This window comes from Pan troglodytes, chromosome 20, assembly GCF_028858775.2.
Source record: "Pan troglodytes isolate AG18354 chromosome 20, NHGRI_mPanTro3-v2.0_pri, whole genome shotgun sequence".
NCBI classification, from domain to species: Eukaryota; Metazoa; Chordata; class Mammalia; order Primates; family Hominidae; genus Pan; species Pan troglodytes.
The window spans coordinates 22,015,379-22,295,106 of NC_072418.2; the positions used below are offsets into that span (position 1 = coordinate 22,015,379).

General features: G+C 52.2%; 8 protein-coding genes, 1 non-coding gene and 1 pseudogene across 65 annotated transcripts in view; 5 read left to right on the forward strand and 5 right to left on the reverse strand.

Moving 5' to 3' along the window:
• The first annotated feature begins 26,689 nt into the window (after window positions 1–26,689).
• Window positions 26,690–148,090, forward strand: GATAD2A (GATA zinc finger domain containing 2A). Of its 41 annotated transcripts, none has more exons than XM_063801403.1 (14): window positions 26,736–27,092; window positions 68,298–68,594; window positions 77,032–77,120; window positions 106,256–106,530; window positions 133,220–133,352; window positions 133,495–133,626; window positions 135,208–135,297; window positions 136,363–136,494; window positions 136,661–136,828; window positions 139,052–139,331; window positions 141,728–142,026; window positions 142,579–142,653; window positions 142,941–143,136; window positions 146,092–148,090. In XM_063801403.1, the coding sequence occupies exons 4-14, from the start codon at window positions 106,262–106,264 to the stop codon at window positions 146,220–146,222; spliced, it is 1,905 nt and encodes a 634-aa protein (XP_063657473.1). In that variant the 5' UTR covers window positions 26,736–27,092; window positions 68,298–68,594; window positions 77,032–77,120; window positions 106,256–106,261; the 3' UTR covers window positions 146,223–148,090. The 41 variants fall into 41 exon arrangements, with proteins under 41 accessions (XP_009433359.1, XP_009433368.1, XP_009433365.1 ...); XM_063801394.1 differs by having other exon boundaries at window positions 26,797–27,092; window positions 106,261–106,530; XM_063801405.1 differs by having other exon boundaries at window positions 26,817–27,092; window positions 141,731–142,026; window positions 146,092–147,726.
• On the forward strand, window positions 75,661–75,755 carry MIR640 (microRNA mir-640). The gene has a single exon (NR_035961.1). It is a non-coding gene; the product is annotated as a microRNA mir-640 (primary transcript).
• A 6,867-nt stretch (window positions 148,091–154,957) lies between the features above and the next one.
• On the reverse strand, window positions 154,958–156,167 carry TSSK6 (testis specific serine kinase 6). The gene has a single exon (XM_009435099.4). The coding sequence runs from the start codon at window positions 156,165–156,167 to the stop codon at window positions 155,346–155,348; it is 822 nt and encodes a 273-aa protein (XP_009433374.1). The 3' UTR covers window positions 154,958–155,345.
• An 814-nt stretch (window positions 156,168–156,981) lies between these two features.
• On the forward strand, window positions 156,982–168,866 carry NDUFA13 (NADH:ubiquinone oxidoreductase subunit A13). The gene is made up of 5 exons (NM_001071788.1): window positions 156,982–157,075; window positions 166,921–166,999; window positions 168,020–168,091; window positions 168,441–168,510; window positions 168,747–168,866. The coding sequence occupies exons 1-5, from the start codon at window positions 156,982–156,984 to the stop codon at window positions 168,864–168,866; spliced, it is 435 nt and encodes a 144-aa protein (NP_001065256.1).
• A 695-nt stretch (window positions 168,867–169,561) lies between these two features.
• Window positions 169,562–178,338, forward strand: YJEFN3 (YjeF N-terminal domain containing 3). Of its 2 annotated transcripts, XM_016946948.4 has the most exons (7): window positions 169,562–169,731; window positions 170,104–170,253; window positions 173,355–173,463; window positions 175,787–175,897; window positions 176,090–176,203; window positions 176,282–176,432; window positions 178,073–178,338. In XM_016946948.4, the coding sequence occupies exons 1-7, from the start codon at window positions 169,562–169,564 to the stop codon at window positions 178,276–178,278; spliced, it is 1,011 nt and encodes a 336-aa protein (XP_016802437.3). In that variant the 3' UTR covers window positions 178,279–178,338. The 2 variants fall into 2 exon arrangements, with proteins under 2 accessions (XP_016802437.3, XP_003953467.6); XM_003953418.6 differs by lacking the exon at window positions 170,104–170,253 and having other exon boundaries at window positions 169,572–169,731.
• A 538-nt stretch (window positions 178,339–178,876) lies between these two features.
• Window positions 178,877–187,415, forward strand: CILP2 (cartilage intermediate layer protein 2). The gene is made up of 8 exons (XM_016937075.4): window positions 178,877–179,168; window positions 180,439–180,537; window positions 180,964–181,236; window positions 181,846–182,001; window positions 183,132–183,407; window positions 183,623–183,731; window positions 183,995–184,152; window positions 184,428–187,415. The coding sequence occupies exons 1-8, from the start codon at window positions 178,970–178,972 to the stop codon at window positions 186,761–186,763; spliced, it is 3,606 nt and encodes a 1,201-aa protein (XP_016792564.1). The 5' UTR covers window positions 178,877–178,969; the 3' UTR covers window positions 186,764–187,415.
• A 14,871-nt stretch (window positions 187,416–202,286) lies between these two features.
• PBX4 (PBX homeobox 4) lies at window positions 202,287–258,153 on the reverse strand. Of its 2 annotated transcripts, XM_063801418.1 has the most exons (9): window positions 257,915–258,053; window positions 247,948–248,043; window positions 238,659–238,732; window positions 210,635–210,882; window positions 210,158–210,348; window positions 209,498–209,633; window positions 205,505–205,661; window positions 204,078–204,184; window positions 202,287–202,686 (listed from the first exon to the last, which is right to left on the reverse strand). In XM_063801418.1, the coding sequence occupies exons 3-9, from the start codon at window positions 238,705–238,707 to the stop codon at window positions 202,594–202,596; spliced, it is 981 nt and encodes a 326-aa protein (XP_063657488.1). In that variant the 5' UTR covers window positions 238,708–238,732; window positions 247,948–248,043; window positions 257,915–258,053; the 3' UTR covers window positions 202,287–202,593. The 2 variants fall into 2 exon arrangements, with proteins under 2 accessions (XP_063657488.1, XP_001137150.4); XM_001137150.6 differs by lacking the exon at window positions 247,948–248,043 and having other exon boundaries at window positions 257,915–258,153.
• Window positions 228,047–228,548, reverse strand: LOC134809087 (PHD finger-like domain-containing protein 5A; annotated as a pseudogene).
• Window positions 258,154–263,045: 4,892 nt separating the features above from the next.
• On the reverse strand, window positions 263,046–268,103 carry LPAR2 (lysophosphatidic acid receptor 2). Of its 8 annotated transcripts, none has more exons than XM_016937081.4 (4): window positions 267,447–267,605; window positions 266,752–267,324; window positions 265,898–266,639; window positions 263,046–263,959 (listed from the first exon to the last, which is right to left on the reverse strand). In XM_016937081.4, exons 3-4 carry the CDS (start codon window positions 266,637–266,639, stop codon window positions 263,646–263,648), a joined length of 1,056 nt encoding a protein of 351 aa, XP_016792570.1. In that variant the 5' UTR covers window positions 266,752–267,324; window positions 267,447–267,605; the 3' UTR covers window positions 263,046–263,645. The 8 variants fall into 8 exon arrangements, with proteins under 8 accessions (XP_016792570.1, XP_063657490.1, XP_016792571.1 ...); XM_063801420.1 differs by having other exon boundaries at window positions 265,898–266,751; window positions 266,847–267,324; window positions 267,447–267,598; XM_016937082.4 differs by lacking the exons at window positions 266,752–267,324; window positions 267,447–267,605 and adding an exon at window positions 267,798–268,103.
• A 741-nt stretch (window positions 268,104–268,844) lies between these two features.
• GMIP (GEM interacting protein) overlaps window positions 268,845–279,728 on the reverse strand; it is a 14,450-nt gene continuing 3,566 nt past the window's right edge. For 2 of the 8 annotated variants that reach the window (XM_512530.8, XM_063801414.1), the window contains exons 6-21: window positions 279,689–279,728; window positions 279,479–279,586; window positions 277,795–277,875; window positions 277,552–277,722; window positions 277,313–277,450; window positions 276,733–276,929; window positions 276,285–276,397; window positions 276,075–276,164; window positions 275,013–275,090; window positions 274,784–274,938; window positions 274,394–274,582; window positions 274,161–274,298; window positions 273,876–274,072; window positions 273,172–273,559; window positions 269,840–269,906; window positions 268,845–269,705 (exon numbers count right to left, since the gene is read on the reverse strand). The exon at window positions 279,689–279,728 is cut by the window's right edge and continues 25 nt beyond it. In XM_512530.8, the coding sequence (XP_512530.6) occupies window positions 269,332–269,705; window positions 269,840–269,906; window positions 273,172–273,559; window positions 273,876–274,072; window positions 274,161–274,298; window positions 274,394–274,582; window positions 274,784–274,938; window positions 275,013–275,090; window positions 276,075–276,164; window positions 276,285–276,397; window positions 276,733–276,929; window positions 277,313–277,450; window positions 277,552–277,722; window positions 277,795–277,875; window positions 279,479–279,586; window positions 279,689–279,728 (2,524 nt within the window). In that variant the 3' untranslated portion in view covers window positions 268,845–269,331. The remainder of the gene's footprint in view (window positions 269,706–269,839; window positions 269,907–273,171; window positions 273,560–273,875; window positions 274,073–274,160; window positions 274,299–274,393; window positions 274,583–274,783; window positions 274,939–275,012; window positions 275,091–276,074; window positions 276,165–276,284; window positions 276,398–276,732; window positions 276,930–277,312; window positions 277,451–277,551; window positions 277,723–277,794; window positions 277,876–279,478; window positions 279,587–279,688) is intronic. The other 6 variants (XM_009435104.5, XM_063801415.1, XM_009435105.5 and 3 more) reach the window with 3 other exon arrangements.

Genomic DNA, 279,728 nt, shown 5'->3' on the forward strand with positions numbered 1-279,728 from the left:
TGTGCTCCAGCCTGGGTGACAGAGTAAGACTCTCTCTCTCAAAAAATAAATAAATACAAATACAAAATATAAAAATTAGCCGGTATGGTGGCGCACAACTGTAATCCCAGCTACTCGGGAGGCTGAAGCAGGAGAATCACTTGAACCCGGAGGCAGAGTTTGCAATGAACCAAGATCACACCACTGCCTGGGTGAGAGAGGGAGACTCTACCTCGAAAAAAAAAAAATAGCCAGGCATGGTGGTGTGTTCCTGTAGTCCCAGTTACTTAGGAGGCTGAGGCGGGAGGATTACTTGAACCCAGGAGGATATTAGCAGAGACAGAGTCTTGCTCTATTTTATATGTATATAAAATAGTATTATCTGTAAAGTGGACTGCTCAGTGGTATTCAGTACGTTCACAGTGTTGCACAGTTATCATCTCTATCTAGTTCTGGGACATTTTCATTCCCCCAAAAGGAGATTCATTGCCATCAGCAGTCACTCCTCATTCCTCCTCCCTCCCCAAGCCCCTGGCAACTACTAATCTGCTTCCTGTCTGTGAATTTGCCTGTTCTGGATATTTTATATCAATGGAATCTCATACCCTGTGACCTCTTGTAGCCTGGGGTCTCTCAGCACCATGTTTTCAAGGTTCATCTGCACTGTAGCATGGATCATTGCTTTGTTCCTTTTATGAGTGAATAATATCCCATTATATGGATGGACCAAACTGTTTATCTTTTTTTTTTTTTTTTTTTTTGAGACAGAGTCTTGCTCTGTCACCCAGGCTGGAGTGCAGTGGGTTGATCTCGGCTCACTGCAACCTTCGCTTCCTAGGGTCAAGCAATTCTCCTGCCTCAGTCTCCTGAGTAGCTGGGACTACAGGCGCATACCACCAAGCCCAGATAATTTTTGGATTTTTAGTAGAGATGAGGTTTCACCATATTGGCCAGGCTGGTCTCAGACCCCTGACCTTGTGATCCACCTGCCTCGGCCTCTCAAAGTGCTGGGATTACAGGCATAAGCCACTGCACCCGGCTTTTTTTTTTTTTCTTGAGACAGGATCTTGCTCTATAGCCCAGTGCAGTGGTATGATCTCAGCTCACTGCAACCTCCACCTCCCAGGCTCAAGGGATCCTCCCACCTCAGCCCCCCAAATAGCTGGAATGACAGGCACCACCATGCCAGGCTAATTTTTCTATATTTTCTAGACATGGGGTTTCACCTTGTTGCCCAGGCTGGTCTTGAACTCCTGGACTCAAGCGATCTGCCCGCCTTGGCCTCCCAAAGTGCTGGGATTACCACCGTGAACCACGGTGCCCGGCCTTATCCATCCTTCTATGGACATTCGGGTTGCTTCCCCCTTGTGGCGACTGTGAATAGTGCTGCTCTGTGAGTTTTGGCTGGACCACGTGTTTTCAATTCTCCTGGGCTTTCCCTGTGTCTTTATTGTGGACAGACAGGGCCGCTCAGCACACACATATGGTGTGAAGGCCCTCATGTCACTCTCAGGTTAGTTCCCCATGAGAGATACACAAGCCATCTTAGCCTCGAGCCCCAAGGGGCTCTGCTGGATGTGCAACGTTTTTGTATTTTGTTTTGCTATGTGTCGTTTAGAGACAGAGTCTCACTCTGTTGCCCGGGCAGGAGTGCAGTGGTGCAATCACTTGAGCCTCACTGCAGCCTCAAACGCCCTGGCCCAAGCGACCCTCCTGCCTCATCCTCCCGGGTAGCTGGGACTATAGATACGTGCCACCACACCCGGTTAATTTTTTTTTTTTTTTGAGATGGAGTCTTGCACTGTTGCCCGGGCTGGAGTGCAGTGGTGTGATCTCGGCTCACTGCAACCTCTGCCTCCCAGATTCAAGAGATTCTCCTGCCTCAGCCTCCCGAGTAGCTGGGATTACAGGCACCTGCCTCCATGCCCAGCTAATTTTTTTGTATTTTTTAGTAGACACAGGGTTTCACCATGTTGGCCAAGCTGGTCTCCAACTCCTGAGCTCAAGCAATCCTCCCACCTTGGACTCCCAAAGTGCTGGGATTACAGTCATGAGACACCACACCAGCCCTGTGCGAGTGTTTGAGTCTCAACATGGTGATCACAGCACCCCAACCATCGATGCCTGGGCTCCCTCTGCCCCATCCCCACCAGTTCAGCACCAGGCAGCCTTTTCACTCAAGGCAGACTCTGCTTATCCTTCATCATCAGCTTGGACATCATCTTCTCCAGACAGACAGGCAGGGGCCCATCTGGCCCATCTCATACCTCTCCAGCCCCTGCATGGATTCACATCTTGAACCTGAGCTGGACCAGAGCACAGCATGACGAGCCTGCCATGGGACCAGCCGCCTTTCCAGCAGGTGTGCAGCCCCCAGCTGGGAGGTGTGAACCTGCATGTGGACAGCAGGTCTATCCTGGGTTGACCAATGTTTCACACAAAGCCTACACCCAGGCAGTCACCTTGGCCTGGGCGCCCGGCAGACTAGGGTCACACAGCTCCTCCTGTTGAGTCATTTCTGAGTAGACTATGCCCTGTACAGCATCCATGGGACCCTGACTCAGGAAGTGAGTGACCTTCCTTTTCCCACAAGCCATGTCCTCATCCATGTCATCCCTCATCCACTTAGAGGATGAGGCGGGAGGGAGGTTGAGGCAGGAGGATTGCTTGAACCCAGGAGGTTGAGGCTGCAGCAAGCTATGATCGCCCCACTGCACTCCAGCCTGGGTGACAGAGTGAGACCCGCTCTCTAAACAAAACATAGCGAAACAAAAAACAAATGATAGGAGCCAGATGTGGTGGAGCATACCTGTAGTCCCAGCTCCTTAGGAGGCTGAGATGGGATGATGGTTCAGGTCCAAAAGTTTGAGACTAGCCTGGGCAACATAGCAAGACCCCGTCTCTATAAAAAATAAAACATCTGCCTGTAATCCCAGTACTTTGGGAGGCCGAGGCAGGCGTATCACTTGAGGCCAGGAGTTCGAGACCAACCTGGGCAACGTAGCAAGACTTTGTCTCTATAAAAAATTTAAAATCAGCTGGACGTGGTGGCTCATGTCTGTAATCCCACCATCTTGGGAGGCCGAGGCAGGTGGATCACCTGAGGTCGCGAGTTCAAGACCAATGTGGCCAACATGGCGAAACACAGTCTCTACTAAAAATACAAAAATCAGCTGGGTGTGGTGCTACACGCCTCTAATCCCAGCTACTTGGAGGCTGAGGCAGAAGACAGTGACCCCAGGAGGCAGAGGTGGCAGTGAGCCAAGATGGCACCATTGTACTCCAGCCTGGGTGATGGAGTGAGACTCCATCTCAAAAAAAAAAAAAAAAAATTAAAATCAGCCAGGCATGGTGCCTCACACCTGTAATCCCAGCACTTTGGGAGGCCAAGGCGGGGAGATCATTTGAGGTCAGCAGTTTTTTTTGTTTTGTTTTGTTTTGTTTTTGTTTTGTTTTGTTTTGTTTTTGAGATGGAGTCTCGCTCTGTCGCCCAGGCTGGAGTGCAGTGGCGCGATCTCAGCTCACTGCAAGCTCTGCCTCCTGGGTTCACGCCATTCTCCTGCCTCAGCCTCCTGAGTAGCTGGGACTACAGGCGCCCGCCACCGCGCCCAGCTAATTTTTTGTATTTTTAGTAGAGACGGGGTTTCACCGTGGTCTCCATCTCCTGACCTCGTGATCCGCCCGCCTCGGCCTCCCAAAGTGCTGGGATTACAGGCATGAGCCACTGCGCCCGGCCGAGGTCAGGAGTTTGAGACCAGCCTGACCAACATAGTGAAACCCTGTCTCTACTAAAATATAAAAATTAGCAAGCCATGGTAGCGGGTGCCTGTAATCTCAGCTACTCGGGAGGCTGGGGCAGGAGAATCGCTTGAACCCAGGAGGCAGAAGTTGCAGTGAGCCAAGATCACGCCACTGCAGTCCAGCCTGGGCAACAGGGCAAGGCTCCCTCTCAAAAATAAATAAACCTGGCAGGGCGAGGTGGCTCACACCTGTAATCCCAGCACTTTGGGAGGCCAAGGCAGATGGATCACCTAAGCTCAGGAGTTTGAGACCAGCCTGGCCAACATGGTGAAATCCCATCTCTACTAAAAATACAAAAAAATTAGCCGGGCATGGTGGTGGGCACCTGTAAATCCTAGCTACTCAGGAGACTGAGGCATGAGAATCACTTGAATCCGGGAGGTTGGAGGTTGTGGTGAGCTGAGATCAGGCCACTGCCCTCCAGCCTGGACCACAGAGTGAGATTCCATCTAAAAAAAAGTAATAATAAAATAAATAAAAATAAAAATAAAATAATGCAAAAATTAGCCAGCCACGGTGGTGCACACCTGTAATCCCAGCTACGCGGGAGGCTGAGGCAGGAGAATCGCTTGAATCCAGGAGGTGGAGGTTGCAGTAAGCCAAGATCACGCCACTGCAGTCCAGCCTGGTTGACAGAGCTAGACTCCCTCTCGAAAAAACAAAAAAAACACTTTTTAAAAAAAATTTTAAATTGCCAGGCGGCCGGGCATGGTGGCTCATGCCTATAATCCCAGCACTTTGGGAGGCTGAGGCAGGTGGATCACCTGAGGTCAGGAGTTCAAGACCAGCCTGGCCAACATGGTGAAACCCCGTCTCTACTAAAAATACAAAAATTAGCAGGGCTTGGTGGTGGGTGCCTGTAATCCCAGCTACTCAGGAGGCTTGGGCAGGATAATCACTTGAATCTGGGTGGCAGAGCTGAGATCGCGCCGCTGCACTCCAGCCTGGGTGACAGAGCGAGACTCCGTCTCAAAAAAAAAAAAAAAAAAAATTTGCTAGGCATAGTGGTGTGTGCCTATAGTCCCAGCTACTCAGGAGTCTGAGGTGGAAGGATTGCTTCAGCCTGGGAGGTCGAGGCTGCAGTGAGCCACGATTGCAGCTCTGCAATCCAGTCTGAGCAACAGAGTGAGAACCGGTCTCTAAAAATAATAATAAAAATAAAAAAGAAAATGGACAACTTTCTTTTGAACACAGCTTCTAGAACCCAGCACCTGAGGAAATATATGCAGGCAGAAATCCTCCCAGTGGCCACCTCACATCCTGTCTCCTCCTATTCCGGCTGCTTTGACAACTTACCATAGACTGAGGGGCTTACAAACAACAAATACTTATTTCTTACTGATCTAGAGGCTGCGAAATTCAAAATCAAGGTGCCAGCAGATTCGGAGTCTGGTGAGGGCCTGCTTCCTGGTTTGCTTCCCGCTCTCTAGCTCCACCCTCATGACATAATCATCTCCCAGAGGCCCCACCTCCAAAATACAATCACAGGCTGGGTGCAGTGGCTCACGACTGTAATCCCAAAACTTTGGGAGGCCAAGACAGGAGAATCACTTGAGCTCAGGAGTTCAAGAGCAGCCTGGGCAACATGGTGACACCCTGTCTGTACAAAAAATACAAAAAAATTAGCCGGGCATGGTGGTGCGCACCCATAGTCCCATCTACTGGGGAAGCTGAGGCAGAGGATCACTTGAGCCCAGGAGTTCAAGGCTGGAGTGAGCCATGATCCCACCACGGCATTCCAGCCTGAGCGACAGATCAAGACCCTGTCTGAAAAATAAATAAAAAACAGAGGACCGAGCGCAATGGCTCACGCCTGTAATCCCAGCACTTTGGGAGGCCAAGGTGGGCAGATCATGACATCAGGAGATGGAGACCATCCTGGCTAACACGGTGAAACCCCGTCTCTACTAAAAATACAAAAAATTAGCCGGCCCTGGTGGCGGCAGAACTTGCAGTGAGCCGAGATCATGCCACTGCACTCCAGCCTGGGTGACAGAGTGAGACTCAGTTAAAAAAAAAAAAAAAGAAAAAACAGGCCAGGCGCGGTGGCTCACACCTGAGCTGAGATCGTGCTGTTGCACTCCAGCCCGGGTGACAACAGCGAGACTCCGTCTCAAAAAAAAAAAAAAAAAAAAAATACAATCACATTTCAACATAAGAATATTGAAAGAGGAGGGACACGGTGGCTCATGCCTGAATCCCAGCACTTTGAGAAGCCAAGGCAGGCAGACTACTTGAGGTCAGGAGTTCAAGACCAGCCTGGCCAACATGGTAAAACTCCATCTCTACTAAAAATACAAAAATTAGCCAGGTGTGGTGACAGGAGCCTGTAATCCCAGCACTTTGGGATGCCTAGGCGGGCGAATCACCTGAGGTCAGGAGTTCTAGATCAGCCTGGTGAACATGGTGAAACCTCATCTCTACTAAAAATACAAAAATTAGCTGGGTGTAGTGGCAGGTGCTTGTATTCCCAGCTACTCGGGAGGCTGAGGCAGGAGAATTGCTTGAACCTGGGAGGCGGAGGTTGCAGTGAGCCAAGATCTCACCATTGCACTCCAACCTGGGTGACAAGAGGGAAACTCCACCTCAAAATAAATAAATAAATAAATAAGATGAAGTTTCTTATTTCGTCCCAAATTTATGCTCACATGGTGAGATTACAATGAAATTGGCTGGGAAAGGAAAGGAAAAGATTAATTTCCACATGAATTTTATTTTCTTAGTACTCTGATTTTTTTTTTTTTTTTTTTTTTTTTTTTGAGATGGAGTTTCGCTGGTTGCCCAGGCTGGAATGCAATGGTGCAATCTCAGCTTACAGCAACCTCTGCTTCCCAGGTTCAAGCGATTCTCCTGCCTCAGCTTCCTGAGTAGCTGGGATTACAGGCGCACACCACCACGCCCAGCTAATTATTTTGTACTTTTAGTGGAGATGTGGTTTCACCATGTTGGCCAGGCTGGTCTGGAACTCCTGACCTCAGGTGATCCACCCGCCGCCTCGGCTTCCCAAAGTGCTGGGATTACAGGTGTGAGTCACTGTGCCCGGCCAGGGATAGTCCACTTTGTCAGTGTGTGTTTGTTGTGAATGTCGTCTCTAACCACAGTTCCTTACACTCAGTGTTTCTGCAGCGCAGGGTTCAGGCTCCATCTGCAGTTAGGCACACTCTGTCCAGAGTGAGTCTCTGTGTGGCCTTGGCGCTGTCCTGCTATTCCAGGGTTCTGAGCACAAATCCTCCCCTAAAGGGTTAAGCACAAACTGTTCAGAAGTCCTGTCGTGAACCGGAAGTGTATCTCCCACTCTGTCTTCATCTGCAAGTGTCCTCAGTTGCTACTGCGGCCCCTGGCCTGCTCTGGCCTTGGCCACCAGGGGGCATGGCGGCCCAGGAGCAGCAAGGGCTGCCCAGGCAATGTCCCCACCAGGTAGGACAGGTGGGAACCTACAATCCAGCTAGAAAGACTGGGCTGGATGTTGCCAGACCCCAGTCTGGCCAGGCTTTGCTCATCTGCAGGGATGTGGGGTGACCTTCACACCACTCCTGTAACTGTTGGAGAAGACAATGGCCAGGGTTCTCCGGGTGTCAGGGTGACACCATTCCCTCCTTTACTTGCCAAACATGTATTAAGCACCTACTGTGCGCTGGATGCTGGGAACACAGCAGAGACCACATCAGACAATGTCTGATGCCCTCAGAGGGTGTACATAGTTCCCCTGATGACGGGTTTCAGAAGGGAGGGAGTGTTGACCATCTGTGAGAAGGGAGTGTCACACAGTAGGTGGGGGGACAACCACAGGGGAGGAGGTGGGGGACGCTGTGACAAGACCAAAAGGAGGGCTGGGAGCGATGGTTCATGCCTATAATTCCAGCACTTTGGGAGGCCGAGGTGGGCAGATCACCTGATGTCAGGAGTTTGAGACCAGCCTGCCCAACATGGTGAAACCCTGTCTCTACTTAAAATACAAAAAATTAGCCAGGGATGGTGGTGGGCGCCTGTAATCCCAGCTACTCAGGAGGCTGAGGCAGGAGAATTGCTTGAACCTGGGAGGTGGAAGTTGCAGTGAGCCAAGGTCACGCCATTGCACACAGCCTGGGCAACAAGAGCAAAACTCCGTCTCAAAAAAAAAAAAAAGGAGGCAAGCAGGCCCCCCCTTGGGCCAGCTGATCACAGCTGGACAACATTCCAGCTTTGGCGATGGGGCCACCAAGACCCAGGCATCTGGGGAATTGTGTCCCCTACTGGCACAGTTGAGTGACTCGGGTGGGGACTGCAGGCTCTGGCCCTGGTCCCCTCCTGTCTGGCCACCCCTCAGGGGACACTAGGAGGGTATCGCGGCTACCAGGCTGCCTGTCGCATTTATGGAGGGCCAGTCCACCACCACCTTGTACTCAGCTGACATCTGGAAGCACATCCAGGAGGACACTGAGGGCTCAGAAAGTGCCTGGGCCCCTGTGTTCAGGTGTGAAATCAAATCTCTGAGGCCCCAGACCAGAGCCATCGTCCTTCTGCCCCCACTGGACTGAGACTCACATGCCCAGAACTGCACTTGTGGATGACGGTGGTACATCCAGGGCAGAATACACGGCAGACAGGTCAGCTGATGACAGTGTCTGCTGGCCAGGGTCAGTCCCTGACTCTCTTGTATAATGTGTAACCCAACAGTGCGTGCCCAGGGGGCTGGGGCACTCCAGACACCGGCCTAGGCCCTGGCTTGACTCAGGCCTGACCCTAAAGGAACCCGAGTAAGTGTCTCAGAGCCGGGTCCTGGATCCAAATGCCCCTAATACTTCACACACCGGCCACTATGCTGCTTCCTGAGCCACCTGCTCCCCAGGAAAAGTGACCTAATCGCTCCAGGCTGTTCTTCTCCGGAGCATCCTCTGGTACCCACCGAAGGAAGTGACCCCTGAGTCCTACTCAGCTCCTCCACTCACGGGATTTTTTTTTCTTGGCAACTAGTTCTCCCTATACCCAAAACCTATATGACAAGAGGATCCTTTTTATTAAAAAAATTTTTTTGCCAAGTGCAGCAAAAAATCCCAGCACAGGCCGGGCGTGGTGGCTCACACCTATAATCCCAGCACTTTAGGAGGCCGAGGCGGGTGGATCACGAGCTCAGGAGGTCGAGACCATCCTGGCTAACACGGTGACACCCCATCTCTACTAAAAATACAAAAAATTAGCCGGGCGTGGTGGTGGGCACCTGTAGTCCCAGCTACTCAGGAGGCTGAGGCAGGAGAATGGTGTGAACCCGGGAGGTGGAGCTTGCAGTGAGGCAAGGTCACGCCACTGCACTCCAGCCTGGGCGACAGAGCGAGACTCTGTCTCAGAAAAAAAAAAAAAAAAAAAAAATCCCAGCACTTCGGGAGTCTGTAATCCCAGCACTTTGGGAGGCCAAGGGTTTGAGACCAGCATAGCCAACATGGTGAAACCCCGTCTCTACTAAAAATACAAAAATTGGGCACGGTGGCTCACACCTATAATCCTAGCAATTTTCGAGGCCGAGGCGGGTGGATCACCTGAGGTCAGGAGTTCCAGACCAGCCTGGACAACATGGTGAAACCCCGTCTCTACAAAAAATACAAAAATTAGCCGGGCATTGGTGGTTTGTGCCTGTAGTCCCAGCTACTTGGGAGACTAAGGCTGGAGAATCACTTAAACCTGGGAGGTGGAAGTTGCAGCAAGCCAAGATTGCACCACTGCACTACAGCCTGGGCGAAGAGTGAGAATCTGTCTCAAAAAAAAAATTTTTTTTCTTTGGTCATGTGCGGTAGCTCACGCCTGTAATCCCAGCACTTTGGGAGGCCAAGGCAGGTGGATCACTTGAGGTCAGGAGTTCCAGACCAGCCTGGCCAACATGGTGAAACTCCCGTCTCTACTAAAAATACAAAAATCAGCTGGATGTGGTGGTGGGCACCTGTAATCCCAGCTACTTGGGAGACTGAGGCATGAAAATAGTTTGAACCTGGGAGGCAGAAATTGCAGTGAGCTAGGATCATGCCACTGCACTCCAGCCTGGGAGACAGAAAGAAATTCTGTCTTAAAAAAAAAAAAAAAAGGGGGGTGGTGGCAGGCACGGTGGCTCACGCCTGTAATCCCAGCACTTTGGGAGGCCAAGACAGGCGGATCACATGAGGTCAGGAGTTCGAGACCAGCCTGGCCAACATGGTGAAAACCCTGTCTCTACTAAAAACACAAAAAATTAGCCAGGCGTAGTGATGGGTGCCTATAATTCCAGCTACTCAGGAGGTTGATGCAGGAGAATTGCTTGAACCCGGGAGGTGGAGGTTGCGGTGAGCCGAGATCGCACCATTGCACTCCAGCCTGGGCAACAAGAGCGAAACTCTGTCTCAAAAAAAAAAAATTTTTTTTTTTTTTGGCCAGCGTCAATGGCTCATACCTGTAATCCCATCACTTTGGGAGGCTGAGGCAGGAGGATCACTTGAGCCCAGAAGTTTCAGACCAGCCTGGCAACATGATGGGACCCTATCTCTACATAAAATTTAAAAATTCACCAGGTGCAATTAGGCCTGGTCCCCCTCCTCTCTGGCCACTCCAATCTAAAGTCAAATTGAAAAAAAATGTTGGGGCTGGGTACGGTGGCTCACGTCTATAATCCCAGCACTGTAGGAGGCCGAGGCGGGTGGATCACTTGAGGTTAGGAGTTTGAGACCAGCCTGGCCAATATGGCGAAATCCCATCTCTACTAAAAATGCAAAAATTAGCCAGGTGTGGTGGCGGGTGCCTGTAGTACCAGGTGCTCAGGAGGCTGAGGCACGAGAATCTCTTGAACCTGGGAGGTGGAGATTGCAGTGAGCCAAGATTGCGTCACTGCACTCCAGCCTGGGCAACAGGGCGAGACTCTGTCTCAAAATAAATAAATAAATAGATAGATAAATAAATAAATAAAAATAAAAATTTTTTTTTGTGTGGAGACAGGGTCTTACTCTATTTCTCAGGATGAAGTGCAGTGGCATGATGTAGCCAGGAACTGGAGCTTCAAATTCCCAGGCCCAAGCAATCCTCCCTCCTCAACCTCCCAAGTAGCTTGGACCATAGGCAGGTGCCATCACTCCCAGCTAATTTTTAAATTAATTAATTTATTTTTGTTGTTGTTGTTTGTTTGTTTGTTTTGAGACGGAGTCTCACTGTCACCCAGGCTGGAGTGCAGCAGTGCAATCTCAGCTCACTGCAACCTCCACCTCCCAGGTTCAAGTGATTCTCCTGCCTCAGCCTCCTGAGTAGCTGGGACTATAGGCCCTCACCGCCGCGCCAGGCTAATTTTTTTTGTATTTTTAGTAGAGACGGGGTTTCACCATGTGGGCCAGGATGGTCTAGATAGAACTCTTGACCTCGTGATCTACCCGCCTCAGCCTCCCAAAGTGCTGGGATTACAGGTGTGAGCCACCACGCCCAGCCTTATTTTAATTTTTTATAGAGACAGGGTCTCACTATGTTACCCACGCTGGTCCTGAACTCCTGGCTTCAAGCAATCCTGCCTCAGCCTCCAAAAGTGCTGGGATTCCAGCCCTGAGCCACTGTTCCTCGCTGAAGGGGATTCTTTTTCAGGGCATTCTTTGTGACACACTCCTTCCCTGGGTGTGTCCTGGAATGTCCGCTGGCCACACCCAGGCCTGGTCTGGCTGTGGGGACACCCACATGCATTGTCAGCTGGGTACGAGACCGGGGTGGGCTTTGCACACAGATCCCACGACTGTATACACTCAGCCCCGTGACAGGAACTGTAGCCCATGGCCACAGCATCTCTTGCTAGAAACTTTTTCAAGAAACTTACCTCAGTACTCAAAGCCACTGCGGTCAGCAAGTGCTGAACATGCCCCAATCCCTAACCTCAGAGAAGGACACTTTCTCTTAACTCCTGTGTAAAGGGTCAGGACTGGTGTCTGGCTGCCGAAGAAACTAAACATTCAGCTTCGCTTTCCCAGGTGACATTTGCTGTATCATCTGTGATGCAGGAGATGGCAATGGCATTATTATTATTATTATTATTATTATTATTTTTGGAAATGAAGTCTCGCGCTGTTATGCTGTTGCCCAGGCTGGAGTACACAGGTGCGATCTCGGCTCACTGCAACCTCCGCCTCCCAGGCTCATGTGATTCTCCTGCCTCAGCCTCCCAAGTAGCCGGGACTACAGGCACCCAGCACCACACCCGGCTAATTTTTGTATTTTTGGTAGAGACAGGGTTTCACCATGTTGGCCAGGCTGGCCTCAAACTCCTGACTTCAAGTGATCCTCCTGCCCTGGCCTCCCAATATGCTGGGATTATAGGCGTGAGCCACTATGCCTGTCCGGCAATGGCATTTTGACCAATACAACATGGGCATCTAACTAGAATTGGGGGCACCCACACGGGTCATAATTTGGGGCCAAAGTAGAGTTTTTTTTGTTTTTTGTTTTTTTTTTTTTTGGTAAAGATGAGGTCTCACTATGTTGCCCAGGCAGGTCTCAAACTCCTGGGCTCAAGCAATCCTCCCACCTCAGCCTCTCAAAAGGCTGGGATTACAGGCATAAGCCACCGTGCCCAGCAACATTTTAAACTTTTTTTTAGAGAAAGGGTTTTGCTCTGTCACCCAGGCTGGAGTGCAGTGGCACAATTGTAGCCTACTGCAGCCTCGGCTTCCTGGGCTCAAGGGATCCTCCAGTCTCAGCCTCCAGAGTAGTTAGGACTGCAAATGCACACCGCCACACTTAGACAGTTTTTAACTAATTAATTAATTAATTTTGAGACAGAGTCTCACTCTGTCACCCAGGCTGGAGTGTAGTGGTGTGATCTCTGCTCATTGCAACTCCCCATCCCAGATTCAAGTGATTCTCCTGCCTCAGCCTCCAGAGTATCTGGGACTGCAGACACATGCCACCACGCCTGGCTAATTTTTGTATTAATATTTTTAGTAGAAATGGAGTTTTGCCATGTTGGTCAGGTTGGTCTTGAACTCCTGTCCTCAAATGATCCATCTACCTTAGCCTCCCAAAGTGCTGGGATTACAGGGGTAAGCCACCATGTCCAGCCAATTTTTAAATTATTTTTTGTACAGATGGAGTCTTGCTTTGTTGCCCAGGCTGGTCTCAAACTCCTGGCCTCAAGCGATCCTCCTCCCTCAGCCTCCCAAATTGTTAGGGGGTTACAGGCATGAGCTACTGTGCCTGACCTGGAAGTGGATTTTGAAGTGGATTTTGCAGCCTGTTTGTGTCTCCCAAGCCACAAAAGACTCTGACCTTCGTGTTTGACCAGTTCCTTGGAAGGCACCAGTCTGTGTATTAAGTGGATTATCCAAACCCAGACTGACTCCTGGCACATGGAAGATGCTTTGGGATACACTTATACTAAAAGGGTATTCATTCGTGACTGATCTGAAATCCAAATCTAATGGGGCATCCTATATTTTCAGTTGCTAAATGTGGCCACCCTAGATGCTCAATGACATCCTTGAATAAAGGAAGCTGATGAAGTTCAAACAAATAATTTTACCAGCGGGGTAAAAAAAGCTCAAAGCTCAGTGCACTTTGCGAAACAGTCATTTCCTCTTCCAGTCAGAATAAACTCCTGACTCCTCCCAGGCCCAAGTGATCAGCCACTCCCTCCTACCAGCTGGCTGGGCTGCTGTGCTCAGTCCCAACTCAGGAAGGACAAGAGTAGCTCCTGTGACCATAATGCCTGTCCACAAGCTGAGGCCCGACCCCACTCCGCCTCCTTTTTTTTTTCTTTGAAATGGAGTCTTGGTCTTTTTGCCCAGGCTAGAGTGCAGTGGCGTGATCTCGGCTCACTGCAACTTCCACCTCCCAGGCTCAAGCGATTCTCCTGCCTCAGCCTCCCAAATAGCTGGGATTACAGGCATGCACCACCACCCCCAGCTAATTTTTGTATTTTTAGTAGAGACAGGGTTTTCACCATGTTGGTGAGGCTGGTCTCAAACTCCTGACCTCATGATCCACCTGCCTCGGCCTCCCAAAGTGCTGGGATTACAGGCGTGAGCCACCGTGCCTGGCCACCCCCTTGCTTTTTAGACACAAGGTCTTGCTCTGTCACCCAGGCTGGAGTGCAGTGGCATAATCATGGCTCACTGCAGCCTTAAAACTCCTGGGCTCAAGTGATCTTCTGTCTCAGCCTCCCAAGTAGTTAGGACTATGGGTGCGTGCCACCAACGCGCCTGGCGCTGAGACCTGGATTTTTTTTTTTTTTTTTTTTTGGTGAGATAGAGTCTTGCTCCGTCGCCCAGGCTGGAGTGCAGTGGGGTGATCTTGGCTCACTGCAACCTCCGCCTTCCAGGTTCAAGCGATTCTCCTGCTTCAGCCTCCCAAGTAGCTGGGACTACAGGCGCCCGCCACCATGCCCAGCTAATTTGTGTATTTTTAGTACAGACAGGGTTTCGCTATGTTGGCCAGGCTGGTCTTGAACTCCTGACCTCGTAATCCGCCTGCCTCGGCCTCCCAAAGTGCTGGGATTACAGGCGTGAGCCACCACTCCCGGCCTGAGACCTGGATCTTAAAAAGGGCTCAGCTGGGTGTAGTCACACACCTGTAGTTCCAGTGACTTGGGAGGCTGATATAGTAGGCTAGCTTCAAGCCCAGGAGTTCAAAGTGAGACTAGCAACATAATGAGACCTCATCTCTTTTTTTTTTTTTGAGACGGAGTCTTACTGTCGCCCAGGCTGGAGTGCAGTAGTGCGATCTTGGCTCACTGCAAGCTCCGCCTCCTGGGTTCATGCCTTTCTCCTGCCTCAGCCTCCCAAGTAGCTGGGACTACAGGCGCCCTCCACCACGCCCGGCTAATTTTTTGTATTTTTAGTAGAGACGGGGTTTCACCATGTTAGCCAGGATGGTCTCAATCTCCTGATCTCGTGATCTGCCCACCTCGACCTCCCAAAGTGCTGGGATTACAGGCGTGAGCCACCGTGCCTGGCCGAGACCTCATCTCTTTAAAAAATAATAATAATAAAGTTGGCTGAGTGTGGTGGCTCACGCTTGTAATCCCAACATTTTGGGAAGCCGAGGTGACAGGATTGCTTGGGCCCAGGAGTTCAAGAGCAGCCTGGCGAACATAATAAGACTCCCATCTCTGCAAAAAAACTTAAAAATTAGCTAGGCGTGGTGGCCTGCACCTGCAGTCCCAGGTATTCGGGAGGCTGAGGTGGGAGGATCGCTTGAGCTGGGGAGGTTGAGGCTGCCGTGAGCTGTGATCACGCCACTGCACTCCAGCCTCGGCAACAGAGCAAGACCTTGTCTCTAAAATCAGAAAGAAAGGAAGAAAAGGCAAAAAGAGGGGAAAAGAAGCCAAGAGAAAGGCTTGAAATGCATGTGGATGAAAGCCCTGACCTGTATTTTAGGCTCAGTTACACTCAGATGTAACTGTGTCTGGGATGCAAAAGAGCTCAGATCCTACAGAATCTCAAGGTGAATTCTTTTCCCTGAGTAGCATAAGGCATCTTTTTCCCATCTAACACTGGGTTGGGCTCCTCCCTTCTGTATGCAAAGTGGCCACAAGTGCCCAGAATGAACTCCCTCCAGTTCAGAAATGCATTCCTTCCTGGTTAGGGAAGTCATTGTTTTGACTTAGAAGTCTTCTATACTTCAGGCGTCTAGTGTCTACCTAATACCTTTTGCCTCAGAAAAGGGTCTAATCCCACTTAATTACAGGAAGATTTGCTGTTAGGTTTTTGACCTAGAGATCTAAAAAGGCCTGGCTGAAAGAGTTCCTGAGCTCCATCTGGACTTAATTCCAGATTTTCTAGCCAACCAACACTAATAAAGCTATACTCTGCTCCCCACCTCTGTATAATTCAGGTGCTACCTGACTTTCTCTGGTGAAGCAGCAGGAGTATTTAGGCCAACCTGTTGGTTTGGCTGTGTCTGTTTCTCTCTGGAAATAGACAATGACTTTTTCTTTTTTTTTCTTTTTTTTTGAGACAGAGTCTCACTCTATCGCCCAGGCTGGAGTGTAATGGCACACTCTTGGCTCACTGCAACCTCTGCCTCCCAGGTTCAAGTGATTCTCCTGCCTCAGCCTCCTGAGTAGCTGGGATTACAGGCGCCTGCCACCGCTCCTGGCTAATTTTTGTTTTATTTATTTATTTATTTATTTATTTATTTATTTACTGAGACGGAGTCTCGCTGTCTCCCAGGCTGGATGCAGTGGCTCAATCTTGGCTCACTGCAAGCTCCACCTTGCCAGGTTCACGCCATTCTCCTGCCTCAGCCTTCCAAGTAGCTGGGACTACAGGCGCCCGTAATTTTTGTATTTTTAGTAGAGACAGGGTTTCGCCATGTTGGCCAGGCTGGTCTCGAAATCCTGACCTCAGGTGATCCGCCTGCTTCGGCCTCCCAAAGTGGAGGGATTACAGGCGTGAGCTACCACATCTGCCCAACACTGACTTTTTTTTTCTTTTTTAGTATTAAAAAATATTACATCTTTACCTTTCTGAGTGTTAAATGAAAGTAATATTAGTTAAAGCAAAGGCACCTAATAAATGTTTGTTGATTATCAAAGTGAATGACTTTGCCAAATAAAATAACAAATGTGGCCGGGCGTGGTGGCCCACACCTGTAATCCCAGCACTTTGGGAGGCCGAGGTGGGTGGATCACCTGAGGTCAGGAGTTCGAGACAAGCCTGGCTAATATAGTGAAATCTGTCTCTACTAAAAATACAACAATTAACTGGGCGTGGTGGCGGGCACCTGTAATCCCAGCTACTCGGGAGGCTGAGACAGGAGAATCACTTGAACCTGGGAGGCAGAGGTTGCAGTGAGCCAAGATCGTGCCACTGCACTCCAGCCTGGGCAACAAAGAGAGAAACTGCATCTCAAAAAATAAATAAATAAAATAAAATGAGAAATGTATTTGCATATAATAAGTGTAAATGATTTCACAGATCCTTTTAATGAATAGTATTTTATTATTATTATCTTTTTTTTTTTTTTGAGATGGAGTTTCGCTCTTGTTGCCCATGCTAGAGTGCAATTGTGCGATCTCAGCTGACCGCAACCTCTACCTCCCAGGCTCAAGCGATTCTCCTGCCTCAGCCTCCCAAGTAGCTTGGATTACAGGCATGTGCCACCATGCCTGGCTAATTTTGTATTTTTAGTAGAGATGTGGTTTCTCCATATTGGTCAGGAGGATCTCAAATTCCCAATCTCAGGTGATTCGCCCACCTCGGCCTCCCAAAGTGCTGGGATTACAGGGGTGAGCCACTGCTCCCAGAGAGTATTTCATTCTTAACAGTTCTTTAACTGCTATCAAAATATTGGTCTCAAAGTACTTTAAGGCACCGAAATGAGGCACACATAACATATCATCAACACGCTGAAATGTCATGAAAAAAATTATACTGAGAGACGTATATAAAATAAGATTTTTTTTCTTTTCTTTTTTTTTTTTTGAGACAGAGTCTTGCTCTGTCGCCCAGGGTGGAGTGCAGTGGCGCAATCTCAGCTCACTGCAAGCTCCGCCTCTCCGGTTCGCGCCATTCTCCTGCCTCAGCCTCCGGAGTAGCTGGGACTACAGGCCCCCGCCACCACGCCCTGCTAATTCTTTTTTTGTATTTTTAGTAGAGATGGGGTTTCACCGTGTTAGTCAGGATGGTCTCGATCTCCTGACCTCATGATCCGCCCGCCTCAGCCTCCCACAGTGCTGGGATTACAGGCGTGAGCCACCGCTCCCGACCCAAGATTATTTTTTTAAACTGAAAAAATGTATAGTAATTAGCCAATAAACCAGAATCTGTAACATTAGATATATATATATATATATATATATATATATATATATTTTTTTTTTTTTTTTTTTTTTTCTGAGGCAGAGTTTTGCTCTGTTGCCAGGCTGCAGTGCAGTGGTGCGATCTCGGCTCACTGCAACCTCCGCCTCCTGGTTTCAAGTGATTCTCCTGCCTCAGCCTCCCAAGTAGCTGGGACTACAGGCGCGCGCCAAGCCCAGCTACTTTTTTTTTTTTTTGAGACGAAGTTTTGCGTTTTGCTCTTGTTGCCCAGGCTAGGAGTGCAATGGCGTGATCTCGGCTCATTGCAACCTCTGCCTCCCGGGTTCAAGCGATTCTCCTGCCTCAGCCTCCCGTGTAGCTGGGATTATAGGCATGTGCCACCATGCCCGGCTAATTTTATATATATATTTTTAATAGAGACAGGGTTTCTCCATGTTGGTCAGGCTGATCTTGAACTCCCGACCTCAGGTGATAGGCCCACCTCAGCCTCCCAAAGTGCTGGGATTACAAGCGTGAGCCACCGCGCCCGGCCAATTTTTGTATTTTTAGTAGAGACAGTTTTCACTATGTTGGCCAGGATGGTCTCAATCTCTTGACCTAATGATCTGCCGGCCTCAGCCTCTCAAAGTGCTGGGGTTACAGGCGTAAGCCACCGCATCCTGCCTAGACACTGACTTTTTCAACACATTTTCCCTGGAAGAACCAAGACCAATTCTGATGGGCTTCCCAAAGGATGCAGGTTGTAATGGATTAACAGTTAACATATGTGAACCTGAAAGTGCTTGGCAAATCCAAATAAATAATTATGTTTTCTTTTTTGGGGTATGGGGGGACAAGGTCTCACTCTGGCCAGGCTGGAGTGTAGTGGCACTATCATAGCTCACTGCAGCCTCAAATTCCTGGACTCACGTGATCTCCCTGCCTCAGCCTCCTGAATAGCTGAGACTACAGACATGCACCACCACGCCCAGCTAAATTTTTTATTTTTTGTGGAGACAAAGTCTCACCATGTTGCCCAGGCTGGTCTCGAACTCCCAGGCTCAAGCAATTTTAAAGTGCTAGGATTACAGGTGTGAGTAGCTGCACCCAGCCCCAAATGAATTATGCAGTCCGATAATCTTAGGGGGTAATGATGGAGGGCACCTTGCTTTGTGCACCTGAACCGCCACTGTCATTGACACCAGAGTGCTTTAGCTCTTCTGCTTATTACCCTTCCCACTGGTATTAATTAGCCATCATTCCTCATTGCCAGTGGGCACTGCTTCCTTTGTCCAAGGGTACAGCATCAACAGGAGGTCTCACAGGCTAGCACCAGGGAACCCTCACTTTTCTAGCTACCACTGAGGCTCCGCCTCCCTTGTCGCTTGTGGAGTGGCCTGGCTCCGTTCCCATTTCCCTATTTGGATGTGAATGTCACTTAGCCAGTTTGCCCACATGATTTCCCAGAGCCAGGAAGGGAAACGCCTTGGTGCAGAGATGCAATCACAGCTACCACCAAGGAAAAGAAGGCACATCCTTGGCGATTCTGTCACGTGGTATCTCTTTCTTCTTTCTTTCTTTTTTTTTTTTTTTTTTTTGTTGTTGTTCTTGTAGGTTGTTTGCTCTGTTTGGTTTGTTTTTGAGAAGGAGTTTTGCTCTTGTCGCCCAGGCTGGAGTGCAATGGCGCGATCTCGGCTCACTGCAACCTCCTTCTCCCGGGTTCTAGTGATTCTCCTGCCTCAATCTCCTGAGTAGCTGGGATTACAGGTGCCTGCCACCACGCCCAGCTAATTTTTTGTTTGTTTGTTTTGAGACGGAGTCTCGGTCTGTCGCCCAAGCTGGAGTGCAGTGGCGCCATCTGGGCTCACTGCAAGCTCCGCCTCCTGGGTTCACCCCATTCTCCTGCCTCAGCCTCCTGAGTAGCTGGGACTACAGGCGCCCGACACCACGCCCGGCTAATTTTTTGTAGTTTTAGTAGAGACGGGGTTTCACCGTGTTAGCCAGGATGGTCTCGATCTCCTGACCTTGTGATCCGCCCGCCTCGGCCTCCCAAAGTGCTAGGATTATAGGCATGAGCCACTGCGCCCGGCAGATGCCTGGCTAATTTTTGTATTTTTAGTGGAGACGGGGTTTCATCATGTTGGCCAGGCTGGTCTTGAGCTCCTGACCTCAGGTGATCTATCTGCCTCGGCCTCTCAAAGTGCTGGGATTACAGGCATGAGCCCCTGCACCCGGCCACTTACAGCTGAATCCTAAACTTGTATTGTCTGAATCTAAAATTGGGCCCATGTGCAGGAATGGTGACATGAAGGGAGGAGAGGTCTATGCCCTGTTGAGTCCTTGTGCAAAGCGGAACCATATTAAGAACCTAAAACTTAATATGTTAATATGAGTGCAGTGGCTCACGCCTGTAATCCCAGCACTTTGGAAGGCCAAGGCAGGCGGATCACGAGGTTACGAGCTCAAGACTAGCTTGGCCAACATTGTGAAACCCCGTCTCTACTAAAAATACAAAAATTAGGTTCATGCCTGTAATCCCAGCTATTAAGGAGGCTGAGGCACGAGAATTGTTTTAACCTGGGAAGCAGAGGCTGCAGTGAGCCGAGATCACGTGATTGCACTCCAGCCTGGGTGATAGTGAGAGACTGCGACTCAAAAAAACAAAAAGGTCGGGCGTGGTGGCTCACACCTGTAATCCCAGCACTTTGGGAGGCTGAGGCAGGCAGATCATGAGGTCAGGAGTTCAAGACCAGCCTGGCCAACATGATGAAACCTCATCTCTACTAAAAGTACAAAAAATTATCTGGGTGTGGTGGCGGGTGTCTGTAATCACAGCTACTCGGGAGGCTGAGGCAGAAGAATCGCTTGAACCCGGGAGGCAGAGGTTGCAGTGAGCTGAGATTGCGACATTGTACTCCAGCCTGGGCAACAAGAGCGAAACTCCGTCTCAAAATAATAATAATAATAATAATAATTAGCCGGGCGTGGTGGCATGTGCCTGTAGTCCCAGCTGCTTGAGAGGCTGAGGCACGAGAATCGCCTGAACCTGGGAGACAGAGAATGCAGTGAGCTGAGACATGACACTGCACTCCAGCCTGGGCAACAGAATGAGATTCTGTTTCCAAAAAAAAAAAAAAAACAACAAATCAGAACATCAGTCTCTAAGGATTGCACTGAGAATTGTGAGCTCAAAGTGTCCACAGTGCCTGGTACACAGTAGAACACAGAAAATTTCAGTTTCATTCCAGTCTCTGGGATTCTTTCTGAGAGCAGGAATTTAGCCTTATTCATTTAAGTAATCCCTCAGTGCTCTGCACATGACTTCTTTATAGTTGTTGAATTGAACCAGGATCAAAGAGCAGCTCATTGTCCAGCCTCTTCACTTCATACATGAGAAACTGAGCAGCACAGAGGGCAACTGTAACTCATCCACATCCCACTTGTTTTGTTTGTTTGTTTGTTTGTTTGTTTTTGAGACGGAGTCTCTCTCTGTTGCCCAGGCTGGAGTGCAGGGCCGCGATCTTGGCTCACTGCAACCTCTGCCTCCCAGGTTCAAGCGATTCTCCTGCCTCAGCCTCCCGAGTAGCTGAGACTACAGGCACGTGCCAGGACGCCTGGCTAATTTTTTGTATTTTTAGTAGAGATGGGGTTTCACCGTGTTAACCAGGACGGTCTCAATCTCCTAACCTCATGATCCGCCCGCCTCGGGCTCCCAAAGTGCTGGGATTACAGGCATGAGCCACCGCATCCGGCCATCCCACTTGTATTTTATGGCTGGATCTTTTTTTTTTCCTGAGATGGAGTTTCACTCTTATCGCCCACGCTGGAGTGCAATGGCGCGATCTCGGCTCACTAAAACCTCCAGGGTAGCTGGGATTCCCAGCTTCCCGAGTAGGTGGGATTACAGGCACATGCCACCACGTTTGGCTAATTTTGTATTTTTAGCAGAGACGGGGTTTCTCCATGTTAGTCAACCTGGTCTTGAATTCTCAACCTCAGGTGATCCGCCCGCCTCAGCTTCCCAAAGTGTTGGAATTACAGGCATGAGCCACCATGCCCAGCCTTTCTTTTTTTTCCTGAGACATAGTCTTGCTCTGTCGCCCAGAGCTGAAGTGCAATGATATGATATTGGCTCACTGCAACCTCCGCCTCCTGGGTTCAAGCAATTCTCCTGCCTCAGCCTCCTGAGTAGCTGGGATTATAGGTACCTGTCACCGTCCCCGTCTAATTTTTGTATTTTTAGTAGAGACGGGGTTTCACCTTGTTGGTCAGGCTGGTCTCAAACTCCTGACCTCAGGTGATCTACCCACCTCGGCCTCCCAAAGTGTCAGGATTACCGGTGTGAGCCACCGTGCCTGGCCACTAATTTTATTTTATTTTTTTGTAGAGAGGGGGTCCCAGTATGTTGCCCAGGTGAGTCTCAAATTCCTGGGCTCAATTCTCCCACCCTGGCCTCCCAAAGTGGTACAATTGCAGGTATGAGCCCTGATTTCTTATATGGTAAAGACAGTAACTGGCCTCTCTAGGGACTGGCAGGTGTGGGTTCGACTCCAGCTCTGCCAACCACCAAAGTCCACGTGTTTATTGTCCACCTGGACTGCCTCAGACACTTGCAGGATGTGGTAAGTACTATGACACAGGTGCACAGAAGGTGCTCTGGGAACAGCTTGTCTTCATGTTTACAATGGCTTCTTTCCCTAGCCAAGGACTCTATCAGCCTTGCCACTTGGGGACAGGTTGAGCTCGCTCAGGGAGTCAGGCCCCACAGGGCTCCCTGCCAACCTCCCATCATTGTGACTGAATTTATTCTTTATTTTTCTTCCAGGAACATCAGCGCACTTGTAACAATAATAATCATCTTTTCTACTGGGTATACTGTTTCATGGTTTACAAAGCACTTTCACATCCATTATCTCATTTAATCACTTCCTCCTCTACATTCCTACAACAGTTTCTTGGTACCTCTTCAGTATAATATTTTGCCTGGTATAACAAGCCTATTTCCCTTTACTGCATTTATTTTTACTCACAAGTTCCAGCATATAATTCAGGCATCTTTGCACCTTGGACACTTCTGTGTACAAAGTAAGGGCAATAAAAGTTTGACATGCCAGTCACAGCAGCCTTCGACCACAGTACCAGCTACTTGGGAGGTTGAGGCAGGAGGATTGCTTGAGCTCAGGAGTTTGAGTCCAACCTGGGCAACATAGCAAGACCCTGTCTCTTCGAAAAACTTTGCCGGCTGGGCACGCTGGCTCACACCTGCAATCCGAGCACTTTGGGAGGTCGAGGTGGGCGGATCACTTGAGGTCAGAAGTTCAAGACCAGCCTGGCCAATATGGTGAAACCCCATCTCTACTAAAAATACAAAAAAATTAGCCGGGCATTGTGGTGTGTGCCTGTAATCCCAGCTACTCAGGAGGCGGAGGCAGGAGAATTGCTTGAACCTGGGAGGCGGAGGTTGCAGTGAGCCGAGATCGTGCCACTGCACTCCAGCCTGGGCAACAGAGAAAGACTCCATCTCAAATAAAAAAAAAAGGAAGTTTGCCATATTGAATCATCAGTGTTGCAGGTCTTTCTCATTCATTACTGCCTTCTTCACTCCTTTCATTCAGTGGGATTGCCTACTAAGGACAAAGCTGGGTTCTTTGGAGGGGAAATGAGGCAAGAAGTTCAGAATCAAGTGAAGGGGGAAGACAGAAGTGAAGGCCCTGATCCCTGGTAGGCCACAGTACATGCTTCATGCTTTAGCAGTGGTGCAAACACAGTTGGGGCTGGGCACGGTGACTCACACCTGTAATTCTAGCGCATTGGAAGGTAATTCGGCCACACTGGGAGGCCGAGGCGGGAGAATTGCTTGATGCCAGGAGTTTGAGACCAGCCCAGGCAACAGAAGGAGACCTTCTGTTTTAATTTTTTTTTTAATGTAAAAACTTAGGTTGCCAGGCGCGGTGGCTCACACCTGTAATCCTAGCACTTTGGGAAGCTGAGGGGGGCAGATCACGAGGTCAGGAGTCTGAGACCAGCCTGGCCAACATGGTGGAACCCCATCTCTACTAAAAATACAAAAATTACCCAGGCGTGGTGGCACGCGCCTGTAATCCCAGCTACTCAGGAGGCTGAAGCAGGAGAATCGCTTGAATCTGGGAGGCGGAGGTTGCAGTGAGCCAAGATCACCCCCCTGCACTCCAGCCTGGGCGACAGAGCAAGACTCCATCTCACAAGACAAAACAAAACAAAACAAACAAAAAAACCCCTAGGTCTTGTGGCATGCACTAGCTATTCAGGGGCTGAGTCAGGAGGATCACCTAAGCCCAAGGAATGGAGGTTCCATCATGATCTTGCCACTGTACTCCAGCCTGGGTGACAGAGCAAAATCCTGTCTCAAAGAACCAACAAACAAAAAGAAAAAAAAATACTCTTGCTTCCCAGAGTTTGGGGTGACTTTTTTTTTTAAGACAGGGTCTCACTGTGTCACCTAGGCTGGAGTGCAGTGGTGTGATCACGGCTCACTGCAGCCTTGACCTCCCAGGTTCAGGTGATTCTTCAAGAGTTTGGGGTGACTGATTTTATCTGGGGGTGACTGTGAAGCAGGAATGCTTCTTGGGAGGATCTTACTCAGCAGAGAAGGAAACTGCAGGGCTGAAGAGGCAAACAGGGGCCACATTTGGGAAGGGCCACAAATGTGTCCCTTGGGAAAAAGTGGACAGCTGCATGGAAAAATTCTCCTCAAAAAGAATAGGAGGCTGGGCGCGGTGGCTCACACCTGTAATCCTAGCACTTTGAGAGGCTGAGGCGGGTGGATCACTTGAGGTCAGGAGTTCAAGACCAGCCTGGCCAACATGGTGAAACCCTGTCTCTACTAAAAATACAAAAATTAGCTTGGTGTGGTGGCGCATGCCTGTAATCCGAGCTGCTTTGGAGGCTGAGGCAGGAGAATGGCTTGAACCCGGGAGGCGGAGATGGCAAGATAGTGCCACTGCACAACAGAGTGAGACTGTGTCAAAAAAAAAAAAAAAAAAAAAAAGGGAAAGGGGGCAAAATGGGCTGCTTTTCTTTCGTTTTCTTTTTTTTTGAGAGGGAGTCTCCCTCTGTCGCCCAGGCTGGAGTGCAGTGGCGCCATCTCCGCTCACTGCAAGCTCCGCCTCCCGAGTTCACACCATTCTCCTGCCTCAGCCTCCTGAGTAGCTTGGACTACAGGGGCCCGCCACCACACCCGGCTAATTTTTTGTATTTTTAGTAGAGACGGGGTTTCACTGTGTTAGCCAGGATGGTCTTGATCTTTTGGCCTCGTGATCCGCCCGCCTCGGCCTCCCAAAATGCTGGGATTACAGGCATGAACCACCGCGCCCGGCCTGGGTTGCTTTTCTAAAAAGGTCTAACTCCCCGCATTGTCCTAGGGCGGAGGCGTCAGAAAGTCGAAGTTTCGGGAAAAGGGGACCCCTTCCTCCCACAATCAGATGCTGCTTAGAAAAGCACATGGAGCACAACTCCCTCGCATTTCTTTTTCTTTCTTTCTTTTTGAGACGGAGTCTCACTGTCATCCAGGCTGGAGTGCAGTGGTGGATCTCGGAGCACTGCAACCCGCCTCCCAGGTTCAAGCGATTCTCCTGCCTCAGCCTCCCGAGTAGCTGGGACTATAGGCGCCCACTACCACGCCCGGCTAATTTTTGTATTTTTAGTAGAGACAGGGTTTCACCATCTTGGCCAGACTGGTCTCGAACTCCTGACCTCAGGTGATCCGCCCACCTCGGCTTCCCAAAGTGCTGGGATACAAACGTGAGCCACCGCGCCCGATAACTTTCTTTTTTCTTTTTTTTTGAGACAGGGTCTCGTTCTGTCGCCCAGGCTGGAGTGCAGCGGCACGATCTTGGCTCACTGCAGCCTCGACCTCTCGGTTCAAGCGATCCTCCCACCTCAGCCTCCGGAGTAGCTGGGACTACAGGTGTGCGCCACCACCCCTGCTGATTTTTTAATTTTGATTTTAATTTTTGTAGAGACAGGATTTTGCCATGTTGCCCAGGCTGGTCTGAAACTCCTGGGCTCAATCGACCCTCCAGCCTCAACCTTCCAAAGTGCTGGGATTCCAGGCGTGAGCCACCGCGCCCGGTAGCATTTCCTTAGTAAAGGGGTGAGGGGCGCCCATCTCCTGCCATCCTTCTCTGGAGAGAGGCGAGGTGCTTGAAGTCCCAAATTCCTCGTGTAGTGAGAAAACAGGGGAGGCAGAAAATCCCCAAGATATCTTCAGAAACGAAGGTGGAGGGCGGCGCGCAGCTCTCACTTTCCTCAGATAAAGGAGGGACAGGGAGAGCGGCACCCAAGAGTGCTTAGAAAAGGAGTGTATGTGCCCCAAGTATTCCTCGGAAAAGGCGGTGGACCCTGGATTCTCCAAATGCTCCTTAGGGATCCCGAACTCCCATGTTTTCTTAGGAAACAGAGCTGGGGTCCCGAATCTACAACATAATCGTGATCCCGGCAATTGTCCTCAGAAAACGGGCAGGGCAAGAAATCCCCAAACTCTCTCAGAAGAGGGGTCGGGGCAAGATTCCCGAAGATCCTCCTCAGAACGGGGGCCAGGGAAAAGAATCCCAAAGCAGAGTCTTCTCAGAACCGGGGCCCGCGCCAGAATCTCCAAGATTCTCCTGGATAGAGAGGGTCGAAGCCACAAGACGAGGCAGAAAGAGCGCGGGGCCACCGAAGCCCCTTAGAAACACTGCCAGGCCACGAAGCGCCCGGGCTCCTCAGAGGCGCCGCTCGCAGCCCGTCGTAGCTGCCCCACGCCCGCCTGGCCGAGGCCGCCTCCGGTGCATTATGGGTGGGGCGCCCCTGCAGAGCACTGCGGGGAACCCCCTGCCCAGCCAGTTGCCGGCCGCCGGGTGGCCCAGGCGATCCGCCCTCCGGGGTCCCAGGGAGCCGGCCACGAATTGACGCGTCCCCCTAGGCCCCGCCCCTCGCGGGGTTCCCGCCCCGAAGTTTAAGTCCCGCCCCCGCATGGCCTTGAGTGGCTCTGCGGCCCGCTCCCATCTACCATTGGCAAGATGCCTGTCAGTCATTCCGTCCCGCCTCCTCGGACCCGCCCCGGCCGGCGGCGCGATCCCGAGAACCAGCCGGCCCGCGCACTCATTGGTCGTCATGCGCTGTCTGTCATGAAGCTGGCCACACCTTCCATGGGGTGCGGGTCCTGGGAGTCCTGGCTGGACCTCATTGGCTTGTGGCGCCTTCACTCGGAGAGACGCGCCTCAACCCGGAAGTGTGCGAGGCGAAATCTGCCTAGCAACCGGGGAAGCCGGGCTGTGAAGCGGGCAATTTCAGTGTGAGACTGAGCCGCGAGACTGAGCTGCGGCTCCGAGCGCTGCGCGGCGGCTCCTCCCGCCCAGGGTCAGCGCCCCGGCGCGCGCACGCGCACCCCCGCCGCCCGAGCGCGCCCCGCGCCGCCCGCGCAGTCGGTCGGTCTGTCGTCTGTCCTGTCGCCGCTGCCGCCGCCGCCACAGCGGCCGCCGCGGGCGCCACCTGAGGGAGTCGCCTCCGCGGGACGCCACAAGACCTGACCGGACTGCGCCGCCCGAGGCCGTCGGCCGCTGTCGGCGAGGGCGCCGAGCAACTTCGGTGAGTAAGGGGCAGGCGCCGCTGGCGGGTCCCCGGTTTCCGGTGCCCCAGGCTCTCTGGGGCTTCCGCTTCTCCCGCACTACCTTGGCCGAGTTTACTCCCTTCTCCACAGCACCTCCCCCTCAGGGGAGCCCCCTGCTCTGGGCCCCCCCCCCGCCTCTCCAGGGGACCCCCGCCTCTCTAGGAGACCCCGTCTCTCTTAGGGACCCTCGCCTCTCTTGGGGACACCCGCCTCTCTAGGGGCCTCCCGCCTCTCCAGGAGACCCTTGCCTCTCTAGGGGACCCCGTCTCTCTTGGGGACCCCGTCTCTCCAGGCAGGGGATCCCATCTTTCTAGCGACCCCCACCTCTCTAGGGGACTTTCTTCCCATCTAGGGGACCCTTGCCTCTCTAGGGGACCCCGCTTCTCTAGGGGAACGCTGCCTCTCTAGAGGATCCGTGCCTTTCTAGAGGATCCCCACCTCTCTAGGGGACCCCGTCTCTCTAGGGGACCTCGTCTCTAGGGAAACCCCGTCTCTCCGAGGGGAGCCCTGTCTCTCTAGGCGACCCTGCTTCTCTGAGGGGACACCCCCCTTATCAGGGGCTCCCCCGCCTCTCTGAGGACCTCTGCCGGAGGGAACCCCCACCTCTCTGAGGAATCCTGCCTTTAACAGGGACTAACTCCCTTCTTTGGGGATCCCCAACTCTTTGAGAATTCCCGCTTATCTGAGGGGACTCCCTTCTTCACTGAGGGTCCCTCTTCTTTTCTCAGGAACCCATCCTTTTGAGGGACCCCTGCCTCCCTAGAGACCCCTTCCTATCTGAGGACCCCTGCCTCTGAGGGGAGTCCCTTTCTCTGAGGGACCCCTGCCTCTTTGAGGGGAATCCCCATCTCTCTGAGAGACCCTCTGCCTCTCTGAGGGTCCCCCGCTTTCTTTGAGGGGCCCTGGCCTCTCTAAGACCCTATCCTCACTCCTCTAAGGAGAGACCCCTGATTCTATTAGGGTGTACTTTCTCTGAGGGATCCCCCACCTTTTGTGGACCCCTGGGGAACCCCTTCTTCCCCGGGGACCCCTCTTTTCAGAAGACATTGCTGCTTCTCGGAGGAAGTCTTGCCTCTCTGTGGGGACCTCCCCACCCCCACCTCTCTCAGCTGTGGTCCTACTTTTCTGACTTGTCCCCCTTTCTTTTTTTTTTGAGACAGAGTCTCACTCTGTCTCCCAGGCTGGAGTGCAGTGGTGTGATCTGGGCTCACTGTAACCTCTGCCTCCTGGGTTCAAGCGACTCTTCTGTCTCAGCTTCCTGAGTAGCTGGGACTACAGGCACCCACCACCACGCCTGGCTAATTTTTGTATTTTCGTAGAGAGGGGGTTTCATCATGTTGGCCAGGCTGGTCTCGAACTTCTGAGCTCAGGTGATCCACCCGCCTCGGCCTCCCACAGTGTTGGGATTACAGGTGTGAGCCACCGTGCCTGGCCCCCACTTTTTGATGAGTGCCTTCACTTTCCTGAGGGGGTCCCCCACTTCTTTGAAATGCCCATCTGACTGGATCGTTAGTTATCTGAGGTATACCCCTACTTTACCAGTATCCTTCTTTTCTATTTCTTCTGGGCCCCCAAATGCTCTATGGATCCTGCAGTTTTCTGAGGGGTCCCCAGTTTCTCCAGAGGTTTTCCCCTTAACTTGAGATATCCCACTCCTGCAGGCTCCTCACATCTCTGAAGTGTGTCTCCCCTTTTCCAAGATATCCCGTCTCCCAATGGGAGACACTATGGATCTTCTTCACTTCTCTGAGGGGTCCCTCTGAATTCCGTGGGGTTGCCTCCCACTTGCCCTCTTTCTAGAGGCTTTCCTCTTGATTTTCTAAGGGAGAAACTCTTTATTTATCCTTGGAGCACTCACATCAAGCTTCTCCTCTTTTTTTTTTTTTTTTTTTTTGGAGATGGAGTTTCGCTCTTGTTGCCTAGGCTGGAGTGCAATGGTGTGATCTCCGGCTCACCGCAACCTCCGCCTCCTGGGTTCAAGCAATTCTCCTGCCTCAGCCTCCTGAGCAGCTGGGATTACAGGCATGTGCCACCACACCTGGCTAATTTTGTATTTTTAGTAGAGACGGGGTTTCTCCATGTGGGTCAGGGTGGTCTCGAACTCCCAACCTCAGGTGATCCGCCGGCCTCGGCCTCCCAAAGTGCTGGGATTACAGGCGTGAACCACCGCGCCCGGCCAAGCTTCTCCTCTTTCTGTCTGTGGCACCCACTTCCCCCCAACTGTGGAGGAAGAGAGCAGAAATGCACCCCTCCTTCAGTCTTTGTTGCCACTCTAGGGGTATTCTCTGGACTTTTATTTCGGTTTCCAGGAGCCTGGAGGATTTTGTGGCTGGAGGGGAAAGTCAAAAAGCATGATTTCCTCATGTCCCTCTAAGACCTGCTAGATTTGGGGGAGCAGGAGCTGCTGCTAGATGACCACCTTAGTTACTCCATTTTCCAGCCCTGAGGCCATCACAGTGTTGTCAGGCCTTTGTGACGACAAAAGGGACAAGGGAGAAACATTGTATCCCCATTATCACACTGTCAAGCTGTGGGAGTGACCCACTTCCTGTCCCATCCCTCAGTCCTCCCCCTGCATAGTATAACTTAACCTTCCCTCCCCGTGCTGAAAAAAAATCAAAATAAAAAGGAAAAGAAAACTCTCCTTCATCTCTTCCTGTTGCATTTTCTCTCCCGAGACCCCCTGATTCAATCCTTGATCAAATAGGATCCCTAGTTCGTAGGCCAGTTTGGTTTGAAAGACAGAGCAAGAAGCAGGAAATGGATCACCTTAGATCCAGAAACAGGGGAAGGGAGGCAAGGGACAGGATTTGACGACATTTCTGTAAGTTTTAGGTGACTTTGGCCTGGCCCAAAAGGAACTTTTTATGTGGCGTTTACAAATCTCATATGTACTTTTTTTAATGGCCCACCCTGGATTCCAAGTTCACTCCAGTAGCTAATTTTATCTGCTTTGCCAAATGCAGAGCTCTGTGGAGCCCAAGTAGATGAATGCTGGCATTGAGAGATGGTCCAAAGGACAGGAATGAACTCAGTTTGAAACCTGAGTAACTTGTAACCACTTCGTGTCCACGCACAAGTCTCAAGCTAAAAATGTGGGGAGAGTTTGACTGAAGTAGAGTTCTGAAGTATAGGCTGTGCTAGTGTTTGGTTTAGCATTTCAACAAGTTCTTCCCTGTGACTCCATTGGAACTGCAGTTCACTTTACAGTTTGACTGAGGGCAGTCTCTCTCCTGTTCATTTCCATCTGGGTCTTGCTTAATTTGAGTCCTTTGTGAAGACTCCTGCCGAGGCTATAATTTGAGTTCTAAATCTGTCGGTGGACCATGTGGACACAAGTTTCAACTCGAGCTATTTTCTTCTGGGGAGAAGTGCTTGGAGACTTTCCTGGGCCCTCTGCTGCTGGGCTAAGTCAAGTCCAGGCAGGAGGCTGCTGCAGACTTGGTTGCTCTTCTCCTGCCTCTTCCTGGTCAGCTGTAGGCACTGCCCTCAGGGGAAGGGAAAGTTGGAGGGGAGTTTGGGACTGAGATGAGGGTAGAGAAGTGCCTGAGGTGAGGGTAGAGAAGTGCCTGCACGTATTTACTATTTTATTTTATTTTTTTGAGACAGGGTCTCACTTTGTCACTCAGGCGGGAGTGCAGTGGTGCGATCTCGGCTCACTGCAACCTCTGCCCTACTGGCTCACGTGATCCTCCCACCTCAGCCTCTGAAGTAGCTGGGACCACAGGCGCATGCCACCACGCCTGGCTATATTTTTGTATTTTTGGTAGAGACGGGGTCTCACCATGTTGCCCAGGCTAGTCTCAAACTCCTGAGCTCAAGTGATCTGCCCGCCTCAGCCTCCCAAGGTGTTGGGATTACAGGCGTGAGCCACTGTGACCGACCTATTATTTTAAATAAAACCTATAGGACCAGCAGATGGGATGTTAAAAAGGGAATGGACAACTTTGAAGTCAGAAGGAGCCAGTTCAGATTCTGGTGCTGCCCTTCTTAGTTATGTGGCCTTGGACAAGTGATGGCACAAAATTGGCATGTTATTAAATATTCGAGGGAACACATTGCTGTGAATGTGTGTGTCAAGTTGCTTACTGATGATGGGAGGTGCTTACTAGATGGATGAATGAATGAATCCGAGATAATGAACTGGAGGCGGACAGCACAGCTCCTGGCACACAGTTGGTGTGCAGTAAAGGCTGCTTGTTGTGTTCCTGGCCTGGACTCACAGACCAGGAAGCGCTTGATATTCTGCCAAGGCTAAAAATGCCCAAAGAGAAAGAAACTTGGTATGTCTCTTGGAAAACCCACTCCCCTACTGCGTCTCTTAGCAAGAGTTTTCTGTGTTCTGATACCAGATGTGAGATGGGTTTACTGTATGGCAGGGCATTTGTGTTTCTCTTGGCCTTGGTGTCTCCCCCTGTAAAATGGGGTAATTTGTGAATTAAGGGCAAGTAGGGAGATGTATTCCTCTAATTAGACCACAGGCAAGATAGAAGATTATAATGGACTTGAAGAATTGTGGGAAGAAGAAAATAGATGAACTATGTACGCCTAAGGGATCACATGCGTATTATGAGACTGCTTGAGTGAGTGAGTCCAGCAGTTACCTGGTGAGTGATCTGTTCTTACACTTTAGAACCTCGAAAGAAGAGCCGTTCTTTCATTGTAATAGATCAGATTTGGGGACAAAAGACTGGGAAAGTGATGTACAAAGGCATTTGACGCCACACAATAATAGTACTTTGAGAGGGCCAGTGTGTGGCTTAGTGCCCACGAGGAGATCAGAATGCACCTCAAGCTCCCAAGGCCCAGAGGGCTGTGGAGATGCTAACTCAGCTTAGAGGCTGGGGCAGGGGTCGGGGGGCAGTGGAATAGAGGGGAGTGGACAGGACATTTTACAAAATTTTTTTCTTGAGAGGATTTTTTTCTTAACAATTAGTAAAAGCCATAGAATCATGGCTGGTGAATTAGGCCCAGCCTTCCTCACTTACTAGTATGGGAACAGATGGCATTCTGCCCCTGACGGCTAAAACCCAGGAGGAAATAATGGGTGAAAATCTGAACTAGGCCCCTGGTGGGCTGCTCCTATGTTTGAAGAAAGGGTTGTGGGTTTTTTTGTTTGTTTTCTTCCTGGAAATATACCCTCTCTCTTCCTCCTTCCCTCCTTTCTTTCTCTCTTTCATGCACACATATATAGACACACACTGACTTTGGTATTGAAGCAAAGAAATATGCACCAATCTTAAATTTCTTTCAATTCTTTTAAGGACAGTTATTCCATTACATGGGAAAGGAGCAAAATTTATTATATTTAAAATATAAGAACTAAGGTAAACAACTTTAAAGGGATCACTCTCCCCTTTAAAATTATGCTATGTCTCTTGTGTACCACAGACTTCACTTTGGTGGATGGTGGCGCCACCACCAAGTCTCTATCTAACAGGAAGTTTTTTAAACTTGTTTTTTTTTACTTGAAGGATCCTTACAGCAATAAAAAACCTTGGATAGTTAGAAATGATATTGATCTAGGTACATTTATTAGATGTAATGTAATGTGGTTATCTGTTGGTGGGCAGGTCTAAAAGGCATGTGGGTCCAAACACTGCCCAGCTTCTAACTCTGGACGATAAAAACTGTTGATTTATGGAACTGAAATAGCTAGGGAAGTCAGGGTTTCCTTCCTGTTGGAGACAGCACTGGGGGCATTAAATCCCTGTGGGATCTTGATGATAAGAAATAAGCTGACCTCTTTTGGAATTGGGAAATAACTACTGTGTCAAGTGGTTCCATCCAAATGAATGGATGGTGTTATTTTTGATTTCTAGTTTTAAGTTTGACTTCATCCTCTCAGAAACTTGACTGCCTTTGTTTATACTGGTGTGTCTTTTGAATAAGAGTTTTTCCTTTTTTTTTTTTTTTTTTTTTTTGACACAGAGTCTTGTGCTCTGTCACCCAGGCTGGAGTGCAGTGGTGCAATCACAGTTCACTGCAGCCTCGACTTCCGGGCTCAAGTGATCCTCCCACCTCAGCCTCTTGAGTAGCTGGGACTACAGGCATGCGCCACCATGCCCGGCTAATTTTGTATTTTTGTAGATACAGGGTCTCGCTATGTTTCCCAGGCTGGTCTTGAACTCCTGAGTTCAAGTGATTCTCTCACTTTGGCCTCCCAAAGTGTTGGGATTATAGGTGTGTGCCTGGCCCAAGTTTATTGTGTGTTTTTTTTTTTTTTTTTTTCCAGACAGAGTCTCGCTCTGTCACCTAGGCTGGAGTGCAGTGGTGCGATCTTGGCTCACTGCAACCTCCACCTCCTGGGTTCAAGCAATTCTCTGTCTTAGCCACCTGAGTAGCTGGGATTACAGGCACCCACCACCATGCCTGGCTAATTTTTGTATTTTTAGTAGAGACGGGGTTTCACCATCTTGGCCAAGCTGGTCTCGAACCCCTGACCTCGTGATCCACCTGCCTCAGCCTCCCAAAGTGCTGCGATTAGAGGCGTGAGCCACTGCGTCCGGTCAAGTTTTTTTTTTTTTTTTTGAAACAGAGTCTTGCTCTGTCACCCAGCCTGGAGTGTAGTGGCATGATCTTGGCTCACTGCAACCTCTGCCTCCTGGGTTCAAGCCATTCTTCTGCCTCAGCCTCCCCAGTAGCTAGGATTACAAGTGTGCACCACTGCGCTCAGCTGATTTTTGTATTTTTAGTAGAGACAGGGTTTCACCATGTTGGCCAGGCTGGTCTTGAACTCCTGACCTTATGAACTGCCTGCCTCGGACTGCCAAAGTGTTGGGATTACAGGTGTGAGCCACCGTGCCTGGCCAGTTTATTCTTTTAAATTGGCTTATAAGGGGCCAGGTGCGGTGGCTTACGCCTGTAACCCTAGCACTTTGGGAGGCTGAGGCAGGGGATCACTTGAGATCAGGAGTTTGAGACCAGCCTGGCCAAAATGGCAAAACCCTGTCTACTAAAAATCCAAAAATTAGCTGGGCGTGGTGGCACATGCCTGTAATCCCAGCTACTTGGGAGGCTGAGGCACAAGAATGGCTTGAACCTGAGTGAGAGGCAGAGTTTGCAGTGAGCTGAGGTCGGGCCACTGCACTCCAGCCTGAGTGACAGAGTGAGATTCCGTGTAAAAAAAAAAAAAAATTATAAGGGACAAGTGAACACTTAAGAGCTTTACTTGTGTGGCCATAAGATATGGTGTATTTGTGTTTTCTAGTGCAATTTACATTACATTAAAAATTAGAAAGTGTTAAATCTTCTGGCCCATGTAACTTCCTATGCGAACAAATAATTCAGGAACAAACACTTTCATGCCTAAGATAAAACATTTTCATGCTTGGTGATGGGGGTCTGGCAGTGAGCAGGACTGACACAGTTGGCCTTCCAGAAGCTTACATCTTAGTTGCAGACAAATAAACAAGCAAATGAATGAAAGAACATTGTGAGGTTTCTTGAGAATATCCCTAAGTGCTGCAGCTACCCTCACTGGGAGCTTCAGGTGGGGTTTCTTGGAGGTGTAGAAGTGAAACCTCACTACCTCTTTAATTTCCTCACTGGGCTCCTGTTTCCTGTCTCTAAAAGGAGACAGAAATTATGGCATTTTCCTACTTGATTGTTGGCGATAGTTGATTCATGACCACTGTGGCTGTAATCTTGGAGAAACGAGAGAAACTAGAATGGTCATGGCAGGGAGCATTTTCAGGTTTGCCTTTGTTTCTTTTTTTTTTTTTGGAGACGGTCTTGCTCTGTCGCCCAGGCTGGAGTGCAGTGGCGTGATCTTGGCTCACTGCAACCTCCACCTCCTGGGTTCAAGTGATTCTCCTACCTCAGCCTCCCGAGTAGCTGGAATTACAGGCACCTGCCACCACGGCTGGCTAATTTTTTGTGTTTTAGTAGAGATGGGGGTTTCACCATGTTGCCCAGGGTGGTCTCGAACTCCTGAGCTCAAGCAATCCTCCCGCCTAGGCCTCCCAAAGTGCTGGGATTACAGGTGTGAGCCACCATGCCTGGCCAAGTTTGCCTTTCTTGAAGTCAGTGGAGACGTGTTTTTGGAATCCTGTGGCATTTCTTCATGGCAATGCATATTACACTAAGTGATAAACCGCTCTAAAAGCCCTTCCCTTGTTGAAATCTTAAAAACATTCAGACAAGCTGGGGCTGCCTGGGTGTTGGTGGTGGTTTAGGAATAATGAGATTTCCAATAGATGACTGCTTTGTTATGTATTGGTAGACTGTTGGTGCATGGATTTCCCTCTGCCTGGGCTTTCCTCTTTTTTTTTTTTTTTTTGAGATGGAGTCTCGCTGTGTTGCCCAGGTTGGAGTGCAGTAGTGTGATCTTGGCCCACTGCAACGTCTGCCTCCCAGGTTCAAGCGATTCTCCTGTCTCAGCCTCCTGAGTAGCTGGGATTACAGGCGGCATGCTGCCATGCCTGGCTAATTTTTTGTATTTTAGTAGAGACGGGGTTTCACTGTGTTGCCCAGGCTGGTCTTGAACTCCGGAGCTCAGAAAATTCACCCGCCTCAGTCTCCCAAAGTGCTGAGATTACAGGCGTGAGCCACCACTCCCAGCCCAGGCTTTCCTCTTACACTGGGACTGGGAAGGTGCTGTTTAGACTTTTTTATGTTGGGCAAGGCTGGAAGTCTTAGATTTGACAGGTGCTTTTCTTAAGTAAGTGTATCTGTGAGAGGTGGGGCTGGAGAGCAAGGTGGGATATTCATTTTGGGCACAGCCTCGAGGGCAAGAGGGAGGGTGTTAGAAGGAGAGTTTCTGGTTGTCTTTTTTTTCCCTTCCACCCAAGTTCTGACTCTGGAGGTGGAGAGGCAGGCCCAGGCCGGAAGTGGGCGTGGACAAGTAATGCAACTGTGCCTGTGACCAGGCTCCCACCTCTGGGCTCTGCTGCCCTTGGGAAGTGAATGCTTGCTCCCTCCTGACTTCCTGTTCTCCCTCCTTACAGGCTGAGTTCTTGGGCTCCAAGTTGAGCACAGAAAATACGTTCAAGGCCGGGCGCGGTGGCTCACGCCTGTAATCCCAGCACTTTGGGAGGCTGAGGCAGGCGGATCATTTGAGCCCAGGAGTTTGAGACCTGCCTGGCCAACATGGCAAAACCCCGTCTCTACTAAAAATGTAAAAACTAGCTAGGTGTGGTGGTGCACGCCTGTAATCCCAGGTACTCTGGAGGCTGAGGCAGGAGAATCACTTGAACCCAGGAGGCGGAGTTTGCAATGAGCTGAGATCATGCCACTGCACTCCAGCCTGGGCAACAGAGCGAGATTCCGTCTCAAAAAAAAAAAAAATAGAAAACATGTTCAAGTTCCCCCTTTTCCTTGGTAAGCCGCTTTGTCAGAGCTGGAAGCCACCAGTGGACCTGTACTTGCCAGTTTTGGGGTCTCAACTAATACACCCACAAACTCAGAGGCCTATCTGGCAGGGCAGCCAAAAAGATGGTTTCTTGTTATATTATCACAGTGTTCCCCTCGGGAGCTTGTCTGCACCAAGAGCTGCCTGGAGGTGTGTATGGAACTTAAAGAATCCGACAGTAGATAGGTCCTTCAGGAAGAGTGTGTTCTCGAAGAATCGTTTGCAGTTACTTACAGCTTTTTGCTTTATAAAAGTACGGTGGGAGTCCCTGTGCCGTAGAAACTTTAGAGCCAAAAAACTTTGGGCTTGATCCTGATTCTACCACTTGCTGGCATGTGACCTTAGAAAAATAGCCTAACTTCAAGTGGCCTACTCTTTCTGAGCCTCAGTTTCCTCAAAATTAAACTCAAATCCTTGTTTGTAAGCATACAGCAAGCGGCCAGACTGTTGTAGATGCCTAGTAAAGGTAGTTGTTAAAGAATCATATTTAGGAGCCGGGCACGGTGGCTCACACCTGTAAACCCAGCACTTTGGGAGGCTGAGGCGGGTGGATCGCCTGAGGTCAGGAGTTTGAGACCAGCCTGGCCAACATAGTGAAACCCTGTCTGTACTGAAAATACGAATTAGCTGGGTGGTGGGCGCCTCTAATCCCAGTTACTAGGGAGGTTGAGGTAGGAGAATCGCTTGAACCTGGAAGGCGGAGGTTGCAGTGAGCTGAGATCGTGCCACTGCACTCCAGCCTGGGCAACAAAAGTGAAACTCCGTCTGAAAAAAAAATCATATTTAGGCTGACCGTTTCTCTTGAGGTTGGCACCTGAGGTTGGACAACAATCTGTGGATGTTAATACTGCCCAAGAACAAACCAGTTGACACTGGGCCAATAGGCTGAGCATGTCTGAAGGCCAGTGATCTGGAAGTTCCTAGTTTGGTTTTTTCCCAGTTGAGATCCCTTAGTTCATTGTAGCTTTAACCCCTACAGCCTCACCTTACTGTACTCTCCATATGGACTTGAAGTGCCTCAGGAAACATGATGGGGTAATTGGGAAAAAGGCTCAAACCTTGAGCTCAGGTGATCTGCCTGCCTCGTCCTCTTAAAGTGCTGGGATTTCAGGCATGAGCCACTGTGTGCGACTTGTTTGTTAGGTTTCTTTTTCTTTTCTTTCTTTCTTTCCTTTTTTTGAGACAGTCTCGCTATGTTGCCCAGGCTGGAGTGCAATGGTGCGGTCTCAGCTCATTGCAACCTCCACCTCCTGGGTTCAAGCCATTCTTCTGCGTCAGCCTCCCGAGTAGCTGGGATTACAGGCGCCTGCCACCATGCAGGGCTAATTTTTGTATTTTTGGTAGAGATGAGGTTTCACCATGTTGGCCAGGCTGGTCTCAAACTCCTGACCTCGTAATCTGCCCGACTCAGCATCCCAAAGTGTGGGATTACAGGCGTGAGCCACTGCTCCCAGCCGTTAGGTTTCTTAAGTGGCTAGGTGTTCTGAGAAGAGGCATAGCATGGGCACAGGCAGAGACCTGGAGTTGAAAACAGCCAAGTGAGTTCCCTTGACCTGAGGAGATTATGCTCTTCTGAAAGTCAGAGTTTGAGCTGATCACATTGGCAAGAAAAGTCCAAAATTGCTTCCAAAGGTAGAAAGTTAAAATGTGCTATAGTAGGATCCAAGATTAAACTCAAAATAGCATTTAAATTGAGCTTTTTTTTTTTTTTTGAGACGGAGTTTCGCTCTTGTTGCCCAGGCTGGAGTGCAATGGCGTGATCTCAGCTTACCGCAACCTCCGCCTCCTGGGTTCAAGCGATTCTCCTGCCTCAGCTGGAGAATGAGTAATGTGTAATGAGGCTAATTACATATTTTTAGTAGAGATGGGGTTTCTCCATGATGGTCAGGCTGGTCTCGAACTCCCGACCTCAGGCGATCTGCCTGCCTTAGCCTACCAAAGTGTTGGGATTACAGGCATGAGCCTCCGTACTGGGCCTTAAATTGAGCTTTCAATAAACATTTTTCGATCAGGAAGCAATGATGGCCAGTGAAATCAGCCATCTAGACTGTGTAATGGTATACTGTATATGTAGACTTTAACCTCCAAAGGAGCTTCAAGAGAACAGACTTCAGGGCTGCTTCTGACCTTTTTCCTTTGAGAATTGTTATCATTTAAGCTGGTCTAAAATTCTTAATACATCAGAACAGTTTTTTGTTTTTTTTGAGACAGAGTCTCACTCCTTTGCCCAGGCTGGAGTACACTGGCATTACTGCAGCTTTGAACTCTTAGGCCCAAGCCATCCCCTTGCCTCAGCACCCAGATAACTAGGACTACAGGCGCATGCTATCATGCCAGGCTAATTTTATTTATTTAGTTAGTTAGTTAATTAGTTGAGACAGAGTTTTGCTCTTGTTGCCCATGCTGGAGTGCAGTGGCGCGATCTTGGCTCACCACAACCTTCACCTTCCGGGTTCAAGCAATTTTCCTGCCTCAGCTTCCTGAGTAGCTGGGATTACAGGCATGCGCCACCAGGCTCGGCTAATTTTGTATTTTTAGTAGAGATGGGGTTTCTCCATGTTGGTCAGGCTGGTCTCGAACTCCCGACCTCAGGTGATCTGGCTGCTGCAGCCTCCCAAAGTGCAGGGATTACAGGCGTGACCCACTGCTAACCGCCTTATTTATTTATTTATTTGAGATGAAGTCTCGCTCTTGTTGCCCAGGCTGGAGTGCAGTGGTGTGATCTCGGGTCACCGCAACCTCCGCCTCCCGGGTTCAAGCAATTCTCCTGCCTCAGCCTCCCGAGTAGCTGAGATTACAGGCATGCACTACCACGCCCAGCTAATTTTTGCATTTTTAGTAGAGACGGGGTTTCATGTTGGCCAGGCTGGTTTTCAACTCCTGACCTCAGGCGATCCGCTTGCCTTGGCCTCCCAAAGTGCTGGGATTACAGGCATGAGCCACCATGCCTGGCCAGCTAATTTTATTTTTTAACATTTGTCTCACTGTGTTGCCCAGGCTGGTCTCAAACTTCTGGGCTCAAGGACTTCTCCCACCTTGGCCTCCCAAAGTGCTGGGATTACAGGCATGAGACACTGTGCCCGGCCTAGAACAATTTAAACTTACTTTCGGCTGGGTGTGGTGGCTCACGCCTGTAATCCCAACATTTTGGGAGGCTGAGGTGGGTGGATCACCTGAGGTCAGGAGTTCACCAACATGGTGAAACCCCGTCTCTACTAAAATACAAAAATTAGGCCAGGCGTGGTGGCTCACGCCTGTAATCCCAGCACTTTGGGAGGCCAAGGCGGGTGGATAACCAGGTCAGGAGTTTAAGACCAGCCTGGCCAACATGGTGAAACCCTGTCTCTACTAAAACTACAAAAATTAGCTGGGCGCAGTGGCGGGCGCCTGTAATCCCAGCTACTTGGGAGGCTGAGGCAGGAGAATCGCTTGAACCCGGGCAGCAGGGGTCACGGTGAGCTGAGATCACGCCGCTGCCCTCCAGCCTGGGCGACAGAGTGAGACTCCGTCTCAAAAAAAAAAGCAAAAAATTGCCAGGCATGGTGGCCCACGCCTGTAATCTCAGCTACTTGGGAGGCTCAAGCATGAGAATTGCTTGAACCTGAGAGGTGGAGGTTGCAGTGAGCCGAGATCATGCCACCGCACTCCAGCCTGGATGACAGAGCCAGGCTCCATCTCAAACAAACAAACAAAAACCTACTTTTTTTTTTTTTTTTTTGAGACAGGGTCTCATTCTGTTGCCCACGCTGGAGCGCAGTGGCAGTAGTGACACAGCTCACTACAGCCTTGACCTCCCAGGCTCAAGCCTGCTAATTTTTGTATTCTTTTTTGTAGGGACGGGGTTTTGCCATGTTGCCCAGGCTGGTCTGAAACTCCTGGGCTCAAGTGATCTGCCCGCCTGGGTCTCCCAAAGTGCTGAGCTTACAGGTGTGAGCCACCTGGCCCAGCCAATTTTTAAACTTTCACTGCATTTTCAAACTTTAGCCTTTATATTTAACCTCTCAAATTGTCTCTATTGAAGGTTACCTTTTTGACCTAAATTTGAAATAAATATCTTAGTCTTCCCAAAACAGGAGTTAGTTAGATATAGACCTGATTACGTGGGCATGTGAGAGGGCATGGTTGTTATTATCAAGCTGTGAAAGAGAAAACAAACTAGAAGGGCACTCCACCTGTGTTTTTTAAATAAATTACGGGCATTTCACTATAAATGGGGGGTTTGGGGAGTATGCATCCTGTTAGGAAAACATTTGGGAGGAATGTTTTCCTAAGTTGGCAGATCTGCCATTTAACAAATGGGGAGTAGGGTGTGAAATAGATGCCAAGTTTTAAAAATACGTTTTTCTGCATGTCCAACTAAGGATATTTATTAGACCGATCATGTGACTAACACTCTTTCCCTGCTTGGGGGGTTTGAATAGGCTGATGTCCAGACTCGAGGCTGTCATATAGCCTTTTTGTTTTTCCTGGTAGTTTTCTGAATTTTTTTTTTAATCTTTAATTCATAGAAAACAGTTTACTTCCATCCAAATTAGGTGGGAACTTTTTTAAACCATATGTAGACACAAAAGAGATATTCCTTGCCAACTAGTGACACATGGCAGATGAAGACAGAGTGGGAGATACACTTCCGGTTCACGACAGCACTTCTGAGCAGTTTGTGCTTAACCCTTTAGGGGAGCATTTGTGCTCAGAACCCCGGAATAGCAGGACAGTGCCAGGGCCACACAGAGACTCAGTCTGGAAAGAGCCTGCCTAACTGCAGATGGAGCCTGAACCCTGCGCTGCAGAAACACTGAGTGTAACGAATTGTGGTTAGAGACGACATTCAAAACAAACACACGTTGACAAAGTGGACCATCCCTAGAGAGCTGTTTTTCAGGGAGCTTTTCAGCATAAACGATGGTGATGGGGACAACGGGGGCTACTGACCCATGTCCCACAAACTCTTGATCTAGTGTGAGAATGTTGTGAATGCAAAGATGACTCTTGTAGCAGTGGTGATACATTGGAAGTACTGTATTTTTCATAAAGCATCACTGTAAGAGTCCCTATAGCTATTTTCTGGTCCCTCCCTGAAGAAAGAATCAGGAGTATCAAAGTATTAAGGAAATCAAAATCACTTAATAATTAATCTTTTCTTTTCCTTTCCTTTCCCAGCCAATTGCATTGTAATCTCACCATGTAAACATGGATTTGGGGTGAAATAAGAAACTTTAAAATGATCCTCCCTTAGAGATTGTTGTTATATTGTCCGTAAACTTAATGAAAACAATTTTAAACTTTAGAGTACTAAGAATGCAAAGTACAGAAAGTAGGGCCCGATGTGGTGGCTCCTGCCTGTAATCCCAGCACTTTGGGAGGCAGAGGATTGCTTGAGGCTAGGAGTTTGAGACCAACCTGGCTAACATGGCGAAACCCTGTCTCTACTAAAAATACAAAAATTAGCTGGTGTGGTAGCACGCGCCTGTCGTGTCAGCTAGTCCAGAGGCTGCGGCACAAGAATCGCTTGACGCCAGAAGGTGGAGGTTGGAGTGAGCCAAGATGACGCCACTGCACTCCAGCCTAGGGCAACGAGCGAGACTCTGTCTCAAAAAAAAAAAAAAAAAAAAGTAGTCAGTGTTCGTTTTTCATAAAGGTGATTAAAAGAAAAAAAACTTGGCATTTTTTTTTTTTTTTGAGAAGGAGTCTCCTTCTGTCACACAGGCTGGAGTGCAGTGGCATGTTCTTGGCTCACTGCAAGCTCCGCCTCCTGGGTTCACGCCATTCTCCTGCCTCAGCCTCCCGAGTAGCTGGGACTACAGGCGCGTGCCACCATGCACAGCTAATTTTTTGTATTTTTAGTAGAGACAGGGTTTCACCGTGTTAGCCAGGATGGTCTCGATCTCCTGATCTCGTGATCCACCCTCCTTGGCCTCCCAAAGTGCTGGGATTACAGGTGCGAGCCACCGCGCCCGGCTGATTCTTCAGTCTTTCTTATGAATACATTTTCTGCATTGAAATCATTTTGTGTCTTTCAATGGCACCAGCCTGTCAGCTTCTGGAGTATGTGCCTGTAGGCTTCTTGGGCTCCAAAACCCTTGGGAGGAGCGGTCTCTCAGTTGTCGATCAGTGTTTATCACATAAGTCATCTTGTATGTTGTCCACCAAGAACTTCAAATAAATTTTCTGATTGAAAAAGTACCAAAAAAAGGAAAAGAAAAAGGACAGTACCTTGAACATTCAGTAGGTGATGCTACTCTTTTTCAGTAGTTTCATACTAGTTTGGAGTCTTTGGCCAATTTCTGCCATAAAAGCAGACATAAACATGGAATTTGGCCCCAATTTCTTCTCCTCAATCCATCAGTTGTATAGGGACAGGCTCAGGTGGTGTTTAGAAGTTTAAGAGTACACTCGAAAGACCATTAGTCTATTTTTGCTGTAGTTAAGGTAGAAGGAGGCCTAGCTATTATTAGCGGGGTTTGGTCTATGAAAGACAATAAAGTTTAAAATGAATTTGGAAGTTTTTTGTTATTGTTGTTTTGAGACAGGGTTGCACTCTGTCACCTAGGCTAGAGTGCAGTGGCACAATCATGGTTCACTGCAGCCTCAAACTCCTGGGCTTGAGTGATCCTTCTGCCCCAGCCTCCTGAGTAGCTGGGGCTACAGGCATGTGCCACCAGGCTGGGCTAATTTTTTCTTTTATATAGAGATGGGGTCTTACCATGTCGACCCGGCTGGTTTCAAATTCCTGGCCTCAAGCAATCCTCTCACCTTGGCCTCCCAAAGTGCTGGGATTACAGGTATGAGCCACTGTGCCCGGCCTGGAAGAAAATTTTAACTAAATAACAGGTGTTTTGAAAGTACAGTATTGGGCCGGGCACAGTGGCTCACGCCTGTAATCCCAGCACTTTGGGAGGCCGAGGCAGGTGGATCATGAGGTCAAGAGATCAAGACCATCCTGGCCAACATGGTGAAACCTTATCTCTACTAAAAATACAAAAAAATTAGCTGGGCATGGTGGCGCATGCCTGTAGTCCCAGCTACTCAAGAGGCTGAGACAGGAGAATCTCTTGAGCCTGGGAGGTGGAGGTTGCAGTGATCCGAGATCGCGCCACTACACTCCAGCCTGGTGACAGAGCAAGACTCTGTCTCATTAAAAAAAAAAAAGAAAAAAAAAGTACAGTATTAATTAACAACTGCTATCACTAAGGGTTTTTTTGTTTGTTTTTGTTCTTTTGATTTTTTTTTTTTTTTTGAGATGGATTCTGGCTCTGTCGGCCAGGCTGTAGCGTAATAGCGCGATCTTGGCTCACTGCAACCTCCGCCTCTTGGGTTCAGCGATTCTCCTGCCTCAGTCTTCTAAGTAGCTGGGATTACAGGCGTGCACCACCATGTCTGGCTAATTTTTGTATTTTTAGTAGAGATGAAGTTTCACTGTGTTGACCACGATGGTCTGGAACTCCTGACCTCAGGTGATCCACATGCCTTGGCCTCCCAAAGTTCTGGGATTACAGACGTGAGCCACTGTGCCCTGCCAGCACTAAGTATTGACTATCTTGTTTTCAGATCAGAGAGAAAACTTTTAGAAAACATGGTTCTAGCCCTAGTTGTTTCTTAGAGTTTCTTCAGCTTTAGTATGGCATCTGAAGGTGATTGCATCATATTTCATAATCACCCAGCTGAACTATTTGCTGTTTAGTCCAGCACTGGGCACTGAGGCTAAAAGATCTTTAATCCAAACAGCCTCAGCATTCACCCAACCTGAGCCTATGGGACCCCAAGCAGATCTGGATTCACTGTCACTTACCATCTACCCATCTGGCCCTCTCTTCCTATGACAGACAGAAATAAACCCTGTAGCTATTTCACCCCACCTACATACCCCGCACCCCTCCTACTCCCCGTCCGACTTTCCTGGCTGAGAAGTTGGCACTGCCCTCTGGAGCAGGCCCTGTCACCAGTGCACCCCTCACTCCACAGGGGTGTGTCATTAATGTGTTGCAGTTGATGCCTCCCTCTTAAAAAAAAAAAGGGGGTGGTTGTCACCCTGGTGACTCACACAGGGCTTGCCGGCTCAAACTCTGGAATCTGTATATCTGTCTCAAGTCTCAGGTCTCCCACCTGACCACACTTTGCTCTGTTTGTAGTTAATTAAATTGACATTAATCAAGACCCAGGTGAGGAGCAGTGAGGTAATAGTTTGCTTGTATTGCTTTAATATACATCATCTGATTAATCATCGTAGCATGAAGCAGTTCTTAAAATATACAGCCACCATGTTAGGGTGAAAAACCTGGATAGTTGCCCTAAACCAACCTTGCGCTTAGGATCAGGGAGCTCTTTGAATTCCTATACCGAGTCACCTGTTTGAGAATAAGACTGTTTTGTTTGTTTGGTTTCTGAATTTGAACATTTGAATTTCTTTGTAGCAAAGCAAAGCAAATTGGTGACATAACTGGGTCAGGGAAAGTGATTGGGAGTCAACAGTTTGTATTTTGTATCATTTTTAGGTTGAATTCTCTTTTGGCCTAGGGGAGGTTGTGCCAGATGTTGCAGTAAGTAGTGGGAAGATTTTGGGGGGCAGGGCGGTGTGTTTGGGGAGGTGTGAGGTGGCGGGGTGGAATAAACTACAAAAAGTTGACAATTGTATGTAGAACTCAACACAGAATTAGGAGCTTTTTTGAACTCTGTTTAAGGGGACATACAGCAGAAAAACAATTTTTTTTTTCTTTTTAGAAAAACAATTTTGTAAAATTTGTTCTACATGAAGTGTTTTTCAGGTTTGCGGTTGAGACCCAATTATTGTTGGGCGTTACATTGATTTTCTTTTCAAATGAAGTAGAATAGAAAGTAACAGTACAGGCTGGGTGCAGTGGCTTATGCCTGTAATCCCAGCATTTTGGGAGGCCGATGCAAACAGATCACGACGTCAGGAGATGGAGACCATCCTGGCCAAGATGGTGAAACCCTGTCTCTACTAAAATACAAAAAAAAAAAAATTGCCGGGTGTGATGGAACGCGCCTGTAATCCCAGCTACTGGGGAGGCTGAGGCAGGGGAATCCGTGAACCTGGGAAGTGGAGGTTGCAGTGAGCCGAGATAGCGCCACTGCACCACTCCAGCCTGGCGACAGAGCAAGACTCCGTCTCAAAAAAAAAAAAAAAGAAAAAAGAAAACAGTACATTGCATGTGGTAAATTTATGTTTGGTGAAACTTTTGTTTCAGTTGTACATATAGATTTATTAGGGTATGCGATAAAGCATGTCACCACCACTCTTCAGGAGTCTAGGTGTCTCATCAGGAATCGTTTGTTTTAAAACAACATGAAAAGAGGCGGTTTTGGGGATTCCTCAGAACCTGATTTTGGTATTGAGAGCCTTCTTGTGGTAGATTTTCCGTGAACTTGATATTTTCCCTATTGAAATTGTATTTCGCTTTATGTAGTTTAACATCTCCAAAGTCCATTCTCTTTCAGGCTTTCATTCTGTCTCCTGTGTTTCCTCCTTGTTACTGGAGAGGGAGGGGTGCAGATTTGCTTTCTTGAGGGGGTTTCACCTTCTCCCTGAGGCACGAGGGCAGATTGGGAGGTAACTGGAGAGGGAGAGCAGTCGTCCCCAAGTGTCTTGAGGTGGGTGGGTCTGGAGCTTTCTTTGTAGAATTCTGTATTCACTGCACTGGAGAAGTGATCGTTCAGCCGATCCACACCCCGCCCTCCCCACAGACACCGGGGCCGAAGTTCCCAGAAAAGAACTTCCGCGTGACGACCCCGCGGGGGTGACATTCTAACCCGCGTTTCAGAGGCAACCCTGAGTTGCTTGAGGTCGCCCAGCTCAGCTGGCGCGAGGTCAGCAGTGAGCGCGTCGTGAGTCAGCCTTGGGTGCGGCCCGCCCGGCTCTGCCGCCGGTGAGTTGGCCACGACCCTTCGGCCTGCGGAGGGCGCTGGGACTCGGCGGGGAGGGAGCCAGCCGGAGCCCGCGTGGGAAACCAGCGCGCCCAACGAGGTGTCGCGTGGGAGCGCGCCGGAGAGGGGCGGTGCTTCCGGGGCGGTACCGTCCGGCCCCGCCCCCTCAACTCAGGGGCCCGCCTTCTACGCCTGGAGCCCCGCCCACGAGCTCCTCCCTTCTCGTCAGGCCCCGCCCCTCGGTCGCCGCGCCCCGCCCAGCCGGGCGCGGGCGGGCGGCGTCGCCTTTAAGAGCTCCCCGGTGTTTTGGGGGCCGCGGGCCGGGCGCGCTGACCTGGTGCGCATGTCCCGGGCGGTGACGCCGGCGCCGGGCTCCATGTGTGCGGCCGAGGGGCGCATTATCTGGCCGGCGGCGCGGGCGGGCGGGCGGACCGGCGGAGCGAGCGCCGCGGGCCCGGGCGGCCCCACAGGCGGAACGAGCGCGCGCGGCCCGGCGCCCCCGGCCCCTCCGCCGCCCGGCCCCGCGGGCGACCCCGGACCAGCAGCCCCCGTAACCTGCGCGCTGCTCTAGGGCCCGGCCGACCCGCGGCCCGGTAAGTTCTGGACCAAACTTGGCGGGGGGCGGGGGCCGGGGACGCACGGCTGAGACTGGAGCGGCGCGGGGCGCGCAGGGTCGGGGCCTCGGGGGGCTCTGAGGGACCCCTGCATGAGCGTGGAAAAGTGAGAGCGAGCGAGTTCTACTCCTTGTATTCTGGGAGCGTCTTCTTGCGCTGCCCTGGAAAGTTCCTTGCCCCGAGGCGGCCCGGGCACGTGGGGGCCGGGCGGGGCGGGGGTCCCGGAAAGTCGCGGCGTCGCCCCGCTTCCGTCCTGCGCTTCCTGCGGGGTCGGGGGAAGGGCTGGGCCGCGAGGCGCCTCTTCCGAGTGGTCGGGACGGGTGGAGGCGGCGGGAAGACGGCACGTGGGCGCGCGGGGCGGGGGTCCCGCTCAGGGGCGGGGGTCCCGGGCGGGTTGGGCAGCAACGCTGAACCCCGCGGCGGCGGCGGCGGCGGCGGATCCCGTGTCAGAATAAGAGTCCCCGCGCGCCCACGCCTGGAGGGCCGGCCCTCCCCCAGCTCGCGCCCTTCCTGCCTAACCCCCGTGAGCCGCGGGACCCTTTCCCCCTCTCTGATCTCCGGCCTTTCTCAAGGCCCGACACTTTAAATTTGCCTCCCCATCTAGGCGGTGGCTCCATTGATTTCTTTTTTCCCACCTGGAGTGGGTCGGCATCAGTGACTAGACAGCAGCAGCTGGCCTTTTAAAGGGATTATTGCCAAGAATTGGAATTGATCACTTCAACAAGGAAAGGCTTATGGGCAGGGCCCAGGCTGAGAGCCTGACGGACACTTGGATTGTGCGCACACTGGGACCCAGAAATGAATGGTGACCCCTCCCTTAGGAAGTGAATGACAACCCTTAGGTGCGTGTTTCTGCCCTGAGAATTTTGCACAGGGCAAAATTTTGTAGGTCTGACTTAACGTCTTTAGGTGTATAGTTCATCCTTATCTTAAGAGCTGTGGATTCTTTAGATCAAAGTCCGAGTGAGTCACTTGAGCCTTTAATTTTCTTTCTTCCTACCAGTTTACTTCTTTCAGTTTTCTTGGAGTACATAGTGCTGGTTACATCTCTGGTTCTGTGTGCCCATTCATACAGTGACACCTCCTGGCTGTGGCAGCACAGAAACTGAGAGACAGCCCTCTGTGCGGGTGTCTCAGTCTTGGACTGTAGTCCTGTTGACTGACTTAACTCTTCTGGTAGTCGTTACAAGTTTTCTTTTAAACTAGATTACATGAAATAATGTTTGTTGGCACCAGTTTGTTAACATATGCTAAGCAGTAGTTTGTCAGACCTGACCACAAGCTGTGGAGGGCTGATAGCTCATACTAGCCCTCGGGTTTGAGTGCCTACTGTGTGCTAAGCTCCCCTGCACAGACATATTCAGTGTCCATTAACAATCCCGTGGGGAGTAGGGAAGTATTATCTGCGCTTTACAGGTCAGCAAATTGGGGCTGCTGGAGGCCAGGCGGCTTGCTCAAGGCCTCTTAGTAGAGAGGCAGAGCCAGGCAGCCCGTACTTGGTGCTCTAGAGCCCACAAATGCTGCAGTTTGCGAACCCTAGTGAGCATTTCCCTGGCGCTTCTAAAATACAAGGCCATTTTCTTGTCCAGGATCCAGGGCACCTCTGTTTGCGGATGTAGGGGATAATCTGGTGACATGGGGACACCATGCTAGCCCTGCTTTGTTCTAGTGGAGCAGCGTTACCAGCTGGATTTTAAGGAACTGAACCACAGAGTTAGTTGCTACTTTGCATTCGCTTCTTCAGCTTTGGACTCAGAAAAGTTGGCCCTTTTCTAGAGGAAACAGTTTATAGGATGTGGGAAATTTGCAAGGGATTTTCTGTATCCTCTGTCTTCACTTATTCCCTCCCCTCCTTCATCTTTCAGTTCTTATTTGTCTCATAAAATTCCGAAGCTGGTTTTTATGAAGATTGCTTCTCATCTTGGAAGGGCTATAGAGAATGGAAAGATTTGGATGCAGTGTGTTTTGTTTGTTTGTTTGTTTTTTTGAGACGGAGTCTCGCTCTGTCATCCAGTCTGGAGTGGCACGATCTTGGTTCACTACAACTTCCGCCTCTCGGGTTCAAGCAATTCTCCTGCCTCAGCCTCCCGAGTAGTTGGGACTACCATGCCCGGCTAAGTTTTGTATTTTTAGTAGAGACGGGGTTTCACCATGCTGGCCAGGCTGGTCTCGAACTCCTGACCTCGTGATCTGCCCACCTCAGTCTCTCAAAGTGCTGGGATTACAGGCGTGAGCCACCACGCCTGGCGGATGCATTGTTATTTCCACTCAGATGACATCATTTTTTAAAATGTCAAGTCATCTCTATTAATGCAGTATCATTTGGCAAATCCTATAATCTTATATTTTGATAGTGAGGGAAAAATATAATGCTACTTTCAGTAGGAAAAAATCCTGGAAGGATTTATACCAGAATGTCAATAAAGGTCTCTACATTAGGATTAGCAATAGTTTTTCTTTTTTAGAAAACTTTTTAGTGTCTCTGTATTTTGCGTGTGTATGTTTTTATGAGGAAACATGTTTTAAATACTCTAATTTTCAACTCTTCAGTAGCTCCTCTGACTTGTTTTGCATCATTTATTTTCTCAATTTCTGGCATTGCAGGTAGTGATTTCTAGATTGATATATTCAACAAATATCAGAGTGCATACTGTGCCTTCGACACTGCTAGGAATCCCTCCTCAGTAGAGTTTATAGTGAGATTAGTGGGCCAGGAGTCGTAATTAATCTTATAAACATGGGGAAACTTACAGGGATCAAGGAGAGAAGGACACTGTGACCTGGTGAGCCCGAAAGGACCTTTCTCCTACTGGGGTCAGAGAACAAGTAGGGGGACCCTCTTGAAGGGGATTAAGGCAAGGGCTGGTGCAGTGAGGCTCACAGCCGGGACCTCTTTGGGTCTTAGCAGATGACTAAAGGATGCCTCTGAAGAATGTGGCTGGTAAAGTTGTAAAGCCATTCTTGAAATGTTGGCTTTTTTTTTTTTTTTTTTTTTGGTGTTTGTTCTCTTGGGAGAAAATTAAGAATGACCAGCAGAGGTTTGGATATATGAATTCCCAACAGAGACAAAAATGTAATGGCCCTTACCACTGAATTTGGTTAAGGACCATCATTAGCATGTACTGACACCTCAAAGCCTGGGCAGCTCAGATGCTTTTCTGGAGAACTACCTGCTTGGACTCGGGGTGTTTCTGTGCCATCAAATGGAACAGGCAGGGCTATTTTCTCTAGACCTTTCCCCCCCATAATTGAGTTAATTTATGCTGGTTGTAGAAAACTAGGAAGATTATGAAATAGGTGAGTGGGTGAAGTCTTCTCGAGCAGCTGTCCTGGGGTAATAGAGCATCCCTGGGATTTCCTCCTAGCCCTTGTCTGGTTGGGAAGTGTGGCAGAACCAGAAGAACAAGTTGGCAATGTCATAGTTTGAGGCTTACAGAACTATGCTGCCTGCTAAGTGTGGTCGTTTGTTAGAATGGATGCTTTTGAGTTATCTGAGCTGCTTCGGGAGGTGACTTTCCACAGTCTGGCCTCAGACTGTGGGTCTTCCAGGTTAACAGGACTTAAGTGCTAACTGTGCAAAGGTATGTCTTTGAATGGAATTAGGAAGGCAGTATATTAAAAATAAGAAGGTTGAGATAAAAAAAGACGGATCTTGAAGTGGTTGGTGGTTGCAGCGAGGTGGAAATAGCGAGACCCGTACTGTCAGAAACAAAGGTACCACTGGGGACAGATCCCGCTCGAGCATGGGTTCCCCAGCATCCGCGCAAACAGGATCTGGGACTTTTTTGTCAAGAGAGTGTCAGACCGTTGGCTTCTTGCCCCTCCCCCACCTTGTGCTTTCCAGACTATATTTGTGACCTCTTTTTGTCTGATGGAAATGTAGGTTAGTCTTTTAGAAGACAAAGGAATTTACCCTAATAGAATACCTTTAGGTAGCCTCAGGAAGTGATTGGGAATCCACGAAACCCTCTAGGTGTGGGAGAGAGGGGCCCTCAGTGAGAATGTCACACGTTTGCACCAGTTTGCACAGTTGCCAGGGCCCCTTGCAGCTCCTCTGTACGCTGTACCCCCTTTGTCTCTCCTGAGCCTCCAGAGGCACCTTCACAGGTGAGTTTGTCAGGGAACTTGCCTTTCTGTCTGATTCCTGATTTTAGGGTTCCTTATATGGAAGGGCTGAAGACCTGCAATTTCCGAGGATGCTGGAGGCTAGCTTCTGAGATAGGATTTGCTGGCAGGAGATGAGCAGTACTCTAAAGGAGGGCTCCCAGCAAGTCAAAGTGGGAGTTTTTGGGGCAGGGGGTGGGGGATGGGGGTGGTGGGTGGAGTGGTCAAGGCTTCAGGGCTTTCCTGCTGCTTGGCCTCAAAGATAGTAGCTATGCCTGTGGGGAGGGGTGTGGCCATGTGGTACAGGATTGGGGAGAAATTCCACTTGTTTGAAGGATTTGTTGAAGAATCCCTCAGCTATTCCTCCTGCAGTTCCGTCTCAGGACCTGGCGCTGCGTGGCCTGCCTTGCCGGTTAGATATTCTGGTTTGAACCTTGAAACGTAGCCTAAATAAGGTGGTGCCTTCGAGCACACACTTTAAAAATACTGCTGCATTATGGTGGCACAGCAGCTCCTCCTGTGCCAAGGAGGCCACTTTGAGTCTAGGGGGCACCTGCTTTTTGCCAAGTGTGGCCGTGTGCCTATTGCTGAGCAGCCTGTCTCTAGTGGCATCCAGGACAGCCCTGGCTTTGCCTCAAGACAGCCTGGTGTGAGCTCTGCCCAGCCACTTCCTAGCGAAGGACCTTGTTGAACATCACCCATTTCCCATTTCTGTCAAGGGGGTACTTACTATCTCCCGTGGAAGGCTGTGTTGGGAGTGAGATAACAAGTGCAAATGATCGACCCCAGTGCCTGTGTGTTCCACATGTTGCAGTTCAGTGAGTACTGTTATGACTGTAACAGATGAGCCAGAGTTCACAAGCATTAACAACTGCCCCACCTCTTCTGTGGGGGATGACACCACCCTCATGGCAAACTGTCACTGTCTGCATGCCCCCTTTGGAGCCACACTGGGGTGCATGCCTCAGCTTTGTGCCCCAGCCTATTCCCCTCTCTCCATGTTCCTGTGAAGAAGGCAAAGTTCCCCACGGGGGGTGATACTTGCCATAGTCACCTTGCTCATTATTCGGCGGCTGGGACCCACCCCAGCCTTTGTGATTTCAGACGTTGTCTATTTTTTCCACTGCCTTGGGGCCTTCTTGACGATACTGAATGCCTGGGTTGGTTGTGCCCCAAGCCAGGAGGCAGCCTCTTTCCTGGCCCAGGGCTTGCGGAAGCCAGCATCCGGACTTCCATCTGTGAGATGGGAAGCCGTTTGCCAGGCAGATCTGTCATGGGAGCCTTCCTTAGAGAACTGAGAGGGGTCCCTGTCACTGAGTGGACTCTGGGTGGAGGCTGGAAGTAGGTGGTTTGATGGTACTTGCAGTGGTGTCTGGGAGCGCCAGGGTGAATCTCATCCTCCTGGACTTGCCTTTCAGACTGACAGCTCTCCAGCCAGCTTGGAGTTGGACAGATCTGGCTTTGTCACTGACGACATGCAGTTTACCACTCGTCAGCATTGGGTGGGTCACCTGATCACCTGGCCTCAGCTTTCTCTTATGTTGGCGGAGACAGCATCTTTGACCTAACAGGATGCTGTGAGGACAAGTGGAAAGTGTCTACAAGCAGTCAGGGGTATTCCAGCCTTTGCCTCTCCATTTACCTCAGAGCCAAAAAGCTTTCTCCCCCCAGATGTCAACTACACAGTGATTCTTGAACACCTCATATCTCAGTTATCACATATAATGTAACACTCAGATTGAGGAGCTTGGTTTTCTTTATAACAGAATCCCACTGCAAGGTAACAATTTGGAGGCCTAAGAGTCAGGTCAAGGCCGGGCACGGCAGCTCACGTCTGTAATCCTAGCACTTTGGGAGCCTAAGGCAGGCTGATTGTTTGAGCCCAGTAGTTCGAGACCAGCCTGGGCAATGTAGCAATCCCCCATCTCTCTCTCTCTCTCTTTTTTTTTTGGTGGGCTGTCTCAGGCCGCTTTTTTTTCTCTCTCTTTTTTTTTAATTTTTAATTTTTTTTTTTTAATTTTTTTGTTGAGACGGAGTCTTGCTCTGTCGGCCAGGCTGGAGTGCAGTGACGCGATCTCAGCTCACTGCAAGCTCCGCCTCCGGGGTTCATGCCATTCTCCTGCCTCAGCCTCCCAAGTAGCTGGGACTACAGGTGCCCGCCACCACACCCGGCTAATTTTTTGTATATTTAGTAGAGACAGGGTTTCACCATGTTGGCCAGGATGGTCTCGATTTCTTGGCCTTGTGATCCACCTGCCTCGGCCTCCCAAAGTGCTGGGATTACAGGCGTGAGCCACCGCGCCCGGCCGATTCCCCATCTCTTAAAAAAAAAAAAATTAGCCAGGTGTGGTGGCATGCATCTGTAGGCCCTGCTACTTGCGAGGCTGAGGTGGGAGGATCGGTTGAGCCTGGGAGGTTGAAGCTGCAGTGAGAGGAGATCGTGCCATTGCACTCCAGCCTGGGCGACAGAGTGAGACTCTGTCTGCGGGGGGGATAAAAAAGGTCTGATCAGATTATCTGGAAGGGATGTGAAAAACCCTGTGGCCCTAACTCTACAAATAATACCAACTTAACATTTTCTCCAGTCACAGCCATTCTGTGCAATTAACCTTTGAGTCAGTGGCTGTGAATCTATACTCAACACATTCTTACCTTAGAGACCGCTGCTTGCCCTGACCTCGGAGGTGGGCAGGTTTTAGGCCAGTAAAGTAGGCCTCCAATTTACGATGGATTGACTTAAAATTTTTCAACTTTATGTTGGGTTTATCAGAGGTAACCCTATTGTAAGTCGAGGAGCTCCCTTTGATTTGTAACAGTTTCTCCTGAACACAGATCTCTTTCGTACCATGGTAAAGTTGAGAAATTTTAAGTCGAATAATTGTAAAATGGGACCAGTGGCTGTGTTAAATGCATTTGATATTTTCTACTCCCAGTGGGGCTGCATTCTAATAAACCCATCATAAGTTGAGGAGCATCTGTCTTCTTGTTGCTGGGGTTTCAAGTTGGTGGAATTTGGTGGTAGTGACAGCAGATTTTTAGTTCTCTTGTGTGTTTAGCACAGGCTCACTCTGCCAGCAAGTTTTGAAAACTGCTGCTACCACCTTCATTCACATCCGCAGAGGAACATTTTTCCTTGTTGCTCAAGTGTGGCTGGAGAAAGTAGGAGAGTGGTGAACTGAATTCTTGGTTTGAAGGCATCGATTGAATTGGTTCCGTCACTCTCGAGACCTGTGCTGTTCTCAGGACTTGCGTATCATTGACGGAACACTTGAACTTCATTTTGTCTTCTCATGTAGTGTCCCTGGGTTTGCCGAGGGTTCATGCCCACCCCGTTCAGTGGTGGTTCTTTCAGAGGATTCTGTAGTCAGCTCCTTTCCTAGGATTCTCTTATAGCCACTCTAACCCTGGGAGAGTTTGCTGGTGTGTTTGGTGTTTTTGTTTTTGTTTTTTTGAGATGGAGTCTCACTCTGTCGCTCAGGCTGGAGTGCAGTGGCGCAATCTCGGCTCACTGCAACCTCCGCCTCCTGGGTTCAAGCGATTCTCCTGCCTCAGCCTCCCGAGTAGTTAGGATTACAGACACCCACAACTTTGCCTGGCTAATTTTTGTATTTTTAGTAGAGATGGGGTTTCGTCATGTTGGTCAGGCTGGTCTCGAACTCCTGACCTCAGATGATCCACCCACCTTGGCCTCCCAAAGTACTGGGATTACAGGTGTAAACCACCGTGCCTGGCTGTGTTTGATGTTTTTATTAATACGTTCATTTGATGAACTGACCTCGGTAGTTTGTATGTGGGCCATCTGTCTCCTGCCTCCCTTCCCCAAACTTTTGGTCAAGTTTTTAGTGTTGAGTCTTTTTGTTGTTGTCTCTTTTCTGACTGTACAAGCAACATTTCCTGATGCCGAAGTCTGGGGAGGGGGTGGGAACCTCAGATGTTGGTGGTAGGAGTTGCCTGGTCTGCTTTTGAAGTTTTCTTGGGCAAGTATATTAACATATACAGAGTATAGGTTCAAATGTAATTGCAGTCTTATTGTTAGTTTGTATCTGTCAGGTTATAGGATTAGAAATATAACTATTTTTGGGAGTTGAGTAGCAGACAAACTGAGGATTCTACCTGGGACTTTCTTCTGTGCACTGCGCTCTGCTGAACCCAACACTGGGCACAAACAGGAAACTGAGGCTCAAGCGGAGGAGGAGTGGCCTGCCCAAGGTTGACTTGCAGAAGGAATGAGGATATATCCCTGTTTTCTCCTGGAATTAGACTTTCTGATCTCTGTTGTTCTTACTGATGTCTTTGTGGCTTGGTGAATTTTGTTTTAGCTTCCTTCTTACTTTATTTATGTAGGTCCATTGGTCAGTTTCCTTCCTCAGGGCCTTGTCTTTTTTTTTTTTTTTTTTTGAAACAGAGTCTTGCTTCATTGTCCAGTCTGGAGGGCAGTGGTGCAATCTCGGCTCACTGCAACCTCTGCATCAGGGTTCAAGCGATTCTTGTGCCTCATCCTCCCAAGTAGCTGGGATTACAGGCGCACGCCACCACGCCCAGCTCTTTTTTTTTTTTTTTTTTTTGTAGAGATGGGGTTTTACCATGTTGGCCAAGCTGGTCTTGAACTCCTGGCCTCAAGTGATTTGCCCACCTTGGCCTCCCAAGTGCTAGGATTACAGGTGTGAGCCACCACACCCTGCCCTTTTTTTTTTTTTTTTTTTTTTTTTTGAGTCCCAAGGTCATTTTGGGTGTCTGTAGGGTGAGGATGGGGCAGGACATGGGGAGGGAGAACTTAGGGCTGCCTCTGGTTTCTCAGGGCAGCCTTAAAAAAAACTATAGTGGCCAAGTGCAGTGGCTCAGGTAACCTTAGCTCTTTGGGAGGCTGAGGTGGGAGGATTGCTTGAGGCTAGGAGTTTGAGACTGGCCTGGACAACATAGTGAGACCCGCCCCCCTCCCCCACAAAAAACCCCAAAAAACTGTAGTAGTGTTGAGTAGGTGATGTCTTTACTTTTTTTTTTTTTTTTTTTAGACGGAGTTTTGCTCTTGTTGCCCAGGCTAGAGTGCAATGGCATGATCTCAGCTCACTGCAACCTCCGCCTCCTGGGTTCAAACAATTCTCCTGCCTCAGCTTCCCGAGTAGCTGGGATTACAGGCATGTGTCACCATACCCAGCTAATTTTGTATTTTTAGTAGAGACAGGGTTTTTTCTCCATGTTGGTCAGGCTGGCCTTGAACTCGCGACTTCAGGCGATCTGCCCGCTTTGGCCTCCCAAAGTCCTGGGATTACAGACGTGAGCCACCACGCCCAGCCTTTTTTTTTTTTTTTTTTTTTTTTGGAGATGGAGTCTCACTCTGTTGCCCAGGCTGGAGTGCAGTGACACAATCTTGGCTCACTGTAACCTCCGCTTCCCAGATTCAAGCGATTCTCCTGCCCCAGCCTCCCAAGTAGCTGCGATTACAGGCGTGCGTCACCATGCCGGGCTAATTTTTTTTTTTTTTTTTTTTTTTTTTTTGAGACAGTCTCACTTTGTCACCAGGCTGGAGGGCAGTGGCATGTTCTTGGCTCACTGCAACTTCTGCTTCCTCGGTTCAAGCAATTCTCCTGCCTCAGCCTCCCAAGTAGCTGGGACTACAGGCACATGCCACCACGCCTAGCTAATTTTTGTATTTTTGGTAGAGACAGGGTTTCACCATGTTGGCCAGGATGGTCTTGATCCCTTGACCTCGTGATCCACCCGCCTTGGCCTCCCCCAAAGCTGGAATTGCAGGCATGAGCCACCACGCCCGGCCGACTTTACATTTTAAGAGCATAAAACTACTTTTCCCTGTATGGTTTTTTTCCCCCCCAAGAGACATGGTTTTGCTCTGTCACCCAGGCTAGAGTGCAGAGGCTCATGATCACAATCACTATAGCCTCGACCTCCTGGACTTAAGCCATCCTCCCACCTTAGTCTCCTAAAGCACTGGGATTACAGGTCCCCATCTATTATAAGATGTAATTGCACTTAATTTGTAGACATCCTTCAAGTGATATGTGGGTGACCATTTAAAGATACAAAAAAGGAGCACATGGAAATGGGAGGAGCCAACTAAATATCAGGTCCTGCACTGGGCTCCAATGGTTGACTGTGTTAGTCCCGGGCGAGAGCGAGGGCCTTAACACTGCCAAGGATGCTGGATGAGACCTGGTTAAGGGAATTGAACATGTTTTGTTCAGATGAGAGATGATTTGGGGTGGGGGTGGTGGCAGGTTCCAGAAGGCCCCAGGATCTTGGCTCAAGACTGGACTGAAGGCCTTTCCTGATGCTGGCACCAGGCAGGCTTGCTCACTGCCTTGGGAAATACAGAGGGGGTTACTCTTACTTTCTAGAGATGAGATCAGGTGACCCTATTGCAAAAGGCAGCAGAAGTGGACAGTGGCTACCTGGGGAAGGAGCTCAGCATTGAGTGAGCAGCTCAGAATCTTACACTCACCTTCTATGAAGTTTAAGATGAAGGGAGCTGCTCTACTCTTTTGCCTTGGTTTATTGCATTAGGGAAAAGGTTACTTAAATTGCTTGGAAAAATTAGAGTAGTTTTGAGCTGTTTAGCCAGTCTTCTGAGTTTGTAAACTACTCTTGGTTGTTTTTTTTTAAACTTTTTTTTTGTTTTGAGGCGGAGTTTCGCTCTTGTTGCCCAGGCCAGAGTGCAATGGCTCTATCTCGGCTCACTGCAACCTTGTCTCCAGGGTCCAAGCGATTCTCCTGCCTCAACCTCCCAAGTAGCTGGGATTACAGGCATGCACCACCATGCCTGGCTAATTTTTGTATTTTTAGTAGAGACAGGGTTTCACCATGTTGGCCAGGCTGGTCTCGAACTTCTGACCTCCGGTAATCTGCCTGCCTCGGCCTCCCAAAGTGCTGGGATTACAGGTGTGAGCCACCGTGCCCGGCCTAAAACTTATTTTTTAAAGTTAATCCGTTGACATTTTAGAGCTTAAGCTGCTTCGGCAGGTACCCTGTGGAATGAAATGCAGCTGGGCTTTGCATCACCACACAGTGAAGTGACCGGTGTAGGAGATGCGTTGCTGGCTGTAGGATTCTCTAAGCAGAGCTTCTTAGTTGGTGGGCTGGGATGAGTGACAGGTGTGCAGACGTCCTTGTGGGTAAGTGGCCCCTGCCCTTGACCAGCTCCTTAGGCTGAGAATAGCCTCATCTTACTCCAGTGTCTTCCACACTTAGAATTCTTACTACATGGCAGAAGCTGAAAAAGATGGGGCATCTGATTACCCCCCCACCCACTATTCTGAGAAGAGAGATGATTTTTCTTGGCTCTCTCAGTCTCAGGGTATTCACAGCTCCTGTGGAGAAGGTGTTCCTCTGCACGCTGCACTAGAGGAGTGTTGGGGGCGGGGGGTGGAGTTGGCCATTCACCCTCCTGGACCTCAGGATTTATGGAAAGTCATACTGGGAACTAAGGGCGAAAGCACAGGTTGCTGTGGTTATTGTTGATGTCCTGAAACAGGAGACTGTTCATACTTCACTCTCAAAATATGGAGAGCCCTCAGAGGTTTCTGAGCATGACAATATCAACTTGAATTGGGCAGAAGAAAGGCCATTGATAAAAGGCAGGCATGAGCTAATATGGCCTTGGATTTGCCTGACGGAATAAAAAGCAGGGACAGGTGCCAGAGACACTGCAGGAAGATTGGGTGGGGATTAACTAGATACCAAGGGCTGAGGACAGTTCATCTGTTTGACAACTGTTGGAGTGCCTTCCCTGCTCAACCAGTGCTGAGCCCCAGGGGTGTCTGGTTGTGAGGGAGATTCCTGCCTTCCGGGGTCTTAGAGCCTCATGGGAGGGAAACAGGGCAGGGTGTCATGATGCAGACGTCTGGGGCACTCAGAGAAAGGGCGGGCAGGAGAGGTGTCGTAGCGGTGGCAGCTGAATGACGACTGGAGGGTGACATAGGCCCTCAGATTGTGGATCTTTGGTTTTAGGGGTAGTGAGCTAGGTCCTGGAGGGTGCTCTGGGACAGCTGGGTATTGGCCCTGGGCAGTCATTGTCAGCTGTGATGGCCGAGGATGCAGTGGGTGAGGTGTGGAGGCCCCATGTGACCATCAGGACCTTCATGAATGAAGAGAGCATGGCTCTCTGACCCCATCTGACTGGCCAGCTCCAGGGGCAGGTGTAGAATTTGATCCGTCCTCGTGTGTCCCCCTCTCCAAATTGTAGTGCTTTGTGTTAGGTGAAAGTGTGACAAGTAATAGTTGAAAGAATGAGATATCCAAGGGACCATCTCCATACATTGGAAAAGTTTGTTCTGCTCTGTTCCTATGAATGAAATAGCAGCAGATGGATGGAAATTCGAGGAACACAGACTTGACTTAGCCTGAGAAAGATCTTTGTAGCAGTTGGAGGTATCGGGAAGAGGCTCAGTGTGAACCCAGAGCCCTGGGAGCTGGTTGGGAACCCACATTTTCTAGATTTCTGAGGATTTTCCAGCTTGAGGTTTTGGACACTTTTCCAGAAAGACCCAGAGCGATTAAGACACATCTCTGAAACAACCACATGAATTATTCTAACAGCTGCTGCTTGCTGGTTTTAGGAAGTTTCCTTGTTTCATGCACTGCTCAAATGTTTTCAGATTCTAGCTCTTTTGGCAGAGTTTGGGGGAGAAGACAGGTGGGTGTCCCGCTGTGACACTGGTTTTGAGAGTAGGGAGGGGTTGTGGTCGCCGGAAGGAAAAGAGCCCTGGGGATTTGCCACTTGGGTAAAAATGACTTGGTATCTGTCTAGTAATCACCAAGACCCAAACAGGGTCATTTTGGGGTGGAAGTGAAGTATCAGATGAGTTAGGTGGGAGTGGGCTGGGATGTACTCTGGCTACTGCCCACTCCAAAAGGCCTCCTAGCTGGGCCTGGGCTGTCTCTCAGGGCCTGTACCCTCCACCATCCTTGAATTCAGTGGCCAGGGAACCTGTCCCCTCCCCCTGGTCTGTGCCTGCTCTGCTCATTGCCTCACATGTGTGAGCACTCGGTGGAAGGAGGAAGGGATGTCTGCACACACTCCCTGTTGAGGGACCCTGGCTTGCTCCTGTGGTGCCCTTAAGCATGTAGTTGGCATGCATGTGTGTCACAATGAAAATGAAGATGAGAATTGGTCCTAGTTAATGACCCAGGCCGGGTAGTATTTGTCAATCCTTCCAGCCCCTTCCTGCATCTCGTACACTGGCAGACAGGGACTCAGAGGCCAGGTGGCTGTTCCTGCCCATGGAACTCTGAGGGTTTCCATGCCTTCTACAGCTGGGCTCAGTCCTGGGAGTTTCTAGCAATTCAGTAGAGGGTTAGGTTAACATGCACTTAGAGGAATAGAGGAATCCTGGGTCTGTACTGATCTCTACATCTTTTTTTTTTTTTTTTTTTTTTTTTTTTAAGATGGAGTCTTGTTCTGTCACCCAGGCTGGAGTGCAGTGGTGCAATCTCAGTTCACTGCAGCCTCTGCCTCCCAAGTTCAGGTGATTGTTGTGCCTCAGCTGCTCGAATAGCTGGGATTACAGGCACAAGCCACCACGCCCAGCTAATTTTTGTATTTTAGTAGAGATGGGGTTTTGCCATGTTGGCCAGGCTGGTCTCGAACTCCTGACCTCAGGTGATCTGCCTGCCTTGGCCTCCCAAAGTGCTGAGACAGGTGTAAGTCACCGCCCTGGATGATGCCTACCTACATCTTTGGTAGAGGAAGTTTTCCCAGAGCCTTGGGAAGGATCCAGTCCTAGGACCGTCTCAATCAGATTGTTCTCAATGGTACAGCGGTTCAGGTTTGAGCCTGGGCCTAGGAGGTGGCTGACCTGGGTCTGGATTCCCATCTGACTTATTAAGTGTGTGACCTTGGGCAACCATCTTGACTTTTTTTTTTTTTTTTTTTTTTTGAGACAGAGTCTCACTCTGTCACCCAGGCTGGAGTGCAGTGGTGCGATCTCAGCTCACTGCAACCTCTACTTCCCAGGTCCAAGCGATTCTCCTGTCTCAGCCCCCTGAGTAGCTGGGATTATAGGCGCGCACCACTATATCCAGCTAGTGTTTTTTTTTTGTTTTTTTGTTTTTTTGGTATTTTTAGTAGAGACGGGGTTTCACTGTGTTAGCCAGGCTGATCTCGATCTCCTGACCTCGTGATCCGCCCGCCTTGGCCTCCGAAAGTGCTGGGATTACAGGTGTGAGCCACCGCGACCAGCCCCATCTTGACTTTTTTTAAACCTCGGTTTTCTCCTCTGTCAGGTGTGGATATCGGCGGTAGTCCCTTGCATGAAGTACTGATAACAGTGTGGGTTCCATCGTGTGAAGTGTGGGTACGATGACAGTCCCTCGTGTGAGTGTGGGTATGATGACAGTCCCTCGTATGAGTGTTGGTATGATGACAGTACCTCGTTCTGTGGTTATGAGGATTAAATGAAATCAGGCATGTAACGTGTTGGCACATCGCCTGGCACCAAATAAAGAATTCAGTAATTGTTAGCCACTGTTTCCTCTTTCAGTAACAAAACCTCTTGTCAACATATTAGAGATGATGCTCTTGGTGTCCCCAAAGTTTTCAGAAGTGCGCTTTTCTCTAGCAGTTTGAATCCAGGTGCCTAGCGGTAACTTTCTCAGTTGAGGGTCAGTCACGTCCTCCCCATCCTGCCTCAGCAATGCCCGACGGACAATGGGGGAGGCCTGGACTGTGAGGATGCACGAGCAGTCCCATTCTGGGGACAGAGACAAGCAGGGCCTGGCTTGGCTGCATGTTAGTGCTGGCATAGGGGTTAGGTAGGGTCTGGATCTGCTTGAGGTGGCTTGAGATAGAGGGAGGGAGGGCCAGGGAGGTGAGGGCAGTAGGCCTCCTTGGAGGAAGAGAAGGCTGGCCCAGTGAAAGCCAGTTGAATGGATGAGTGAACTAACGCCCCTGCCCATATGGCCCTGCCCCTCCTCACCCCTTCTGGCCTGTACTGTCCCTTCGCCTGTCCATACCAGTTTCCCAGGGCATGTCTTGCCTGTAGGTTGGGTTGTCTAGGCAGCGCTGTGCTTCAGTGACACTTTGTGGTTGACTTGGGACCCTGACCACACTGAGAGCAGTGCGCTTCTCTGGGTTGGATGGCTGGGTTCTCAAGGACCAAAGGCTTAGAATTGTGGAGGGTGGAGTGTGTCCCGGCCCTGTGTTTGTTTGCCTGCCTGCTGACGTGAAGCCTGATGTGTGCAGCCACTCTACTGTGTGCGAGGGAAGAAAGACATCCTAGTCCGTGTTGGACGTGGGCTCTGTGTGGCAGAGTTCAGCCTCTTGTGGGGCCCCGTCTTACTCTGGGGGTGATGCAGGTGAAGTCTGCTGAGGACCTAGCCTAAGGCTGTGTAGTCTGACAGATTTCTTCAGACCTTCTCTCTTTTTTTTTTTTTTCTTCTTCTTTTTGAGACAGAGTCTCACTCTGTTGTCCAGCCTGGGAGTGTGCAGTGGTGCAATCTTGGCTCACTGCAACCTCCACCCCCTGGGTTCAAGCGGTTCTCCTGCCCCAGCCTCCCACGTAGCTGGGATTACAGGCTCCCACTACCATGCCCAGCTAATTTTTGTATTTTTAGTAAAGACTGGGGTTTCACCATGTTGGCTAGGCTGGTTTCGAACTCCTGACTTCAGGTGATCTGTCCTCCTTGGCCTCCCAAAGTGCTGGGATTACAGGCGTGAGCCACTGCACCCAGCCAGACCTTATTTTTAGGCAGTGATTCTAGTGAAATTTACATTGTTCCTTATAACATATCAGCATTTTCATACTGAAGCCTCTTCCCAGCAAGGAAAACGCCATTTGAGGCAGAAACAGCAAGCATATTTCAAGGCTCTGGGATTGCTTGCTTCCCACCGCAGGAGGCAGGCGTTTGGCCTTTGCTATCTGGCTCCTCTTGGAGCAGGGTTCCCCAGGTGCCAGCCCCCACCAGCACAGTTTTTCTCTCTGCTTGCTCCCTGGAAGGTGGCTGTTGGGCCACACAAGCAGAACTCCTCCTAGCTGGCAGAGCCCCACATCCACCTGGCACCTGCTTTCCCCAAGCCTCGGTGTCCTTTCTGTGACATCTAAGACTTCAGGGAGGCATTGCTTCCTCCATCTTGGCCTCAGTTTATCCTGTAAGGGCTGGGGATAGTGGTGAGGACAGTTGACAGTTCTGTGAAACACTCTGAGGAGCCCTTGCTGTTCTTGCATCTTCCAATCATACTTTTATTGTCTGATACTATACATTGTCAAGGAGGTGTGGAGTATGTGTACAGCCTTGCATTTCTCTATTCTTTTTGTTTTTGTTTTTTTTTTTTGAGATGGAGTCTGGCTCTGTCACCCAGGCTGGAGTGCAGTGGCGCGATCTCGGCTCACTGCAAGCTCCGCCTCCCGGGTTCACGCCACTCTCCTGCCTCAGCCTCCCAAGTAGCTGGGACTACAGGTGCCCACCACCACGCCCGGCTAATTTTTTGTATTTTTAGTAGAGACAGGGTTTCACCGTGTTAGCCAGGATGGTCTCGATCTCCTGAACTCATGATCCGCCCGCCTCAGCCTCCTGAAGTGCTGGGATTACAGGCGTGAGCCACTGCGCCCGGCCTTTTGTTTGTTTTTGAGTTAGGATTTCGTTCTGTCATCCAGGCTGGTGTGCAGTGGCACAAAAATGGCTCACTGGAGCCTTGACTTCCTGGACTCAAGTGATCTTCCCACCTCAACCTCCCGAGTGGCTGGGATTGCAGGTGCGCACCACCACGCCCAGCTAATTTGAAAATATTTTGTAGAGACAGAGTCCCATTGTATTGCCTAGGCTGGTCTCAAACGCCTGGGCTCAAAGCAGTCCTCCTGTCTGTCTCCCAAAGTGCTGGGGTTACAGGCATGAGCCACCACACTTGGCCTATTTCTCTCTTAATTGGCGTATGCGGTGGCGGCTGAGATTTGCTGATAGATTTTGCCATTGTTATAGTTTCTTCGTTTATACTTTGCAGCATTTCAGTCACATGATTTTTGTGATGGCTGTGGTGCGTCATCAGTTTGCGGCAGTGATGAAGCTTCTGGGACTAAGAACCAGCTTGTTGGCCTGGTTCTTGGGCAAGGCCCTGAGAATCCTGGGCTGAATGCCCCCCTGAGCTGACCACGTGGCCTTAGCCAGGGCCATTGGTGCCATGGCGTGGTTAGTGGATGGTTCCAGCCAAGTCTGAGAATTTACCGAATTGACTGTTTGATTTGGCAGCTGATGGTCAGAGAAATTGAATTCTGCCTCTTAGCAAAGGAAGCTTGGTGGATTTCTAGAATTCTTTGTTGTAGAGGGGGTTGGGGATGGCATGGGCAGAATGAATGCAAAGTGTGGGGGCTTGAGGTCTGCCAGGCCCTCCCACTTGCCCTAAACTGGACTTGGAGGTGTCTGGAAGGTTGTGGGTGGACAGCACTGACCTTGCTGCTTGGCCAGTTGTTCCCCAGCCACTCTGGATTTGGATCTAGGTGGACCCTATGGTATCCTAAAACTACCTTTATGTTCTTTTCTTTTAAGAAACAGTGTCTTGCTCTGTCATCCTGGCTGGAGTGTAGTTGCATGATCATGGGTCACTGTAACATTAAACTCCAGGGCTCAAGTGATCCTTTCACCTCAGCCTCCCGAGTAACTTGGGACTGCAGGTATGCACCACCACACCCAGCTAGTTTTTAAATTTTTTATAGAAACAGGGTCTCACTGTTTTCTAGGGCTGGTCTTAAACTCTTGGGCTCAAGTGATCCTCCCACCTCAGCCTCCCAAAGGGCTGGGATTACAGGCATGAGCCACTGCATGTGGCTTTGTAAGTTTTTGTTGTTGTTTTTGATACAGGGTCTTGCTCTGTCGTCCAGGCTGGAGTGCAGTGGCGTGATATTGGCTCACTGTATCCTCCACCTCCCAGGCTCAAGTGATTCTCCTGCTTCAGTGTCCTGAGTAGCTGTGACCATAGGCATGAGCCAGCATGCCCAGCTAATTTTTGTATTTTTTGTAAAGACGGAGTTTTGCTATTTTGCCCAGGCTGGTCTTGAACTCCTGAGATCAAGAGGTCTACCCCCCTCAGCCTCCCAAAGCGCTAGGTGTGAGACACTGCGCCTGACCTCCACTGAGTTTTTAAATTTTTTGTAGAGATGGGGGGTCTCTCTCTGTTGCTCAGGCTGGTCTCGAACTCCTGGCCTCAAGTGATCCTCCTGCCTTGGCCTCCCAAAATGCTGGGATTACAGGCATGAGCCATCATGCCGGGCCTGGCGCTTTACTTTTGACCGTGTGACACACCTGTGGTTGGGGTCTGGGGCCTCAGAGACAGCGACTGTGCTGTGCATTGGTGAAGGAAGCATCCTCACCTTTCCAGGAGGTTGCCCATATGACAGGTTAGGTGTTGTTCCTGCTTGAAAAACAAACTTGAGCTGGGTGTGGTGGCTTGTGTCTGTAATCCCAGCACTTTGGGAGGCTGAGGCAGGATGATTACTTGAAGCTAGGAGTTTGAGACCATCCTGGGCAACATAGTGAGATCCCATCTCTACAAAAAATAAAAAAGGTGTGGTGCAGTCATTGACACCTATAATCCCAGCCCTTTTGGAGGCCAAAGTAGGAGGATTGCTTGAGGCCAAGAGTTCGAGACTAGCCTGTGCAACAATAAAAAAAAAAAACCCAAACTTGAGAAAACTTGCCATAAGAATAGAATAACTGGAGGTTTTATTTCTTGGCATTAAGTGAACAAAACCCAGCCACTGACCATAAAGGTAATACAATTAGTTGAAATATTGCAGTGTGGGGAGGCTATTTGGGTGGCAATTTGTTGGGGACAAGGCTGGCTGTCATCAGAACCTTCTGTGTGCATTCTCCTATGATGGAGGCAGTGTCTTCTGCCAGATGGAGCCTTTTGGGATCCTCCCAAATTTTTTTATTTTGACTGGTCCTGGCCATTCGGCTGTTCCCTCCCCTCCCCTTTATTAGAGTCATCCCAAGAGGACTCTGTGCTTTGTGGTCACAGGTCACACAGGTGCATGTGCAAAGGAGATGGCCTGTTTAGAGGTGAATGAGGTGGGAGCACCAGATAGTCGTTTACCCCCTTTCCCCTTACTCTATTCAGGAGCACTTGACCAAGCCATAATTAGCATGCTTTGCACATTTCCAATCTGAAATGATTGGCAAAGAAATGCCCGCGCTCTCGTTCCAGTTGGGTACCTCAGGCGGGGTCACTGGGCATTTTGTTTTTCATCCAGCATCTGTGGACTCAGCCACACACCGGCCTGGCAGACAGCTCCCCAGTGCAGCAACTCCCATGGGCCCAAGGGATTATAGGCAGGCTTGGAGCTCAGAACTTGACAGGGGACATAGTGGTTTTCTTTTTCTTTTCTTTTCTTTTTTTTTTTTAGACAAGGTCTGGCTCTGTCGCCCAGGCTGGACTGCAGTGGCTCAGTGTCTGCTCACTGCATCCTCCACCTCCTGGGCTTAAGGCATCTTCCCATGTCAGCCTCTAGCGTAGCTGGGACTACAGGTGCTCCGCCACGCCTGGCTAATTTTTGTATTTTTTGTAGGGATGGCGTTTTGCTATGTTGTCCAGGCTGGTCTCGAACTTGTAAGCTCAAGCAATCCATCCACCTCGGCCTCCCAAAGTGCTGGGATTACAGGCATGAGCCACTGCACCTGGCCCCTGCAGACATAGTGGTTTTCTTTTTAATGATGTTAATTAGTAGGGGCACTATGGGTGGGTTGTCTGGAGTCTCCCTTGTCTAGAGTTAGATGTGATGGGAGCTCAGGGCTCATACCCAGCCGTGGGGCCATATAAGTCTTCCTGTGTCTAGCTTGGGTGCTCCAGGGAGTGTATTTGGGATGTCTCTGGCTTCTATTCCACAAACTTAGAGGAGAAGTTTGTACCCAAGATGAGCTAGTCATCTCCATTCACACAACAAGCATTCCTTGGCTTATGGCTGTGAGACAAGGCTAGAGTCCCCGGGAGGTACTGTTCTTCTGCAGCTAAGAGCTGGGATCAGGCTGGCAGACTTGTCCATCTATGACATAATGTGTAGCCGCTGCTGTTATCTCACCATTCCACGTGTTTCCAGTGCTTTTTAATTTAATTTTTATTTTTTTGAGATAGAATCTTGCTCTTTTGCCCAGGCTGGAATACAGAGATGCGATCTTGGCTCACTGCAACCTCCGCCTCCTGGGTTCCAGTGATTCTTGTGCCTCAGCCTCCCGAGTAGCTGAGGCTACAGGCACACACCACTACCCCTGGCAAATTTTTTTTGTATTTTTAATGGAGATGGGGTTTCACCATGTTGCACAGGCAGGTCTCGAACTTCTGGCTGCAAGCGATCCACCCGCCTCAACCTCCCAAAGTGCTGGGATTACAGGCGTGAGCCACTGCCCCCGGCCTCCAGTGCTTTCTTTATGCAGCTTATTTGAGAAGCGGAGGGAAGGACTAGTTGGTAGTGAAGCACGTCAGTGGCATGGTTGAGCTGGGGAGCAGAGTTTCAGAACCATGCTTTGTTTGGCGCCATGGGTATACCAGGCTCATGTGCTTTTTTTCTGTACACGCTTTGGCATGTGATGTGTGTGGCTCTGCCTTGAGGACATTATGCTGAGTAAGAGAAGTCAGGCTCAAAAAGACACACTTATGATTGCACCTATATGAGGTTCCTAGACTCTCAAATTCTTAAAGACAGAAGGAAGAAGAGGGGTTGCCAGGGGTTGGGGGCAGAGAGATGAGAGTGAGTATTTAATGGGGATAGAGTTTCAGCTGGGGAAGATGGTAAGTTCTGGAGATGGATGGATGATGGTTGCACAACAGTGTGACTGCACCTAATGCCACTGAACTGTGAACTCAAAATGGTTAAGATGTAAATTTTGTGTACGTTTTACCACGATAAAAAAATGAACCTTTCTGAATTCAGAAATATTCTATACCTTTATGACAACATGTATTCTGTCCTCTCAGAATTAGCTTGGGGACAAAGGGACAAAGGCACACACACTCATTTCCTAGCTTGTGCTAAGTACTGGGGGTGGGGGGCGGTTAAAAAAATGCACGTGGTTCTAGAAGGCTCTTAATGACATCATCTTGGGATCACAATGTTGGAGTGCGGGTATTCTATGGGTTTTCTTCAGTCCCTGGACAGGTGGGGTCATCCTAGGACCCCTGCAATCTTTAGGGGATTTAGGGAGAAACAGTGTCCAGGAACATCTGAGGTCTCTGTTCCTGTGCATTGCTTGGGGATTGAAGGTATTTCTTTCCTTCTTTCTTTTTTTCTTTTTAGATGGAGTCTTATTCTGTCGCCAGGCTGGAGTGCAGTGGTGTGATCTCGGCTCACTGCAGCCTCCGCCTCCCAGGTTCAAGCGATTCTCCTGCCTCAGCCTGCTGAGTAGCTGCGACTACAGGCGTGCGTCACCACACCCAGCTAATTTTTGTATTTTTAATAGGGACATTTTTAGTATTTTTAGGGTTTTACCATGTTGGCCAGGATGGACTCGATCTCCTGACCTCATGATCCACCTGCCTCAGCCTCTCGAAGTGCTGGGACTACAGGTGTGAGCCACCGTACCCAGCCTCGAAGGTATTTTTTATTTTCCTATATCTGTTTGTCAGTGAGTTTCCTTTAATACAGCAGTGTGTTGGTATTTTTATTTTATTTTTATTTCGAGACCAGTTCCTAGATCCTCAGTATTAGAGAAGTCATTTCCTCTTTTGTTCTTGTGACATTTTCTTCTGGTGTCCTTTAATACTGCAATACATCAGGCATCTGAAATACTAAACACTTAAATGTTTCAGACACTTCCTAAGGCCTCAGTGTCATCTGCACGTAGACATTTGGTTTCTGGGCACTTAAGATCTGGGGTCGATAGGCAGTTTAGGACTGCTGCATGCACTGCCCAGGCAGCTGCTGGGAGCCTGGGTGGAAACAAGAGGAGCATCCAGATAGAGGTAGCAATATTTTGAGGAACAACATTAATCATAATAATAAAAGAAAGAAGTAGTTGCTTCTGTTTGAGAAGCTGCCTGGTGCCAGGGCCTGTCACTGGGTTCTCAGGATGGTCTGGAGGCCTGAGGTAGGTTCCACGCAGGCAGGCAGGCTCCCCGGGAGGGCATTGGGCCCACTGTTTAACTGCCAGGGGAGCCAGGCTGGGCAGAATGTGCTAGGAGGAAGCTCGTGAGCATTTGGGATGGTTTGGAGGGAGGCCTGGAGTGCCAGGGAGCGAGAGGGGTGTGGTGCTGGAGTCTGAGCTTTCCAGAGGGCAGGGCTCTGGACCCGCATGAGAACTGTGAATGGGGTTTTAGGGTGGGACACAGCCTCTGCCATAAGAAAGGATACGGGGAGTGCAGAGTGTGGGCACCACTGACACTGGGGCAACTCTCAATTCTCAGTGGTGGCCTGAGGGAAGCCCTTCAGACACAGGGTCCCCACAGCTCCCCAAATAGCATGCCAGGGGTGGGGCAGGAGGGGGACATTGGCCGTGCCCCGAAGCTCTGGACTCACCCCAGGGGTTGTGCCGTGCCCATGGCTGTAGTCTTGCCTATCTCCATGTGGCTTCTTCCTGGCACTGATTAACTATTTTAATTAAAGACAGCATTTGTATGTTTTTTTTTTTTTTGCCTCCAGCCGGTGGTAAAAACCTCTTGGTTGGGTCCTGACAACTCGTGGAGGTTCCCGTTTTGTAGTCTCCTCCGTGCCCACGTGGGTGTTAGATGAGGTGATGCGCAAGCGCCTTGTGTCCATGGAGCATGGAGCCTTTGGGAAGTGGGATGCTCGATTTCAAGTAGCAAGTTTCAGCAAAAAGTTCCAGCATCGTGGTCCATGGTGAGGGGCTGGGGGGGAGAGCTTGCCTGAGTAACAGGTGCTTGAACCCAGAGGATGGGTGGGAGCTAGGAGGGGCTCTCCTGGCCATGGGAACGGTGTGTGCAAAGGCCTGGCACGGGGAGTAGGCAGGCGTGCTGGGTCTGAGGAATTGAAAGGAGGCCAGGTGGTTGGAGCGGGAGCATGGAACGTGTATGCTCCTTCACATGCACGTAGCGCACTTGTGGCTGAAGTGGGCTGGGCCTTGAAGGCCGTGGTGAGGTGCTCTGACGCTGGGTGGACCTGGGAAATTAAGGAGGGCCATCTGGTTTATTATGGGGAGTAGAAGATGGTGGAAGTGGAAGACAGCCAGTACATGCCTTAGGCTGCCGGCCTGCCCCTGCCTGTCTCCTCCTTCAAGGAGGCTGTGGTTCCCATGGCTGAGGGAGGAGACAGGCAGGGGCAGACCAGGGGCCTACAACATGTACTGGCTGTCACCCTAATGGGAATCTCAGTTTGAGAGCAGAGGTGGGAACTCCGGCCTCCAGTGCCAGCTCTGGTTGCCAAGGATGGGCTTGTGTGGCCAACCTCACGATTGGGTCTTGGTCCTCCCGGGGCTGATTCTCCGCATCTCTAGTCTGCCAAGTCATACTCTTCCCCACAGAGGGTTGATGGGGCTCTGTGCCTTGGGGACAGCGGGGACTGCTCAGGGACCGACCTGAACACCTCCTCAATGTGCCTCTCCCCTGACTTCTTGGCGGCAGCTTGCTGCTGTGGCTAGGGCTACCTCTGTCTTTTTACTGAGTAGCTCATTGGGCAGTTTCCTCCTGATCCCCCTTCAAATCTCAGTATTGGGATTTGGGCCTTATGGTCTCTGTTGTTAAAGGTGGAAACAGCCATAGACAGTGTGTTCTTGAGTACTGACATGGCTGTTTCCCAGAAATACATTATTTACTAAGACAGGTGGCAGGCAGTAGTGTGCTGACCCCAGACTGGAAAACTGGATCTGTGGCTCCTGCTAATTCTTCTCCAGCCAGCCAGCCAGTGCACGGTAGACCAGCCTGACTTCTGGGCTTCCTCAGGATGATCTGCTGTTGCCTTGCTTCAGTTTTTTCTTTCCAGATTGAGCTGGGGACTTCCCCACATTGAAAGTTTGATGGGACCATTAGCAAAGAGGGTCTGGGTGACCCTGTGAAGGAGGCATTCAGTTTGTGCAGGACCTAGGAGAGGGGCGGGAGAAGGTGAACGGTGTTGTTGGGTTTCACCTTGGATGTTGTTGGCCATGTCATGTTCCCAGGATTGGACTGGAGCCAAGCTGTGTTTGGATGCAGAACTAGTTGAAAAATTCTAGAGACAGCACAAGTTTTTGGTGACTACAGATGGTGATAGGTCAGTGGGTCTGGGCCCAGGGAAGGGACAACGGGGCTTCCTAGGGGCACCTGGTAGAGCCCATGCTTCCGGATCAGGTGCTGACAGCTGCAGAGACACCATCACTGTACCAGCCATGGGTGCCGCAACCCCAGCAACCCCATGGAACCGGAGTTCCCCAGGTAGTGGCCAGTGTCAGGCCATGTGTCCTTTCCTCAAATTAAAAGGACCTCGCTAGCCTGAGCTTGAGAGGATAAAATGGCAAGAAAGGACTTCTGTTGCCCAAAGTGCAGTGACTTGATTTCATGTAAATTGCCATAGCTACCTTCTCACCAAGGCTGATCTTCCCTCAGTTTGAGAAGTCCTTGTGTTTGGGTGGGTTGTATGGTAGGGGTGTGTGTGTGTGTGTGTGTGTGTGTGTGTGTGTGTGTGTGTAGTACCCAGGTGCAAGGTCAAAGCCAAACCATAATGATTTATCAAGGGAGTGGAAGAGTCTCTTATGAGCTGGTAATTGTGCACTTAAGGGTTACTTGATACTGCTTTAAATGTATGGGTTGGAGATAAAAACAGTAAAAGCTCTCTGAACTCAGCCAGTACGGGGTGGATGGCAAAACAGTCCAAATGATAGATTAGTGGAAAGCGATTACAGTGTATTTTCAAGAAATGCTGCTAGTTGTGATGATGCTGAGTGGTCTTCTGCTTGGTCTCCTCCTCTGTGAATCTTGCACTGATTGTATTGCAGGGCTCCTGCAGTGGGCTCCTCAGATCGGCCCCTTCTCCTTCAGGGTTAAACTATCCCTGCTCGTCCATTCAATAAATATTTATTAAGCGGCTGAGCGCGGTGGCTCACACCTGTAATCCCAGCACTTTGGGAGGCTGAGGCAGGTGGAACACAACGTAAGGAGTTCAAGACCAGTGTGGCCAGTATGGTGAAACCCCGTCTCTACTAAAAATATAAAAATTAGCTGGGCGTGGTGGTGCGTGCCTGTAGTCCCAGCTGCTCGGGAGGCTGAGGCAGGAGAATTGTTTGAACCCAGGAGGCAGAGGTTGCAGTGAGCCGAGATCGCGCCACTGCACTCCAGCCTGAGCAACAGAGCAAGACTTGGTCTCAAAAAAAAAAAAATTTATTAAGCACCACTTATGTGTCAGACACTGTTGTAGGTGCTTGAACTAAAATCGGGCATCAGGCAGATACCCCTGCCCTTGTGGTGTGTACGTTATTGCTGGGTGAGAAAGTTCATCGGCAACACAGTAGCTGTGTTGTGTGGAGTGTGGGAGGGGTGGTGCTGTGGAAGAAGAGGAGCAGGGTCGGGATGGTGGGCCTCTGTGAGGAGACATTTGAGCAAAGGCAGGGGTGGTGGGGGATCACACGGAGGGGTTAATTTTTTATTTTTATTTATTTTGAGATGGAGTTTCACTCTTGTTGCTGAGGCTGGAGCGCAGTGGTGCGATCTCAGCTCACCACAACCTCCATCTCCTGGGTTCAAGTGATTCTTGTGCCTCAGCCTCCCGAGCAGCTGGGATTACAAGCATGTGCCACCACGGTTGGCTAATTTTGTATTTTTAATAGGGACGGGGTTTCTTCATGGTGTCCAGGCTGGTCTTGAGCTCCTGATCTCAGGTGATCTACCTGCCTCCATTTCCCAAAATGCTGGGATTACAGACGTGAGCCACTGTGCTTGACAGTGGTTTTTGTTTTGTTTTGTTTTTGTTTTTGTTTTTGTTTTTTGAGATGGAGTTTTGCTCTTGTTGCCCAGGCTGGAGTGCAGTGGCTCAATTTCAGCTCACTGCAACCTCTGCCTCCCAGGTTCAAGCGATTCTCCTGCCTCACCTTCCCAAGTGGCTGGGATTACAGGCATATGCCATCATGCCCGGCTAATTTTGTATTTTTAGTAGAGACGAGGTTTCGCCATGTTGGCCAGGATGGTTTCGAACCCCTGACCTCAAGTGATCCACCCCGCCTCAGCCTCCCAAAGTGCTGGGATTACAGGCATGAGCTACCATGTTCGGCTGACAGTCGTTTTTTAAAGGTCGTTTTCAATTCGGGATGCAGATTAAATAGTTAATTGATAGATGAAATGACAGAACTAGGATTTTGTTTAAAACATAAAAAGACCTCAAAGTGGGGAGGGTCCTAGTGTGTTGGAGGCACGGCCAGGAGGCCAGTATGGCTGGAACAGAGTGAGCAGGCTGAAGTGGGGATGGGATGCTTGGGTCTGCAGGCAGTGTGTGGGCCTCTGGGGTTAGGAGAGGATGGGCTTCACTCTGAGTGAACTTTGAGTCCACGAGTGAAAGCAGAGAATATAGTTTGGAGACCTCCGTCCCAGTAGAGGACAGTGTGGCCAGTGGAGGTGTGAGGAGTGGTTGGGCTCCAGATATATTTAATAGCAGAACCAACAGGCTTTCCTGAGTGACTGGGTGGTGGGTGGAGTCTGCCCAAGGGGACAACTCCAAATTTTAATTGCTGGGAGAATGGATTTGCCACAAGCTGGCTTTGAAAGCAGTGGTAGAGTGTGAAAGAAGTTACCTTAAGACTTCTTGCCAGTTGCACTGTAGGTACGATGTACTGTTTGTTGTGATTTGACTTTCCTCCACCACCCCCCTGCCCCAGGAAGATGTGATCTTGTGCATCTTGTGTTCACGCAGAGTAGGGTAGCTGGATCTTTGTCAAGTCTCAGTGATCCACATGCGTGCATCTATTTTGTCAGTCTGCTTGTCTTTGTATCCATGTCATACTGTCTTGATGTAGCTTTATGTTAAGTCTCAAAATCAGTTGGGGTAAGTCCTCCAAATTTGTGCCTGTTTTTCCATGTTGTTTTCGTTATTCTAGGTCCGTTGCACTTCCGTGTAGATTTTGGAATCAGTTTGTCATTTCTTCAAACCATCTGCTGGGAATTTTTGATTGAGATTGCATTGAATCTGTAGATCAATTTGGGAGAGAATTGATACCTTTTGACCCATGAACAAGACACATGTCTTCTTATACTTCAGTTTTCTTTTTTTTTGTTTTGAGATAAAACAGTATTTTACACAAGTGAGGCTATTGTGATTGATTCATGCAAACAGCAACTTTAGAAACATCTTTTAAACATGTTCAGAGAGTGTATAACATACAACAGAAATTGATGAAAAGTGTAACACTAAAATAAAATTATTCTCATTTATTACTGCAACTAGTACCTCCCCATACCCATACCCCCACTTTTTTTGAGACAAGGTCTTGCTCTGTTGCCCAGGCAGGAATGCAGTGGCACAGTCACGGCTCACTGCAGCCTCCTGGGCTCAGGTGATCCTCCCACCTCAACCTGAGAAGTAGCTGGGACCTCAGGTGCACGCCACCACACCCAGCTAATTTTCAAAATTTTTTTTTGTAGAGATGGGGTTTTGCCATATTGGCCAGGCTGTCCTTGAACTCCTGAGCTCAATTGATCTGCCTGCCATGGCCTCCCAAAGTGCTGGAATTACAGGCATGAGCCACTGTGCCCGGCCTTCTTTCATTTTTCTTGTTGTTTCATTGTAGTTTCTTTATCCTTAAGTATTTCACCTTTTTTGTGCTAATGTAGATGACTTTTTTCAGGTTTTGAGTTCTGATTGGTTGGTGCCTGTGTGTAGAAACACAGCTGATTTCTTATATATAGACCTTGATCCTGCAGCAGAACAGCACAGGACACCTGCTTCTGAGGCTTCCCACCCTCGGGGCAGAGAGGCCTTGGATTGACAGATACAAAATAGTTAGGACTAATGCTGCCCACTGGGTTTCTCAGCTTGAATGGGGCTAAAAAGAGCGGCAGAAAGGGTTCTTCCTGAGGAGCTAGCCCTGTGCCTCATTTAGGAGGTGCCTAAAGGTCTTTCCGTAGAGTTCACTGGTGTTGTCCCCTATCCTTATTTTTGCAAGTTCTCCTGTGGGAGTGTTTCTCGCCATCCATCAGCTGTGAATTGCTGTGAACGTAGTTTAAAAATAAAGGTTTCATATCAGAGCAAGCTCCTGGTAGTCATGTGGGTGCAAAGAATGACAACAGAGGTGATGTTGACACTATTTGGCAAGCTACAACTGACAGAACTGCTTGGGAATCTGGGATTTGGCTGGTTCCTAAGGTTCAGCCTCTGGCCCATAGCCCTGGACGTCTGACGATACAAACCGGAAGTGGAAGTCCGAGGCATTTTCTCTATGACCTTGGAAGAGAAGTTCCTGAATATTGTTGAGCATTAGTTTTCCTGTCTGTAAGACAGGCAGCCTCTTTCTCTCTGGACAGCATCCCATGGGGATGACCATGACCTTTGGTTTTGGAGGTGAAGCCCTCTCAGTCTGGAGGGTGAAGTCCGCTCATTCCCAGGCACATCATGCCCTCATCTTGAGGGTAAACCTAGCACTGCCTTCACCAGGAATGGTGGCTGGTCTCCCTGGGGTCCATGACAGAGAACATGATGGTGAGGAGGTTTCATTGGGAGAATGAGCCCTGGGTGCTGCCTGTGTGCTCTGTGACCCTGGGCAAGTTCCTGAAGATCAGACACATCAGATCCCTTATCTGTAAAATGGGCATGATCCAGGAACCTGCCTCTACAGTTGCCTTGGGGATTCAGAGATGCTGTGTGAGCACAGTACCTGGAACATACTCCTAAGTACCTATTAAATGCTAGGTTTCTGGGTTGTTTTCTGAGACAGGGTCTCACTCTGTCGCCCAGGTTGGAGTGCAGTGGTGTGGGATCTTGGCTCACTGCAGCCTTAACCTCCCCGGCTTAGGTGATACTCCCACCTCAGCCTCCCAAGTAGATGGGACCACAGGCACACGCCACCACACCTGGCTAATTTTTGTATTTTTTTGTAGAGACAGAGTTTCACCATGTTGCCCGGGCTTGTCTCAAACTGCTAGGCTCAAGCAGTCCTCCTGCCTTGGCCTCCCAAGGTGTTGGGACTACAGGCGTGAGCCACTGTGCCTGGCCTATTTCTGTTTTTATTTTTTTTATTTTTATTTTTATTTTTTTTTGAGACGGAGTCTCGCTCTGTCGCCCAGGCTGGAGTGCAGTGGCGCGATCTCGGCTCACTGCAAGCTCCGCCTCCCGGGTTCACGCCATTCTCCTGCCTCAGCCTCCCGAGTAGCTGGGACTACAGGCGCCCGCCACCACGCCCAGCTAATTTTTTGTATTTTTAGTAGAGACGGGGTTTCACCGTGTTAGCCAGGATGGTCTCGATCTCCTGACCTCGTGATCCGCCCGCCTCGGCCTCCCAAAGTGCTGGGATTACAGCTATTTCTGTTTTTAATGTCATTACTATTATAATAAAAACCCTGGGCTGGGCACGGTGGCTCATGCCTGTAATCCTAGCACTTTGGGAGGTCGAGGTGGGTGTATCGCCTGAGGTCAGGAGTTTGAGACCAGCCTGGCCAACATGGCAAAACCCCGTCTCTACTAAAAATACAAAAATCAGCCGGGCATAGTGGTGGGCGCCTGTAGTCCCAGCTACTCGAGAGGCTGAGGCAGGAGAATCGTGTGAACCCAGGGGTCAGAGGTTGCAGTGAGCCGAGATCGTGCCACTTCACTCCAGTCTGGGCATAAGATAAAAATAATTGTATTTCATCGTGTGACTGCTTTTTATGTCACCATCTGTATTGGTGAAGACAGTGTCTGGGATGTTGGCGTTCATTGGTTAGCACTGTATTGTTTCATACCTCAGAGATCAGTAGAAATTTGTTTCCTCCGACTGTCCCCATTGTGGAAGGTAGCTGAGGCAAAACTCAGGAAATCTGAAATTTTGCTATGTAATTCCAGGGGTTAGAGACATTTTAGAAATGCCAATATGTTCCAGAAACCTTGCTTGGAAACACAGTGTTTCTTTCTTTGTCCTTTGCTTTAGGTTGGTCAGCACATTGTCTCAAGTAGCCTTTTGATGTCACTGTGGCCATGGCCAACTGGTAGGACCAGCACCCCATACCCCGAAGCCAGGTGAGTGCTTGGGGTGTAGCGTCTGTGGAGGGAAGGTTCCACTCATCCAGCAGGCTTCGGTCAGCTTCTTGGACACTTTAAAGTGAGTGCTGCTTCAGCCACCTCCTAGAGAAGATGGAGGGAGGCAGGCCCCCTGGGATCGCACACTGTGCAGTCTGTATGGGGCTGCCTGGCCCGTCCCTTCAGGCCTCAGGGAAAAAGAAACCATTCTAATTGGTCATTCATTTGAAAACCCTAGGTCTAAATAAGATGAGCCTGTCCTCTCTGAGGGGTAGGGGCAGAGGATAATCCTGGCCAGTGGCCTTTGCCCTCTGGCCATTCCCATGATTTCCCAGCAGTGATAGATGCCGTTAGACTTTTTCCTTATTCACCGCAAAGCCCAGGGCCCCACACTGGTTCTTGGAGCTGGTTGCCCTTACCTTGCCTCGTGCCTCATGGCAAAGCTGAGCTGCCCCCGCTGCGTGGAGCTCTTAGGCAGAGACTGTCAAGAGCTGTACCAGGGCATTGCTGGGTACCTTGGATTTTCTCTGTTACCATCAAGCCTGGTCAGCGACGTTTTGGCCCAAGGCTACCTACCTGGAGAAGAACGCAGAACTGAAAGATGTCTTAGAACTTGGAGGCAGCCCCTGGGTCAGCTGCTCCGTTTTATAGACGGGGACACACATGGGCCAGAGTTGGCAGGTGACTTGCCTAGGGATTCATGCCCCATCGAACAGGATCTTGCCGGCCACGCAGTGTGAGATGTGGCTGCTCTGCTGACCATGGCACGGAACAAGTGTTGCGGTCAGTTTTGTGAGGTTTCAGCTCTTCATATGGCAAGAAAATATGGGCATAGTCAGGTAATTCTGTTGTCAGGAAAACATTTCCAGAATGTTCTCCAAACAAAATGAAACTTTCATGGTACTTATATTTTTATTTTTTATGTTTTGAGACAGGGTCTCACTCTGTCACCCAGGCTGGAGTGTAATGGCATGATCATAGCTCACTGCAGCCTCAAACTCCTGGGCTCAAGTGATCCTCCCCGCCTCAGGCTCCTGAATAGCTGGGAATACAGGCGTGTGCAACCACACCCAGCTAATTTTTGTATTTTTTGTAGAGACGGAGTTTGCTGTGTTGCCCAAGCTGGTCTTGAACTCTTGGCCTCAAGCGATTCTCCTGCTTTGGCTTCCCAAAGTGTTGGGCATACAGGCAAATTACACCCAAAAAATTTTTTTGAGGTATAATTTGCATACCATACAATTCACCCATTTGAAGTGTGCAATTCAGTTTTTTATATATATTCAAGAGTTCTACAATTACCACCTGTATTTAATTCCAGAACATTTTCATTATCCCAAAAGGAAACAGCATACTCATTAGCAGTCACTCCTCATCTCCCCCTCCCCTTTCTCCTGATGACCTCTAATCTACTTTCTGTTGATTTGCCTGTTGTGGACATTTATTGTAAATGGACTCTTATACTTGTGTAAGTGGCCTTTTGCGTCTGCCTTCTGTTAGCGTGTTTTTGAGGTTCATCCACATTGTAAGCATGAATCAGTGCTTCTTTCCTTTTTATGGCTGAATGATATTCCATTATATGGATGAACCACATTTTGTTTATCCATTCATTCATTGATGGACATTTGAGTTGTTTCTACTTTTTTAGTTATTGTGAATAGTGCTGCTTTTAACATTCGTGTACAAGCTTTTGTTTGAATGCCTGTGTTGCGTTCTTCTTAGTATATACTTAGGGGTGCAGTTACTGGATCATATGGTAACTTTCTGTTAATCTTTTTTCAGGAATTACCAGACTGTTATCCATGGCGCCTGCACTATTTTACGTTCCCTGACACTCACACAGGGCTCTCAAACTCTTTGGAGACAAGTTCAGACTCAAAGTCTGTGCCAGTTTCCTACAGAGAGTTGAGACTTGTCAGAGCCTATTACCTGGTGCTGTTGTGCTGTAACTACTATTGGGGGGATGTCAGGCATTGACAGAAACAGAGGGTAGGACTAGGGACTCAGAGTCACAAACCCACATGGCTCTCATCATGTTTGCTCACCTCCTTTTTGGAGATAGGGTCTTGCTCTGTCACCCAGGCTGGAGTGCAGTGGTGTGTTCATGGCTCACTGCAGCCTCAACATCCTGGGCTCAAGTGATCTACCTCAGTCTCCCAAATAGCTGGGACTGCCGGGTGTGGGCCACTGTGCCCAGCTTGAGCTCACCCCCTTTGTTGAGGGGGAAGCACCCACAGCCAGCCCAGGGAAGTGAGTGACTGCCTCTTGTCCTGCAGCCCAGGGCATTGTTTGAGGGCAGCAGGGCTGGCTTTAGTTTCTCCTAGGCCCCAGGCTGGGTACCCACCCCTCTGCCTGGCCCTTTCTTAACTCAGAAGCACATGGTCTGAGCAGTAGGTACTTGTTCAATGAATAAATGAATGGAGGAAACCTCCCTCTTCTCTGTTGCCAGCCAGCAGGGAAGACCCAGCCATAGCATTCAGGCAGTCAGTTTGGGAGTTCAGAAGGGAATTTCCAGAGGCCACCCCAGGTTTTCCTTTGGCCTGTGCTTGAAGGGACTTGATAGGAAAGGACAGTCTATAAACAGTCGTGGCACACGATACTTAGTGGTCAAATAGGCGGAAGCCACCCCCGAATAATTATTTCTTCAGGACTTATAAATGTGTCAGCTTGTGTGCACTTTTTGTTGTGGGTGTGTAAGACAGCCCAGCATATTGATAGATTTTAGGTTTTCTCCACAAAATGCAAGTTTCACCCACTCTTGGGCGTGTCTCACTCAGCACTAGCCCACACTTGCTTTAAGTGGAAATTATGGACTGTGATTGGCTGGGGTGTCCCCATTCCTGTCACCCAGGACCACATGGGCACAGTGGAGGGAGCAGGGCCGGAGGAGGGCTGGCCCTCAATGTGCCCAGCAGCTCCCTCCCATGTCTGAGGCACACAGTCTACACACAACTCCCACTTGTGTGGACATTTATTCTTATGGGCACAGGGGCAGTCTTGCCTGCTCATGGACTTGGTGTCTGCCCTTGAATTTGGCCTGTCAGGTCCTCTTTGTTAAGCAGGCACACACTGCCTAGTGCTGGGTGTTAAGGATCAAAAAATGGGTGTGACTGTAGAAAAACAGATTGCATCACAGGACAGGTAATGCACATGGGCCTTGACCAAGGTGTGAATGATGCTCAGTCTTTCTAATATAAGAATCCTGCACGTTGGAGCACCACCAAGACATTTCTGGGTTGGCAAGCACCTGGAGTAGACACTGTTCTAGTGATGGGAGTCAGGTAGTGCCGTGGTAGTTGCTTTTGGAATTCACAACTTCTCTCAGGGGTATTTGCAACATCTAGCAAAAGGACAAGTGGTCAGGTGCAGTGGCTCACTCCTGTAATCCCAGCACTTTGGGAGGCTGAAGCGGGTGGGTCATTTGAGGTTAGGAGTTCGAGACCAGCCTGGCCAACATGGTGAAACCCCATCTTTACTAAAAGTACAAAATTAGCTGGGTGTGGTGATGCACGCTTGTAATCACAGTTACCCGGGGAGGCTGAGGCAGGAGAATCCCTTGAACCCAGGAGGCGGAGGTTGCAGTGAGCCAAGATCACGCCACTGCACTCCAGCATGGGTGACAAAGTGAGACCGTATCTCAAAAAACAAACAAAAAACACAAAAAAGCAAAAAGACATGTGTTTACTCTTTGCTCCAGCAAATCCACTTCTGGAAATGTATCCGAAACATGGTCAGAAATAAGGAAGGATTACAAGGATTGTGTTCATTACAACACTCCGGAAACAAACAAAGCTGGGAATGACTTAGATGTGTCAGTGTTCAGACTGGGCAATTTGTGGTGGTGGCTCTGCCTACAGGGTGGTGCCTGAGCCCCTGAGTGAAGGGAGGAAGGAGTAGGTGATGTCTTCATTTGTGGTGGTGATGGAATTTCTAGTTGAAATGACAAGCAGAAAAAAGAACAATGTAAAGGAAGAAGAGATGGAGTGTGCTGTCACTTATCTAAGGAAAGGTGGGGGGATTTGCTCATTTTATTTTTATTTTTATTTATTTTTTATTTTTATTTATTTATTTTTTTGAGATGGAGTCTTGCTCTGTCACCCAGGCTGGAGTGGAGTGGCGCGATCTCAGCTCACTGCAATCTCCGCCTACCAGGTTCATGCCATTCTTCTGCCTCAGCCTCCCGAGTAGCTGGGACTACAGGCGCCCGCCACCACGCCCTGCTAATTTTTTATATTTTTAGTAGAGACGGGGTTTCACCGTGGTCTCGATCTCCTCACCTCGTGATCTGCCCACCTTGGCCTCCCAAAGTGCTGGGATAACAAGTGTGAGCCACTGTGCCCAGCCACTCATTTTATTTTTATACACCATAAAGGAACCACATTGTCACCTCCAGGAGAAGGGATGGAGAGGGCACTGGGAGACTTTTTCACGTGTCCTTTCTTTGTAGCATCATGTACGTGCTTCACATAATTATAAAACAAAAGCCAAGTGGTGGCAGTGGAAGGGGAAGCAATCCCTTAAAAACCAAAGACAAGAATGAATCTAGGTACATGTCAGTTGTAACACACATTGGTGACTTAACCTCTCAGAACTTATTTCTGATAACTTTAAAACGTAGTTTGACTGTAAATGTTTTAGCGAGATACCCAATAAAGGCAAACAAATTTATTTCCTTCTTTCCTTCCCTTCCTTCCCTTTCCTTCCTTCCCTTTCCTTCCTTTTCTTCCTTCCCTTTCCTTCCGTTCCTTCCTTTCCTTTCCTTCCTTCCTTTCCTTCCCTTCCTTCCCTTCCTTCCCTTCCTTCCCTTCCTTCCCTTCCTTCTTTCCTTCCCTTCCTTCCGTTCCTTCCCTCCCCTCACTCTGTCACCCAGGCTGGAGTGCAGTGGTGCGATCTCGGCTCACTGCAACCTCCGCCTTCACGTTTCAAGTGATTCTCCTGCCTCAGCCTCCCGAGTAGTTGGGATTACAGGCGCCCGCCACCATGCCCGGCTAGAAACAACTTTCTTAAAATCTTCAGCTGTTTTTTGGAATCCTGGTTTTGGTTTCAGGGTAACAATATTAGCATTATTCCTGTTATATATTGTAGGAGAAAATAAGTAAGTAATATCATTAATAACCAAAATTTTCCACACAAAAGGAAAATGCAATAAAAACCCAAAGCACTAGCTTTTTTATTTTTATTTTTATTTTTGGGCAGGGTCTTGCTCTGCCACCTAGGCTGGAGTGCAGTGGTGTGATCATAGCTCACTGCAGCCTCCAGCAGTCCTTCCACCTCAGCCTCCCAAGTAGCTGGGACAACAGATGCACCACCATGTCCAGCAAATTTTTAAATTTGGGTTTGTTTTTGTTTTTGTTTTTGTTTTAAGACGGAGTCTCGCTTTGTCGCCCAGGCTGAAGTGCAGTGGCGCGATTTCGGCTCCCTGCAAGCTCCGCCTCCCAGGTTCATGCCATTCTCCTGCCTCAGCCTCCCCAACAGTAGCTGGGACTACAGGCGCCTGCCACAATGCCTGGCTAATTTTTTGTATTTTTAGTAGAGACGGGGTTTCACCGTGTTAGCCAGGATGGTCTCTTATCTCCTGACCTCGTGATCCACCCGCCTCGGCCTCCCAAAGTGCTGGGATTACAGGCGTGAGCCACCGTGCCTGGCCTGGTTTTTGTTTTTTGAGACAGAGTTTCGCTCTTGTTGCGCAGGCTGGAGTGCAATGGCACGATCTCGGCTCACCACAACCTTTGCCTCCTGGGTTCAAGTGATTCTTCTGCCTCAGCCTCCTGAGTGGCTGGGATTACAGGCAAGCATCACCATGCCTGGCTAATTTTGTATTTTTAGTAGAGATGGGGTTTCTCCATGTTGGTCAGGCTGGTCTCAAACTCCAACCTCAGGTGATCCTCCAGCCTCAGCCTCCCAAAGTGCTGGGATTACAGGCGTGAGCCACTGCACCTGGCCAAGACCTGAGTACTTTAAGTAAAAAGCTTAATTCTCATTCTGCATTGGGAACATGGTAATTGTGTAAGACACACTGGGGTTGTATCAGAAGGACCCACAGGGGCCCTGCTGGCACAGATGGGGCAAGCGAGAGTGAACAAGAACAAGGAGCCCCTGAGTTAGATGTGTTAAAAATCCAAGGCTGGCTGGATGCCGTGGCTCACACCTGTAATCCCAGCACTTTGGGAGGCTGAGGCAGGTGGATCATTTTGAGGTCAGGAGTTCAAGACTAGCCTGGCCAATATGGTGAAACCCCGTCTCTACTGAAATTATAAAAATTAGCTGGGTGATAGTGACGCACGCCTGTAATCCCAGCTACTCGAGAGGCTGAGGCAGGAGAATTGCTTCAGCCTGGGAGGCGGAGGTTGCAGTGAGCCAAGATCGCGCCATTGCACTCCAGTCTGGGCAACAGAGTAAGACTGTGTCTCACAAAAAGAAAAACCCAAGGGTTTAAGCTGGCTGTGGTTATGCGCACCTGCCATCCTAGCTGTTCCGGAGGCCAAGGCCATAGGATTGCCTGAGCTCAGGGGTTGGAGTCTAGCCTGAGCAATGTAGCAGGACCCCCTAAGCTGGACAAAAAAAAAAAAAAAAAAAAAAAAAAACACAGTTTCTTATTGATGCTTAAAGGACAAGGAAGAAACTCACTGGTCCCCTTTGGTAGGAGTTAGAGAGCTAGCTGGTTTTAAAAATGGGTAGAGGGAAAGCAACAGGCATTTTTCCTGTATCTTCTCTGTGGGCTGCACACTCCAGGAATGAGAGTGTGGGCGAGGGCAAGGTTCCCTCGCAGGGCAGTGCTGGCCCGCAGAACTGCCTAGGGTGACAGGGATGCTCTACACCGTCTGCCCTGCGTGCCGTTTAACATAGCATGACTGAGGACGCGGAGTTTAATTTTGTGTATTTAAATAGCCACGTGTGGCTAATGGGCAGCACAGCTATTGATGTGTTTTAGCAAATTAATATGAAATGACAGAATTTTAAGTTTATTGTAGGCACCTAGTGAATTGAGGGGTTCCAGACTGTGAGGTCCAGACAGTGATTCTCCCTAGCTGCTAGCCCCCAAGGAGAGTGTCCTGTGCTTCCACAGGGACACGCACTCACCAAGCCTCAAGGTCTAGTTCATGAGAAATTGGGGGTATGTGCACTTACGCCACAGGGACGCCTTTTGCAAAACCAACAGTGGGAAACAGGGCAAGCATCCTAACTCTTTGAGCATATGATTGTGTCAGTAAGGGGACCTGTGGATTCCAGCCAGATGTGACTCCAACAAAGACGGAAGATTGTGAAATTATCAAAGGTGGGATCATAGTGTTGTGGTCATGCTTGTTCTGTAGAGATAAATACTGACCCCTTTAGCACAAATGCATGTTTCATAGGATTTGCTTCGTGGAAGCTAGTGGGAGAGAGGAGAAAGGAGCGGCATGTGGAGGACACGAGGGTGGTCCCCGATGGCCGTGGACCTGGGTGGTAAGCACCTGCAGTTAATCACACCATTATCTACTCTGTGGGTGGATTTGAAATTTTCCTTAATGAAAAGTGTGAAAATTGGGTTTGGCCCAGGTCTTTTCTCAGGGAGCTTCGTGACTGGATCATCTAGAAGAGGGGAAATGGCCATTTATAAAAGCTGAGGTAGAGGCCACTTGGGGGTAGTTTAGGAGGCCACTTGGGAGTAGTTTAAATTCAAGCAGAAAACCATGAGCAGAGACTGGAATTGCCAGAGGGGACCGTGGCCTGTCAGCCCACCAGACAGCCTCTCTTACACACTCTTATTTTCTGTAATTACAACACTCACAGCTACTCTTCATGGAGCCCTCAGGAAGTGTAAGCAATAAAGTGGGTGCTGTTCCCATTTTACAGGTGAGGAAGCTGAGGCCCTTGGGGGTGAATCAGGCTTTCTGGCTTTGACCGGACAGCTAAGGGCATGAGCTTCTGGGCCTCCTTCCTGTCGCCTCCCTGCTCAGTACCTGGGGCACATCTGACTACCACTCCAGTACCCTGACTCTATGATGAAAACCATTCTCCCCTCCCCATTGGTATTGCCCATCCACAGCAGTCGTAGCCCATCACGAGTGGATAAAGTAGGTGGTTAGCTGGACTTGCACATGACTGTTTCGTGAACAGTAGTGCTTAGAGTTGTGATCTAGGGACCCAGCGAACAGTGTGTGAGGGACTTCAACCCTGCCTGCTGTGCCCCCCACTCCAGTGTTCTCCTTGGGGCTCCTGAGGCAGCTCCCAGTAGGAGGCCTATCGTTGTTGGCACCCCAAGGGTGTCCCTGATCCCTAAGTAGAAACTTAAGCAGGTATTTGGACAAATAAATGAGTGAAACACCTTGTGACGTTGAGGCGTGTGGCACTTCCCCAATAGTGTGTTAGTGTAAAACCACCGTGTGTGATGCCTGTTGGTCCCAGCACTTTGGGAGGCCAAGGCATGTGGATCTCTTGGGCCCAGGAATTTGAGACCACCCTAGGCAACATGGCGAAACCTCGTCTCTACAAAAAGTACAAAAATTAGCTAGGTGTGGTGGTGCGTGCCTTTAGTCCCAGCTACTCAGGAAGTTGAGGTGGGAGGATTGCTTGAGCCCTGGAGGTTGAGGCTGCAGTGAGTCATGATTGTGGCTCTGCACTCCAGCCTGGACAACAGAGTGAGACCTCGTCCCTTAAAAAAAAAAAAAAAAAAAAAAGCCACCATGGCAGTTTTGTTTTATTTGGATTTTAGGCAGTGTAGGGCCTGTGATAAGGCCTGGCTGAGGTGGGGCTCTGCTGGTAGTAACTCTTGTGATTCCAGCCCTCTGAGGCCACTTCCTCTTTCTGCCTTGGCTCCTCCTTGGTGAATTCTCCCTTATGTGTCCCACATCCTCATACTCCCAGGCATTGGATCTTTAGCTGGGAGATGGTTCTGAGTTCCCATGTGTACAGTGGGCTTGCTGCAGCCTCCTGCAGTTGTCCTGTGGGACTCGTGGTTGGTGGTGACATAGAGGCTACCTACCCTGATGGCTGATGGCTGATGGCAGTGTGGTTGTTTGGGGTCTTGTTGTATAAAAGGAGCATGTTTACTGAAGGACCCAGTTCTGTGCTGTTGGGGTCACAGCAAACCTGCTTTTGCCTGTTAGTATTTTAGTAGCTCTAGAGGGGTTCATGGCTATTGGAATTAGTATTTTTGTTTTTGTTTTCTTTTCTCACCTCTTTAAAAAAGCATGTAAAATTCACATGGTAGAAGATTCACCAGTTTTAACATTTTTAAAGTGTGTTGTTTAGTGGCATTTAACCCATTCACAGTATTGTGCAACCATCACCTGTAATTCTAGAACATTTTCATCACCCCCACCCCAAAAGAAACCTTGTCCCCTTTAGCAGTCACTGCCTTTTCCTTGACTCTGCTCTCCACCCTCCCAGCAGCCACTTATTCTACTTTCTGTCTCTGGGTTTGCCTCTTCTGGCATTTCATATAAATGGGATCATGCAATATGTGGCCTTTTTGTCTGACTTTTTTTCACTTAGCATGATGTTTTCAAAGTTCAGTCACATTGTGTCAGAGTTTCATTCCTTTTTATGGCCAAATAATATTCCATTGTCTAGATGGACCACATTTTGTTTATCCATTCATCCATTGATGGACATTTGGGTTGTTTTCTACTTTTTGGCTATTGTGGATAATGTTGCTTTTAACATTCACCTGCACATTTTTTTTTGAATACCTATATTCAGCTCTCTTGGGTATACCTACAAGTGGACTTGCAGGACACTCGGTAGCATGGTGACGCCGTGGGCTGGAGGCCCTGCCCAGGCTCATGTGGGAACTCTGCGTTTAACTTTTTGAGGAACTGGCAGACCGTTTTCCACATCACTCTACTGTTTTACTTTCCACTGTTTTCCACGTCACTCTTCCGTTTTACTTTCCACCGTTTTCCATGTCACTCTACCATTTTACTTTCCACCATGCAGTGTATGAGGGTCCCAATTTCTCTACATCCTTACCAATACTTAATTGGCTTTTTTGATTGTAGCCATCCTAGTGGGTGTGAAGCGGTTTCTCATGGTGGTTTTGATTTGCATTTCCCTCATGACTAATGACACTGAGACAGAGTCTTTTTCACATGCTCATTGGTGATTCGTCTCTCTTCTTTGGAGAAATGTCTGTTCAAGTCTTTTGGCTATTTTTAATTGGGTTGCTTGTCTTTTTGTTGCTGAGTTGTAAGGATCCTTCATATGTTCTGGACACTAGACCCTTATCAGGTGTATGATTTGCTATAATTTTTTCCCATTCTATGGGTGTTTTTTTTTTTATTCTATAATGCCCTTTGCACAAAAGATTTTAATTTTGATGCAGTCCAAATTATCTTTTTTCTTTTTTTGATATTGTGCTTATATGTAAGACTGTTTGCCAAACACCAAGTCATGACATTTTTCTCCTGTGTTTTTTCTTCTAAGAGTTTTATGGATTTAGCTCCTAATACTTGGGTCTTTCATCCATTTTGAGTTAATTTTCATATATGGGGTGATGTAAAGATTTTGTTTTGTTTTTATTTTTTTATAGAGACAGTCTCACTATGTTGCCCAGGCCGATCTCAAACTCTTGGCCTCAAGCGATCGTCCCGCCTCGGTCTTCCAAAGTGTTGGGATTACAGGCGTGAGCCACTGCACAGTGCCTGGCCAGGTTTTGTTTGGTTTTGATCATTATCTTTTCTGTCAGCATGAAGACATTTTGGCTTATTAACCGGGAAGGAGGTTGAAGGGCAGTGGTAGTTGGGAGTTCTGAAAGTACTATTTCAAATCTGTTTAACAAATGTGTATACATTGCTTCTTCTGTGCAAAGCATTGTGCCTGCATGGGCCCTTGGATGGTAGTGCTAGAGAAATAGGTGTCTGTTGATATCCTGGGGGTGGAAGCCCACAAACAGAGAGGTGAATAAATAGCATGTCAAGTGGTGATGAGGCAGGAAAGGGGATAGAGACCCCCTGGGGGGCATGTGTGGAGGGGAAGCGTTTCTCACTTTGCATTATCAGCTGAGACCTGGGGGAGTGGAGATGCAAAGGCCCTGAGGTGGGAGTGAGCCAGGATGTCAGTGTGGCTCCAGCTGAGAGAACAGGAGAGGGGTTGGTTGGACTTGGGGGACGGGCACAGGGGTGGCTGGATTATGGTCAGGCCAGCAGGACCTTCTGGCCAGGGCTTTGCTTCTGTATTATTAAGTATCATGTTTTACCAAAGAAGCACTGATACAGACCCCCCACTCCCCCACTTCATGGCACAGCTGAGCTTAGCTGTTGCCCAGAGGTTGGTGTGGGTGTCTATACACAGACTCCTCCCACCCCTGAGGGGAAGAGTTCCATTTGCGGGGAAGAGTTCCATTTGCTAGGTAGAGGGTAGAAGTAGGATTTCTGTCCCAGCCCTTACAGCTGTGCAGGAACCTGCTGCAAGGATTGTTTGTGGGTAGACCCACGGGCTGGGGCTGCGTTGAGAGCAGATAGTTTGTTTCATCGTAGAAGTAGGTTTCCCTGCTGGCTGTGATCCTCCCTGTGGCTCTGTGATGCTGCAGGATGCTTGTAGGGAGGAGCTTGAGGAAGGGCGCCTGGGCAGGGCCTCCAGCCCGCAGCGTCACCATGTTGCTGGGTGCCCTGATGAAAATGGCAACAGATGAATTTTTGGTTCCCTCCCTTTCCACTTGACATTTCCTTCCAGGAACTGAGAAGGCTTTTCTGGCCCTTGGAATTTTCTGTGCCAGACCTCCCTGCCGTTTCCAGTCTCAGGCCTTGATGGAGCTGGTGGTCAGGGCCACAGCTTCGCCTGGCTCAGCCCTGAGAGACTACAGCCCTGGAAGGGTTAAGGCCTCCCATTTTGTGATGTGACGCCCGATGGGCACGTAGCAGATGGCATGGAAATGGCAGGCGTAACCCTTCGTAGGCCACGTAGGCTCACGGTCTAGGAGGCATCTGGGAGGGGACAGAGAGCCAGGCCCTTCCCACAGAAGGGGAGCATGGCCAGCCCTCACAGTGACGTCCTACAGCTGGGACTCTGGTCCCCATTTACCTGTGGAGGTTTAAGACTGCCCGGACTCCCTCTTCACAGGCGGCACCTTTGTTTCTATGTCGTGTGTTCCTTGGGCAGCGTCTGTTTCTCTCTCTGGGGCCGCAGGGTTGGGCTTGGGCACAGGCCCTGGCCAACAGCGGCGCAGGTGTGGGGCCACTTCAAGCACGGCCTCAAATGAGGGTAGTGTTGGGCACTGAACAGTTCTGAGATGTCACACACAGAAACCAAGTCCTGATCTCCAGTGTGAGCACAGGGAGCTATTGGTAGTTGTGTTGTGTTTTTGAGACAGAGTCTCTCTCTGTCTCCCAGGCTGGAGTGCAGTGGCACAATCTCGGCCCACTGCAACCTCCGCCTGCTGGGTTCAAGCAATTCTCCTGCCTCAGCTTTCTGGGTAGCTGGGATTACAGGCGCCCACCACCATGCTGGCTAATTTTTAAATTTTTTTTGTAGAGATGGGGTTTCACCACGTTGGCCAGGCTGGTCTTGAAGTCCTGATCTCAAATGATCCGCCCGCCTCAGCCTCCTAAAGTGCACTGCCCCTGGCCTAGCAGTAGTTTTAAAGACACTTATTTGCTACCTGTCTTTCTCCTCATAATAAGCCTGTGATCAGTTTAGGTGTGCTTTTTCCTATTGTCTGGTACAACTTGGGGGTGAAGACAGGCTTTCATCTCGTGTTACCCGGAAGGGCCCTCAAGCTGAGACACAGGGCCAATATACAGAAGCAGCTAATTGTGATCCTTGTGGGGCTCTTTCATGGCCAGTGTGTGGACACTATCGTCCCCTGGTTTTGGGAGTTTTCAGGCAATCATCTGTGTCTCTGGAAGATGGCATAATCCCTACACCATCTTCCCTGATTAAGAACTATACTTCTCCAGTTTTTTTCCCCCAGATGACACCAGAGAGGGAGTTTGGGGTCTGGGGACCTGTCTGTCCCAGGCTGGCCCTGCACAATAGCGTGGTGAGTCTGAGCGGTGGGCACACCATGGGAGGGCTGTTGGCTATTGGGATCAGTGATCTATTTTCTAGAGACAACTTATGCCCAAAACAGCTTTGCTCTGCACAGGGTGCTGGAGTGAGAGGCTACCAGAGCTGCTCTCCACTGTGCAGGCCTAGTGTGAGTTACATTTAGGAATTTGCAGACCATCTAGATGTTATTTATTTTTAGAGACAGGTCCAGGCGGTTTCAAACTCCTGGGCTCAAGCATTCCTCCTGCTTTGGCCTCCCTAGTAGCTGGAACTACATGCACACATGCCACGAGACCTGGAAGGTTTTATTTTTAAAACGTTGATGGTTACTTGGGTATATATTAATATACCTGGGTATGTTTCTGTGATGTTTTGCTCTCCAGGTTTACTTTGTTAAATGTATCAAAAAAAAAAAAAAAAAATCCAGCCTGGGCAACATGGTTGAAACTCTGTCTCTACAAAAATTAGCCCAGTATGGTGGTGCCCACCTGTGACCTCGGGAGGCTAAGGTGGGAGGATTGCTTCAGCCCAGGAGGTCGAAGCTGCAGTAAGCTGTAGTCATGCCACTGCACTCCATCCTGAGCAAGAGAGTGAGATCCTGTCTAAAAAACTTAATAAATTGATTTTTAAAAATATTTTGGAGGCATCATTTACAAGTCCTCTACCTGAAACACATGAGATTGTAAGTGCATTTATTGGTAAATGGGAAAGCCAGAGGTGCCTTTTCTTTTTACTTCCTTCATTCTTTTATTTATTTATCTTATATAAAAAGGTTTTTTTGTAGAGTCAGGGTCTTGCTATGTTGCCCAGCCTGGTCTTGAGCTCTTGTCCTCAAGAGATCCTCTTGCCTTGACCTTCCAAAGTGCTGGAATTAACAGGCATGAGCCACTGCACCTGGTCCCTTTCATTTTTAATTACCTGCATTTCTGAGTAGCTCTAGAACCAAGAACTAGAGATGATGGGATGGATGTCCTGGTCGTTGGTCAGATTCCGCCCACTGTTTGGTGATGGGAACCAGCTTATATTCGTGGGTCATTAGCATTTCAGATGAAGTGCTGGCAAGGGACCCTGCCATTCAGCAGCACAGTGCTGGGCACACCTGGGTTGTCACATGTGCCCTGTTAGGAGGAGGCGGTAGATGCCCCTCTCCCTCTGTCAGAGCTGAGCATGGCACTTGTAAATAGCGTCTTCCTGGAAGTGCTGGGTAGGGAATACCTGTGGGGGCTGTTGCTCACCCCCTCTTCAGGGAACGCTGGTGCTCATATTTATGTATTTGGTGGCCTGAGGGGAGGTACTACTTCACTTGAATTGGATGTGTGCTGCTCATGTCTTTTTGGAGTGTGTTCTGTGCCTTTTGACAGCTTTCAGCTTTCTCCTCCTCTTCAGGACCTGTTAAAGGTTTCAGCCCTCCTCTCACAGGCTAGGGGGCGGTCAGGCTCCCTGTACCACAAGGTGCTGGGGGGTATGTGGGGGCTTTTTCTTCATCGTGTTCAGCTGAATACAAGTGTGGCCTCTGTACTAGGATGCTTTCTTTCACCAAGCAACCTCATTACATTAAAAAACAAAACAAAACAAAACTCTTTTTTTTGTTCGTTTTGTTTGAGACGGAGTTTTGCTCTTGTCTCCCAGGCTGGAGTACAGTGGCATGATCTCGGCTCACTACAGCCTCCGCCTCCCGGTTTCAAGCAATTCCCCTGCCTCAGCCTCCCGAGTAGCTGGGATTACAGGCGCCCGCCACTATGCCCAGCTAATTTTTTGTATTTTTAGTAGAGACGGGGTTTCACCATGTTGGCCAGGCTGGTCTTGAACTTCTGACCATGTGATCCGCCTGCCTCAGCTTCCCAAAATGCTGATATTATAGGCGTAAGCCACCGCACCCGGCCGAGATTCAAACTTTTAAAAAGTGGGGTGGGCGTGGTGGCTTACTCCTGTAATCCCAGCACCTTGTGAGTCTGAGACAGCCGGATCATGAGGTCAGGAGATTGAGACCATCCTGGCCAACACGGTGAAACCCCCTCTCTAGTAAAATACAAAAAAAAAAAAAAATTAGCCGTTTGTGGTGGTGCGTGCCTGTAATCCCAGCTACTTGGGAGGCTGAGGCAGGGGAATCACTTGAACCCAGGAGGCGGAGATTGCAGTGAGCCGAGATCACGCCACTGCACTCCAGCCTGATGACAGCCAGGTGGGCTGTGAATTAGAAGGGGTGTCCCAGGCACTGATCAGGCTCCTCGTGCTGCAGAAGTTTCCTTCTGAGTTCACGCATTGTCCAGATGTGCAACAGTCAACAAATCAGTTCTTGTGGCTTCTCTGGAAGCTGACATTACCATGTTTTTGGCATGAAGTAGAACCAACACGCAAGGTTGCAGTGCCAGTGAGTTGAGGACGTTCTGTGGCTCTATCCAGCTAGGTGAGAAATTGCAGGGCCAAGGAAGTAGTGTGGGTTGAAGTGAAGTAGGCGGGTGGGAATGCGTGTGAGACTCAGCAGGGCTCTGGGCTCCTTCACATGCTCTACAACTTGGTGATTCCGGCCCTTGTGTCTGAAAACCATACTTTGTGGTTTTCCATATTCTTGAGACAAGTAGATCGGTAGCTGTGTGGACGCTGATTGCTCTTGAGAACTACTGTTCTTTTGTTCAGAATTAAATGCAGAAGAAAGACTTTTTTTCTTCTTATTTTTAGAGACAGGGTCTTGCCCCCTTGCCCAGGCTGCAGTGCAATGGTGCGATCATTGCAGCCTTGAACCCATGGACTCAAGTGAGCCTCCCTCCTTGGCCTCCCAAAGTGCTGGGATTATAGGCGTGAGCCACTGCTCCTGGCCAGAAAGATGTTTTCTGAGACAATTGAGCAAGACTCAGAAGTAGGAGGAGGGGATGAAAACTGTGCATGCGTATGAGTGTGAGTATATACGTGTGTGTTGTTCAGGATTGCTCTGTGTTTAACTAGTGTATACTTTGCAGGGGAAGGAGGTGTCTGTCTGCTGTCCCACTGTTTCCTTTGTCTGTCTTCTGCCTTTCCTACAGGGTCAGATGCTCTTACTTCATGGGCGCCATGTGTTCCTTGTCCCCTTCCCAGTCTTCTTGTTGCCCTTGGCTTCCCTGGATCCCACAGCCCAGGTGGGGCCAAGGAGTCCCTGCTCAGGCACTGAGAGCCTTGCTGTGGCTGTCAGAGGTTGATGGGGAGACTGCCCATCTTGTGGGAAGCCTTTGTAACAGTGACTTGGCACCTTCAACAGGACGGAAGAATGTGTTAGTTCCGTCTCCTGTTTTTGTAAAATGGTTGTCCACCTGTTGAACTGCATCAGCCTCTCAACCAGGCAGAAGGCTTAGAGAATCCATGTCAGCCCCCAAGTCCAGGGAGCCCCATTGTGAGCTGGACAGGACATAGATTGCCCCCAGGCCTGGGGGGGTGAAGTGACGTGCAGAATTGAAGGACCAAGGCAGGGAGTGGCAGTAGGCAGGACAGGTCCTGGTGGTTCTGCTGAACCCCTGGGCTGGGGCTGGGCTGAGGAGCTAAAGCCACAGGCAAAATGTACCACACGCAGACCTTTAGCCACCCACAGTAACTTTGTTTTCGGACCTTGATTCATTCTGTGGGACAGGACATGATATAGGTTACCTGCCTGTCCAGATCCTGCCCCAGAGTGGGACAGTCGTGTATGGCAGAGCATTAGCTGGGAGAGGTCACACTAGCTGGGTGTGGACCTTGTCCTCCTGTGCATCCCCTCAAAACCAGGTAATGTGTCCTCAGGATTTCCCTGGCACAAACGACCTCGCTCTCCCTCAGTCCTCAAAGGTGATGGCCAGTCCTGGTTACCCGGGAAGCCCGTGCCCTGTGACTCCCTTCCTGCCACTGGGCATCCCTGTAGCCCCCATTCCTCCAGCAATCAGCCTCAGTGGTGTGTTTGGTTCACACCTTGTGCTTGCACTGTGACTGAAACCTCCCCTCCTCAGCGAGGCTTCTCCTGGGCCCCCAGGCTGGGCTTATGCCCCTCAGGTCCTTCTCAGCCCTGTGCTTTTCCTTAGGGCTTTGGTGTGATTCTCAGGCACCTGTGCTTAGGGAGTGCTTGTTTCTGTAACTGGGTTAAAGTTTCATCCACTGCAGCAATTGAGTTTATAGCATGTAATTTCCTTCTACCAGGGACCTATTTATCTTGAGTGTTCTAAGTGTGGGCTTTTGGGACAGTATAAAATTGACCCTGTAGCAAGCTGTCTTGTCTGCACATAGCACTTTTTGAAAATAAATTTCCTTCTGACTTGTCAAAAGAGTTAGCCTTGAGTCCTTGCTCTGGATTTAATTTACACGTTCGAGTCTGTCCGCTGTGCCCCCCACATACAAGGTCTTGCTCCGTTGCCCAGGCTGGAGTGTAGTGGCACAATCACAGCTCACTGCAGCCTTGACCTCCTGGATTCAAGCAGTCCTTCCACCTCAGCATCCTGCGTAGCTGAGACCACAGGTGTGTCCCACCACAACTGGCTATTTTTAAATTTTTTTTTTTTTTTTTTTTTTTTTTTTTTTTTTTGAGACGGAGTCTTGCTCCGTCGCCCAGGCTGGAGCGCAGTGGAGCGATCTCAGCTCACTGCAACCTCCGCCTCCTGGATTCAAGCAGTTCTCCCGAGTAGCTGGGATTACAGGTGCCCGCCACCACACCTGGCTAATTTTTGTATTTTTAGTAGAGATGGGGTTTCACCATCTTGGCCAGGCTGGTCTCGAGCTCCTGGCCTCGTGATCCACCCGTCTTGGCCTCCCAAAGTGTTGGGATTACAGGCTCAGCCACCACACCTGGCCAAATTTTTTGTGGTTTTTTTTTTTGTTGTTGTTTATTTTTTGTTTTTGTTTTGCTTTTGAGACAGAGTTTCGTTCTTGTTGCCCAGGCTGGAGTGCAATGGCGCAATCTTGGCTCACCGCAACCTCTACTTCCTGGGTTCAAGCAGTTCTCCTGCCTCAGACCCTGGAGTAGCTGGGAGTATAGGTATGCGCCACCACGCCCGGCTAACTTTGTATTTTTAGTAGAGACAGGGTTTCTCCATGTTGGTCAGGCTGGTCTTGAACTCCCGACCTCAGGTGATCTGCCCACCTTGGCCTCCCGAAGTGCTGGGATTACAGGCATGAGCCACCGCACCCGGCTTAAAAATTTTTTATCAGAAGGCCAGGTGCAGTGGCTCACTGCCTGTAATCCCAGCACTTTGGGAGGCCGAGGTGGGTGGATCACCTGAGCTCAGGTGTTCGAGACCAGCCTGGGCAATATGGTGAAATCCCATCTGTTCCAAAAATACAAAAAATTAGCTGGGTGTGTTGGCACCCACCTGTGGTCCCAGCTACTCAGGAGGCTGAGGTAGGAAGATCGCTTGAACCTGGGAGGCGGAGGTTGCAGTGAGCTGAGATGGAGACATTGCCCCCAGCCTGGGTGACAGAGTGAGACCCTGTCTCAAAGAAAAAAAAAAATTATTGGAGACGAAGTCTCCCTTTGTTGCCCAGGCTCATCTTGAATTCCTAGGCTGTAGTGATCCTCCCTCCTTGGCCTCCCAAAGAGTTGGGATTACAGGTGTGAGCCACTGTGCCCGCCCCCCACCCCCTTAGGTTTCTGTTTTTGAAACCTACTTTTCTCTGTAGTCCATTCTGCTATAAGGCTGATTTTGGAAAAGCAGATTTGTTCCAACACAATTGATGTGTTAGAGGACCGTCGAGGTATAACACAAATGTTGCGATGGTTGCGTGTGGTTTTGTTCAGGAGAAACACTAGGCTAGGGATTGGAAAACTATGGCCCACAAGGTGGTGGCCTGTTTTGGTAAATAAAGTTTAATTCGCAGACATGCTCATTCAGGTATGTACAGTTGGGCCTCCATATCCTTGTGTTTTGTGTCTTTGAGTTCTACCAACCGTGGATTGAAAATATTTGGGGTAAGCCAGGCATGGTGGTATGTGCTTGTAATTCTAGCTACTTGGGAGGCTGAGGCAGGAGGATCTCTTGAGCCCAGGAGCTTGAGACCAGCCTGGGCAATACAGTGGGACCCCATCTCTTAAAAAAATTTTTTTGGGGGCTGGGCACGGTGACTCACACCTGTAATCCTAGCACTTTGGGAGGCCGAGGCAGGTGGATTGCCTGAGTTCAGGAGTTCGAGACCAGCCTGGGCAACACAGTGAAACCCCGTCTCTACTAAAATACAAAAAATTAGCCAGGTGTGGTGGCATGTGCCTGTAGTCCCACTTACTTGGGAGGCCGAGGCAGGAGAATTGCTTGAACCCCAGAGGCAGAGGTTGCAGTGAGCTGAGATTGTGCCACGCCACTCCACTCCAGCCTGGGTGACAGAGCAAGACTCTGGGTCTTAAAAAAAATTTTTTTTTTGAAGGAAAATAATGGAAAAAACAATACAACATAAAATAATACAAGTAAAACTATAGTATAACAGCTGTTTACGTAGCATTTACATTTTATGGAGTATTATAAGTAATCTAGAGGTGACTCACTAAAGCATATGGAAGGATGTACGTAGGTTGTATGCTAATACTACACCATTTTATATCTGGGATTGAGCATCTGGGAATTTTGGCATCCCGGGAGTTCCTGGAAATAATCCTCCAAGGGTCTCGAGGGACAGCTGTCCTGTCAGAACCACAGAGCTGAGCATTCCTGACAGAGACTAAATGGCCCGCAGAGCCAAAATTATTTACTGTGTAGCATTTTAAGAAAAAGTTTACTGGCCAGGCGTGGTGGCTTACGCCTGTAATCCCAGCACTTTGGGAGGCTGAGGCAGGCGGATCACGAGGTCAGGAGATCGAGACCATCCTGGCTAACACGATGAAACACCATCTCTACTAAAAATACAAAAACAAAATTAGCCGAGCATGGTGGCGGGCGCCTGTAGTCCCAGCTACTCGGGAGGCTGAGGCAGGAGAATGGAGTGAACACGGGAGGCAGAGTTTGCAGTGAGCCGAGATCGTGCCACTGCACTCCAGCCTGAGCGACACAGCGAGACTCCATCTCAAAAAAAAAAAAAAAAGAGAAAAAGTTTGCCAACTCTTGCATTAGGTGAATCTAGAAAACTGTTACCAGTTTAATATAGTAGAGCACCTGTGAGTACATGAAATAAAACTGCCCACACCTCAGACATGCTCCAAGTCCCCTCGGGGTCCCGCATATTATGGGCCACACCCTATCCCTTTCCGGGGTCAGACAGCCTCCCTCCAGCAGAAATGGCAGCCCACCCATGCTCACGGCAAGCAGTAAGTCTTCCCCTAGGTGAGGGTCAGACATGCAACATTTGTGTATTTCTTAGCCACTGAGCATGTGTGTAGCTGTGCTGCCCATATATCCACATGTGTCATTGCTTGGGCTCCTATCTTACGTCATAGATGAAGTTTTGGAGTACTGTGTCCCTAACCCTTATGTCCATAAGCCCTGTGTTTTTATCACATGGGTTTGCATCCCGCAGTGGTTTTTAGGAGTGCTGCCTCTGTTGCGCTACAGCAGAACTTAACCATACTTTGAAGGCAAAGGCAAACACCAAAAGGTTTGCTCTCATTCATGACAATAAAGTCGTAATCACTTAATATCTCATCTGGACCCCTTGGTGTGAGAGGGCGAGGTCAAGCCCAAATTGTACAGGTCCAGTGCTCCCCATGTCCTTTGGAATCTTCAGGTCTGACTCTTTGAGTGGTTGATGGGGCCTTCTGATGGCTGACTGGGTACTTTTGTGCCTTGGTTTCCCCACCTGCAAAAAGGCGGCTGATGAGAGTATTTACCTTACAGGTGGTTGTGGGGTAGATGCTCAATCAGTGTTGGGTGTTTTGCACTTAAAAATTAGAAGATCCCCATGCTTCTATTAATTACAAAGGAGCAATAGATTTGGATGAAACCCTGAGGATCCCAGAGCTGAAAGTGAGTTTGAAGTGTCCGATCCAGTCCTTCAACTCAGAGCACTCCTATCTGTGACACCTCTGCCCACGCATCCAGTATGTGCAGCACACCTGCTCTGTGACTGACACTCTTGCAGAAGTGGGTCCACTTCAGGGACATGGACAAGGTGTTGTACCTGCTGTCACAGAGCCTGTTATCTGGTGAGTGGTTGGGACATTCTGAGGGCTCATACCTTCTGGCTGCAGGTTCTTCCCAGGGGCCTCCCAGAGCTTATTCCATAGCCCCAGGCAGGGCAAGTCTAGATTCAGTCTTGCCTGGAGACATCTGAGGATGGCTGTTCCATCCTCCTCCTCACATGTATGCAGCTCTCCTTTGAGCCCCACCTGTGCCTGTCACTTCAGGTGAAAGCAGTGTAAAAATGATTAACAAGGCCAGGCTCGGTGGCTCACGCCTGTAATCCTAGCACTTTGGGAGGCCAAGGCTGGTGGATCACGAGGTCAGGAGATCGAGACCATCCTGGCTAACACGGTGAAACCCTGTCTCTACTAAAAAATACAAAAAATTAGCCGGGCGTGGTGATGGGCGCCTGTAGTCCCAGCTACTGGGGAGGCTGAGGCAGGAGAATGGTGTGAACCCGGGAGGCGGAGCTTGCAGTGAGCCGAGATCATGCCACTGCACTCCAGCCTCGGCAACAGACTGAGACTCTGTCTCAAAAAAAAAAAAAAAAAGATTAACAAAAGGCCCTTTGCACACTGTGGAAGGCTTATCAGAGTGGCCACCTAGACAGAGGCATGGTGGCCTGAGTTCAGACCTAGCCTGGACCTTCACCCAGCCAGACTTCAGTTGCCTGTACCTTGTGGGATGACACATGCCCGTCTCCAACTCATGCAGGCTCTCAGCGAGAGGTAGTTGGCTCCAGCCAGCTTGCACCTCCCCACTGCTAGTCTTATCCTAGGACCACTGCAGGGAGACGATCTCTCAGTCTGGGGTCTTTGAAGGCTCAGGGAGCTCCTAGCCAGCTGACTGGGCTGGGGTCCATCCTGATAACATGAGAGAGAGAAGATGTCTGTATCTCTGGTGTGTCTTTACTTTTCAGGCCACCAAGGGTTAAGAACCCAGCGTCAGCCAGTGAGTAGTAGACATCTCTTCTCCTTTTGAGAAAGCCTGTAGTTCAGGACTCACCACGGCCTTCCCTTCCTTGGCCTGAAAGCCTCCCTGCTCAGCTGCTTGGCGCATGCTGTTCCCCTGCCTGGAACGTCTCGCCTAATTCCTTTTCCTGCCCTGGCCTCAGTCTGGGAGACGCCATCTCAGTCCCCATGTCTTGGAGTTTTAAATGAAAGCACTTTACTTGTTTGCTCCTCTTTGCCCTGTAGGGCAACCCCGGGAATCACATGCTTCATGAGTCTAATTTACAGAAACGTAGGCGTAACTCAGCAGTGCATACCAAGCCCATACTGTTTGCTCTACACTGAAAATGAAGATGAATGGTGAAAAAAAGTTTCTGCCATTGAGAGCTTAACATTGAGTTGCAGTGAGAGATGAAGCTCCTGAGTGGCACGGAGATTGTTGCCAGGGCTCTGGTGAGGTATGCTGTGGCCTGGTGGTTGTAGCCACTCAGGGAGGCTTGTGGCCTATATAGAAGGCGGGCTGTGGGAATGAGCTGGGGGGTTTGGGTTGACTGTTTAGAATTTGAGAGTCTCTAGCATGTGGCACAGAAGGTAGATGATTTAAGCTGCGTGGACATCTTCGATAAACACTGTGGAAGAATGGGCAGTGGTATCCTCTCTCGGCCCACTGAAGCTTCTGTGTCCATCTTGTGTCCTTAGTCCTATGCGTTGGAGTATTGGAGGAGCCAGCTTCCCCCTCTCTCCAGAGCTTCTCACCCTAGGGAGCCTCCTTCCTCCTCGCCTGGATGAGGTACTGTCTTTCTTTGTTAGTTTCTTTCTTTCCTTTTTTCTTGAAGAAACATGGCCTCACTATGTTGCCCAGCCTGGACTCATACACCTGGGCTCAAGTGATGCTCCTGCCTTGGTCTCCTGAGTAGCTGGGACTACAGGCATGTGCCACTGTGCCTGGCTTCACACTTGTGCTTTTGATTCTCATCCTTAGCAGGTGGGGCTGTTGTTTTATCTGGTTTTCTTTTTTAATCCTTGCTTTCTTTGAATACAGGACTGATTCATAGTCACTGTTAAAGAATTCAAGCAATACAGGAATGTTTACTATAGTAAGTGAAAGTTTCTTAATAATCTACTCTTCAGAGATTACTACCACTGATTTTGGTCCAGTTCCTTTCAGTTTTGATTTTAGTGAAGTTACTTTCAGTTTTTTCCCTATATACACCTTTTTTTTTTTTAAACCATGTAAATGGTACTATGCTATTCTGCAACTTTTCTCCCACAGTTCTTTCCATTTTTCTTCACATAGCATTGTCTGTGAAGTAGGGATGGGGAAACTGAGGCTCAGCTCAAGCATCACTTGAGCCCAGGTGTTTGAGTCCAGCCTGGGCAACATAGTGAGACCTTGTTCTTAAAGAAAAAAGTTTGGGTTGACTGTTTAGAATTTGAGAGTCTCTATCTAGCATGTGGCACAGAGGGTAGATAATTTAAGCTGCATGGACATCTTTGATAAACACTGTGGAAGAAGGGGCAGTGGCATCCTCTCTCGGCCCACTGAAGCTTCTGTGTCCATCTTGTGTCCTTGGTCCTGTGGTTGATTGACAGACCTCTCCCCTGGCCCATGGCCAGCCAGCGTGTGTGTGATGGAGCTGAGACCAAGTCTCTGTTCCCTGCTGTGTCTAGTTGTAGGAGCTGACTGCTTGGAACACCTTTCTGTCTCTCAAGTTAAGTTGTATCTCTCGTACTTGGCCTTAATGAAGTTTGACATTGAGAAGTCCAGAGCTGCTGTTTCCGGTGTGGCTTCCTTCCGGAATGAGTCCTAGTCACTGTTACTCAGAGATGTGCGTCAGGAAGTGGCTCGGGCCACAGTTCTGAGCAGATGGAGGTGTCTGTTCTGCATGGGAAAGAAGTATGCTTGTCAGGCAGGCGCTGCCAGTGCCAAAACTTGGCCCACCTATTCTCTCCTTACCCCCTCAACAGGTCCTTCTGGGCCACAACAAGGTACCCTGGTTTGACTCTTAGGAAGTGGGAGAGCCACTGAAGGGGGTACAGATCCAGGATGTGGCTTTGGGAGCTTCCTCGGGCTATGCTCCCGGGAGGAGAGTAGACAGGGGTTCTGGGTCCAGAGGCCCATCTGTGCTGTGCATCTATCTGTGTGAAGGGCAGGGCCACAGGGGCGCTCTGGAGGTGGGCACCTGGGCGCAGGCTTGCTGCAGCTGTGTGCCTACAGGGTCCTTGTGTCTTGAGTGTTGGGCGCAGCTCACAGCTAGCGAGGCTAGCACCTGGACCCCGTTGTCATCATCTGACTCAGCACTGGTTGCTTCATGGGCCCTTCTTCCTTCCTGATAGGAAGAGGTGCCCTGAGGTGCCCTGTGCCTCCTGAGGACAGTGGCTGCCCCCAGGTTCAGGGCTCTGCTCCTCAGCATCTCCGTGGGGCTCATCGTGGGCCTCACACTCAGCACATCCGAACTGTAGCCCAACCTTCCTTCCTCAAATCTGCTTCTCCCCATCTCAGAAAAGCCAGCCCCACTGGTCCAGTTGCTCAGGCAAAAACAAGTGAAAGAAAGCAACCCCCTCCGGAGTACCCCAACTCCCCTCTGCTCTGTCCCCTTCCCCAGTGTAGCTGCACCATAGGAACCGCTCCCCTGCCCTGCAGTCCTCCAGCCAGGTGATCCTTTAGAGCAAGCCAGATTCCTCCCCTCCGGCCTGGGCCAGTGCTTCCCCCAGCACATGTCTCCGCTCAGGCCCTGTCTCCTTCAGGGCTGGCTTCCGGTGCCGCCCGTTCCACCCAGCCCCCGTCCCTCTGTGTGCTCTGACTGCCCCGTGCTCTGCCTCGTGTCCCCACAGCGCCGTCACCAACACCCTCTGTCATTTCGCTCGTTTTCCAGCATGGGGGTGGATGGTGTTCCCTCTGTCTTGTTCACCACTGAGTCCCCAGCCCACAGTGGAGGCTCGGTGAGCTGCTGTCGGGTGAGGAGGCAGAAAGACGCCTAAAATCCACCGTTCAGAGCATCAGCCCTGCTGCTCCCGCCAGTGCTTTAACCCACTTACTGCGAAGCCTGACTTTCTTCCTGTCTGAAATAAGGGTGTTACTATGGGTATGTTAGTGATGGGTGCCACAGATGGCATTTTATGGTAGAGTTAGTATTAGCAGTGTGATCTCAGGGGTTTGGTTTTATGATTTGTGTCATGCACTTAATTTCTCTTTTAATTATCAAGAGATGCGTACTGGCCTGGTGTGCCAGAAGTGTGCTGGGTGCCTTCTGTTTGTCCCCCAAGTCCTCTTTAAGAGTTCTGGTTCCTGCCACAGCATCAGTCAGCCTTTTGGAATTGTTCTAGAACATGTTTTCTGCCTGAGGCTCTCAGGCCAGTTGGATGGTGGCATTTTACGAAAATAAAGCAGCATTCCTATCTGCCCTAAAGCCCATGGAGGTGCTCCCGGTCAGAGCTGCGCTGTACCTGTGTGGGGTCTCTAGTGTGGCTGGAACCTGTCCTTTTTGGCCCCTAGTTGAGGAAGAGCTGGGCTACGCCCCCACCACCTGCCAGCCCAGTGTGTACGGGACGTATCAGAGGAGACCGATGCCCACTCAACCTTGCTGGTGCTGCTCATCTGTGCTGGCTTGCAGCCCGGCCTGGGGTGTTTGGAGAGAGTGAGGAGGAGGGTGAGGCTGACCTTCAACCTTGTGTCTCAGGCAGCCCTGGCAGCCTCAGTGCTCTCCTCTTTCAAATGGGCACGCTGCTGTTGGGATCTGTCTGTGCAGGCAGCAGCCGGCAGAGGATCTCAGCCCCCAGGACGGGGCTGCTCTCCATGCACTGGCAGCTCCCGCACAGCCCTTGCCTGGAACTTCTGCCACCGGAGCTGCCTTCCCCTCACTCTCCCCTGTCACTGGGAATTTTGAAATGAATCCTCATTTGCCAGTCAGGGTGACCTAGCCTCTTCACCTACTTTTAGGAAGTGTTCTAATGCACCCCCCACTGCTCTTTGCAGGAGTCATCTGTCGCGCTTTCTTCTTCCTGACAACTTTGCTCCTGGGTCTGTGCTTGCTGTGCGGTGGCTGCCAGCCCTGTTGTGCTGGGGGCACTAGTCCCGCTTGCTTCGAGGAGGGAGGAGCCACTCCTTACTGGCACCTGCCCTCCCCAGGAGCAAGTGTCCTGTGGTGGCCGAGGATTGGCCAGTAGCAGGCCCTGCGTCATTGGTCTTGGCAGTGGAGGAGGCTCCTGCCAAAGGAGCCCCCTGCACTCGGGGGCTGGCCCCACCCCCTCCAGCTGTGCCTGTCCTTCCTGAGGTGGGGGAGGGGTGCCGCAGGGCCCCGCCCCGCAGTGGCGTGCCTCTGGGAGGCACAGGCATAGGGCAGGCGGGCGCTGTGAGGCCAGCCGTCAGTGCCGGGCCTGGGATTGGCAGAGTTCCAGGCCTTAGGCTTCATAGTGAGCTGCTGTGCACCCTGAGTACACGCCAGCCAGCCCTCTGCTGAGGACTCTGACCTGCTACCACAACAGGGGGCCCAACAAGAGAGGTCTCTGGGGCTGGAGGGAGCAGCTCTGCTGGGCACCTGAGGCCCTGCTCCATCCTGCATCTCTCAGAACCTCTGGGTAGCCTCTGGTCCTATACCAGTGAGAACGAAGTGAGGCCACACAGGCACGGCCCCCCTGATCTGGCTGTCAGTTCCACCTTGTCCATGTGGGCTGGAGCAGCTTCGAGAACTCATTCAGGGTCTTGGGTTCAAATGGGCTTCACGGAACTGAGCCCAGGGCTTACAGGGTGGGAGGCTGTGCTGGGAGGGGCCCTGCCTGGCTGGAACAGGGGCAGAGTGGGGAGCATGGGGGTTTCTTTGAGTCACAGGGAAGGGTGCTATGTCCTGGAGGTGGAGGTGCATTCTCCCTGTCCACCTGGGGACCTCATCCCCAACAGTAGTTATAAGGCCAGACTGGGAAGCTTCATCCGTAGAGTGGGGCCCTTACTTGTCCGAGGTCCTGGCCTCCCCTCATCTCTCACCTAAACAGGCTTTTCCCTGCCCTGGGCCTGGGAGTGCACATACCTGCTGTCTAAGGCAGTGCTTGAAGGAGAAATGTCCCACCCCTCCCACAGTGAGGGAAATGAGAGGAGGGGACCCACACTCTGAGGGCAGTGACATATCTGTGGTCTCGTGGGAGGCGAGACAGACAACCTGTTAGTGAGCAGTTCAGATGGGGTTTATGGGCAAGGCATGTCGGAGGAAGGAAGGACAGAGACCATAGAACTTCAGGGCTGAGAGGGACACCGTAGCATTCCTCATCTCCCCCAGAGAAGTGAGGCCATGACCTCCACATTCGACCTCTACCTGGGCTCCATTCCACGGAGGAGCTGAGGGGCAGCTGAGCAGGAGCGGGGGCGAGGGTGGACAGGGTGGCCGGGGGCAGCGGAGGCCGCACAGTTGGTGTGGGATAGGTGGTAGGTGCAGGCTGGGATGCCGGAGGGGCTGGGGACAGGTGGAGGCAAGTCTGAAAACCTGTGCCCTTGAGATTCGGAGTCTCCCTGCCTCAGCCTGGTCATGTTAGGGGTCAGCCATGGCACCTGGGTGGTGGTGAGACAGGGTAGGGAGCACAGAGCTGCTCTGGGCCTGTGTGAAGCACACCAGGGATTTCCTGGCCTTGAGGAGACCCCAGTGTTTCAAGCCGGTGCCCGGGTGCCCTGGCTGGACCACACTGGCACAACACGCGTGTAGACGGCCTGCTTTCCCTCTGGCTCCAGGAGCGTGAAGCAGCTGTCTCTTTCTTTCCTTTCAGTTTGAGTGCATGAGGGGGCACATTTGGGCAGGGCCTTGCGCTATTGCTCATTTGTGAAATTGGCTCCTTTAAGGAAGCTGCAGATGAGTCAGCTCTGGAGTGCGTCCCATGGATGGCGACAGGACCCCTGTGTTGCCTTGTGCTGCCCCCAGCTTCCAGACTGGGTCTGCCTGGCTCTACCTGGGACAGGCTTCCCCAGGGTGTTTGCCAGTGAGGAAACTAAGGCTCTGGCAAGATGAGTGCCCTGCCTGTGAGGACACAGATAGGACCAGAGGGCTTCAGCATAGAGCATGCCACAGGTGTGAATCAGGGTTCTCTGTGGGGCCCAAGTGGGCACCAACTGTCCCATGGAAAACTGTGACACTTCGGGAATTCCACTAGAGCTCAGCTGCTAAATTTCTCTTTTGTCCTCTGGTAAACACTGGGATGCTTTTTTAAGAACCTGACTCTCTCTGTCTCAATTCCTGTGCCCTGTCCTGTTGGGATGTCGAGGCCGGGATTAGAGCAGCCCCTTTAAGAGTGCCAGTGTCCCAGACCCTGCTGTGGAATGCCAGCCGCCTCCCTGCAGACAGACATTGCTGTGCTGTCGTCCTGTCTCCGTGAGGGTTAACAACACTTCAGCCTGTTGTCTGGAACCGGTTCAGACTGGTTTTCTGGAAAGTGCTTTGTCTCTCCGACTGAATCCTGGGAAGGGTCATGTGGAGCCAGTGATGTCATGGGATCAAAAACTGACTCAGCTGTTTTTTTCTTCTTTTTCTTTCTTCTTTAAATCAAGATATGTGTGTGCTGCAGGTACAGGGCAGTGGCACGTTGATGGGCCAGGCCTCACTCTACTCAAAGTGTACCTCACTGGCAACCAAAGGGTTAAATGTGATCCCCAGTCCCCACTCCCCAGAGGTGAGCAGGGAGTGAGGAGACCTCCCTTCCCTGAAGGGGAGAAGCTGGGGTTAACTCGAGTCACCACAGTGTAGGGCTAGTCCCAGGCCCCGACCCTGCTCCTGGAACAGTGCAGTCACCGCCCTCCTGGATTCCAGACATTGCAGGTGCTGAAAATCCCAAAGGCAGGTAGTTGAGATCTAGAACAACTTTTCCTCTGTTTGCTGTTGAGCCTTTCCTTGCTGATAAGCAGCCGCCTTCCACTGCTCCTGTTCAGCACCCTGCTGCCTCTGGCCCCCAACAGGGCAGGGTGTAGCTTGGCTCCACCAATGTTCAGCCACACAGTGGAGGCTGGGGACACCCCCCTCCTGCCTAGCCTTCCTCAAGGCAGTGATGAAATGTCCTGGGGATGCTTTTCTGGGCCCTGCGTTTGTTGTACATTCTTTTGCCATCCTTCCCATAGGGAGGAAAACACTGAAAGCAACACTGAAAAGTCTCCAAGAAGGTGGCACCTTCATTGCACCCAGTTAAAATGTTGTGTCTTCTCCTCCCTCCCAAGTTCAGAATGACCGAAGAAGCATGCCGAACACGGAGTCAGAAACGAGCGCTTGAACGGGACCCAACAGAGGACGATGTGGAGAGCAAGAAAATAAAAATGGAGAGAGGATTGTTGGCTTCAGATTTAAACACTGATGGAGACATGAGGGTGACACCTGAGCCGGGAGCAGGTCCAACCCAAGGATTGCTGAGGGCAACAGAGGCCACGGCCGTGGCCATGGGCAGAGGCGAAGGGCTGGTGGGCGATGGGCCCGTGGACATGCGCACCTCACACAGGTGAGTGGGAGGAGCCAGCGGGAGGGGCTGGAACCTGGAGACAAGCCCAGTGTGCCCCGGTTGGGGCTGGCCACACTCCAGGCCTGTTGGTAACAGCTTGGCGGGGTTGTGGAGAGGGCTGTAGGCTCAGCTCGGGCATCACCCACCACTGGCAGCTGTGCTGTTGTGGCCATTCTAGGGCCCCAGGTCCCAACTGCAAGTGGCACAGAGTGTGGGTCTCACAGGAGAAGGAGTGGCACATTCCATCAGCTCCCCTGCCATCAGTAGGCCTTTGCCACCCACGCACCTGCTGTCTGTCCAACTCGGTGCTTTTGGTTTGTAGGGACACTTGAGTTATTCATTTGGTTATGCTTCCCTGCTTTTCAGATCTAGAGGTCAGAGGGCCAGGAATGCTACACCTTCCTTGGTCACTTGGCTAGGGATAGAGTTGGGAGCCCAGCCCAGGGCACCCTCCTCGGAGCGGGTACGGGATGCTCACTCGACTCCATGTTCACTTGGTGCTGGTCTTTGGCTTGCTCTGTTGGTTTGTCCTTAGTCAACACTGATTACTTCAAGAGTGACTTTCCTCATATTCACCTTTTATGAGTCTCTTAAGGTAAAAGCTTGAAATAAAAATAAGACCCAATCTACCACCTATTTCTTGACTTCAAAACCTTCCTTTCTCTCTGTAAAGAGAAATTCAGACCCAGCACTTCCTCTTGCATCACCCCTCCCCTTGGAGCTCTCCAGAATGTTCATGCCCAGACACCCACTGAGGGCTGTGGTGTGGCCACAGCTTCCCGGCTGGCCCTGTGACAAACTCCTCTGTGGCCCGTTGCTCTCTCTTCTCACCGCCCACTGGAGTCCTCTCCCTGTGGAGGGCCTGTCTCTCCATGCCTGTTCATAAGGGACAGCTGGTGGCTCCTCACCTTCCCGTGTCAGCTAACCCCACAGGATGACCCCACCCTGCAGTCTTATGTCAAATTCGTTTTTGCAACCCAAACTGTTGGGATCCTGAGGACTTCAGAGATCATCTGGTGTTCACAGCGTTTAAAATGGGAAGATAAATGGGAAAACCCAAGCCTGCTCCTGTTGACAAAGCCTCCTAGTCTGAGGAAATATACTTTGTAGTCCTGCTGTCCAAAGAGGGCTTTTCTGTCTGACTCTGCTGTCTGCAGTCCTCATTCTAAAACCAAGGTCCTCTTCTAAAGTTCCAGAAATAAAACTATAGGTCCAAGTCTCCTTTTCCTTTCTCTATGTTTTCAGCCAGAGACCAGTCCATGACAGCTCAGCAGGGGTGAGCAGTGAGGGGCTGGTGTGGAGTCAAGGCAGGAAGAGGAGGAGTCCATGTTCATGGGAATCTGCAGTCCATGTGCATGGGGTCCCTTGTGCATTCCTGGGCTGCTGACATGCATTTTCTCCTGTAATCACCATGTTCCCCTGCAGGGTAGGTCAGTGGATTGTGAGGGAGAAGTTAAGTGTTAAAGAAACTCAGAGTTCAGCTGGGCGTGGTGACTCACACCTGTAATCCCAGCACTTTAGGGGGCCAAGGCGGGTGGATCACAAGGTCAGGAGATTGAGACCATCCTGGCTAACACGGTGAAACCCCATCTCTACTAAAAATACAAAAAAATTAGCTGGGTGTTGTGGCGGGTGCCTGTAGTCCCAGCGACTTGGGAGGCTGAGGCAGGAGAATGGTGTGAACCTGGGAGGCGGAGCTTGCAGTGAGCCGAGATCGCGCCACTGTACTTCAGCCTGGGGACAGAGTGAGACTCTGTCTCAAAAAACAAAAAAATATTACTAGCACCTCTGAAGCCCCCTCATGCTTGCTTGCTGTCACTGTCTTCCAAGGGTAATCACTTTCTTGACAATATGGATTAGTTTTTCCTGCTTTGGTACTTTAAATAAGTGGGATTATATACTATGTACCTTTTATCTTCCTGCTTTCACTCAACATTGTGAGATTTACCCATATTGTTGTGCATACCAGTAGTTAATCCATTTTCATTGCTGTATAGTATTTTGTTTATAGAGTTTCTATTTGGGTATTTTTCAAAACGACCTTTTTTTCTTTCATGCTAACTTATTACCGTCTTATGACCGAATCTGGGCATATTGAAAGCTAGAGGCAGTTTCTGATGGCTTCTAGGAGAGAGAATTTCCTTTTTCTTTAGTGGCTGGTGAATTGGAATCATCAAGAAATATATATGTTTGCATGTGTGTGTATAGTGTACATATTGCTATGTTGGATGATTTGGAGCATGCAGAGGCAGATACAGTAGTAGAATCAGCTTTCTGCCTCCATCTTTTACTCCCCTCCCTGTCGCTCTTTAACTCAGCAGTTTTTCTCTCTCAGTCTCCCAACTTGTGTGAGTGTTTTATATTCTACATAAATTGAGGGTGGAGGGCAACTTCTGGTTGTGTTGAATGAGGAGATTGGCAGAATTGACAAAAGCAAAATGAAACAATCTCAGCATTCTGGAAAAATTGAGCAGGGGCATACAACAATCTGAGAAGTATTTATGCCTGTAACTGCTGAATTTCAGGTGAGAACAGTGAGACTCTATGGCATTTGGCCTGGAGCTATTCCCATGCCCTCTCCCATCTGTTTGGTAAAGAGGTTCTGTCCAGCCACTGTCAGCTGTGAGGACCAACAGCTTCGCTGTGTGGGTGAAAAGGAGGAGGACTGTTCATTTTAGAGTGGTAGCAACCCTGCCTGTGGCCTTGTAGATGAGAGTAACAGTCTTGGAGATGGGCAAGTGGGGAGACACAGCGGCTCTGTTTTAGCCCAAGGTTGGGGCAAGATAGAAAAACTATTTGAAGAAATAATGGGCAAAAACATACTTGAGGAGAAACTCATCCAGGAATCCCAACAAACCCTAAATAGCATAAGTACAAAGAGATCTTGACCTAGATACATCATAGTCAAACTGTAGAAAGCCAAAGAAAAGAAGAAAATCTTGAAAGTAGCAAAAGAAAAACAACTCAGCACATCTGGGGAGCATTAATAAGATGAACAGCTGACTTCTGACTCGAGACAATGGAAACAAAAAGGAGTTGAAAGATGTTAAAAGTATCCAAAGAAGAAAACTGCCAACCCAGAATTCTATACCAGTAAAAACAGTCCTTCAAAAATGAAAGCAAAAAAGACATTGTCAGGTAAACAAGACTGAAGGAATCCATTGCTGGTAGACCTGCCAGTTCTTCAGCCTGAAAATAAATGACACGTTGGCAGCTTGAGTCTATGAGAAGAAATAAAGAACACTGGAAATGGTAAATGCATGGGTTAACTGGAAAGACTTAACTAGTTCTGCAGTCTGGAAACCAACCAAAGGCTTCGAATGATTTGTTGGGTTTATAATATCCACAGATAAAATATATGTCATATTAGTAAAAAAGATGGGGAATTAAATGGAGCAATATTGGAGCAAAATTTCTGTATCTTACTGGAATCAAGTTAGCATCAGTCTTATATAGATTGTGATTAAGATGCTTACTGTAATGCCTAGAGCAGCTCTGAACAAAATAACTTTAAAATATAGTTTTTAAAAAAAATCAGGGCTGGGCACAGTGGCTGACTCCTGTAATCCCAGCACTTTGGGAGGCTGAGGCAGGTGGATCACAAGGTCAGGAGACCGAGACCATCCTGGCCAACGCAGTGAAACCCCGTCTCTACTAAAAATACAAAAAAATTAGCCTGGCATGGTGGTGGGCACCTGTAGTCCCAGCTACTTGGGAGGCTGAGGCAGGAAAATGGTGTGAACCTGGGAGGCGGAGCTTGCAGTGAGCCAAGATCGCGCCACTGCACTCCAACCTGGATGAAAGAACGAGACTCCATCTCAAAAAGAAAAAAAAGTTCATCAGAAGAATTAAAGTTATACACTAAAAAATATTTAACACGAAAGAAGGCAGTTTCTTTATTCACTGAGAAATAAAGGAACAAAAAAGAGGACATGTAGAAAACAAAATGGCAAATGTCAATCCAGCCATGTCAATAATGCAGTAACTGTGAAGGATCTAAATAGCCCAATCAAAAGGCAAGGACTATCAGATAGTGTAAAGAAACAAGATTCAGGCCGGGCTCAGTGGCTCACGCCTGTAATGCCAGCACTTTGGGAGGCCAAAGTGGGCGGATCACAAGGTCAGGAGTTTGATAGCAGCCTGGCCAATATGGTGAAACCCCGTCTCTACTAAAAATACAAAAATTAGCCAGGCGTGGTGGCACGCACCTATAGTCCCAGCTACTTGGGAGGCTGAGGCAGGAGAATCACTTGAACCCGTGAAGCGGAGGTTGCAGTAAGCTAAGATGATGCCACTGCACTCCAGCCTGGGTGACAGAGCTCCGTCTGTCTCCAAAAAAAAAAAAAAAAAAAAAAAAGAAGCAAGATTCAGCTTAATTATATGTTGTTTATAAGTGACGCCCCTTAGATTCAAGGAATAATATAAAAGGATGGAAAAAGAGGTACCATAAGTAACCGTTTGAGAGCTGGAGTAACTGTATTAATAAGAGATAAAAGACACTTTAAGACCAAAAAATTACTAGAGCCAAACTGCGACTTTATTTTTTTTGTTGTTATTTTTTTTTTTGAGACAGAGTCTCACTCTGTCACCCAGGCTGGAGTGCAGTGGCACGATCTCCACCTCGTGGGTTTCAGTGATTCTCCGGCCTCAGCCTCTTTGAGTAGCTGAGACTACAGGTGCCCGCCACCACGCCCGGCTAATTTTTTGTATTTTTAGTAGAGGCAGGGTTTCACCATGTTGGCCAGGCTGATCTTGAACTCCTGACCTCGTGATCCGCCCGCCTCAGCCTCCCAAATTGCTGGGATTACAGGCGTGAGCCACTGTGCCCAGCTGCGACATTTCATATGATATTTCAGAAAGACGTAACAGTCAGCAGAGCCCCAAAATACCTGAAAACATAAACTTGATAGGATTGATGGAAATTAATCAGTTATAGTTAGAGATTTCAATATCCCACTCTCAATAATTGGTAGAACATCTAGACAAAATCGGCAAGGTCTGGAGGACTTGAAGAACATTATTAACTCACTTAGCCTGACATCTGTAGAATACCTGGTGAATGCAGAATACATCCTCCCAATTGTAGGTGAACGTTCTCCGTTGATCATACATTGGACCATAAAACAAGGCTCCAGTATAGCTGTAAAAAACAAAAAGAAAAGGAAGTAACAAGTGTTGAGGAGGAAGTGTAGAAACTGGAATTCCTCATACATTGCTGGTAGGAATGTAAAATAGCCCAGATAGTTTCTTACAGAGTTAGTTGTAAACTTACCGTATGACTTAGCAATTTATCCAAGAGAAATGAAAATGTGTCCACACAGACAGGTACACCTGCAGCAGCATGATTCATACTGGTCGAAAAGTAGAAGCAGGGCCAGGCACAGTGGCTCATGCCTGTAATCCCAGCACATTGGGAGGCCGAGGCAGGCGGATCACCTGAGGTCAAGAGTTTGAGACCAGCCTGGCCAACATGGTGAAACCCCGTCTCCACTAAAAATACAGAAATTTGCCTGGTGTGGTGGCGTGCACCTGTAGTCCCAGCTACATGGGAGGCTGAGGAGGGAGAATTGTTTGAACCTGGGAGGCAGAGGTTACAGTGAGCCGAGATCGTGCCGCTGTACTCCAGCCTGGTGACAGAACAAGACTGTCTCAAAAAAAAAAAAAAAAAAAAAAAAAAGTGGAAGCAACCCAATGTCCCATGGATAAAACAAACCTGCTACCTCTATATACCAGATTACTGTTCAGCTTTATAAACTACTCATGTGTGCCATAACATGGCTGAATCTCAGACTTGCCACGCTAAGGAGGATACAGCAGATCCAGGGACTGCTTGTTGTATAGTTTCACTTACAGGGCATGTCCCCCCAAAAAGCAAATTTATTTGAGAGATGGAAAGTGACCAGTGGTTGACTAGGACAGGGCTGGGGGTGGGTGGGAGCAGTGATTAACAACACATGGGCACATTTTGGGAAGATGGAAATATTTTAAAATTGTATCGTGGTGATGATTGCACAAATTTACTGAAATCATTGAATTGTACTCTTACGGTGGCTGAATTTTGCGGTATGTAAAGTATACCTCAATATGGATGTTAAAAATAAATAATTAAATGAAGGTTAAAATAGTTTGGTTTCTGTTGTGGCATCCATAAATGTGCACACAGAAAAACAAAACCCGCAGAGGTAGAAGTTGTGAGTCTGTTGGTTTTGTGAGGCCAATCCAAAGGTCGTGGGCATGTGCTGCCCCTATGCCGAGTCCGGACTGTCAGATGAGGCTGGAGCTGGCAGGCAGAGGAGGCTGCTTTTGGTTCTCTGTTTTTTGGAGTTGGTCTTGCACTGTCGGCCAGGCAAGAGTGCAGTGGTGCAGTCGTAGCTCACTGCAGCCTTGAACACCTCGGCTCAAGCCTCTCAAGTAGGTGGGACCATAGATGCATGCTACCACACCTGGATGGGGTTTTTTTGTTGTTCTTTTTAATTTTTTTTGTAGAGATGGGGTTTATTATGTTCCCCAGACTGGTCCTGAACTCCTGATCTCAAGTGATCCTCCTGCCTCAGCCTCCCAAAGTGCTGGGATTATAGATGAGCCACGGCACCAGGCCGGTTCTTTCTGTTTTGTTTTTGTGATAAGTAGCAGATCCAGTCCTGCACTTTCCTGTAGGGGAGAGTCTCTTTCTTTCAAATGGTTGATCTTCAGAAATAACTGGCCACACCCAGATGGAAATAGCTTGATTTGTTTTCTTTTTTTTTTTTTTTGAGATGGAGTTGCGTTCTTGTTGCCCAGACTGGAGTGTGGTGGCGTGGTCTCAGCTCACTGCAACCTCTGCCTCTCAGGTTCAAGTGTTTCTCCTGCCTCAGCCTCCTGAGTAGCTGGGATTACAGGTACCTGCCACCACGCCCAGCTAATTTTTGTATTTTTAGTAGAGACAGGGTTTCACCATGTAGGCCAGGCTGGTCTTGAACTCCTGACCTCAGGTAATCCACCCACCTCAACCTCCGAAAGTGCTGGGATTACGAGTGTGAGCCACTGTACCCAGCCTTGATTTGTTTTTTTTTTTTTTGGATGGAAGAGCATGTTGCTCGGTAAAAATGTGGCTCTTCTCCAGGGATCCTGCAACTGAAAGGTAAGGACTGAGGGTCCCTCAGTCACCTTGGGCCTGCATGGGTTGAGGGGATGAGAACTCTGTGAATGGCCACACCTCACTGAGGATGTGTTTGTGTGTGCCTTTTCTGAGGTGTCAACTCTTATTGGATTGTCAGTGGTCCAGGACCAGACCTGCTGTATGCCAGGTACTATGCTGATCTCTGGTAGAGAGGTAATCAAGACAGGATCTGATTTATGCAGCTATTTTTTTGGAAGACCATGTCATGAAGGAAAGTGCAGAGGTCTTGGAAAGAAGGACTTGCCATTGCCGATGTGGCTCACCGTCTCCATTTCCTTATTTCACCTGGGAGGAGACTGGGCTGTGGCTTCCGTGGTCCATGGATTGGGCAGACTTCAACACAGCCTAGGTGGATATCTGGCAAGTTGTCCCCGTTAGTGGTGTGTGGCGTTCAAGCAGCTCTTGTGTCTTGCTCTTCTCTCCCCACCTCCCCTCGTACCATGAGTGGCTTGTCTGCTGTGGGAGGGGGCAGCACTTGGACCAAAGGCCTGCCCCATGGTCTGGACAGGGCAGGCTGGGATGTGTGTTCCTTGGCCACTTTGGGGCTCAAAGTAGCATCTGTGCTGTTAGATCTGATCTTGGCTTTAGTTTTTTTTTGGCCTTCAGCTCCCTGGTCAAGCACTTGTGGCCAGTGACAGACTGTAAAACACACTGGAAATGTAGTCTGTTTACTGGGCCTGCAAAACCAGTCGCAGTTGGTGACACTGGTGTCCTTGATGACAATTAGAATCATTGCCGTTGTCTTTCTTTTTAGACTTTTGCAGTCACCAAGGGGGCGGTGGGGTGACACATCTGTGTCACTTCCCTGCCCAGAGAATGCACTGGCTGATCATTTGATATTAAGACAGGTTAGGCCACCCACCACGGTGAGCATGCGTGCCCATCATTAAAATGCAGGTTAGGCCAGGCGCGGTGGCTCATGCCTGTAATCCCAGCACTTTGGGAGGCCGAGGCGGGCAGATCACGAGGTCAGGAGATCGAGACCATCCTGGCTAACATGGTGAAACCCCGTCTCTACTAAAAAAAAAAAAATTAGCCGGGCGTAGTGGTGGGCACCTGTAGTCCCAGCTACTTGGGTGGCTGAGGCAGGAGAATGGCGTGAACTCGGGAGGTCAGGCTTGCAGTGAGCCCAGATCACACCACTACACTCCAGCCTGGGCGACAGAGCGAGACTCCGTCTCAAAAAAACAAAAACAACACATATTAACACCCAAGGCTTCCAAAACCAAAAACAAATCAGAAAGTAATGTGATATTGCTTCTTCCTAGACATCTAGCCACCCAGTTGTCCAGAACGTGGGAGTGTGGACGGCTTTGTTTTGTTCTGTGCCAAAATGAGGCCAGCTGGAAAAAAGGTGTGCATCACATAATTTTTGCAAGATGACTCTGAGGATCACGGATAGAGTCCTTGCTGTTTGGACAGATGCTTTTTACAGGGAAGGGAGAGGAGGGTGAGGTCGACACCGGAATTGCCCCCAACCCCCACAACCACGTGAGCATGGGGCTCTCCTGGTGTGCCCGAGACAATGAGTTCTGACTCACGCATGCACCTGTGAGTCAAACCCTGAATTTAGGTCACAAACTTTATCACGGCCCAGAAACCTTACCATCCCACTCCAGAAGGGCCCTCACGCACTCCCAGCCCTTCCTGTTTTGGTGCTTCCCCTCATGAGACTGGTCTTGCCTCTTTTCCGGTTTTCCAGGGATGCACTCACAGAGTCAGTGCTCTTTGGGGTCCGGCTTCCTTCTGAGTGTTTTGGGATTTGCCCCTGGTGTGTATTGGTGTGCCTCTGAGTGGTGTGCACAGGGCACTTCTCACCTGTCAGTAGACATGTGTGCAGCCTCCAATTTGGGGCTGGTGTGAGCACCCGCTGCTGTGCAAGGTCCCTGCAGATTGTCTCTTTGTGGGTACGGGTCAGCATTTTTCTTGGTAAACACTCAGGTTAAACTGCAGGGTTACAAATTGTGTGTGAGGTTAGTCGTTTTAGAGAAACGACTGGGCTTTTCCCCCAAAATGGTCTGTGCTTTTCACACTCACAGGTGTGGCAGTCCAGCACACCGTCTTCACTTGTTGTTCTCAGTCTTTATAGTTTTAGCCACTGGGTCCCCAGAGAGGTTGAGGTCCAGATTTGGCCTACACATGTGGCTGTGTCTTAAGCCCATCACCCTTGTCCCTCTTTGATGGAAGCCCGAGGCCAGGCAGAAGAGCCCACTGCCCCTTGTGCTAGTCAGTCACATAGCGGATGCTCGGACAGTTGCTGGTGCCACAGAACCCCTATCACTGTTGTGTTGGCTGCCTGCATACGGGTGGAGGGGTTGTCTTCACAGCGATGTGCAGAGCTGAGCTTCCACCCCCTGCTCTCAGGACTATGCCTCCCCGCAGCTGCTCCCGGCCCGCCTGCCGGCTGTCTACAGGAATGCACGTCCTTGAATGAGATGGACGATGGACTAATGTGGCACAGCTGTCGACGTGAGGGCTCAGGAAAGGGCTGGGTTCTCATAGCCCGGGGACATGGTTTGTGGCCCTCACACTGGCTGCCTCCTACAGCCCTCTTGGCAGGGATTGAACCCCTAAATCCCCCATCGGGGTGCCAGAGCTTTGGAAGTCCCGCAGCAAGAAGCCATTTTCCCTTTGTGTGACCACTGGCCTGTCCCAGAGTCAGGGTCCAGACAGGGGGCTCCGGAGCGGGGTACTCTGTGGGCGGCTCTCTGGAGCCCCCCCCTCCTCCACTGCCCCAGCCCCTCCCCAGCACCTGTTGAGGGCTGGCTGCTGCCTTTCACTTGCTAATTCTCTGTCTGCTTCTGGGCAACTTCCAGGAGAAGCTGGGTGGCCCCAGGGAGTGCCTTCACCAGCTCCGACTAGAAATCCACAGCCTGCGGGCATTTCTTAGCTCATGGGAACTGAGAGGTATGTTCCCTTGGGAATCTGTTTTGTGCTCCCTTCCCTGCCTTAGCCGCTGCCCCTCCAAACCTCAGTGGCCACCGTCTGTCTCCTCCTTGTTCTCTATGTCACCCCTTTCCTGCAGGCTCCTCATCCAATTTCCCTTTATCTGGGACTCTAATCCCAGAAATCGCTGAAATGTGAGGGGTCCACCTGTACTTCTAAGAATCGTTAGATTATATAGGGGCACCAGGATAACAGACTGCCCTGTTTCTAACTCCCCAAGTCCTCAGCTCACATGAGGGCCGTAGCATGAGCCAGCCCGGTGCCAGGTAAAAGAGCATCACTCCTGGTCTTCCTGAACTTCAGCTTCTCCAAGGTGTTGCCAGCTCCCTGTTGCCTTTAGACGCCCTCCTCTGGTCATGGAGGGGACTCGGGATCCCTAACTTTGAAATGGGGCTTCTCTCTTGGACAGTGCAGGCTCTCTGGGGATGTTATTATCCTGTGGTGGCTCTGACAGAAAACCAGAGGCCACACTTTATATGGACATCGAGGTAATCACCAGTAAATGTTTGGCCTTCTCTGTCTGAACTCCTCTCACACATCTGTAAGTTGAGCAGATTTGCAGATTAAGCAGACCTCTTCCTTCTTTTTAAATGACTTGCTTTCTGTTTTGCTGCTGCGGCTTCTGATATCTCCTCCCAGCATGTATTCCTGCTGTTGTCTTATTTGTCACTCACTGACAGGCTTCTCTTCCTGTAACTGATGTCCCAGCTCCTGTAGCAGGTTATTTAAATGTCCCATCCACAGGGACAAGACAGGGAGGGTGTCTGACCAGCACTCCGCTGTGCCCACTGAAACTGGGTTTAGCTATGTTGCTTTTCAGTCTGCAGCCAGTTTCCCTGCCATGCTGCAAGCAGTTGCAGTGAAACCAACCTGGAGGCTACGGGGCGGCTTCTGAGTGCTCCTTAGGCCGAGAGCCAGTCCTGTTCCTCATGGTCCCCTAACCTGGTGAAGGAGTGGAGCGAAGGGCAGTGGGCGCCAGGCCTTGGGGGTCTCTGTGTGCAGAACAGGTAGAAACAGACGGAGCGGATACCTGGGAACCTGCAGGGGCATGTGTGATCCCGGGTGGGACAGGCAGGCGTCACACCCAGGGGGGCAGTGTTTTCCCGGTTAGCAGAATATGCCCCTGGAAGAAAAGAAAAGCCTACCTGGTTAGAAGAGATCTTTCTGAGGTTTTTCTTCTCTCTCTTAAAATGAGCATATGAATTATAATTTGTGAGCCTGAGGGGGCAGCTGGTGGTAGAAAAAAGAACGTGGGTGTCTGACAGCCTGGATCGGCCATGTACTGAATCTCTGTGTGGCCTGGGATAGTCTGCCCCCACTTTGTGAATGCCTCTTGTCTCCTCTGTGAATTGAGGCTCCACCACAGTGTAAAGTCACAGTGCTGAGAGGAAGGCAGGGTAACGCCTGAAGCCAAGCTGGATCTGCTGCCTTTGGAAACACTGAGTTACCTGTGGCTGAGGCTCGGGCAGATGCCACCGTTCTCTCTGGAGGGTGGGAGACAAGGGAGGGGACGTCTGATGGGTGGAAAGATGGGAGACATACCAGATGTTGCTATGTGCCTCCCTTGCTTGGGACCCGTGCCATAGGACTGCGGCTTTTTAGAGCTTATATCTTTAAAATAGTTGTGATGTCATCAAATTGAAAAGCTTTGGGGGTTCATGCGACTGAGACTTGATGCCATGCAGAATTCCTCAAGGCAGGGCCCTGATAGCTTTCGTACAAAGAGCATTCTAAAGAGAGCCATCAGTCCAGGCCTCCAGGAGACTTGGCGTGTCTGCAGGCGGTGTGGGAAGAGTGGTCTGAGGGCACTCTCTGGGGGACTGCAGCCCAGAAATCATGGTGCACCGGGTACAGGGGTCAGAGTCTGAAGGTACACGGTGGTAGGAGCAGAGACCGGAAAGGTGGTCTGGGATAGATTGTTGGATGCAGGAAGGGTGGAACATAGAGTTGGGACTGGGCCTTGGGTTTGGGACCCCCTTCTGGAGAAGGGAGAGTTGATGCTCTGAGCCTAGGTGGAGCCCAGGATCTCTCAGGCATTTGGATGGGAGAGAGGTGGCCAACTTGCTGGAGAAGGAAGGAGATTCCTAGTCCCGGAGACCAGCAGTCTAGGGGCAGTGGGGCACAAGATTCAGAATAGCGTCCTCACACTGAGGTCCTGGGTGACCTGGCCAGCCATGTTCCTGTGTTTGATCCACAGCCATAGGGCGTCGCCCGCTTTCTGTGACTTAGGTAAACATAGAGGCTGTACAGTTGCCACATAAGGCTGTAAGAACCTTAAGGTGACCAAATTTTGTTGACTGATGATTAAATAGGTTTTATAAGCAATTATAGTGTATCTTTGGGGTAAATCCTATTAAATTTTTAGTACCTCTCACTTTTCAAAATACAACTTTGGCAGCAAAAAGAAAGTTACATGGGCCATGATACATCAGCAGGACAGGACCCAGGATCCCAGCCTCTGTACTACTGTCGAGGCTGCCAGAGACGGGAAATCCTTTTCCTGAAGCACTGGCACCTCCCCTTTTCCATCTGTGGGCCCCAGACAGCAGTTGGATTTGTGGGATATGTCTGTTGACATTTACTGTGTTAGAAAATTTGAAAATACTGGCCAGGCGCAGTGGCTTACGCCTGTAATCCCAGCACTTTGGGAGGCCGAGGTGGGCAGATCACATGAGGCCAGGAGTTCGAGACCAGCCTGAGCAACATGGCAAAACCCCGTTGCTACAAAAAAAGTAGCTGGGTGTGGTGGCGCACTTCTGTAATCCCAGCTACTTGGGAAGCTGAGGCACAAGCACCACTTGAACCCAGGAGACAGAGGTTGCAGTGAGCCGAGATCGCACCACTGCACTCCAGCCTGGGCGACAGAGCGAGACTCTGTCTCAAAAAAAAAAGAAAAAAGATTTCAGCCTGGGCAACATAGCAAAAGTGTCTCTACTAAAAATCCAAAAAAATTGCAGAGTGGTGGCGCACACTTGTAGTCCCAGCTATTCGGGAAGCTAAGGTAGGAGAATCACCTGGGCCTGGGAGGCAGAGGCTGCAGTCAGCTGAGATGGCACCACTGTACTCCGGGCTGGACAACCTGAGTTGAGACCTTGTCTCAAAAAAAAAAAAAAAACCTATTATTAATTCATTTAAAGATGACTATAGTAGACCTGTGACATATTAGCATAAATAACTTATTATTAAAAATCTATTTTGCAAATCTCTTTAATACTCAGCTTACTAAGAAGGCAGCTGCTAGGTTCCCGTGGCTGTTTCTGTGTCCATCCTCTTGCGTTCTTTGTGAGGGTTTGAAGCATGGTGAAGAAAATGTAACTAGTATGGAGAAGAGGTTAGAGAGTGGAGGAGCGTTTCCATAGGCTTTTTGGATCATTGTGCGTTTCCTCCTCTAATGAGAAACCAAAATCGAGTGGCGAGTCTCTACCGGTGAGTTGGCCCTTAGACTCTGAAACCCCATCATTGAGCTTTTTGTACGTGGGTTACATTAAAATCCGTGGGACTCTTTTACACTTTGAACAGAAAAATCTGTTTTTAAAACTAACTTTTAATTTTAGAATAGACTCACAGAAAAATTGCAAAGATCAGTCCTGCAAACCTCACCCCAGTCTCCACATTGTTAACAGACTACAGAACATATGTCACAAGTAGTGAGCCAGGGTTCATGTATTATTTTAGCCGAGTTCATACTTTATTCTGATTTCCTCAGTTTTTTCCAGCTGTCCTTTTTCCCTTATGTTATATTTAATCCTTGCGTCTCCCTAGATTCCTTGGACTATGACAGTTTCTCGTACTTTCTTTGTTTTGGGTTACCTTGTCAGTTTTGAGGAGCAGAGGTCAAGTGTTCTGTAGAATGTCAGTGCATTGGGATTTGTCAGATGCTTTTCTCACAGGCAGGTGATGGATTTGGGAGAGGAACACCACAGAGGGTGAAGTGCTCTTCTCTTCATATCATATCAAAGGTACTGCTGGTCTTGACTGAACGATCGTTTTGGTGAGGTGCCATTTGTCAGGTTTTTCTACTGTAAAGTTACCCTTCCCTCCTTCCCCTGCTCCACCATTTCCATACTGTCCTCTTTGGAAGGAAGTTACTATGTGTGGCCCACTCTTTTTTTTTTTTTTTTTTTTTTGAGATGGAGTCTCACTGCGTTACCTAGGCTGGAGTGCAATGGCATGATCTCGGCTCACTGCAACCTCTGCCTCCCAGGTTCTAGTGATTGTCCTGCCTTAGCCTTGTGAGTAGCTGGGATTACAGGCACTTTAGAGAAGGGGTTGTTCACCAAGTTGGCTAGGCTGGTCTCAAACTTCTGGCCTCCTGTGATCCACCCGCCTCGGCTCCCAAAGTGCTAGGATTCCAGGTGTGAGCCACCGTGCCTGGCGACACAGCCTACTCTTGAGGAATGGGGACTCATGCTCACCTCCTCAAAGGTGAATTGTCTGCATAAATTATTTGGGATTCTTCTGCCTGACAGTTTTATCTTTTCTTCCCCTGAATGACATTTTACTCACGTATGAGTTTGTAATACCATTGAACGTTGGAAAATAGTAGTTTACTGGGTTATAGAGACGTTTCAGATACACATATCATCATTTAGTGTCACAAAATCAGATTTGTCAATGTCACCACCTATCCATCGGGAAGTTGTTGAGCTCACAGCAAGTAGCAAATATAAGTTTTCCAAAATTCTGATTTTTGATTAATGGAAGCTCGTACTTTATCACTGGTACCAGATACCCTTGGGTGTTTTTCATGAAGCACCAGGCTTTGCATGAATGCTCACGCGAGCGCTTCTCTTCATGGCGCCATTCCACTGCAGTATGCAGCAGGAGGGCTTCTTCCTGTCGTACTTTGTCATGGGATACCACAGAGACACTACTCAGAGGTTGACGTTTAATCGCATTTCATGACTGCCCCCCGAGGTGAGTGGCGTCCCCTTCTGCAGATGAAGAAACTTGGCCTCATTGAGGTTTGGTGAATGGGCCAGTCGCCCCAATACCTGCAGAGGTGCACCCAGCCCCCTCAGTGGTCCTCGTGGGTCACTTGTGGCCATTCTGCACAGAGCAACTGGAGCAGGTCTGATTGGGTTGTGGGTGTACCTAGCTGGCTAGGAGGACAGGTGCAAGTGATGGGGATCCAGCCACTTGTGATGCAGATGTTTAAAAGAGGGGCAGGAGGTTTCCAGGCACAGCGAGCACTTTCCATTCATTGAGAAAGTTTGTGGTCGTTTCAGAAGCAGTGTGTGTTTCATGTTTGTGGCTTTCATGCACACAGGTGACTTCTCTCTCCCTGTGTATTGGCGAGGAAGCTGGCATCTCTCCCAGGAGATGCCTTCAGTTCATTTGCTGTAGGGAGTCCTTCCTCCACCCTGCTTGAGGAGTTCTCACCATGTTTTCTCCCTGGAGGAAAGTGGGCCTGGCATGGGTGTAGGGACCAGCATCAGGAGGGGTGCTGCGATCAGTGGCCAGGGTTTCTCCTCCTCTTTGTCCTTTACTCTCCCCACACCAGGCCCTCAGGAGCCTGGATTCCTGAGCTCCACAACCATCCTACCCCTTCCAGCAGGCTTTGGCCCACTTGCAGTGTGAGTGTCCACCACCTCTGAGGTTTGTTTCTTTCCTTTTTTAAAAGACAGGGTCTTGCTCTGTCTCCCAAACTGGAATGCAGTGGTACAGTCATAGCTCACTGTAGCCTCCAGCTCCTGGGCTCAAGTGATCCTTCTGCCTCAGTCTCTTGAGTAGCTGGGACTACAGGTGCTTGCCACCATGCCCAGCTTTTTAATTTTTTTAGAGACAGGGTCTCACTGTGTTGCCCAGGCTGTGGTCTTGAACTCCAAAGCTCAGGTCATCCTCTCACCTCAGCCTCCCAAAGCGCTGGGATTGCAGGCATGAACCATCGCACCTGGCCATATTTTGTTTCTGACCATCCCCTGACTTGTCTTGTGATTTGGGTAAGTTATCATTTCTTGATAGAGTCCGAGGGCCACATCTGTGTCCTCACACTGCCTCCTCCTTCATACCTCAGGGACTTAGCTTGTGGATGCTACTGGCTGTCCAGGATCCTTCAGCCATAAATAAAGGTTCACTATTCCAAAAATGACATAGTGGGGCTCAGTGGCTCACGCCTGTTACAGCACTTTGGGAGGCTGAGGTGGAAGGATCACCTGATCCCAAGAAGTTCAAGACCAAGCCTGGGCAATACATAGTAGTTCCCATATCTACCAATAAATAACAAATTAATTCGCTGGGTGTGGTGGCTCGTGCCTGTAGTCCCAGCTACTCAGGAGGCTGAGGTGGGAGGATCGCTTGAGCCCAGGAGGTCGAGGCTGTAGTGAGCTGTGATTGTACCATTGCACTCCAGCCTGGTTTACAGAATGAGACCCTGTCTCAAAAAAAATAAAATATGACCGAGCGCGGTGGCTCATGCCTGTGTCTCAGCACTTTGGGAGGCCGAGGTGGGCAGATCACTTGAGCCCAGGAGTTTGAGACCAGCCTGACCAACGTGATGAAACCCTGTCTCTACTAAAAATACAAAAATTAGCCAGGTGTGGTAGTGGGCGCCTGTAGTCCCAGTTACTGGAGAGACTAGGCCAGAGAATCACTTGAACCTGGGAGGCAGAGTTTGCAGTGAGCCAAGATCGCGCCACTGCACTCCATCCTGGGCAATAGAGGGAGACGCTTGTCTCCAAATAAAGATATTTGATGACCTGAATTAGCAGCTGCCAGTCACATGGGGCCTATCCTCTCTAACCCCACACCTCCTCTTTAGGGTTCCCCCAGGGTCCTGGCACAGTGAGGGGTCCACACAGGAGCTCAGGTGCTGTAGGAGCCCAGGTTGTCTGCAGGTCCTGGTATGTGACCTTAGGAAGTCATGTGGCCCTCCCTTAAGATTGTTCCCTGTACTGGGAACTGGGGGTAATGATGGAGCTGTGGAGAGGATTATATGGAAGGGTGAATTTTGGTGGTTGGCCTAGGAATGGCCATCATAAAGGCTCAGCAGGTGTTTACTGGGTTTTTGAAACCTGAAAAGTTAGCCTTTCATTTCTTCGATTGTAGTCATTTCTAATGCATGTGTCTTCCTGTATTTCTAAGCAGAACGTGCTGGATTTGATGTGGCCTCCCCCATGGTGTCAGCTGCTGACAAGATTGGGCTGCAGTGGCCTCTGTGGGCGGGTAGAGGCTGCTGGCCCACATGAGCATGGTACTAAGGTCTCCTAGGCTTGTCTCTGCTACCCTCAGCCAAGCTATTCTGCACGCCCCCGAGACTGGCCCCTGTCACAGTGAGGTCCTCTGGGCCTCCCTGGCTGGGCCCTTTGACTTCAGGGGCTGTTGCGTTCCTAGAAGGCGTTCTGGCAGCGCCGGCTGGCCGCCCCCTGGCTGTGCTGATGCTGGGGGCGGGCACTGCATGGGGCTCCTCTGCTCTAGCTGGGGACCTGGGACTGCTCCCTTCTGTACTGGGGAAAGGAGAGCAGGCAGGGATGGGCTCAGAGGTCTGGGCCAGCCACACAGACTCTCTCTCTTTTTCCTGAGCTCTTTAGCCAGCACTGTGGCAGTGCTCACCATAATGGATTCCCAGAGCGGTTGTTGGACCTGAAGTCTCCAGGAAGAATGATGGCTGAGTTTCAAAAATCCCATCCCAGCTGCTCACCTCCACGGCCTCTGTGGCAGAGAAGCAGAATGTGTTCTGTCTTCCTGGGCCCCACAAAGCAGGCTCTGGGCTTTTCTCTCACATCCCAGCCAAGAGGAGCTCAAGTTACATGGTGGGAGAAGTGTGATGGATGCTAAGAAGGGAGTTGAGGGAACCGCAGAGGGGCTGCGGCTGGCGAGAAGCAGGTGGGCCTCAGGGCATGGGGAGCGGGGTGGCTCGGGAGGACACCAGACAACCCCCAGGAGTTCTTCAGTGTTTTTTTTTTTTTTTTTTTTTGGAGACTGAGTCTCGGTCTGTCATCCAGCATGGAGTGCAGTGGCACAATCTCGGCTCACTGCAAACTCCACTTCCCGGGTTCACGCCATTCTGCTGCCTCAGCCTCCCGAGTAGCTGGGACTACAGGTGCCCGCCACCATACCCGGCTAATTTTTTTTTTTTTTTTTTGTATTTTTAATAGAGATGGGGTTTCACCATGTTAGCCAGGATGGTCTCGATCTCTTGACCTCGTGATCCGCCCGCCTCGGCCTCCCAAAGTGCTGGAATTACAGGTGTTAGCCACCACACCCGGCCTAGTTCCTCAGTTTTGGGGCACAGCCTGTGTCTAGACAACAGAGCTCTCTTTCTATCAGCTGAGTGTCTCTGAGTGAACACCACCCCTTGGGAAAGGAGGGAGGACTGCGTGGGGTCCCAGTGAGCAGCTCCCACGTCCAGGTTGCAGTGAATGCTGCCAGAATTGTATGTCAGCACACCCACTACACAGGGGCCTGACACACAAGATATTGCCCGGACTGGCCTGGGCAACACAGCGAGACCCCACCTGTACAAAAACTTTAAAAATGCAGTGAGCCATGATCGTGCCACTGTGCTCCAGCGTAGGCAACAGAGTGAGAGACCCTGTCTCAATATCAAAAATTGAAAATTGAAAAAAATTAGCCAGGTGTGGTAGTGTTTCCCTGTGGTCCCAGCAGCTTGGGAGGTTAAGATGGGAGGATCACTGGAGCCCAGGAGTTCCAGGCTACATTGAACTATGATCACACCATTGCACTCCAGCCTGACAAGAGTGAGACCCTGTCTCTAAAAAAAGAAGTTGCTCAGTGGTAGGACTAACTTGGGGAACTGATAACTCTGTCCTTTTTCTCTGTCACAGGATTTTTCTTTTTCTTTTTCTTTTTCTTTCTTTCTTTTTTTTTTTTTTTTTTTTGAGACGGAGTCTCGCTGTCGCCCAGGCTGGAGTGCAGTGCCACGATCTCGGCTCCCTGCAGGCTCTGCCCCCTGGGGTTCACGCCATTCTCCTGCCTCAGCCTCCCGAGTAGCTGGGACTACAGGCGCCTGCCACCTCGCCTGGCTAATTTTTTGTATTTTTAGTAGAGACGAGGTTTCACTGTTAGCCAGGATGGTCTCTATCTCGTGACCTCGTGATCCGCCCACCTCGGCCTCCCAAAGTGCTGGGATTACAGGCGTGAGCCACCGCGCCTGGCCTGTCATAGGATTTTTCTAGGAGTGTTTCTTGAAGGCAGGTAGAGAGACTGGATGAAGCATGAGGAATTGCTTTCTGGCTTGACTCACTTCACTCCAGGTGCTGCCTGAAGCTGGGGTGCCTCCCAGCCTGCAGACTGCCTCCTCCTTTTCCATGGGACCCTCTTCAGCCCCTTTCATTGTTGTGCAGCTCTGGTCTCCCACATGACCTTCCTAGAGCTGTTCTCATCTTGAGTCTGCACCTGTCTGGGGGGCCTCTGTGCAGGCTGCTGTTGGTCCCTCTGTCAGGGGGTGCTTTAAGGCTCAGTGGGTAGTTACTTGGGTAAACCCTTTCTTTCCCCCTTCTCTTCCCCTGCTTTGTCCCAGGGTAGCATCTGAGGGAGGAAGTGGAGTTACAGTGATATGGGTTAGCTCCCCAGGGGCCAGGCTGGGCCATTGGCTCCATTAGCTTAGTGGTTTAAAGCAGCGAGGTATTGACGTTTTTCAGTCTGTCGGTTCTGCTGGTTGGCTGGTCCCGCCCAGCTGGGCACTGCTGCTGGGGCCCTCTGGTCTTTGCAGTTGCATGTCAGCTGGGCTGGGTGTCCCCAGTGGTTTCATCACTCACATGTGATGGCCAAAACAGCTGGGACTGGCTGGACCAGTCTCTGTGCCTGTCTCCATCTCCCTCACTATAGCGGGGGCTAGTGTGGGCCTCTGACCCCGTGGTGGTTTGGGGCAGTCAGACCTCAGCTCTCCTAGAGCAAGCATTCCGAGGGCTCAGGCAGAAGCTGCAAGGCTTCTGTGACCTTACCTGAAAAGGCTGCCACGTCACTTCCTCTGCATTCTGTAGTTTGGGAATTGAGCCATAAAACCAGCCCAGGTCAAGTACTACGGGGGCTATGAGTAGATGCAGCCAGAGCCTCCGGCCTCCTCAGGACTGCAGAGATGGGCTGGGGGCCTTGCAGAGTTTGGTCCGGTGTACGGGGTTTGTCAGCCATGAGTATTAGGGCTCCTTCTTCATATCCACAAAAGCGCTTGGACTCAAAAAATAGGAATTTGGCTTCCAGGGTCTGTTGCTTTACAAAGACGCACGATGACACACAATTCAGAAATCCTTGTGAGTGAGTTTCCCTTTCCTCCAGCAGCACAACATCTATGTGCACGAGGGAAGCAGCTGCCCACCGTGCAAGGGGGTCCATCAGTCCGTGGCGCTGGTTCCTCCTGAACTCACAGCCCCCACCCTGGAACCTCCATCAAGGCAAGAGGAGGAAGTGGGCGCTCCCCAGCCTTGCCAGGCCCCCAGCAGACCCAGTCTGCCCTTGGGGGGTTTGTGAATGTTCAGGTGTCACATTTCAGGACCTGTTTACTGAGATTGTCTGCTCTGTAATGGGCTCCCACTCTTTCCTCAGAAAGCTGTCAGGTCAGGCAGATGTTTCAAGTTTGCCGTTGCTTCCATCTGGGAGCTGCAAGGCGAAGGCATGGGCGGCCTGTTTGCTGCCCTTATCTTCCCAGTGTTGGGGACCCCAGGAAGTGCTGTCTTCTAAGGCCCAACAATCCAAAAGAAAATCACTCCTGCATGCTCCTAGCCCCTTCAAGGTTGCATCCTGTCAGAGCATCCATCTTGCCTCTGGAGGCCGTGGTGCTGCTGCCATCTGGGTTTTGGGGGCTGCTGGATGTGGGCGGCTGGCTCTGAAGAGGCAGCATGTGATCTGACAGCAGGATGCTCCTGCCCCACCAAATGACAGCCTTGGGGCAGCTCCCGGCAAACAACTCCATTTCCTTCTCCGAGGTGGGAATGGGACCTGGTGCAGGGGACACAGGCTGTCAGGGCAAACCTCTCTCTCCATTCTAGGGGCATGCAGGGTGGCTATGAGTGCTCTCAGGAAGGTCACTGTTCCCGAGGCCTGAGCTGAGCACTTTCAGATCAGCAGGGCTGCCTGATCCCCCTGCACCCAGCCGGCTGTCTAAGGTGCCCGAGCCTCCTCAGCACTGAAGTCTCACCTCACCAGGCAGCCCTGAGAGGCTGCGGGACAGAGACTCCTCTGCCCTGCCATGCAGGAGCCATGGAGAGGGAAGTGTCACTTGCAAGAGGCAGAATCAAGTGAGACCCAGGTGTCTTCTAGCTCACTGGGTGAGGGCTCTCTCCACAGCCTGACTTGCCGGCAGTCGTTTGAAGTCCAAGGCTGGGCAAGGGTGGCCGGTGAGCTCCAGGCCTCAGCTTGCTAAAGGAGCTACTCCACAGGAGCATGCAGGCTCAGGGCTTAGCACCCTCACACGACGGGCTCAGCCAGCCTCTCCCCCATCCCCAGCCATCATAGACTTAGGAGGAGATTCCTGGCTCTGAGGACATGGGGGCTTGCCCCCTTCTCTGGGGCTGTGGTATCACCCCAGGGCTGGATACCCCCTTGCCCTTTGTTCATCTGGTCCTGGGAACACCTTGTCCCTTGTTGGGAGCTGAGGCTGTGCCACAGAGTGGGGCCATAGGTCCCTGGGTGCTGTGCCGGTGCCACACCCACCTGAAGGAGGTCGTGATGGCCCCCAGCTCAGGGTGCAGGAACCTGCTTGTCAGACAGGTGCTGACATGTCACCCTGCAAGGCAGGGGGAGGGAGGGCTCATCTTCATAGGGGGGTGGGGTGGGGTGCCGTGCAGGGAGCCAAAGGCACTTAGATGGGCTTGCTGGGCCGAGGGTGGGTGGGCCAGTCACTGGGCTGGGGGTGGCTAAGGAACACAGACCCACCAGCCAGCCCTTCTTGGGAAGCTCTGGGGGGTTTCTGCTCAGACCTGCACTCCCCCGAGTGGAACCCCGAGTTCTGCCATGACCTTCACCCCAAGGCAAGGGGACAGGGCCGGGCAGGCTTCCTGAGGCAAGTTGAAGAGGGATGTTCTGCAGACAGAACATGGCCATGCTGGGCCATGTCTGTGGGCCAGGCCCCAGGAGGGCGGGGGATGTTAACAGCTTGGTTCATGACAGGTGCCCAAGATGAGTGTTTGCACAAGGGACAAGTGAGCTGGCAGGGCTGGTGTTGGCTCTAGCAGAGCCCTCATCCCACCCTTGCACACAGCCAGCAGCCCACCCTGCTAGGCCTGAAAGAGGTGAGGAGGAAAGGTTCTAGTGGGAAATGGTTCTGTGGCTGGAGAAGGCATTGCTGGGCCCTGCCTGTCTCCCCAAGCCAGCCTGGAGGAGGATTTCTTGTACCGAGGCCTCACGAGCTACAGGTCATGGTCATCCCTAACTTCCCTAGTGTGTGCAAGACTTGGGGGATCTTGCTGAAATACAGACTTTGATCAAGCAGGTCTGGGGCAAGGAGGACACGCTTCATTTATACAAGTTCTGGAGAAGCTGCCCTGCTGCTATGGCAGTGACAGCAGTGGTCAGACATTCACGGGGCCAGCCCCAAGCCCACCTACAGCCTTGCCCCCACCTGCCGCTCCCCTGTTGTGTCTGTCCATCCTGGTAGACTGAACCCTAAGGACAGAAATTCCTTTTATCCAGGGGTTCCTCCCCACTGCCTGCTGTAGCACCTGCTTTTTAAATGAGCTCTCAGCAGATGTAAGGAATGAATGAATGAATGAATGAGGGAGAGGGGTATGTCTTTCCTGCATACCAGGCAGGCCTGTTCAGAGAACCACAAAGGTCCCAGCCTCCAAGGACGGCTCCTTCCCGGCACTGGCTGAGGGGACACTAAATATTAACCACGTACTGGCCGCTGGTTGCTGAGCAGCTGAAAGCCATAACCTTTTGCTGTGGAAGTGGGATCGTGTCTCAGTTTAAGTTTATAATCCCGGCCTCTCCTCCAGGAAATTCTATGGAAGTTCCTGGCAGGTAACAGAATTTCTGTGCTTGTGAGGTCAGGGCCAGTGCCAGCGGGTCGGGGAGTGGGGGTGGTGCGTGGCAGGGAGCGGGTGAGACCATTTACGCTGATAACAGCCTGGCCTGCTTCCAGGGATTTTTGTATGTCACATAAAATCTCTTGATCACTACGTTTTACATTAAGGCTTCTCAAGATGGGCAGGACGGGCTTATGGGATTTGTCCTGAACTATCACATCACTTCCAAATAAACTTGGTGCCCGGAACGGCTGCTGTGGAGTGAATGGCAGACGCTGTCCCTGGGCCACGATGCCATCCCTCTCAGCATGTTGTGCTAGATTTCCACTGGTTTTGTTTACTTTAGACAGTTTTTATAATTAAATATTTCCCTGAAATAATACCTGCAATCATTTTGAGCCACATGCTCTTTTTCCTGAATTAAAGATCTCTTTTAGAAAGTACCGAGACTCTTAAAGCCTCTCTCCTTTAAAAAGTGAGCTTAACAAAGTTTTTCATTTTAGAAACTTAGAGGGGCCAGTGACCCTGCTGTGTGCGGTGTATGTAGAGGTGACTGGAGCCTGTGGTGCAGCAACAGTCCCCTGTGGGCTGGCGCCACACAGGAAGTGCCTGCAGCTCCACAGCCCTGGGGTGAGCCTGGCGCCTCCATTTTCTGACAGTACCTGAACCTTTACCTCCCTTCTCAAAATGAAGGCTGCGTGTCACAAACCGGTTGGAACTGGCCGTTGCCATGGTTTTCACGTTGGAAGGCACAGTTAAAGGGTCATGTGACCAAGGAGGGAAATGCCTTTGTCACATGACTTTTTGGTGGCCTGATTAGCATACAGGAAGTTCACTCCCTGCTGGCTGCTGGGATGCTGAGTGATCATTGATGGGTGGTGACATCATCTCTTGGATGAGTTATTGATTAGTCGCAGGCCAAGATGGGGCCAGGGAGCGCTGTGGTCAGAGCAGCCCTCTCAGGCAGCTTCAGCTGCTAGGTGGTCTGGACCCCTCGCCTACCCTCTTCCCTCAGGCAGGTTTGAATTTTATTAGACATCTCACCTCTGGAAGAAGCACACGCCCTCAATAAGATGATAAGAAGTGTTAAGTGCCTTAGAGCTTGGCTGTCATTTCATTTCAGCTCATGCTAGCCCAGGAATTGTGTCTGTAACTCTATACAAGATGCTGCCTTGGCCCCCTGCTCCCCTGTTCACTTTGGAGGCCACCTGGGTGGAGGCCAGCTGCTGCACCTCTGTGCTGAAGCCTTGGGACTGCCTGCCTCTGAGGTGCTCAGTGTGTGTACACGTCCAGGGAACCTGGAATTAGAGCCCTGAGGTCACCTTGAAAGTCGATCTTGGGCGGCATGGGGCCGGCAGCAAGGAGAGACATGCTGGCGGTTTGCTAAGACCTGAGTGAGGTGTCCTGGGTTACTTTAGAAACAAACTACCCGGTTCTGGGCTTCAGAATGTGGGCTGATAACCCCTTGCCTGGGGGATTGTATACTTCGAAATCGTACCTTTCTGTCCACGCCCAGGTCTCTGGTGAGAAGCTGCTTCATCAGGGCTAGGACCGGCGTTCAGGTACAGCCACCACGTAGCTGTGGTGGGTGGAATTAGGAGGGACCAGAGGAGAGCAAATAAAGCGGTTCCTGAGTCCAGCATCTGGCGAGTCCAGGGTAGCATTGGTGAAGCCTTAACCTCTGGTGCTCTGTGTCTACCCTTCCCTGAGGACGCAGCTCATGGGTGTGGAGGGGACCTCAGAGGTCCCGAGGGCTGCTAGAGCGGAGTCAGGTTCTTCATCCTAGCGACTCTCCTCAACCCTGCCGGGGTCTAATTATCAACTAGACCCTGGCAGAGCAAGAGCCAGGACAACTTTGAGCTGCGGCAACCAGTTAACTTTGTCCGAGTTTGTTCTCTGGGTCACAGTGCCACCTAGAGGACGTGTTCTGTCCTTGGCTGGTTTTCCTGCTGACAAAAAAAATGGACTTGATTCACTTCGATGAATGTACAATGAGGCCGAGGTGGGCGGATCATCTGAGGTCAGGAGTTCAAGACCACCCTGGCCAGCATGGTGAAACCCTGTCTGTACAAAAATACAAAAAAAAAATTAGCCGGGCATGATGGTGCATGCCTGTAATCCCAGCTACTCAGGAGGCTGAGGCAGGAGAATCACCTGAACCGGGGAGGTGGAGGTTGCAGTGAGCCGAGATTGCACTACGGCACTCCAGCCTGGGCGACAGAGCAAGACTCCATCTCAAAAAAAAAAAAGAAAGAATACAATGAACCCAGATCATCAGGGACAGTTTGCCTTGTGCCGTCAGCAAATGGAGCTGCTTGGTTGGGGACAAAGTGCCATCTCTGGGACTTGCGTTGGGTCAGCGACACCACAGCAGGTGTTCAGCCTTGCGCCTTCAGTAGTGTCAGCTGTACACATACATCCTAGAGGATCGTTCACAGGAAAGGGAAAATCAGACTAGTGTGTTCCTGTCTGGGTCAAATGACTTGGGGTGCCTTGAGCACTTGTCTCGGAGCCTGGCCTGCAGTTAGCACAGAATGGATATTCACTGTTTCCCAGTTCTGATGAATAACAGCAGCTCATCAGCCACACTCTTAGACGTTTGTGACCATACTTTGACAAAATAACAAAAGAGGAAAGCCTGCAAGTACTTCCCCGATTGTCCCCTGGTGCTTCCCAACTGGTAGTGAGATGCCGTGGGCCGACGGTGAAAAGGGGAGGAACAGGCCTTAGGTCAAGTTCACAGGTGGAAGTGAGCTCCCCAGACCGTGGCAAATTCATTAGAAAGAAAAAGGTGTGGGGGCTGGAATCATGAGAACTGTCTCATGTTGCAGTTTTGAGCTGCGACTTACAGAGTGGGCAGCAGGGTAACAGGCAGAATGACCTTGGCATCCACGTGGGGCTGGAGGCAGCCAGCCAGAAACCAGTCCATGAGTAGATCAGGCAGGTGAAGAGTCTCTGGTCTTTGAGAGAACTTGTGTCCTAGTCAGTTTCAAAACAGATAGCCACTGCCGCCATGTGGGGCCCAAGAAGGGCCATCTAGCACCTGGTGCCACCTTGTGAGCAAGCTGGCAGCCTGTGGATACACCCCTCGGTCTTCTGGGGACAGGTTGGCTGCCAGGTGTGAGGGCTTTGGCCTGCCTGAGTGGAGAGAGAAGAAAATCTGGTTCACGCAGGGAGCTGGGCTCCCCTTCAAGGGGTTTCCACCATGGCCAGGGGCTGCGGGCTGGTGGCGAGGCACACACATGCCATCAGACCCAGCATGCTCAAGCCCCCACAATGGCTAACACTGAGCAGGGCCCCAGGATCCCGAGCCGAGTGTTTACCCGATCCGAGGCACACAGTAGAGGGAGCAGCCATGTTTTCCAAAGTCACCATGTCATGCTCAGGGGCATACGCACCCTCAGCCCTGGCGACATGGCGGCAGGCATGAAGTCCCTACCATCAGGGTGCCCACCTGGGCACTGGGATTGGGTGCCCTATGACGTGTGGGTGAGAAGAAGGAGGCAGCCTGGGAGCCATGGGACAGGGCAGGGGATGTGGAGGATACAGGGCAGACAGGGAACAGACGGGGAGGTCTCAGCTCCCTGCCATGTGTCCACAGGGGTGGGCGCTGGGTCCAGCTGTCAAGGGCACTCTGGTCACTACTGTCTCCACCCCACAGTGACATGAAGTCCGAGAGGAGACCCCCCTCACCTGACGTGATTGTGCTCTCCGACAACGAGCAGCCTTCGAGCCCGAGAGTGAATGGGCTGACCACGGTGGCCTTGAAGGAGACTAGCACCGAGGCCCTCATGGTGAGCCACGTGTTGGCGCTGCCGCCGGAGCCCCACTGTGCCCTTCCTACTCATGATGCCCTCAGGTGGAGCTAGTGACGGCAGGGCCTCTGCTCCTCACTAAGGACGCTCCCTCTCAACCCTCTTCCTCTCGCCCCTGCAGAAAAGCAGTCCTGAAGAACGAGAAAGGATGATCAAGCAGCTGAAGGAAGAATTGAGGTTAGAAGAAGCAAAACTCGTTTTGTTGAAAAAGTTGCGGCAGAGTCAAATACAAAAGGAAGCCACCGCCCAGAAGGTGCGTGCCTGTCTCCCCTCCTTCCTGGGCCAGCAGGAGCGCCTGGCCTTGCCTTGATCCCCTCATCAATGTCAGCGGCCAGAAAGGTGAAAGGGCTTCCTTGAGGGAGTATAGGGCAAGGTCCCACTCCCGCATTTGTGGACTCCAGTGTGCATTTTGGATTCAGCTTAAAAGATGTTAAAGTGAATTTCAGTCTAGAGTATTCTGGATCTGAGGGTCTAAAGCTCACTTTTTTTTTTTTTTTTTTGAGATGGAATCTCACTCTGTCGCCAGGCTGGAGTGCAGTGACGCAACCTTGGCTCACTGCAACCTCTGCCTCCTGGGTTCAGGTGATTCTCCCGCCTCAGCCTCCCGAGTAGCTGGGACTACAGGCACGTGCCACCACACCCAGCTAATTTTTGTGTTTTTAGTGGAGACGGGGTTTCACCACATTGGCCAGGATGGTCTGGATCTCTTGACCTCGTGATCCGCCCACACGGGCCTCCCAAAGTGCTGGGATTACAGGCGTGAGCCACTGCGCCCGCCCTAAAGCTCACTTAGACAACAGGTGGCAAGGAAGTGGAGCACAGATGTCTGGTGCCGCTGGAAGCATGTTTCTGGGTGAAGCACTCTGTGCAGAAAGGCCGCCTGCACTGTGGGCGCAGGGGATGCCCCAGTCTCTACCATCATCCCTCCTGCTGTGTGCGTCTCAGTCCCCTCTCAGCTGGAAGTGTGCTGAGCTCCCGTGGATCTCAGCCCCAACTCTCGGGAGGGTCCTGCTTCTGTTTCTTCTTCCCTGGAGCCCGAAGCTCGCTGTTGCGCTGCTTCTAGATGCAGCTTAATGGGCAGCGAGGTTAAGTTTATTTTGTTAGGCTTTTTGAGTGCTCTGTTCTGGGAAACTCCTACCTTCCAAGTACTTTAGTCATTGCCTCAGTGAACCAGAAAGTAAGTGTGTCCTGGGCAGCAGGAGCTGAAGGAAGGACAGGACTCTCTCTGCTCTGGCTTGGGGTTTGTTTTTTGAAACCCCGCCCCCACTGCCCCCGCGCCCCCTCCCCGCCCCCCACCTTACACCTACCTAGTTAGCAAGTGGATTGGAAAGAGCCTGCCGGTTTCTTTTTTCTATTTCTTTGTCACTTGTCGAAAACTCATTGAGGGACACCAAGTCTCTCACTGGCCCTTCTCTGCTGGAACATGCAGCTTTAAAAAGTGCCCAGAGTCACCGTTTTCTCACTGAGATTGAGATCTCCCTGTCTGGGCCATGGGTCCTTTGCCTCAGCAGTGCTGCCACCATCAGCCATTCTGTCCCCTAGAGGGCACAGCAGGTGCCAGGACACTGCGTGGGTGTCAGGGAGCAGCCAAGAAGTGATGCTGAGAGTAGGGGGTGGGGCTGCTGGAAAATCTCTTCTAGGCCCATGTAGAAATTGTCACCTCCCGCTGCAGATGGGGTCACTTTCAGCCTTCAAGCAGAACCTCTGAGCGCCTGATGCCATAGAGGAGGAAGACAGTCAGTCCTCTTCGGCAGCATTAAATCTTGGCAACTCCGTGTGAGGAGAGGGCCCGGCCCAGTGGCCCCTCACCTCCTGGTGTCCTGCTCTCTTGCAGCCCACAGGTTCTGTTGGGAGCACCGTGACCACCCCTCCCCCGCTTGTTCGGGGCACCCAGAACATTCCTGCTGGCAAGCCATCACTCCAGGTCAGTGTCCCTTCTGCGTCTCACTGGGTGCCCTGCCGGCACTGCTGCTGTCAAGAACAGGCTCCTCGGGCTCCCAAACAGCCCTGGCCCAGGTTCTGCAAGAGGTTGCGCTTTCCTTCTGAGTAGGCTGGAGTGAGGCCCTCCAGCCCACAGCCCAGGGGAAGAAGCACACGTGCACTTTCCAAGCCCCACGGCCCAAAGTAGGCCACTGTTAATGTCACAGACAGAAATCATGGCCAACACTGGAAGGGGGCTTTCCAGTGAGCGCCCCTAGCAAGCCTGATCTCCCTTCATGTTGACTCTTCCGGCCAGAGAGCCTCCTTCCAGGGCCTCCAGGTGAGGGGCAGAGGCTTTCTCCTAGCCATATGGCTGAGGTCAGAAGAGGCCCTCCTGCCCCTCCCTCTCAAACAGGCCTGAGCCCTCAGCTTGCTCTAGGGGGTGACCATGCCCATCCTGCCGTGGGCCGGCCAGTGTCACATGAGAATGAACTGCCATGTTGGTGGGACTCACTCAGGAGTGAGCCCAGGTTTGCACGGCTCTGGGTGGACTCACTATTCCTTGTTCCAGTATTTAGAATCAGTAGTCATCTTTCTTAATTTTGTGTTATACGTTTGCCTTGTTAGTTTGTTTGAGACAGGGTCTTGCTCTGTTACCCAGGCTGGAGTGCAATGGCGCGATCTTGGGTCACTGCAACCTCCGCCTCCCAGGTTCAAGCAATTCTCCTGCCTCAGCCTTCTGAGTAGCTGGGACTACAGGCACGTGCCACCACGGCCTGGCTAATTTTTGTATTTTTAGTAGAGACGGGGTTTCACCACGTTGGCCAGGCTGGTGTCAAACTTCTGACCTCGTGATCTGCCTACCTCGGCCTCACAAAGTGCTGGGATTACAGGCATGTGCCACTGTGCCCATCCATAATTTTCTTTAACTTCTCTGCTACTTAAAAAACAAAAAACAAACAAACAAAAAACTAGTATGTACTTTCATAAAAGCAGCAAAACTGCTTGCTTTAAAAAAAGTGTGGGGGGGTCCGGTCCATGTAAATCTGGGTCTTGGTATCGTTGGCAGACCTCTTCAGCTCGGATGCCCGGCAGTGTCATACCCCCGCCCCTGGTCCGAGGTGGGCAGCAGGCGTCCTCGAAGCTGGGGCCACAGGCGAGCTCGCAGGTCGTCATGCCCCCACTCGTCAGGGGGGCTCAGGTAAGCAGGGCTGTGCACATGGGGGAGACCTGGCAGCCTCAGCAGTCGTCTACCTTGAAAGTAGGGCCCTTCCCAGTCCTTGGGGGCAAAGTGCCCTGTGCCTTCCGGTCCCGCTCCATTGTTGATCTCAGTCAGATTTCTTGTTCTCCCCACCCTACCCCAACAGCAAATCCACAGCATTAGGCAACATTCCAGCACAGGGCCACCGCCTCTCCTCCTGGCCCCCCGGGCGTCGGTGCCCAGTGTGCAGATTCAGGGACAGAGGATCATCCAGCAGGGCCTCATCCGCGTCGCCAATGTTCCCAACACCAGCCTGCTCGTCAACATCCCACAGGTGAGGGCTGCGCCACACTGTGCCAGGGAGAGTGTGTGTCCCACCTGTGACTGCTCCCCTTGGACCCAGGTTCTGGGGCACAGTAGTGTTTCCCCGGGCTGTGTGGCATGACCTGCCTTGCTCTTTCAGAGCCAGGCAGGGGCTTGGACTTGAGCTCCTGGGGGCCACAGGGCTGTCTGGGTCGTGGGCAGAAGTTTTGTGGGCAGACTTGATATCCAGCACAGGTGGGCAGCTGACGAGAGGGGCGATGCACGGACCTGAGCTGAAGGTGGGGTCTGCTTACCAGCCCCATGGCTGAGGAAACAGCATGTGGCACACAGCAGGTTTAGGGGGATAGTCGAGGCCCAGGAGAGGCCGGTGATGGGCCCGGAGATGCCTTGGGGGGCACCGGAGCCCATGCCGCCCTCCCGGCAGTGACTTCTTCCGATTGCCTCCTCAGCAAATGTTCTCATGTCACCAGGTGCGCCTATTCTTAGCCGCACGTCCCTTTACCTCTGTACAGAGCCTCTCAGATGGGGAGGGTCTGTCCCCACCCCCTGGAAGTAGGATGGGAAGAGCAGAACCAAGGGGCGGGTGGGCTGGAAACAGGCGCCTTGGCTGACAGATAAAATTACCAGGTCTGCAGGGGCTTTTGTTGGTGGGCGTGTTCGCTCTTTCTTCCCTCTTTGGCACAGTTTGTTCTTGCCCACCCTCCTCAGACAAGAGCAAGGCTCTGGGCAGTGTCCCTGCCTGCTTTCGAAGGTCAGGTTCGAGTGCAGAGAAGATGGCTAGTCCTGGACTGACCCAGGCAGGTAGTTTCATACACCTGTTAAATTTTTTTCTTTTTTGGAGACAGTCTTGCTCTGTTGCCCAGGCTGGATGGAGTACAGTGGTGCGATCAAATATCTTTATTTTATTATGAGACAAGAGTCTCCCTCTGTTACCCAGGCTGGAGTGCAGTGGCATGATCTTGGCTCACTGCAACCTCCATCTCCCAGGAGATACTCCTGTGTCAGCCTCCCAAGTAGCTGGGACTACAGGCGCCTGCCACCATGCCCAGCTAGTTATTGTATTTTTAGTCAAGACAGTGTTACACCATGTTGGCCAGGCTGGCCCTGAACTCCTGACCTTAAGTGATCCGCCCGACTTGGCCTCCCAAAGTGCTGGGATTACAGGCGTGAGCCACCACATCCTGCCCACCCGTGAACTTTTATCCAGTCCTTTCTCTTGTCTTTGTTTCCTGAGGGTGGGCACAGGCAGTCAGTGGCAGAGAAGGTGGTCTGCTCCTAGCGTGGCTGGGGGAGGCTGTGAGGGGAAGGAGGAGGGGAACTGGCTGGTCAGAGGTGAGGGAGGCCTGGGTTTGGTCTTGGTTGCTGAGGGGACAACAAACCAGCAGGCCGGTCTCTGGGAACCTTTATTGGGGGGTGGGACCCTGGGAAGGCATCCTGCACACCCTGTGCCCCACAGTGTGGCATTTGCAAGTCATTGGGTGTGTCCATTTTCTGGGGGTGGGGTGCACAGCTTTCATCATATTTCCAGAGGGGTCCTCAGCCCCTAAAAGCAATAACATTGGCATATGGGCAGTTCTGGGTTTCAGGGAGAGCCCTATCCAGCAGTTGTGGGGCTGGTGGAGACAGTCAAGGGTCTGCTCCTGGGATCCAGGCAGGACTGTGAGGTGGCACTGGAGCGGTGAGGACTGGGTGGAGGACAAGGGGAAGAGGTTGGCCTAGGAGCTGCTTCCCCCATCGCCCCATAAGGACTCGGGGACTACCTCAAACATTAGCATCCCAGGGGAGCACATGCAGAGAGGCTCATGGGGGTGCTGCGGTGAGCACCCTCTTACCCTGTGAGAAGGCAGTAGGCCAGGCCACAGCCAGAGGACAGTGGCCCTGCTGGGCAGTGTGGTGACCACCAGAACCTGGTGACAGCCACGTGGGTGCCCTCACATTCACATGGCGGAGCACAGCAAACTATAGATTTTAAGTGTGTGCGGTTTATCTGGTAAACCTCGGTGCACATGTGCAGATGAGCAGCCACCACCTAGGGTGGTGTGTTTCTCGCACCTCTCCCTGCTGCCCTGGCTTCTGAGAGCCTGTTATCATGGCTGGGTTCACTTTTGTTAGGGACGCCATCGTCAAGGGTACTGGTTAGTGCAGTTGACAGGACCTCGGGCTTCGGGGCGCTGGGGAGCCTTCCTCTGGGCAGGCGCACGGAGCGCCCTGACTGAGTTTTTGTCTCCCAAAGCCCACCCCAGCATCACTGAAGGGGACAACAGCCACCTCCGCTCAGGCCAACTCCACCCCCACTAGTGTGGCCTCTGTGGTCACCTCTGCTGAGTCTCCAGCAAGCCGACAGGCGGCCGCCAAGCTGGCGCTGCGCAAACAGCTGGAGAAGACGCTACTCGAGATCCCCCCACCCAAGCCCCCAGCCCCAGAGATGAACTTCCTGCCCAGCGCCGCCAACAACGAGTTCATCTACCTGGTCGGCCTGGAGGAGGTGGTGCAGAACCTACTGGAGACACAAGGTGAGTGGCCTGGACCCAGCCGGGCTGCTTCCGCCTCTGGCCTCCAAGGGTGCTGCCCCCGTGGGTTCTTTCCAACACACAGCAGAGGCTGGGGCAGGGCTGCCTAGCCAGGATGGTCCTGGGTGGGCTTGGCAGGGACACCGTCAGTGCCACTGTGGAGTCTGGACACTGTCCTCCGGTTGGGGCCTCTGAGAGCCAGGCCCTGAGAGGCTCAGGGTCCAGGGGGACGGGCAGTAGTGGCCTCCGTGACGTTGGCGTGTGGTGGGGTAGACGTGAGGGTGCACATCTGTGGGAGGCTGACAGGGTTGGCCTCCACGAAGGGCTCTCAGGCCAATGTGGAGTTGTGACACACAGGCAGAACCTTCCAGAGCCTCAAGTGCTCCCAGCTTCTGAGGAGGGAGAGGGACAGCCCACCCCACTGCCCAGGGGCAGGCTCGCATGATCACCCTCTTCAGGCAGCGTGGGAGTGCACTGTGTCCTGGGGGATTTAGGAATAAAAGGACATCTACGGGGTGATCACAGCATTGGAGACGGCTGGGTGGGTGGATCTGAGTGGCCGAGTTGGCCCCCAGGGAGCCCCTGCTCCCCAGATATGGAGACCAAGGACGTTTCTGCCCACAGGTTGAGGTTGGGGTGACACGAGTAGGCCAGGAGGCTGAGTCCTCTCCTGGTGACTGCATCAGACTCTCAGAGCAGAGGAGTCGGCAGGACTGTGAGGGGCCCAGGGCAGGGGCAGGGCCTGGCAGCCTCAGAGCCTTCCCAGCACAGACCTGGGAGCAGCGGGGTGGGTGTGTGCAGAGAAGCACCTCCCGCGCACTGCCCAGGATACAGAGGGAGGAGGGCATGGGGGCCAGGTCGAGCTGTGCCCCCAGCACCTGGGGTTGGGAAGATGCTCTCCCCACTCCCTTAGGGTACTTTGGTGCATCAACTGGTGCCCCCATGTGGTTGCACCCAGGGTCCCCAAGAGGCAGAGCTCTCCACACTTGCGCGGGGCTGGGCCTGGCGCAGCCTCAGAGTGGCCCTCAAATGTAGAGTTGCTTGTAACCCACTCCCTTGCCCCTCAGTCGCTCTCGTAACTCCCGGCCACAGGATGGTACCGAGACTAACTGCAGCGTGCCCCAAGGGCATGGCCTCCAGCTCCCAGCTGCAGGAGGGACCTGGGGGAGCTGTGGGGAGGTGAGGCTCTGACACAGCCCGGCTGGTGCCTTTGGTGCCTCCTTTTCGACAAGGTGATGTCGGCAAAAGAGCCACCTGGGGCTGCTGTAGGAAATGAGGATTGGGGGCCGAGTTGGGACCAGTGCCCCTCCTTGCCCCTGCCTGTGCGGGCATCCGCTCTCCCAGACCAGTCTGTCTCTGCCGTTCCCTCATCAGGGCTCAGTCTCCCTCTCCTGTTGCCAAGGATAGGACCTCACTGTGGGAGAGACTTTGAGCCCTGCTGGAGGCATCTCCTGACACCTCCCAGAGCCCCCAGCCTCGCGCCATGTCTGGTTCTGGCGCCGCTCACGCTGGCCATGGGTTGGACGTGTGCAAGGAGATGTGCCGTTGTCACCAGAGCATGTAAGCTGCAGGTGGCGGTCTCATGGGTCAGGGGCTTTGAAGGGGCCAGGCCAGTCCAGGCAGGAGAGGGAAGGCCGAGGGTCTCGCCACATCCATCTCCCCACCCCCCAGCCCCTGCCGTCCTCTGACATTGTCTGTGATGACCAAGAGCAATTAAGTCCCCTAAGTGCTGAACACAAAAAAGGTCGGCACAAATACGCCCAGACCTCACGCCCGAGCACATGCTTCATGTACACTTCCCCAGCTACCTCTTGCAGCCCCCAAGGAGATTATGCATTCTGTCCCCCAGACAAGGGGACCAAGCCCTTGCTGCCCCTGTAGCCTGCTGCCCACCTTGTGCAGTGGGTGCAGCCCAAGGCCTGGGGCCTATCCCGGGTGTGAGTCCAGCCCTGCCACTGGGTGACAATGTGATCTACAGGTCACTTGGTCTCTCTTGGCCTCAGTTTCCTCATCAGGACATGGAGCATTTGGGGGTTCCCCCTCCTAAGAATGAACTGAGTACCTCAGCACCCACAAAGCACTTGCTGGGTGACTTGCCTGTCACCCTTATTAACTCGTACACAAGCAAGGGTGCCCACCACACTGAGGCACGGCTTGGCATGGTCCCTGCTGGTCCTCAGTGGTGTCATGTCCAGCGATGGGTGGGACAGGAGGCCGACGTTTTCTGAAGCTGTTCGGCGTTGGCCGGCCCCATGTCCACATGTCATTGGTGCCCAGTAGGCATTTGCAGAACGGACAGACTGTGGCGACTGAGACTCCAGCATCCTGGGCTGGGGGCGGCCAGGGCCCTGACTGTCGTCCTGGCCCTCTGACGTGAGCCATGTGCTGTCTGCTTGCAGCAGGCAGGATGTCAGCCGCCACTGTGCTGTCCCGGGAGCCCTACATGTGTGCACAGTGCAAGACGGACTTCACCTGCCGCTGGCGGGAGGAGAAGAGCGGCGCCATCATGTGTGAGAACTGCATGACAACCAACCAGAAGAAGGCGCTCAAGGTGGAGCACACCAGCCGGCTGAAGGCCGCCTTTGTGAAGGCGCTGCAGCAGGAACAGGAGATTGAGCAGCGGCTCCTGCAGCAGGGCACGGCCCCTGCACAGGCCAAGGCCGAGCCCACCGCCGCCCCACACCCCGCGCTGAAGCAGGTGAGCCTGGCCTGCTGCCAGCAGTGCCGTCCCTAGTAGGCAGAGGCCGTTCCGCGATCCACCCCACGCCTGCGCTGCACCGCCTGATTGTTAACTGCGCGTCTAAATTGCAGTTAATGGTGGTGTTGGGCGGCAAAAACACTAATTTGCAGTTTCTTTAGACTTTGTAGCTCTCACTTGCAGGCTGCCGGCTGACAAGTACTGCTTGTCTCCAGGGACTTTTCTGAAAGCCACGTTGAGATACCAAAGGGGCGTTTGGAAAAATGTTCTTGCTAAATTTGGAGAGGAACAAGTTTGAAATCAAGTTTTTTGTTCTCGTGTTGTTTTATTTTAATGCTTCTCCTTCCCACCCTCTTGTAGACTCGAAGCTCCCTTTTGGCAATTTTTGTTTTCTTGGAAGTTCTTTGCAATTCACTAAACGCATTTTCTCAAGATCCCCACTTGGCGCCTAAAGTCCCCAGGGGACGGGCCTGTCCTGTGGGGCTCACCCTCGGTCACCCTGGGCCGGCCAGCAGACCGCACTGACTTTGCTTTCAACCCCCGTTTGTGTAGGTCATAAAACCCCGGCGTAAGTTGGCGTTCCGCTCAGGAGAGGCCCGCGACTGGAGTAACGGGGCTGTGCTACAGGTCAGAACCGCGCTGGGCGCCGGGAGCCTCGCGCCCCCACCGCAGCCCGTGACCACGTCAGTCGCCGACTGTCACGCTGCCTCTTCTGTCTGTCTCTCCCTGTTTCTGTTTCACTCTCTCCCCTCCCCCACCCCTCTGTGTAACTTACCTGGTCTCCTGATTTTGGACTTTAGGGACCCCATGTGGGTGGGAAGAGGTCAGCCAGAGCAAGGAGAGGCTGCGCTGAGTGTCTCGCCCGCTGCTGTCTTTTCCCTGCATGAGCCGTCACCCCCCTCTCTCCACTGCAGGCCTCCAGCCAGCTGTCCCGGGGTTCGGCCACGACGCCCCGAGGTGTCCTGCACACGTTCAGTCCGTCACCCAAACTGCAGAACTCAGCCTCGGCCACAGCCCTGGTCAGCAGGACCGGCAGACATTCTGAGAGAACCGTGAGCGCCGGCAAGGGCAGCGCCACCTCCAACTGGAAGAAGACGCCCCTCAGCACAGGTGGGTGACCTCCACAGGGCTCCCCAGGGGACCTGCCCATTGTGGGGCTCACCCTTCCTTAACCGAAACAGAGGCACATGTGCAGCGGGTGAACCCCCAGGCCCGCTTCCCAAGCTCAGCCTCCTCGGACTCTGGCTTTCCCTCCTGCCCCTAACCAGGATACCCTGAAGAAGTGACAGCCCCGAGCAGATAGGAAATGGTAACCACCCTCACTCTCTGCACCCCGGCTCAGTCTTTGACCGACAAAACATGGGCCAGGCCTGGCTCAGAGGGTGCCCCCACAGCCATCCATGTGGACTCTTGTCAGCACACACCCATATCTTGCCCACTCAGGGTCCCCCTTTTCTCTTTGTGCTGCAGCGAACATCTTTTTTCTGTCATTGTGCCATCCATGCTGCGGTCACACCGAGTGGTGCAAAGTAGAACAGTAATGCGGGGCAGGGGGTGTGCCCAGGGCAGCGGCTGGCTCACCCGGGGCAGGTAGTGGAGGCCTTGCCGGAGACGGTGTTTGAAGAACAACCAGTAGGGGTGAAGGTCCTCCAGTGGGCTCTCCGGAGTCAGTTGCGGCCCCACCGTCCCTGGCATGGTCCCGATGGCCTGTTTATTTTTTCATGTATGTGTTAACATTAGAACAAAAGTGTTATATTTCTTGTGTCAAAAATAGGGAAAGAAAAGGTGGTCAGGAAGGGCCAAGTTAAGGAGATGGGCACCCTCTGGGAGAGGAAGCAAAGTGTCCCACATGCACCCTGAAGCCTGTGGCCCTGCAGGTAGGAGAGGACAATCATGAGACAGGCCCCAGGCAGAGTGGTGGGGGGAGCCTGAGAGCCTGCTGAGCCTGCCACTGTCCTAAGTGAGAGGCGTGCCCAGGTGCCAGGCTCTGCAGGGGCACTTCAGGAAACAGCAGACGTTCGGCTGCAGAGGAATCCAGGCAGCCTGGACAGTTGAGTGTGTTTGTCATCAAACCAGCCAGCCAGACGTTCTGCTCAGCAGGTTTAAGACAGCTAAGGACTCACGGGCTGGGCAGAAATTACTCTTGTGGGAAGTTTGAAAGGATAAGAAAGAAGTAGAAGTCGATAAGTGTGTGCATGTGGGCACGGTGGTGGAAGTCATCTGGAAGCTGTGTGTGTGTGTGTGTTTAAAGTTTGAAAGGGAGCATGAAGGCATCACTAGTTGCTGTGTCTGATGGTAGGATTAGAGGGAAAATAAATGGTTGAAAGCACCATTTCCTAAAAGAGTTACCACGGGGGTTTTGAGAGAGCGCCTGGCAGGACCCAGTTGCCAGGTTTCTGGAGTGCTGCCCTTGCACACAGGGTTGGTTCCTAAGAACATTTGACCTGGGAACGCTTTTTCCACAAAATGTATTAGCCACCACTAAAAATACTCTTAGGGCCAGACATGCTGGCTCTCACCTGTAATCCCAGCACTTTGTGAAGCCGAGATGGGAGGATTGCTTGAGCCTAGGAGTTTGAGACCAGCCTGGGCAACATGGTGAGACCTTGTGTCTACAAAAAAATAATTAGCCAAGCACATGGCATGTGTCTGTGGTCCCAGCTACTCAGCCAGGAGGCTGAGGGAGGAGGATCGCTTGAGCATGGGAGGTTGAGGCTGCAGTGAGCACTGATTGTGCCACTGCACTCCAGCCTCGGCAAGAGTGAGACCCCATCTCAAGGGGTCTGGGGCAGCCCTTACCTCCAACTCTGGCCAAAAATTCTGCGTGTGCTGGGTGGGGGCATTTATTTATTTTCCAATTATAAAAATGATATTTGTCCATCATGGAAATTTGGAAAATACAGAGAGAAAAGACTGTGGCAATGGCTTGTATTTTCCTCCCCCAGGTGAACAAATATTACATTTAAGGGTTTTCCCCAGTGTCTCCCCTTCACTTGAGGGTCCTTTGTGGAAATGTGTGTCTTGCGTTGGCTACTTTGTGTGTTAATGAGAGACCCTTACTGGACGCATTAAAATTTGAGCTGGGCACAGTGGCTCGTGCCTATAATCCCAGTGCTTTGACAGGCCAAGGTAGGAGGATTGCTTGAGGCCTGGAGTTTGAGACCAGTAAACAACAACAACACTTGAGGGTAGGAGATAGTTTTTTTTTCCTTTTTTTTTTTTTCTTCTTTTGGAGAAGCTTCTTGCTATGTTGCCCAGGCTGGAATGCAGTAGCGCGATCATAGCTCTCTTGCAGCCTGGATCTCCTAGGCCCAAGCAATCCTCCCACCTCAGCCTCTGGAGTAACTGGGACTACAGGGATGTGCCACCATGTCCAGCTGATATTTTTTTTAGAGATGGGGCCTCACTATGTTGCCCAGGCTGGTCTCTATCTCCTGGCCTCAAGCAGTCTTCCCACCCCCCAGCCTCTCAAAGTGCTGGGATTCTAGGCTGAGCCTCCGTGCCCAGCTAAGATAGTTTTTCATTGCTGCATAGTATTCCATCCTGCATTATTGTCCTGTTGCACACATTTGTTTATGGTTTTCCACTGTTCTAAGCAGCACCGTGGTCAGCACCTTCATTTCTGTAGAACGTAGGTAGCTGCTCACCCTCTGATGATTGCCCCACACTTGGGATTACCTTGGCAGAGCCTGGCAATGTCAAGGCCATTGAGTTGCTGCCTAAATACTCTTCAGCTCTGGGGCCTGGGATTTGAAACGTTGATTGAGGAGTAGTGTGGGCGGGTTTGCAAGGGCTCCTGGGTCCTTAGTCTGTATTAGGGCTGGGGTCTAGGCAGCTATGGCTGGGCTCCTCCCAGGAGCCCTCCTGACGAGGGCCTTCTCGGCTGCTCGCTCTGTTCTGTTGCAGGCGGGACCCTTGCGTTTGTCAGCCCAAGCCTGGCGGTGCGCAAGGGCTCCTTGGTCCTTAGTCTGTATTAGGGCTGGGGTCTAGGCAGCTATGGCTGGGCTCCTCCCAGGAGCCCTCCTGACGAGGGCCTTCTCGGCTGCTCGCTCTGTTCTGTTGCAGGCGGGACCCTTGCGTTTGTCAGCCCAAGCCTGGCGGTGCACAAGAGCTCCTCGGCCGTGGACCGCCAGCGAGAATACCTCCTGGACATGATCCCACCCCGCTCCATCCCCCAGTCAGCCACGTGGAAATAGTGCGAGCCAGGCCCCGTGGAAGACGGGCTCCCTCCTCCCCCACCTGGCCCCTGGTCTAGAAGGACCCACTGCACCACCCTCCGCTGGCTCGGGAAGACACCGTGCCCGCCCCAAGAGCAAGCACCGGCCATGCTGCAGAGGCAAGACCTCAATTCTTGGCTGCAAAGTTTCATCAGGGCTAGAGGGCTGGTGCCGCCTCATAGGCAGACGAGGATCATCGCTGGGGGACCTTTCCCGTGGGCTTTCTTCCTTTCTCTCTTTGCCTTTAGTTTGCCCGACACCAGCAGAAAAGTGGACCTTGGGGGCTGGTTCTGCTCCTGGCCCCCTTGTTCGGCCCCTGCCGGCACACGGGCGGCTCACCCTGGACACTGTGACGCGCATGGGCAAGGCCAGCGCCCGGGGCTTCTGAACCGAGCGGGGCGTTTCATTTTTTTGCTTTTCCCTGTCTTAGGCTCCCAATCTTTGACTACCTTCCCATGGCGATCTATAAGTTGAAAGATTTTTTTTTTTTTTAATCACCTCATGATGATGGAGTTAAAAGTAAACCGTGCAGAGACCCTGGGGTCCCTGTTGTACGCTGCATCGTCCCGCTGGCCCTGTGCCCTGGAGGGTGGGCGGCTCGTGGTGCCACAGCCCCTGGCAGGGACGGCCGGCCCGCCCCCGTGACTGACTGACAGATGCAGGGATGGCCGAGGCAGCCCTCGCTCCAGCCGAACGCCTCCATTGCTGCTTGTTCTGGAGACCCCCGCCCCCGGACCTTCCAGACTTAGCAGAAGAACAAACTGAAGAACAGACCCAGCCAGAGAAGCAGGGATTCCAGAAGCTGCCCATGAAGGGAGAAGGAGAGGATCCGGTCGGCAGCAGCCCTGAGCAGGAAGCTGGAGGGGGGACTGTCGCGGGGTTTTTCTGTTGTGGTTTATTTTATTAAATTTTTTCCTTTTTTCTATTCATTTCGATGGACGCAATCTTACGCCACCCTGGCCTTGCTCCTGGGAGGTGAGCGTGCACAGGTGTGTGCAGGTCAGGAGGTGCCGTCCAGGTGTGCGGCGAGCCGCTGCGCACAGATGTCAGGATTTCCGTTTGGGTCTAGTTTAGAACCTGTCCTTAAACCTAGGGGTTGCTGTCAGGATTTGCTTTCAGACTTTTTTTTTTGTAATTCCCTTTAGAGTCTACAAAAATGTTTTTAAAAGGATCAGGTCTGCTTTTAGTTTCATTTTTGTTTCTTTCCCGTCCCACTCTTTAAAAACTGGTTCCGTGAGGAAAGGCAGAAGCCATTCCGTGTCTCTTGCAGGCTGGGCCAGCTTCATGCCAGTGCGAGGGCGTCCCGTGCCCACGTACATACGTATGTCTCCATGAGTTCTGGGCTCCACCGGTTCCAATTGAGCTCCAGCCCTGGTTTTCCTACCCATGCAGTTAGGGACTTTAATTTAAATTTTTTTTTGTAGGGCCACCGCCTTCAAACACAACTGCTACAACATTCTAATAAAGGCTCATTTAACCCCCAGGCTCCTGTCGTGTGAATATCCTCAGTCTGTAGGAAACTTTTTTTGACACACCATAGAAGACCTAGTTTTGGAAAACATTATCTAATTTTTTGTTGTGCAAATCCCCAAATTTCTCACTAATTTTTGTTTTTTTGTGCATAACTTTGGATGGGCTGAAGGAGGTGAGGACAGATTGGGGAAGGGTGGCTTTCATTCCAAGATCCAGGGATTTGGGGAAAAGGAAGGAATTTGATGTTTTTTGGGGTGGGAGGGGAGGGTGTGTTTTTTACACCAAAAAAAAAAAAAAAAAATCAAGAGTATGCAAGCATTTCTATTCCTCGCATTTTTCTGTGTGCCTGGCAAATAAATACCTGTCTCCTACGACCCTGAGCTGTTAGCCCTCTCTGTTCCATGACAGGGGCCAGATCTTCCAGCTCCTCCCGGAAGGAGCACCCAGGCTGGCTTCTTCCCACTGAAAGCCCTCCCCAGCGAACCAACCTCAGTTCTATGCAGTGGCTGGGGATCAGGCATCCAGACCGAAGTCACCTCTGCCTGCTCCAGCTTGGGTCAGCTGGGTCTGACCAGGGGGCCAGATCCGAGCCGCACCTGCCGGCCCCCAGCCCCAGCTCCAGCTCCTGACCTCTCCCAGCCTGGCCTGGCTGTTCCTCCAGGGCTGATGGCTGTCAACCCATCCTTGTGAGTTCATATGGACTGCTGCCCCTCCAAAGGGAGAGGGTCGGCCCCATGTCCCCAGGGAGCATTCCATCAGGGACAACGTACATACTGTGATGTAAACTTTTTTTTTTTTCCCCCAGGGGGCAAAAGTGTGAGATGCCTTAATCTTTCCTTCATTTCTGCTGTCTCGAACACTCTAGCCCATTATTTCCTTTCAGTTCCTTGCAGCATAACCTCTACGATAAGCCCCAAGCGGGTTGTTGTATTATGACGTTTATGATGTTCCAGGTGAAGGCATTATTAAGTACCTCTCTGGGTGTGGGGTTTGGACGCACCAGGATAGCTATTGATTAATGTTAAGGGTGTTCTACCCACAGCAAAGCACACCCTCTTAAACCGGGCACTGCCTGGGTCCTGGTCCCGAGAGCCCTACCAGGATCAGGTTCCTGCAAGCCGTCAGAATGTGGGAGCCCCCAGCCCAACTGATTGTAACTGTCCCCTGTTACCTGTGACATGAACCTCCAACAGCACCTGGAAACGGTTCCCTCTGTCAGCTGCTCTGTAGACAGGGCTGGGGAGATCTCAGAGTTCACACCTCGCCTGTTGTAGGGGAGGTTGGGGGTAGGGTTTGGAATGGCCAAGTGCCCTTGGAACCTCCCACAGCTATGGCCGTCCTGACCTCATCCCAGGAACTCTACGGTGACCAGGAACCACCCCTCTGACGAGGTCTGTAGCAGCCCTTCTCAGAGTGGAACAGCCCACAGTGCTAGTTGTGCCTGGTCTTACCTGTACTCCACGGACCTCGGTGAAGCAAAAGCTTCAGGGCAGAGGGAATGAGGCAACCCAGTGGCAGCCCCGCTGGGCCCCGTGGCTCCCGCTCTCCTATTGGACGTAGAGGCAGGGGAGAGACTTCTCTATACAAATATTCTCATCACAGAAGGGATGATCCTTGCTGCTCTGCCGTAGGGTTTTTGATGCCGAGCTATGCTGCACATGACGTTAACCTAAAGAACTTGGACTGAGCTTTTAAAAAAGGACAGCAAACAATTTTATAATCCTTAAAGTGTAATAGACGGTTACACTAGTGCAGGGTATTGGGGGGGCTCTTTGGGTGTGGAGGCTGTCACTTGTATTTATTGTGACTCTAAATCTTTGATAGTAAAACAAATGTAAAAAGAAATGTTTGCCACCAGATGGGAATAGAAGTTCCAATAAGCAGGCTGGAATGGGTGGCTATACGTTGTATCACGAGGAAGTTTTAGACTCTGAAGGATAATAAATGGATGATGTGTCAACTGGACTTTTCTTTTGTCCCTTCTGCCCTGGTTTCTCTGTATTGTTTCGTCCTAGCTTCCGAGGCAGGTTGGAGGGAGATGGAGGATGACCCTTAGCTAATGAGAGAAGCAAAGGGCGGGGTGCATCTGCTGCTGGGGCCTCACTGACTGTGGGGATGGAGTCCCCACGGCCCCTCTCCTCTGGAGCTTTGTGGCAAACTTACCCCATGGGCTGGGAGAGAGGAATGAGAATCTCAGTGGGGGCTGGGTTTGGTGGCTCACATTTGTAATCCCAGCACTTTGAGAGGCTGAGGTGGGTGGATTACCTGAGGTCAGGAGTTCGATACCAGCCTGGCCAACATGGTGAAACCCCATCTCTACTAAAAATACAAAAATTGGCCGGATGTGGTGGTGGGTGCCTGTACCCCAGCTACTTGGGAGGCTGAGGCAGGAGAATCGCATGAACCCGGGAGGCAGAGGTTGCAGTGAGCCAAGATTGCGCCACTGCACTATAGCCTGGGTAAGAGACCGTGACTTTCTCAAAAAAAAAAAAAAAATCTCAGTGGAATTTGCTTGTGTTTGCCGCATCAGCCTTCACGCTAGAGTGGTGGGTTTTCCTGGAGCAATTTTCAGGCTTGGGGCCTCGATGGTGTCTTTGCTGCAGGATGTGATATTACAGATGTGCAATCTAAGCACAGAGTCACCAACCTGGATCCAAAATGAACGACGTCCTGGCAAAAATGTGTTTTCAAGTGTTGATAGTTTCAAGTTTTATTCTTAAGGTGAGACCTGGGATCATTTTGCTGAATTTTAATGTGCATAAAACATGACCCTGTTTTACTAGGTGCTATTTATTTGAGGCAGGGTCTCACTCTGTTGCCCAGGCTGGAATGCAGTGGCTTGATCTCAGCTCACTGCAGCCTCAACCTCCCTAGGCTCAGGTGATCCTCACATCTCAGACTCCTCAGTAGCTGGGACTATGGGCATGCACCACCATGCCCAGCTAATTTTCGTATTTTTTGCAAAGACACATTTTTGCCATGTTGCCCATGGCTGGTCTTGAACTCCTGGACTCAAGCAGTCCTCTCACCTTGGCCTCCCAAAGTGCTGGGATTACAGGTGTGAGTCACCACGCCTGGCCCTGTTTCTTGTCTTTGAAGCATCCCTGCCTCCGGCCTGGGAGCTCATACCTTCCCCACAACTCCCAAGTGCCTGGTCTTATGGGCACAGAGCTGGTAGAGAACATGGTAGAAACTGAACCTCAGCCTGTCCAGTAGCGCGATCTCGGCTCATTGCAACCTCCGCCTCCCAGGTTCTAGCGATTCTCCTGCCTCAGCCTCCCGAGTAGCTGGGATTACAGGTGCCGCCACTAGCACGCCCAGTTAATTTTCAGTAGAGATGGGGTTTCATGTGTTGGCCAGGCTGGTCTCAAACTCCTGATGTGATCCACCGGTCTCAGCCTCCCAAAGTACTGGGATGACAGGCGTGAGCCACTGCACCCAGCCACTTTTTTTTTTTTTTTTTGAGATAGGCTCTCTGTTGCCCAGGCTAGAGTGCCTAGAGGCTCTCTGTTGCCCAGGCTCAGGCGATCCTCCCACCTCAGCCTACCGTGTAGCTGGGGCCAGAGGCTTGCTACAGGCATTTCTTGCTTGGCCTGAGAAACATTCCTATGGGGTGCTGTCTCCTGGGCTTGGCTCTTGGTTCCTCGTGAGGCTCTGCTTCCCTGGATTGGGCACAGGCTTGTCAGTGCAGTTGGGGCAGATTCAAGGGGTGGGTCCTGGGTCATGATCTCAAATAGCCTCTCCAGCTGAGAAAATGGGACACTCCCCTCGTCCCTGACATCTTGTCCCTGACATCTCATCCTCTCTGAATTGAGCCTTGGGTCTGTGGCCACATGGCAGGCAGAGACCCTGACCCCATCTGCTCCCACAGATTCGTCGGTCGACAGATGGCATGCACTATGCCCTGGGCCCCGGAGATGTGGCAGGAGCTATCCAGACAGAAACATATAGCACCTTGAGAGGAGGGCATAGGGTGACATTTTAGGCAAGGCTTGAAGAGGGGAAAAGTGCCAGGAGTGTGCAAAGGCTTGGAGATAGGAGCCAGCATGGCAGGTCAAGAACAAAAAGGGCAATGTGGTGGGACTGGGTGGGAAGACGGGGCAAGGGCGTGGGTTTTAGCTAAGTGCAGTGGGAGTCTAGGGAAGGTCCTGGGCCCAGTACTCAAGCTACGCCCACTCTGAAGCCATGCCCACTACCCCAAGGATGGGGTTTTGCCCCGTTTTCCAAGTGGGGAGTCTGAGGCATGGCCCCAGTCAGGAGCAGCACCCTTCAAATAAACCAGAGGGGCTAGGGGCTAGGTTTTATTTTATTTATTTATTTTTTCTTTTGAGGCAGAGTCTTGCTCTGCTGCCCAGGCTGGAGTGCATTGGTGGGATCTTGGCTCACTGCATCCTCCATTTTCCGGGTTCAAGTGATTCTCCTGACTCAGGCTCCCCAGTAGCTAGGACTACAGGTGCAAGCCACCCATGCCCGGCTAAATTTTGTATTTTTAGTAGAGATGGGGTTTTACCATGTTAGCCAGGCTGGTCTCAAACGCCTGACCTCAAGTGATCCGCCTCCCAAAGTGCTGGGATTACAGGCGTGAGCCACCATGCCCGGCCCCAGGAGCTGGGTTTTCTACCTCCACTCTGATGTGGTCCAGCCAAGACTGGAGGCTAGGCACTGCCCCTCTTTTAGCCTCAGTTTCCTCATCTGCAAAACTGAAGGGGACAGGGCCATATATCTATTTGGAGGGATGAAGATAGAGCTGGCACTGCATCACCAGGGCACCAGAAAGCCATTGAGACTGAGTAAGCAGGGGCTGGGCATGGGGAGACCCACCAGAGGAGCAGCTATGTGGGGCTCATATGCAGGTAGGCACGATTAGGATTTCCTAATATACCTAATAAATTTCCCCATATACCCCAAATGGGAGCCACTCCCAGGCTCTGTGGGGTCCTCTCTCGATTTCCTCCTTACCTTGCCATCTCCTTTCCCTCTCTCCCTCCCTATTCCAGGCAAATAAGCTTACTGGCCTTACTCAAACACGCCAGCTCTCCTCTTCCTGGGGAACAACCTGGACTGTTTCTCTTACCTTCAGAGTCCCTTGACTTTTTTTTTTTTTTTTTTTCTGAGACAGGGTCTCACTCTGTGGTCCAGGCTGGAGTGCAGTGGCACGATCATAGCTCACTGCAGCCTTGAACTCCCAGGCCCAAGCGATTCTCCCACCTCACCCTCCCAAGTAACTGAGACACACCACCATGCCTGGCTAATTTTTAAATTTTTTGTACAGATGGCCGTCTCGCTGTGTTGCCCAGATTGGTCTTTAACTCCTGGGCTCAAGCGATCCGCCCACCTCAGCTTCCCAAAGTTCTGGAATTATAGGCGTGAGCTGCCACGCCCTGCCCAGAGTCCCTCCTTGAACACCTCCCAACTCTACCTGGCATTTAGCACAACTTACAATTATTTTATTTCCATGTCATTCTTTTATTTTACTTGACTTTTCAATTGTCTCGTTTTCGGCAGGGATGGGCCCAAGTCTCTTCGCCATGAGCTCTGGGGCCTGGCAGACAGTAGGTGCTCAAGAAATGCATGACTACATGAATGAACAGAGGAAGGAACGAGCTAGTGGGTCCAGCTGAATGTCGCCCAGCCCCGCCCTGACTCCCCCACCCCCTCTTCCCGAGAGGAAAGGGACCCACAGCAGGGAGGGCTTCCCCCACCCCCGCAACGTCACTGTTGCTAGATCTGGGTTCAAATTACAGCTGTGAGCCGGGTGAAGTGGCTCATGCCTGTAACTCCAGCACTTTGGGGAGGTCGAGGCAGGTGGATCGCCTGAGGTCAGGAGTTCGAGACCAGCCTGGCCAACATGGTGAAACCCTGTCTCCACTAAAAATACAAAAAATTAGCCAGGCATGGTGGCCTGCGCCTGTAGTCTCAGCTACTCAGGAGGCAGAGGCACGAGAATTGCTTGAACCCGGGTAGAGACTGCAGTGAGCCAAGATCGTGCCACTCCAGCCTGGGCAACAAAGAGAGACCTTGTCCCAAAAAAAAAAAAAAAAAAAAAAAAAAAAAAAATCACAGCTGTATCTTTTTTGTTTGTTTTTTGAGACGGAGTTTTGCTCTTGTTGCCCACGGTGGACTGCAGTGACACGATCTCGGCTCACTGCAACCTCCCCCTCCCGGGTTCAAGCGATTCTTCCGCCTCAGCCTCCAAGTAGCTGAGATTACAGGCGCCCGCCCCCGTGCCCAGCTAATTTCTTTTTGTATTTTTAGTAGAGACGGGGTTTCACTATATTGGCCAGGCTGGTCTCGAACTCCTGACCTCAGGTGATCCACCCGCCTTGGCCTCCCGAAGTGCCGGGATTACAGGCGTGAGCCACCGCGCCCGGGGTTTTTCTTTTTCTTTTTTCTTTTCCTTTTTTTTTTTTTTTTTTTTTTTTTTTTTTTTTTTAAGAGGCAGGGTCCGGGGCGCGTTGGCTCACGCCTGTAATCCCAACACTTTGAGAGGCCGAGGCGGGTGGATCATGAAGTCAGGAGTTCAAGACCAGCCTGGCCAAGATGGTGAAACCCCGTCTCTACTAAAAATACAAAAATTAGCCGGGTGGGGGGACATGCGCCTGTAGTCCCAGCTACTTGGGAGGCTAAGGCGGGAGAATCGCTTGAACCCGGGAGGCGGAGGTTGCAGTGAGCCGAGATCGTGCCACTGCACTCCAGCTTGGGCGACAGAGCGAGACTCTGTCTCAAAAAACAAACAAGAGATGAGGTCTCGGCTGTGATGCCCAGGTTGTTTTCGAACTCCTGACCTCAAGATATCTGCCCGCTTCGGACTCGCAGTGTTGGGGTTACAGGCGTGAGCCACCGCGCCTGGCCCTTGGCTCTGCCTTTTGGCAAGTGACATCCATGTGGGCCTCAGTTTCCTTATCTATAAACTCCTACTTTACGTGGAGACAGGCCACCCTCGCCCCACCCCTGGCTGTTCCATTCTTAAAAGATGTGGACGGCGAGGCGCTGGGGTCCACTTGCTTCCCAGCCCATCATCACAGCGACATCACGACCCGGGGACAACAAAGCTCCTTTGAGTTTGCCCATACTGAGGAGCTCAAAAGGTCCAGGTTCGAATCCTCCCGACTCCCTTTTGAGTCTTGGAGCAATAACCTCAACATGCGTGACTCTAAAATAGGGTACCCGCGCCTGCCTTCCCCGGACGGAGCGATCGCTTCTCCACTAGTCCGCAAATGGGGGCCACCGTTAGAGCCAGGTGCGAGGAACAGCGAGTTTATTGCAGGTTCCAACCGGGAACCTGGCACCCACGGCTGGTTGGGAAAGGACGCCCTCCGCGCAGAGGCTGAGAGTTCCGCGCAGGCGCAATGCTTCCGTCCCCTAGGGTCTCGCCCCTCTCGGGGCCTGGTCACAGGGAATCGCGGATGCGCATGCGCCTCCAGCTCCCGGGATCGCGGAGAACGTGGATTCCGAACAAGGGCAACTGCGGACTCCCCCGTGGGAAGAAAGGGAGGGAAGTGGAAGGGAAAAAGCGCATGTGCAGCAGCACGCGGCAGCTTCGCATATTCCCTCGAAGCGCGCCTCTTGCGCGTGCGCCGCGCTGGCCCAGTGCCTTTGGCTGCAGGAATGGCTGGAACCACCCGGCTTCTAGCCGGAGTCCCCGGCGCGCAGCCAGCAGTTGCGCGCTACCTGGCCCGCGGAGGGCCTGGCGGACGGGCTGAACTGCAGCAGCTCGGCGATCAGGGCCTTGCAGCGCTCGGAGAGCTCGAGGCCTTCGGGGTAGAGCACGCCGCGTTTCTGGCGCCGGGGCAGGCCGGCGATGTCCGAGTCGTCGAAGGGCATGCACCCGGTGACCATGACGTAGAGCACGACGCCCATGCTCCACACATCGTACTTCTTGGGGTCGTAGGGGATGCCCAGGAGCACCTCGGGTGACGCGTAGGCGGCTGAGCCGCAGTAGGTGGTGCTCAGGTCTGGGTAGCCATGGGCCTGGCGGCCGAAGCCGAAGTCGGTGAGCTTGACGCGGCGCTCGTCCGGGCTCAGCAGCACGTTTTCGCACTTGAGGTCGCGGTGCACCAGGTGGTGATCGTGCAGGTAGCGCACGGCGCCGGCGATCTGCGCAAAGAGGTCGCGCGCCTGAACTCCGGGGATGCGCCCGCTGCGCTGCACGGCTTGCAGCAGGTCGGTGGCGGCCGCTTCCATCACGATGTACAGTTTCCCGTTGCACACCTCGATGAACTCGAAGACGTGCACGATGTGCGGGTGTCGCACGCCCCGCAGGATGGACAGCTCTCGCGGCAGGAACTTGTTGACGAAGTCCGGGGGCGCTCGCCGCCGGTCCACCACCTTGATGGCCACGGTACCCTTGTACTTCTTGGATGTGGCCACCTTCACCTTGGAGTAGCTGCCCTCTCCAATTGTGCGGCCCAGCTTATAACCGAGTTCGCTCAGAAGTTTGTCTCCCGACATGGTGGCGCCTAGGGCGCACGGGGGGCAGGAGGCGGCTGCTGTCGGGGGGCGGCCGGACTCCAATCTCGGGTCTAAGCCATGGCGCTTGGCACCTACACCCCCGCACCCCCATGTGCCCACTGCCAGACATTGGCCGCTGCTGTGCCCTTTATTGCCCCGTAACAATTTTTGCCTTGTGAAGTGACTGCGGGCGTCACTCCGCCTTAGGGTGGGGGTCCGGGACCCCGCCCCGGGGCCACCCGAGCCTCCCTGCTTTGTGACTCATAATCATCCTGAATGGTCAGTTTCCGATGAGAGGCCACTAGCAAGGGATACCCACCACCACCAGGGAGCAGAATCCGTTCCGGGGATTGGGGTGAGTCCGACTTCGAGCAGCAGCAGCTGCCCCCCAACATCATGTACCCAGCCCGTGACTACGTGAAGCCCTGGGCTTCGCGTAGAGTCCCTAGACGGGGCGAAAACGGGAAAAGGGGCCTTAACTGGGGCACCTGGCTCCTTTGAGAGCTCGGAGTTTCTGACTGGCCTGCGCAACACCCCAGAGGCAAGGTGAACGCGAGGGCCTTTAATGCAAGAACCAAGGCGAGTCACGCCCTGTCTGGGCAAAAGAGGAGTAAAGACCCCTCAGCTGCAGCCCGGCAGCGCATTCCTACCCAGGGTCCGCCGCCAGAGCTTTCCCGCGCGGTCGGATAGTTACACTACTGTCCGGGGCTTCCTAGCGCTGCAGCGCACCATCTCAAGTGCTTCCGCCACACTCATCATGGCGGTGGCAGTAAGTCACTTCCGCCCGGGACCGGAAGTGTGGGATACTGCGAGCATGGCGGCGTCAAAGGTGAAGCAGGACATGCCTCCGCCGGGGGGCTATGGGCCCATCGACTACAAACGGAACTTGCCGCGTCGAGGACTGTCGGGTCAGTATCACTCTGCGCCGGGGTCTCAGAGTCTGGGCACTCGGGGCTCGGGGGCGGGGTTCCGGGGACACAGGCGGGCCTCAGTTTTCCCGGCGGTGTGACCGGAGGCGGAGCCCGGGGATCCATCATAGCTTCTGTAATAACGCTAAGTGCTGCAGTTTGTTGAGCGCTTTCCCAGCTCCTCTTCCTTCTCGTAACAGCCCAGGAAATCGGTCCCTCTAGTTATTTACGTTTTACAGTGGGTTAAACTGAGTCATAGCCTGTGCTCTGGCCCTCAGCCACCCTTGGATTTCTAAGATGGGGAAACTGAGGCCCAAAGAAGGCCGCGGCTCCCCAAGGCAAGGCTGAGGCCGCAACCCGGAACCTGGAGGGAATTTACAAGATGTTCTATGCAGTGGTTCCCTGCTGGCAGCCCCCGCCTGCATGGTGTCCCAGGAATCCATATTCTTAAAATTTTCAATTTTTTTTTTTTTTTTTTGAGACGGAGTTTTGCTCTTGTTGCCCAGGCTGGAGTGCAATGGCGCCATCTCGGCTCACCGCAACCTCCGCCTCCTGGGTTCAAGCGATTCTCTTGCCTCAGCCTCCTGAGTAGCTGGGATTACAGGCATGTGCCACAACGCCTGGCTAACTTTGTGTTTTTAGTAGAGACGGGGTTTCTCCATGTTGGTCAGGGTGGTCTCGAACTCCCAACCTCGGATGATCCGCCCACCTCGGCCTCCCAAAGTGCTGGGATTACAGGCGTGAGCCACCATGCCCGGCGTAAAGTTTTCAAATGTTTAAGTAACACGTTAAATTTTGTTATCGGGCTCAGCACAGAAAATTGAAAAAGAGAACTTAAAAGGCGCCCATACTCAGTCCCCAGGTTAACAGACAAATAGAAACTTTTAAACGTAATCTAAGAGTGAATACATACATTTCTTTTTTTTTTTTAAGACAGGGTATGGTTCTGTTGCCTGGGCTGGAGTGATCTCTTGGCAACCTCCGCCTCCTGGGCTCAAGCCATCCTCCCACCCCAGCCTCCTGAGTAGCTGGGATTACAAGCATGCGCCCAGCTTTCTGTATTTTCTATAGAGATGGGATCTCGCCATCTTGCCCAGGCTGGTCTTGAAGTCCTGGGCTCAAGTGATCCACCCACCTCGGCTTCCCAAAGTGATGGGACTATCGGCATGAGCTACCGTGCTCGGCAGAATGCGTGTCTCTTAACAAATCAAACTTTACATTTAAATTACATGTTATGCACATTATTCCTCAATTTTAACACACACACAAAAATGAGCATGGTAATTAAAAACGTAATAATTCAGACAGTAGAAAAATCAGTGTGAGGTGAAAAGTCCTCCCCAGCCCCTTCTTGGTTTTTTTATTTTTTATTTCTACTTTTTGTAGAGACAGGGTGCAGCTATGTTGACCAGGCTGGTCTCAAACTCCTGGGCTCAAGTGATCCTCCAGCCTCAGCCTCCCAAAGTGCTGGAATTACAGGCATGAGCCACCGCGGCCAACCTCCTCTTGTTGTTCTTGTATCCCAGAACTGAGATTGGCAGACTTTTTCTATAAAAGGGACAGATGACAAGTATTTTGGGTTTGGCTGGCCAGAAAGTTTCAGTTACTGAGACAACCATTTACAAATGGAAAGTGTTCTTAGCCTGGGGGCTCTACAAAAACAGATTGCCTGTGAGCCAGGTGGCTCATGCCTGTAATCCCCACACTTTGGGAGGCTGAAGCGGGAGGATGGCTTGAGCCCAGGAGTTTGTGACCAGCCTGGGCAACATAGTGAGACCCCCACCTCTACCAAAAATTAAAAAAAAAAAAAAAAAGAGGCTTCAGGCTAGATCTGGCCCATGAGTGCTGTCCCAGAACACATTGGAGGAATATAATGCATTCTATTTCCTCATTTTTCTTTTTTCTTTTCTTTCTTTCTTTTTTATTTTTTGAGACAGAGTCTCATTCTGTCACCCAGGCTAGAGTGCAGTGGCCCGATCTTGGCTCACTGCAACCTCCACCTCCTGGGTTCAAGCAATTCTCCTGTCTCAGCCTCCCGAGTAGCTGGGACTACAGTTGGATGCCACCACACCCGGCTAATTTTTGTATTTTTAGTAGAGATGGGGTTTCACCATATTGGTCAGACTGGTCTCGAACTCCTGACCTCAGGTGATCCACCCACCTCGGCCTCCCAAAGTGCTCATATTGCAGGCACGACCCACCACGCCTGGCGTTGTTTGTTTTTTGGTTGTTGTTTTGTGTGTGTGTGTGTGTGTTTTTTTTTTTTTAGACCAGGTCTTGCTCTGTCACCCAAGCTGGAGTGCAGTGGCGTGATCTCGGCTCACTGCAACCTGTGCCTCCCAGGTTCAAGCGATTCTCCTCCCTCGGCCTCCCTAGTATCTGGGATTACAGGTGCGCGCCACCATGCCCTGCGAATTTTTTTTTTTTTTTTTTTTGAGATGGAGTTTTCACTTTTATTGCCCAGGCTAGAGTGCAATGGTGCAATCTTGGCTCACCGCAACCTCTGCCTCCCAGGTTTAAGCGATTCTCCTGTCTCAGCCTCCCGAACAGCTAGGATTACAGGCATGTGCCACCATGCACAGCTAATTTTTTGTATTTTTAGTAGAGATGGGGTTTCTCCATATTGGTCAGGCTGGTCTCAAACTCCTGACCTCAGATGATCTGCCCGCCTTGGTCTCCCAAAGTGGTGGGATTACAGGTGTGAGCCACTGGGCCTGGCCTAATTTTTTTTTGTATTTTTAGTAGCGACAGGTTTCACCATGTAGGCCAGGCTGGTCTCGAACTCCTGACCTCAGGTGGTCCCCCTGTCTCAGCCGCCCAAAGTGCTGGTATTACAGGCATAAGCCACCACGCCTGGCCGAGTCTCATTCTTCTCAGGTGTAACCTGGGCTACCCCACCCCTTCAGGTGTGCAGCACAAGGTCTGTTTCCAAATGTGCACCTGTGTGACCTGCAGCCAGACCAGGCCACAGAAGGACCTCAGGCCTGGAGGCTCCCTGAGCTCCCTGCTTCCAGCATCTCATTTTTGTATAAATACCCTGGTCCTCTCCCAGTTCACCACAGAGCAGTGGCCCCCCCTGTGCCAGACAGTGCCCTAAATACCACTGCCTGGGGTTGTGTCTCCTAATGGTGTGGACTTTTGTTACAGCACATACACACCCACCCCAGCCTTTCCCGGCGGAGGAGTGAGGAGGATACCCCTATGCTGGTGTGCTCTTTGTTTATGGCCCTGCTTTCATTGTTTAGTGAGCACATGGTTCCGGGCCCTGTCCCCAAGCGCTCACAGCTGAGCTGAAGAGATACAACACATCATGCCAGGATTTCTAGTTGTTGGTGAGGCCTGGGATAACCTGGGCCCACTTAAGCCAGGATGTGCCAGGAGGACCTCTCTGAGAAGAAGCCTGCTCTGCAGAAAAAGAGCAAATACACAGGCCCTGCCTCCTCTCCCTCTGTCCTCCTCTCCTGAGCCATGGTCCACAGTGGCCTTCCCACCAGACCTACTTCTGTGCTACTGTCCAAGGCCTGGTGGCCCCAAGCCTGGCACCCACTCCCTTCTGTCTGCCTGGGTCAGCCATTCACTCACTGCCAGCGTCCCAGGACATGATGGGCTGGCTCAGGCTGCTTTTTGTTCTCTTTTTTTTTTTTTTTTTGAGACAGAGTCTTGTTCTGTCACTCAGGCTGGAGTGCAGTGGCGCGATCTCAGCTCACTGCAAGGATGGTCTCGATCTCCTGACCTCATGATCCACCTACCTCAGCCTCCCAAAGTGCTGGGATTACAGGCATGAGCCACTGCGCCCGGCTGGCTCAGGCCCCTTTTAATCCATGCCGCTTCTGAAGTGACTTCCACCCCACCTCCTCCACTATCTCCCACACCCAGTTCTCCTGTCCCCACTCCCTCCTGAGCCTAGCAGGCAGCCCTTTCCTTTTCATCTTGTGTCTTTAATATATTTATTGAGGTTCCAATACCATACCACACAACTCACTCATTTAAAGTCTGTCCAATTTAATGGCTGTGAGCGGTGGCTCATGCCTGTAATCTCAGCCCTTTGAGGACAAAGCGGATGGATCACCTGAGCTCAGGAGTTGGAGACCAACCTGGCCAACATGGCAAAACCCTGTCTCTACTAAAAATACAAAAGTTAGTCGGGTATGGTGGTGCACACCTGTAATCCCAGCTACTTGGGAGGCTCAAGCAGGAGAATCGCTTGAACCTGGAAGGCGGAGGTTGCAGTGAGCCAAGATCTTGCCTCTGCACTCCAGCCTGGGCAACAGAGTAAGACTCCATCTCAAAAATAATAATAATAATATAGTGAAGTGTGTCCAATTTATTGATTTTTTAGTATATTCACAAAGTTGTATGGCCATTGCCATGATCAGAATTTAGACCACTTTCATTACCCAAAAGAAACCCCGTCTTCCCTATTAGCAATCATCCCACCCCTGGCAAACACTAATCTGCTTCCTTCTCTGTGGATTTGCCTGTTCTGGCCATTTCCTATCAGTAGAGTCATAGACCGTGTGGCCTTTTGTTTCTGGCAAATTAATATCCAGCACCAAGTGTTGTGTTTTCATTTTTTGATGGGCACTTGGGTCATCCACCTACTCTTTGGCTGCTGTGAATAATGTGAGTATGGCTGCCATGAAGATTCATGCTGTACAGGTGTTTGTATGGATGTAGATTTTCATTTTTCCCTTGTGAACTTTCCCCTAAGAGACAAACCACTGGATCATATGGTAACTTCGTGTTTAACATTTTGAGGAACTGCCAAATTGTTTTCCAAATTGGCTGCACCATTTTGTGCTTCCACCTGCAATGTATGAGAGTCCCAATTTCTCCACGTCTCAACAACACTGATTATTTTCCATTTTTTTGATCATAACCACCATCCTAGCGCATGTGAAGCGGTATTTCGTTATGGTGGAGTTTTTAAAAATTCTTTTTGGGTCTTTTTTTGCTCAGTTTTCTGGGCATTGATCGTTGATTTGCATATCACTGCTGGCTGATGATGTCGAACATTTTCTCATGTGTTTTATTATTTTTATTTTTTATTATTTTTTTCAAGAGATGGGGCCTCAGTGTTTCCCAGGCTGGTGTGGAACTCCTGGGCTCAAGCTGTCCTCCCGCCTCAGCCTCTCAAAGTGCCGAGATTCTAGGAGTGAACCACCACCTTTGCATGTGTTTATTGGCCATTTGTATGTCTGTCTGTGAGAAACGTGTATTCAAATCCTTTATATATTTTTAGTAGGGTTTTTTGTTTGTTTGTTTGTTTTTTTGAGATGGAGTCTTGCTCTGTCGCCCGGGCTGGAGTGTAGTGGCACGATCTCGGCTCACTGCAAGCTCCGCCTCCCGGGTTCACGCCATTCTCCTGCCTCAGCTTCCCGAGTAGCTGGGACTTCAGGCACCTGCCACTGCGCCCGGCTAATTTTTTGCATTTTTAGTAGAGACGGGGTTTCACTGTGTTAGCCAGGATCGTCTCGATCTCCTGACCTCGTGATCTGCCCGCCTCGGCCTCCCAAAGTGCTGGGATTACAGGTGTGAGCCACTGCGCCCGGCTTAGTAGGATTTTTTAAATTATTGAATTATTGAGTTGTAAGATTGTGTATACATATGTTGTCTTCTCAGCTAATTGATAGTTTCATTTACAGCACAAAAGTTTTTAATTTCAATAAAGTCCGGGCTGGGCACGGTGGCTCATGCCTGTAATTCCAGCACTTTGGGGGGCAGAGGCAGGCGGATCACTTGAGGTCAGGAGTTTGAGACCAGCCTGGCCAATATGGCAAAACTCCATCTCTACTAAAAATACAAAAATTAGCCGGGCGCGGTGGCGGGCACCTGTAGTCCCAGCTACTCAGGAGGCTGAGGCAGGAGAATGGCGTGAACCCGGGAGGCGGAGCTTGCAGTGAGCTGAGATTGTGCCACTGCACTTCAGCCTGGGCCACAGAGTGAGACTCCATCTCAAAAATACATGTATAATAATAATTTCAATGAAGTCCAATTTCTGTATTTTTCCTTTTGTCACTTGTGCTTCTGGTGTCATATCTAAGAAACCTAGTTTGAGGTCACAGAGAGTGACTTACATTTTCTTCTAAGAGTATTATAGTTTCAGCTCTTACGCTTAGGTCTTTGATCCTTTTTTTTTTTTTTTGAGATGGAGCCTCGCTCTGTCGCACAGGCTGGAGTGCAGTGGCGCGATCTAGGCTCACTGCAAGCTCCGCCTCCCAGGTTCACGCCATTCTCCTGCCTCAGCCTCCTGAGTAGCGGGGACTACAAGTGCCAGCCACCACGCCCGGCTAATTTTTTGTATTTTTAGTAGAGACAGGGTTTCACCGTGTTAGCCAGGATGGTCTCGATCTCCTGACCTCGTGATCCGCCTGCCTCGGCCTCCCAAAGTGCTATAATTACAGGCGTGAGCCACTGCGCCCGGCAGGTCTTTGATCCTTTTGAGTTAATTTTTGTGGATGGTATAAAGAAGGAATGCATCCTCATTCTTTAGCATGTGGCTGTCTGGTTATCCCATTTGTTGAAAAGACTGTTTTCTCTCCCATTGAATTATCTTGGCACCTTTGTCCAAAATCAATTGACCATAAATGTGAGGGTTTATTTCTGGACTCTCAGTTCTGTTCCATTGATGAACATCTCTGTCCTATGCCAGTGCCACACTGTCTTGTACACACAGCTGTGGGATAAGTTTTGAAATACTGAAGTGTGAGTCTTTCAACTTTGTTCTTTTTCAAAATTGTTTTGGCTATTCTGGTCCCTTGCATTTCCATATGAATTTCCCAACCTGCTTGTCAGTTTCTGCAACAGGAAAAGAAATGGTTGGGATTCTGATGGGGATTGCGTTTCAAATCTGTATCAGTTTGCACAGCGTTGCCATCTGCACAATGCTAAGTGCTCCAATTCTTGAACACAGGATGGGTTTTTATTTATTTTGGTCTTCTCTTAAGAATGGCCAAGGCCGGGCTCAGTGGCTCATACTGGTAGTCCCAACACTCTGGGAGGCTGAGGTGGGAGGATTGCTTGAGGCCAGGAGTTCAAGACCAGCCTGGGCAACATAGCAAGACCCTGTTTCTATGAAAAATATATTTTTCTTTTTTTGTTGTTTTTGTTTTTGGTTTTGTTTTTTGAAACAAAGTTTTCTCTGTCACCTAGGCTGGAGTACAGTGGTGCCATCTCAGCCCACTGCAACCTTGACTTCTTGGGCTTAAGTGATACTCCCGCTTCAGCCACCCAAGTAGGTGGGACCACAGATACGTGCCACCACATCTAGCTAATTTAAAAATATGTAATTTGGGCCGGGCATGGTGGCTCATGCCTGTAATCCTAGCACTTTGGGAGGCCGAGGAAGATGGATTTACCTGAGGTTGAGAGTTCCAGACCAGCCTGGCCAACATGGTGAAACCCCGTCTCTACTAAAAAATACAAAAATTTAGCTGGGCACAGTGGCGTGCGCCTGTAATTCCAGCTATTCAGGAAGCTGAGGCAGGAAAATCACTTGAACCTGGGAGGCGGAGGTTGCAGTGGGCTGAGATCGCACCACTGCACTTTAGCCTGGGCTACAGAGCGAGACTTTGCCTCAAAAAATAAAATAAAATACGTATTTTGTAAATGTTTCACTGTGTTGCACAGGCTAATTGCAAACTCCTAGTCAAGTGATCCTCTCACCTCAGCCTCCCAAAATGCTGGGATTACAAGCGTGAGCCGCTGCGCCCAGGTGAAAAAATTTGATCCCACCACTGCACTCCAGCCTGGACAACAGAGAGAGGCCCGGTCTCCAAAACCAAAAACAAAAAGAATGGTCCACACACCCTTTTGTGCGTGCCCCTCACCATGTTCCCCACCAGACTAGCAGTTCCTAAGACACAGACTCTGAGGCCTGGGGCCTTGGCCCCCCTGTGGTTGGCGAGGAGGAAGAGCCCTGTGCAGGCTGCATGCAAATACAAGAGGCCCTGCATTGTTTCTGTCATCTCATACATCTCTGTTCTATGCCAGTGCCACGCTGTCTTGTACACACAGCTGTGGGATAAGTTTTGGAATTTATTTCTTCTTTGGAATTTATCTTACAGATGGGCCTGCGTATGAGTGCGCAGGTGTGAGGGTGCAGGTTCTCCCCAAGGGCCCATTTTCTGCACCAGAAGGCTGAGGGCAGCCCAGGTCTGTCCCCTGGGTTCTCTGTAGCCATTGAAAATAATGAGATATGGCCGGGCACGGTGGCTCACGCCTGTAATGCCAGCACTTGCAGGTGGATCATGAGGTCAGGAGTTCGTGACCAGCCTGGCCAATATGGTGAAACCCTGTCTCTACTAAAAATACAAAAATTAGCCAGGCGTGGTGGTGGGCGCCTGTAGTCCCAGCTACTCCGGAGGCTGAGGTGGAAGAATCGCTTGAACCCAGGAGGCAGAGGTTGCAGTGAGCCAAGATCTTGCCACTGCACCCCAGCCAGGGCAACAGAGTGAGATTCCGTCTCAAAAATAAATAAATTAAAAAAAAGAAAAGAACGAGATATGACCAGCCTGGGCAATATAGCAAGACCCCATCTGTACAAAAATTAGTTAACTGGACATGGCACATACCTGGGGTCCCAGTTACTCGGGAGGCTAAAGTGGGAAGATCACTTGAACCCAGGAGTTGGAGGCTGCATTGAGCCATGATTGCGCCCCTGCACTCCAGCCTGGGTAGCAGAGTGAGACCTTGTCTCAAAACCAAAAACCAAAAAAGGAAAAAAAAAATGAACAAGGCAGCTGATGAAACCTCCCATGTGCTAGACAGGAGGCTGAGAGCTGGGAGCTGGCCCTGAGCACCCTGGGCCTCTCCAGAGATGTGCCTCTGAGCCCGGACCCAGCACACACTCATTACCTGTAGTATGGAAATGTCTTAGCCCTGACTTGGGCTTCTAACAGGTTAAATAACCAGGTACAAATTTGAGCCAGTTTCTCATTTATCTCCGGGTCTAGCAGAGGTGCCCCCGTGAGCTCCATGCTGGAGCAGAGCTGAAGGCAGAAGAGCATGACAGGTGCAGAGCAGGGCCCGGCAGGCACAGAGTAGCCCCAGCAGGCATAGGGCAGGGCCCAGTGCCCTGGAGGCCTGGAGATGGCCTTGCCTTCCACCTGCTGGTCATTTCCTGGGTGTTCACTGGAGCCCGGCCTGCCTGAGCTTTTCATTCATCCCACCAAGCGCAAAGCCTGTCCAGAGAAGAGACTGGGGCTGGAAGGATCTGGAGGGTGCAGGGTGAGCCTGGGAGCCAGATCCCAGACAGCCCAGGCCTCTCTGAAGATCCCAGTGGGCCCCCAGCCTGTCAGTCAGGATTAGAGCAAGGCCCCACTGGTGCTCAGTAAATATTCATGATGGCCTAGGTCCTTCCTGGGGTGCAGGGCAGGGGGCTTCACCCTGCAGAGCCAAGAGGTAGCACGGCCACCCCTAGAGTCCGGGGGGTGGCTGGGCAGCCCCCACAGGGCACTGCCTGTCCCTGGCAGCTGTGTGCAGCCCCCGCAGGGCAGCACGCGGAACTGTGGCCCAGGTGGCTGGGAGCCACCATGGACACTGTCAGAACCGCCCTCCCACTTCAGGGCCAGCCTGCCGCCCAGGGTCCAAACAGCCTTCTAGAACACGATGGAGCTGGGGCCCCCCTAGCAACCACCATCTAGACCCTCAGGCCTCCTGAGGTTGCTGCCTGGCTTGTACCTTTCAGAAAACCCCTGGCATGGGGGCAGAGGTGTCACAGTCCAAGCAGCCTCACTCCTGAGAAGCCGCCAGTGTCCCCTGATTGCAGAGTGGGCAGCGCCTGGAGCTGTGGAGGAGGGTGTCTGGGGGCGGGCTGGCCCGCTGAGCAGCGCCTCTCTTCACAGGCTACAGCATGCTGGCCATAGGGATTGGAACCCTGATCTACGGGCACTGGAGCATAATGAAGTGGAACCGTGAGCGCAGGTAGGGCCCCTGGTGGGCGTTGTCTGAAAGTCCCCCCACCCCCCGGCCAGTTGTCGGGGTCCTGTAGCATTCCGCTGTTGTCCGTGCTGGCGAGGGGTGAACGGGCCCCTTGGACTTGGCCGTGCAATCCCAGGCCCCAGAAAGTGCAGATCCAGACCCAGCACTTCCACTTCTAGGCTCTGTCCTCGAGATGTCTCCATGTCTGCAGTCCCAGCACTTTGGGAGGCCAAGGTGGGAGCATTGCTTGAGCCCAGGAGTTCAAGACCAGCCTGGGCAACAGAGGGAAACCCTGTCCTCGCCACCCCAAAAAATGTGTCTAGTGAGGAGGGTTGGGACCCGTGGATCCAGGTTAGGACAGGATATGAGTGGGGGGCCTGCCTCGGGCCCTCTAAGCAGGATTTTGTCAGAGGTGACCAGGCTCAAACCAGACCACACCAGGCAGTGGACACACAGGGCCAGATGAACTAGGGCCAGGCGCCCCCCTCTCCCTGTGTCACAGGCTGGGCACTCCTTCCCCACCCCTCCCCCCACTCCAACGCAGGCCAGGCAGGACTGGGAGATGGGGGTCATTGCAGGGAACTTGGAAACTGCCAGAAAGCAGGGAGAAGAAAGGAAAGATTGTGGCCCCGCCTGCCCCAGCCTCACACACTGTGATTATTTTGAGATGAAGGGGACGTGGTTTTGTGAGGCCCAGAGCCCCGTGATGAAGTCACCCCCTCTTCGTCGCGATCATCAGGCAGAGTTATTTTTAGGATAAAAAAAGTTTTTAATTGAAAAGAAAGTAGAAAGCCAACAGTCTTGTGGGCAGTCACCCGTGCAGCTGCCTGCACCCGCCCTCCTCTCAGGCTCCTGGTGGGCTCTGCCCACGGCCCTTGCCCTTCCCGCGACCCTCGCCCTGCCTGCCTCCCCGCCCCCCTCCGCCTCTTCCCCCAGCAGCACCCTGGCCCCTGAGGTCTGTGCTGCCTGTGCTCCCCCGACCCAGTCTGGTCTGACCTGAGTGTGGGTTTCGGGCTTTCACAGGCGCCTACAAATCGAGGACTTCGAGGCTCGCATCGCGCTGTTGCCACTGTTACAGGCAGAAACCGACCGGAGGTAGCACCGCAGGGGCCAAGGTCGGGAGGTCACTGGCCGGAAGGCCCCAGGCTGCAGGGCCTGACCTGCATCCCCGAAGGTGGCCAGAATGCACGTGGGGGCCATCACCCTGTGCCGTCAGCTGGCATCCTCAGGCGTGGAGACTTAGTGGAGACCCAAGGGGGCGAATCGGAAGGCTTCCTGGAGGAGGAGGCAGCACTGGGGTTGGGGCAAGAGAAAAGCTAGGAGTTGGCTGGGGGAAAAGGAGACAGGGTCGGAGGGAGGCTTGAAGGGGTGCTACCAGGGGCCCTAGGCAGGGGCCCCTCAGGGCACTGAGGCCCCACCCCCACCATCGGCCCCATCCCCACAGGACCTTGCAGATGCTTCGGGAGAACCTGGAGGAGGAGGCCATCATCATGAAGGACGTGCCCGACTGGAAGGTGGGTCCCGGCTGGGAGGGCAGAGGTGCCAGCCACGGCAGAGACAGGGCCTGGGGTTGGGGAGCTCCCACAGCTTTCTATAGAAACCCCAGGACCAAGGGGGTGGTGGGTGCCAGGTCCCACAAGGGAAGGCTGTAGCGCCTGCCATGCACAGGGGCCACTGGTCCTGGGGGATGGGTCCTAGCAGGCTGTATATGGGTGGCTGTGCCTCTACCCATACCCCACTGTCCCCACAGGTGGGGGAGTCTGTGTTCCACACAACCCGCTGGGTGCCCCCCTTGATCGGGGAGCTGTACGGGCTGCGCACCACAGAGGAGGCTCTCCATGCCAGCCACGGCTTCATGTGGTACATGTAGGCCCTGTGCCCTCCGGCCACCTGGATCCCTGCCCCTCCCCACTGGGACGGAATAAATGCTCTGCAGACCTGGCCTGCCTGTTTTCCTGGGGACTGGGGGAGAGAAGGGGGAGAGGGCCCAGCTAGGCACCACCGGATCACATGTAGCATGGGGACGCAGCAGATATGCACAGGGTGACCTCAAAACACACCTAGGGGCTGCCCCTGGATCCACTGGCGGCCGCCTCTCTGCCTCTGATATACCTGGACTCTCCTGCCTCCCTTTTGAAACCATGCCTGTCAGCAGCCCACTTACCTCTCCAGGCTGGGGGCCCCTGGGTCAGCTTTGGGTCAGACCTTCTCCATGAAGGTGTGGAGAGTGGGGGGAGGCTTGACCTCCCGGATGCAAGTGATCCTCCCGCCTCAGCCTTCCGTGTCACTGCGATTACAGGATTACAGGCGTGAGCCACCATACCTTGTGCAGCCCTGCCAATTGTAGGCATGGCGAGGGTATTTGTCTGCGGAGGGGCTCCTCGCTCCCTGAGAGGGAAGCTCAGAGACACGGGGATATCTGCAGGGAAAGTAAGTCGGGGGAGGCAACCAAGATTGGCCAGGTGCTTCTGCTGTGGGCTCCTGGCACGAAAGGGTGAAGTCCGTCTGAGTCCACCGACCAATGGTGACGCGCAGCGCCTTCGCGGCGCTTCCTGATTGGCGGGCATGCAGGGTGGGCGGGAGGGAGGAGAAGAGGGGGCGCCCCCTCCCTCCACGGATGCGCTTAAAAGGCGGTGGCGGTGGCGGCAGCGCCCGGCGCCCGGGCTCACCTCGGCCATGAGCAGCGCAGCCGGCCCAGACCCGTCGGAGGCGCCCGAAGAGCGGCATTTCCTCAGGTCAGCTGGGGAGAGGGACGCTGGAGACGGGCATGGCTCCCATGGGGCCAGGAGCAGCCCGTAGGACCGGAGGCAGGGTCATAGCTGGGACAGAATGGGGTCCGGGGACTGGAGACGGGCACAGCCGGGATGGAGGTTCAACGGCAGAGGCATGACCACGGTGGGGAACCGGAGGCAGGGATATGGCCAAGACGGGCTTGGGAATCCCGGGAATCCGAGAGCCTCCTGGCATCTTGCTGGAGACACTAAGCTGCGTTGCTGGGGAAACTGCCTCCGGGGCAGCCCGCCCCTCATGAATGATTCATCAGCAGCGCTGGTCGCTCCCCCACCGAACCCCAACCGTGGCCCACCCCCACTCTCCATCTCTCCCAGGGCCTTGGAGCTGCAGCCCCCACTTGCCGACATGGGAAGAGCTGAGCTTAGCTCAAATGCTACCACCTCCCTTGTCCAGAGGAGGAAACAGGCCTGGGGAAGGCAGTCATGGCTAGAGCAGATTTGGAACGCAGGGCCTGTTTGCCAGAGGTTGGTGAGTTTGGGATCTAGAACTGGCGCCGTGGCTGTGACTCTCACCTCATCCTTCTCAGCCTTTGTGACATGGGACCCCAGGCAAGGCTGTTGACCTCACTGTGAACCAGATGCGTCCAACAGCTCCTGCCCACTGCCCACCTAGCAGGGCACGTGTCCCCTCAGCCGATGTCCAGACTCAGTCTAGGGAAGAGTGTTCTAGGAGCTGTGACTTCACCTCGGGGTGAAGGGGTGAGGTGAGGGGGGCCTCAAATGCTAAGTGAGGGGAGTGAGGGGGCTCTCAGGGGTGGGTAGGAGCCAGAACGTAGTGGGGAACTGGCTGACGAGGCTGGAGACACAGAAGGGCCTCTTAGGCATGGTGAGGAGTTTGGAGTTTGAATGTTCCCAGAGCCCTCGGGAGCCATCAGCAGGTTTGGGACCCGGTGATGCAATCTGGTGTTCAAATTTTCAAAGCCCCCCAGGCTCATGTTGAGTTTGGGGGGCAGGAGGCTGCTGTGTGCGGCCAGGTGATCCCCCGTGGTGGTCTGGTGGGCAGAGGTGTGAGGTGGAGAGAAGCAGGTAGGACTGAGAGCAGGGTGAGTGTGGCATGGCCACCCTGGCCTGAGGTTTCACCTCCCAGAAAGCCCCCTCTTGGAAGCATTTGGCGAGTGTCAGGCCCAGTTCCCTTTGGACCCAGGCCACTTCAGGCCTCCTGGGTCTGACAGGGAAATCCTTGGGGCCTTGAAGCTTCTCTCATCTGGGGGCCGAGATTCGGGATAGCAAAAGGCACCACTGAACACCCCCAGAATCCCACAACAGCAGAAGGGACCTGCCCTGCCTGCCACCCTCCTTCACCAGGCTCCAATTCCCACGCAGCCTCCCACCCCCACCCCACAGCTGCTGCTGTGCCCCACCCCCAGGTTCCTAACCTGGACGACCCTCTGCCCACAGAGCCCCCATTATTCTAATGACCAGTTAGGCAGGAAGAGAATGTTCCAAGTGGCTGCTAGAGGCCAAAGCTTTGGGACAGAAGAAGAGGAATGCATCGCCCTCCCGCCCTCCACTTCCTCCCTGCACCCTCCTGCGGGGGCAGCAGTCAGAGCTGTCACAAGATGGAGGTGGAGGAATGAGCCATGTTCCCAGCCTGCCAGATTCCTCACCCCAAATGCAAACGCACCTTCTCCTATGTGCTTTCCTGGGAGCTGCGCTGGCCTGCCCCGGGGGGACTCTGTCTGACTTCACCATGAGCTCCTTTTCCTCACCCCGTCCTTCAACTTCATCCTATGTCAGCTGCAGACAGGCTGAGGTTTGAATTTGGCTCTGTTTACTGGGGTGTCCCAGGGCATGTGACTTTCCTGCCCTGAGTCTCTGTCTCCCTCTTTATGTGTGGACCCCCGAAGTGTCCTCTTCACCATGTTCCTCAGTCTGGGATTTGAGGCTCTGCCTGCCCTGTCCCCTTGATCACTCTGCTTCAGCCTCCCTTCTGCCCCTTGAACATACCAGGCTCCTCCCCACCCCAGGGCCTTGGCTTTTGCTATTCTTGCCCCTGCATTACCTGCCACGATGTGCCAGGCCTCCTCCTCCAGGAAGCCCTCGCTGACTCCCATCCCATAGCAGTCCTCCTTCTCCTGCACTCTGCCTACCCGGCCTTATCATGCTGCAAAATTGGCCAGAGGGCAGACATCTCCCACTCAGAGAGTTGAAGGAAAGAGTCTCAGGATTCATCACCCCAAAACATCCACCATCTGTAGGTCTGGCTCTATGTCTTTGTTCATGTCCTGTGGCTCTGGAGACACCAAGGGGGAAAGACGCAGTTTCCCGACTTGCTTCCTGCATGATCCTGGGCAAGCCACTCGGCTTCTCTGAATCATTAGTTGTTTTTCCAACTTTTCTAGGCCTGGCTCTTTTTATTTATGTTTGTGTTTTTTATTATTATCTTAGAGACAAGGTCTTGTTCTGTCGCCCAGGCTAGAGTGCAGTGGCGTGATCATAGCTCACTGCAGCTTCCACCTCCCAGATTGAAGTGATCCTCCTGCCTCAGCCTCCTGGGTCACTGGGATTACAGGTGTCCACCACCACGCCCAGCCTAGTCTGACCAATTGTGTAGGTCACCCGAATATTCAGTTTTGCTCCGAGAGGTGGAGACGGACCCCAGTCACTCAGTGAAGTGGATGGCAGAGCTTCACCTCCAGCTAAGTAGCCACATTTTCTGGCAACAAATAACCTTTTTTTTTTTTTTTTGGAGACGGAGCCTCACTCTGTCACCCGGGCTGGAGTGCAGTGGCACGATCTCGGCTCACTGCAACCTCTGCCACCCGGGTTCCAGCGATTCTCCAGGTTCAAGCCTTAGCCTCCTGAGTAGCTGGTACTGCAGGCACCCACCACCATGCCTGGCTAATTTTTTGTATTTTTAGTAGAAACAGGGTTTCACCATGTTGGGCAGGCTGGTCTGGAACTCCTGACCTCAAGTGATCCACCCGCCTCATCCTTCTGAAGTGCTGGGATTACGGATGTGAGGCACCGCGCCCGGCCTGGCCACAAATAATCTAATTATGTCACTGCCCCTGAAAATCGGTCACCAAAGGGTCTCATAGCCCCAGGCCCCAAGGCCACCCCGCTGAGTGTGCCATCAAACACTGCAGCCTTAAAAACCCATGGACCCCAGATGCCCCCAGTGCTGTCCACCCCTTTCAGCGTCCTGAAGCTTGTTCAGTGGCTCCCACTGCCTGAAATCAGCCCATTGCCCCCATCGAAGTCCTTCATGCTCCATTCCCCTTTCTTGGTTCCCTCCGCCTTGGGAGCTGGGGACGTCTAGGTCCGTTTCCGTGTCCCACGCTTTGGAGCAGTAGAACCAACGCGCGGCCAGCGCATCTTCTGCCACCAGAGGGCACCCGCGCCTCGGGCTTTGGCTCCCACACCGCGGCCCGCCAGGCCTCGATTCAACCCGCGCGTCGCACGGTGAAACTGAGGGCATCCCCAGCTCAAGGCTGCAGACGCTACGCGGGGGTACGGGGTGGGAGGGTGGCTTTGGGACCGGGTTCAGAAGCTTGGCGGAACATTTCTGGCTCCATCTGAGGCTGCTGTGTGTCTCTGAGTGTCCCATCCCACTCTGTCCCCAGCACCGCAGAGGCAGCCGCCCTGGAGCGGGAGCTGCTGGAGGATTATCGCTTTGGGCGGCAGCAGCTCGTGGAGCTGTGCGGTCATGCTAGTGCCGTGGCTGTGACCAAGGTACCTGACCCCTGACCCCCAACCCTGACCCCAACCAGACGGCCAACTCTCCTGAGCTGCATGACTCCTGTGACCAGGGTGGTTCAGCCCTCAAGAACTCCCTTTTTGCTTGGGCCTACCCCAGCCTGATGGGTAAACTGAGGCCCAGAGAGGCTCATGGCTGGTACAGGCCAGATGGGGACCTGAGACCCCTGGTATCAGAGAAGGCCAGGGTGGAGGTTATTGCAGGGACAGTGCCGCGACCCTGGAAGTGCAACCCCTCCTGCACATGTGACCCGCCTGCTTCTGCCACCTCCTGGGTCTTGGGCACCAGGGACATCTGCTCCTGCGATCTGAACACCCCTAAACAACCCCGTTCTGCAGGTGGGGAAACTGAAGCTCAGAGGTGGTGAGGGGCCTGCCCTGGGTCAGAGGGGGATGGAAGCAGAGCTGCAACCCAGGTGTGTCTGGCTCTGGAGTAAACCCCCACACCTCGAGGGGCCAGGAGGATGACACAAGGGTGATAGCAATAATCATACTATGGAGTGCTTCACCGTGCAGCCAGCAGTGCTGTGCGTCAGTTTCCTCTGCAACAGCATAATAAATGGTACTGACGAGTCAGTCCCTAAACGCGAACGCCTCAGAAAACTGTCCCATACAGTCGAGGCTCTAGCGTGACTGCCTCCTCTTCCTCCCCCGCCCTCCTCATCCCCCTCGCCTTTCTCCTCCTTCCTTCTCCTCCTGCCCCCTCCTCTTACCCTCCTCCTCCTTTCTCTCTCCCTCCTCCTCCCCTTCCGCCCCTTTCTTCTCTCCTTTCTCCTTCCTCTCCCTCCTCCTCCCCCTCCTCCTGTTCTCCTTCCTCCTTCCCACTTACCCTACCTCCTCCCCATCCTCCTCCTCCTCCCCATTCTCTCCCTCCTCACCCCTCCTCCTCTTTTTCTTCTTATTACCACGGTATACTTTTTAAAAACTCAATGTTTTTCTTCATGTGGACTTAAATGTTTGTATTTCCAAATGAAATAGATCCCGGGTGAGGCGCCCAAAGGAGAAGGAAAATCAAAACCCAGAAAGAAACCCAGTAGTCACCACTCGCCTGGCGCTCAGTGGCCAACTGTCTGGTTTTTGCACTGAAAGCCCCTTGTCTGTCCAGAAGCCCCTCAGTCCCAGTCTTGGGTCTTGGGCTCTGGGCCCAGTGTGGCTGGGATCGCAGGCATGTTCATGGCAGGTCAGGACTGCGCTAAGCCTTTGGGGAGGATACTTGAAAGGGGAGTAATCTGCTGTCTGTGTGGTTAGAGCTTAAAGTACAGCTGGGGCTCAGGAGACACCCAGAGTGCCTGTCAGGCGGTGGCACTGTCATCGCATTTGATAAAGGCCAAACTGAGTCTGGGAGAGAAGGGGCTGGGGCCACGCAGAATCAGGGCAGGGCTGGGGCCAAAATGCCTGGAGAGACAGAGTCTGAGAGATACAGAGATGGCCAGAGACAGATGGAGAGAGACAGATAACAGAGAGATACAGAGACAGCCAGAGACAAATGGAGAGAGAGAGACATACAGAGAGAGAGACAAATGGAGAGAGCCAGAGACATACAGAAAGACAGAGACACTAGAGTCTGAGAGATACAGACAGACACAGAGACAGCCAGAGACAGATGGACAGAGAGACACAAAGAGAGCCAGAGACATACAGAGAGACAGAGACACAGAGAGTCTGAGAGATACAGACAGACACAGAGACAGCCAGAGACGGAGAGAGACAGAGACAGACAGACAGAGACACAGAGAGTCTGAGAGATACAGAAACAGCCAGAGACAGGTGGGGAGAGAGACATGAAGAGAGCCAGAGACATACAGAGAGACAGAGACACACAGAGAGACAGAGACACGGAGAGTCTGAGAGATACAGAGAGACACAGAGACAGCCAGAGAGAGACAGAGAGGCCCCAGGGCATCGTGGCTAAGGTTGGGCTCCCCTACTCCACAGCCTCCAGGAGGGGCTGAGGTCTGGAAACATGGGCGGGGGTGGGCCCGCGGTGAGAAAGGTGGAAGAATGTCTGCAACTCAGGCGGAGAATAAACAAACCGCACTCCGGGCGACAGGCAGTGGCTGGATGCACGTTTTTCCTGCACCGACCTGGCAGAGCCTGAGACCGGGCCTCTGCATCTCCAGTGGGGAAACTGAGGCCCCAAGAGGCCCAACCCCTCATCCAGAACACCTCACCTCCTGTCCTATCCTGTTGCCTCCAGGCCCAAGCCCCATCCCTTCCCCTACTCCGGGCCTCAGTTTCCTCTCCAGGCAAGGAGGAATCTGGACTGTGCCTGTGCCTTTGCTGTGTCCCCCACCACCAGGCGTTCCCGTTGCCCGCTCTCTCCCGGAAGCAGAGGACGGTGCTGGTCGTGTGTGGCCCGGAGCAGAACGGGGCAGTGGGGCTGGTCTGTGCCCGGCACCTGCGGGTGTTTGTAAGTAGCAAGGACCCCTTCGACCTCCCAAAGTCCCTGCCCCTGCAGAAATCACTGCCTTCTTTTGACAGCTTCCCAGGGGGACATTGACGCAGGGCCAGGTTATAGAATATGCCCAGTGCTTGTCCCAGGCAGGGTCTGGTGCTGGTGACCAGGTCAGGGGAGTCTGACCCCCTCTTCTCCCACCCCCAGGAGTACGAACCCACCATCTTCTACCCCACACGCTCGCTGGACCTGCTGCATCGGGACCTGACCACCCAGTGCGAGAAGATGGACATCCCCTTCCTGAGCTACCTGCCCACTGAGGTCAGCGCTGGGCGGCAAGCGAGGGGGACATGGTGTGCAGTGGCCCTGGGCCGCCCTGACCCTGCCTGCCTTCCCCAGGTGCAGCTCATTAACGAAGCCTATGGGCTGGTGGTGGACGCCGTACTGGGCCCCGGCGTGGAGCCGGGCGAGGTCGGGGGCCCCTGCACCCGCGCGCTGGCCACGCTCAAGCTGCTGTCCATCCCCCTCGTGAGCCTGGACATCCCCTCAGGCATGCCAGGCAGAGGGGGGCACATTGGGGCCTGGGGGGCTTGGGTGGAGGCCCCTGTGCCCCAGCTCCTGGTCGCCCCTGCCTGTCCGAACCTCAATCTCCCCAGCTTGGATGGACCCACACTTGGCCGAGGCTAAGGGTCACACCCATCCCTCTGATGGGGAAGATCGAGGCTGCCACCCCAGGTGACCCCAGGTCTCCTCTTTCCTCCACCCCAGTGCCCAGCCCACATGCCCTCTGCCCACCCCTGGCCCAGTCGCCTGGGCAGACGTGAGCTCACTCAGCAAAGGCCGCGCCCGCCCTGGCTGCCGCCCCACGCCTGTTGGAACCATTAGACGACAGGCAGACGGAACAAACAGCCGCTGGCCAGCCGGACCCTCCGTGGGGGTGGCTGGACTCTGGGGGATGTCCCCTGGCTCTCGGGATCCCAGGGACATCCCAGCAGGTGCCACAGAGCAGGGGCACCAAGGGAGGCGGCGTGCTGTCTGATCTGAGTAGGGAGGCTGCAGGCTCAGCCTAGGACAGAGAGGGTGGCTCTGTCACGTCAGAGGGGATGGTTAGGAACCTCTAGTCTGAGGGTGGTGGCTAGGGTCAGAGAAGGATTAAAGTCTGAGGGAGGATCCAGTGTCTTCTGGTGAGTGGCCCCAGAATCAAGTCAGAGATAGGAGAGAAGGCAAGGCTCCTAGGCTGAAAGTGGAGGCTCATTCAAGAGGTGACGGAGGCTGGGTGCAGGGGTCACACCTGTAATCCCAGCACTTTGGGAGGTCAAGGTGGGCGGGTCCCCTGATGTCAGGAGTTCCAGACCAGCCTGGCCAACATGGCGAAACCCAGTCTCTACAAAATACAAACATTTGCTGGGTGTAGTGGTGCACGCCTGTAGTCCTAGCTACTTGGGAGGCTGAGGCAGGAGAATCGCTTGAACCCGGGAGGCAGAGGTTGCTGTGAGCTGAGATCGTGCCACTGCACTCCAGCCTGGGCAATAGAGAGAGACTGTATCTTAAAAACAAACAGGCTGGGCGCGATGGCTCACACCCGTAATCCTAGCACTTTGGGAGGCCGAGGTGGGCAGATCACAAGGTCAGGAGTTCGAGACCAGCCTGGCCAATATGGTGAAACTCCATCTCTACTAAATATACAAAAATTAGCCAGGCATGGTGGCGAGTGCCTGTAGTCCCAGCTACTCGGGAGGCTGAGACAGGAGAATTGCTTGAACCCGTGTGGCGGAGGTTGCAGTGAGCCGAGATTGCACCATTGCACTCCAGCCTGGGTGACTGAAGACAGAGGCTGGGTCAGATGGAGGAGGGCGATTGAATAGTAGGATAGGAGCAGAAGCAGAAAGTCTGAGTGCAGAAGCTCTGGTCTGATTGGGAGGGAAACACCTCCAAGGACTGGGAGAGACTTGTCTGAGGGCGGAGGCAGAGTTCTAGGGGGCGACAAGTCTCACCAGGACCCATGTGCCAGAGAGAAAAGGCTGGGTCTGATGGGGGAGGGGAAGTGGGGGGTGGGGCAGCAGGACTCTGGTCTGAGGGCAGAGGCTCAGTGTTGGAGGGGAGAGGAGAGGAGGCAGGGACAGGATGGACTCTAGGCTGAGGGCAGGCCACCCTCCCAGTTCCCAATCCCCCCGGACCCTCCTCCCTCAGGCTGGGACGCAGAGACCGGCAGCGATTCGGAGGACGGGCTGCGGCCTGACGTGCTGGTGTCTCTCGCGGCGCCCAAGCGCTGCGCTGGCCGCTTCTCCGGGCGCCACCACTTCGTGGCCGGCAGGTTCGTGCCCGATGACGTGCGCCGCAAGTTCGCTCTGCGCCTGCCGGGATACACGGGCACCGACTGCGTCGCGGCACTGTGACCGCCACCCGCGCCCACACCGCAGGGACCCTCGCCAATAAACAGCCCTCCCACCACCGCCGCCTCGCCTCCGCCTCCTTTGTGCACCGGGCCCGCTGCGGGGGTGGGCGCACTCGAAGAGGGACTACACACGGTCCCTGGGTGATCCAAGGCGGGGAGCATGAGAAGGGCGGTGGAGTGGGACTTCCCGCTGGCCTAGAAAACTTCAGCTAGGGCTGGGGGCGGTGGCTCCTGCCTGTAATCTCAGCACTTTGGGAGGCTGAGGCTGGAGGATCGCTTAAGGCCAGGAGTTTGGGACCAGCCTGGGCAACATAGCAAGATCCCAACTCTACAAATTAAAAGAAAAAGAAGAAAGAAAACTCGAGCCAGAAGAATGGAGGGTAGATTCAGGGTGGGACTCCCAGACTGCTTGGGGTGGCCTAAAGCCTATAGGATCGAAGTGAGACGCGAGAGAGGACTTCCAGCCACCTAAAGCGGGTCCGAGCAGCTTGAGGCTGGATTCCAAGTGACACTTCCCTCAGGCAGCTTGGGATGCAGCTTGGAGGACTGAGTGGGCTCGGGGAGGGAGTTCCAGCAGGCCACGGGGAACCCAGGACAGCCTGAGGACGGAGGCACAGCCAGACGCACCAAGGGGGGCGACCCAGAGGGGTTGCTCGAGCGCCGGTCACCCAGGGCCAGGGGGCGTGGCCTGAATGGGGCGTGGCCAGGGCGGGATCTGCGGTCGCATCCCGCCCCCACTCTCAGTCCCAGCGGCCGCCAGACCCGCCGGAGTTGGACCCGAGCACGCCGCGGAGCCCGGACCCTCCCTCGGACGCTCTGCCCCGGCCATGGCGTCGCTGCTGCCACTGCTCTGTCTCTGTGTCGTCGCTGCGCACCTGGCGGGGGCCCGAGGTGAGGCGCCTCCAGCCCCCGCGCCCAGCCCCTGAGGCTCCCGAAGGCCTGGCAGCCGGCCTTGGGTGAAGCCGCACTTGGGGAGAGAACCCAGGGACCCACGCGCTTCCCCGGGGACTGGGTCCCCTTCACCAGTCGGATCCCCGCGACCACCTGGGGCGCGGAGCGGGCCTCATCCATTCTCTTCCTTGGCTAAGCCGGGAGTGTGGATAAGAACCTAGGGTTCCTCCCGGGGTTTGGACCCTGAATCACCGGCCAGGTCTCCCACCCTGGACCGAAGGGGTCGGAACTGGCCCCTCCCACCTAACTCCCACACACCCGCTCACTCCAACCGCTGGAGAAAGAAATGCCCATCCCTGGAACACTCAGTGGGGCGGGGGACGGGCCCACTTCTCAAGTGAGGAGACTGAGGCGCCCAGAAGGAAGGGGCTTGTCTGACCTCATCACTCTGCTGGGAGTATCTTGGACAGCTCCTATCTTGGAGAAGCCAGTCTAGATTCCAAGGACTTCCCGGCAGCTCGGACTCTAGTACAGGGATGGAAGACAGACTAAGGGAGGGGCTTCCAGCAGGCCAAGTGGATGAGGGGGAGCCCAGCCTGAGGGCAGAGGCACAGCCAGCTGAACTTCATTGATCTCGCGGCAGCTGAACACAGTGGGAGGGAGACTCTAGCCTAGGGGAACTGGGTGGTACTTGCATTTCCCCAGTCGGGGGGTTAGGGCTAGGTCAGAGAGAGGTACCTGGCTTTGGGAGCCTGGTGGTGGTCATGGGCAGCGCGCTGGAGGAGAATGTATGGCAGCCCTTGGGGCTAGAGCTGGGTTCTGGCCTCTCAGAGCCTCAGTTTTCCCTCCTGTTAAAATGGGGATCATGGGCCAGGCACGGTGGCTCACGCCTGTAATCCCAGCACTTTGGGAGGCCGAGGCGGGCGGACTACCTGAGGTCAGGAGTTTGAGACCAACCTGGCCAACATGGTGAAACCCCGTCTCTACTAAAAATATAAAAATTAGCTGGGCCTGGTGGAGCGTGCCTGTAATCCCAGCTACTCAGGAGGCTGAGGTGTGAGAATCACTTGAACCCAGGAGGCAGAGGCTGCAGTGAGCCGAGATCGTGCCACTGCACTCCAGCCTGGATGACAGAGGGAGATTCCGTCTCAAAAAAAAAAAAAAGGGGGGGGGGGGATGATCGTGGCTGCACCTTGCCTAAAAGGAGGCTCCCAGCGGTCCCCATCAGTAGCAGCGTGCTTCCAGAATTCTCCTCACTCCTCACCCACAGACGCCACCCCCACCGAGGAGCCAATGGCGACTGCACTGGGCCTGGAAAGACGGTCCGTGTACACCGGCCAGCCCTCACCAGCCCTGGAGGACTGGGAAGGTGAGTTAGCCTGCCTCGGAGTCCCGTCTCTGCTGCGGGCTTGTTGGGGGTGGGGCTTGGGCTACTGGGGTCGTGTGAGGAGAGGGCACACACTGGACGAAGGGCCCGGCGCCGTCCTGGTCCCCGGACATGACAGCCCCTGGAGGTGATGCCCCAAGTTCAAGATCTAAGTGAGAGGCCGGTCAGACAGAGGCAAGAGCTCAGCGCACCGGGATGGACCAGGTCAGGCCCTGGGCGGCAGAACTGGGGTCGCGGGGAACCCAGTCTGCCCTGCACCTGTTTCAGGCCGCTGGCTCGGGTCGTGGGCGCGCTCGGCTAGCCGGTGCCCACCGGGGGAGGGGGCTGAGACAGCAAGTAAGGCCTTTGCACGCACGCATGGGGGCCTACAGGCCGCCGCCCTGGTCCCAGCGCGTGCGGTGCCCGCAGAGGCCAGCGAGTGGACGTCCTGGTTCAACGTGGACCACCCCGGAGGCGACGGCGACTTCGAGAGCCTGGCTGCCATCCGCTTCTACTACGGGCCAGCGCGCGTGTGCCCGCGACCGCTGGCGCTGGAAGCGCGCACCACGGACTGGGCCCTGCCGTCCGCCGTCGGCGAGCGCGTGCACTTGAACCCCACGCGCGGCTTCTGGTGCCTCAACCGCGAGCAACCGCGTGGCCGCCGCTGCTCCAACTACCACGTGCGCTTCCGCTGCCCACTAGGTGAGGGCGGGGCTGGATGACGGGGGCGGGGCTTGGAATGGGCGGGGCTGGCGAACGCCGGGAAGCGTCGTGGGTGGGTGGGGCTGGGAGGGGCAGGACCGTGTGGGTGTGGGCGTGGCTGGGAAGAGCCGGGGGACCCTTAGGCGTAGGACGACGTCAGGGGGGCGGGGCCAGGCAGGGCGGGGCTTTTGAAGAGAGGCGCTGGGAACAGCGCGGGGCCCAGGTGCACCGTCAGGAGGCCCAGCGGGTCAGGACCCATGTCTGGTCCCCTGGAACGCACCCGCTGCCCTCATTTGAGCATCTGTAAGAGCTCAGTTCTGTGGAGTGTCTTGAGCCCAAATGTGTGCAGGATGCAGGGAGAAAAGCAGGACTGATCCCCGGGACCTTATGCGGGGGTGGGGAGGTGGGTCGGTACCTAAACTATGTCTTCGACAGGCGCGCCTAGGGGAGCATGGGTGGGGGCGATGGCAGATCTGCTCTCTGGAGTGTCCGCCCTAGGATGCACATATGTGAGGGGGTTGGGGAAGAAGGGTCCTTTAGTCCCAGGTTACCCGGAGGCGCAGTTCCTGGTGAGGGCGGCCACCTGATCTCCGTCCCTGCCTTCCGCAGAAGCCTCGTGGGGCGCGTGGGGCCCGTGGGGTCCCTGCTCCGGGAGCTGTGGGCCAGGCCGTCGCTTGCGCCGCCGCCACTGCCCAAGCCCCGCTGGGGATGCGTGTCCCGGGCGTCCTCTGGAGGCGCAAAAGTGCGTGCGGCCTCGGTGTCCAGGTAGGAGGGGCGGGGTCTGGAGGCTGGGACCTGTACAAAGGGGAGGAAGGGGAGGTTAGGGGCTGAGCCTGGGAGAGAGGGTGGAGTTAGAGGCGGTGCCTGGATGTAGAGAGGCAGTGCTTCTCCTGAGCGATGCCTAGAGGGGAGGAGCTAGTTGGGGGCGGGGCCTCGTGGACGGGGCTGTGAAGGGCGGGGCCTGGTGCAGGGGCGGAGCCTGGAGGACCCAAACTCTGGAGCCAGGTGGAGACCGGCCCTTCCTTCCCTCCTGGGCCCAAGGAGCACTGGTAACTATGCACATCTGGACAGGTGGATGCCAGGGGGCTCTTGTGCAGGCAGACATGGGCAGATAGGAGGGGGTGCTTCCCCTGTGTGCATTCCAGACTGTACAGATGTCTTCGTGGGGAAACAGAATTCAGTTCATGCACTCAGGGTGCACACGTGCATGGCATTTGCAGCCCCCCCCCCCCGGTCCCCCACGCCCACACAGACACCCGCTCACAGCCTGGCAGACATGATGCCTAGGCCCTCCCAGGGCCAGACACCGGGCAAGCCAGGAGGAGACTGGAAATTCCGCTAGCGCCTGGGCTCCACAAACACGGCCTGGAGGCTGCTCCGGGGAGCCCGTCACAGGGTGGGGGCACATGGTGGCCAATGGGGCGTTGGGGTCCCCACCCCATCGCGCCTGGCTCTGCCCTCCCAGCGCCTGTGCCCTGAAGTTTCCAGTGGAATTTTCCATTTTATGGAGAAACCGCAGGATTAGGAAGGGGGGCAGTTGTTCTCAGCCCAAGATCCAGCCCCTTACTGGGCCCCCAGCCCCTGTCCAGACATTTTCTCTTCTGCTGGAAAGGGCAGTGCCATATTTTGAGACTTACCTCTCCTGTCCCCTCCTATAGGGCCTCTTCCCTACGTCTCTGGATCCCAGTTCCTACGCCCTGGCCCAGCCCTGACCACTCAGCCCATCTCCCCTTCACACTAGGGACTGCTCCAAGCAGGGCCATGCTGAGGCCTCTGAGAGGCACCTTACGGGGGGGCCCCAGGCATATTTGTTGAGTGACTGATTGAATGGAAAGTCCTCCTCAGGAGGGAGTGTGAAGGTTTCTCTGTCCTGCTTCCTCTCCATATCCCCCCAGGGTGCAGCCTTGACACCTGTGAATGCCCGGACCACATCCTCCTGGGCTCAGTGGTCACCCCATCTGGGCAACCACTGCTAGGAGCCAGGGTCTCCCTGCGAGACCAGCCTGGCACTGTGGCCACCAGCGATGCTCACGGAACCTTCCGGGTGCCTGGTGTCTGTGCTGACAGCCGCGCCAACATCAGGGCCCAGATGGATGGCTTCTCTGCAGGGGAGGCCCAGGCCCAGGCCAACGGATCCATCTCTGTGGTCACCATCATCCTTGATAAGTTGGGTAAGCACCCTTGCAACATGGGGCATGAAGGGGCTGAGGATCTGGGGAGGAAGTTCTAGCACTCGAAGTCAAGAGAGGAAGAAACGAGATGTGACACAGTCATTGGTGAAGGCACAGAGTGAGTCGGCATTTCTGGGAGAAAGGAGAGGATGGGGACGTTGCTCCTAGGAAGGGTGGGTGGGAGAAGCTCTGATCTTTACCACCTTTGACCCCAGAGAAGCCGTACCTGGTGAAACACCCTGAGTCCCGAGTGCGAGAGGCTGGCCAGAATGTGACCTTCTGCTGCAAAGCCTCCGGGACCCCCATGCCCAAGAAATACTCCTGGTGAGCGCCCGCCCTGGGCTCAGGGGCATCTTCTGTGGCTTTGGGGTTAGATTCAATTTCATGTTGTCATCTGGAGAGTGGGGAAAGCGTTAACGGGGAATGAATTGGGTGGGAGAGGGACTACCAAGGAGGCTGAATGGGGCCAGTCTTGCTGGGGAGGAGGCTGACTTTGGCAAAGCCTCTCTGCAGCTCCCCAGCCTGCAGACTGGGGGCAACACAGCCCCTCCCACTGAGTCCTATGGTGTCGCTCACCTGCCATCCAGGTTCCACAATGGGACCCTGCTGGACAGGCGAGCTCATGGGTACGGGGCCCACCTGGAGCTCCGGGGACTGCGCCCAGACCAGGCTGGCATCTACCACTGCAAGGCATGGAATGAGGCGGGTGCTGTGCGCTCGGGCACTGCCCGGCTCACTGTACTTGGTGAGTGTCCTTGGCCACAGCCCCGAGCAAGCCTTCACCCAAACGGAACCCGGACTGTAGCTAAGCTCAACCCCAAATGGAGCCCCCACTTCAGACTGATCCAATCCTAGGCCTCCACTGAGCCCCCATACCACTCTGAGCACCAACCTTCAGTCCTTACCCTGGGCAGACCCCTGTCCCTTAGGTGGAGTCCTTGACTGCAGACAGAGTCCCCAGCCTTGACCTCCATGAAGTCCTCCTCCCTGCCCTGACCTGCATGTTTTCTTTGTCCCCAGCCCCAGGCCAGCCAGCCTGCGACCCCCGGCCCCGAGAGTACCTGATCAAGCTCCCTGAGGACTGTGGTCAGCCAGGTAGTGGCCCTGCCTACCTGGATGTGGGCCTCTGTCCCGACACCCGCTGCCCCAGCCTGGCAGGCTCCAGCCCCCGCTGCGGGGACGCCAGCTCCCGCTGCTGCTCTGTGCGCCGTCTGGAGAGAAGGGAGATTCACTGCCCTGGCTACGTCCTCCCAGTGAAGGTGGTGGCAGAGTGTGGCTGCCAGAAGTGTCTGCCCCCTCGGGGGCTGGTCCGGGGCCGTGTTGTGGCTGCTGACTCCGGGGAGCCGCTACGCTTCGCCAGGATTCTGCTGGGCCAGGAGCCCATCGGCTTCACCGCCTACCAGGGCGACTTTACCATTGAGGTGCTGCCCTCCACCCAGCGGCTGGTGGTGACTTTTGTGGACCCCAGCGGTGAGTTCATGGACGCTGTCCGGGTCTTGCCTTTTGATCCTCGAGGTGCCGGCGTGTACCACGAGGTCAAGGCCATGCGGAAGAAAGCCCCGGTCATTTTACATGCCAGCCAGAGCAACACGATCCCCCTGGGCGAGCTGGAAGATGAGGCGCCCCTGGGCGAGCTGGTCCTGCCTTCTGGCGCTTTCCGCAGGGCCGACGGCAAACCCTACTCGGGGCCTGTGGAGGCCCGGGTGACGTTCGTGGACCCCCGAGACCTCACCTCGGCGGCGTCTGCCCCCAGTGACCTGCGCTTCGTGGACAGCGACGGCGAGCTGGCTCCACTGCGCACCTACGGCATGTTCTCCGTGGACCTCCGTGCGCCCGGCTCCGCGGAGCAGCTGCAGGTGGGGCCGGTGGCCGTGCGGGTGGCCGCCAGCCAGATCCACATGCCAGGCCACGTGGAGGCCCTGAAGCTGTGGTCGCTGAACCCCGAGACCGGCTTGTGGGAGGAGGAGAGCGGCTTCCGGCGCGAGGGGTCCTCGGGCCCCCGGGTGCGCCGGGAGGAGCGCGTCTTCCTGGTGGGCAACGTGGAGATCCGGGAGCGGCGCCTGTTCAATCTGGACGTGCCTGAGCGCCGCCGCTGCTTCGTGAAGGTGCGCGCCTACGCCAACGACAAGTTCACCCCCAGCGAGCAGGTGGAGGGCGTGGTGGTCACGCTGGTCAATCTGGAGCCCGCCCCCGGCTTCTCCGCCAACCCCCGTGCCTGGGGCCGCTTTGACAGCGCGGTCACCGGCCCCAATGGCGCCTGCCTCCCCGCCTTCTGCGACGCCGATCGGCCAGACGCCTACACCGCCCTGGTCACCGCCACCCTGGGCGGCGAGGAGCTGGAGCCGGCCCCTTCCTTGCCCCGCCCACTCCCGGCCACCGTGGGCGTCACCCAGCCCTACCTGGACAGGCTGGGGTACCGTCGGACGGACCACGACGATCCCGCCTTCAAGCGTAACGGCTTCCGCATCAACCTCGCCAAGCCCAGGCCAGGTGACCCCGCCGAGGCCAATGGGCCTGTGTACCCGTGGCGCAGCCTGCGGGAATGCCAGGGGGCCCCGGTGACTGCCAGCCACTTCCGCTTCGCCAGGGTGGAGGCGGACAAGTACGAGTACAACGTGGTCCCCTTCCGAGAGGGCACACCCGCCTCCTGGACTGGCGATCTCCTGGCCTGGTGGCCCAACCCGCAGGAGTTCCGGGCCTGCTTCCTCAAGGTGAAGATCCAGGGTCCCCAGGAGTATATGGTCCGCTCCCACAACGCAGGGGGCAGCCACCCACGCACCCGCGGCCAGCTCTACGGACTTCGGGATGCCCGGAGCGTGCGAGACCCCGAGCGTCCGGGCACCTCGGCAGCCTGCGTGGAGTTCAAGTGCAGCGGGATGCTGTTCGACCAGCGGCAGGTGGACAGGACGCTGGTGACCATTATGCCCCAGGGCAGCTGCCGGCGCGTGGCCATCAACGGGCTCCTTCGGGATTACCTGACCCGGCACCCCCCACCGGTGCCCGCGGAGGACCCAGCTGCCTTCTCCATGCTGGCCCCCCTAGACCCTCTGGGCCACAACTATGGCGTCTACACTGTCACTGACCAGAGCCCACGGCTGGCCAAGGAGATCGCCATTGGCCGCTGCTTTGATGGTTCCTCTGATGGCTTCTCCAGAGAGATGAAGGCTGATGCCGGCACAGCCGTCACCTTCCAGTGCCGGGAGCCACCGGCCGGACGACCCAGCCTCTTCCAGAGGCTGCTGGAGTCCCCGGCGACAGCACTTGGTGACATCCGCAGGGAGATGAGCGAGGTGGCGCAGGCACAGGCCCGGGCCTCAGGTCCCCTCCGCACCCGCCGGGGTAGGGTCCGGCAGTGACCTGGGCAGGGGCCTCGCTTTCCCACCTCCCTCCAGACTCCTTTGACCCCAGGAAGTTTTGCCCCTCCTTCTTCTCCAGACAGCCCCCTCCCCAGGTGTCTGGGTCCCCTTTCCCGCCCCTTTCCAGAACTCAGAGTCAGACAAGAACCCAGAGCATCCGATGGTAGAAACACCAGGAAGACAATTGTTGCTGTGTGGTATGGAATGGAGTTTGCTGTGACTCTGGGGCCAGCACCCAGGGGACGACGTTCAACCCTAGCCTGAAGGGACCCGCTCCCAGCTCAGAAGCCGTCTCTGACTTCTCGTGCGTATTTTGACCCTGATTTCAATCTTCTACCCTTGGGAGTTCTGACGTTTGGCACAAAGTCCCCTCTGCCTGTTTGGAGCTCAGTGCTAGACCAGGTCCCCTGCCCCGAGCTTTGTTTTTGGGGTTATTTATTGAAACAAAGCGTGGGGAGCTGGTTGTGGGTGTGAGTGGGGGTGCGGGGTCCAGGCTGGGCCCAGTGAAAAGGAGGAAGGGGTTCCCATGCGGGGGAGGCTCTGGGGCTGAGGGGAACAATTCTCACGTGTTTGGTGCTTAGAGACCTGCCCGGGGTGTTGGGGTGGATGTTCCTGCCCTCCGGGGGCTCAATTAAAAATGCTTTATTTCCAACTCATGGTGTCAGGCTCTAGGGAGGAAGGATAGAGGCTGGGGCTGCCCGGCCCAGATACACCTTTGCAGGCAGAAACACGTGGAGGCACACGCGGGTGCCGGGGGCAAGAAGCACGGGCGGCCGTGACCTGACCGCTGAACACAGTGGCAGCCTGCTGCTCTGGCCTGGCCTCCTTGGCTGTGCCTGGCCGTATGCCCCGGGGCTACAGCAGGCAGGGAGGGGCCCTGGCAGGGGAGCCTCTGGGGCAGGCAACAGCGAGCCAGGCCACCCTGGACCTCCTCAGTCGAGTCCACAGCAGCCCCACCCTGGGCCCCACCCACCTGAACCCCGGCCACACCTCGGTCATGTGGCGACGGGGCTGCCCGAGGCCAGGGCTTTCTGACCTTGCCAGGACCCTGGGTCTGGAGGCGGCAGAATCACGGCTGGCTGGCGGTCTGTGTGCACGTGTGTCCTCCTGGCGCTCCACGGGGCCGGCGCTGTCCTGACCACACCCCCACTGTCCAGACAGAAAAACTGAAGTCCTGGGGTCTGGCATGAATCCCAGCAGGTTTGAGCCCCCTATAGCTCTAGGTGTGTGATTCCCCAGGGTCTGGGGATGAAGGCATCAATGTGGCAAGACTGGAGTGGCCTCCAGGGCACCTGGGATGGGAGACTTGTCCCTGGCTGACACCCCCTAGGGAGTGGGGGTGTGGAGCGTCCCTTAGCTTAGGGGGCAACCACCCACTTCCTCTTCAATCTCCCACCCATTCACTGGCTCCCCTCCCCAGACCCCCGATCTCATCGTTCACCCATCCAGCATTTAGAGGCGTGAGCTCTGCACTAGCAACTTCAGGGGACCTGAGAGAGCCTATCTCTCTAGGGGGAGACAGGCTCACACGTGCAGACCCCAATATGCCCTGGGGCCAGTGCTCCACCCAGAGGGTCCCTGGCTCTTGTCCACTGGCCACATCCCCCCTTTGGCTGAGGTCCTGGCAAATCCAAACCTCCGCAGCTCTCACCCTTTCAGTCAGGGAAACACTTCCTTTGCCCTAGGGTGGACTTGGGGGCCTGGAGGCATGGGAGAAGCCCAAAATGCGAGGCGTCACCCCTGGTCTCTGAAGGTGGGCCCTAAGGGCTCTGCTGGAGGTTGGGTTTGGGCAGCCCCAGACATTGGCACCCCAGCCTCACCCTCGATAGGCTGTGACAGGCAAGAGAGGTGAGATGCTTTGAGGTCCCTGAGGGAGCTGGCAGGGCTTGGGAGAACACACATTTATCCAGAACTTACTGTCTCTATACCCCCAGCTGATAGGCTCAGAGGCACAGGCCCCCCCTCCCAAGGCAACCTAGGTTCCCGGCCTGCCTGCCACAGAACCCTGCTCAGGGCTGCCTGGTGGGGGTCCTGGGGAGGGGTGGGAATGGGGGCGCTCCCACGTGCAGCGGGCAAAGCTGGCTGCAGCTTTCCAGGCGGAGGGTGATGAGGTGTCAGGCTCCACGGCCAAATACCTTTCATTGAGAAAGTGTTGGGGCCTCCGACGCTGCCAGGCTAGGGCGGCCAACCAGGCATGGAGCGGGCAGCTGGCCCAGCCCTGTCCCCTTCCCTAGGGTGGGGCAGGGGTGGATGGGCATCCTCCAGAAGCCCCCTCCCCAGTCACCACGCCTGGGCCAGGAAGGGCATTTCAGGAGGAGGACATGGCTGAAGCAAAAGCTGGGCAGGGCACGGGGGCTAGAGTCTAGCTCCTCCCCATCCCTGCTGATAACTCTGCAAGAGGGCAGCGTTTGGCCACAATTTCCAGATGAGGAAACTGAGGCTCCAAGAGAAGGAAGCCATCAACTTGAATCAACAGCCTTGTGCCTCTTGACACTGCCTGTCTCCCCCAACTGCAGCCCTCAAGCCAGGAATCCCACCCCCTCCCTCCTGGAACCTGGGCTACCGTCCGCCTCCTGGTAAATCCATTGTCTACCCCCCAACCAAATTGGGGCTGCCAGACCACACCCCCTCAGTCTGGGAGGACTGAGGGGCAGGGGACCCCCCCGAAGAGACCCCCAGCTGCAGCCACCCTGGGTCAGCTCAGGGCACAAACAGGCCCTTGGTCCCGCCCACGGCATTTTAGACTTTTATAATTTTAGAACCAAGGGTTCTTAAAATTCCTAGCACCATGATGGGGAAAAAATCTTGGAACAGTAAAATGTTTAAAACAAGAGTCTTCAAACCACAGAATCCAAGAGGAGGGAGATAAAAATGAACACACATTGAGCGTTGACTGACTGTAAGCCCTCCGAGCCAGCCCCCGCAAAGCCTAACTCACTTTAAGGGCATTTAGTATAAATCTGTTGCCTTGGGATCCCCAAAATATGCTTTTAGGGAGGATGATTTTTACCCCCATTCCACAGCTGGAGGAATTTTCTCAGGGTCACACAGCAAATGGGGTACTGTGGGCTGGGGAAGGGCAATGTTTCCTGGAGAAGGGGACATAAGCACTGGGTCTTGAAGGATGTGTAGGAGTTTGCTGGGTGGCCAAGGCAGGAAGGGCATACCAGGGAGCTGGAAAGGTGAACGTGAAAGCTGGAGGAGGGAGACCCACGGAGGGCGGCAGTAGAAGGGAGACACAAAGGGGAGGTGAGCAGGGGCTCGAATGCTGAGTGAGGAGCCTGAGTTCTCTGGTGAGCAATAGGGAGCTATGGGTTGTGCTGAAGCAGGAGAAGGTTACACAATATCTCGTGACAAAGACTCCCCTGGAGCTGGTGCAGGACTCAGCTTCTTACAACATGCTTCTTTCACGGAACTGGGGTCTGCTCCCTCCCACTTGGGGGCCCCTCCAGGGTCCAAACCCTGCAGCCCAGTGCCCTCTCCCCGCCAGCTGCCTCCTGTCCTGGCTGAACATCCCTGGCTCCTCCATTGGGGCCTCGTGGACCTGGCGTGGCCACCCACCACTTCCCTAGCCCCGTCTGTCTCTCTCATCAGCCCTCAGAGTTGGGTCTGACCCAGCCTCAGACCCCAAAGACTGGAGCCAGCCTGGCGGGGAGACCTGGCTTTGGTCAGGTGGGGGAAGTGCTTGTGCTTTAATGGTGGAAACAAAGGCAGGATGCCACAGGGTGAGAGCAGACCAGGAGAATGCCATGTCCCGATGCCTCAGCCCTCCCAGGGCAGGAGCTAAGTCTAGACCCCTGGGCCGAGGGTGGAGGGGGTCTGGGCAGGCAGGAGGGAGGAGACCCCGGCCATCGGGGAATCAGCAGACCCTGATGTTTGGAGGTGGATGCAGGGAAACAAACACTACCCTAGGCAGGGCGAGTGTGTCACACAGAGCCAGACACGCCTGTCATCAATCTCGAGGTCACGCTGCCCTCGTCACGCCCCATCCCTGTCCCCTGTAGTCAGGGGCATGACTCCCTCCTTCCCATACTTCCTAGCCAACTTCTCGTCACCTGATTGGTGACACTGTCACCCTCAGGACAGCCACATAGGCAGTTGCACTCGAAAAGAGCATGAGCCCAGACACACCAGACCCATGGGACACGCTGGACACTGTCCCCCCTCATCACAGCAGCACGGGTAGACAGATGCACCCTCAACACAGAGAAAGGCCCACGCTTAGGGTCAGGTAGCGGTGCCTGCAGCTGCGTGCACCTGTGCATACCTGTGCACACCTGTGCGCACCTGTGCCCAGCTCCCCTTTGACTCACCCATCATCACGCCACACATCGGGACACACTTGGCCCCCAGACTCCCAGCTGGCCAGTCTCAACCCCCCACGACCCTCCACAACTCAGCCCCACCAGGCACATGAAGCCATGCCGAGCACAGGCAGCACCTCCCACTCTCTCGGGGCCCTGGGGAGCAGGTCGGCCCTGGGGCTGGGGACTGGCGGGAGGCCTCAAGGTCCCAGCCACTTTTCCAGGGAAGTCCTGAATCCCTTCCTGCTGACTCAGCCCTGGGGGCTGGCTAGGCTGGGGGCTGCCAAACCTCAGGTATGTCCTTGAAGGCTGCCTGGCGGGGCCTCTGAGGCGGGGGCGGGGGCTCCCACTCGGGACTCAGTCCTTCCCTGGGCCCCAGCCTCCCTCCTTGCCCCAGATGGAGCTGCAGCTTTAACCGTGGCGTTCAGGGCATGGGGCCAGCACGATGGAGCCTGAGGCCGGCTGCTCCCACCCCAGTTCCTCCCGGCTGAGGGTTGGTGGAAGAATAAGCTCCCAGCCCAGCCAGAGTATCCCAGCCTGACTGTGGCCTCATAAAGACAGCACTGTCTGGTGGGAGGTGGCCTGGCTGCCCATCCTGGGGCCCAGCACAGGGACCCATGCACACACAGTGGGCACACATGTACCCATGTGATGGCTACATGCAGACCTGTGGATACAGATGTGCATCATCAGACACAAACTCAGCACCAGGACTGGCCCCCACAGAACCCCAGTCAGGAGGGGGAGGCAGCACTGGCCACAGATACTCCAGTCTGCAGGGCCAAGGTTGGCCAGCCCAAAGGCCAGGGGCTGGGAAAACCCAGAGGAGGGCCCAGGGAAGGCTTTCTGGAAGAGAGGGCATTTTGACTTGGGCTTTGAAGGGTGAGTAGGAGTTTACCAAACCAAGCTCAGATGTCCAAAAGTCTTAATGCTGGTTTTGAGGTTTACCTTTTGTCTGTGAGGATGTTGGGCAGGGGAGGGAGACAGACAAACCCCAATTCACTACCTCCTTTTGAGGACCCAGCCTCTGCCCTCAGGGAGCTTCCAGTCAGATAGGGGAGGCAGCACTGACTCAGCCAGGAGGGATAGAAGATACCTCAGCTGTGTGAAGCACCTGTCGTGTGTTGGGTTGGATCCTGTCAAAAACCCATAGGGAAAATTCTATTATGATCCCCATTTTACAGCTGAGAAAACTGAGGCTGAGAGCGGGACATACCTTGCTCAGGGCCCACAGGGAAGCAGAGCTGTTCACACACAGCCCTGGTCGCTGACGTGCAATTGTGGCTGCTGACCTGGTCCCAAACTGACTCGAAAGTTTGCGGGCCAGAATGGTGCAGCTCAAAGAAGTCTGCGTTGGCAAAAGTTGCATCTTTGCACCTGGAGTCCTGGCCAGGCCGGGAGGCCCCTCCTCCCGGGATATACAAGATCCCCCTGGGACTTCTCAGCGAGATCATCCCCTGTCCTTTGTTATCTGGCTGCTAGTGGCTTTCACGGGGCAGGGGCTTCTAGGCAGAGGGATGTTGGAGTGAGGGCCTGGGGGTGCTTTGCCAGGACTTCTGGGAGGCCTGGGTCCCCAGCCTCGGCCCCGCTTGCCATCTGGCCCAGCTGAACACAAACACTTGGACATGGCCGACACAACGGAATCTGGGTTGTGGTCAGGCCGTGGCTGAAAAAGCCACTGGAAAAACACGCAGCCCACGGGGCCAGGCCCAGCTTACGTTTCACCAGGCAGGAGTGGCCTGCTCGGCGCCCAGAGCCGAGGAATGTCCGTTCTCTAACCCTTTGGAACTTGTTGTCTGACTGGGGAATCCAGCAGCTGGGCGGTGCCATCCTTAGTGCCCTCTGGTCAGGCTGTGACTTACCTCCTGCTGTGTTCTTGGAGAATCAGGCCTCTTGGCGTGGCCCCCTGGCCCAGCCCCTGGCCAGCCACTGCTGAAGACCCCTTGTCAGCTTGCACACCCCTGAAGACAGAGGGCTCACTCCCTTCCAGCTGTCATGCCAGGCAGCCGGAAGCCTGTTAACTAGGCTGATTTTTTTTTTTTGAGACAGATTCTTGCTTTGTCGCCCAGGCTGGAGTGCAGTGGCACGATCTCGGCTCACTGCAAGCTCCGAACTAGGCTGATTTTTTATGGGAAATTCGGGCTTCCTTGGCCACACAGATGGGAGGTCAGTGCAGCCTGGGCACTCCCTCCTTTCCCTGGGGTCCCACCTCCTTCTGGATCTCCGGATGTCCCCTCAGGCCCCTAGGATCAGCAGGTCCCAGTGGACCCCAGTATCTCACTGCGAAACGTGTTCCTCACCCTGCAGCCTTGTCTCAGGGTTATCCATCTGTCTGTCTGCCCTGCGCCGCAGGCAGGGCTGGTGGCCCACACATCCACTGAGTGCCCACTGGATGCAGAAGCACCTCACTTGCATCTCCTCACTGACCTCTCCCGGGGAGGCTGGTCCCATTAGTGCTCCACTTTGCGGGGGAGCGGGGGGCGGTGTGGGGAAACAGAAGCTCAGGGGGTTTCTTTTACGTGCTGAAGATGTGGTGGCAGATTCTGGAAGTAGGAGCCAGTTCCCCACTGGCTCCAGGACAAGGGCCTGGGAAACTTCGTTTGTCAGGCCGGGACGACGCCTGGTGGCCAAAGGGGGAGCTGCAGCCTGGGCCATGGGGGGGGCCTGCTGCAGTGTCCCTAGCTTAAGGCTGGCTTGGGTTACTTCTCTGCTCACACACCCTCCATGGCTCCCGTAGTCTCCTCGGCGGGCACAGGGGTGCTAGATGAGCCCCTCCTGGGTCATTACAGAGACTCCTGACTGCAAAATCTTGCCTCTTGGGTCAGACCTAAGCCCTGTCCTCACTCAACCTCACAGCCTGTTTCCCCAGCTGGGGAATAAACCAACAATGGCCTTTGCCTCTTCAGGAACTGGTGACTGCAAGGCTGGCATGGGTTAGGCGCTCTGTAATTGCAATTGTCACCCTCAGTAACGCACAGGAGAGGGGCAGGGACTTGAGCTGAGGTGTCCTAGGCAGCCTCAACCACCCTCCCTCAGCAATCGCTACCCGCGCCCCTCCCAGGACAAGGCATCTGAATCAGGGCCTCAATTTCCTCCCCAGAGTGTGGGGGCCTCCAAACTTTATCGAGGGTCCTAGTGTGTTAGGTCTTGAAATGCCCCCTGGAGTCGTAGGGGAACAGAAATGTTCACTAGGGAGTGGGTATAGGGCCTTGCCAAGCACTGATGAAGGGGCCCTAGAAACTTCCATCTTTTTTTTTTTTGAGACAGAGTCTGGCTCTGTCACCCAGGCTGGAGTGCAGTGGTGCAATCTTGGCTCACTGCAACCTCCACCTCCCGGGTTCAAGTGATTCTCCTGCCTCAGCCTCTCGAGTAGCTGGGATTACAGGTGGGCACCACCATGCCCAGCTATTTTTTGTATTTTAGTAGGGCTTCACCATGATGCCAGGCTGGTCACGAACTCCTGACCTCAATTGATCTGCCCACCTTGGCCTCCCAAACTGCTAGGATTACAGATGTGAGCCACCACACCCTGCCAAAACTTTCGTCTTAAAACTATGAGGGAGACCTTGAAACTCTATGTGGGGGAAATTGAAACTGCATATGGGGGTCTTGAAGCTGCCACTGCACACCTTGCTTGGCCTGAGCATACCTGCAGGTTACTTCCACCCGTGACCCACGTGGGGAGGGGCAGCCCGTTCCCTAGGGCCACACGGCCCAGCCCCTTACCCCGTTACTTGGGGCAGGGGTCGATTCCAAGCCAAGGGTTGGGGCGACAGACCTAGAGTGACTGGAGCTAGGCCCGCGGCTGCCTGAGTTGCCCCATCTCTATCCCAGGAGAGGGAACCAGTGCCAGGAGAAAGACCAGGCGCCCGCCCCTGCGGACGCTCCTAGCCCCTTAGCTAAGGTCTCAGGACACCGGCTGGCGGTGAGGAGGGGGCAGCTCAGGGGGAAAAGAAAGCCAGGGAGGGCCGGGGGCTCCGAGGGGTTTTAGGGAGGGGTACAGCAGTTAGCCAGGCGGAGGGAATGCCAGTGCAAAGGCCCTCCCTGCGGTGGGAATGAGCTTATTCAGGGGCAGTGAGGGCTCAGCTAAGAGGGAGATGCCCAGATCCTCTTCTATTGTAAGATCGCCCCCTGGCGGCCCAGTAGAGAAGGGGCAGGGAGATGGGGCCGGTCCAACCTCTGGTCTACCCTCCAGCTCTCCCAGCCTGGCAGATGAGTGGCCCCCTTCTCCCAGCCTGGGTGTCCCCAAAGGCAAGAAGGAAAAACAGAATCCCAGACCTTGCGAGAGCACCCCTGCATGGACACAGCCGTCAGCGCCTTTCTGTGCTCATGGGATTGCCACCAAGCCCTTCGGGCGGGAGCACATGTGCCCATTTTATAGAGGGGCAAATGGGCTCAGGGAGAGAGGGGAGCACGCAGGGTGCAGAGGCAGGACTCAAACCCAAGACTCCGGCCCTGTCTGGGGCTCTGGCAGGTGGGGCTGGACCAGGTTGAGGGTGTCTGTTGGGAGCTGGAGGAGCCACTATGGGCCTGTGAGGGTCCCAGGTAGGTGGTCAAGGTGGGAGGCTGGGGAATCCAGAATGCGGGCGCAGGGGACAGTAGACATCACCAGGGTTCCCTCTCTGTGCCTCGGTTTCCCTAGCACTTCGTTGAGGAAGGTGAGAACATCACTGGCTCCCTCCTCAAATGGTCCCCCACTCGTTTTGGGATCTGCTGGGGATTCTTGCTTGAATCCACGTGCCCACGGGCCACTGGGAGTCCCTACAACGCTGCCAGTGGCCCCATTTAACATGCAGGTCCCAGGTCAGGCATGGTGGCTCACACCTGTAATCCTAGAGCTTTGAGAGGCCAAGGCGGGCTTATCACCTGAGGTCAGGAGTTCAAGACCAGCCTGGCCAACATGGCAAAACCCCATCTCTACAAAAATACAAAAGTTAGCCAGGCATGAGGGCGGGCGCCTTAATCCCAGCTACTTGGGAGGCTGAGGTAGGAGAATCGCTTGAACCCGGGAGGCAGAGGTTGCAGTGAGCTGAGATCGCGCCACTGCACTCTAGCCTGGGTGACAAAGCAAGACTCCGTCTCAAAAAATTAAATAAAATGCAGGTCCCCAGTTCCCTCAGCGGAGGCTCCTACAGATTTGGATGTGTCTAGAGATTGAAAGCATTATCCCTCACTTTCCAAATTCTTGCTGTTTCAAAATGAGGAAGGCTGAGAGCTGAAAGCCCACCATCCCGTCCCAGCTGGACCCACAATATGGGTGATGTGTGGTCCAAGGGCGGGCAGAGGCGGTTACCCCAGTCAGGATCACACACTCCAGGTATTTAGCTACCATTTGCAAAACACTCTTGCTAGAGGTAGTGGTGCGTGTCTATAGTTCCAGATACTCAGGAGGCTGAGGCAGGAGGATCACTTGAGCCCCGGAGTTCGAGGCTGCAGTGAGCTATGTCACTGTACTCCAGCCTGGGTGACAGAGCAAGACCCTATGTCTAAATAAATAAGTAGGCCGGCATGGTGGCTCAGTCCTGTAATCCTACCACTTTGGGAGGCCGAGGCAGGTGGATCACTTGAGGTCAGGAGTTCAAGACCAGCCTGGCCAACATGACAAAACTCCATCTCTACTAAAAATACAATAATTAGCTGGGCCTGGTGGTGGGTGCCTGTAGTCCCAGCTACTCGGGAAGCTGAGGCAAGAGAACTGGTTGAACCTGGGAGGTGGAGGTTGCAGTGAGCTGAGATTCACGCCACTGCACTCCAGCCCGGGTGACAGAGCGAGACTCTGTCCCCCTCCCTCAAAAAAAAAATTATTTATTTAATAATAAAAATAAATAGGCTGGGTGCGGTGGCTCATGCCTATAATTCCAGCACTTTGGGAGGCTGAGGCGGGAAGGTCACCTGAGGTCAGGAGTTCGAGACCAGCCTGGCCAACATGGTGAAACCCTGTCTGTACTAAAAATACAAAAATTAGCCAGGCATGGTGGTACACGCCCGTAATCCCAGCTACTCGGGAGGTTGAAGCAGGAGAATCACTTGAACCTGGGAGGCAGAGGTTGCAGTGAGCTGAGATCGCACCACTGTACTTCAGCCTCGGCAACAGAACAAGATTCTGTCTCAAAATAAATTAATTAAAATAAAATGAAATAAAAAGAAACACAAAAATTAGCCAGGAGTGGTGGCACATGGTTATAGTCCCAGCTACTCAGGATGCTGAGGTGGAAGGATCGCTTGAGCCGAGGAGGTCAAGGCTGCAGTGAGCCATGATTGCACCAATGCACTCCAGCCCAGGTGACAGAGTGAGACCCTGTCTCAAAAAAAAAAAAAAAAAAAAAGCTGGGTGTGGTGGCTCATGCCTGTAATCCCAGCACTTTGGGAGGCTGAGGCAGGTGGATCACTTAAGGTCTGGAGTTCAAGACCAGCCTGGCCAACATGGTAAAACCTTGTCTCTACAAAAATACAAAAATCAGCCGGACATGGTGGCAGGTGTCTGTAATCCCAGCTACTCGAGAGGCTGGAGCGGGAGAATTGCTTGAACCTGGGAGGCAGAGGTTGCAGTGAGCCAAGATCACGCCATTGCACTCCAGCCTGGGCACCAGAGTAAGACTCTGTCCCCACTCCCCTCAAAAAAAAAATCAGGAGGGGAATTGATGAGACTAAAGGGTACATGCATTCTTATTTTTTATAGAGATGGGGTATCACTCTGTCTCCCAGGCTGGAGTTCAGTGACATGATCACGGCTCACTGCAGCCTTGACCTCCTGGGCTCAAGTGATCCTCCCGCCTCAGCCTCCTGAGTAGCTATGGTGTCCATCACATCTGGCTAATTTTAAAAAATGTTTATGAGACAGCGGTGTCACTATGTTGTCCAGGCTGGTCTTGAACTCCTGGCATCAAGCGATTTTCCCACCTTGGCCTCCCAAAGTGCTGGGTTTACAGGCATGAACCACCATGCCCAGCCTCAACGTGTCCACTTTTAATATGAATAGATTCTAGAAAATTGCCCTCCTGGGCGGCTGTACCAGACTGTACCCACCACCACTGCCTTCAGGCTGGGAGCCCCCCGCCCTGCTGCTCCCTCCTATCTAGGGGCTCGGGGTGCAGGTCACAAAGCCTCTGAGCCTCATTGTCCCCACCTGTTACGTGGAGACGCCTATCAGCACCCACACAGCTAGCAGGCAGTTCAAGTCCCCGGTGACTCCTGTGTCCCTGTAATCACCTTTATGGCTTGGTTACTATCATGCAGCCAACTTTTAGGCACATTTGAATAGTGCAATATAAAATATTAATAAAGTGTGACTTTGTGTGCAGAATTTGACCTGGGTTGGGGGGGTGGGGCGGGTGCAGCAGCTCACACCTGTAATCTCAGCAATTTAGGAAGCCGAGGCGGGCGGATCACTTGAGCCCAGGAGGTTGAGACCAGCCTGGCCAACATGGCAAAGTCCTGTCTCTAATAAAAATACAAAAATTAGCTGGGCATGGTGGCGCACGCCTGTAGTCCCAGCTACTTGGGAGGTTGAGGCAGGAGAATGGCTTGAACCCAGGAGGCAGAGGTTGCAGTGAGCCAAGATCATGCCCCTGCACTCCAGCCTGGGCAACAGAGGGAGACTCTGTGACACACACACACACACACACGCACAACGAATTTGACCGGGGTGGGGATTTCTTTTATCGAAACCCCCCAAGAGGCCTAGCTCTGAATCTCTGAACCGTGATCTGCATTCACGCTACAGGCAGAGGAGGGCGGGCGGGAGCTGGAGGCGTAGCTGCCCACAGGCTCAGCTCCAGCCTCTGACAGGCACATCCAGTCACCGCTTTGTCCTCAGCACCCAGAGGAGCTGCCCGGCAGGTGCTGCCCTCTCCCTCCCTCAAGGACCTGCCCAGCAGCTCTCCCGGGCTCACAGCCTTAGTTTCCCTCCCACACCGCATGTCCCCCAGTGACCTCTTTGCTCTGAATCCCCCCAAGGGCTGACGAGGCTAGAGCCTCCGATTTTCTAGTAGTTGTGGCCCCATCACTCCACTGAAGCTGTCACCCCCGATGCTGGACTTGGAGGTGGCTTCTTGATCCTGGTGGAGCTTCACTTCTGCTCCTGGTGTCTGTCCTTCTTTCTGCTTCTATGACATCCTCTCCTAGTTTCTGTCCCATATTTTGGCCTCCTTTGACTTCCAAATTGCTCTCTGCAGAGCAGGCCTCTCCCATGAGTGCGACTCCCATGTGCAGCTGTGGGACGGACACCCTGGGCCTGACAGTGTGGAGCTGAACCGGTCTCCCCCTCAAAACCATCCCCGTCTATTCCACCGGAGACTTCGGGCACCGTGACTCCTCCTCATCAGCAAGTACTGTGGCGCCACCTTCGCCTCCATCACGAACTCAGCGACACTTGACCATCCACCACCTAGGTCCCAGGACCCTCCTATGCCCCTCACTGCTGTCTGTCCTGGATGCAGCATTGGAGTGGCTGTGAAGATGCTGAGTCTAATGGGCACCCCCGAGGGCTGGCACCTCCTGCCCCTCTTCTGTGTGTGTGGACACCTCGAGGTAGGGTCAGTGCTCTCTGCACGCTCATGCTCACCTCCTGTAGGCCTTGTCTCAGAAGGCACCTTCCCCAGTTGGGATGGGACTGAGCCACAAAGCAGAAGGCGCACTGGCCCGTGCTCCAACGTGGATGAACCTCAAAGACACGATGCTGAGTGAAGGAAGCCAGACATGAAGGCCACACAGTGCACAAGCCCACTGATCTGAAATTTCCAGACCAGGCACATCTGAGACAGGAAGCAGACTGGTGGCCGCCAGAGGCTGGGGAAAGGGAATGAGGAGTGACTGCTCATGGGGACAAGGCTTTTTTTGGGAGATGAGAAAGTTTTGGAAATAGAAGTGATGATGTTGTGAATATATTCACTTCATTGAGTTGTGCACTCAAAAATGGCATACTTGGCAGGGCACAAGGCTGAAGTGGGCAGATCACTTGAGATCAAGAGTTCAAGACCAGCCTGGCCAACATGGCAAAACCTCATCTCTACTAAAAATACAAAAATTATAGGTGCATGCCTATAATCCCAATTATTCAGGAAGCTGAGGCACAAGAATCGCTTGAACCCAGGAAGTGGAGGCTGCAGTGAGCCGAGATCGTGCCACTGCACTCCAGCCTGGGCGACAGAGCGAGACGGAGTGCAGTGGCACAATCTCGACTCACTGCAAGCTCTGCCTTCTGGGTTCACGCGATTCTCCTGCCTCAGCCTCCCCAGTAGCTGGGACTACAGGCGCCCACCACCATGCCCGTCTAATTTTTTCTATTTTTCAGTAGAGACAGGGTTTCACCGTGTTAGCCAGGATGGTCTCGATCTCCTGACCTCGTGATCTGCCCGCCTCAGCCGTCCAAAGTGCTGGGATTACACTTTGTGCGTGAGCCACTGCGCCCGGCCAAAAAAATGTTTTTTAAAGGGGAAGGGGAAGCTTTATGTTATGTATATTTTACCACAATTTAAAAGAGAAAAGATAAAAAAGGCCTTCTCTTGGAAATTGGCCCTGAACCCACCCCCCAACTTTTGCGTGTGTTTCTGATAACTTCTGTCTGGAATGTAGCTCACAAGAGCAGGGACATGCCCTCTGTCTGTGAGTCTTGGGCTGCAGGGGGCCATGAGGCAGGCAGACTGGATGTGACAACAGGAACTTAGGGTGGGGATGCGAGTTGCCTTCATTTCCTGGCTGCAAATGGTAGAAAGCGCAGCCACACCACCGTGGGGAGGGAATCCCATGCCAGGGCTGACTTGGTTATGAGCAGGGGGTGGGCAGAGGTACCACGACTCCAGGCTTCTAGTCCCTGGATGCTCTTCCCACCTAGTCATGCCTTGGGCCCCGCAACACCCGAGGCTGCATAGAGCCCAGCGCCCTGGTTCTTGGTGCCGTCCAGCACCCAAACGTGAATTGGGGGATGCCAAGCTCTAAGCCGTGCACAGCAGTGGGCCAACAGGACCTCACGCACAGCATGCAGGAAAAGTGCTTGGGAAGTTTATCGTCTTTAATGACATTTCAACTGAAAACAGAAACCCGCTGGGCGCAGTGGCTCACACTATAATCCCAGCACTTTGGGAGGCCAGGGCAGGTGGTTCACCTGAGGTCAGGAGTTCGAGACTAGCCTGGCCAACATGGTGAAACCCCGTCTCTACTAATACAAAAAAATTAACTGGGCATGGTGGCGCACGCCTGTAATCTCAGCTACTCAGGAGGCTGAGGCAGGAGAATCGCTTGAACCTGGGAGGCGGAGGTTGCAATGAGCCGAGATGGCGCTATTGCACTCCAGCCTGGGCGACAAGAGCAAAACTCTGTCTCAAAAACAAAACAAAACAAAACAAAAAAACAGCAAAAGAGCAAATAGAGCAAAACCCGAAAGAAGTGCAAAACTAATTCCCAGTAAAATTGAGCTCCGAACATAAAATAAATATATATAATTGACACAGGGTCTCACTCTGTCACCCAGGCTGGAGTGCAGTGGCGTGATCTCAGCTCACTGCAGCCTTAACATCCCGAGCTCAAGTGATTCTCCCTCCTCAGCCTGTTGAGTAGCTGGGACTACAGGCATGCACCACCATGCTCAGCTAATTTAAAAAATTTTGGGGTGGGGGGCGGTCGGGCACGGTGGCTCAAGCCTATAATCCCAGCACTTTGGGAGGCTGAGGCGGGCAGATCACTTGAGCTCAGGAGTTCGAGACCAGCCTGGCTAACATCGTGAAACCCCATCTCTACCAAAAATACAAAAAATTAGCTGGGCATAGCGGCAGGCACCTGTAATCCCAGCTACTTGGGAGGCTGAGGCGGAAGAATCGCTTGAACCTGGGAGGCAGAGGTTGTGGTGAGCCGAGATCACACCACTGCACTCCAGCATGGGTGACAGAGCGAGAATCTGTCCCAAAAAAAAAAAAAAATCTGAAAGCAGAATTTTTTTGTAGAGACGAGGTCTCACTATGTTGCCCAGACGGGTCTCAAACTCCTAGGCTCAAGCAATCCTCCTACCTCGACCTCTCAAAGTGCTGGGATTACAGGCATGAGCCACTGCTCCCAGCCAGGACATTTTAAAATCAGAACAGAATGATACGATCTCACAGAAGACGGTGTTGGGAGTCTGTGCCTGAGCGGCGCAGATGAGTGGCAGAATCACAGCACACATGACACTGCAGCTGTGACCGGTGTCAACTACCACCCAAAACAAATCTGGCAAACAGACATCGGAATTAAAATAAGTCAAAAATTTTAATGGGAAAATCTGTGCCCAGTCCTAGAACAGACAATTCATAGCGTTACCATAAAATTACTATCAAAAAAACGAACTGAAGTGGGAGAATGAGTGGCGTTTCAGGCCATCTCGAGTCGCAGCAGACACATGAGCCGGCGCCACGGACCTGGCTGAGGAGCAGGGGCTCATGGGCACCACCACCCATCTGGGTTTTCTGAGGTCGTCGGCGGCACGTTCAGTAACAAAGCAACGGCTGGCGATACATAGCAGCTCACGCAGCGCTCTTTCCTGCTTATCCCCCAAACTTAATTAGATGTACTGGAATTGATGCTGCCAGGGTCTCCAGCAGGTGAGGCAGTTGCAGGTGGGGGGGTGGCCCCCTGCCAGCTACCCTGGGCCTGAAACGACAGAGACTGAGCATCAGAGGGGGTGGCTGTGAGACTGGTGACTACCCAGCCCATGTGCTGCAGGCGGAGCCTCCAGGGGTCCCTGGGAAGGCTTGGAAAAGATCCACAGATGACCTCCAGCTCAGTGGAGGAGGGAAGGGATGGAGGGGTCAGTCCTGGGTCACAGCTGGCCTTGCCACCTGACATGGGACATGGACGAGCTTCCCCAGCAGGAAAACTGGCCTCTAGTGGCTTCCCTGGGGCTTAGGCAAAGGACTGACTGGCATCGGGTACAACAAGGGCTCCTGCCCGGCGAGGGGCAGGGAGGCAAGGTCAGGCCTGGAGCCCATGATGACGCCCGGAGTGTCATGGTGAGACTCGGTGGGAAAAAGGGGCTCTGAAACCTGGCCCAACACTGGCCTGGCTGGGCAGCAAGGAGGGTGGGAGGCAACCACTTGTCATAAGGGGTGGGGGCTCTGTCTGCAGTGCAGAGACGGCATCACATCCAACGGCGCTAAGACGTTTGTCCACAGGACCCACCCCCACTATGGTGGGCACGGTACAGGTTAAGGAAGTGGCTGGGACTGCTCTGCCCTTGAGTGTGGGAGCAGCTCAGACGGGTGCACCACCTGGGGGCACTCTGCTGTGAACTGGGGTGGACACACAGCTGCTGGCGCGTAGTCAGGTCCCAGGGGTGCAAAGGGCAAGGTGAGGCCCCTCACGTGTGTCCCTGGCTGGGGGCTGCATGGTGATGGGGGGCAGCTGCCACAGCAGGACAGTGTGGGACGTGTGCTTCCCAGGACCAGGTGGGACCCCACAGACAGCACAGGAGGCATCCGTTCTCTGAACCCCTGGGAGAGAGTGGTGAGTTGGGAGGGGCACCCGGCTCTGCAGGGCCCTGGCACACGCCACACACACAGCCTCGTGCCTGTGCTGGGCACATGACACCTGGGCCTCCTCAGTGTCTTCAAGACGGTCCCCACTCACTGCCTTCCCAGCCAAGCTGCGGCACTGAGGTCTGAGCCCGAGGGAAGGCCCCATCTCTCCTCTGGCCTCCTCTGCTGGCTGCCTGCCCCTCCCTCTTGAGGGAAGGACACCATGTCCTCCCACAGTCCTCTAGGAGGTGCCCTTCCCCTCCACAGCCAAAGCCCTCATCTTGGGGTTCATCCCCACTGACTGTTCCCAGCGGCTGCCGTGGTGACAAGTGGAGGTGGGGGAGGGCACAGTCATTACAGAGTGGGGCCCTGCAGAGCTGTGCCCCAGAGGTGGCCGCGCAGCATGGCCTGTGTGGCTGCTGGGACCTCTGGGGAAGCTGCCCCAAGGCCGAGGGGTGGCTGACAAGACGACCCTTTCTGAGAACCTACCACCCACCTGGGCGCTGTGGGACAGTGCCTGAGACTCACCTGGGACTGCAGGCAGCCTCCCCCAGGAGGAGGCTGGAGAGAGGCCAGAGTCCGCAGGGTGAGGAAGGCGTCCCCAGCGCTGGGCAGCGGGAAGGGTCCAGAGGAGCCTGGAAGAGATGGGAGCCGGGGTGGGCAGAGTCGTGGCGCCTCCTCAGGTGGAACCCGCCCAGCCCCTCAGCCGGCAGGAGGCCTCGAATGTGGCTCCTGCCCCTCCTCAGCATCCGGCCTCTGCTCCTCAGCCCCCACCCAGGCAGGCCAGCAGGCCCTCCCCACCACACTACTCATGTCCCCTCATGGCTTGTCTTTTTTTTTTCTTTTTAAGACAGTCTCGCTCTGTCACCCAGGCTTGAGTGCAGTGGCACGATCTTGGCTCACTGCAAGCTCTGCCTCCCAGGTTCACACCATTCTCCTGCCTCAGCCTCCCAAGTAGCTGGGACTACAGGCGCCCACCACCACGCCCAGATAATTTGTTTTTTCTTTCTTTTTTTTTTATTATTATTATTATACTTTAAGTTTTAGGGTACATGTGCACAATGTGCAGGTTTGTTACATATGTATACATGTGCCATGCTGGTGCGCTGCACCCACTAACTCGTCATCTAGCATTAGGTATATCTCCCAATGCTATCCCTCCCCCCTCCCCCCACCCCACAACAGTCCCCAGAGTGTGATATTCCCCTTCCTGTGTCCATGTGTTCTCATTGTTCAATTCCCACCTATGAGTGAGAATATGTGGTGTTTGGTTTTTTGTTCTTGCGATAGTTTACTGAGAATGATGATTTCCAATTTCATCCATGTCCCTACAAAGGACATGAACTCATCATTTTTATGGCTGCATAGTATTCCATGGTGTATATGTGCCACATTTTCTTAATCCAGTCTATCATTGTTGGACATTTGGGTTGGTTCCAAGTCTTTGCTATTGTGAATTGTATTTTTAGTGGAGATGGGGTTTCACTGTGTTAGCCAGGATGGTCTCTATCTCCTGACCTCGTGATCCGCCCGCCTCGGCCTGGGATTTCAGGTGTGAGGCACTGCACCCAGCCCATGCCTGGCTAATTTTTTTTGTATTTTCAGTAGAGACAGGGTTTCACCATGTTGGTCAGGCTGGTCTCAAACTCCTGACCTCAGGTGATCCACTCATCTTGGCCTCCCAAAATGCTGGGATTACAGGCGTGAGCCACCGCACCCAGACCTTTCATGTCTTTTCTTATTAGTATCGCCATTCTGTCCCCAAAGCACAGGTATCTGTTGGTTGGGATCATGGCCAAGAGGAACAGAACTCTCACAGTTGAAACAGAGGAAAGAGTTACACAGAGTTGACCACTGGGGGAAGGGCGATGTGGTCCCACTGTGGCCTCCCCAGATGCAGCTCAGTGGCCGTCCACATGGGTACAGATGACTGTCCCTGGGCCAGCCTCACTCACCGGAGCTAGGTGTTGACAGGCAGCTGGCGTGGTTCCCTGGGACCCCAACTTCTGTGGTATCCACAGCCGTTTTACCCGTGTAAATGGTAGCCTCTTCTTGAAACCTCCCCATGTTCTTTTTATACCGGATTCTTTTGTTGCCAAACCAGTTAGAGACCTGCGGACACACAGGAGTCACTGGAGGAGCTGACCCAGCAACTTCTGAGACACGACGCAGTCTGTGGGTTCCCTGGGGTGCCCGTTGCTCCCACTGCCTTAGAAGACAACACTGCACCCTGGGGCTATGAAGAGTCTGGGACTGAGAAGGTGGCGCCCTCTGAATTACGGACCCAGGGAGATGTCCACATGGGTTGAGGACACCCTGGAGCCGGCGTGTCTTAGAACTCTGCTGCCTAAAACTGGGTGTTGCTGGAACCTGGACCTGGGAAGGGGCTGGAAGGAAAACAAGACTGTCTGAGGTGGGCCGGGAGGGACAGCGCCTCTGGCTGCCATTGCAGCAGGCGGCAGGTTACGTTCCGTGTTCTCTTCAGGAAAAGTGAGAGCCAGGGAGACCTGGGGACCCAGTAACTGCGATCGAATCCCAAACTTATCAAATGAAAACAAGGTGAACTCTGAAGGGGTAGTTGGAATGTACCAGGTGCTAGGATAAGCACTTCTCATATATTCATATATTTTTCTTAATTTTAATTAAAAAAAGGTTTTTTGGCCGGGCGTGGTGGCTCACGCCTGTAATCTCAGCACTTTGGGAGGCTGAGGTGGGGGGATCATCTGAGGTCAGGAGTTCGAGACCAGCCTGGACAACATGGAGAAACCCCATCTCTACTAATAATACAAATATTAGCTGGACACAGTGGCACATGCCTGTAATCCCAGCTACTCGGGAGGCTGAGGCAGGAGAATCACTTGAACCTGGGAGGCAGAGGTTGCAGTGAGCCAAGATCGCACTGCAATTTAGCCTGGGCAACAGAGTGAGACCCTGTCTCAGAAAAAAAAAAATTTTTTTTTCTTTTTTTTTAGAGATAGGGTCTCGCTCTCTTGCCCAGGCTGGTCTCAAACCCCTGGGCTTGAGAGTTCCTCCCGCCCTGGCCTCCCAAAATGCTGGGATTCCAGGCCCAGCCTCATATATCATTCTGCCTCATCCTCATGAGGACCTGGGAGGCAGCTGTTATCGTCCCTGCTGTAAGAAAGCAGAGGCAGGAGAAAAAGGAGCTAGTCCATGGCCAAGGTGGAATCAGCCCAGCTCTGACTGCAAACTGGCACTGGAGTCCCCCAGGGAGGGGCTTGTCACCTTTGGTGGCACTGCTGATGCTTGGGCTCCATCTGCTCTGTGGGGGCTGTCCTGTGCACTGCAGGGTGCTGAGTGGCATCCTTGGCACCCACTGGGTGCCAGGAGCACTTCCCTTCTCTAGTCGTGACAACAAAAATGTCCCCTGGGCAGATTCACATGGGTGAGCACCCCAGGGCCAGCGCCTTCCTACAGGCATGGAGACGTCCATCCAGGGCCACATTTCAGTATCTCAAAGCAAGTAAAATAAACGCATAGTACAATAACACACAGAAATGAAACAGCTGAGGGATGGAAGAGGATTGTGGATGACCTTTGCTACTTCAAACATTTTTTTCTCACTCTGTCACCCAGGCTGGAGTGCAGCGGTGCGATCTCAGCTCACTGCAACCTCTGCCTCCCAGATTCAAGTGATTCTCTTGCCTCAGCATCACCAGTAGCTGGGACTACAGGCACGTGCTACCAAGCCTGGCTAATTTTTGTACTTTTTTTTTTTTTTTTTCGGAGACGGAGTCTCACTCTGTCACCCAGGCTGGAGTGTGGAGTGCAGTGGTGCGACCTCAACTCACTGCAACCTCCGCCTCCCTGGTTCAAATGATTCTCCTGCCTCAGCCTCCCCAGTAGCGGGATTGCAGGCACGTGCCACCAAGCCTGGCTAATTTTTGTATTTCCAGTAGCCACGGGGTTTCACCATGTTGGCCAGGCTGGTCTCGAACTCCTGACCTCAGGTGATTCGTCCGCCTTGGCCTCCAAAGTGCTGGGATTTCAGGCATGAGCCACCATGCCTGGCCAACATTTGGTGTACTTACATTATCCTTGCAATGTTAAGTATAAAAAGAAGGATCCCTGTCTGTGTGCTCTCTGTTCCAAACATAGTGTCTGCCTACCCCTGGGGTGTGAGCAGCCTTCTCTTGATCCACATGGGAGGCCCCAGAGGCTCCATCCTGGTTGAAGCAGCCCTGGTTGTCCTCCAGACAATTGTTCCTTGGGGGCCAAATGTCTCACGCTTCTCCAGGGGCCTTGAAGACCCAGAGGCGCAGCCCCTTGCTCCAGCTCTGGCCTTGTTTCTGACACCACAGCAGATCCCGATGAGCAAAGTGATATGTGACTATGACCTCAGGATGTTTTGCTGCCTGCGTGACCCCGAGGGGTTCCAATTGCTCTCTGTCACAGAGACTTGACTGGACTTAGCCTGGGTTGGAGCAGAGCATGGTGGTGAAGGACTAGAAACTCAGCCCCTCCAACTGCAAAGTAGGGAGGGCTGTGGTGACATGCAGCAAGCCATGCTGTGGGTCAGCACCTGCCATTCCTGCTGCCATAGAGGCTGTGGGGCTGTGCCTGCCTGGGTGGGAGGGCGGCACCCAGGCCCTGTTCCACACACTCATGCTGCCACGGGGGTATGGCCCGGACCTGGCTTGCTGCCGTAGGCTGCCTGGACTTACTGTTTCCATGTTAAAACCTTCGGAAATATTTCTTAGCCTCTTGGTCTTAGTGTCTCCCTCTTTCACCCCCAGTTCCACAGAGGACACCGGTGGCTGCCTACCAGGCTATAGAGTCAGGGAGCTCACACTCTCTACCACGTCACCTCAGGGGGCTCACACTCCACAGCATCCCCCAGGGAACTCACACTCCATCTCAATCACCTCAGGGAGCTCACACTCCATCTGTATCCCTCAGGGAGCTCACACCCCACCTGTATCCCTCAGGCAGCTCACACTCCATCTGTATCTCTCAGGGAGCTCACACTCCATCTCTATCCCTCAGGGAGCTCACACTCCACCTCAATCACCTCAGGGAACTCACACTCCATCTGTATCCCTCAGGGAGCTCACATTCCATCAGTATCCCTCAGGGAGCTCACACTCTATCTGTAACCCTCAGGGAGCTCACACTCCGTCTGTAACCCTCAGGGAGCTCACACTCCATCTGCATCCCTCAGGGAGCTCACACTCTATCAGTATCCCTCAGGGAGCTCACACTCCATCTGTATCCCTCAGGGAACTCACACTCCATCTGTATCCCTCAGGGAGCTCACACTCTGTCTGTATCCCTCAGGGAGCTCACACTCCATCTGTAACCCTCAGGGAGCTCACACTCCGTCTGTGTCCCTCAGGGAGCTCATACTCCACAGCATCACCTCTGGGACCTCGCATTCCATCTGCATCCCTCAGGAAGTCCTCAGGTCTCTCTGTGGGTACACTTGCACCCCTGCCTCACAGATGAACGGGGAGAGCGCTGGAGTCCCACATTTGTAATGCAGAGCCTGGATCTGAGCTGGCCTGGCTGACTCAGAGCCTGGAGACTTGGCTCCTGTTCCACACTTTTTTTGTTTTTCAGAGATAGGATCTCACTCTGTCACCCAGGCTGGAATGCAGTGGCGCCATCATAGCTCACTGCAGCCTCACCCTCCTGGGCTCAAGTGATCCTTCCACCTCAGCATCCCAAGGAGCTGAGACCACAGGTGCACACCACCAAGCCCGGCTAATTTTTTAAATTTTTTGTAGAGACAGTGTCTCACTATGTTGCCCAGGCTGGTCTCGAACTCCTGGCCTCAAGCGACCCTCCTACCTCATCCTCCCAAAGTGCTGGGATTCCAGCAGCCATGCCTGGCCTCTGCACACATTTAACAAACTTCCCTGGGTGTCCTCATGGGACCTAGTCATCCACTCCTCCCAGGCGTGGCGAGACGTGGCAGGAGAGAACGTCACCTGGGAGACGGTGAGGCCGCCCTTCCTGGCCAGCTCTTCTTTGGCTTCTTCGCTGGGGTAAGGGTTGTTCAGATGGGAGTAAAAATACTCATTCAGCACTTCCGTCGCCTGCTTGCTGAAATTCCGCCGCTTGCGCCTGCAAAAACAGCCGCCTTCGTAGGCATTAATATGCTGGGACTCCACTACCACCCCCACCTCTAGTTCTGAGTATGATTTTCCAGTAGTTCTGAAAACAGCAATCACTTGAGGCCAGGAGTTCGAGACCAGCGTGGTCAACATAGTGAAACCCCGTTTCTACTAAAAACACAAAAATTAGCTGGGCATGGTGGCGGGAGCCTGTAATCCCAGCTACTCGGGAGGCTGAAGCAGGAGAATCGCTTGAACCTGGGAGGCGGAGGTTGTGGTGAGTGGAGATCGCACCACTGCACTCCAGCCTGGGCACCAGAGTGAGACTCCGTCTCAAATAAATAAATAAATAAAAACAAAATAAAATAAAAATGAAAACAGCAATACTTCAGGCCTTCTTCCCAAGAGGCTGTGAGGCCTCCAACCGTGACTGCAGACACAGCCTCCAGGGCTGTCTTCAACCCAAGCCAGCACTACTTCCCTCCAGTCCCTCAGAGCCGGCCCTTGAGGTTTTGGGTACGTACAGGCCCTGACCTGGCATCGAGCAGCCGCGAACGCAGGGTCATCACTGCCTCACAGGTGCTCTGCTTCAACTGCATCTGGATGGCGCTGAACTTGCCGTGAATGGCGCCGACCACGCGCTCAATCTCCTTAGGGGAGATGGGCCTCATCCTGCTCTGCTCCTGGAGGAGGTTGGTGACGTGCGTGGTGAACTCACGACAGGCCTGGGGTGGGAGCACAGACACGCCGGCCTGTGACTAGGCAGCAGGGTGGCACAGGGCAGCAGGTTCCACAGCGGAGCAGCCGCCTGCCACCCCCTGTAGTTCACACACCGGCGGGTGACTGTTAAGTAAATGGAAAGGGCTTTCAGTAACAATGGACCACCTCTGCAGCGACCAACTGCATGGACTCCCTGTTCTGCGCCACGAAAGAAAGGTGGTTAGCGTTCCGTGTTTCGCTTTGACAAATGCGCATTCACATGACAGAAACTCTTCCATGCAGAAAGATCACCTGTTCATATTTCTCTAGCTCAGAGTGGTAAATCTGTCGGATCTGGGACAGCTTGGCCCTGTAGTCAGAGTGCTCAATGCTATTGTCATTTGGACAGCCACCTGGTGTTGCTGTGCCGGCCCTGGCCACCGCTCCTCCTCTTCCTCTCTTCTCGGGCCTGCACACGCCCTCGGCCAGCAGCATGTTATCCAGCCTCAGGAGCTGGGCGTCAGGGGGATCTTCGTCTTGAATGCCACGGATGCTTACCACTAGATAAGAGAGACCGGGACAAGTCACAATTCATTTTCTGGAGAGAAAACAAACCATGAGAAAATCTGAGCACTGGTGTTATGTCTGAAGATTTTTGCATAGAACCCTTCGGGAGAAAGGAATACTCCACTTTATCACCAAATTGGATGATGGACACTGAGCACCCCGCTAAGACATGGGTCCAAGTGCCATCCTTAGAGCGCAGTCTGGGGAGGAATGGGGAGACACAGGTCACAGTTTGGCATAGCCCATGAGGGCAAACCTTGGTCACAGCTGTGTGCACGCAGCAGGGCCAGGCAGGCGCCTGTTGCTGGGGTCACCTGAACCCCTGAACCGAGTCTCAAGAAGTGCTGGGGAAGAGGGGGCACCCAAGATGCTGCATACTGATAAAGGCAAGTGGCAGGCTGGCATTGGCAGTGTGGCTGGCCTGGGCCCAGGACTGTGCAGCTGTAGGCCTGTTGTGGCTGGTGGGTGGGGTGTGTGTGTGTTGGGGTGGGGGTGCTGTTATAAAACTGGATAGGAAAAGCCTGATAAAGAAAGCGCCAGAAAAGATGAAATAACCCACTGAAAGATTTTAAGCAGAGAAACAAGATAATGGGCCCTACAATTTGGAAATGCTGTCCCAGCTCTGCAGAGAGGGGACCTGGATAGGGGCAGGGCTGGACTGCAGGGGAAGCAGTCAAAGGGCAGCCACCATCAAGGTATACACAGCTGTGGGGTCTGCAGGTCAGCTACAGGGCAGTCAGAGAACCCCCAGGATTCGTGTCCTGGGACACGGGTGTCAGAGAAGGGAAGACTCCAGGGTCATTCCCAGATTCTGCCATGGGCAGCACAGCCAATGGCATCCCATTCTCCCAAGTAAAAAGCCTGGAGCTGCAGCTTGTGCAGGTGGGGCTGGGTGAAAAGGTGGCTTCACGGCCGGGCACAGTGGCTCACGCCTGTAATCCTAGCACTTTAGGAGGCTGAGGCGGGCGGATCACTTGAGGTCAGGAGTTCGAGATCAGCCTGGCCAACATGGTGAAACCCCGTCTCTACTAAAAATACAAAAATTAGCCAAGCGTGGTGGCGCCTGCCTGTAATCCCAGCTACTAGGGAGGCTGAGGCAGGAGAATCACTTGAACCTGGGAGGCAGAGGATGCAGTGAGCTGAGATCTCGCCACTGCACTCCAGCCGGGGGGATAGAGAGACCCCGTCTCAAAAAAAAAAAAAAAAAAAAAAAAGTGTTCTCTTAGAATCAGGCTTTTTTTTTTTTTTTTTTTTTTTTGAGATGGAATCTCATTCTGTCACCTAGGCTGGGGTGCAATGGCATGGTCTCCACTCACTGCAACCTCTGCCTCCCAGGTTCAAGTGATTCTCCTGCCTCAGCCTCCCGAGTAGCTGGGACTACACATGCGTGCCGCCATGCCTGGCTAATTTTTGTATTTTTAGTAGAGACAGGTTTCACTATGTTGGCCAGGCTGGTCTCGAACTCCTGACCTCATGATCCGCCTGCCTTGGCCTCCTAAAGTGCTGGGATTACAGGCATGACCCACCGTACCGGGCCAGAATCAGGCTATCTTAATACGGTCAGCTACTTACCGAATTAGTGCTCAGATGACAATTCTGTTTGATTATATCATATAGTCATTTACAAGTGTCCCTTTCTTATTCCCTACATAACAGATGAACCTTTTCTGTCAAAAACTCACTAGTCAAAACTGAAGGAACTCAAGCGATATCCTTGTAAGAATTTTCCTTAGAGATTTCCACTTCAGGCTGGGCGCAGTGGCTCACGCCTGTAATCCCAGCACTTTGGGAGGCCAAGGTGGGCGGATCACCTGAGGTCGGGAGTTCGAGACCAGCCCAGCCAACGTGGAGAAACCCCATCTCTACTAATTAGCCGGGCATGGTGTCGAGTGTCTGTAATCCCAGCTACTTGGGAGGCTGAGGCAGGAGAATCGCTTGAACCCGGGAGACGGAGGTTGCAGTGAGCCGAGATCACGCCATTGCACTCCAGGCTGGGTGACAAGGGCGAGACTCCGTCTCAAAAAAAAAAAAAAAAAAAAAAAAAGAGATTTCCACTTCAACACTTAGTGCTAGTTTATTAAGCACACATGCAACAAATTTTATAAACCAGGATTTTGAACAAGAGACAAAAAAAATTAGCAACCAGATCCAAGGACTGACCACAAACCTGGTGCTTAATATAGGATAGTGTCGGCCAGGCACAGTGGCTCACGCCTGTAATCCCAGCACTTTGGGAGGCCAAGGTGGGTGGATCACCTGAGGTCAGGGGTTCGAGACCAGCCTGACTAACATGGAGAAACCCCATCTCTACTAAAAATACAAAATTAGCCGGGCATGATGGCACATGCCTATAATCCTAGCTACTAGGGAGGCTGAGGCAGGAGAATCACTTGAACCCGGGAGGTGGAGGTTGCAGTGAGCCGAGATCACGCCAGTGTACTCCAGCCTGGGCAACAAGAGCGAAACTCCATCTCCAAAAAAAAGAAAAAGAAAAAAATATATATATATACACACACACATACACACACACACACACACACACACACACACATATATATAGGATAGTGTCCCACCTTCTCCAAAACTGTTTCTTACTCAATTAAAATTGGAAAAAGCAATATGAGAAAAGTGGGAAGATTGCAAGAAGAATCCACACACCCTGTTAAACTTTCAAGGTAGAATAGACGGCGGCACAAAGTTGCAGACATGCAGAGACTTAACCACAAGTCTCCAGTACCCAGGCAGCGAATGTCCATGGCACAAATTAGTCATGCAAATTAGACATAAATTTGTCTAATTTGATAATAAGAACATAAACTATAATAGAAACAGCCAAAATAGCTAATACATGAGATTGGTTAAGTAAATTATGATAGAACCATAAAATAAAGCCGCCAGCAACTCTATTTTCCTTTTTTTGTTTTTTTTTCTGAGATGGAGTCTTGCTCTGTGTCCCAGGCTGGAGTGCAATAGCACAATCTTGGCTCACTGCAACCTCCGCCTCCTGGGTTCAAGCAATTCTTCTGCCTCAGTCTCCTGAGTAGCTGGGATTACAGGCGCTCGCCACCATGCCTGGCTAATTTTTGTATTTTTAGTAGAAACAGGGTTTCACCATGTTGGCCAGGCTAATCTCGAACTCCTGACCTCAAGTGATTCACCCACCTTGGCCTCCCAATGTGCTGGGATTACAGGCGTGAGTCACCACACCCAGCCTCACACCCAGATAATTTTTGTATTTTTAGGAGATACGGGGTTTCACCATGTTGCCCAGGCTAGTCTCGAACTCCTGAGCTCAAGCGATCCACCTGCCTCGGCCTCCCAAAGTGCTGGGATTACAAGCGTGAGCCACTGCACCTGGCCTGTTTCTAAAATTTCTATCACCAAGTCTATGAAAAATCATCACCAGGAATGAGGGCATCAGGATACATCCCCTTGGGAGGCTGAACTATATCAGAGTGGATATTCCTCAAACTGCTTTTGTGCATATCACACAAGCTTGGCCCTGTCTCTTCATAGACGCCCTCCTCTGCCTCCACGTACTTATTTAAGCAGACACTACAGGCTATACTTGGTGCCAGCTCCCTGCAGCCCGTGGCCACTGTGGCCCTTGGCCTCAGAGCTTCAGAAAACACCCCCTCTCCCTGAGTGCCAGGCTGAACTGAAGGTTCCCGCCACCTCACACTCAAGGACCCTCCTCACCGGCTCACTCAGTCTCTTTGGGCTGCACCGAGGCTCTTTCTGAGATGGCTGAAGGAAAAGTGTCCCTTTTATTAGCTGGCAGACAGCCTTCCAGTTTGGTGGCCCAATTTTCCTTTTTTTTCCTTTTTTTTTTTTTTTTAAAGACAGAGTCTCTCTCTGTCGCCCAGGCTCAAGTGCAGTGGTGGGATCTCAGCTCACTGCAGCCTCCACCTTCTGGGTTCAAGCGATTCTCCTACCTCAGCCTCCCGAGTAGCTGGGATTACAAGCATGCGCCACCACGCCTGGCTAATTTTTGTTTTTTGTTTGTTTCAAGAGAATTAAATCGTTTATTGATTACAACTTTTGTATTTTTAGAAGAGACGGGGTTTCACCATGTTGAACAGGCTGGTCTCGAACTCCTAACTTCAGGTGATCCTCCCACCTCGGCCTCCCAAAGTGCTGGGATTACAGGCGTGAGCCACCATGCCCAGCCTGGAGACTCAATTTTCTAACAATCTTACTTTATCTTCAAGAAGCTCCACCATCCTGGCTAACATGGTGAAACCCCGTCTCTAATAAAAATACAAAAAAAATAATTAGCCAGGCGTGGTGGCGGGTGCCTGTAGTCCCAGCTACTCAGGAGGCTGAGGCAGGAGAATGGCGTGCACCCAGGAGGTGGAGCTTGCAGTGAGCCGAGATTGCGCCACTGCACTCCAGCCTGGGCAACAGAGCGAGACTCTGTCTCAAAAAAAAAAAAAGCTCCAGCTGTCTGTTTTAGTTCCTCCCACTGCCAGCACCCATGAGCGAGGACAGCCCACTTGGAATGATGCTCATGGGGTGCTGTGCCTACAATCTGGGCCTTACAGATCTGGGTGACAGTCACAGCAAGTGGACACCCTTGGACAGCCAGGTAAAGGCCGCTCCCAGAATTAGCCTGTGTTTGCCTATTCCTCGTAATGACCCTCCCCTCTCCTCCTAATCTCTCCTGGCTCAAAACAGACAATGGCTGTCCTCTCTGTAGTCCCTCTGTTTTCAAATCCTATTGATTCTGCCTCAACAATCAACTTTCCACTTATCCCTCCCTAGGTCCCTACTGTGCTAACCCTCTCCTGCCCTTTGTGACCTGCGGAGGAAAGTCTCTCCCCTCCCATCCCTCATGCACACCTGCAGGCCAACCCTTTTCGAACACATCATGCTGCTCTTTTGTTCAAAAGAAACCCAGCCTCTAACATCCTTCTGGACCTGCCTTTGGAACTGTTCCCTCACGGAGCCTTGCACAGCCTCTGACAAGCACAGATGTCCCACGTGCCCCTGAATCTTGTTCAACAGCTCCTTCCTGAGCACCCATGGAGGTCGCGGCCAGGCGTCATGTGTGGGTGGAGGATACACAGGACTCAGTCCCTCCACACAGGACCCCAGCATGCTCTGACAGCCGGGGTGAGGAAAGCCACCTCCACACCTTCCATTACAGGCCCATTTGAAATAGGGAAAGGAGCATGGTCAATGTTGGCACATGCAGTGTAATGAGTGTGTGTGTTCATGTGGGTGTGAAATGCAGGGCTGCCGCAGAATATGTGGCATTCTTTCATTCATTCATTTATGTATTTAGGGGCTGGGTGAGGTGGCTTATATCTATAATCCCAGCACTTTGGGAGGCTGAGGTGGTAGGACTGCTTGACCTCTGGAGTTCAAGACCAGCCTGGGCAACATGGTGAGATCCTGTTTCTAAAAATTTTTTTTTTTTTTCTTGAGACAAAGTCTCGCTCTGTCACCAGGCTGGAGTGCAGTGGCACGATCTCGGCTCACTGCAACCTCCGACTCCTTGGTTCAAGCAATTCTCCTGCCTCAGCCTCCCAAGTAGCTGGGATTACAGGCACACGCCACCATGCCCAGCTAATTTTTGTATATTTAGTAGAGACGGGGTTTCACCATGTTGGCCAGGATGATCTCGATCTCCTGACCTCGTGATCCACGCACCTTGGCCTCCCAAAGTGCTGGGATTACAGGTGTGAGCCACTGTGCCTGGCCAAAAAAAAAAATTTTTTTTAAAAATCATTTACTTATCCAACAACAAACATCTGAGAGCCCATCACAAGCCAGGTACCACACTAAGTGTTGAGGATTTTTATTGTATTTATTATTTTTGGGGTCTGTCTCTGTTGCCTAGGGTGGAATATAGTAGCATCATCATAGCTTTCTGTAACCTCGACCTCCTGGGGTCAAGCGATCCTCCTGCCTCAGCTTCCTGAGTAGTTGGAACTATACACATGCCACCACACCTGGCTAATTTTTTATTTTTGTAGAGATGGCATCTCACTATGTTGCCCAGGCTGGTCTCAAACTCCTGTCCTCAAGCGAGCCTCCACCTTGGCCTCCCAAAGTGCTTGGGATTATAGTTGTGAGCCACCACACCTGGCCCGAGGATTTTAAAAAAATATACCAAAACCCACAGGACTTACTGTTCTCCAATTAAAACTCTCAAATTACAGTGAGAGGCTGAGGCGGGTGAATCACTTAAGGTCAAAAGTTCAAGACCAGCCTGGCCAACATGGTGAAACACCATCTCTACTAAAAATACAAAATTAGCTGAGCATGGTGGTGCACGCCTGTAATCCCAGCTACTCAGGAGGCTGAGGCTGCAGTGGGCCAAGATCGTGCCACTGCACTCCAACCTGGGAAACAGAGCGAGACTCCATGTCAAAAAAAAAAAAAACTCTCAAGTTAAAGTGAGAACACCTGTGCCTTTCCATTTACTCTTCATGGGGTATGCATTGTACAGCATTTCTGGAGAAGAGTTTTGAGATACTGGTTAACCTTGAAAAAGTGCATAATCTTTAATCTCCAAATTCCCATTCTGTACCTGGAATTTATCCTACAGGGGTACTGACACCTACAAAGATGTATTTACAGGAGGCACAGTGTTTGTAATCGTGGGCGACCAGAAGGGTGCAGATGTGCATGAGTTTGGGCACAGACAGCATACCTGTCACCCTCGGGCCCTGTGGTGTCACCTGTGAGTCTCTTGAGGGTGCCATTATGAGGCAATCAGATGTGATAAGCCTTATTTCTTTAAGATTACACATTTTTGGCCGGGCTTGGTGGCTCACGCCTATAATCCCAGCACTTTGGGAGGTGGGTGGATCTTGAGGTCAAGAGGTCGAGACCATCCTGGCTGACACGGTGAAACCCCATCTCTACTAAAAATACAAAAATTAGCCAAGCGTGGTGGCGCGCGCCTGTAGTCCCCACTACTTGGGAGGCTGAGGCAGGGGAATCGCTTGGAACTGTGAGGCAGAGGTTGCAGTGAGCTGAGATCGCGCCACTGCACTCCAGCCTGGCGACACAGGGAGACTCCATCTAAAAAAATAATAATTAAAAAAAAAAGATTATGCTTTTGAGGCTGGGCAAGGTGGCTCACGCCTATAATTCCAGCACTTTGGGAGGCCGAGGCAGGCAGATCACTTGAGGCCAGGAGTTTGAGACTAGCCTGGCCAACATGGTGAAAACCCATCTCTACTAAAAAAAAAAAAAAAAATTAGCTAGGTGTGATGGCACAAGCCTGTAATCTCAGCTACTTGGGAGGCTGAGGCAGGAGAACTGCCTGAACCCAGGAGGTAGAGGTTGCTGTGAGCCAAGATCATGCCACTGCACTCCAGCCTGGGAAACAGCAAGACTCCATCTCAAAAAAAAAAAAAATGCATTTTTGCTATATATGTGTTATAAGCAAAAGCAAAACTTAAAAAGCTACGTTACCGAGGAGAAACGCTGTGCCTTGGTCGCCACCATCAGTCCATGCTGGGGACATCTGCCCTGCCAGCTGCCTCTTGGGTGGCGCCTACAACAGCTCCCTCAGCACCGTGCCTTTGTGCTCCCCGTACACTGATGCTGGCCTAATTATGGTCATTAGACATGCGTTACCATCAATTACAGCAAGCTCAGTTCCGGTGACTGTTCCAGAGCTTCTCAGCTGTGCTCCTCAGCTCCCCCAGGGCCCTTGACTGGCAGGCAGGGAGGCTGGAGGTACCAGAAGCTCGGTTCAGGGATACCATCTGTCGGAGGCACTGACATGGGGAAACAGACTTAAAACAAAGGTACCCCCCTCCTCAAACTGCCAGGCTTCCTTCTGTTCCCAACTTACTGTGTGTGGCAGAAACTCCAGTAAATCAAACAATGACATAAAATAAAATCGGGATTATGTTTTTCTAAGAAACAATATGGCAATGCTGTGAGCCGAATGTTTGTGTCACCTCCAAATTCACATGTCGAAGCCCTAACTCCCAACGTGACTATTTGGAGGTGACGCTTTTAGGAGGCAATTAAGGTTAAATGAGGTCATAAGGATGTGGCCCTGATCTGATAGGATTAATGTCCTGATGGGCAGAGACCTCAGGGAGCTCGCTTTCCCTAAGAGGTCATGTGAGCTCACAGTAAGATGGCGGCCGCCTACAAGCCAAGAGAAAAGGCCTCATAATGAACTACCTGGCCAGCACCTTCGTCTGGGACTTTCTAGGCCCCAGAACTGTGAGAAATAAATTTCTATTTTGTAAACCACCCAGTCTGGGCCGGGCGTGGTGGCTCATACCTGTAATCCCAGCACTTTGGGAGGCCAAGGAGGGTGGATCACAAGGTCAATAGATCGAGACCATCCTGGCCAATATGGTGAAACCCCATCTCTACTAAAAATACAAAAATTAGCCGGGCGTGGTGGCGTGTGCCTGTAATCTCAGCTACTCAGGAGGCTGAGGCAGAAGAATCGCTTAAACCTGGGAGGCGGAGGTTGCAGTGAGCCGGGATTAAGCCACTACAGCCTGGCAACAGAGTGAGACTCCGTCTCAAAAAAAAAAAATCACCCAGTCTTGTGGTTTTGTTAGGGTGGCCTGAGTAGACTAAGACAGTAACATAACCCCAAGTTGCTTTAATTTTTCTCCCCAGGAACAAAGACGTGGGGAAAAGCAGAAGGCTCAGAGGGAACCCTCCTTTGCCCTGACTTCCCCAAGCTGCTCACCTGCCCCCTCACCCACTCAGCAGTGCTCTCACTTGGCAGCGGGCTGTGCTCCCGCCTCCTTCCCACAGCAAGTGGGAGCCATCTCTGGGACCCCAGCCCCATAGGGAGAAGACTAACCCATGGATTAAATCAGATGCCCTGACTGACCCCTCGGGTCTGCCACTTTCCAGTCATGTGGCTGCCAGTGGTCACTCCACTGGCTGCAAGCCCCAGTTGTGAATGGAGCTGCCCCAGGCAACTGACTGGATGGAATTACATAGAACCGCAGGCCCGGCCCGGAGCCCATCAGGGTATGGGACTAAGCAAAACACTCACCTCACGCTCTCCCTGCTGTCTCAAATCAGCAAGAAGCGGGCCCCTCAAAAGCAGAGGCAGGGCCTCCTGCGCCAATCAATCGATCGTGGAGGCTGAGCCTCCTCCCCATCTCCCCCCACCATCCACAGCCGGAATGAGCGTTGGAGACGGATTAAACTGTGGAATCTGGGACAGAGGGTTGACGCCTGGTGAGAGGCGGCCAAATCTCTCTTTGAGGAGTCCTTTGGTGACAGAGAGCCCAAGCCTAGTGTGCCGACCTGAGTCGCAATGAGTACCTATAGTCACAGCTTGCTCTGATCACACAGGCGCAGGCGCAGACGCAGACAAGCATGTCCGCCTGCCCTCGGGCCCACCCACCGTGTCTGGAACTGACAGTGCCGGTGACTCTGCACAGGTGAGAATCGACATGAAGGAGAAAACATGGGGACTTCCTGCTTTCTAGAAACTTTTGAGGCTTTTTCAGTCACTTACTGAGCACCTACTGAGTGCTGGGCCTGAGCTTTGAGGATGACAAGTGGCTGCTGCTTGCCCTGGGGGGATAAGAACCAGGGTCTTGCTGCTGCTACCGGGGTCTCCTATGCTACTGGCCTCCTGACCAGTGACCCTTAGAAAGAACGGGGCCACTGGCCACAGTTCTGCCGGTGGGACCCAGCGTGGTAACTGGGACCTGGGCTGAGGTTAACTTTCCTGTCCCAGTTTTCAGAATGAGAGCTCAACTTCCATCAGCTCCAGCTTATCTTGTAGTCAAAGAGCCAAAGGTAATAAGGAAATGAGTTCTACAAGGCATTCTGGCAAGGTGCTCACCAGGAGCCACTTTCATTTGTTGTGAGAGTGTTTCCTCCCTAAACAAGGCCTCTGATATTGGAGGACAGGGATAGGGGAGGCAGGTGGTAAATAACCTTCTGTACTTAGACCCCAACTGCTTAAAAGAAAAAACACCAGCTATTGGGGAGGTCACTCAGGCAGGAGTGCAGTGGCACGCTGCAGCCTTGACTTCCTGGGCTCAAGTGATCCTCCCGCCTCAGCCTCCTGAGTAGCTGGGACTACAGGCATGCGCCACCCTGCCCAGCTAATTTTTATATTTTTTGTAGAGACGAGGTTTTGCCATGTTGCCCAGGCTGGTCTTGAACTCCTGGATTCAAGTGATCCTCCTGCCTTGGCCTCCCAAAGTGCTAGGATTACAGGCATGAACCACTACGCCTGACCAGATTTTACCTTGTTTAGAGTAGGACTCCTAGAAAGGTGATCTGTCCTCTGGGCCAGCCCACACCTGTCACCTGCCTACAGCGAGGCCAGCATAGACACCAGCATCCACACATGGAAATGTATTGCAATTTGACAGAGTAATTTGATGTCTATTGAATTTAACACAACTTTTGGCCTTACTGACTTGTATGTCTGTTTTATTTTTCCTTTCTTTTCCCCAGTAGTTCATCTTGCTTCTGTTTTACATGGCCGCCATGCTGGGGTGGCCAAAACCATGCCTGAGGCTGGAGGGGCCTGAAGGCTGAGCCTGAGCTGCTGCTGGAAGCTCTGATGAGCCTCTGAACCACCCCAGTCCCAGATCCAAACTCTCAGGGCCCATAAGAGCTGGGGTGAACAGTCCAGAATTGAGAGTAAACCTATTTCCTCGCACGCATCTGTAGGATGCCTGCTTCCCCTACGCGTCATTACTGTCTTGCGGGTGGCGGTGGCACTGCCACTTGGAAGGAGCCGGCATTCCACGTTCCTGTGTCAGGGAGGTGATGACACAGGGCAGAGCGCCTGCTCCAGCACTTCCAGTGGAGAAAACACCAGGACACCAAACAAGGAAGGGGAGACAAAGGCCACGCTGCAGGAGGAGCGACCTACTCACTTTGGGAGACCTGTTTGGTGGGAAGCAGGCCTGTCCAACCCCAAGAATGCCAGCCCAGGGGTGTCAGGAAGGCTGCGGGAACCCAGGCCATGCGGTGCTGCCATTGGCTTTGGGGGCTGAGGGACTGGACGAGGTTATTGGCCAAGGAAGGTGTTCCTGCCAAGATGCAAGGTGACAGTGTGAGAATAGGTGGGGGCTTCCAAGTGGCTGGGTGGTGCTCTGAGCAGCAGGAGACGAGACTGGCTGTGAGAGGCCTATGGAGGAAGTGGTACCGCCTGATTCCCCAGGAGAGTGCCCTGGGATGTGAAGGACATCGTGGGGTGGCCCCAGCAGGAGGCTGGGGAGCCCAACACAGTGAAGGCAGAAGGCCAGCAGGACTCTTCCATGAGAACCCAAGGCCCCCTACCTTTGGGATCTGGCCTCATTTGCTCCTGGCACCTCCTCCCACCCCCCAAATCCTGCTGCTGCTCACTCCTCTCACCTCTCAGCTCCAATCTAGCTTCCCAGTGATATGGGAGTGGGGCAAGGAAGTGCTGGGTAGAGAAGGGCGGGGTCCCTGGCGAGGGCTCCACCTTCGGCCCTGTGCCCTCGGACCTAAGTGAGAACAAGCATTTCTGTTTTTGTGGCCAAAAGGTTGCCTTTTGGCCTGCCACGCCCCACATCTTGTGCCCAAATAAGCCTGAGACCTTAAGCAGACACACACAAGCAGCTGGAAGTCGAGAGGAACACACCAGCAGAAGAACACACCAATAGACACTGGCGGGCCATTGATGGTGGAACAATGCAGACACCAAGGGAAATCCAGGAGAGCCCAGTCACCGAGCGGCCCAACTCCAGGGCAAAACCACCTTCCCAATCCAACCCCCTTTGGGCCCCCCATCCATCTGCTGAGAGCTACCTACACCACTCAGTAAAACCTTGTACTCATTCTCCACGCCCACATGTGATCCGATTTTTCCAGTACACTAAGGCAAGAACCCCAGAATATAGAAAACCCTTTGTCCTTGAGATAGGGCAGAGGGTCTAACTGAGCTGATTAACACAAGAAGCCTGCTTCTCTTTCAGCTAAGCTGAAAGAGCACACTGTGACGCATGCCCACTGGGGCTTTGGGAGCTATAAACACAACCCTAAGACGCTGCGCTGCTGCTGTGGGGTTGGAGACCACGCTCCCCCCACCTGCCTGACTGCATGATCCCCCTTAGGGGTTTGAGCTGTGGGGCACCGAAGAAGTGAGCCACATCCGTCACACGCCCTGCAAGGGGGAAAAGGGAACACTCCTGTTTCACCCGGGCTCCGGGAACACCAAGCTCAGGCCTGCGTCATGAACTCTTCCCCAGCAAGAGAGCGGAGGTGGCCAGGCGCGGTGGCTCATGCCTGTAATCCCAGCACTTTGGGAGGCTGAGGTAGGTGGATCACCTGAGGTCAGGAGTTCAAGACCAACCTGACCAACATGGTGAAACCCCATCTTTACTGTGATCCCAGCTACTTGGGAGGCTGAGACATGAGAATAGCTTGAACCTGGGAGGTGGAGCTTGCAGTGGGCCGAGATCATGCCATTGCACTCCAGCCTGGGCAACAAAGCGAGACTCCGTCTCAACAAAACAAAACAAAACAAAACAAAACAAAGATGCAGAAAGGCCAGGTGCAGTGGCTCACCCTGTAATCCCAGCACTTTGGGAGGCTGAGGTGGGAAGATCACTTCAGCTCAGGAGTTTGAGACCAGCCTGGGCAACATAGCAAGACCCCATCTCTACAAAAAATTTTTAAAAATGAGTCAGGTTTGGTGGCACACACCTGTAATCCCAGCTACTTGAGAAGCTGAGACAGGAAGATCGCTTGAGCCCTGGAGTTTGAGGCTGCAGTGAGCTGTGACTGCGCCACTGCACTCCAGCCAGTTCGACAAAGTAAGACCCCCTCCCCCACCAAAAAAAAGATACAGAAAATTAACAAAATCAATTAAAACCCTTGGGCAAACCTGGTCAGGCATGGTAGCTCATGCCCTAATCCCAGCACTTTAGGAGGCTGGGGTTGGGGGGATCACCTGAGGTCAGGAGTTCCAGACCAGCCTGGCCAACATAGTGAAACCCCATCTCTACTAAAAATAGAAAAAGCTCACGCCTGTAAACCCAGCACTTTGGGAGGTTGAGGCGGGAAGATCACCTCAGGTCGGGAGTTGGAGACCAGCCTGACCAACATGGAGAAATCCCATCTCTACTAAAAATACAAAATTAGCTGGGCATGGTGGCACATGCCTGTAATCCCAGCTACTCGGGAGGCTGAGGCAGGAGAATTGCTTGAACCCAGGAGGCAGAGGTTGTGGTGAGCCGAGATCATGCCATTGCACTACAGCCTGGGCAACAAGAGTGAAACTTCATCTCAAAAAGAAAGAAAGAAAAATTAGCTGGGTGTGGTGGTGCACACCTATAATCCCAGCTACTCAGGAGGTGGAGGCTCGAGAACCGCTTGCACCCGGGAGGCGGAGGTTGCAGTGAGCCAAGATCATGCCACTGCACTCCAGCCTGGGTGACAGAGCGAGACTCTGATTCAAAAAAATAAAAAACCCATAGGCAAATCAAAGAATAGAAAGAACCTTCCTTAACCTGATAATGGGCATGTCCTCAAGCCCCACAGCAAACCCCAGTCTTCCTGGAGATATTTTAGAGCCACTGATTCAAATCAGACACAGGTAGACAGGGAGGTCCCTCCTCGGCTCAGACCAGCAGGGTCCAGTCAAGGAGACCAGAAACTCGGGAGGGGGACAGACCAGCAGGCAGCAAGGCATGACGAAGAAGATGTGACCCACTCATAGGCTGAAGGGTGTCCCTACAGCTGGAGTCACCCAGAGAGTCATGGATGTAATGGACAACTTCCCCTCCCCTCCACACTGCCCCCAACAGACCTCAAGGTGTGGTCTGACACGACCAAGGGCTGGTTTTTTTTTTTTTTTGAGATGAAGTCTCACTCTGTTGCCTAAACTAGAGTGCAGTGGCACAATCTCGGCTCACGGCAACCTCCACCTCCAGGGTTCAAGCGATTCTCCTGCCTCAGCCTCCTGAGTAGATGGGACTACAGGCATGCACCACCATGCCTGGCTAATTTTTGTATTTTTAGTAGAGATGGGGTTTCACTATGTTGGCCAGGCTGGTCTCGAGCTCCTGACCTCGTGATCACCCCCTTGGCCTCCCAAAGGGCTGGGATTACAGGCGCGAGCCGCCTCCTGGCCCAAGGGCTGTTTTATCTTATGCTTTCCTGGGCATCATGGGCACTGAGTTTACTCCTTAACTCTAAACAAGGAGACTTCTGGAGCCCAGCCTGTTTGTATTAAGAACTGCCTGGCTTTACCTTTTAGGCCACATCCCACAGGTTAGTTCATTTAAGTAACATTCTAGGACAGGCGCTAGAACAGGCTTTGTTCTGTTCTCTGAGGCAGACCAGCCTGGCCAACATGGTGAAACCCCATCTGTATTAAAAATATAAAATTCGCTGGGCGTGGTAGTGCATACCTGTAATTCCAGCTACTTGGGGGGCTGAGGCAGGAGAATCTCTTGAACCCGGGAGGCAGAGGTTGAGGTGAGTCCAGATTGCGCCACTATACTCCAGCCTGGGTGACACAGTGAGACTCCATCTCAAAAAAAAAAAGTAACATTCTAGATAAATCCTTATCTTAAGTCATGGAAGTTTCTCAGATCCACAGGACTTTAAAAAGAACAACCCTTAACAAACACTCATCAGTTTCTGAAATAGTGGCTGCCACACACTAGATATTCACCTAACTGAGGGATTATCACACTAGGCAAATCTCCGTCATCTCTAATTAAAATACATCACAACCAGTCACAACTGAAGTGTGTCAGGCCTCTGAGCCCAAGCTAAGCCATCATATCCCTTGTGACCTGCACGTATACATCCAGATGGCCTGAAGCCACTGAAGATCCACAAAAGAAGTGAAAATAGCCTTAACTGATGACATTCCACCATTGTAATTTGTTTCTGCCCCACCCTAACTGATCAATGTACTTTGTAATCTCCCCCACCCTTGAGAAGGTTCTTTGTAATTCTTTCCACCCTTGAGAATGTACTTTGTGAGATCCACCCCCTGCCCAAAAAAAACATTACTCCTAACTCCACCGCCTATCCCAAAACCTATAAGAACTAATGATAATCCCACCACCCTTTGCTGACTCTCTTTTTGGACTCAGCCCACCTGCACCCAGGTGAAATAAACAGCCATGTTGCTCACAGAAAGCCTGTTTGGTGGTCTCTTCACACGGATGCGTGAGAAATGAAGATGCTGGAACCACAATCAAATATGCAAATTAATTTCATTTCCATATGTTTACATGTTTGTTAATTAAAACCCTGCAGTTCTGAAATAAACTATTATGTGATTTTTTAAAAAATGCCTACTGTTCTGTACATTTAAAAAATAAATAGGCTGAGCATGTGGTGGCTTATGCCTGTAATCCTAGCACTTTGAGGGGCTGAGACGGGAGGATCACTTAAGCCCAGGAGTTCCAGACCAGCCTGGGCAACACAGCAAGACCCCCATCTATAAAAAGTACAAAAATTAGCCGGATATGGTGGCTTGTATCTGTAGTCTCAGCTACTTGAGAGGCTGAGGTGGGAGGATCACCTGAACCTGGGAAGTCAAGAATGCATTGAGCCATGATCATGCCACTGTACTCCAGCCTGTCTCTTTGAGACAGAGCAAGACCCTGTCTCAAAAAATAAACAAACAATTATATGAGCTGCTAATGCTGAGTAAAAATGATATGCGGTTTAGGCTTGTTTTTCTGTGCTACTGTCCTTGCATGTGGTAACAGGGCAAAAGGAAGACAGCAAAACACTGTAATATATAGTGCTGTAATATTATATTTTTCCAGATGTGCCAGGCAGCACATCTGGAAAAACAAGCCCCTGTGAGGAGTTGCAAACATTTAAGAGCCACAGCTAAGAAAAACAGTACTTGGCCGGGCACGATGGCTCACGCCTGTAATCCCAGCACTTTGGGAGGCCACGAAGTCAGGAGATCGGGATTATCATGGCTAACATGGTAAAACCCCATCTCTACTAAAAATACAAAAAATTAGCCAGGCGTGGTGGCATGCACCTGTAGTCCCAGCTACTCAGGAGGCTGAGGCAGGAGAATCGTTTGAACCCAGGAGGTGGAGGTTACAGTGAGCCGAGATCGCGCCACTGCACTCCAGCCTGGGCGACAGAGTGAGATTCCGTCTCAAAAAAAAAAAAAAAGAAAAAGAAAAAGAAAAACAGCACTCACTGATGGCTTCTATCTACCATAAACAATTTTCTTTTTCTTTTTAATTTTTTTGAGACGCAGTCTCACTCTCTTGCCCAGGCTGGAGTGCAGTGGCTCAATCTTGGCTCACTGCAACCTCTGCCTCTCAGGTTCAAGCGATTCTCCTGCCTCACCCTCACGAGTAGCTGGGATTACAGGCACCCGCCACCCCACCCAGCTAATTTTTGTTTTTTTGTTTTGTTTTTGTTTTTTGACTACCAGAAAATAAACACGAACTTTATTAATAGCAATAGAAAGGGTTTCCAATTTCTCAGAATGAAAATAACATGACACCAGTACAAGTGTTAAAACAGTAGGCCGGGAGCAGTGGCTCACGCCTGTAATACCAGCACTTTGGAAGGCCCAGGCGGGCGGATCACCTGAGGTTGGGAGTTTGAGACCAGCCTGGCCAACGTGGTGAAACCCCATCTCTACTAAAAATACAAAAATTAGCCGGGCGTGGTGGCGGACTCCTGTAATCCCAGCTACTTGGGCAGCTGAGGCAGGAGAACTGCTTGACCCCGGGAGGCAGAGGTTGTGGTGAGCCGAGATCGAGCCATTGCACTCCAGCCTGGGTGACAGAGCAAGACTCCATCTCAAATTAAAAAAAAAAAAAAAAAAAGAGTAAATGCCTACATTTCTTGTTCTGATAGCTTCCCACCACACACCAAAGTTTCCTCAAGGACAGCTGCCACCAGTGCTGCTGCAAGAACATGTTTTCCACTGAGCATAGTTTCACAGTCAACTACTCAAGCAGAAGACTAAAATATTATTTCTTTTTAGAAGATCTTGGTTGAGGGAGCACATATCAATATGGAGAACAGATCTTTGCTTCTCGAATTCAAGAAAAACCATTAATTAATCTATCAATTTTTCTCCAATACAGTGTCCCAGAGTGCTCTGTGAAGAATCCTTTTACATCCCTACTACATGTCTGGGTGAAGGGAGAGGAGGGGGTGGCAAGCTGCCAGTACACCAGCAGGCACTCCTGGTGATGCTCTGGGCTCTGCTCCCTTTCTGCTGGTAATAGTAGGCATCTTTTCTGAAAGCTGCAGTAGCTTGATGTGGGGCGGGGGGGAGGAAGGGGCCACTTACCAATCACCTCTTCTTGAAGCCGTATTTTTTGCATTCATAGAAGAGGTCTTAGAGCTCCCCAAATAGACAATCTTCAGGCAGCCATCCCTATTCTTCTCCTGGATGGTGCACTCCTTACAATAATAGGCATCAGAGACCCCAGGGCCTCCACAGATCACACAGAGCCCCAGTAAGATCCATAGTTACACTCATCACATATGCACACCAGAGTGCAGGGACGCACATAGGAGTCACAAATAACACATTTGCCATCACATTTTTCACACAGTCATCTGATGGCAACACCAGCCTGCTTGCGGCAAAAGATCAAATCAGGATGATGTTTAGCCATAGTTCCCAACTAAGCTGGCCACCACACAATTTTTGTATTTTTAGTAGAGACAGGGTTTCACCATGTTGGCCAGGCTGGTCTCGAACTCCTGACCTCGTGATCTACCCGCCTCACCCTGGGATTACAGGTGTGAGCCACCGTGTGGCCCAATTTTTTCATCTGAAGAAATGCTCTAATTTCAAACAACAACAAATGAGAGCCATGGGGGAAAGGTCTAGAAGCTTCAGGAGCTGGGCTACAGTCACCATGAGGTGTGGTGCCTCTTTGGCTGAGTCTCATACAGGGAGGTAACCAGCCTAGCAACATGCACACTAACCATGACCAACCAATTCCCAGCCTGCGAATCAAAGAGTTTTAGGCCATCCAATGCCCTGACTACTCTAAAAAGAATTTCCCAAGGAACTGATCTATCAATAAGTTCACCAGGGCTGGACAGGTTGGCTCATCCCTGTAATCCCAGCACTTTCAGAGGCTGAGAAGGGAGGATTGCTTGAGGACAAGAGTTTAAGACCAGCCTGGGCAACACAGCAAGATCCCATCTCCACAAAAAAATATCCAGGCATGGTGGTGCCCACTTGTAGTCCCAGCTACTCCAGAGGCTGAGGCGGGAGGATCACTTGAGCCCGGGAATTCAAGGGAGCAGTGAGCTATGATCACACCAGTGCCTCCAACCTGCATGACAGAGCAAGATCTTGACTCAAAAAAAGAACGTAAAAAGAGGCTGGGCGCGGTGGCTCACGCCTATAGTCCCAGCACTTTGGGAGGTCGAGGTGGGCGGGTCACGAGGTCAGGAGATCGAGACCATCCTGGCTAACACGATGAAACCCCATCTCTACTAAAAATACAAAAAATTAGCGGAGTGTGGTGGTGGGCGCCTGTAGTCCCAACTACTCAGGAGGCGGAGGCAGGAGAATGGCATGAACCCGAACCCGGGAGGTGGAGCTTGCAGTGAGCCGAGATCGCACCACTGCACTCCAGCCTGGGCAACTGAGCAAGACTCCGTCTAAAATAAATAAATAAATAACTAAAGACAAAGAAAAAGAAAGAAAAAAAAAGTTCTGGTCAGGCACGGTGGCTCATGCCTGTAAATCCCAGCACTTTGGGAGGCCGAGGCGGGTGGATTACCTGAGGTCAGGAGTTCGAAACCAGCCTGGCCAACGCGGTGAAATCCCATCTCTACTAAAAATACAAAAATTAGTTGGGCATGGTGGCAGGCACCTGTAATCCCAGCTACTTGGGAGGCTGAGGCAGGAGACCCGCTTGAACCCGGGAAATGGAGGTTGCAGTGAGCCGAGATCGCACAATTGCACTCCAGCCTGGGTGACAGAGCGAGACTCCATCTCAAAAGAAAAAAAGAAGCTCCCTAGTATCTACAGTGTGCCAAGCCCACAACAGGGCAGAGATGAACCACAGATCTGCCTTGTGCTTTCTTGATGCTGGTCTTCCAGGAAAGGAGTCAGAGGTCAGAAGACAAACCAGAAAAGTGCAAGCACACAAGACAGTTTCCGTCAGTGGTTAAGCCCTAAGAGGCAGCAAAGAAGTGCTAATTCATAAGAATGTGTATGTGCACTAAGGCCTTAAGCTACAGGCACACTGTTTTAGATACGGCCCCTACCAAAGACCCTCAATCCTTGAGGTGAGCTTTATTGAGATATAATTCACATGCCATATAATTCATCTGCTTAAAGTGAATACTTCAGTGGTTTTTAGTTTATTCCCAAGGTTGTGCGACCACCACCACTAGCTAACATTCTCATCCTCCCTAAAGATACCCCGTCTCTATGAGCAGTCACTCTCTACGCCCCCTCCCTAGCCCCGGGACAACCACGAGTCTTCCTGTCTCTATGGATTTGCCTGATCTGGACTCTTCATATTGATGGAATCACACAGCATGTGATGTGACACTTCACATCTGGCTTCTCCTACCCAGCATCATGTTTTCAAGGTGCACCCACGTTGCAGCCTGTGCCAATACTTCATTCCTCTTTATGGCTGAATAATACTCCATTGCATGGATGGATCACGTTTTGTTTTGTTTTCTTTCTTTTTTTTTTTTTTTGAGAGAGAGTCTTGCTCTGTCGCCTAGGCTAGAGTGCAATGGCGTGATCTCCGCTCACTGCAACCTCCGCCTCCCAGGTGCAAGTGATTCTCGCGCCTCAGCCTCCCGAGTAGCTGGGATTACAGGCATATGCCACCACGCCCAGCTAATTTTTATATTTTTAGTAGAGACGGGGTTTCACCATGTTGGCCAGGCTGGTCTCGAACCCCTGACCTCAAATGATCCACCCACCTCGGCCTCCCAAAGTGCTGGAATTACAGGTGTGAGCCATGGCGCCTGGACACACATTTTGTTTTTCTAGTTATCATGGACATCAGGTTGTTTTCAGATTCCTTAATCTGTATATTTATATACAATGATCCACTTCTCTGTCCAACAGACACTTTGGCAATGATAGGATGTTCTAGACCTTTCTATTATAGGAGGCACCAGCCCTGTGTGGCTGCTGAGACTTGAAATGTGGCTGGTGTGGCTGAGGAATGCACTGGTTAATTGCATTTGGTTTTAATTAATTCAAATGTAAACAGCCCTGTGGTGAGTGTCTGGAGCCACCCAGCTGATGAGACTCAGGGGCTCAATTTGTGAGTTACCCTGAGACTGAGGGGAGGAAAGGATACTCCAATCAACCTGGAGAATAAGTCCCCCAGCTGCCGGGGTCTACTCCCACAAGAACCCTAAAGAAATGTACATGGGACTCAGCCCCAGGGTACAGCTAATTAGAAAAAGGATCTCAGTTCCAGAGAGGTGACTCATAGGCCTCAGGGTGACTGCTAGGACCCAGGAAAGCCCCATGAGCACCATGACACCCCAGCTTCCTGGCTGAATTTACAGAACCCGATTCTGTAATTGCAACAGATCCGACCGGCTGACGAGGAAGGGAAAGAATGAGAATGGCTTATGCCTGCCAACTACTAGCAAGGCCAATCATTAGTCAGGAAGACAAAAAGGCATTCCCTGATGTTATGCATTATTTACATTTACTCCTCTGAATGGGGCTCTGTGCGTTCCTACAGCACAGCAAGGGTTCCTGCAGCACAACAGCCCTGGCTGAGAAACTTCTTGTTCCCCAGAGACACAGTCACAGGGTGGAGAAGGCAAAGCAGGCCCCTTCTCAAGAAGGGCCCAGGATGGGATGGCCGGGTGGGTCTGCAAGGGGCCTCTGGGGCTCAGCACACCGTCTCGGAGCTGCCTACCCACTCGAGATCTGAGATCCGAAGCTTTTCACACAAGCTGTCACTCATGCTCATGTGGAGGTAAAGCCTGACACATTCCAACGTGCCAGGCTGTCCCTGCTCTGGTGCCAAACACCACTGTGTGAATTCAGGCCACGCCTCAGTCCTCACTGGGAACATCAATGTGACAAACCTTATTTTTTATTTTTATATTTTTTTAGAGGCAGAGTCTCACTCTGTCGCCCAAGCTGGGGTGCAGTGGTGTGATCTCAGCTCACTGCAACCCTCACATCCCAGGTTCAAGTGATTCTTCTGCCTCAGCCTCCCGTGTAGCTAGGATTATAGGCACCCGCCACCATGCCCAGCTAGTTTTTGTATTTTTAGTAGAGTTGGGTGGGTGAGGGAGGTGGGGGGGTGGTTCACCATATTGGCCAGGCTGGTCTCGAACTCCTGACCTCAGGTGATCCGTCTGCCTCAGCCTCCCAAAGTGCTGGGATTATAGGCGTGAGCCACTGTACCTGGCCAACGTGACACATCTTAAATCCAACGCTTTCGAATTCTGCAACATACCTAGTCCCAGGGTCTCAGCAAAGGGACTGTGGCCAGTATCTGGTTCTCCCAGCTAAATTCAAAGCTCTGCAACTAATCAGGGTTTATTTTGTTCTCAGAACAGCTCCTCTAGACACCGAGGAGGACAGCTGTTTCTGGGAAGGAGGGTTTGGGAGGAAATGCATACGCTGAGGGTGTCCTTGGCCTTCAGAGACCACCGCAGGGCAGGAACACCCAGACACTGTGGTGTGGTGAAGCTGACCCCAGGAGACAAGCTTTGAGGGACCTGCCTGCATACCTCCGACAGGCCATTCCTGGGGTTCACCAGGGACTGCTGGCAGTGCATCCGGTGATGCCAGGTTTACATGGAGGGCCACTTTCTTTTCAGGCTGCTGTGAGTGATAAGCCCTGTGTTCTAAGTCAGGCCCCCAGACACTGAATCTTCTGAACCTCATAAGGGGAACTGGATGAAAGGGATTTCAGTTAGTATGTATCAGTCACCAGAAACAGTTTTTCAATCAACAAAAACAGAAAGGCACCGGGACAGACCCTGAGAACATAGCGCATCGTAGACCCTGCGCTGGCCAGGAATGGTCATTGTTCAGATGACACAGGTGGGTGTGTGGGGCCCATGAGTGCCGGCCATGAGACACAGGCCCTGGGTCCCTTTCACGAGTGAGGACAGCGTACGGGGTGGGGCGGCATGCAGCCTGGCTGTGGGTGACTGGTGTGCCCTGGGGAGGACCCTGTCTCTTAGAGCTTCCCACTGCCCATCTGTAAAACAGGAGAAAAGGGTCTGCCCGAGGCTGTGCAGGGCTCTGGGGAACAACTCGAGGAAGCCCCGAGCTGCCTGCCCAGGCTCCATCAATACCCACCAGACTTAATCTTTGTCGTTGTTGTTGTTGTAGAGACAGGGTCTTACTGTGTTGCCCAGGTTGGTCTCATACTCTTGGGCTCAAGCGATTCCAAAATACTGGGATTATAGGTGTGAGCCACCATGTCCTGCCCCACCAGGCTTTAAACGCTCTGTGGAAGTTTGGTCTTTACCATAAGGCCTGCTGCAGACTTCAGCCAGAGGGCAATGTGAGAACTGTGGGTTAAATCGAGAAGCACGCCAGGACCCCGGCTCATGGGATTGCCCTTCAAGAGGCAGCCCGTGGGTACCACAGGGTGCAGGATCAGGACCATGAACAGTTTCCTCTGGGCTGAGACTTGGCCATTCCTAGTCACGGGATGGGGACAGATGGAGCAGAATCGAGATCCTGTTTACTTTCCTGCCACTGGCTGGCTTGTCTCCGAGACTAGAAGGCTGAGGTGTTCCTGACATCAAGGCTGGTGGCCCACAGGTGGGACCCACAGCACTCACTGACTGCACTTCCTGATGTAAAAAGATACCTGGACACTCCAGGTGACACTCAGGAACAGGCATCCCTCAGCTCCAGGCTTGTGCATTTCAGGGAGGAGCAGTTGCTGTCTCATCCCTGTCCTACTGTACCCCAAAACATACACTGTACCCAGATGTTTGAGCCAGTCAGTGGGAAGAAAGCATTAGCTTCCAAGGAAATGCCCAGGTGGCCTGTGCTCTGAGCCCTGCAGCGGCCTTGGGACTCAGCTTGGAGGAATCAAAAGTCCTGAGTGGCCAGGCACAGTGGCGCATGCCTGTAACCCCACACCTTGGGAGGCTGAGGCAGGAGGATCACTTGAGCTCAGGAGTTCAAGGCCAACCTGGGCAACATACTAAGACCTCATCCCCCCAAAAATAGTCCTCAGCGACCCCTAGACATGGTGGTGTGTGCGGAAGCTGAGGTGTGAGGATCACTTGAGCCCAGGAGTTTGAAGCCAGTCTGGGCCACACAGTGAGACTCTGTGTCTTAATTAAAAAAAAAAAAAAAAAAAAAAATTAAAAAATTAAAAATGTCGCCGGGCATGGTGGCGCATGGCTGTAATGCCAGCACTTTGGGAGGCCGAGGTGGGCAGATCACCTGAGGTCAGGAGTTCAAGACCAGCCTGACCAACAGGGTGAAACCCTGTCTCTACTAAATACAAAAAATTAGCCGGGTGTGGTGGCAGATGCCTGTAATCCCAGCTACTCAGGAGGCTGAGGCAGGAAAATTGCTTGAACCTGGGAGGCAGTGAGCCGAGATTGCGCCATTGCACTCCAGCCTAGGCAACAAGAGTGAAACTCTGTCTAAAAAAAAAAAAAAAGTCCTGAGCATGGCCCTCAAAGCCTAGGCAGATGGGGGTAGGGAGGTGGGGCGACACCAGGGGTTGAAATGGACAGACATCTCAGCTGCACTGGCAACAGTTGGTATCAACTCTTGTTTTCCCTCCTGAAACTGCTGAATTTGAGACTAACAGACTCATGCAGTAACATCCACACAGGGGCAGATGGAATTATGAAGAGGCGTGCCCAGGCTGAACACCCACACTCTCAAAAATCGGTTTCTCGTTCAGCCCCAGCAGCTCACTGGTAGGAAGGTCAAGAATGACAGCTTCCTGAGACTACAGTTGATTAAAGTACTTTTTTTTTTAGACAGGGTCTCACTCTGTCACCCAGGCTGGAGTGCAGTGGCGCAATGTCATCTCACTGCAACCTCTGCCTCCTGGGTTCAAGTGATACTCCTGCCTCAGCCTCCTGAGTAACTGGGATTACAGGCGCACGCCACCACGCCCAGCTAATTTTTGTATTTTTAGTAGAGATGGGGTTTCACCATGTTGGTCAGGCTGGTCTCGAACTCCTGATCTCAGGTGGTCCAACTGCCTCGGCCTCCCAAAGTGTTGGGATTACAGGCATGAGCCACCGCACCCAGCCTTAAAAAAGTACTTTTTAAAATAGCTTTTTATTATTACTAAATTCCAGATGTTGCATTGCTAAACACCCGCTGTGGGCAGTGGGGAGCCCCCAAAGGCTGCTTCCTGGGGTCAGGGTCAGGGGTGAGCAAGGGACAACTTGGGCTGCCTGTGCCTAGTGGTACACATGCCTCAGCAAGTGGTCCTGACACTGGCTTATTTTTATTAGGTGAAAAGTGAAAGGGACCAACATTACACAATTCCACAATACTAAGAAACACATGACCACAGCCAGTGTCTCCAGGGGGTGGATACACATTGGCTGTGTCCTTCTGAGCGGCTTCCCTCAGCCTGCAGTACTTGGGGCTCATTCGGGTACAGGGCCCCCGCTTGTCCAGCTTACCACACGAATGCTGAAGCACCATCAGGGAGTGCTGCCAGGGAGTTGAGGGCAAATTTGCTTAAAACCAGTTCACCGCTAACAAGAAACTTGTGTGTCTGGTTCCCCAGGAAAGCCTAACCTTTGTGTTTCCATTTCCATGGCATCTGCTCCCCACAATTTAAATAAGGAACAGATAAGACAGGTCATCAGATATTTACATACCCATGAGAGGCATATGAGGTGGGCAGGAAGCCAGGGGCATCACAGCCCAGCATCTGGCCCCGTCGGGAGGATGACCTGGCACTGGGTGTTGGAGACCAACAGGGGGCATATCATGTGGGGGCTGTCAGCAGCAGCAGTCTGCTGGGGGGTGGGGACAAGGAGGGGTCTGCTTGGCTGGGGGATTAAGTATACTTGGGGGTGAAGGAGGTGGGAGATTGATTACACAAGCAAAAGTACTGAGGACAACAGGAGCAGGCTCTCACTGTTGGAGGAAGGAGTCACAAACCTGGGAAGAGAGAAAAATAGTGGGAACTCTGTGGTGAACTAGAATTAAAGATATTGGAGTGGGCCAGGTACAGTGGCTCATGCATGTAATCCCAGCACTTTGGGAGGCCAAGGTGGGAGGATTGCTTGAGCCCAGGAGGTTGAGGCTGCAATGAGTTGTGACTTCACCAGTGCATTCCAGCCTGGTGACAGAGTGAGACCCTGTCTCAAAAATAAAAATAAGCTGGGTGTGGTGGCTCACATCTCTAATCCCAGCACTTTGGGAGGCTGAGGCGGGCAGGTCACTTGAGGTCAGGAGTTTGAGACGAGTCTGGCCAACATGATGAAACCCTGTCTCTACTAAAAATACAAAATTAGCCAGGCGTGGTGGTGCACACCATAATCCCAGCTACTCAGAGGCTGAGGCAGGAGAAATGCTTGAACCTGGGAGGCTGAGATTGCACCACTGCACTCCAGGCTGGGCAACAGAGTGAGAATAAATAAATAAATAAATAAACAAAAATAAAGATATCATAATGAACTCATGGTTTTTAATATATAAAGACATAGGAAAACAGATGTGAATGTGTGCGCACGTGTGTGTGTGTACACACGCATCTGTAATAACCCACAAATATTCCTTAGCTCTGTGTCCTAAGAGTGTCCAAGAGCAGCAACACCCCAACAGCAATGAGCACATCAAAGGCCAAGATTTACTCTGAAAGGAATCAGGGCTCCTTAGAGAATTGGGTGAAGCAGGCAGAGGCAGAACAGAATATGAGCCTGGTGGGGCACAGTGGCTCACACACGTAATCCCAGCATTTTGGGAGGCCAGGAGTTTGAGACCAGCCTGGGCAACATGACAAAACCCTCTCTCTACAAAAAATACAAAAATTAGCTGGGCAACGTGGCTCGTGCCTGTAGTCCCAGCTACTTGGGAGGGTGGGGTGGGAGGATCACCCACCCAGGAGGCTGAAGTGAGCCAAGATTATGTCACTGCCCTCCAGCCTGGGTGACAGAGTGAGACCCTGTCTCCAAAAAAAAAAAAAAAAAAAAAAGAGGCCAGGTGTGGTGGCTCACGCCTGTAATCCCAGCACTTTGGGAGGCAGACAGGCAGGCGGATCACCTGAGGTCAGGAGTTCAAGACCAGCCTGGCCAACATGGTGAAACCCCATCTTTAATAAAAAATACAAAAAATTAGCTGGGTGTGGTGGCAGGCGCCTGTAATCCCGGCTACTCAGAGGCTGAGGCAGGAGAATCGCTTGAACCCGGAAGGCGGAGATTGCAGTGAGCCAAGATCATGCCATTGCACTCCAGCCTGGGCAATAAGAGTGAAACTCCATCTCCAAAAAATAAAAATAAAAATAAATTTACACTGGGGAGGGTTAGGGACATCATGTCCTCATAGCATTTAGGCGAAACTTAAATGTAGATTTAAACTTGAATTTCTCCTTTAGTCACCAGATCTCTTCTGAAGGCTGGGCACCATGCCCACAGCCTTACATATATGAATTCACATAGCCCTCAACAGTCCTCAGTAACCATGAGCTAAGTATTATTATTGCCCCCCAAATCAGAGGAGGACCAGGAACAGAGAAAGGTTCAGCCAAGGACCAGGGTCATGCAGCCAGAGGTGGAGGCAGAATTCAGACCCTCTTGCTGTTCTCAACTACTATATATGTCAAGTACACATCAATCTTGCACCAATACAGTGTTCAGAAAGAAACACACTTTTGTACAACATATACACACACTTTTCACAAGCCTCAGCAAATATGAAGTGCTACGCTCCAAAGTGACACACAAAATTCAAATAATTGACCTCAAGAGACCAACTCACTCTAAGAAATCAAGTGACACGTTGTGCAGATGACCCTTGGTTTAAATATCTTCATCTTATTTGGTGGCCCCACTTATAAGCTACTTTCAAATTGTTATTAACCTTGACCAAGTGATCAAGGTCAATGGTAGCAGTGACAGGACATATTGACAGCATGTTTTCCCTGACACAATGTGCTGAGGACACACACATCGCCTCTGTGGGACTCTGGCCACAGACGCACAACTTCAGTCCAATCTAGAGGAAACATCAGACAAACCGCACTGAGGGATGTTCTACGAAATGACTGAGCGCTTCTTAAAATGGTCAGCGTCATTCATGGATGACAAGGTCACAGATCACAGGAGACCAAAGAGACATGATGACTAAATACAACGTGGGATTCAGGGCAGAAAAGAGCATCAGGGCAAAAACTGGGGAACTCCAAATGAGGTCTGTAGTTCAGTTAAAGATCATTGTACTCAGCGTAATTTCCTGGTTTCCATATTTGTACTATGGCTCTGAAGGTGTTGACGAGACAGGAAGCCCGGAGAAGGAGATATGAGAACTCTCTGTACTATTTTTTCAACTTTTCTTTTTCTTTTCTTTCCTTTTTTTTTTTTTTTTTTTGAGACGGAGTCTTACTCTTCTTGCCCAGGCTGGAGTGCAATGGCGTGATCTCGGCTCACTGCAACCTCCACCTCCTGGGTTCAAGTGATTCTCCTGCCTCAGCCTCCCAAGTAGCTGGGATTACAGGCATGTGCCACCATGCCTGGCTAATTTTTGTATTTTTAATAGAGACAGGGTTTCTCCATGTTGGTCAGGCTGGTCTGGAATCCAGCCTCAGGTGATCTGCCCGCCTCCGCCTCCCAATGTGCTGGGATTACAGGCATGAGCCACCACGCTCGGCCAGAAAGTGTCTTCTAAACAGCCTACCTGTCTTTTCCTTGATCTCACAGAGCACGCTGAACAGAGCAGGCTTCATCCGATGGCAATTCAGAGCATGCTTTCTGAAAGGGAGGTGACAGAGGAGGGTGTGAGAAAAGAATAGTCATCATCTTGTCCCCAAGAGTAAAGATCTTCCATATTGAGAAATCAAACCAAACGAGATCTGCCACTCTGACTGTAGATAAGTCGCCTTATGAAAATGCAGTACAATCATATTTCATGTGAATTTGATTTGCACAAAATCAATATAAAGGCCAGCCGTGGTGGCTCACGCCTGTAATCCCAGCACTTTGGGAGGTCGAGGCAGGTGGATCACTTGAGGTCAGGAGTTTGAGACCAGCCTGGCCAGCATGGTGAAACCCTATCTCTATTAAAAATACAAAACTTGGCCAGGCACAGTGGCTCATGCCTATAATCCCAGAACTTTGGGAGGCCAAGGCGGGCGGATTGCCTGAGGTCAGGAGTTCGAGACCAGCCTGGCCAGCATGGTGAAACCCTGTCTCTACTAAAAATACAAAAATTAGTTGGGCGTGGTGGCGCCCACCTGTAATCCCAGTTACTCAGGAGGCTGAGGCAGGAGAATTGCTTAGACCCGGGAGGCAGAGGTTGCAGTGAGCCGAGATCAGGCCACTGCACTCTAGCCTAAGTGACAGAGTGAGACTCCATCTCAAAAAAAAAAAAAAAAAAAAAAAATCGCCAGGAACAGTGTCATGCACCTGTAATCCCAGCTACTCAGGTGGGTGAGGCAGGAGAAATGCTTAAACCTTGGAGGCAGAGGTTGCAGTGAGCCAAGATTGTGCCACTGCACTCCAGCCCAGGCAATAGAGTGAGACTCTGTCTCAATAATAATAATAATAATAATAATATAAAGCAATATACAAATATTCAAAACATTTCCCACTATATGTAAAAGTTTAAACAATGCAAATAACTCATCAAAAACTATGGTAAGGCATTAGTGGCTCATGTCTGTAATCTCAACGCTTTGGGAGGCCAAGGCAGGAGGACCACTTGAGCCCAGAAATTTAAGATCGGCCTGGGCAACATGGTGAGACCCATTCTCTTCAAAAATTTAAAAATTAGCTGGGCATGGTGGTATGCCTGTAGTCCCAATCCCTCAGGAGGCTGAGACAGGAGGATGGCTTGAGACCATGAGTTAGAGGCTGTAGTGAGCTATGAACATGCCACTGTACTCCAGCCAGCATAACAGAGGCCTTGTCATTAAGAAAAAAAAAAAAGGCCAGAGGCAGTGGCTCATGCCTGTAATCCCAGCACTTTGGGCGGCTGAGGCGGATGGATCGCCTGAGGTCAGGAATTTGAGACCAGCCTGGCCAACATGGTGAAACCCCATCTCTACTAAAAGTACAAAAAAGCTGGGCATGGTGGTGCACACCTGTAATCCCAGCTACTCGGGAGGCTGACACAGGAGAATTGCTTGAACCAGGGAGGCAGAGGTTGCAGTGAGCTGAGATCGCACCAGTGAACTCCAGCCTGGGCGACAGAGAGAGACTCCATCTCAAAAAAAAAAAAAAAAAAAAAAGAAAGAAAGAAAAAAAAGAACTATGAAATATCAAGGTCCAACGACTTGAAATCTGTGTTCACGCTATGGTCCTGCAGTGGTGTATCCTGGTGCATAAGCAGAAGCACCAATCATCCTCTTCCAGTGTCACTTGGCAGGTGTTTACTGAGTACCTACTATGTGCCACACACCATTATGGCATCAGAGACACAGACAGGTAAGGTTTTTACACATGTGGCAGTTAAGAGGGAGGGAGTGAGACACCAAAAATACACACCAACAAGAAACCCATCAGCCATGGCAGTTGCTCTGGGGCGACTGGGGTCACATGACAGTGATGGTTAGAAGGCTTTTTGGAATTTCCATGTCTCTGAGGTGACATCAAAGCTGAGATCAGAATGAGAAGGAGAAATCAACCAAGAAAAGGACTGGAGAGAGGTATGGTTTAGGCAGAAGAAACAGCCAAGCACAAAGGCCCTGTGAGAACACACTGGGTTCAGTACTGGCTGTTTGAGACCAGGCTGCTGAGTGTTAGGGGTGAGGGAGAGAGCTACGAGAAGTTAGACTGGCAAGTGGAGACTGACTCTAAGGGCCTTGAAAGTCGTGGGGACAACTCTGGCTTTTGCTTGCTTGGGATGGGAACTATGGTTGGCAGGATAATGGCTCCCAAAAGGGTCCACATGCTTATCCTCAGAACCCTAAATATGGTACTTTACAAAAAATGGGAAAAATAATTCTGCCAATGTAATTAAGTTTAAGGACCTTGAGATGGAGAGATTAACCCGGATTATCTGGGGGGGGGGCTACTGTCATCACATGACCCTTAAAGGTAGAGAACCTTTCCCAGATGTGGGCAGAGAAAGTCATGATGATGTAAGGGTTGGAGAGATACTATGTTGCTGGCCTTGATCATGGAGGAAGGGACCATGAGCAAGGAATGCAGGTGGCCTCAACAGGCTGGAAAAGGCAAGGAACCAGCCCATGGGCTCACTGGGCAACACCTTGATTTTAGCCCACTGTGTCCATGTGGGCTTTCTGACCTACCGAAATGTAAAATCGGTGGCTCATGCCTGTAATTCTAGCATTTTGGGAGGCCGAGGCAGGCAGATCGCTGGAGGTCAGGAGTTTGAGACCAGCCTGGGCAACATGGCGAGACAATGAGCTGGGACAAGAGGCACGCACCAAAACACCTGGCTAAATTCTGTATTTGTTGTAGAGACAGGGTCTCGTTATGTTGCCCAGGCTGCGCTCAGCCAAGAGAAGAATTTCATGGAGAGAAGAGTAATCTGTGAGAAATGCTGCTGAGAGATCAAGCAGAATAAGAACCCAGAAGAGAATCTGAGGCTGGGCACGGTAGCTCACGCCTGTAATCCCAGCACTATGGGAGGCTGAGGTGGGAGGACCAGTCTGGGCAACATAGCAAGAACCTGTCTCTAATAAATAAATAAATGAATGAATAAAGAGAATTCGGATTTAGCAACATGAAGGTCATAGGTGACTCAGCGGAGAGGGAACAAGGTTGGGAGAGAATGTGGAGGTGAGGAGGAAGCGGAAGCAGCAATCACAAAGTCTTTGATGTTTATCATAAGGGAGATCAAACAAACATAACAGGTGCTAAAAGACAGGGTGTGTGTTAATCATGTTTTTTTCTTTTTCTTTTTGAGACAGGGTCTTACTCTGTTGCCCAGGCTGGACTGCAGTGGCCATGCTGTGCCCGAACTCAAGCAATCCTCCCGCCTCAGCTCCTGAGTAGCTGGGACTACGGGTGGTGCTACCATGCCTGGCTAATTTTTAAAAAATGTTTTTGCAGAGCTGAAGTCTCACTATATTGCCCAGGCTGTTCTTGAACTCCTAGACTCAAGAGATCCCCCCGCCTTGGCCCCTCAAAGTATTGGGATTATAGGCATGAGCCTGGACTATTAATTATGTTTTTTTTTTATCTTGCTTTGACATTGTGGGGCTTGGAGTGACTGCCCTTCCCAGGGCTAGCTTATTACTATAGACAGCAAACAACTTGCCAAAGAACATGCCATTCATATGCAAATCAACCGATCAAAAGCCCACATTCCCAATCATCTTCTTCATTTAATGCTCACACACAAAGCCAATAATTTCCCAGCCCTAAATCACCCCAGGGCCAGGTACTGACCAACTAGAGACCACTCCTCTAGCACAGAGCCTGCCAAAATTATTTAAACTATCTAACCTAAGCTTGCTCAAACTTGCCAGCCATGCCATGCCATGCCCATTCCTTCTTGAGGAAATCACTATAAAAGTTCTGGGCCGTGCTTTCCCTCCCTCCACTGTCGCCCACTGACCCAGGTGCTTCCCCATGTGGCCCTGCCTGGCATGGTGTGCCCCCTCCTCTGGAGCTGTAAGTAATAAACTTCCCTTTCAACAGGGCAGTTGTCTCCATGTGTGTCATCTTACCATACCTGATTAAAACAAATCCCGGGTACAAAGCAAGGCCAAAGGGTAAGTCAAAGGAGGTTTTTTTTCTTTTTTTCTTTTTTTTTCTTTTTGAGACAGAGTCTTACTCTATTGCTCAGGCTGGAGTGCAGTGGTGCAATCATGGCTCACTGCAACCTCCACCTCATGGGTTCAGGTGATTCTCCTGCGGCCTCCAGAGTAGCTGGCATTACAGGTGCCCACCACTACACACAGCTAATTTTTGTATTTTTAGTAGAGACGGGGTTTTGGCATGTTGGTCAGGCTGGTCTTGAATTCCTGGCTTCAAGTGATCCACCAGCCTCAGCCTCCCAAAGTGCCAGGCTTATAGGCATGAGCCACGGCGCCCAGCCTGTTGTCTTTGACTGTTCTTAAAGATAGGAGGTACTAGCACATGTTTATATGCCAAAAAGCCAGTCTAGAGAGAGAATTTGATAATGCAAGGATAGAGTAACTGGCCAGGCGCAGTGGCTCATGCCTGTAATCCCAATACTTTGGGAGACTGATGTGGGCAGATCACTTGAAGTCAGGAGTTCGAGACCAGCCTGGCCAACATAGTGAGACAATGTCTCTGCTAAAAATACAAAAATTAGCCGGGCATGATGGCATGTGCCTGTAATCCCAGCTACTCAGGAGGATGAGGCAGGATAATTTAATTGCTTGAACCCAGGGGGTGGAGGTTGCAGTGAGCCGAGAACACGCCACTGCATCCCAGCGAGCGAGACTCCATCTCAAAAAAAAAAAAAAAAGAATAGGGTAGCTGGTATGTGCATGTAGCAGAACTTCTGTGAACAACTTTGATGAGTACTATGCTATTAACATTTACTATTATGATGATTTTAAATCCTATAACTCTGTCATCCAAGCGTCCATTATTAAAAGATCCATTATTAAAAGCCACAGCTGAATAATGTATCTGAAAATCAATAACTTCACAACAGAAATCAGATTTGATTAACACCATGAGAGGTCGGGCATGGTGGCTCATGCCTGTAATCCCAGCACTTTGGGAGGCTGAGATGGGGGGATCACTTGAGGTCAGGAGTTTGAGACCAGCCTGGCCAACATGGCAAAATCCTGTCTCTCCTAAAAATGCCAAAAATTTGATGGGCATGGTGGTGTACACCTGTAATCCCAGCTACTTGCTGAGGCACAAGAATCACTTAAACTCAGGAGGTGGAGGTTGCAGCGAGACAAGATCACATCACTGCACTCCCATCTGGGCAACAGAGTGAGATTCCATCTCAAAAAAAAAAAAAAAAAAAAAAGGAATACAACTGGGGTGCAGAACTAAGATCTTTGTCTCTGAACTTCAAATATAAAATGTTTGTGGGGGATGAGATGACATATGAACTTCCAAAAATCTAAACCTGAACATTAGTCTTTCTTTATTTTTTATTTTTATTTTTTGAGATGGAGTCTCGCTCTGTCACCCAGGCTGGAGTGCAGTAGCGCTATCTTGGCTTACTGCAACCTCCACCTCCCAGGTTCAAGTGATTCTCCTGCCTCAGCCTCCTGAGTAGCTGGAACTATAGGCGCGTGCCACCACACTCAGCTAATTTTTTATATTTTTAGTATAGACAGGGTTTCACGGTGTTAGCCAGGATGGTCTCAATCTCCTGACCTTGTGATCCACCTGCCTCGGCCTCCCAAAATGCTGGGATTACAGGTGTGAGCCACCATGCCCGGCCATGTTAGTCTTTCTTATAAGGTATACAGTCATTGATCACACGAGATATTCAGCTTAAAATATTAAACATTTTCTTTCCATAGAAGCGGTATTAACATTAATTTAAATGGACTCTGATTATAGCTCATCTTCTGGAAATTTAACTTTTTCTCTTTAAAAAAATATATTTTAATATAAAAATAGAAGAAACCTGGGGAACATGGTGAAACCCCAGCTCTGTAAGAAATACAAAAAACTGTCAGACACAGTGGCTCACGCCTGGAATCCCAGCACTTTGAGAAGCCAAGGATCACAAGGCCAAAAGATCGAGACCATCCTGGCCAACGTGGTGAAACCCCATCTCTACTAAAAATGCAAAATTCAGCTGGGCATGGTGGCGCGCACCTGTAGTCCCAGCTACTCAGGAGGCTGAGGCAGGAGAATCACTTGAGCCTGGGAGGTGGAGGCTACAGTGAGCTGAGATCGCGCCACAGCACTGCAGCCTGGTGATAGAACAAGACTCTGTCTCAAAATAATAATAATAATAATAATAACAATAATAATAATAATACAAACAGTAAATTATCTGGGTTTGGTGGCACATGCCTGTAGTCCCAGCTACTAGGGAGGCTGAGGTGGGAGGATCGCTTGAACTCAGGAGATCAAGGCTGCAGTGAGCTGTGATCACACCACTGTACTCCAGCCTGGGCGACAGAGTGAGACCCTGTCTCATAAATAAATAAATAAATAAAACAGAGACGGGTTCTCCCTATGTTGTCCAGACTGGTCTCAAACTCTTGGGCTCAAGTAATCCTCCCACTTTGGCCTCACAAAGTGTAAGGATTACAGGCGTGAGCCCCTGTTTCTGGCCTGGAAACTTAATTTTAACAATAAGAGGAAAGAAAATGAAGTTGGTTCTTCTGCTTCTGTAAAGGCTCTAGGATTTTTTTTTTTTTTTACCAGTTTTCTCCTTATAAAATATTTTACTTTAGATACAGTAGAAAGCACTTTTTAATGCATACAAAGTAATTTCATAGTTTCTGTGGCTTACTATGAAAAGAAAACAAGTTCCCAAGCTTTGAGCATGTCTTTGAGCTAGCAGTGATCAAGCAGCTGCTGCAAATCAGTGAGGAAAAGGGGACTGACTAGTGAGACCTTCCCCAAGGGGATGAAATCACTTACTTGGCAGACACACCCTAAGGTAACCCCCAGTGAGTCATGTCCTTATATAATCCTTTTTCCTTGAGTTCAGGAAGTACCTGTGACTTGCAATGTGCCAAAGGTGATGGTATCATCTCTGCCATGGTTATGTTGTTATCTAAGACTCCACCTTAGATGACTAGAGAGTCACCCACTGGCACCAGCTGCCATGTCATGACAGCTGGTGGCAGGAACTGCAGGCAGCCTCTAAAGCTGAGAGCAGCCTCAACTGACAGCCAGGAAGAAAGCAGGGACCTTTGTGCTTCAACTGCAGGAAGTGAATTCTTCCATCAACCATGCGACATTGGGAGAGAACCCCATGCTCTGGATAGGAACATAGCCCAGCCAACACCTTGACTGCAGCCCTGTGCCACCAGACCCTAAGCAGAGGACCTAGCTAAGCTGTGCCCAGAATCCTGACCCAAGGAAACTGTGAGATAATAAATATCTGCTGTTTTAAGCTGCTAGGCTTGCGGTGATTTCTTATAAAGCAATAGAGAGTTGATAATGAGATAGACTGGAAGCCAGAGAATGGGGACCGTCGGGAGAAAAATGGGGTTGGTGCTGGTATGTCTAACAAGTATATGACACGTTATGGCCGGGTGCCGTGGCTCATGCCCGTAATCCCAGCACTTTGGGAGGGTGAAGCGGGCGGATCACCTGAGGTCAGGAGTTCAAAACCAGCCTGGCCACCAGCCTGGCCATCATGGTGAAACCCCGTCTGTACTAAAAATACAAAAATTAGCCAGGCATGGTGGCACATGCTTGTAATCCCAGCTACCTGGGAGGCTGAGGCATGACAATCACTTGAAACCAGGAGGTGGAGGTTGCAGTGAGCCAAGATCGCGCCACTGAACTCCAGGCTGGGTGACACAGCAAGACTCTGTCTCAAAACAAACAAACAAACAAAAAACACAAAAAACACAAGTATATGACATATTCTACCAAATCCACATATCTGAATTTTTTTGTTTGTTTTTGAGACAGAGTCTTGCTCTGTTGCCCAGGCTGGAATGCAGTGGCATGATCTCAGCTCACTGCAACCTCTGTCTCCTAGGTTCAAGCGATTCTTGTGCCTCAGCCTCCCGAGTAGCTGGGATTACAGGTATATGCCACCACTCCTGGCTAATTTTTATATTTTTAGAAAAGGCGGGGTTTCATCACGTTGGCCAGACTGGTCTAGAACTCCTGACTTCAAGTGATCCACCCACCTCGGCCTCCCAAAGTGCTGGGATTATAGGCGTCAGCCACTGCGCCTGGCCACATATCTGAGTTTTTAAAAATGCTAATGTTTATGAGAAAAATTCGAAAAAAAGGAAGAACAGTAAATCTTTTAAATTGACTTCCAAGGAGTCTTCTAACCTAAACAAAAACAAAAAAAGCCCAAAACCAAAATTCTGAATATCATTTTTAAACCAATATTCAAAATCTATAGCAAAACAATTGAGAGTCATATAGAAAATGCCAGAAAGTGAAAGCATAGAGCTTTATTCCCCTTCAACCTCATTTATTCAATATTTATGGGACAAACATTTATTGTGGAAGTACCATATGCTGGTCCTTGTATAAGGGCTAAGGAACATGAAAATGAATAAAAACATAATCCACATTCTGGTATCTACCAGTATGTTTTAGCTGATAATTTTAGCTATAATTTACTTTCCCAAATTACAGAACAATCTGTTTTCCTCATCAAGGTATCATTTTAAATTACTTGGGAATTTCATTTAAAGATATATTCAGAGATTTCAGTCCCTATGGAATAGAATACTACTTGAAAAAGTCTTCCTGAAAGCAACAATGATTCTAACACCTTAACCAAGGATAGATCGATTATCCTTGATTATTCTCAGTTCTAGAAGGATTATTTTAGCTGACAAAAGCAGTCAGCAATATTATACATCTCCTGGAGACAAACCTAGGTACAAACAAAAATTTAGAACTTATGTTCCCTGCTCTTAAGAAGTAAAACTGCAGGCCAGGCGCGGTGGCTCACGCCTGTAACCCCAACACTTTGGGAAGCCGAGGCGGGCAGATCACTTGAGGTCAGGAGATTGAGGCCAGCCTGACCAATATGGTGAAACCTCGTCTCTACTAAAAATACAAAAATGAGCCAGGCTGTGGTGACGAGCGCCTGTAATCCCAGCTACTCAGGAGGCTATGACAGGAGAATCGCTTGAGCCTGGGAGGCGGAGGTTGTGGTGAGCCAAGATCGTGCCACGGCACTCCAGTCTAGGCAAGTGAGACCCTGTCTCAAAAAAAAAAAAAAAGGAAAGAAAACTGAACTCCCACCTGGGCAACAGAGTGAGACTCCGTCTCAAAAACAAAACAAAACAAAACAGAACAAAACAAACCAGGACAAATACCTTAGAAAGGTCAGAATACTTTGCAAAGTACTTACACTGTACAAGTCTGGAACAAACCGCGTGCTCACTCCTTACCTGGCAAGGAGTTCAAGGCCATGCTTGGTCGGACAGCAGCTGAGGCAGGCAGTCACCCCCGAGTCTCCCTTCCAAGGTCACGCCCACCACTCATGCCTGATGGGACCACAATGCATGCCTTCATGCTCCACGCCTGCCTTGCATGCATGCTTGCACCAAGCCTACAATGCCGCATCCACTTTCTTTGCCTAGGCAAAGCCTCAAGTCCAGATCTTGGCCATCTCCTCAAGGCTCCTTGTCCCCCGCCTGACTTCACCTAGACTCCAGAGTCATGCACTCCGATTGCCCATGCTCTACAAGCTCTAGTCTTGCTGAAGGGCTAACTCCACATTGCCCTCTCTGGTCCCCGTGTCACCGCACTCTCCAATGTCTGCCTCTCCAAATAATGAATCTCCTTTCAGAACTCACTGCTGCATTCCCAAGCCCAGCACCAGACCTGGCACAAAATACATGTTTATTGAGTAGATGACATTTAATTTGCGAGAATGTACTTTTAAAAGTGTCCTGTAAAGCCCGAGCCTGACTGTCTGATCTCCTACGGCACCCAATCAGCTGGGCTCCTCTGAGCAGGAAGCGATGTCAGATTTAAGTGAGTTTTGTAGGATCCCTGGGAAAAGCAGAGACAGGTGGCAGGCAGTACAGCCTCAGAGTTCAATAGAGCATGCCCAAATCTCCATCCAACTACCCTCCAGTTATCTGGCCACTTGATTCCTTATCTAGAAACACAGTGAAGAGCCAGGCGCAGTAGCTCACACCTGTAATCCCCGCACTTTGGGAGGCTGAGGCGGGTGGATCACCTGAGGTCAGGAGTTGGAGACCAGCCTGACCAACATGGAGAAACCCCGTCTCTACTAAAAATACAAAATTAGCCAGGCGTGGTGGTGCATGCCTGTAATCCCAGCTACTTGGGAGGCTGAGGCAGGAGAATCGCTTGAACCCGGGAGGCGGAAGTTGTGGTGAGCCGAAATCGCGCCGTTGCACTCCAGCCTGGGCAACAAGAGCAAAAATCCACATGAAAAAAAAAAAAAAAAAGAGCCGGGCGCAGTGATTCACGCCTGTAATCCCAGCACTTTGGCAGGCCGAGGAGGGCAGATCACGAGCTCAGGAGATCGAGACCATCCTGGCTCACATGGTGAAACACGGTTTCTACTAAAAATACAAAAAAATTAGCCGGGCGTGGTGGCGGGTGCCTGTAGTCCCAGCTACTCGGGAGGCTGAGGCAGGAGAATGGCGTGAACCCGGGGGGCGGAGCTTGCAGTGAGCCGAGATTGCGCCACCACACTCCAGCCTGGGCGACACAGCGAGACTCCGTCTCAAAAAAAAAAAAAAAAGAAAGAAAGAAAGAAAGAAAGAAAAACAAACAGTGAAAAACCACCCACTTCCTAGGGTTCTGGGGAGGGGTAAATGAGGGAAATCCTTATTGTCATCATCATCAACCACTGTGTTCTGATAGAGGCACTCGGTAGCTGTCATTTAAATGAGTGAGTGGTACTTGCTCCTTTGTGAAATTCTACACATGGCTTTACTTTTCATTAATAAAGCTATTTCAAAGGGGATTTTGCCAAGAGCCTTTTAGATAGCTTCAGGGAATTGTTTTAAAACTAACACAATTTGCCAGGCACGGTGGCTCACGTCTGTAATCCCAGCACTTTGGGAGGCTGAGACGGGCGGATCACCTGAGGTTGGGAGTTCGAGACCAGCCTGAACAACATGGAGCAACCTCGTCTCTACTAAAAATACAAAATTAGCTGGGTGTGGTGGCGCATGCCTGGAATCCCAGCTACTCGGAAGGCTGAGGCAGGAGAATTGCTTGAACCCGGGAGGTGGAGGTTGCGGTGAGCAGAGATTGTGCCATTGCACTCCAGCCTGGGTAACAAGAGTGAAACTCCATCTCAAAAACAATAAAAAATTTAAAAAACTTACAAAAAAATAAAAACAACACAATTCAAGCTGGGCAAAGTGGCTCACACCTGTAATCTCAGCACTTTGGGGAATCCGAGGCGGGATAATCATTTGAGGTCAGGAGTTCAAGACCAGCCTGCCCAACATGGTGAAACCTCGTTTCAACTAAAAAGATGAAAATTAGCCGGGTGTGGTGGCTGGCGCACGCTTGTAATCCTAGCTAATCAGGAGGCTGAGGCATGAGAATCACTTGAACTTGGGAGGTGGAGGTTGCAGTGAGCCGAGATTACGCCACTGCACTCCAGCCTGGGTGATAGAGCAAGACTCCGTGTCAAACAACAAAAACCAACACAATTCAACTCTTAGGAAAAGTACACCAAAGACAGCAAGACTCCTCTGGCACTAGACCAAGTCAAGCTAAGCCTGCAAGCAAGCTAAGAAGAAAGACTACAAGGCACGAAGTCAACTGGCATCTAATTAATCTCTTTAGGGATACTGAAAAAGAAAATTTTAAATATGAAATCCTACTTCCCAGGTTTGGACTGATAGATCCTCTCATGCTAACGCTATCTGGCTCTGGGAAATTCCACATCATAAATTCCCCCTAGAACCCTTGCATTCTTTGAATGGGTGTGCGGAGGCTGAATGCTCACTGACATGCTTTATAACTATGTATGAATATAAGATCAGAACATACATAAGTATACATACTTTATAAGTATATACGTTCTGACCTTATATTCACAATTGCAAAAGTACCAAGCCTAGGGGAACACATTTCAGGTATCAGTTCACGCCTTGCCTCTTCAGTAAGTTTAAAGGATAGTCAAAATCACTTCATTATCTCCCCTTCATCATAGGAATTTAATCCATATCTAGGCAAAGTCAATCTGCAGAAATATTGGAGGGACTAAGAAAGTTATGCAAATCTCTACTAGTTGAGGTCATATTAGTAAAAATCAAATTAAAAAGAGAAGGCCGGGCATGGTGGCTCACACCTGTAATCCCAGCACTTTGGGAGGCCGAGGCGGGCAGATCATGAGGTCAGGAGTTCGAGACCAGCCTGGCCGAGATGGTGAAACCCCGTCTCTCTAAAAATACAAAAAATAGCCTGGTGCAATGGCAGGTGCCTGTAATCCCAGCTACTCGGGAGGCTGAGGCAGGAGAATCACTTGAACCCAGGGGGCGGAGGTTGCAGTGAGCCGAGATCATGCCACTGCATTCCAGCCTGGGTGACAGGGTGAGATTCTGTCTCAAAAAAAAAAAAAAAAAAAAAAAAGAGAGAAAAGTTCAGAGATATGTTTTCTTCCTAAGAAAACCTATGCAGGCATTGCTGGGTTGCCTAAAACCAACTTCCAAATACATTTTTGGTTTTAGGTATGCCATCTCACACACCACACTGCTTGCTCCTAAAACATTATAACAGTGAGCATTTAGAATGGGTGGGATGGCTCATGACTGTAGTCCCAGCATTTTGGGAGGCTGAGGCAGGAGGACAGCTTGAGCCCAGGAGTTCAAAACCAGCCTGGGCAACATAGTGAGACTCTGTATCTACAAAAAAATGTTAAGGCCGGGCACAGTGGCTCATGCCTGTAATCCCTGCACTTTGGGAGGCTGAGGCAGGCAGATCACCTGAGGCCAGGAGTTCTAGACCAGCCTGGCCAACATGGTGAAACTGTGTCTCTACTAAAAATACAAAAATTAAGCCGGGCATGGTGGTGCATACCTGTACACACCTGTAATCCCAACTACTCGGGAGGCTGAGGCAGAATTGCTTGAACCCATGAGACGAGGGTTGCAGTGAACTGAGATCGCACCACTGTACCCCAGCGAGGGCAACAGAGTGAGACTCTGTCTCAAGAAAAAAACAAAACAAAACAAAAAACCCAGGTTTGAAGAGAGAGCTATATTTTCCTTCTGAAAACAAACTTACGGCAACAAAACATGTTCAGAGGGCCTCACGACTGAGATGAAAAATTCCTTCTTGCTAAACAGTTGAGTTCAACTGACTGCTGGGGTGATAAAAGGGGTGACTGGCACATTGAGAGTGGGCAGAATCAGAAAGATTTTCAAAAGCCTCACAGGATCAGTTGATCAGAAGAGACAATCTGCTTCCCAGCCCAGGTTGGTAATCTACCAGGCTGCAGGGTTTACTGTGAGGAGCTGTATTTCCTCCAGAGGGGTGGAAATAGCCCATTTGAGGATGGATGATTTTTGTCTGGACTTGAGTGAACTTTAAGGCTTTGAGTTCATCTAAAGGCTAGGTCCAAAGAAATGAGGGAGATTTGAAGCTTCAAAGTCTCGAAATAAAAGCCCCAGGGGTCATCCCAATTCAGAAAGAGGCCAGAAACCAGGAACCAGCTACCTAACACCTGTGTTATCAAGCATGAATAACGCCCCCCACCACACCATTTAATTTCTTTTTTTTTTTTCTCTGTCATCCAGGCTGGAGTGCAGTGGCACGATCTCGGCTCACTGCAACCTCCGTCTCCAGGGTTCAATCGGTTCTCCTGCCTCAGCCTCCTCAGTAGCTGACACATACTACAGGTGGGCATCACCATGTCCAGCTAATTTTTGTATTTTTAGTAGAGGTGGGGTTTCTCCACGTTGCACAGGCTGGTCTCGAAGTCCTGAGCTCAGGTGATCCTCCTGCCTCGGCCTCCCAAAGTGCTGGGATTACAGGCGTGAGCCACTGCACCCAGCCTAATTTCTTAGCCTTAAAACAAAAAGAGCTATCTTTGAAAATGGTAAAGAAGTAACTGGCTGGCAGGGCGTGGTGGTTTATGCCTGTAATCCCAGCACTTTGGGAGGCCGAGGTGGGAGGATCACCTGAGGTCAGGAGTTTGAGAGCAGCCTGGCCAACATGGCAAAACCCCGTCTCTACTAAAAAAAATACCAAAATTAGCCGGGCGTGGTGGCAGGCGCCTGTAATCTTAGCTACTCGGGAGGCTGAGGCAGGAGAATCTCTTGAACCCAGGAGGCAGAAGTTGCAGTGAGCCAAGATCACGCCAGAGCGAGACTGTCTCAAAAAAAAAAAAAAAAAAAAAGTAACTGGCTGCATTCCATTCTAAATCTAAAGTCTGTCTAGGGAAACTAGAATCTCAGGAGATTGCTGCAAGGAAAATGCAGCAGCCCTGGGGCTGTGCTGGGCCTGAGGAAGGCCACATCTGAGCAGAGCTCACCCCTTAAGCAGCAATATCCCAGTATGGAAAGTACAAAAGTAGCTTCCAGGACACACCCAAAGCTCTGCCTCTGCGGTGACATTCCTGGGTGTGTCAAAACCATCTTCCCCCTTTCCCAACTCCTACTAATCCCTCTAGAATCTCCTCAGTGTCATGAAACTACTGAATGCAAGGTGCTAGGCATTGATACTGGCTCTGGGAACACAAAGTATAATAAAGCCACTGCTCTCCGACTAGCCTAACAGACATCACGGAAGGCACCCTCTCCTGGCACAGCTCTTCTGTGCTAGGAATTACCTCTACACAGCACATTCCTGTTATAACAATTATTTACAAGTTGGTCTCCCACACACCCTACTTCTCAGTGGGCTCCAAGAAGGCAGAGAACATCTTAGCCATCTTGGTTTCTCTAGCACCTGGTACAATGCTCCAAAAAGAATAAAAACACTGGTTCACGTCTGTCATCCCAGCACTCTGGGAGGCCAAGGTGGGTGAATCACTTGAGCTCAGGAGTTCAAGACCAGCCTGGACAACACGGTGAAACCCCATCTCCACAAAAAATACAAAAATTAGCCAGCCATTCATTGGTGGTTTGAGGCTGTAGTCCCAGCTACTTGGGAGACTGAGGCTGGAGAATCACTTGAACCTGGGAAGCAGAGGTTGTAGTGAGCTGAGATCATACCACAGCACTCCAGCCTGCGTGACAGAATAAGACCCTGTCTCAAAAACAAACAAACAAACATGGCCCGGCGCAGTGGCTCACGCCTGTAATCCCAACACTTTGAGAGGCCAAGGCGGGTAGATCATCTGAGGTCGGGAGTTTGAGACCAGCCTGGCCAACATGGTGAAACCCCATCTCTATTAAAAATACAAAAAACTAGCCAGGTGTGGTGGTGCACACCTGTAATCCCAGCTACTTGGGAAACTGAGATGGGAGAATCACTTGAACCCGGGAGGCGGAGGTTGCTCACTAGCCGAGATCGCGCCACTGCACTCCAGCCTGATCGTGCCACTGCACTCCAGCCTGGACAACAGAGTGTGAGACTCCGTCTCAAAAAAACCCAAACCAAACCAAAAAACAGCCAAACAAACAAACAAAAACAAACAAACAAAAAACCACAATGAAAACAGTTGGAGGAGCCAGGCTCAGTGGCTCATGTTTGAAATCCTCAACCTTTGGAAGGCCGAGGCGGGAGGATTTCTTAACTCAGGAGTTTGAGACCAGCCTGGCCAACATAGGGAGACCTAAAAAAATAGAAAGATTAGTCCAGGTGTGGTGGCTCAGGGCTGTAATCCCAGCACTTTGGGAGGCCGAGGTGGGTGGATCATTTGAGGTCAGGAGTTCAAGACCACCCTAGCCAATACAGTGAAATCCTGTCTCTACTAAAAATACAAAAAAAATTAGCCAGGCGGTAGTGGCACACGCCTGTAATCCCAGCTACTCAGGAGGCTGAGGCAGGAGAATTGCTTGAGCCTGGGAGGCAGAGGCTGCAGTGAGCTGAGACTGCACCACTGCACTCCAGTCTGGGTGACAGAGTGAGACCCTGTCTCAAAAAAAAAAAGAAAGATTAGCCAGGCGTGGTGGCACAGGCCTGTGGTCCTAGCTACTCAAGAAGCTGAGGTGTGAAGATTGCTTGGGCCCACAAGGTTGAGGCTGCAGTGAGTCATGATGACACTACTGCACTCTAGCCTGGGTGACAGAGCGCGGCCTTGTATAAAAAAAAAAAAGCCAAAGAAATAGTTGTATGGTGACAAGGACTCTAATTTCTCAAATAGAGCATCTGAAACTACAAAAAGTGTCAACATTCCCTGAGAAGCAAAGGAAAGAAAGTTTGAAGAACAAATTTACTTTCTCTCCCCAAACCATGAACTTGAGAGCAGGAAGAACTTGAGAGCTATGCCAGAACCCAGTTCAGTACCCAGATATTGTAAAGGTCCGATAAATATTGGCCAAATTTGTTAAAAATTCATTGAAGAACAGGCCAGGCACAGTAGTTCACGCCTGTAATCCCAGTACTTTGGGAGGCTGAGGCGGGCAGATCACCTAAGGTCAGGAATTTGTGACCAGCCTGGCCAACATGGTGAAACCCCATCTCTACTAAAAATACAAAACTAGCCAGGCATGGGGCGTATGCCTGTAGTCCCGGCTACTCAGGAAGCTGAGGCAGGAGAATTGCTTGAACCTGGGAGGCAGAGGTTGCAGTGAGCCGAGATCGCGCCACTGCACTCCAGCCTGGGCAACAGAGTGAGAGTCCGTCACACACACACACACACAATTCATTGAAGAACAAATGCATGCATTATCCACCTTTTTCTCTGCCTCTTCCTTCCTAGGACTGCTGTTTACCTGGCTTTGTAACCCCTCCCCACTACAGGGCTCTAGTGGGTACACAGTCCACACCACCAGACCCTAGTCCCATACCCAGAGACCGTCCCTCACCTTACAACAGTCCCCATTCAACAAGGCCTCATCCTCCAAAAGGACTTCAGTCCTTTCCTTTCCTTTTCTGTAATAATCACTGCAGGACCCAGACACAGTGGGCTGCCTTGTGAAGCAGATTCTACGGATCCTGGCTGGCTGACAAGTGGTGAGTGGAGGTAAACGGGATGCGAGGTCTAAAAACTCCTTTATTTTTCCCCATTGCAACTGGAATAAATAGTCCGAACTCCCTATTGATTGTTATCCAGATGACAAAAACAAAACCATTTTTTTATGGAGACAGAGTCTCACTCTGTCGCCCAGGTTGGAATGCAGTGGCGCTTGAACCCAGGCACCTCCTGGGTTCAAGTGTTTCTCCTGCCTCAGCCTCCCAAGTAGCTGGGACCATAGACATGCACCACCACGCCCAGCTAATTTTCGTATTTTTAGTAGAGATGGGGTTTTGCCATGTTGGCCAGGCTGGTCTTGAACTCTTGACCTCAGGTGATCTGCCCACCTTGGCCTCCCAAAGTGCAGGGATTACAGGTGTCAGCCACTGTGCCTGGCTGAACAAACAAAAACTCTTTACTGAGATTCGTAGGCCCCATGTAATTGGGTTCCAGCCTCCCTTTATTATTATTATTATTTTTTGTTCAGACGGAATCTCGCTCTGTCGCCCAGGCTGGAGTGCAGTGGTGTGATCTCGGCTCACTGCAGCCTCCGCCTCCCAGGTTCCAGTGATTCTCCTGCCTCAGCCTCCCAAGTAGTTGGGATTATAGGTGTGCACCACTACACACAGCTAATTTTTGTATTTTTGGTAGAGACTGGGTTTCACCATGTTGGCCAGGCTGGTATTGAACTCCTGACCTCGTGGTCCACCCGCCTTGGCCTCCCAAAGTGCTGGGATTACAGGCGTGAGCCACCGTACCTGGCCCCAGCCTTCCTTTAAACTCAACTCTTTCCCTCCCTGGCTAGGAACTTTCTCTTCCCAGCCAGACTCCGCTTTCTACATCCTCTTTCCCACCTCAGGGCCTCTGAAGGTGCTGTCCTCTCCAAAGATGTTCTTCTCCACCTGGCTTCCTATAGCATGCAACCCCTATCCCTACAGCTTTTATTGCCACTTATTTTATTTTTTTCTTTTCTCAGATTGGTGCAGGATGGTCTCACTATGTTGCCCAGGCTGGTCTCAAACTGCTGGACTCAAGTGATCCTCCCACTGGTAGGCAGCTGGGATTACCTACCCATGCTACCATGCCTGGCTTATACTTTTTTGCTTTTGTTTGAGACAGGGTCTAGCTCTGTCACCCAGGCTGGAGTGCAATGGCTTGATTCGGCTCACTGCAGCCTCAGCCTCCTAAGTAGCTGGGACTACAGGCTTGCATCATCACACCTAACTAATTTTTTAGTTTTATTTTTAGTAGAGACGAGGTCTTACTACATTGTCCAGGTTGGTCTCGAACTCCTGAGCTCAAGCAATCCTCCTGCCTCAGCCTCCTAAAGTGCTGTGATTAGAGATGTGAGCCACTCCACCCAGTCCTTATTTTTTGCTATTTACTTTCCCTCCCCTAAATCATGTACTCGAGAGCAGGGACTATGTCAGCACCCGGTTCCCTACCCAGTTATTGTAAGGATTCAATAAAAATTTGCTGAATTCATTAAAAATAAAATAGGTCTTCCATCTCCACCCACTCCTCTACTAACCCTTTTCCCAAAAGTTCTCGATGGTTCCCACACCAAGTTACCCCAGTTCAGTTCTTCAGTCTCCTGCAGACATTCCTGAGTCCCATTCCCCGCCACTCACTCTCCATCATCTGCCCTGGAAACTTCCCACCCACAGGCCGGGCTCGGTGGCTCGCGCCTGTAATCCCAGCACTTTGGGAGGCCGAGACAGAATGAGTGCTTGAGCCCAGGAGTTCAAGCAACTATAGCGAGACCCCTGTCTCTACAAAATATACAAAAAAATCAGCCGGGCGTGGTTGCACGTGCGCCTGTGGTCCCAGCTACTCGGGAGGCTGAGGCAGGAGAATCAACTGAGCCGGGGAAGTGGATGCTGCAGTGAGCCATGATTACGCCACTGCACTCCAGCCTGGGCGACAGAGCAAGACCGTGTCAAACAACAACAAAAAAACTTCCCAGCCGCAGGAGTCCCATTAACTTACCCATTTAGTCATTCACTCGTCAAAAGTCCCGTACGTGCCCATTTCTCAGCCCTACTCCCTAAACCCCTAAACCCAACCTTCTCGCCCCAAGATGAGCTGCTGAAAATCCTTCACGCCACTGCTCGGCCCCATAAGGCCTATCCAGCCCGTTCCGTTTGAACCCCATACATCCCTTCGTCCTCGGGACCCCCCTCCAGCCCTCCTCAAGCGCCCCTCGTCAGTCTGGCCTCCACGCCCCGTCCCCTCCGCCCGCCAACCTCACTGCCACGACCCTGCGTGGCCCCTGCCGAGCCCGCGGGCAGCACCTGGCCTGTGCCTCGTCCAGGCTCTGGTCGGTGATGGCCATGATCTGCTGCAGGACGTCGCTCGTGTCGAGGCGCCGCGGGGCGGGGGGCGATGGCGCGGGGCGCGGCGGGGCGGCCATGAGCGGCAGGGCCAGGCGGGCGCTGTGAAGGTGCCGTCGAGCCTGGAGCACTACCACTGGCGCCGCAGCCAACCGCCGCTGCCTGAGCGCCGCGCCCGCTCGCGCTCGCGCCTAAGCCACGCCCACCGCCGCTATCGCCAGCCAACCCGTGTATTGCACCGCCTACAGACACGCCCCTTCATCTCCGTCTGCCAACCGGCGCCACGCACCGCCCCCGGGACTCGCCCCGAACTTCCCACTCCCCGGGCTTGGACTCGGTTTGGGGTTGCCGAGGCAACGGCACTTCTCACAAGCGCCCTCCTTGCCCTTGAGAGAGGGCAGCGCTGGCTCCGCTCCAGCCAGAGGCCCCCATCCCTCACATCTCGCGCGGTGCACGCCTCCTTCAGCCCCACTCGCATCTCCTCAGAGTTCCTGCTCCTCCTCAGGGCCCCCTTCTCCTCAAAGCCCTCGGTCCTCAGAGACCCTCACTCCCCAGAGCACCCCAACTCTTCCCCCAAGCCACCCCCTCCTCCTCAGAACCCCACACCTCTTATAGCTTGATCGACAGCCCCCATTCATTTTCAGAAGCCCCAAGCCCCAGACCCCTGCTCAGTCCCCCTAATGCTCCCTGCATCCTCAGCCCCATCAGGTGGGCCCCTGGGGCCCCTGGGTCTTCCTCTAGAGCTTTCCACGCCCCGTTCACCTGGCCAAGGCGGGGCGCAGGCGTGCGTGGTTGATGGCAACGAGGAGGTCAGAACGCAGCGCTTTTCTCCACTGCAGAAATCAATTCCAGTCACCTTTCAAGGTCCAGCTGAAGAGTGACCTCGCTTGTTTATTCATCTTCGCAGATTACAATTCTGGGCATAGAAAATGCTACCACGTGGTTACCGAATGAAGGAAGGATGTTTACTGAGAGACTCCCCTGCAGTGTACCCCAAATCAGAGCGAATCCTCACATCTTTGTTTCTAGCCCTTAGGACACAGCATCGAAGGCTCCTAGTGCACAAGAAAAGGAACTGGGCGGTGGCTCATGCCTGTAATCCTAGCACTTCGGGCGGCGGAGGCAGGAGGATCACTTGAGCACGGGAGTTTGAGACCAGCTTGGGCAACATAGTGAGACCCCGTGGTGGTGCACGCCTGTGGTCCCAGCTATTTGGGACTTGAGAGGCTGAAGTGGGAGGATCACTTGGGCCCGGGAATTTGAGGCTGCAGTGAGCCATGATTGCACCACTGCACTGCAGCCTGGTTGACGGAGACCAGGTCTCAAAAAAAAAAAAAAAAAAAAAAAGTAATGGACTGGACATGAATCTCTTCTCCAAAGTCACAGAACCTCCTGGAGCCTATTTGCTATGAGGACGGTCTCCAGATGTGGGCTCAGTAAAAGGTCCTCAGCCTGCTGGCTGGGAGCCCTTCCAGGGTGGGGCCCATGTTCTCTCCATTGCTGCTGGGGAGGAAATTCAAACACCATCTGGTATGGCTGGATTGGAGAGCGTCGGGAGACTCCAAAGGGGACGGCAGGGAGTGAAAATGAAAGACATTGACCGACTGTCTGGACAACAGGGAAAGCTCTCTGATGAAGGAAACCGACACTTGGCTCCAATGACAGAAAGTAACAGATTGCATGGGAGCCACGGAGACCAGTGCCTGTTCAAAAGGTCACCCACAAGCACAGCACTGCCCAGGAGGCCTGAACAGTAGTGGCCTTCAGGCTGGGTGCAGTGGCTGACACCTGTGATCCCAACAATTTGGGAGTCTGAGGTGGGAGATTACTTGAGCCCAGGAGTTCAAGACCAGTCTGGGGAACATAGCGAGACCCCATCTCTACAAAAATAAAAATTAAAAAAATAGCTAAATTAGCTGGTCATGGTCCCAACTACTTGGGAGGCTGAGGCGGGAGGATAAGTTGGGCTCAGGAGGTAGAGGCTACAGTGAGCTGTGTTTGTGCCACTGCACTCCAGCCTGGATGAGAGAGCAAAACCTGCCCCCAACCCCAACAAAGTAGTATCCTTCAGAGAACTTGGAGGGGTGGGCACTGAAAGCTTCAGGGACCAGCAGAGACAAAAATTTGAAGCCACTTGGTGGAGACGGGAGATCGACAAGAGGAAATGGTCTCGAAGGAGACCCACTGGGTGCAGGTTAAAACCTGGAGGAGCTGATGTGAACAGCCAGCTCAGAGCGCCTGAGACAGAGTTGCCTTTTTTTTTTTTTTTTTTAGACAGAAATCTTACTCTGTTGCCCAGGCTGGAGTGTAGTGGCGTGACCTTGGCTCACTGCAACCTCCACCTCCTGGGTTCAAGCCCTTCTCCTGCCTTAGCCTCCTCCTGAGTAGCTTACAGGCACCCACCACCACGCCCGGCTAATTTTTGCATTTTTAGTAGAAATGAGGTTTCACCATGTTGGCCAGGCTAGTTTCAAACTTCTGACCTCAGGTGATCTGCCTGCCTCGGCCGCCCAAAGTGCTGGGATTACAGGTATGAGCCACCTCACCCGTCCCACTGTTGCCATTTGGAGGTCATCAGGGATCTCTACTGCATAGAAATTAGTTGGCAGCTTTGGCACTCAAAGTGCTCGGCCAGGGCCATTTAATATAGAAGGACCTGGGAGTTTTGGGTTGACAATGCATATTTCAGTGGTTTAAGAATTTGGCACAGGTGGCTGGGCATGGTGGCTCACATCTCTGAGTGACCTGGGTTCAAATTCTAGCTGTTATTCAGCATGGGATTCAAAAGTAGGGACATAACCCCACCTCCTCACTGGTGAGGTGGGAGCAGAGAATGACATCCTGGCACACACTGTGCCTTGGAGGGGGCCTCCCTGAGCATCTCAGAGGGGGCTCATCATGGATCTGGCACTCATGGGTTGGGTGCTGTGGGGTGAGGTAGGGAAAGCCCAGCTGAGCTTGGGACCAACCCTGGGCTTCGTGGGAATCTGAAGTCCCTCTCCTAGGGGCCTCTCTGGTCCCTCGGGGCCTGTATGTGCCATCTCCAAGCTGTGTTTACCATGGGCCAGATCACAACCTGTCTGAATCAGTGTTCTCACATAAAAATCAGTAAGACTGATCCCAGCATTTTGGGAGGCCAAAGCAGGCGGTTCATGAGGTCAGGAGTCAAGACCAGCCTGGCCAATATGGTGAAATCCCATCTCTATTAAAATACAAAAAATTAGCCAGACATGGTGGTGCATGCCTGTAGTCCCAGCTACTTGGGAGGCTGAGGCAGAAGAATCCCTTGAACCTGGAGGGGGCGGAGGTTACAGTGAGCTGAGATCATGTGAGACTCTGTCTCAAAAAAAAAAAAAAAAAAAAAAGGCCAGGCATGGCGGCTCACGCCTGTAGTCCCAGCACTTTGAGAGGCTGAGGCGGGCGGCTCACCTGAGGTCAGGAGTTCGAGACCAGCCTGGCCAACATGGTGAAACCCCATCTCTACTAAAAATAAAAAATTTAGCTGGGTGTGGTGGCATATCCCTGTAATCCCAGCTACCCGGGAGGCTGATGCAGGAGAATCACTTGAACCTGGGAGGCAGAGGTTGCAGTGAGCTGAGATCACGTCATTGCAGTCCAGCCTGGGAAACAGAGCAAGACTCCGTCTCAAAAAAAAAAAAAAAAAAAAAAGCCCAGCACAGTGGCTCATGCCTGTAATCCCAGCACTTTGAGAGGCCGAGGCGGGTGGATCACAAGGTCGGGAGTTCAGGATAAGCCTGGCCAAGATGGTGAAACCCCATCTCTAACAAAAATACAAAAATTAGCCGGGCACGGTGGCAGGTGCCTGTAATCCCAGCTACTTGGGAGGCTGAGGCAGGAGAATCGCTTGAAACCCGGGGGCGGAGGTTGCAGCGAGCCGAGATTGCACCACTACACTCCAGCCTGGAGGACAGAGTGACACTCCATCTCAAAAAAATAAAAAATTTAAAAAAAAAAGCACCTAAAGTGTTTACCAGTATGCCAGGCACATCGGAAGAGCTTGAGAAATGGTCATGCTCAAATCCTGCATCCCACTACCTGAACCCCACAACCTGTGGCTGGAAGTGTGAATACAGGTGGTGGGGAATGGGATAGAAACGGCTGGGCACGTGACCTTGAACCATCAGGGCTCAAACAAAAGGGCAGTGGGGAGGGAGGGGGCTCATAGGGTCCAGACACTACTCTGAGCTGCAGAGAAAGACAGGGAGACAGGCAGTGAGATGGAGGCAGAGCAACAGATGGGGGAAACAAAGAACAGAAGCAGAGAAAAACAGATTCAAGACCCCAGTAAGAGAGAGGGGCCAGGCGTGGTGGCTCATGCCTATAATCCCAGCACTTTGGGAGGCCAAGGTGGGTAGGTGGATCGCTTGAGGTCAAGAGTTCGAGACCAGCCTGACTAACATGGTGGGACCCCATCTCTACTAAAAATATAAAGATTAGTCAGGCACGCGGTAGCTCACACCTGTAATCCCAGTACTTTGGGAAGCTGAGGCGGGTGGATCATTCAAGGTCAGGAGTTTGAGACGAGCCTGGCCAACATTGGTGAAACCTCATCTCTACTATAATACAAAAATTAGCCGAGTGTAGTGGCAGATGCCTATAACCCAGCTACTCGGGAAGCTGAGGCAGGAGAATGGCTTGAACCCAGGAGGCAGAAGTTGCAGTGAGCTGAGATCAAGCCACTGCACTCCAGCCTGGGTGACAGAGCAAGACTCCCTCTCAAAAATAAACAAACAAATAAATAAATAATAAAAATAAAAATACAGAGATTAGCTGGACGTGGTGGCACGCGCCTGTAATCCCAGCTTCTCCTGAGGCACAAGAATCTGGAACCTGGGAGGTAGAGGTTGCAGCGAGCTGAGATTGTGCTACTGCTCTCCAGCCTGGGCTACAAAGTGAGACTCTGTCAAAAAAAAAAAAAAAGAGAGAGAGATGGAATAACAGCCAGCCAGACTGAAGAAGAGCGAGCACAGGGCCAAGGAGATACCATGTTGAAAGATCCTTTCTGGACTTGGGCCAAGGTAGACAATTCCGGGACACAGGGACAGAAACACTGAATTGATAACAACAAATGTTTTGGAGACCTCAGAGTGAAAAGAAAGGTTTACTCCTTGTATCATCCCCTCCCCGTGGACTGCTTCAATTCTATCGGGGACAGGCCAGTCCCTGGAGGCTGCAAGGAGCCACAAACCTTTCCCAGCTCACACTCTGCACCCCTCAGTCTCTGCTGCTAAAGAATCAGACTCAGGTAGATGGGGTGTCCACAGTCTGTCCTCATTACCCAGTCATACCGGGTAGCATGGCCCGAGAGAGCCCTTATCTCTCCCCACCTTAAAACCCTCAGCATCACACAGCAGGAACCAGTCCACAGGGCTTACCAAGGATACGCAGTGAAAACAGAAAAATGTCTGTTACAAACCCCCTAAACCTGAGATGACTGAAGAGCCAGATTCCTGCACCCCATCTGACTCTCCTAGGCAGTGGGAGATGACCCGAAGCTCCCATTCCCTGGGCAGAGTGGTGTGCCTGGGGAGGCCTGGCAGTGGTGCTGTGCCGTGCCAGACCTTGTCCTGCCAGTCAGTCAGTCCTGTTGGTTGGGTTGAGCCAGGAGCACCCACAAGTCATCAGGGGCTGTGATTTGTTGCTTGCCGCATACCGCTGAAGTTCAAGGTAGCTAAAGGGTGGAGTCCATCAGTGGGTGGCCGTTCTCGGGAAGCATGATGCGAGTGCTGGCACCTCCCTGGGCAGAGGATGTATGGTGGACAGACTCGCGGGTGGACTGCCGGAGGCACGCGCAGCAGAGAAGGCGGCGGAAGGTGCGGCGCATCTCAGCATCTCGGCAAGAGTACACAGCAGCATTGACCAGTGAGTTGGCCTCGGCCAACAGTAGGAAGTACTTTTCTACAGCCAGGACATTGCAGGACTCACAGCCTAAACCATCCAGGAGCAGTACCACCTGGCCTGGTGTCCAGCAGACCACGAACGCCCCTGTGGGACAGAGGCGGAAGTGAGCAGGGCAAGCTGTCAGAGGCCCGGCACCTACAGCTCTCAGTTTGGGGTTGGAGTGGTCTCCAGAGCTCGAGCAATAGTGGTGAAGTTTGCAGTGCAAGAGCTGCTTGTTTCGCTGATTCTGCAGTGTGACAGGAAGACCTGCTAAGATGGGACATCTATGCTAATTGGTACACAGTGGCCAAGGCACTGGACATTTTGTGTGTGTGTGTGTGTATGTGTGTGAGAGTGAGATGGAGTCTCGCTCTGTCGCCAGGCTAGAGTGCAGTGGTACAATCTTGGCTCGCTGCAACCTCTGCCTCCCAGGTTCAAGCGATTCCCCCACCTCAGCCTCCCAAGTAGCTGGGACTACAGGCGTGTGCCACCACGCCTGGCTATATTTTTTTTTTTTGTATTTCAGTAGAGATGGGGTTTCACCATGTTGGCCAGGATGGTCTCGATCTCCTGACCTCGTGATCCGCCCGCCTCAGCCTCCCGAAGTGTTGGGATTACAGGCGTGAGCCACTGCGCCCGGCCTGTGTGTTTTTTTTGAGACAGGGTCTCCTTCTGTCACCTAGGCTGGAGTGCAGTGGCACGATCACACCTCACTGCAGCATTTGACAGGCTGAGGCAGGACAATCGCTTGAGGCCAGGAGTTTAAGACCAGCCTAGGCAATATAGTGAGACCTCGTTTCTACAAAAAATAAAAAATTAGCCAGGTATGGTGGCACATGCCTGTAGTCCCAGCTACTCAGGAAACTGAGGCGGGAGGATCACCTGAGCCCGGAAGGTTGAGGCTGCAGTGAGCTATGATGGAGCCATTGTAATCCAGCCTAGGCAAGAGTAAGATCCTGTATCTTAAAAACAAAAATAAATTTTGAAATTTAAAAATATGGGCCGGGCGTGGTGGCTCATGCTTGTAATCCCAGCACTTTGGGAGGCCAAGGCGGGTGGATCACGAGGTCAAGAGATCGAGACCATCCTGGCCAACATAGTGAAACCTGGTCTCTACTAAAAATAGAAAAATTAGCCAGGCGTAGTGGCACGCACCTGTAGTCCCAGCTACTCAGGAGGCTGAGGCAGGAGAACCACTTGAACCTGGGAGGCAGAAGTTGCAGTGAGCCGAGATTGCGCCACTGCACTCCAGCCTGGGTGACAGAGCGAGACTCTGTCTCAAAAAAAAAAAAAAAAAAATTAAAAATACATATAGATTAAAAAACAATTTAAAGGCTTTTTGATAAAACAGGCTTAGCACTGCTAAAAACTCCTTTTTTTTTTTTTTTTTTCTGAGACAGAGTTCTGGAGTTTCGCTCTTGTTGCCCAGGCTGGAGTGCAATGGTGTGATCTCGGCTCACCACAACCTCCGCCTCCTGGGTTCAAGCGATTCTCCTGCCTCAGACTCCCGAGTAGCTGGGATTACAGGCACGCACCACCATACCCGGCTAATTTTGCATTTTTAGTAGAGACGGGGTTTCTCCATGTTGGTCAGGCTGGACGTGAACTCCCAACCTCAGTTGATCTGCCCGCCTCGGCCTCCCAAAGTGCTGGGATTACAGGCGTGAGCCACTGTGCCCAGCCAGCACTGCTAAAAACTCTTAAGGGGTTCCCATGAAACTCAAAATAAGACTCCTGTCCGTGCCCCTTAAGGCCTTGCTGAACTCTCCTCCTCACAAGCCCGCTTTCCTCTTTAGAGGCTCTGGCCTCGTACTGCCTTGAGGTTTTTACTTTCCGTTTCCTCTGCCTGGAAGGCTCTCTGTTTCTATCCTCAGCATTCAGGCCTCTGCTCACATACATTATCACCTCCTTGGAGGACATTCCCCACCTAAATCATCCCCCATCACCCTCTATCAGGTAGCTTGTTTTGTTCATTGCTTCACAGTGTCTTGTGTAAGATAGGGGGAAGCAGGGTCCCTGTTGCCCCCTGAGGGCCCCACTTACCCAGGATGATGACAACAGTCTTGACCAGGCTGAGCGTGGTCTCTCGGTAGCGGGGGTGGCAGCTGACATGCTCTGCCATGCGCTGCACTCGCCGCCGCACGTAGAAGAAAATGCGGGTGTAGACAGCCACCATGAGCAGGAAGACAAGCAGGCTCGACAGAGCCCAGACGGCCAAATAGGAGCGGCTGAGCAGGGGTGCCATGCGTGAGCAGCGGTCCAGGGCACAGAGGCAGTGCCAGGAGTGGGCAGGCAGCAGCCCCAGGCCCAGGGCAGCCACCCACACGCCCACAATGAGCATGACCACGCGGCCACGGGGCAGGCGGCTGTGCAGCTGCACGGCCATCACACTGCGGTGCCGCTCCACGGCAATGGCCAGCAGTGTGGCCACCGACGCAGTGAGGCTTGTGTCCAGCAAGCCCTGCCGCAGGAACCAGCCCTCAAGTGAAAGTCGGGCTGTGCGGGGACCAGTGTGGAACATGAGGAAGAGGTAGGCCACGCCCGCGAAGAGGTCAGCCGCGGCCAGGTTGCCGAGCAGGTAGTAGATGGGCTGGTGGAAGCGGCGGTTGGAGGCGATGGCTGCTATGACCAGCAGATTGGTCAGCAGCACCAGCACGCTGACGGTCAGCCCCAGTGCCACCACGACCACATCCTTGGGCCGCCAGTGGGAGCTGAGCTCTTTGCCACTGTTGTTATAGAAGAAGCCGATGGTCTCGTTGTAGTAGCACTGGCCCATGATGACCATCTGGGGACACAAGAGATCAGTGCATGTGGCACTTCTTGGAAGGACACAGGGAGGGGCGGCAGCTGCAGAGGAGGGTCAGCGCAGGAAGGACAAGGGTCTCGAATTCAGATACCTCGAAGCAAAGTGGCAGTGGTGAGGACTACGGTGGCCTGGAAAAAGCAAGCTCCATGGGGCTGGGGTGGGGGTGGAGGAGCAGCTGTTTCTTACCTACTAATAAGACCTGTGTGCAAGACATCACCCAAGTCAATAGGTTTTTGAACCAGAAGTGAAACAAACCCCATCTATGGTCGAATCCCAGCCCACCTGCCACCAATGTGTGACCCGGTTTGGGTTGTGGGGAGAGGAGGGTTAGGGAAAGACAAAGGGGTGTGAGCTGCGGGAAGAGATGAGGGAGGGTCACTTTGGTGCCGGAGTCAGTGTAGGGAGCAGAGACCCGGGAGCGTGTGCACACAAGGGTGAGGTCACTTGCTAGAACCCTGCGAGGGGGCGGTGCCGAGGCGTGGAGGTGATCGGAGTGGACAGAGAGGCGGCCCCAGAAGTTAGTCGGCGGGATTTGGGCGCGAGTGCTTCCCAAGCGGGCGGGGCAATAGGCTGTTCCGGGTGGGACGGAGGACACTGGCGGTCTCCGGGACAAAGACAGCGGTTGGGGAAGGGATGGATGGCCGGGCCTCCAGGCATCTCCAGACTGGGGAAGGGGTAGGGGGTTAAGGGATCAGAGGACTGCGTCCTGGCCCCGCAGGCACGTGCCGCGCCCTTCCCCCGGGCCCAGGCCCGCACCCGCCCGCCTCCCGTCCGTGCAGGCCTCACCTGGGCCTCCCGTCACGCCGCAGACAAGGCGGGCTCGCGGGGGTTCGGGGCGGGCTCGAGGCCCATGGCCCGGCGACTGCGGCGGGAGCGGTAGAGCGTCCGGGTGCGCCGGAGCGTCCGGGTGCACCCTGTGCGGGTTGCTGAGAGGGCGCGGGAGGCGGGGTCTCCCCAGCGCCCCGCCCCCACCACCTGGGGGAGCCCTGCCCCGCCCCGCCCCGCCACCTGGGGGAGCCCCGCCTCCACGGCCGCGTCGGGGGCGGTGTCGCCCGGAACCGCAGCCCCCCTGTTTCCTCCCCGCCTCGCGGCCCCTCAGTCGCCCCTATTTCCGGCGCGGGACCCCCACCCCCGTACCTGCACACCTCATGCGCCCGCAGTTTCGAGCCTGCGGGGCTGAGTCACTCGGCGACCCGAAAATTCCCGCCGTGACCCCGCGCTGCCCGGGCGGAGCTCCAGGTGGTCTTGGGTCCGCGCCCCCGCTCCGGACCCCCAACCCTCCCAGCCCCACCCCGCTCTCTTCTTCGTGTCCAATCGGCCGCCGAGTTACAAGCCACTCCCTGATCCGACTTGGCTCCCACCGCCCGGACCCCCGCCCAGCTTCGGCTTTCCCAGCTCGCAGTATCAGCGAGCCGCGGCCTCCTGTGCGAGGCCCACCTCTGCGGCCCCAGCTGATCATCGGGCGCACGCTAGGGTTTTGCAATCCCGCCCCCGTACCCCTCACCCTGGGACAGCGCTGCCCCCTGCAAAGCCCGGCCCTGCCCTGCCCTGCCCTGTGGCTTCCTCCCTCGGCCTCCCTGCGGCGGCCCCGGGCTCCCACGGTCCGGAGCACACAGCCCCATTGTCCCGGTTATCTGTACTTTGTTATACTGTATTTGATTATGCAGGACCGGATCGGGGACGCAGAGCTCCGGGAGGGCCGGGCTGGCGTGACTCAGCCGGGTGCTGCGACCCAGCCCCAACTGCCTTTACGTAGGTGCTGCAGGGTGTTTGATGATGCAAGAAGGAGGCCTTGAGGCCGGGCGCAGTGGCTCACGCCTGTAATCCCTGCATTTTGGGAGGCCGATGCGGGACGATCACGAGATCAGGAGATCGAGACCATCCTGGCCAACATGCTGAAACCCCGTCTCTACTAAAAATACAAAAAAATTAGCCGGGCATGGTGGCAGGCGCCTGTAGTCCCAGCTACTCGGGAGGCTGAGGCAGGAGAATCGCTTGAACCCGGGAGGTGGAGGTTGCAGTGAGCAGAGATCGTGCCACTGCACTCCAACCTGGTGACAGAGCAAGACTCCGTCTCAAAAAAAAAAAAAAAAAAAGAGGCCTTGATTCCCCTAATCTGTAAAATGGGGGCAAGGAGTGCTACCCATGCTGGCCTCTTCCCTAGCAGAGATGCACCCAAGGACATATAGGACACAGTTTATTAGAGGCCATCAGACCTCAGGCACCACCAGCATGTGGAGTCTGAGCCGCCCACCTCCTCCAGGAAGGTCACTTCGAGTCCGTGAAGGAGGCAGGCAGGTGTGGGGGAGTGACCACAACCAAAGTAGCAAAAGCACCCCTGTCCCAGGTGTCAGAGACTAGGGTGGACCCCAAGGATCTCATAACCTGCATTGACCCTGAGTATTGACCCTGAGTGACCTCTGAGTCCGAGTGGCCCTGATGCTTGGCAGTGACCTGTGTCTAGTGGGGGGACTCTGGGACATTATCCCCAAAAGGGTTTTAGGCCTCCCCTAGGTCATGTATTAAATAGTTTTTCCTTATAGGAACCCTCTGGACCTCTCCCAGCATTGAACTCCTGGCGGGGTGTTTGGCCACTAGGTGGTGGGAGGTAGGGATATATGGGTCCGTCTTCACAATCTGGGCCTCTTCCTTATTTAAGGTGCCAGGGTGGTCAGAGATGGTCCTCGGCTTCCTCAGGCTGGACGTCTGGGCAGCAGGTGGCCCTGGGCACAGCCTCGCTGTCCAATTTCGAGAGTAGCCGGGCTGTCTCCTGGGTAATCTCAAAATGCTTGGGCAGCGGGGTGCGGCGCAGGGGGCTGCCCTCAGGGGAGGCAGCTGCAGGGCTGGGCCCCCGCCCCCGCAAACTCCCTCTGGGCACTGATGTGATGGGGGTCTCCTCGCACAGCTTGGAAGCCACCAGGGCCAGACTGGACAGCTGGTGGGTTACAGGCCTCACACCGCCCCGGGGATACTTCACTGGCTGGCGGCTGAAGTGGCCACGAGACTGTGTCCCCAGGAGTGAGTCCTCTGGGCCTTGGCTGGACACTGTGTACGGGGTGGGTGGTCAGTGCAGAGCACCTCCAAGTTCTCTGTATATCCCCCCAGGAGTCATCTTTTAGCAAGCCACCCTGGGGCCAGGGCACCCCCAGAACTCCTGAGCCTCTCCCTAACATACTCACCTTCCCCTCCCCCATCTTTGGTGTCTTCAGCCACGTCCTCTCTCTGGTCACTCTGTGGAGTTGGAATCTGCAGGGAGAAACCCAAGAATGAGACCCCAACACTAAAATCCCAGTTCTTTGAGATTCCTGGAGAGCCAAGGGCTTGTTCCTGGACATGCAAAAGGAATAGCCAGTGCAAAGGCCCTGAGGTAGGAGCATGCCTGGTATGTTAGGACGCAGCCCCACCCTGTAATGAATGAGGGAAAGGTGGTAGGAAGTGAGACCAAAGAGGAGTGGGCCCAGGTGGCTCTGCCAGCCACCCCTGACTTTGCACCTACTCTGCACTGGGTGTGGACCACCATTGAACTCCTCCTATGCACAGGGCATGGACCACCACTGACTGTGCACCTGTCATCCTTTGCAGTGTTGGTGTTTGGGGATAGATGATGCCCTTATAAGTGTACTGCTTGGCCAGGCATGGTGGTGCATGCCTGTAATCCCAGCACTTTGGGAGGCTGAGGTTGGTGGATTATCTGAGGTCAGGAGTTCGGGACCAGCCTGGCTAACATGGTGAAACTCCGTCTCTACTAGAAATACAAAATTTAGCCGGGCGTGGTGGTGCATGCCTGTAATCCCAGCTACTAGGGAGGCTGAGGCAGGAGAATCGCTTGGACCTGGGAGGTGGAGATTGTAGTGAGCTCAGATCATGCCCCTGCACTCCAGTCTGGGCGACAGAATGAGACTCCGTCTCAAAAATAATAATAAGTGTACTGCTTGCCCTTCCAGCATAGAGCAGTGTCATTCATTGAGTCTGGACCGTGGGCTCCATGAGGGTGGGAAAATCCTTGTTTAGCAAATGGCCAGCCCAGGGAGTGGCTCAGCCCTCTCCACATTAGGACCAGGTGGTGCCTCTGAACTACTATCCTGGGCTGCTCTCTGCAACCTTACCAACTTTACTGTTCCATCCTTAGCTAAATGGTTGGCAGTGTCTACACATCAGACACTGTCCCGAGCACTTTATGAGGCATTCCAGCTCTCAGAGACCCACAGTTCACCAGCAGCCGCTTCCCAGCTCTGGGCTGCTGCAGGAGAGATCCTTGCTCTCACGAATGGCAGATGCAGCAAGATACCAGCAGCACAGGCCTTGGGCATGGACTGTTCTAGCAATCCGGAGCAGCGGGTGCTGCTATCTTCCTGGTTCACAGCTGAGCTCTGGATCTAGACTGGTGACCTTTGTTAAAGATTCTACGCCAGGCGGCTGCGTGCAGTGGCTCAAGCCTGTAATCCCAGCACTTTGGGAGGCTGAGGCGGGTGGATCACAAGGTCAGGAGATCGAGACCATCCTGGCTAACACGGTGAAACCCCGTCTCTACTAAAAATACAAAAAAATTAGCCGGGTGTGGTGGCGGGTGCCTGTAGTCCCAGCTACTTGGGAGGCTGAGGCAGGAGAATGGCGTGAACCTGGGAGGCGGAGCTTGCAGTGAGCCAAGATCGCACCACTGCACTCTAGCCTGGGTGACAGAGCGAGACTCCATCTCAAAAAAAAAAAAAAAAGATTCTAGGCCGGGTGCAGTGGCTCATGCCTGTAATCCCAGCACTTTGGGAGGCTGAGGAGGGCGGATCGCCTGAGGTCAGGAGTTTGAGACCAGCCTGACCAACATGGAGAAACCCCTACTCTACTAAAAATACAAAAAAAATTAGCTGGGTGTGGTGGTGCATGCCTGTAATCCCAACTACTCTGGAGGCTGAGGCAGGAGAATCCCTTGAATCCAGGAGGTGGAGGTTACGGTGAACCGAGATCACGCCATTGCACTCCAACCTGGGCAACAAGAATGAAACTCCGTCTAAAAAAATAAAGGATTCCAACTGCGGCCGGGTGTGGTGGCTCACGCCTATAATCCCAGCACTTTGGGAGGCTGAGGTGGGTGGGTTACTTGAGGTAGGGGGTTGGAGACCAGCCTGGCTAACATGGCGAAACCTTGTCTCTGAGGCATTAGAATTGCTTGAACCCGGGAGGCGGAGGTTGTGGTGAGCCGAGATCGCACCACTGCACTCCAGTTGGGCAACACAGTGAGATTCTGTCTCCAAAAAAAAATAAAAGATTCCAACTGCTTACAGTCCCCTTTTAGGGCCATTAACTGCTCAGAGCCTTCATTGTTTAATCTGTAAATGATTTTCATTAACACTGTCTACCTCTCAGGACTGTGGAGAGGACAACAGGAAGCCTCTATAGTGTCCCCTGCACAGCAGGTGCACATTCAGTGGTGGTCTGTGCCTGTGAATAGCAGATGCAAGGTCGGGATAGCTGGCAGAGCCACCTGGGCCCACTCCTCTTTGGTATCACTTCATACCACCTTCCTGTCATTCATTACAGGATGGGGCTGCGACCTAACACAACAGGCACGATCCTACCTCAGGGCCTTTGCACTGGCTGTTCCCTTTGCCTGGAACACCCTTCACCTGATCTCCATGTGGCCAGCTCACTCCTTCATGTCCTTCCAGTCTTTGCTCAAGTCCGTCTGCTCTCTAAGACGTGCCCCCACCATCCTACTTAGTGATACAAACTCCACCTCCCACCTTGCTGCTCCCTGGTGTCACGTGTCTTACTCCACTTTTTTTTTTTTTTTGAAACAAAGTCTTGCTCTATTGTCCAGGCTGGAGTGCAGTGGCATGATCCCGGCTCACTAAAACCTCTGCTTCATGGGCTCAAGCGATTCTCCTGCCTCAGCCTCCTGAGTAGCTGGGATTACAGGTACACACCACCACACCCGGCTAATTTTTGTATTTTTAGTAGAGACAGGTTTCTCCTTATTGGTTGGACTAGTCTCGAACTCCTGACCTCAGGTGATTTGCCTGCCCCAGCATCCCAAACTGCTGGGATTACAGGCGTGTGCCACCGCGCCCAGCCATTACTCTACCTTTTCATGATCCATTACCCTTATCATCATCACCTCATCACATTCCAGATAACTGACTTTGTGTCATGTATATGGTTGTTCTTTCCCCACTAAAACACAGGCACTGAGAGGGCAGGGTCTTTGGATATTTAGCTCGTGGATGTATCTGCAATGCCTACGACAATGCTTGGCCCAAAATACATGTTCAATAAATATTCTGTTGGAGGAATGAATGATCACCCATGTTAGTACCTCTGCAGGGCTGTCCCCTGTTGTTACATCATCACTGCCCACTGCTCATTCCTCACTGTTCCTTCCAGAATGAACATAAGTTAAATGAGGAAGGGAGGAAGAGAATGAAGGAAATTTTAAAAAGGAAGGAAGGTGAAAGAGAAGGTAAGAGAATTGAACAGAGATAAGGCCCTCTCCATAGCTGTGGGCCCAGTGGGTTCTTACCTCAGTAGGTGTGGCCGTGGGATGCTGCTCCAGGGTACTGTGGTGCTGGGGGTCTGGGCCGGGGTCTGAGGCTAGGACTGGGGGCTGGGAGTCTGGGTCAAGGTGCGGGGGTGGCGGTTGGGAGCTGGTTGTGAGGGGCCCAGGGGCTGGGCTGGAGTCTTGGGGCGGGGGCTCAGTGGCCTGGGGGAGCTCATCCATCCCAAAGATCTGCTCGTAGTGCACAATGAGGAACTCCACAAGCTGGGCCTGATGCCCAGAGTCCAGCAGGCAGGTGACAGGGATGGCGCTGGCTGCCCGCGGGCCGTCCAGCGGCCGCAGCAGTGTCGGCCCAAACACAATGCCCAGGTTGTTGGCAGACATCTTGTTTTCCATAAATCGTGCAGCCACCCTGGGGATGGTGTGAAGAGAAAGGTCAGGGTACAGGATGCAAGCTCATTGGTCTGAGGGTAAGGGTGGGACACGCAGGCCAGCCTAGTGGTGACTTGCCCATGTCACAGGTGTAAGTCGTCTGAGACCAGCAGCCACATATCCAGAGCTGGAGGTCAGGGGTCAGTACCCAAAGTTATGAATCATGGATTAAGGTTCAGAGTTCAGAAAACACAGGTCAAAGGTCAGAGGTCAGTGTCAGGGGTCAGCCAGGGAAGTCAGTAGTCGCATGTCCAGGGAAAAGGGTCGCGTTTCAAGGCTCAGGGACCCATGCACACCTGAACAGATGGGCCACCAGGTGCCGCAGGGTGTTGTAGTTAGAGTCAGGCAGCTGTACCAAGAGGGTCTTCAGCGAGCGGATAACCTCAGGGCTGGGGCTGGGGGTCCCAGGGTCGTCCCCAGGGTCTGCATGCAAGGTCTTAGCCAGAGAGATGAAGGCATCGTAGAGGTGGAAGGGGATCACGGGGTCGGTGAGCTGGGGGTGGAACGGAGGGCGCAACACGAGTGTGGGTGGGCTGTGGAGGGCTCCTCCCCACGTCCCCCTCAGTGTCCTGAGCACCAACCTCCTGAAGAAATCGCTTGAGGACACTCGAGACGTCATGAGGTGAGTTCCCCGACAGCTCCACCAACGCTCGGCCATTCTCGAAAGCCTGGCACAGCCGCTCCACACGGACCCGGGACCCGCTGACCCGGTAAATGCCCTGCAGGGTGAGGGTGAGAAACAGACGCCTGGTTCGTGATAGGCCATCGATTCGGTCAGGTCACTTCTGGGGATGATGAAGGGTCAGGGCAGCACCTGCACATCCAGGGCGCGGTGTTCTATCTCAGCCGTGCACTTCGTGACCACAAAGGGTACCTCCTCCGGGAAGTCCCTGGGTAGCTGCAGGAAGTCAACCCCAAAAAGGGGTGTCCGGGCTGGGAGCCGCCTGTGTCCACAGAGGATCAGGAGAGTCTCCAGGCAGCGCTTGTGGCAGGTCAGAAAGCACTGTGCGGAAGGTCACAGGGACAGGGAGGTCATTAGGGACCAGTAGGGGAAGAGAAGGTTACAAGGATCCTCAAGGAATGGGGGCTCATGGGAGACATCAGGTTAGGGTGGGTCCCAGGGGCAGAAAGGCTGTAGGAATCTCAGGTCGGGGAGATGATCAAGGGTCAGCAAAGGTCATTTGGTCATTAGCCCAGGCCACACCTCCTCACACTCCGTCCCGCTGACCATGAAGGCTTCGCACTCGCGGCACTTGGCTGGGCCCCGCAGTCGCCGCAGCTGGTGGGTCTGAGCCGCGCTGGACAGTGTCCACTTCCCGAAGGGGCTGCCCAGCCCATTCTCCAGCCCGTCTCCCAGGTCTGCAGGGAGACAGGGTCAGGAGTGCCTGGTGCCCTGCCCTGTCCCATCCTGACCTACCCTGCTTCAGCCTCACCAGGGTCTCGCTCCTCAAAGTCATCTGAGGACTCAGTGCCTGTGGATGAAGCCTTCACCAGCTGCCTCGTGCCAGCGCCTGGGGTCAGAGGAATCATGGGAGATTCCTGGGCTATGGGAGGCACTCCTGGTTTTTAGGGCTTCCAGAACCACCCACTAATTCCCAAGGGGTCAGAGGTCAGGAGGGGGATTGGACAGGTCAGTGGTTAAGGGTTGGAGAATTGGGTCAGCAACCTGGGGGGGTGGTTCATAAGCTGGATCAAGAGGTTGAGGAAATAGGCCGGGCGCAGTGGCTCACACCTGAAATCCCAGCACTTTGGGAAGCTGAGGCAGGAGGATCACATGAGGCAAGGAGTTTGACACCAGCCTGGCCAACATGGCAAAACCTTGTTTCTACTAAAAATACAAACATTAACCAGGCATGGTGGCAGACACCTGTAGTCCCAGCTACTGGGGAGGCTGAGGCACGAGAATCGCTTGAACCTGGGAGGCGGAGGTTGCAGTGAGCCGAGATCGTACCACTGCGCTCCAGCCTGGGCAACAGAGCAAGACTCTGTCTCAAAAAAAAAAAAAGAAAGAAAGAAAAGAAAAGAAAAGGCCGGGCGTGGTGGCACACACCTGTAATCCCTGCACTTTGGGAGACCGAGGCGGGTGGATCACCTGAGGTCAGGAGTTGGAGATCAGCCTGGCCAACATGGTGAAACCCCGTCTCTACTAAAAAATACAAAAATCAGCCGGCGTGGTGGTGCACACCTGTAATCCCAGCTACTCCAGAGGCTGAGACAGGAGAATCGCTTGAATCTAGGAGGTGGAAGTTGCAGTGAGCCGAGATCACGCCACTGCACTCCAGGCTGGGCGACAGAATGAGACTGTCTCAAATAAACAAACAAATAAATAAATAAATAATTTTTAAAAAGGTAAAAAAAAGAGGTTGAGGAAATAGGTCAGGGGTGTGGGGTAGGTCAGAGGTCAAAGATAGTTAAAGATTGAGGGTCAGAGCTTGGCCAGGGGCTGGAGGATGGTCACAGGTGGAGTGTGGGTCAGGACCAGGTCCTATCCCTACCTGGGCTGGAAGTGGGAGAGTCCAGGGACCGAGACTCGCTGCCGCCACCCACGCTGTCCACATCGCTGCCCGGAGTGGGGCCTGGAGTCCCTAGGTGGCACAGGTCAATAAGGATGGTCCCCTGCTCACAAACCCCACTCCTGCAGCCCACCTATGTGTTGGTGGAACGAACTCCTGGCACCACTCCCACCTGGCCCTCATTGCACTCACCTTGCCAGCGCCAGCCTGTGCCCGGATCCTCCCAAGGGCCTGGCTCAGCTGAATTCTCATCCAGCCTTGGAGGAAGAGGCCCAGAGAGCTTCTTTCTGATGTCCAGAGGGGAGCTGAGAAGACAGAAGTTTGAAGGTTTGAATCCCAGGAAACTGGCCTGGGGTGACGGCACCCAGGCATCATGTCTAGGTACCAACTCCAAGCACTTGGGTCTGCAAACCCTGACACCCAGGGCACTGTGGCCCCTGAAATACAGTAGCCCCACATTCCTGCCCCTGCCCCTAGGACTGGGACAACCCATTCACCCTCCTATGGCCCCCGAGAGCCTGGAGTACTAAATTCCACTAAGGCTTTGCGTTCTCTAACCTCGAGTAACCAGCCTGCGGTGCCAACAGCCTGGCATCGCGATTCCGGGGCTCGTTCCCGACTCCCTGCTCCAGTGACCCACCTGTTCGAGGAGGGAAGGAACTCCTGGAAGGAGAAGGCGGGCGGCGGGGGCGGCGGGGCCTCGGGCCGCAGCGCCCGTACGAACTCCTGGTAGCGCTGGCCTGGCTCAAAGGGCGCACAGCACTCGGCCAGGGCGGCGAAGGCGCGGGGGCCACGCTCCGCCTGCGCCCCCCGCAGCCCGAAGAGACTCAGCGTCACCTGCCGGGTGGAGACAGCCGGTTGGGGAGGGGCGGAGCCTGGGAGCCTGGGGGCAGGGCCAGAGCTGGGGCGGGGCTTGAGAGACGCGAACGTGGTCAGGGTTTGGGACGCACCTGGGCGGCTTAGGAACTAGGGCAGTTGGCCAGGGGACCCAGGCATGGTCAGAGCAGGGGCTGGTCATCCAGGGGACAGGACCTCATGGGGCGGAGCCGAGACAGTGGGTCTGGGGGCGGGAACTGGCTGTCGAGGGAAATGGCCTAGTCCTGGTGTCTCCAGGGTGGCTTAGGGGCGAGGAGTGGGGCACTCAGTCGGGGCGAGGAGTGGGGCACTCAGTCGGGGCCCCAACGGGGTGAGGGGAGGATGGCCTTGGGGATGGGCCTCACCCGCCTCAGCACTTCATCCCCCTGAAACACCAGCTTGCGCACGTGCGACACGATTCGCTGCTTGGCGATCTCCAGGTCCTGCTGCCGCGCGTTGGCCTCGCGGACACAGGCCTGGTACAGCGCCTCGGCCTCCTGCGCCTGGGGAAACGGGAGGCCAGGAGCAGGGTGGGGCGCGTGTGGGCGAGAGTGGAGGGCAGGGGGCGCCACAGCGCTACAGGGGCTCGGGGCCGGGTGCCCACCTTGGCCTGGGCCTCCTCTCGCGAGCGCCGCCGCCGCTCCTGCTGCTTGCTAGGTCCCGGCGAGGCCTGGGGGGCCGAGTCCTCAGGGGACCCCTGGGAGCGTGCCCGCAGGTCCTCGCTGCGTTGCACATACTGCAGCTGGGCGCGCCGCAGTGCCTGCACCGCCTCATTCTGGGGGATGATGAGAAGGTCAGCGTCCCGGCCTCTCTCTCACCCTACCCCTCCACCAATTCCAAGCCTCACCATCCGCTTCTGCTCCTTCATCCACTGCTCCTTGAACTCCTTCCGCCACTTCTCAATCTCAGTCCGTTTGGCGGCGAGGGGCTGGCAAGGGTTGGGGATGGGGATGGAGACGCTGCCTTAGGGCCAACCCAGAAGCAGCCACCCAGTCCTTCCATTCCTGCGCCATGTGCTTTGCCACCTCTGGACTCTATTTTTTTTTTTTTTTTTTTTGAGACGGAGTTTTGCTCTTGTTGCCCAGGCTGGAGTGCAAGTGGGCAATCATGGCTCACTGCAGCATTGAACTTGAACTCTTGAGTTCAAGCAATCCTCCAGCCTCAGCCTCTCAGTAGCTAGGACTACAGGCATGTGCACTAGGCCTAGCTAATTTAAAAAACAATTTCTTCTTTTTTTTTTTTTGGTTGGCCAGGTGTAGTGGCTCATGCCTTTAATCCCAGCACTTGGGAGGCCAAAGTGGGCAGATCACCTGAGGCCAGGAGTTCAAGACCAGCTTGACCAACATGGTGAAACCCCATCTCTACAAAAATACAAAAATTATAAAGATGTGATGGCACACTCCTATAGTCCCACCTACTCGGGAGGCTGAGGCAGGAGAATCACTTGAACCCGGGAGGCAGAGGTTGCAGTGAGCTGAGATCATGCCACTGCACTCCAGGCTGGATGATAAAGTGAGACTCTGTCTCAAAAAAAAAAATAAATAAATAAATTTTTTTTGGTAGATAAAGACAGGGATCTCACTATGTTTCCCAGGTTAGTCTCGAACTCCTGGCCTCAAGCAATCCTCCACCCTCAGCCTCCTAGTAGCTAGCACTACAGACATGTGCACCAGGCCCAGCTAATTAAAAAACTTTTTTTTTTTTTTGTAGAGACAGGTGGTCTCACTATGTTGCCCAGGTTGGTCTCAAACTCCTGGGCTCAAGCAATCCTCCCTCCTTGGCCTCCAGAAGTGCTGGGATTACAGGCATGAGCCACTGTGCCAGGCTGGACCCTTTTCTGAGTCAGTATTCTCCTCCTGGGGTCTTCTCCAGACCTGCTCTCCCCGACCCCTGAGTCCAGAAGTCTCATGTAGTCACCCCATCCTTTCTGCTTGGAAGCAGAGACACCAAGGCTTTCCTCCTGAGAACACTCAGCACCTCGTTCCCCTCCCCACAAACAAAAACGAAGTTTTTGGCTGGGCGTGGAGGCTCACGCCTGTAATCCCACCACTTTGGGAAGCTGAGGTAGGTGGATTACCTGAGGTCAGGAGTTGGAGACCAGCCTGGCCAACATGGTGAAACCCCATCTGTACTAAAAATACAAAAATTAGCCGGGCGTGGTGGCAGGCGCCTGTAATCCCAGCTACTCAGGAGGCTGAGGCAAGTGAATTGCTTGAACCCAGGAAGCGGAGGTTGCAGTGAGCTGAGATCGCACCATTGCACCCCAGCCTGGGCAAAAGAGCAAGATATTCTGTCTCAAGAAAAAAAGTAAAGTGAAGTTTTGCAATTGCACAGGAAGCCCAGCTTGAATCTTTGCTGGGTAACCTTGGGCAAGTTCCCAAGCATCCCCGGGCCTCAGCTTCCTCATCAATGAAATGGCGACGTTGGTAGTGGTGCCTTCCTCCCAGCTTGCTGGGAACCGAGGGGATCAGGCCTGAAGGACAGCAGGATAGCAGGGTGACCTCTGTAACATTCCGCCCTGCCCCCCTCACCTGGTAGTAGTCTCTTTTCTGCTGGGCCACTGTCTCCATGGCCAGGGTTCCCAGGCTGAGATCGTGCTCCAGAAACAGGGTGTAGACGTACTGCAGAGGCATGTGGCTCTGGGGAAGACAGAGTGGTGTAGGAGGATACTGAAGATCTGTGGGGGACAAAGGTGGGGTTCTAGGGGGCTTGGGCTCTCCGGGGGGTCTGGTCATGACTACCTGCTGTTGAATGGACACCTTGCCAGCTTCAGCGATCTTC

Coding starts and splice junctions, on each gene's coding strand:
- YJEFN3 (XM_016946948.4), top strand. CDS start 169,562: ATGCAGGGTGGGCGGGAGGGAGGAGAAGAGGGGGCGCCCCCTCCCTCC. Junction 173,464..175,786: donor GTGCCGTGGCTGTGACCAAG/GTACCTGACCCC, acceptor CCCCACCACCAG/GCGTTCCCGTTGCCCGCTCT. Junction 176,204..176,281: donor TGAGCTACCTGCCCACTGAG/GTCAGCGCTGGG, acceptor TGCCTTCCCCAG/GTGCAGCTCATTAACGAAGC.
- NDUFA13 (NM_001071788.1), top strand. CDS start 156,982: ATGGCGGCGTCAAAGGTGAAGCAGGACATGCCTCCGCCGGGGGGCTAT. Junction 157,076..166,920: donor GCCGCGTCGAGGACTGTCGG/GTCAGTATCACT, acceptor CTCTCTTCACAG/GCTACAGCATGCTGGCCATA. Junction 167,000..168,019: donor AAGTGGAACCGTGAGCGCAG/GTAGGGCCCCTG, acceptor GGGCTTTCACAG/GCGCCTACAAATCGAGGACT.
- CILP2 (XM_016937075.4), top strand. CDS start 178,970: ATGGGGCGTGGCCAGGGCGGGATCTGCGGTCGCATCCCGCCCCCACTC. Junction 179,169..180,438: donor GCACCTGGCGGGGGCCCGAG/GTGAGGCGCCTC, acceptor CCTCACCCACAG/ACGCCACCCCCACCGAGGAG. Junction 183,408..183,622: donor CATCATCCTTGATAAGTTGG/GTAAGCACCCTT, acceptor CTTTGACCCCAG/AGAAGCCGTACCTGGTGAAA.
- LPAR2 (XM_016937082.4), bottom strand. CDS start 266,639: ATGGTCATCATGGGCCAGTGCTACTACAACGAGACCATCGGCTTCTTC. Junction 263,960..265,897: donor GACTGTTGTCATCATCCTGG/GTAAGTGGGGCC, acceptor TCTGTCCCACAG/GGGCGTTCGTGGTCTGCTGG.
- TSSK6 (XM_009435099.4), bottom strand. CDS start 156,167: ATGTCGGGAGACAAACTTCTGAGCGAACTCGGTTATAAGCTGGGCCGC.
- GATAD2A (XM_009435084.5), top strand. CDS start 77,065: ATGTCACTGTGGCCATGGCCAACTGGTAGGACCAGCACCCCATACCCC. Junction 133,353..133,494: donor CTAGCACCGAGGCCCTCATG/GTGAGCCACGTG, acceptor TCGCCCCTGCAG/AAAAGCAGTCCTGAAGAACG. Junction 136,495..136,660: donor CACTCGTCAGGGGGGCTCAG/GTAAGCAGGGCT, acceptor CTACCCCAACAG/CAAATCCACAGCATTAGGCA.
- PBX4 (XM_001137150.6), bottom strand. CDS start 258,033: ATGGCCGCCCCGCCGCGCCCCGCGCCATCGCCCCCCGCCCCGCGGCGC. Junction 209,634..210,157: donor TCGCGGCTGCTCGATGCCAG/GTCAGGGCCTGT, acceptor CTGTTTTTGCAG/GCGCAAGCGGCGGAATTTCA. Junction 204,185..205,504: donor CCTGTCAACACCTAGCTCCG/GTGAGTGAGGCT, acceptor CATCTCTTCCAG/GCTCCTCTGGACCCTTCCCG.